Here is a 233,497-nt window from a genome sequence, read left to right on the forward strand (position 1 = left end):
CAACACCATGCCGCACTGAACAACACGATCCCGCATTGAACACATCCCGCACTGAACAACACCATGCCGCACTGAACAACACCATGCCGCACTGAACAACACCATGCCGCACTGAACAACACCATGCCGCACTGAACAACACCATTCCGCACTGAACAACACCATGCCGCACTGAACAACATTATGCTGCACTGAACAACACCATGCCGCACTGAACAACACCATGCCGCACTGAAAAACACGATCCCGCATTGAACAACACCATGCTGCACTGAACAACACCATCCCGAACTGAACAACACCATGCCGCATTGAACAACACCATGCCGCACTGAACAACATTATGGCGCACTGAACAACACCATCCCGCACTGAACAACACCATCCTGCACTGAACAACACCATGCCGCACTGAACAACACCATGCCGCAATGAACAACACCATCCCGCACTGAACAACACCATGCCGCACTGAGCAACACCATGCCGCACTGAACAACACCATCCCGCACTGAACAACACCATGCCGCACTGAACAACACCATTCCGCACTGAACAACACCATGCCGCACTGAACAACACCATGCCGCATTGAACAACACAACACCATGCCGCACTGAACAACATTATGGCGCACTGAACAACACCATCCCGCACTGAACAACACCATGCCGCACTGAACAACACCATGCCGCACTGAACAACACCATGCCGCAATGAACAACACCATCCCGCACTGAACAACACCATGCCGCACTGAGCAACACCATGCCGCACTGAACAACACCATCCCGCACTGAACAACACCATGCCGCACTGAACAACACCATTCCGCACTGAAAAACACCATGCCGCACTGAACAACACCATGCCGCATTGAACAACACCATGCCGCATTGAACAACACCATGCCGCGCTGAACAACACCATGCCGCATTGAACAACACCATGCCGCACTGAACAACACCATCCTGCACTGAACAACACCATCCCGCACTGAACAACACCATCCCGCATTGAACAACACAATCCTGCACTGAACAACACCATGCCGCACTGAACAACACCATTCCGCACTGAACAACACCATGCCGCACTGAACAACACCATCCTGCACTGAACAACACCATCCCGCACTGAACAACACCATGCCGCATTGAACAACACCATCCTGCACTGAACAACACCATCCTGCACTGAACAACACCATGCCGCACTGAACAACACCATGCCGCACTGAACAACACCATGCCGCACTGAACAACACCATGCCGCACTGAACAACATTATGCCGCACTGAACAACATTATGTCGCACTGAACAACACCATGCCGCACTGAACAACACCATGCTGCACTGAACAACATTATGCCGCACTGAAAAACACCATGCCGCACTGAACAACACCATCCCGCACTGAACAACACCATGCCGCATTGAACAACACCATGCCGCACTGAACAACACCATGCTGCACTGAACAACATTATGCTGCACTGAACAACACGATCCTGCATTGAACAACACCATGCCGCACTGAACAACACCATCCTGCACTGAACAACACCATCCTGCACTGAACAACACCACCCCGCACTGAACAACACCATCCCGCATTGAACAACACCATCCCGCACTGAACAACACCATGCCGCACTGAACAACACCATTCCGCACTGAACAACACCATGCCGCACTGAACAACATTATGCCGCACTGAACAACACCATGCCGCACTGAACAACACCATGCCGCACTGAACAACACGATCCTGCATTGAACAACACCATCCTTCACTGAACAACACCATGCCGCACTGAACAACACCATGCCGCACTGAACAACACCATTCCGCACTGAACAACACCATGCCGCACTGAACAACACCATCCTGCACTGAACAACACCATCCCGCACTGAACAACACCATGCCGCATTGAACAACACCATGCCGCACTGAACAACACCATCCTGCACTGAACAACACCATGCCGCACTGAACAACACCATGCCGCACTGAACAACACCATGCCGCACTGAACAACATTATGCCGCACTGAACAACATTATGCCGCACTGAACAACATTATGTCGCATTATGTTAGAATAATAAACAAATCTGATTACCTTGAACATAATAACAAGCTAAGTGTTTAATATGTCCTATGAAGTCGAAATTGGGCACCGTCATGTGGTGAAATTTGGAATTGCATCACATCCAATTTTGCCTGGGAACAAACAGATTACATAAATCTTAGTTTTGAATAAGCCACTCCTTCTCAAACAAGTAAACTCTGCCCATTTCGCGCAGTAGATGTTCTGTTAATATCTAGTATTTATACAAAGTCATAATTTAAATTGCTTTCAACCTTCATTCATCGGTTCAACCAACATTACTCGCTCTTATTACCAACTTGTATTGATTTAACTAAGCGTTTAATACTTCCTATCAGGTCTCAAGGCAAGATTTGGCAAAATACAATTTCAGCAAATCCAATTTTGCCAGGGAACAAAAATAGATTAAATAAACTAAATAAGTCTTCTTCCCATTAAATAAATCAGAAAAGTCTGTCTTGTAACCAGTCCTCTTCAAACAAGTAAAGTCTGCCCATTTTGTGCCGTAGATTTTGTGTCTATGCCTAGTATTTAAACAAAATCATAATTTAAACGACTTCTTTCCTTCATTCACTTTGGAAATTTGGAATTGCAGCAAATCGAATTTTGCCAGGGAACAAAAATAGATCAATTAAACTAAATAAGTCTTCTTCCCATTAAATAAATTAAAAAAGTCTGTCTTGTAACCAGTCCTTTTCAAACAAGTAAAGTCTGCCCATTTTGTGCCGTCGATTTTGTGTTAATGCCTAGTATTCATACAAAATCATAATTTAAAGGACTTCATTCCTTCATTCACTTTGGAAATTTGGAATTGCAGCACATCAAATTTTGCCTGGGAAGAAAAGTAGATTAAATAAATTTAATAAGTCTTACTACTTCCCATTAAATAAATTAAATACGTCTTACTTGTTCCCACTCCTTTTCAAAAAAGTAGTTTAAAACGAGGTCCCTTCACTCAACCTTTAACCCTATTTATTCACCTTCTAGGCTAAGTGTTAAAGGCTAAGTGTTAAAGGCTAAGTGTTAAAGGCTAAGTGTTAAAGGCTAAGTGTTAGAGGCTAAGTGCCAGAGGCTAGGCGCCAGAGGCGAGTTTTTGTGGGCTGAAGTTTTAGTGGGGTTAGTGTGAATACAATCCAAAAGAATACAACAGAATACAATACAATAGAATATAATACATAGATTAAATTCAATAGCTCTTACTACTTCCCATTAAATAAATTAAATACGTCTTACTTGTTCCCAATCCTTTTCAAAAAAGTAGTTTAAAACGAGGGCCCTTCACTCAACCTTTAACCTCAACCCCGCACGTCACATTGTGTTGTATCTGTGAATGTTGGTTGTGGCCAAATGATAGTTTTCTTTCATTCGTTTAGGTTCCACGGTGTTTGTTGGCTATGTTTTCCACTGTCAGAAGGATGAAAATACAAAGTACAACGCTTGGACGTGGGCGAAGACGTCACCGGTGAGTCCTTCCTTCCTATTTATTTACCTTCTAGATGCTAGAGGCTAAGTGTTAGAGGCTAAGTGTTAGAGGCTAAGTGTTAAAGGCAACACAATACGAACAACACAACACAATACGAACAACTCAACACAATATGAACAACACAACACAATACGAACAACACAACACAATACGAACAACACAACACAATACGAACAACACAACACATTACGAACAACACAACACAATACGAACAACACAACGATACTGCACTGAACAACACGATACCGCACTGAGAAACACGATACCGCACTGAACAACACGATACCGCACTGAACAACACCATGCCGCACTGAACACCATGCCACACTGAACAACACCATCCCGCACTGAACAACACCATGCCGCACTAAACAACACCATGCCGCACTGAACAACACCATGCCTCACTGAACGACACCATGCCGCACTGAAAGACACCATGCCGCACTGAACGACACCATGCCGCACTGAAAGACACCATCCCGCACTGAACACCATGCCGCACTGAACAACACCATCCTGCACTGAACAACACCATCCCGCACTGAACAACACCATGCCGCACTGAACAACATTATGCCGCACTGAACATTATGCCGCACTGAACAACACCATGCCGCACTGAACAACACCATGCCGCACTGAACAACATTATGCCGCACTGAACAACACCATGCCGCACTGAACAACACCATGCCGCACTGAACAACACCATGCCGCACTGAACAACATTATGCCGCACTGAACAACACCATGCCGCACTGAACAACACCATCCTGCACTGAACAACACCATTCCGCATTGAACACCATGCCGCACTGAACAACACCATCCCGCACTGAACAACACCATCCCGCACTGAACAACACCATGCCGCACTGAACAACATTATGCCGCACTGAACAACATTATGCCGCACTGAACAACACCATGCCGCACTGAACAACACCATGCCGCACTGAACAACACCATGCCGCACTGAACAACATTATAACGCACTGAACAACACCATCCCGCACTGAACAACACCATGCCGCACTAAACAACATTATGCCGCACTGAACAACATTATGCCGAAATGAACAACACCATGCCGCACTGAACAACACCATGCCGCACTGAACAACACCATGCCGCACTGAACAACACCATGCCGCACTGAACAACACGATCCCGCATTGAACACATCCCGCACTGAACAACACCATGCCGCACTGAACAACACCATGCCGCACTGAACAACACCATGCCGCACTGAACAACACCATGCCGCACTGAACAACACCATTCCGCACTGAACAACACCATGCCGCACTGAACAACATTATGCTGCACTGAACAACACCATGCCGCACTGAACAACACCATGCCGCACTGAAAAACACGATCCCGCATTGAACAACACCATGCTGCACTGAACAACACCATCCCGAACTGAACAACACCATGCCGCATTGAACAACACCATGCCGCACTGAACAACATTATGGCGCACTGAACAACACCATCCCGCACTGAACAACACCATGCCGCACTGAACAACACCATGCCGCACTGAACAACACCATGCCGCAATGAACAACACCATCCCGCACTGAACAACACCATGCCGCACTGAGCAACACCATGCCGCACTGAACAACACCATCCCGCACTGAACAACACCATGCCGCACTGAACAACACCATGCCGCACTGAACAACACCATGCCGCACTGAACAACACCATGCCGCATTGAACAACACAACACCATGCCGCACTGAACAACATTATGGCGCACTGAACAACACCATCCCGCACTGAACAACACCATGCCGCACTGAACAACACCATGCCGCACTGAACAACACCATGCCGCAATGAACAACACCATCCCGCACTGAACAACACCATGCCGCACTGAGCAACACCATGCCGCACTGAACAACACCATCCCGCACTGAACAACACCATGCCGCACTGAACAACACCATTCCGCACTGAAAAACACCATGCCGCACTGAACAACACCATGCCGCATTGAACAACACCATGCCGCATTGAACAACACCATGCCGCGCTGAACAACACCATGCCGCATTGAACAACACCATGCCGCACTGAACAACACCATCCTGCACTGAACAACACCATCCCGCACTGAACAACACCATCCCGCATTGAACAACACAATCCTGCACTGAACAACACCATGCCGCACTGAACAACACCATTCCGCACTGAACAACACCATGCCGCACTGAACAACACCATCCTGCACTGAACAACACCATCCCGCACTGAACAACACCATGCCGCATTGAACAACACCATCCTGCACTGAACAACACCATCCTGCACTGAACAACACCATGCCGCACTGAACAACACCATGCCGCACTGAACAACACCATGCCGCACTGAACAACACCATGCCGCACTGAACAACATTATGCCGCACTGAACAACATTATGTCGCACTGAACAACACCATGCCGCACTGAACAACACCATGCTGCACTGAACAACATTATGCCGCACTGAAAAACACCATGCCGCACTGAACAACACCATCCCGCACTGAACAACACCATGCCGCATTGAACAACACCATGCCGCACTGAACAACACCATGCTGCACTGAACAACATTATGCTGCACTGAACAACACGATCCTGCATTGAACAACACCATGCCGCACTGAACAACACCATCCTGCACTGAACAACACCATCCTGCACTGAACAACACCACCCCGCACTGAACAACACCATCCCGCATTGAACAACACCATCCCGCACTGAACAACACCATGCCGCACTGAACAACACCATTCCGCACTGAACAACACCATGCCGCACTGAACAACATTATGCCGCACTGAACAACACCATGCCGCACTGAACAACACCATGCCGCACTGAACAACACGATCCTGCATTGAACAACACCATCCTTCACTGAACAACACCATGCCGCACTGAACAACACCATGCCGCAGTGAACAACACCATGCCGCATTGAACAACACCATGCCGCACTGAACAACACCATGCCGCACTGAACAACACCATGCCGCACTGAACAACATTATGCCGCACTGAACAACATTATGCCGCACTGAACAACATTATGTCGCATTATGTTAGAATAACATTATGCTGCACTGAACAACACGATCCTGCATTGAACAACACCATGCCGCACTGAACAACACCATCCTGCACTGAACAACACCATCCTGCACTGAATGCCGCACTGAACAACACCATGCTGCACTGAACAACATTATGCTGCACTGAACAACACGATCCTGCATTGAACAACACCATGCCGCACTGAACAACACCATCCTGCACTGAACAACACCTTTCCACACTGAACAACACCATGCCGCACTGAACAACATTTTGCCGCACTGAACAACACTATGCCGCACTGAACAACACCATGCCGCACTGAACAACACCATGCCGCACTGAACAACACCATCCCGCACTGAACAACACCATGCCGCACTGAACAACATTATGGCGCACTGAACAACATTATGCCGCACTGAACAACACCATGCCGCACTGAACAACACCATGCCGCACTGAACAACATTATGCCGCACTGAACAACATTATGCCGCACTGAACAACACCATGCCGCACTGAACAACACCATGCCGCACTGAACAACACCATGCCGCACTGAACAACACGACGTCGCACTGAACAACACGACGCCGCACAGAACAACACGACGCCGCACAGAATAACACAATACCGCACAGAACAACACAATACCGCACAAACAGTTTTAGATAATATTACGTCGCAGTCATGTGACGCGGACATGACGTCAATAGGCGGAACTCACGGCAAAATTATAATCCGTGGGCGTGGCTTGCAACAAGAAGTAGGAAAGCGGCAATTCTGGCAAACAAGATACAGCGGTTAGTAACACGATGACTAACAAGGCAAATATTTTTGTTTTCAGCTTGCAACTTGACCGTCTAGAGCGTACAAGGTAATTACAACTGTTTTTTTTTAGCCCTGAAAAGCGAGGGAGTGTGGCGTTTGGGAGGAATGTCGAACTCGGCGTCTGCTTCCAGCCACAGACGCCAAATTTCGACGATTATTTCGACTGGTCAACGGTTGTAAATTATTGCGTTGACTAAAAACTTTATTTAACTCTACTCTTAACTTTGCCGTTTCAGATATGCGGGTATTACACCGCGGAAATGACGTCAATAGGCTGAACTCTCGCCAAAATTCAAATCTGTGGGCGCAATGGCCTTGAGCGAGACACCGGATACAAACACGACGATTATCAACAGAAATATCTTTATTTTCTGCTTGCAAGTGGACCGTCTAGAGCGTACACGGTAAGTACAACTCATTGTGTTTAAAAAGATTTACGTTTGTGTAGTTTGCGTTGCGTTGTATCTGTGAATGTTGGTTGAGGCTAAATGTTAATGTTTAATTTCATTCCTTTAGGTTCCACGGTGTTTGTTGGCTGTATGTTTTCCATTGCAAGAAGAGGCTCGTATCATTGACCAGCAGGAGCTACAATGGTGAGTACCCCTTTCGTCTTCCATTTATGTTAAACACTTCCTATTTCATGTCTAACAGTACTCGATTTAACAAATAACCATAAATAAATACAGTGTGGGCAGTCACGTTTACATATGTGATTATCCTGCATAATATGTCTATCACAAATATGTCACTAATAACTAATATGTTTATTTGTTTATCACAAATCTTTTTTATCTTGTCCTTTTGGGAGCTTATGATCAGGGGATGCTTTGAGAATAATTGTCAATTTTTGGCTATGTGAAGCCCTTTGAGACTGTTTGTGATTTAGGGCTATACAAATAAACTTGACTTGACTTGACTTGACAACACCTTTGGACCTTCAGCAATCGATTATTTCCCTTCATCTACATAGAGACAGAACGATGGTGTCTTAAACATCTCATTCATTTCACCAAATAACTTCACGCAGGTGGATAACGGCCGTCTCGGTCACGCTATGTTGCGTGATGCAGTTTTGAAGAACCAAATGCATTTATTCAATGAATAAGTCAAGCTAGTTCTATGTTTATGATGTTGTAAGTTACGGTACCGATTGAAGTTGAGTTCGAAGCCAGTGGAAAACAGCGCTGCGTTTGTGCTCTCCAGGTACAAATGTTGTGATCTCTGACTGACGACCGGGCGAGACTCGAGTAAGAGATGTCCAAACGAGCTCCGGCAGGGCGGGCCAAGGCGGAGCGAACGGACGCCCTTCAGGCCGCCAATGACGAGCTGAGAACCAAACTGATGGACGTCCAGTTAGAACTTCAGCAGGAGAAGAACAAGGTGAAAACCTCAACAGACAGACACTGCCTGCCTCCCTGCCTGCCTCCCTCCCTCCCTCCCTCCCTCCCTCCCTCCCTCCCTCCAAGTTTTCCCGATGTAGATTAGACATGCGTGTGCCATGACTGTGTCAGCCTACATCAACAAATGCACCGAGGACGTCAGCACCACTAAGAATATCATCACCCGGGGCAACCAACGACCCTGGATGACTGAGGAGGTACGTCAAACGCTACGAGCGCGGAACTCTGCCTTCAAGTCTGGCGACAAGGAGACACTGAGGACAGCGAGAGCCAACTTGAACCGTGCCATCAGGATAGCGAAGCGAGACCGCAGTCGAAAATTTCAGGATCGTTTTCACGACGTCAAAAACATCAGGAGTATGTGGCAAGGCATACGGGCGATTACAGACTACAACTCACTCTCCCCCCCCCCCCCGGTGGGTGTAGTTGATGCTGACTTTCTAAATGGTCTAAATAACTTCTTTGGGAGGTTCGAGGCACTAAACGGCACTCCAGCAGTTAAAACTGTCCCCCATCAGGAAGAGGAGGTACTCTGCCTTGACTCCGCCGATGTGTTGAAGACCCTGAGGAGAGTCAACCCCTGTAAGGCCCCTGGCCCCGACAACATTCCTGGGCGTGTGTTCAGGGAATGTGCAAGTCATCTGGCTGGGGTCATCACAGACATTTTTAACACCTCGCTGGGCCAAGCCACAGTGCCGGCGTGCTTTAAGACTGCCTCCATCATTCCGGTGCCGAAGAAACCTCAAATCACCTCATTTAATGATTACCGGCCTGTTGCACTGACTCCGGCTATGATGAAGTGCTTCGAAAGGCTGCTTAAAGGTCACATCGTTTCCAGACTCCCCCTATTATTTGACCCGTTCCAGTTTGCCGACCGGCAAAACCGCTCCACTCAGGACGCCATCTCCTCCGTTCTTTACCTGAGCCTGGCTCACCTGGAGGAGAAGAACACCCATGTGCGGAGGCTGTTCCTGGACTTCAGCTCAGCGTTTAACACCATCATCCCACAGCATCTGGTAGGAAAATTGGAACACCTGGGCTTCAACACCCCCCTTCGCAACTGGCTGCTAGACTTCCTCACCAACAGACCTCAGTCAGTCCGGGTCGGACAGAACACCTCTGATGTCATCACCCTCAGCACAGGCTCCCTTCAAGGCTGCGTCCTGAGCCCCCTGCTGTGCACCCTGATGACACACGACTGCGTCCTCAGGTTCACCACCAATCACATCGTGAAGTCAGCAGACGACACAACGGTGGTGGGGCTCATCAGAGACAACAACGACCTGGACTACAGAGAGGAGGTGGAGCAGCTGGTGGGCTGGTGCAGAGAAAACAGCCTGATCCTGAATGAGGAGAAGATGAAGGAGATCATCGTCGACTTCAGGAAAAAACAGCCTCACCACGCTCCACTGATCATCAACAGCCCAGCTGTGGAGGTGGTCAGCACCACCAAATTCCTGGGGGTCCACATCACAGAAGACCTCACCTGGACTATGAACACTACGGCACTGGTCAAGAGGGCACAGAAGCGCTTGTACTTCCTGCGGAGGATGAGGAGAGCCCACCTGCCCCCACCCATCATGAGGACGTTCTACAGGAGCACCATAGAGAGCATTCTGACAAGCTGTCTCTCTGTGTGGTGTGGAGGCTGCACCGCCTCCGATTGGAAGAACGTGAGGAGAGTGGTGAGGACAGCAGAGAGGATCATAGGGGCTCCTCTTCCCTCCATTCAGGACATTTCATCTCAGCGCTGCATGTCCCGTGCCCGTAACATCATCAATGACCCATCACACCCCCACCATGGACTGTTCTCCCTGCTGCCCTCTGGGAAGAGGTTTGCAGCATCCGCTGCAGGTCCACCAGGTTCTGCAACAGCTTTTTCCCTGCTGTCATCAGACTGTTGAATACTAGAACTGTTGAGCTCTAAACTGAACTCTGCATCACACATTCACAGAACTGTACTTTATGACACTACGGACCTCTATCTTGCACTATCTCGCACTACCAACTTTACTGAACTTGTATAAACCCTTTAAATAGAAGTTTAATACATGGTTTAGCATTCCTCTGCACACTCTTGAATACTGTTTTGCCTACTTGCACTATTGCATAATTATCACTGCTGCACTTTATACTTATTTTTAATATATATATATATATATATATATAGTATATGTATATATATATATTTTCATAGGATATGTTACTTCTATTCAACTGCAATATCACTACTTTGTTGTAAGACGTATGCAACGGAATTTCGTTTTGTATGCACCATGTGCAGACAAGATGACAATAAAGTTTGTCTAAGTCTAAGTCTAAGTCATGTCAGGTCAGCTGTCTGGAGAGAGAGAGAAGTCAGGACCTGCGGGCGGAGCACCACCGTGCCACCGCCGCCATGACGGAACTCAAAAGCAAACTCCATGAGGAGAAGCAGAAAGAGTTAGCCATTACCAGGGAGACATTACTGCGGCAGCATGAAATGGAGCTGATGAGAGTGATCAAAATCAAAGATGGAGATATCCAGCGACTGAATGCCTTGGTCGTCAGCCTGAGGGACGGCTCCATGGACAAGGTGATCCGCTCTATCCGTGTCTGACTATCCGCACGCCACGTCGGGCTTCGATGCGGCCGCTACCGTATTGTGTAGCTTGTCCCCAGTAAGCGTCGCGGCGCTCCGTTGCGGTCTCAACGGCCCGGTGTGGCGCAATGTCTGCTCAGGTGAGGAGGGGGGGCGCTTTGCTGGCGGAGGTGGAGGAGACGCGGCGGTGTCGGGAGACCGAGCGGTGTCGCCTCCACCAGGAGCGCGGAAGAAGCCCTGGCAGCGGCCCAGCAGGCCTGGCAGTCCCGAGCGGCCGAGCTCCGATCGGCTCATCACCAGCATCGGGAGGAGCTGAGCCGAACCAAGAGAGACTGCGAGAGGGAGATCCGCCGACTGGTAGGACTGATCAGATGCGCGGTGCGTGGCTGTGTTCCCAATTTCGTTGTATACCTGCAGTGCAATGACACCTAAGGCATTCTATTCTATTCTATTTCACAAGAAGAAAATGTCCGGTTGCTCGCTTCGCTTTTGTCACAGCAAAGGTGTTCTAGTCGATTCAAGAAAAAAATTGGCCGGTTGCTCTCTTTGTTTTTGTCACAATTCTGGCAAATGAGTTTGCCCGCCTGCCTGAGCGCTCCCCGTTTGTACATCCAGACGGATGAGATCAAGCTGAAAGACAGAGCGGTTAGTGTTTTGGATGAAGCCCTGGGGCCGGCCACGTCCACCGCCTTCAGCTGCAGACTCAGGCTGCCGAGCAGCAGATCGCTGCCCTGAGGGATTCCCAAAGGGCGGGCCTAAACTACCCTGGAAGTGGGGTCAACGCCGCTACTAGCAATCCTCTTCATTGCGTAAGCCACCTCATCACACACTTGCAGTACGCATGACTTAGTTCGTTGCTGGAGGAAGGTAGCACAAAAACAGTTTTGAACTTTGAACGAGTGCTTGTGTGTGTGTGTTGCGGGGCGTTTTCAGTCTCAGGAGGATCGGGACACGCGACGGTTTCATCTGAAAATCGCTGAGCTCAGCGCAGTCATCAGGAAACTGGAGGATCGAAACGCCCTGCTTTCTGAAGAGCGCAATGAACTGGTAATTTATTGACGGCACGCTTGAAGGTTTGCGCTACGTTTGATGCGCGCCATCCAGCGAGGCACCCATTGCGCTTGCTTATTAGTTGAGCGGCGCGGCGAGTCGGTTGCCTGGTAGATGTCTTTTATTGGGAGCCAAAGCCACGATTCCGTTCAAACCGATGCAAAAGGAATGGATACGTTCTGGCCCGCGTGTTGTGCGTCTTTCACATCCCGCACTTCATGCTTGCAGCTAAAGCGACTGAGAGAAACAGAAAGCCAGTTTCTGCCACTCCTGTACAAAAACAAACGCCTGAGCAGGAAGAATGAAGAACTCTCGCTGGTGCTGTGTCGCCTTGAAAACAAAGTGCGCTTTGTCACCCAGGAGAACGAGGAGATGGCAAGCTTGGTAAGTCGACGCGGACAACGGCGGCGTGCCAACAGAGTCCACTGCATTTGTGTTCCACAGAGAAGGCCTAGTTCGCTCAATGACCTGGACCGCGGTTGCGGCCAGCAGGACGGTGAAATGGAGTTCCTTCAAGTTGTGGAGCAGCGGCACATCATCGACGACTTGTCCAAGGTCTTCAGGCAGGCGACTCGGTGCACGTACGGCAGCGCCGCGCTCGCTCGCTGTCGCCAGGAAACCTTTTCCGTCCAAAGCTTGGCCGGCGGCCGCCATCCAAAAAATTGGCCCCTCAAATTCCGACCTTTCAAGCAGGAGCATTGTGCGCACGCGTTTGAACACGCTTTAGACTTGTTTTGCCGTTTTCAGCAGCTCAAAGCTCCCGTTTTGTCAGCGCCTTTGCCACTCGCTGTGCGCTGAAAACGACGGACTTGCCCGGCTGCTCAGCCCGTCAACCATGAGCCGCGAGCGCGACGTCATTGTCCGTAGGCAGCTAGTGGCAAAATGCACCCTGTTAGAGTTGCGCTCGCTCCAACTTATTTTGCAAGAACCACACGGGAGACAAGTAAGTTCTTTTGGACACCTGCAGGTGGAGAGTCCATCCGTTGTACGAATGAAGTCTGACTCTCGGCTCCTGCACGAGCATTTTAATTAAGAGAAACAGGGTGGGTGTAAGAGTGGATTGAATAGAGGAAGCCCTTGACCTCTAGTCAAAACATAGCAAGGGGTGTTTTACGACTTTGTGTAGGAAGGGATAAGCGATAGGGATAAATAAGGGATAAATAATATTATTTATTACAGGTTGCAGTCAAAGTCAAAGCAACACAATGATACGATAAAGATAATCTGGAAAACCCTGACACACCCTGTAGTTGTCACTTTTGGAAAAGACGAGCGTCCCTCCAATCATCGCCGGTGACGTGTTTTTCAGGCTCTGGAGACAGGAGCTCATGTCAGAAATGTCATTGTGAGTCGCGTTTGTTTCTGCGCCGGAGCCGTTCGTTCCCTTTGCATCCAAAGAATCTCAAAGGCGGATTATTTGTGTCGACAGGAGAGAGATTTGCTGCTACGATACCGACGTCGAGAATCTCTGAGGAGGAACAAAGCGTGAGGTCCTGCAAGGTGAGTCTGTTTGCGGCTGCTTGGTGTTGCGCAAGATGAAATGGCCTTTTTCTCGCTATCGTTCCTCTCGTCGATTCATCGTGAGGTGTCGCTTCAGTTTGTTCAGAGAGATGTTTGCTTCCGCGCCCGCAGGTCATCGAAACATTTTACGGCTACGACGAAGACGTGTTGGTGGACTCGGACGGATCGTCCTTGTCTTTTCACACCGACAGAACCCCCGACACGGAACCCGAAGAGGTAGCCCGCCATTTCTGCCAGCGTATTGGCACCAAACATTCCTCTTCAGCCTGGAATCGGACTCGTCTTTGCGTCGCGGGTGCTTTGTCGCCGGTCTGACTGATTCTGGTACTAGTGCTGTGTTGCATTGGTGTGTGCATGAAGAGGCGGAGCTTCGCTACCGCCAGCTGACGCAAGAATATCAAGCGCTGCAACGAGCCTACGCTCTGCTAGCCCAGACCAGCGAAGGGGACTACGACGCCGAGAAGGAGATCAAGGTGGCGCCCCTTCCCGCAACCCCCGGCCGGGTCGCAGCCTCCCCGTTCTCACCCAGCCTCGGGTGTTCTCTGGTCTGAAAGGAGGAGGAGGAGCCTCCCTCCTCCTCCTTTCAGACCAGAGAAAAGCTGATGGTAGAAATGGGTCACTATCAAAGCAGAGTAGCAGATCTGGAGTCAGCGCTGAAGCAACAAGGACAGGTAAGCTCATCAATGAGCACACCTTTTTCTCAGACAAAATAGCTACATTCTTCAGTCACTCATTCGTCTGGCATTACTGGACCAACCCCCCCCCCCCCCCCCCCGAACGTGGCTGGGAAAATGCGGAGAAAAGCAAATGTCATTTTCCAGTCAACCAAAGAATTTGTGGATGAAAATGACACAACATTCCAAAGCTGTCCACGCGTTTGTCTCTTCTAGAATGTCAAGTGGGTGGAGGAGAAGCAGCTGCTGCGTCAGAGCAATCAGCAGTTGGCCGAAAAGGTGACGGAAAGAAAGGCGCTGGGCGGAGTCGCTTGGCGTCACACCTGTCGGGAAGCCCCGCAGATGAGGTCTGACTGTCTTTTCAGGTCAGGCGGATGGAGGCGGAAGAAGCGCGTCTGAAAGAGCACATCCAGGATATCCGAGACCAAAACGAACTGCTTGAGTTCCGCATCCTGGAGCTGGAGGTGGGAAGACTCGCACAAGCGTGTTGAGGCCAGAGATGTGACGGACGGACGGACGGACGGACGGATGCATGCCTCTGCCTTTCAGGAGAGGGAGTGGCGCTCCCCCGTCTTGAAGTTTCTGCAAGTCCGTTTCCCAGACGGCCTCAGCCCTTTGCAGATCTACTGCGAGGCCGAGGGCGTGAGCGTACGTAAGGCGTCCCTCGCAACCCTAACCTTAACCCGAGGTCCCAGAACACCTTACATTGCTCCTTGCGCCTTTCCCCCGGACATCGTCATCAGTGATCTGATGAAGAAGCTGGACATCCTGGGCTATAACGCCGTAAGTGTATGTCGAACTCCTTATGTTCGCACTCCACGAGACTCGGCGGCTCAAATGTGACTTTTGGAAGGCTTTGCGCTGAAAGAAGCTTGTTGACGCTGTGCCTTTGGGCTCTTGCAGAATCTCACCAACGAGGAGCAGGTGGTCGTGATTCACGCCAGGACCCTTCTCACCCTAGCCGAGAAGGTAACGCGCACGTCCACGCACGCTCTCGCATTCTGCTTATGTGACAGCAGCCTTTCCTCAGTGGTTAGAATACATCAAAGTGACCAAGTCAGCACTTCAACGGAAGATGTTGGACATTGAAAGTGAGAAGGTAGACAGACACGCGACATCAGCCAAGGGGAACTCCGGCAATGTGCCCCAACAATTCAGACCTTGAGCTGTGCTAGGATATGTTCTGCAAGCGGAAGGGCTACCTGGATGAAGAGTTGGACTTCAGGAAGTGTTCCATGGACCAGGCTCATAAGGTAAGCCGCCCTCAAATCTCCCGCAATAATTTACAACCGTTGACCAGTCGAAATAATCGTCGAAATTTGGCGTCTGTGGCTGGAAGCAGACGCCGAGTTCGACGTTCCTCCCAAACGCCACACTCCCTCGCTTTTCAGGGCTCAAAAAAAAAACAGTTGTAATTACCTTGTACGCTCTAGACCAGGGGTCACCAACCTTTCTTAAACAGAGAGCTACTTCGTGGGTACTGATTAAGGCGAAGGGCTACCAGTTTGACACACACTTCTGAAATAGCCAATTTGTTTTTTGACCACAATCCATTTCAGAAGGCGGTTCGAGAAGCGAATCGGTTGAATTCCCAATCTTTTTTTTTCCCAGTACAAAGTGCGCAGGGATCTTAATTTGGTCCGATCGCGCAACCGTAGCGCGCCGGGCGCTCACTGTCCCATTGCTTTAAGAGCGTCTTAGTGTTTTAGGATGGCTTTACTGCTCCCACTTGCTTTCTTTGGAGGCATGATTAGGGGTTAATACAATCTTCAAAGTAACAAAAATACAATAACAACGGAGTCAGTCGGCATCTGGGCCGCGCGGTCGGGTTTTCTCGGCTCCTTCCGGCTCATCTCGCGAGGTTCGACCTCGAATTTTTTGTTCGAATTCTGATTTGTTCGAAAACCAGGACGTTCGAAGACCGAGGTTTGACTGTAAAATAAATAGATGCAGCTCACTGACAAGTGCCGCTATTTGAGCTAATTTTAGAACAGTCCTGCGGGCGAGTCATGCGGTCCTCACGGGCGACCTGGTGCCCGCGGGCACCGTGTTGGTGACCCCTGCTCTAGACGGTCAAGTTGCAAGCTGAAAACAAAAATATTTGCCTTGTTAGTCATCGTGTTACTAACCGCTGTGTCTTGTTTGCCAGAATTGCCGCTTTCCTACTTCCTGTTGCAAGCCACGCCCACGGATTATAATTTTGCCGTGAGTTCCGCCTATTGACGTCATGTCCGCGTCACATGACTGCGACGTAATATTATCTAAAACTGTTTGTGCGGTATTGTGTTGTTCTGTGCGGTATTGTGTTATTCTGTGCGGCGTCGTGTTGTTCTGTGCGGCGTCGTGTTGTTCAGTGCGACGTCGTGTTGTTCAGTGCGGCATGGTGTTGTTCAGTGCGGCATGGTGTTGTTCAGTGCGGCATGGTGTTGTTCAGTGCGGCATAATGTTGTTCAGTGCGGCATAATGTTGTTCAGTGCGGCATGGTGTTGTTCAGTGCGGCATGGTGTTGTTCAGTGCGGCATGGTGTTGTTCAGTGCGGCATAATGTTGTTCAGTGCGCCATAATGTTGTTCAGTGCGGCATGGTGTTGTTCAGTGCGGGATGGTGTTGTTCAGTGCAGGATGGTGTTGTTCAGTGCGGCATGGTGTTGTTCAATGCGGCATGGTGTTGTTCAGTGCGGGATGGTGTTGTTCAGTGCGGCATGGTGTTGTTCAGTGCGGCACAATGTTGTTCAGTGCGGCATTGTGTTGTTCAGTGCGGCATGGTGTTGTTCAGTGCGGCATGGTGTTGTTCAGTGCGGAATGGTGTTGTTCAGTGCGGCATGGTGTTGTTCAGTGCGGGATGGTGTTGTTCAATGCGGGATCGTGTTGTTCAATGCTGGGTGGTGTTGTTCAGTGCAGGATGGTGTTGTTCAGTGCGGCATGGTGTTGTTCAATGCGGCATGGTGTTGTTCAGTGCGGGATGGTGTTGTTCATTGCGGCATGGTGTTGTTCAGTGCGGCATGGTGTTGTTCAGTGCGGCATGGTGTTGTTCAGTGCGGCATGGTGTTGTTCAGTGCGGCATAATGTTGTTCAGTGCGGCATGGTGTTGTTCAGTGCGGGTAGGTGTTGTTCAGTGCAGGATGGTGTTGTTCAGTGCGGCATGGTGTTGTTCAATGCAGGATCGTGTTGTTCAGTGCAGCATAATGTTGTTCAGTGCAGCATGGTGTTGTTCAGTGCGGCATGGTGTTGTTCAATGCGGCATGGTGTTGTTCAGTGCGGGATGGTGTTGTTCAATGCGGGATCGTGTTGTTCAGTGCGGGGTGGTGTTGTTCAGTGCAGGATGGTGTTGTTCAGTGCGGCATGGTGTTGTTCAATGTGGCATGGTGTTGTTCAGTGCGGGATGGTGTTGTTCATTGTGGCATGGTGTTGTTCAGTGCGGCATGGTGTTCAGTGCGGCATGGTGTTGTTCAGTGCGGCATGGTGTTGTTCAGTGCGGCATAATGTTGTTCAGTGCGGCATGGTGTTGTTCAGTGCGGGAAGGTGTTGTTCAGTGCAGGATGGTGTTGTTCAGTGCGGCATGGTGTTGTTCAATGCAGGATCGTGTTGTTCAGTGCAGCATAATGTTGTTCAGTGCAGCATGGTGTTGTTCAGTGCGGCATGGTGTTGTTCAATGCGGCATGGTGTTGTTCAGTGCGGGATGGTGTTGTTCAGTGCGGCATGGTGTTGTTCAGTGCGGCATAATGTTGTTCAGTGCAGCATGGTGTTGTTCAGTGCGGCATGGTGTTGTTCAGTGCGACATAATGTTGTTCAGTGCGGCATAATGTTGTTCAGTGCGGCATAATGTTGTTCAGTGCGGCATGGTGTTGTTCAGTGCGGCATGGTGTTGTTCAGTGCGGGATGGTGTTGTTCAGTGCAGGATGGTGTTGTTCAGTGCGGCATGGTGTTGTTCAGTGCGGCATGGTGTTGTTCAGTGCGGGATGGTGTCGTTCAGTGCGGCATGGTGTCGTTCAGTGCGGCATGGTGTCGTTCAGTGCGGCATGGTGTTGTTCAGTGCGGCATAATGTTGTTCAGTGCGGCATGGTGTTGTTCAGTGCGGCATGGTGTTGTTCAGTGCGGCATAATGTTTTTCAGTGCGGCATGGTGTTGTTCAGTGCGGCATGGTGTTGTTCAGTGCGGCATAATGTTCAGTGTGGCATAATGTTGTTCAGTGCGGCATGGTGTTGTTCAGTGCGGGATGGTGTTGTTCAGTGCAGGATGGTGTTGTTCAGTGCGGCATGGTGTTGTTCAGTGCGGGATGGTGTCTTTCAGTGCGGCATGGTGTCGTTCAGTGCGGCATGGTGTCGTTCAGTGCGGCATAGTGTCTTTCAGTGCGGCATGGTGTCGTTCAGTGCGGCATGGTGTTGTTCAGTGCGGCATGGTGTTGTTCAGTGCGGCATGGTGTTGTTCAGTGCGGGATGGTGTTGTTCAGTGTGGCATGGTGTTCAGTGCGGCATGGTGTTGTTCAGTGCGGTATCGTGTTGTTTAGTGCGGTATCGTGTTGTTCAGTGCGGTATCGTGTTGTTCAGTGCGGTATCGTTGTGTTGTTCGTATTGTGTTGTGTTGTTCGTAATGTGTTGTGTTGTTCGTATTGTGTTGTGTTGTTCGTATTGTGTTGTGTTGTTCGTATGGTGTTGTGTTGTTCATATTGTGTTGTTCATATTGTGTTGAGTTGTTCGTATTGTGTTGTGTTGTTCGTATTGTGTTGCCTTTAACACTTAGCCTCTAACACTTAGCCTCTAACACTTAGCCTCTAGCACCTAGAAGGTAAATAAATAGGAAGGAAGGACTCACCGGTGACGTCTTCGCCCACGTCCAAGCGTTGTACTTTGTATTTTCATCCTTCTGACAGTGGAAAACATAGCCAACAAACACCGTGGAACCTAAACGAATGAAAGAAAACTATCATTTGGCCACAACAGACATTCACAGATACGGGGTTGAGGTTAAAGGTTGAGTGAAGGGCCCTCGTTTTAAACTACTTTTTTGAAAAGGATTGGGAACAAGTAAGACGTATTTAATTTATTTAATGGGAAGTAGTAAGAGCTATTGAATTTAATCTATGTATTATATTCTATTGTATTGTATTCTGTTGTATTCTTTTGGATTGTATTCACACTAACCCCACTAAAACTTCAGCCCACAAAAACTCGCCTCTGGCGCCTAGCCTCTGGCACTTAGCCTCTAACACTTAGCCTTTAACACTTAGCCTTTAACACTTAGCCTTTAACACTTAGCCTTTAACACTTAGCCTTTAACACTTAGCCTAGAAGGTGAATAAATAGGGTTAAAGGTTGAGTGAAGGGACCTCGTTTTAAACTACTTTTTTGAAAAGGAGTGGGAACAAGTAAGACATATTTAATTTATTTAATGGGAAGTAGTAAGACTTATTAAATTTATTTAATCTACTTTTCTTCCAAGGCAAAATTTGATGTTCTGCAATTCCAAATTTCCAAAGTGAATGAAGGAATGAAGTCCTTTACATTATGATTTTTGTATAAATACTAGGCATAAACACAAAATCGACGGCACAAAATGGGCAGACTTTACTTGTTTGAAAAGGACTGGTTACAAGACAGACTTTTTAAATTTATTTAATGGGGAGAAGACTTATTTAGTTTAATTGATCTATTTTTGTTCCCTGGCAAAATTCGATTTGCTGCAATTCCAAATTTCCAAAGTGAATGAAGGAAAGAAGTCGTTTAAATTATGATTTTGTTTAAATACTAGGCATAGACATAAAATCTACGGCACAAAATGGGCAGACTTTACTTGTTTGAAGAGGACTGGTTACAAGACAGACTTTTCTGATTTATTTAATGGGAAGAAGACTTATTTAGTTTATTTAATCTATTTTTGTTCCCTGGCAAAATTGGATTTGCTGAAATTGTATTTTGCCAAATCTTGACTTGAGACCTGATAGGAAGTATTAAACGCTTAGTTAAATCAATACAAGTTGGTAATAAGAGCGAGTAATGTTGGTTGAACCGATGAATGAAAGTCGAAAGCAATTTAAATTATGACTTTGTATAAATACTAGATATTAACAGAACATCTACTGCGCGAAATGGGCAGAGTTTACTTGTTTGAGAAGGAGTGGCTTATTCAAAACTAAGATTTATTTAATCTGTTTGTTCCCAGGCAAAATTGGATGTGATGCAATTCCAAATTTCACCACATGATGGTGCCCAATTTTGACTTCATAGGACATATTAAACACTTAGCTTGTTATTATGTTCAAGGTAATCAGATTTGTTTATTATTCTAATGGCCTCTTCAAAACTATTCTGGATTACTACTTTGGATCTATTCTACATTACTTGGCAACAACATACTCTGTAACAGATTAGGCAGTATAATCACATATGTTAACTTGAGAGTGCCCACACTCAATCTACTTATCGTGATGTGTTAAATCAATTACTGTTAGACATTATTTGTCTGATAATCTACCAAATCTTTGAATTGAAGAATTTGTGATTTAATTAATAGCTTGTTGTTATGTTCAGGGTAATCAGACTTGTATATAATTCTAATGGCCTTCTTTTGAAAACTATTCTGAATTACGACTTTGGATCTTATATTACTTTGCAACAATCTACCTGGTGACAGATTAGGCAGTATAATCACATATGTTAACTTCAGTGCCCACACTGTATTTATTTATGGTTATTTGTTAAATCAAGTACTGTTAGACATGAAATAGGAAGTGTTTAACATAAATGTTATGGCTACTCACCATTGTAGCTCGCTCCTGGTCAATGATATGAGCCTCTTCTTGCAGTGGAAAACTTGCAGCCAACAAACACCGTGGAACCTAAAGGAATGAAATTAAACCTTAACATTTCGCCTCGACCAATTTTCACACGTACAACGCAACGCGGCTACACTTCTGCTATTACAAACGTAAATCTCCTTAAACACAATGAGTGTTACTTACCGTGTACGCTCTAGACGGTCCAGTTGCAAGCAGAAAATAAAGATATTTCTGTTGATAATCGTCGTTGCTCAGTGGCTCACGGCCATCGCGCCAACAGATTTGAATTTTGGCGGAGGTTCCGGCAATTACGTCATATCCGCGGCACATGACTGCGACGTAATACCCGCTTATCTGAAACGGCAGTTAAAAGTAGAGTTACATCAAGTTTTCTTGGAACCTAAACGAATGAAAGAAAACTATCATTTGGCCACAACCAACATTCACAGAAACAACACAACGTGCGGGGTTGAGGTTAAAGATTGAGTGAAGGGCCCTCGTTTTAAACTACTGTTTTGAAAAGGAGTGGAAACAAGTAAGACTTATTTAATTTATTTAATGGGAAGTAGTAAGACTTCTACTTTTCTTCCCAGGCAAAATTTGATGTGCTGCAATTCCAAATTTCCAAAGTGAATGAAGGAATGAAGTCCTTTAAATTATGATTTTGTATAAATACTAGGCATAAACACAAAATCGACGGCACAAAATGGGCAGACTTTACTTGTTTGAAAAGGACTGGTTACAAGACAGACTTTTTTAATTTATTTAATGGGAAGACTTATTTAGTTTAATTGATCTATTTTTGTTCCCTGGCAAAATTCGATTTGCTGCAATTCCAAATTTCCAAAGTGAATGAAGGAAAGAAGTCGTTTAAATTATTATTAAATTATATACATTTCGCCTGGATCAATATTCACACGTACAACGCAACGCGGCTACACTTCTGCTATTACAAACGTAAATCTCCTTAAACACAATGAGTGTTACTTACCTTGTACGCTCTAGACGGTCCAGTTGCAAGCAGAAAATAAAGATATTTCTGTTGATAATCGTCGTTGCTCAGTGGCTCACGGCCATAGCGCCAACAGATTTGAATTTTGGCGGAAGTTCCGCACAGCAGTACATACACAGCAGCAGAAGTACAATCAGTGGTCATAGAATAAAGTGAAAAAGTGTAAATCTGTATATAAGGTGCAAGAGTAAAGTGCCTAGTGGCATGGTGACTTGGAATGTTCAAGTGGTTTTCCTCAGTGTGTTCATGAGTCTGATGGCTTGAGGAAAGAAGCTGTTGCTCAGTCTGCTTGTGCGGGACCGCAGGTTGCGGTACCGCTTCCCTGATGGTAGGAGGGAGAACAGTCTGTGTGCAGGATGTATAGTGTCTTTGATGATGTTCATTGCCCTCTTGGAACAGTGCGAAGTGTACAGTTCCTGAATGGCTGGAAGGGGTGACCTGATGATCTTTTCTGCTGTCCTCACCACCCTTTGCAGCGCCTTTTTGTCTGCAGCTAGGCAGCTGCCATGCCAAACAGAGACGCTGCTGGTCAGGATGCTCTCAATAGCACCTCTGTAGAAGGTGGTGAGTGCAGAGGTGGTGAGGTCGGCTCTTCTCATCCTTCTCAGGAAGTGGAGTCGTGACTGCGCCTTCTTGACCAGCGCAGTGATGTTGGTAGTCCATGAGAGGTCATCAGTGATGTGCACTCCCAGGAACTTTGTGCTCTTCACAGACTCTACTGCACCGCCGTTGATGATGAGTGGGATGTGTGTTGGTTGTTTCTTTCTGAAGTCCACAGTGATTTCTTTTGTTTTGTTTACGTTGAGAAGCAGATTGTTCCTATCACACCAGGTGATGAGTTGCTGTACCTCCTCTCTGTATGCTGAGTCATCGTTGTCTTTGATGAGGCCCACCACTGTTGTGTCATCTGCAAATTTGATGATGTGATTCGTTTCAAATCTGGCAGAGCAGTCGTGGGTCATCAGCGTGAACAGCAGGGGAGATAGCACACATCCTTGCGGCACCCCGGTGTTTATGATGGTGGTCGCTGAGGAGTTGTTTCCGACTCTGACTGTCTGCGGTCTGTTCGTTAGAAAGTCCAGCAGCCAATTGCACAGTGAAGTGCTGACACCTACTGTACTCAGCTTATTCACCAGATGTTGGGGGATGACTGTGTTGAACGCAGAGCTGAAGTCAATGAACAGCATCCGCGCGTGACTGTTTTTGTTCTCCAGATGAGCCAGGCAGAGGTGGAGTGCTGTTGCTATGGCGTCATCAGTGGAGCGCTTGGGGCGGTAGGCAAATTGGTATGGGTCCAGAGTAGTGGGGAGGGTGGATGTTAAGTGGGCCTTCACCAGTCTCTCAAAGCACTTCATCATGATGGAAGTGAGTGCTATGGGTCTGTAGTCATTCAGTGATGATGCTGGTGACTTCTTGGGTAGTGGTACGATGGTGGTAGCTTTGAAAATTGCTGGTATGATGGCTTGGTTCAGAGAGGTGTTGTAGATGTCTGTGAGGACGTCAGTGAGTGAGTCTGCACAGTCTCTGAGCACGCGCCCGGGTATGTTGTCTGGACCTGCAGCTTTCCTGGGGTTCACCTTGAGTAGGGTCCTCTTCACGTCCGCTGGGTCCAGTTGAAGTGTTGTGCTGTCTGGGTGTACTGGGGTTTTTGTGGGTGTTGTGGAGTTGTTTTCTTCAAACCGGCTGAAGAAGGTGTTGAGAGAGTTGAGGAAGTCTATGTTGTCCTCACACGGTGAGGGGGATGGTTTGTAGTCTGTGACTGACTGGATGCCTTGCCACAGGCGTCTTGGGTCTTTTGTGTCTGTGAAGTGTGAGTTGATTTTTTGACCATATGCACGCTTGGCTACTCTCACGCCCCGGTGCAAGTTGGCCCTAGCAGTCTTGAGGGCCTCCTTGTCCCCAGACTTGAAAGCAGCGTTGCGTGCCCTCAGGAGCTCACGTACCTCCCTGGTGAACTGTAATGTCTTTGGTGACGGTTACATCTTCCATGCACTTCGTTATGTATCCAGTTACAGAGTCTGTGTATTCGGTGAGGTTGACGTCCTGGTTGGTGGTGGCCGCCTCCCTGAAGACAGACCAGTCTGTGCGTTCAAAACAGTCCTGTAGAGCTGCTGTGGAGCCCTCTGGCCAGGCCCTGATCTGCTTGACAGTTGGTTTGCTTCTCGTCAACAGAGGTCTGTAGGCTGGAATTAGCATAACAGAGAGATGGTCTGATGAACCCAGGTGGGGGTGGGGAACCGCTCTGAAGGCCTGTCTGATGTTGGTGTAGACCTGGTCAAGTGTGTTTTCTCCCCTTGTTGCAAAGTTCACACACTTGTGGAAGTGTGGCATTACTGTTTTCAATTTGGCCTGGTTGAAATCGCCAGCGATTATGCAGACCAAGTCTGGGTGTGTGTTTTGTAGTGTACTCACAGACTTGTACAGGATGGAGAGTGCTTCCTTTGTGTTAGCGCTGGGGGGGACGTAGACAGCTGTGATGTTGACGGTATTGAATTCACGCGGTAGGTAGAATGGACGGCAGTTGAGGGTTAAAAACTCAATGTTCTCTGAGCAGTGACTTGTAGTAACTACAGCGTTTGTACACCAGTTGTTGTTAACGTAAATGCACACACCACCTCCTCGAGATTTACCCGTGCTGGCGTGGTTTCTGTCCGCGCGGAAAGTTGTAAACCCATCCAGTTTAATGGCGCTGTCCGGAACGTTGTTGTGAAGCCACGTCTCTGTGAGGATGAACGCGTTGCATTCTCTCACCTTTCGTTCTGTAGTTAAGTCCAGCTTGAGATAGTCCATTTTATTTTGCACGTTTGAAAGGAGAATAGATGGAAGTGCTGTTTTATGAGGGTTTCGCACATTGGAGACTGGTCAAACGCAATTTCAAACTTCTGTGGTAACCCTGTTACATAGGATTTTTGACAATAAAGTAAACTTGAACTTGAACTTGAACAATTACGTCATATCCGCGGCACATGACTGCGACGTAATATCCGCTTATCTGAAACGGCAGTTAAAAGTAGTCAAGTCAAGTCAAGTTTATTTGTATAGCCCTAAATCACAAACAGTCTCAAAGGGCTTCACATAGCCAAAATTGACAATTATTCTCAAAGCATCCCCTGATCTTAAGCTCCCAAAAGGACAAGGAAAAACTCAAAAAAACCCTGCCAGGGGAAAATGAGAAACCTTGAGAAGGGACCACAGATGGAAGGATCCCCCTTTCAGGATCACCAGGTTGTAATGGATGCAGAGAGGGCACAAGTAATACATAATATGAAAATCAATGAAAAAATGGATGTGGGAGGTGCCCTCGATTGTCCTGGCAGTGTCTTCAAGGGGGTTGAGCTGCAGTTTCTTCATCTTGAATTGGGCCCCGAGAATCCAGCTAGCCGCTATCAGCTTTTGAGCCACCTAACCCTTCCCGGCTGGGGAGGGGGGTGGGCAGAGAGAACAAAACAAACTCCGGCCAAATCGGCCACTACAAGTTAGTTAAAGGCCATCTCATAGAAATTTGTCTTTAAACGTGTCTTAAATGTTTCTACTGAGGTAGTAGTCCTAATATCCATTGGTAGGGCATTCCAAAGCTCTGGAGCCCGAATAGAGAATGCTCTAGACCCTGCAGACATTTTCTTGGCCCTCGGTGTAACTAAAAGACTAGCGTTTTGCGAACGAAGGTTACGAGACGGAACATAAGGAACGACTAGGTCGACGAGATATGAAGGCGCTAAGCCATGCAGTGATTTATAGGTTAGTAGAAGAACCTTGAAGTCACATCTTAAATGGACCGGGAGCCAATGTAATTTGGCTAATATTGGGGTAATGTGATCAAATTTTATTGACCGTGAGAGCAGCCTCGCAGCGGCATTTTGCACTAACTGTAGACTTTTGATACTGGACTTAGGAAGACCAGAGAATAATACATTACAGTAGTCCAGGCGCGACGTGATGAACGCATGTATAATAGTTTCCGCATCCCCGGTCGAGAGGATAGGACGAATCTTAGCAATATTATGAAGGTGAAAAAACGCAATCCTGGTTATATTCTTAATGTGTTTTTGAAAGGAGAGCGTTTGGTCAAATATTACCCCGAGATTAGTTACCGTATCACTCTGAGTGATAGTACGGTTATCTATAGTTATAGTGGTTTCCTTAAATAAGTGTTGATAACGAGTAGGACCAATTATCAACATCTGAGTTTTATCTGGGTTAAGACGAAGGAAGTTGAGAGACATCCATTGCTTGATCTCCGCAAGGCACGCCTCGAGATTACAACAGTCCCGCGGATCTGTCATCGATAACGGCATATATAATTGGGTGTCATCCGCGTAGCATTGAAAGCTAATATTATATTTACGTATTATGTCCCCAAGCGGAATCATATAAATATTAAATAAAATCGGTCCGAGTACCGATCCCTGTGGGACACCACACGTAACATTATAAAGCTCAGAGGACGTATTGCCATGGACCACTCGGTGCGTCCTGTCTAATAGATAGGAATTGAACCAGGTTAGTGCTGACCCTGAGATACCAACACAACTTTTAAGACGCCCTAATAAAATATCGAAGTCTACAGTGTTAAAGGCAGCACTAAGATCGAGTAGTAACAATACAGACGACGTATTTGAATCCATAGCTATGAGGAGATCATTAGTCACTTTAGCAAGTGCTGTCTCTGTAGAATGATTAGCTCTAAAACCAGACTGAAAAGAGTCATATCGATTATTAGCGACCATGTAATCACTAAGCTGCTGCGCTACTACTTTTTCGAGAAGTTTTGCTATGAATGGGAGGTTTGAAACTGGCCTATAATTACTGAGACAGTCCGGGTCAAGATTTGCTCGCTTAAGTAGCGGTTTAATAATAGCGGTTTTAAAGGCTGTTGGCACTATCCCAGAGGAAACAGACAGATTGATTATATTTAAGACGGACGGTCCTAAAATTAGAAATAATTCTTTAAGTAGTTTGGCTGGAAGCGGGTCGAGTAAACATGTTGTTTGTTTAGCCGCACTAACCAATTTTGTAAGCATTTCAAGGGACACGCTTTTAAAATTTGAGAGGGTTATTGCATGATCCCCAGCGCTAGTAACCGGCGGAGCGATTGGAATGGTATTCTTGATCTCGTCCCTAATGGACTCAATCTTTTGAGCAAAAAATTTCATAAACTCGTCAGCTGAGTGGAAGGAGCTATCGGGGGTCGGCTGGCGCAGAGTTAGCTTTGCCACTGTATCAAATAGGTATTTAGGATTGTTTTTATTAAGATTAATGACTTGCGAAAAATAACGAGTTTTTGCTAAAATAAGCGCATCTTTATATTTCAGGAGGCTGTCCTTCCATGCCTGATGGAAAACCTCAAGTTTGGTTAAACGCCATCTGCGCTCATGCTTTCTACATAATTGTTTAAACGTACGTGTTTCATCTGTGAACCACGGAGTTGGCCATCTACGGCGAGTTTTCAAACGTAGCGGTGCCACAGAGTCGATGGCTTTTAATAATGTCGCATTGAATTCATTTGTAAGATTATCAATAGAGCCGCTGTATGCGGGAAACATGGCGGTTGCCGGCGACAGTAACTCAGTACTAGCGCAGTTGCAGTCATGGAGTTAAAATTACGGCTGCTATAATTCTGATTGCTCTCTTGTCTTTGACAAGGAACTAAAATTTAAAATTTTATTAAGAAATGATCAGACAGAACAGTAGTGTATGGCAGTACTGCTATATTTGAGGTTGCTAGTCCCCGGGATAATACCAGATCTAAGCTATTTCCATTCTTATGCGTTGCTGCCTGTACAGCTTGCGTAAAACCAAACGTATCGATTAAAGTTTGAAATGCCGAAGTCAGTGGTTCTGACGGTGAATTCATGTGGATGTTGAAATCACCCATGATAACTATATTATCTGCATTTGTCACTAGATCAGCCACAAATTCTGAAAATTCATCCAGGAAGCCAGAGTAAGCCCCGGGTGGGCGGTAAATAACAACAAGATAGAATGACGGTAACGCAGTGGATCGCACAATGAGAACTTCAAATGTTTTAAATACGTGAATTGAGCGAGGCCTAAATCTAAGCTCAGAATTTGAGATGAGGGCGACACCCCCACCCTTTTTTCGAGGACGTGCCACATGCGAGCTCACAAAATTTGGAGGCGAGGCCTCGTTAAGTGGCAGCAGTTCATTAGGTTTTAACCAGGTCTCGCAAAGACCAAAAACGTTTAGATTATGTTCCGTGATAAGCTTTCGTATGAAGTGATCTAATATTCATAAAACCGAATTTAAGTGTAATCGATTGATCAGGGTGCGTATCTATCGAAGGATTTTTAAACGGGATGCGAGTAAAATTGTGTTCTCTAGGCCTAATATCACCTCTCAAAAGTTTATTAGGGCGGTGGGATGAAATGACCGTGGGAATTTGATGATGAATATTTGTTACACATGTGAAGTTATCTAAAACAGGCACCGTTTCATCAGCAAGACCGGTCGGGACGGAGTGATTGGATTTGTCTACTACCCCAGTAGAAAGTGTGTTTAAGTGTACTGCAGCACTATTTAAACTGTCGCGCTCTAGTCTACACGAGGAGCTATGTGTATGCTGAAAGTCTAGCCTAGCGCTAGTTAACTTTAACTTAACAGACTCCAAACCCATCCTCACAGGTGGTCTAATCACCTGTGCCCTGGCCTGCTCTAGAGTGACCTGTCATGAGTGGCTCAAACAGTAATCTATATTCCTAGAAAGAGTGAAGGCGCCCTCACGGTTAGGGTGAAGGCCGTCCTTCCTCAGCAGGTCGGGGCGGCCCCAGAAGGATGACCAGTTATCTATAAAATACAGTCCCTGCTTTTTACAGAAACCAGCCATCCATCGATTAAGGGAGACTAATCTACTAAACCTCTCATCAGTGCCTCTCCCAGGCAGGGGGCCAGAGACAAATACTCGATGCCGACTCATCTTTCTGGCAAGATCACAAGTCCTCGCTATGTTTTTCTTTGTGATCTCTGATTGTCTCATCCTAACATCATTGGAGCCGACGTGTATCACTATGTCTGAGTAGCTAGTATTGGTGGAACTACGCTGTTGACTAGGCCTATTGCGAGTCAGCTCCCTAAGATTAGCTTCTATGTCGGGTGCTCTGCCCCCAGGAATACACATTACCGTGGCTGGATTTTTAAGCGTAATGTTTCGGGTAATGGAGTCGCCTATGACCAAAGTGCGAGGGCCAGTAGACCGAGATGACTTTGGACGGCTATGCGTCTTACCTGGCTCATCGCGATTAGCAAGCCGCTTGGGGCTAATGCTAACCGGGCTAGCGGGCTGACTACATCTGTGTCCGCCGCAACTACTGTTATCGCACTATTCTGCTCTAACTGGCGGACACGTCCCTCTAGCAGAGACAACCTCTCTAAGAGAAGGGTGCAGTTGGTGCACGAAGCCGTACATACCTCTTGGTCCGCTGCCATACTTTGTGTCCGAAGAGCGACGATCTGTCAGAACAACCCGGAAGTCGAGTAGAGTTACATCAAGTTTTCTTTTTTAATCAACGCAATCATTTACAACCGTTGCCCAGAAAGAATCGTTGAAATTCGACGTTCCCCCCAAACGCCACACTCACTCGCTTTTCAGGGGAACAAAAGTACTTCTTTTTAAAAACGATGAGTTGTACTTACCGTGTACGCTCTGGACGGTCCAGTTGCAAGCAGAAAATAAAAATATTTCTCTTGTTAGTCGTATGTTACCATCCGCTGTGTCTTTGTCAACATCGCCATTTTCCTACTTCCTGTTGCGAGCCGCGCCCACGGATTTAAATTTTGGCGGAAGTTCCGCCCATTGGCGTCGTTTTCGCGTATAGCAAATCCGATTGGTTGGGAAGGGGGCGCGGTTATGCAGCCGAGGGGTCCTGTGATCGGTGGGATGTAAAGTAGGCGTCGACGTCACGTCCACGTCACGTGACCACGACGTGGCAGACGTCAAACAGCAACCGCTGTTTTGTTTAGTAGACTTACAGTTGTTATGCATTGACATAATGGCGCACACTCCAAATAGATTTAAATAAATTAAATAATTCTTCTGCCCACTCCCTTTTAAACAAGTTAACTCTCCCCGCGGATTTGAATTCCGGCGGAAGTTCCGCCCATCGACGTCACGTCTGTCACGTGACCACAACGTGGCAGATGTCATATAGCAACCGCTGTTTTGTTTAGTAGATTTACAGTTGTTATGCATTGGCATAATGCTGTGCACTCAAAATAGATTTAAATAAATTAAATATCTCTTCTGCCCACTCCCTTTTAAACAAGTTAACTCTGCCCACGGATTCTAATTTCGGACGAAGGTCCGCCCATTGACGTCTTGTCTGCGTCACGTGACCACGACGTAGCGACGTCATATAGTAACCGCTGTTTTGATCAGCAGACTTAGTTATTATGCGTTGACATAATGGCGCACTGGTTAGTGTTAGATAAATTGTATATATATGTTATCATGCGTTCTCTAATGAGTACTTATTAATAAGATTATTGCACAGAATGCTTGTTGTTTCGCCCTGCAGACATCCACCAACAACAAGTCAAACGATGCTGTCTGGAGCTTCCTGACCTTCTACACCTCTGGGAATCCAAGAAAGTTGTTGATATCTCAATCTATTTTGTTGATGTCTGCACATGGCTTTTGTCCTTGCATCTTTTCTCATGGCGTCTTGTCTGTGACTTCTTGGTCACATAGCATTTTGTCCTTGCATTCGTTTCTCATGGCATCTTGTCTGTGACTTCTTGGTTCACATAGAATCTCGTTTCTTCTCTCATGAGACAAAGCCCACGCCTTCTCCCCACCTATTAGGGGCTAGTCTCACATTGTGGGTAGGGCATTCCAAATAAAAAGAGCGAAGAGTGCAAACAGATTTTTAGTGTAGTCAGATTGCTGTAAATCTGAATGCACTCCTCGCGAGAAAAACCTCAATATTCTGCCTCACTTGTTTTGTCTGCTGATCCTTTTCTTTTATACAGATACTCAGTCAGAGAAAATACCTGACAGTTAGCATGTCCACCTCTTAAGCATGATGTTGCGGGTTTGACGCCTGATCAATGTTAGCATGGAGTGAGCTGAAGTGCATGGCGCTGAAGATTTGAATCTTCGAAATGCGCTGAGGTCTGACATATCAGGTAGAATGGTTTGCCATCACGTTCAACATTCACTCATTCGACATCCAGCGCCCGGCGCACTCACGCATGCCAATCGGGACAACCGGGACAACCGGGAGCCCGTGCGCACGCGCCAGGTGGCCGAAAATAGCTCCAGCCGAGCGGATCGGCATTTTATAAGCACCACGGATGAGATCGCGGAGCCTTATTCGACTTCCGGCGGCAGGCAGACTCACGCACGCCTCCCAGGATCACCGTGAGGCCTGTGCACGCGCCGGGTGGCCGAGCGGATCGGCACTTTATAAGCACCGTGGATGAGATCGCGGATCCTCATTCGACTTCTGGCGGCCGGTTCACTCACGCACACCGCCAGGGACCAACGGGAGGCTATGTGCACGCGCCAGGTGGCCGAAAAGAGCTCCATCCGAGCGGATCGGCACTGTATAAGCAACGTGGATGAGATCACGGAGCCTTATTCGACTACCCCCGACTGGCGCACTCACGCACGCTGCCCGGGACCACCGGGAGTATGTGCGCTCGCGCCGGGTGGCCGAAAATAGCTCCAGCCGAGCGGATGGGCACTTTATAAGCACTGCAGATGAGACCGCGGAGCCTCATTCGACTTCCGGCGGCCGGCGCACTCACGCACACAACCCAGGACCATCGGGGGGCCGTGCGCACGCGCCAGGTGGCCGAAAATAGCTCATGCCGAGCGGACTGGCACTGTATAGGCACTGCGGATGAGATCGCGGAGCGTCATTTGACTTCAAGCGGCCGGCGCACTCACGCACGCCACTAGGGAAAACCGGGTGGCCGTGCGCACGCGCCAGGTGGCCGAAAATAGCTCCAGCCGAGCAGATCAGCACTTTATAAGCACCGTGGATGAGATTGCGGAACCTTATTCGACTTCCGGCGGCCGGTGCACTCATGCGCACCGCCCGGGACCACCGGGAGGCTGTGTGCACGCGCCAGGTGGCCGAAAATAGCTCCAGCCGAGCGGATCAGCACTTTATAAGCTCTACGGATGAGATCACGGAGCCTCATTCGACTTCAAGCGGACGGCGCACTCACGCACGCCGCCCGGGACCACCGGGAGGCCGTGTGCACGTGCCGGGTGGCCGAAAAAAGCTCCAGCCGAGCGGATAGGTACTTTATAATCACCGTGAATGAGATCGCGGAGCATTATTCAACTTCCGGCGGCCGGCACACTCACGCATGCCTCCCAGGATCACCGTGAGGCCTGTGCACGCGCCGGGTGGCCGAAAAGAGCTCCAGCCGAGCGGATCGGCACTTTATAAGCACCGCGGATGAGATCGCAGAGCCTCATTCGACTTCCGGCGGCTGGCGCACCCACGCACGCCGCCCGGGACCACCGGGAGGCCGTGAACACGCAACAGGTGGCCGAAAATATCTCCAGCCGAGCGGATCGGCACTTTATTAGCACCGCGGATGAGATCGCGGAGCCTCATTCGACTTCCGGCGGCTGGCGCACCCACGCACGCCGCCCGGGACCACCGGGAGGCTGTGAACACGCAACAGGTGGCCGAAAATATCTCCAGCCGAGCGGATCGGCACTTTATAAGCACTGCAGATGTGATCGCGGAGCCTAATTCGACTTCCGGCGGCCGGTGCACTCACGCACGCCGCCCGGGACCACCGGGAGGCCGTGCGCACATGCCAGGTGGCCGAAAATAGCTCCAGCCGAGGGGATCGGCACTTTATAAGCACCGCGGATGAGATCGCGGAGCCTTATTTGACTTCCCGCGGCCGGCACACACACGCACGCCACCCGGCACCACCGGGAAGCCATGCGCACGCGGCAGGTGGCCGAAAATAGCTCCAGCCGAGCAGATCGGCACTGCATAAGCACCGTGGATGAGATTGCGGAACCTTATTCGACTTCCGGCGGCCGGTGCACTCATGCGCACCGCCCGGGTCCACCGGGAGGCTGTGTGCACGTGCCAGGTGGCCGAAAATAGCTCCAGCCGAGCGGATCGGCATTTTATAAGCACCGCGAATGAGATTGCGGAGCCTTATTTGCTATATTCCTATCACTTGATCAAGATGGCGGCGCGTGCACACGCAGCGGCCACTCTCTGTTCCGTTAGTACGGTGATTTGTTAGTCTAATGAGTATTCGTCCGACAGTCTTATGTGTTCGTCTCGTTGTGCTTTACCGTGCTACAAGTACAGCAGGCAGGTTCTGCTCGACATCGGCAGAAGTGGGTTTTGTGGCGTTCTGGACTTTGAAGCGGCGACATTAAAGGCGCTCGGACTGCTACGTCCTGAAATGTCGCCGACCTCGCCCGCTATTCCTCCCCCGGTTGGGAGCCGTCGGAAACGGTGTGCAAGGAGGCAGAAGGGGGGCAAGCGCGGAGGCGTCCGGGCCAGGCTGGCGGCCAACCCAGCGCGCCCGGCGGTGCCCTCCATTCTTCTGGCGAATGTTCGATCGCTGGACAACAAAATGGATTACGTTCGCCTGCTGAGGTCTACGAACCGGACGGTGCGGAACTGCTGTGTGCTCGTGTTCACCGAGACCTGGTTGACTGACAACATTCCGGACTCTGCCGTGCATCTGGAGTGGCTAGCGTGCTATCGGGCGGACCGTGCCATTGTACGAGGGGGAAAGTCGCGAGGAGGTGGATTATGTGTCTACATCCGAGAAGAATGGTGCCGGGACTCTGTGGTGGTATGTAAGCACTGCTCGCCACTTGCGGAGTTTGTGATCATCAAGTGCCGAGGGAATTTACCGCGATTCTGCTAGTCGCGGTATACATCCCGCCTTCCAACATTGAAGGCGACAGGATCGCGGCGGTTGGTGAACTGTACAAGGCTGTCAGTGAACAGCAGACAGCGCACCCTGACGGTTTAACCATCTTCGCTGGAGACTTCAATCATGCCAACCTGAAGTCTGTTTTCCCGAGGCTTCACCAGCATGTTACTTTTCCGACACGTGGAGACAGCTTCCTAGACCTGGTCTACTCTGCGCAAAAGGGAGCTTTCAAAGCCACCCCCTCCCCCATCTTGGGCTTTCTGACCATCTCACCGTTTTGCTTTTGCCCGCATACAGACAATTGGTAAAGGCATCCAGGCCGGTTCGGAGGCGGGTTCGGGTGTGGCCTGAGGGTGCCTCCGATGCACTTCGTGACTGCTTCGACACCACTGACTGGGACTTGTTTAAGCAGGCAGCCACCTACAATGATCGTAGAGGAGTATACTGACTCTGTTAGCTCTTACATCACGAAGTGCATCGATGATGTGACTTGCTCGAAATCCGTCGTCACTCGCGCGAACTGGAAGCCGTGGCTGACAGGGGCTGTCCTCAGACTGCTGAGGGCCAGGGACAAGGCTTTCAGAGCGGGGGATGAGGCTGGCTTGAGGACAGTGAGGGCCGACCTGTCCCGAGGCATCAAAGAAGCGAAGAAGGCGTTCTCGTGCAAGGTCTCCACCCACTTCAAGGACAGCAAGGACGCACGTAGCCTTGGGCGGGGCATTCAGACCATCGCGGACTACAAGCCCGCGCCGAGGAGCTGTGAGGGCGACGTCCGTCTGCTGAATGATCTGAACCGCTTCTTTGCTCGCTTGGACGCCCAGAACAGCACTTGTCCGCTGAAGACCACTCCCCCCCCACACGAGCAGCCCCTGCGCCTCTCTGCCGACGGTGTGAGGAGGGCGCTCACCGCTATTGACACCGGTAAGGCGGCGGGCCCTGACAACATCCCGGGTCGAGCGCTGAAGGACTGCGCTGGGGAGCTGTCGGGTGTCTTCACGGACATCTTTAACGTTTCCCTGCAGCAGGCCATCGTCCCCTCGTGTTTCAAGGCTGCCACCATCGTTCCTGTGCCGAAGAAACCTGCACCGTCCTGCTTCAACGACTACCGCCCCGTGGCACTGACGCCCATCATCATGAAGTGCTTTGAGCGGCTTGTCATGGAGCACATCAAATCCGTTCTCCCCCCCACCATTGACCCTTTCCAGTTCGCGTACCGTGCCAAGCGGTCCTCTGAGGATGCCATCTACTCTGCCCTCCACTCGGCCCTCACCCACCTGGAGAGAAAGGACTCATATGTGAGGTTGCTGTTTGTGGACTTTAGCTCTGCCTTCAACACCATTGTGCCGCAGCGACTCATCTGCAAACTCGACGAGCTGGGCCTCAGTACCTCCCTCTGCAACTGGCTACTGGACTTCCTCTGTCAGAGGCCTCAGGTGGTGCGTGTTGGCGACAAAATCTCCGCCAGCATCACGCTGAGCACGGGGGCCCCCCAGGGCTGCGTGCTCAGTCCATTGCTCTTCACCCTGCTGACGCATGACTGCACTGCGACCTACAGCGACAACCGCATAGTAAAGTTTGCTGACGACACGACTCTGGTGGGTCTCATCACGAAGGGCGACGAGACTCGGTACAGGTCGGAAGTTGACCTTCTGACCACGTGGTGCAGGGACAACAACCTCCTGCTGAATGTCAACAAGACCAAGGAAATAGTTGTTGACTTCCGGAAGGGTCACACAAAACACCTGCCACTGATCATCGACGGTGCTGTGGTGGAGAGGGTGAGCTGCACCAAGTTCCTGGGGGTGCACATCAGTGAGGACCTCTCCTGGTCCGCAAACACCTCGTCACTGGCAAAGAAAGCTCAGCGCCGCCTGTACTTCCTGCGGAACCTCAGGCGTGCAAGTGCTCCTCCAGCGATCATGACTACATTCTACTGTGGCACCATTGAGAGCGTCCTCTCCAGTTATATCGCTGTTTGGGGTGGTAGCTGCACCAAATACAGCATGAAGGCCCTGCAGCGCAGAGTGAACACGGTTGGTAAGATTATTGGTGCTTCCCTCCCCTCCCTGGAGGACATTTACACCTCCCATCTCACCCGCAAGGCGACCACGATTGTGAGTGATGTGAGTCACCCCGCTCACTCTTTGTTTGATCTTCTGCCCTCTGGGAAGAGGTGCAGGAGCCTGCGCTCCCGCACCACCAGACTCGCCAACAGCTTCTTTCTCCAGGCTGTTAGGACCCTGAACTCGCTACCCCCTTCTGCGTAGCGTGCGGCACTGTTGCGCTATTTTCTGGAATGTCTGCTGTATGCGCACTTGCTCCTTTTTTTGCTACTCTTATTTATTTATTTGTTGTGTTATTTATTCATTATTTATTTAGCACGCCGTTGTTACATTTGTTTACTTGTTTGTCTGTTGTGGGCCATGTCTTGTCACCGTGGGATAGGGGGGAACGAAATTTCGGTTTCCTTGTGTGTCTTTGGCATGTGGAGAAATAGACAAAAGCTGACTTTGACTTTGACTTATTTGACTTCCAGCGGGCCGCGCGCACCACGAGCGGCGCCGGTGACCATTGAAGCTTTGGCGGGGAATTACTTCCCTCTGGCGGACACGGTGAAAAATTACACCACCTCACGCACTTAGCGCACACTCGCATTGCTCCGCGTCTGATGACACTTTAAGCGGCCAAACAGCGGGAGTAACTGTGTGCACGCGCCAAGTGGCCGAAAATAGCTCCAGCCGAGCGGATCGGAACTTTATAAGCACCGCGAATGAGATCGCGGAGCCTCATTCGATTTCCGGCGGCCGGCGCACTCACGCACGCCTTCCGGGACCACCGGGAGGCCGTGCGCACGCGCCAGGTGGCCGAAAATAGCTCCAGCCGAGCGGATCGGCACTTTATAAGCACCGCGGATGAGATCGCAGAGCCTTATTTGACTACCAGCGGGCCGCGCGCGCACGACGAGCGGCGCCAGTGACCGTCCAGCTCCATCTGGTACCTTGCACGGCCCGCTTCTCCCCCCCGCACGGATTTCCAAGCGCTCGGGGATACATTCGGAAGCTGCCGGTGAAGCTGTGGCGGGGAATTACCTCCTTCTGGCGTACCCGGCAAAAAATTACACCACCTCTCGCATTTGGCGCACACTCGCATTGCTCCGCGTCTGATGACACTTTAAGCGGCCAAACAGCGGGAGTAACTATAACTCTCTTAAGGTGGGCTCATTTGACATTTCTCTAACGTTTCTTGGAGGCGACTGGGACCACCGGGAGGCCGTGCACACGAGCCATGTGGCCAAATAATGCTCCAGCAGGCCCGGATGATTACTATTAGGCTACCTAGCCGGCGTCGTGGAGCTCTGATGGTCCTCCACGGGACTTGGAGCAGCGCATGAGCGCGCCGTCCGGCACCACCGGGAGACCATGCGCACGCGCCAGGTGGCCGAAAATAGCTCCAGCTGCTGCTCTCGCCTCGCGGCACCCTCTCGGAACAGTGCCCTTCTGCACAGCGCACGCGCGCGACCTCTCGACACGTTGCCCTCTCGGTGCAGCGCCCTGTCGTCGCAGCCCGGTGCAGCGGGGTGCAGCGCGGTGCAGCGAGGTGCAGCGCGGTGCAGCGAGGTGCAGCGAGGTGCAGCAAGGTGCAGCGCGGCGCAGCGCGGTGCAGTGCGATGCACCACCGCAGCGCGGTGCACCATCGCTGCGCGGTGCAGCGCGGTGCAGTGCGGTGCAGCGAGGTGCAGCGAGGTACAGCGCGGCGCAGCGCGGTGCAGTGCGATGCACCACCGCAGCGCGGTGCACCGTCGCGCAGCGCGGTGCAGCACCATAGCACGGTGCAGCGCGGTGCAGCGCGGTGCAGCGCGGTGCAGGGCGATGCAGCGCGGTGCAGTGTGGCGCCCTCCCTGGCGCGGCAATCCTCTTGCCGCCACGTAGGGCACTATCATCGCGGCGCCCTCTCACTGTGTTGTCCTTTGAGCGCTGCGCACATTCGCCACCACGCTGCGGGTTGCGCACTGCGCAGAGAGGGCTTTTGCCGAGAAGGAGCGGTGCCCTTTCGGGGATGCGCCATCTTGGCGTGGCGCCCTTTCAGGAAGGCGCCCTTTCCAGCGGTTCCCTCTAGGCGCAGTGGTCTCTCGGAGCAGTGACCTCTCAGCACAGCCCGCAGGCCCTTTCGACACGACGGCCTCATGGCGTGGCACACTTCTGGCCTCCTGTCGTTGCGACAATTTCTTTGTGCAGAGTTCTCTTGGCGCCGCTTTTTCTCGGTGCCCTCGCGCTACCCTCGTGGCACGGCACCCTCTTGGCGCAGCTGACTCCAGGGATGAGAACGGCAAGTATGAAAAACCACCGAAAAGTAGCCGTGGTTCGAGGTCCACATGACACAATTGGGGAGCCACATGCCCCATTGAGGAGCCGCATGACTCCATTGGTGTATTTGAGTGAAGAATGTTCCGTGCCTCCATTGTTGAGGCAGCCGACCTGAGGTGTTGCCATAAGGTTGTCGGTGCCTGATGCAGCGACAATCCCCGAACCCGCTGGTGGAACTTGGCAGTAAGGGATGCCGTCAAGCTGAAGAAGGAGTCGTATCAGGCCGTTTTGGCCTGTGGTACTCCGGAGGCAGCCGACAGGTACCGGTCTGCCAAGCAGAACGCGGCTTTGGCAGTTGCTGAGGCATGGGAGGAGTTTGGCCAGGCCATGGAGAATGACTTCTGGATGGCTTCGAGGATGTTCTTGTCCACCATCCGGCGTCCCAGGAGGGGGAAGCAGTTTACAGTGGAGATGGCTTGCTGCTGACATCAACTTGGAAGGTCGTGAGTCAGAGGAGAGAATACTTTGAAGACCTCCTCAATCCACCAACAACCCTACCATTGTGGAAGCAGGGCCTGGAGACTCTCAGGTGAACTCACCAATCTCTGGTCTCGAAGCCACTGAGGTAGTTAAAAAACAGTTCGGGGCAAGGCCCCAGGGGTGGATGAGATCCGTCCGGAGTTTTTAAAGGCTCTGGATGTTTTGGGGCTGTCATGGTGGACACACCTCTACAGCATTACGTGGACATCGGGGACGGTGCATCTGGATTGGCAGACTGGGGTGGTGCTTCCCCTCTTTGAGAAGGAGGACCAAAGGGTGGACCAACTACAGAGAAAATACTCCTCAGCCTCCCTGGTAAGGTCTATTCAGGGGTGCTGGAGAGGAGGGTCAGTCGAATCACGGATTCAGGAGGAGCAGTTTTGCAGACGTGGTGCTGTTGGCTTTTTCAAGTTGTGATCTCCAGCTCTCACTGGAGCAGTTCACAGCCGAGTGTGAAGTGGTCGGGATGAGGTTCAGCACCTCCAAATCTTAGTCCATAGTCCTCAGTCGGAGAAGGGTGGAATGCCCTCTCCGGATCCGGAAAGAGATCCTGCCCCAAGTGGAGGAATCAAGTATCTTGGGGTCTTGTTCACGAGCGAGGGCAGGATGGAGCGTGAGATCGACAGGCGGATCGGTGGAGTCGGCTGTCGGCTGTAATGTACCGGTCCGTCGTGGTGAAGAGAGAGCTGAACCAAAAGGCAAAGCACTCAATTTACCGGTCAATCTGTGCTCCTGCCCTCACTTATGGTCACAAGCTATGGGTCGTGACCGAAAGAATAAGATCCCGAACGCAAGCGGCAGAGATGAGTTTCCTCCGCAGGGTGTCCGGGCTTTCCCTTAGAGATAGGGTGAAAAGCTCGGTCAACCTGGAGAGACTCTGAGTAGAGCCGCTGCTCCTCCACGTTGAGAGGAGCTAGATGAGGTGGCTCGGGCATCTCATCAGGATGCCTCCTGGATGCCTCGTTGGGGAGATGAGGCATGTCCCACCGGCAGGGGACCCCGTGGACTCCCCAGGACGCGCTGGAGAAACTATGTCTCAGCTTGCCTGGGAACGCCTTGGGATCCCCTGGACGAAGTGGCTGGGGAGAGGGAAGTCTGGGAGTCCCTCCTAAAGCTGCTGCCCCCGTGACCCGACCCCAGATAAGCGGAAGAGGATGGATGGATGGATGGATGGATGGATGGATGGATGGATGGATGGATGGATGGATGGATGGATGGATGGATGGATGGATGGAAACTTAATATTTTGCAACATATATACAAACACATATCTTGTTATCAAAGAACACTCATATTACCTACCTTTTGGAAATGAATTGTGAAAGACAAATTATAAAGTTATAATTAGCACATAAATGAAAACATATGACAAAATATAAAAACTGAAGTACCTTACCACAGTTGTACTAAATTCATTTTGTCTTCACTTATAAATTAGTTGACGGGTTCTTTTATCACAGAAAAATCATTTAGGTAGTTTTACTTACCTTACATGTTTCGACGTGTATTTTCGCCTTCATCAGAGTGTCACTGGTGTAGGTGTTTTTATCAGCTGATGAAGGTGTGAATCACCTGTCAGATTTGACAGGTGAGTCACGCCCTCTCCTGTCCGTTCACCCTTCCAGAATGCTGCTCCAGGTGGTAGAGAGCATGAAAGCTGCCTCGTCCGTGTTGATGGTCCTCAGGCCCCGCTTGCGGATCTCAATGGCCTCCCTGATCCAACTCTGATGTTTGTTTTTTTCGGTACGGATGAGTCTGGCCTTCTCCCAGGCCATTATTTGATTTTCTTTTTTGCAATGGTCGGTGATGGCTGACTTGTAGTGTTCCTGTTATGCTTGTTCTTTTTTTTCCCCCTCATTTGTCTTGTTGCTGTCTCCTTCTCACACTCCTTCTTGTGTTTGTTTTTTCTCGTAGTAAAGTTCCTCCCGGTTTCCCCGATGTACGATTTATTGCATAATTTGCATGGGATCTTGTATATGGAGTTGCATTTATTTTGCGTGTGTATTTTGTCCTTTGGATGAACCAGTATCTGACGGAGTGTTGTGTGTGGTTTGACTGGGGTGTTTATGTTGTGTTTTATCAAGGCTCTATGGATGCGTTCCGTAACCCCTCACGTACGGAAACGTCGCCATTCCTCTGTGTTCTATGGTATTTGTTTGTTTTTTCTTTCTCCCTGTGTTGTGTTGTTTTTGACCTGTCCTTCACTTTTAGTTATTGCCACTGTGGATACTGACACCTTTTAAGTGCGTGTTGTATGTGTTTTTCTTCCTGTGTTCTGTCATCCTGGTCCGTGATTATTGTTGTGCGTTCGTGTAATGCTCTGAATACTGACAGTTTGTGGATAGTGGGGTGTTAAGATGTCCAGGCCAGGTATTGGTCGGTGTGTGTGGGTTTTCTGTGTACTTTTATTTTTATATCTCTGTTGTCTGTGTGGTGTATGTTTATGTCCGGAAAGGCTATGGATTGATGCGTTTCCTCTTGGTGAGTGAATTTTATGCTGCCAGTGGTGTCTATGTTGCTGAGATGGTATGTGAGGTGTTGTGTATGTCCTGTTTCCACTTTTTCCAGATTGCCGTCTACGTAGTGTTCCCATAATGTGGGTCTGTATTCATCCAGGGCTGTTGAGTTCTTTCTGTTGCAGGTCCTCCATGAAAAAACTGCACATGGTGGCAGACTGTGGGTCTCCCATGGGGAATCCTTCTTTCTTTCTGTAAATTGTGTTTCTGAATTGGAAGTATGTGGAAGTGGCAATGAGATGGAGTAGCTGAAGGATGTCCTGTACTGTTTGAATGATATCCTACAGGTAATCTAACAGTACACTGTTAGATTTGTGCACTTTTTGAGTGTCCTGTCTGCTAATAATCTGTCATGCACTATGTGTATGGTGGCCTGTGTGGGTGTTTTTGTGAAGAGTGAAACAACCTCATTTGACATGAACATTTCATGTTTTTGTACTTTTATGTGGGTGAGTTCTGTGGTGGGGTGTTTTGACTTTTTGCAATGATCATCTGAGTCCCAGTAATGGTTTTATTACTTCTGTGAGTGATTTTGAAAGGTTGTATGATCCTATGCTGTCTACAATGGGGCGGAGAGGTGTACCTCGTTTATGGATTTTTGATTTTTGCTGTGGGTAATAAGTGATTGTATGATTGGTTTTGTATTTTATTTTCAACGAGTAATGATTTAAGTCACCACTGTCAAACTCAAGGCCCGGGGGCCAGATTTGACCCGCCACATCCTTTTATGTGGCCCGCAAAGACAAATTGTGCATCAAATCCATGTGTCATTTGTAGAATTGCAAATTGTCTTCACTTTTAATAATATCTTTGTTTTGTTTTTAATATTTGACCAGTTTTTACTTGTCTGATTTGAAAACGAGTTATTGGTTAATTTGTTTTGAGATTTTACTGTATATAATTTGAGGTGCTCATACATTTAATTGGATTGACAGTCATAATAACCCTCCGAAAGAAGCCATGACTACAATGCGGCCTGCGAAATAAAAGAGTTTGACACCACTGGTTTAAATATAGGGTTAGGGTTTCAAAGTAGGGTTTCATACTAGAGTTAGGGTTTCAAAGTAGGATTCAAAACTAGGGTTAGGGTTCTAAACATGCGTTTAAAGCTATGGTTAGGATTTCAAGTGCCATCGGACCGCTAAAAAGTGTACATCCGCTCTCCTGGTGCTTTTTTGGGCCACCTCACGCGTGTGCGCGGCCTCCCGGTAGTCCCAGGAGCGCGTGGAAAAGGCACAAAGTGCCATCGGAACGGAGAAGAGGCGGCTGACGGTGTATTGACTTGGCGTGTCTGCCAGAGGGAGGTAATTCCCCGCTACAGCTGCAGCGGCAGCGATGAAAAGTCTCCCCGAGCCCCTGGAACTCTTCGCGGGGGGGAGATGCGTCCCGTGCGAGGTACCAGATCGCGCTCCACGGTCAGCAAAGCCGCATTTGTTGGGCTAGCGGCCCGCTGGAAGTTTAATAACGCTCCGTGATCTCCGCCGCGTTTCCTCGTCAGTTTTTCCAGGAAGCGAAACTCGACGCATTGCTCGCCGTAACTATCTCGTAATAGTTGTACTAAGTTCATTTTGTCTTCACATCTTGTCATGGGACAACACTGAAGAAATTACACTTTGATCCAACGTTAAGTAGTCACTGTAAAGCTTGGATAGCAAAGTATATTTATTGTTACTTCTAAGTAACTCGATATACAACAATGAATGTGTTTAATGCTAGCAACAAAAGTGAGTACACCCCAACTGAAATTGTCAAAATCGGACCCAAATATCAATGTTTCGAGTGGCCACCATTATTATTTCCATTGTTTACTCATCTCACTGAAACATTTAAGCCTACCGAGCAGAAACGTATCCATTCTTGACGTAGAGTCTCTCCTAAAATGGATCACAATGACTAACTGACCTTAATCATGATTGACAAAATCAGTCAAATGTACATATTTTGAACAAAATGGCTGGGTGGGAGAAGGGGTTCGGCCCTAACCCCTTCTTCTCTGCAGCTGCCAAGACATACAGTTTACACAGCGCTGTGAAGCCATAGCTGAGTATGTAATTCAGCAAATTTAGAAGGTTAACAGTGATTGTGTTTTTCACTGCAATTGGACGAATCTACTGACGAGCGTGACACAGCACAGATGTGCATTTTCATTCATATAGTGTTTAGTGACCTCACTGCAAGAGGAGTGGACAATACTTCCCATGAAAGAAAAAAAGCGAGAAGACAAATTTCAGTCATTTATTTTTTTATTGAGAAAACTCCCAGCATACAAATTGCCGTCTATTACGATTGATGGAGCACCCGCAATGGTTGGCCGCGTATTGCCAAATGCAGGCAGGATGATGCTTTTGCAGATTTCTTGAACTACCATTGCATAATCCACCAACAAACGTTTTAGCACTAAAATGCTCTAATTGAAAGAGATCTTGGATGTGACAACAAAGATTGCCTGTTCTGTTCGAGCCAGATCTCTTCAAAGATGGTTATTCCGTGAATACCTACCTGGAGAAGGTTGACTAGCTGAAAATGTGTGAGCACCCCTGCTCTATATGATGATCATCACCCATTAAGAACATTTACTAAGAAGAGCTATAGTCAAAAACCATGAATGACACTGACGATATAAATGCTTGGGAAAAGAAAACATTAACAGTTTTGACATTCTGAACGAAAGAAGCTGATTTACATTCCAAACTTCTAGATGTGATGATCTTTCAATTTAACTAGGGACACATTTTCAATATTTCCACAGCAAAATATTTGTATTTTCACCAGCATAATAGACATTCTCACAGATTCCAACTGAATTCCCCACTCATATGTGGGTTTGGATTCCGGACGTGCCGTGTTTTTAAGATTGTGTGGTGCCTTCTCCAAGGCCGGCATAATTCACTTTACCATATGTGTGTTCTGTTATATGTTAAGAGGTTCTGATTAAATTTAGAGTTGTGGTTCCTTTAAGAGTCCCGGTGACCGCTTTTTCTGTCATGCGCATGGGATGTGCTTTGGTCAGTTAATAAACATGGCTCACAGAGTCTGAATGTGAGAAGTTATCGGCTCGTTTGCTACGCCTTTAAAGTACTACATGGTATCTGCCCTCGGACGTTCTACAGCTTTGAGGGTAGTGAGCTTTGTTGAACATCCTCCTCTGACAAGAAAGTATCAAAGTCAAAGTCAGCTTTATTGTCAATTTCTCCACATGCCAAAGACACACAAAGAAACCGAAATTTCGTTCCCCCCTATCCCACGGTGACAAGACATGGCTCACAACAGACAAACAGTAAACAAGTATAACAAAAGCGTGCTGAATAAATAATGAAAAATAACACAACAATAAATAAATAAATAATTAATTAAGAGGAGCGTAAAAACGCGTACAGCAGACATTCCCGAAAATAGCGCAACAGTGCCGCACGCTACGCAGAAGGGGGTAGCGAGTTCAGGGCCCTAACAGCCTGGAGAAAGAAGCTGTTGGCGAGTCTGGTGGTGCGGGAGCGCAGGCTCCTGTACCTCTTCCCAGAGGGCAGAAGGTCAAACAAAGAGTGAGCCGGGTGACTCACATCACTGGCAATCGAGGTGGTGACTCACATCACTGGCAATCGAGGTTGCCTTGCGGGCGAGATGGGAGGTGTAAATGTCCTTCAGGGAGGGAAGCGAAGCACCAATAATCTTACCAGCCGTATTCACTATGCGCTGCAGGGCCTTCAAGTTCTGTTCAGTGCAGTTACCACCCCAGACAGCGATGCAACTGGTGAGGACGCTCTCAATGGTGCCACGGTAGAATGTAGACAGGACTGCCTGAGGAGCACATGCACGCCTGAGCTTCCGCAGGAAATACAGGCGGCGCTGAGCTTTCTTTGCCAGTGACGAGGTGTTCGCGGACCAGGAGAGGTCCTCACTGATGTGCACCCCCAGGAACTTGGTGCAGCTCACCCTCTCCACCACAGCACCGTCGATGATCAGCGGCAGGTGTGTTGTGTGACCCTTCCGGAAGTCCACAATGATTTCCTTGGTCTTACTGACGTTCAGCAGGAGGTTGTTGTCCCTGCACCACGTGGTCAGAAGGTCAACTTCCGACCTGTACCGAGTCTCGTCGCCCTTCGTGATGAGACCCACCAGAGTCGTGTCGTCAGCAAACTTCACTATGCGGTTGTCACTGTAGGTCGCAGTGCAGTCATGCGTCAGCAGGGTGAAGAGCAATGGACTGAGCACGCAGCCCTGGGGGGCCCCCGTGCTCAGCGTGATGCTGGCGGAGATTTTGTCGCCAACACGCACCACCTGAGGCCTCTGACAGAGGAAGTCCAGTATCCAGTTGCAGAGGGAGGTACTGAGGCCCAGCTCGTCGAGTTTGGAGATGAGTCGCTGCGGCACAATGGTGTTGAAGGCAGAGCTGAAGTCCACAAACAGCAACCTCACATATGAGTCCTTTCTCTCCAGGTGGGTGAGGGCCGAGTGGAGGGCAGAGCAGATGGCATCCTCAGAGGACCGCTTGGCACGGTACGCAAACTGGAAAGGGTCAATGGTGGGGGGGAGAACGGACTTGATGTGCTCCAAGACCAGCCGCTCAAAGCACTTCATGATGATGGGCGTCAGTGCCACAGGGCGGTAGTCATTGAAGCAGGACGGTGCAGGTTTCTTCGGCACAGGAACGATGGTGGCAGCCTTGAAACACGAGGGGACGATGGCCTGCTGCAGGGAAACGTTAAAGATGTCTGTGAAGACACCCGACAACTCCCCAGCGCAGTCCTTCAGCGCTCGACCCGGGATGTTGTCAGGGCCCGCCGCCTTACGGGTGTCAATAGCGGCAAGCGCCCTCCTCACACCGTCGGCAGAGAGGCGCAGGGGCTGCTCGTGTGGGGGGGGAGTGGTCTTCAGCGGGCAAGTGCTGTTCTGGGCGTCGAAGCGAGCAAAGAAGCGGTTCAGATCGTTCAGCAGGCGGACGTCGCCCTCACAGCTCCTCGGCGCGGGCTTGTAGTCTGTGATGGTCTGAATGCCCCGCCAAAGGCTACGTGCGTCCTTGCTGTCCTTGAAATGGGTGGAGACCCTGCACGAGAACGCCTTCTTCGCTTCTTTGATGCCTCGGGACAGGTCGGCCCTCGCTGTCCTCAAGCCAGCCTCATCCCCTGCTCTGAAAGCCTTGTCCCTGGCCCTCAACAGTCTGAGGACAGCCCCCGTCAGCCACGGCTTCCAGTTCGCGCGAGTGACGACGGATTTCGAGCAAGTCACATCATCGATGCACTTCGTGATGTAAGAGGTAACAGAGTCAGTATATTCCTCTATGTCCGTCCAATCGTTGTAGGTGGCTGCCTGCTTAAACAAGTCCCAGTCAGTGGTGTCGAAGCAGTCACGAAGTGCATCGGAGGCACCCTCAGGCCACACTCGAACCTGCCTCCGAACCGGTATGAATCTCTGAAGGAATACTTACTAAAGACGTTTGACCTGTCTGGCACTCAGAGGGCCTGTAGGCTTTTCTCTTTTCAGGGGCTCGGTGACAGCAAGCCCTCAGTACTAATGGGCTGGATGCTCGATCTGCTGGGTGACCACAAGCCAGATTTCCTTTACCTCTACCCTTTCCTGCGCCAACTGCCTGCTCATGTGAGAGCTGCTTTGGCCAACACTGCCAGCACAGATTGCAGAGATGTTTCAGCTGAGGCTGTCAAGTGTGTCTAGGCTAGTCAGCAGCCCTGCACAGCTGCCCTCCTCTCTACTGGTCTTGGATCTGATGTACTGGATGGTCACACGCTCGTCGCAGCAGCAGCTCTGCCTCGTCAAAAGTCTTCGGGTGTGTGCTTTTACCATGCCAAGTTTGGCTCCAAGGCAAAACGATGCCCCTCTCTATGCAGCTTCGGTGGTGTGGGAAACATCAAGGCTGGCGCTCACTAGTGGCCATGAGCGTCGGCCATGCCGGCAGGCTGCTCTGCATCAAAGACTCCGTCTCCGGCCGACGTTTCCTCTGCTTCACAGGAGGACGTGGTGGCGGACACCCATAGCCCCCCCCCCCCCCCCCCCCCCCCCCATGGAAGCTGCCAATGAAAGCCCTATCCGTACGTACGGCACAAGGCGTGTCGAACTGTGTATTTGGGGGCATCGCTTTGGCTGGGACTTTGTGATGGCCAAGGTCGCTGCCCAACTTCTCTTCCACAGCAAAGCACGGTGTCGAGCACAACATTGACTCCACTGGCCCACCCATATACGCCCGCGCTCGTTGCCTCGAGCCCAACAAGCTTGCCGTAGCCAAGACGGAGTTCAAGTCCAGGGAGCGCCTGGGGATTGTTCGACGCTCCAACCGTCCTTGGGCCTCCCCCCTGCACCTCGTCCACAAACCAGGAGGGGGCTGAAGTCCTTGCGGGGACTACCGACGGGTCAACGACGTGACAACGACTGACCGCTACGCGGTGCTCCATATCCAGAATTTTTCAGCACACCTGGCTGGCAAGGTCATTTTTTCGAAAACGGTTTCCTTCAGGTTCCCGCACACCCTCTCGACATCCCAAACACAGCTGTGATCACATCATTTGGTTTGTCTGAGTTCCTGCGCAAACCAGTTTGGCTCAAAACTGCTGCCCAAACTTTCCAGCGGCTCATGGACTACGTGTTACGGGATCTACCTTTTGTGTTTGTGTACCTTGACAACATCCGGGTGGCCAGTTCATCGCCTTCAGAGCACCTTTTGCACCTTCACACTCTGTTTGAGCACCTTACAGAGCACGTGCTCATCATCAATCCTGTCAAGTGTAAGTTTGACCTTCCCACCATGGACTTTCTGGGGCACAGAGTCACCAAGGACGGGATCGGTCCTCTCCCGTCAAAAGTAGAGGTCATCACTATTTTCTCGCGCCCAGTCACTGTCAAAGCCTTACAGGAGTTCTTTGGCATTGTTAACTTTTACCACCGTTTTCTCCACAGGGCTGCCCAAACCATGTAAAGTTAAAGTTAAAGTCCCAATGATTGTCACACACACAACTGGGTGCGGTGAAATTTGCCTCTGCATTTAACCCATCCCCGAAGGGAGCAGTGGGCAGCAGCGGTGCCGCGCCCGGGAATCATTTGGTGATCTAACCCCCCAATTCCAACCCTTAATGCTGAGTGCCAAGCAGGGAGGCAATGGGTCCCATTTTTATAGTCTTTGGTATGACCCGGCCAGGGTTTGAACCCACAACCTTCCAGTCTCAGGGCGGACACTCTACCACTAGGCCACTGAGGCCCTGTGGACTGGAACCCAGAAAGGCACAAGGCTTTTGCAGACACTATGACTGCCTTGGCTAAGGCTGCCATGTTGGCCCATCCCGCCTCCTCTGTCCAACCAACTTACCACGGACGCCTCAGACTACATAGTTGGTGCGGTTTACAAACTATGGGTGGGTAATGCTTGGCAGCCGCTCGCCTGTTTCAGAAGGCAGTTGTGTCCCAGTGAACGGAAGTATAGCACCTTTAACCGGGAGCTACTTGGTGTGTACCTCGCCATCCCACACTTTCATTCACTGCTGGAGGCACGCCGGTTCACCTTTTTTGTGGACCACGAGGCTTTGACTTTCGCAATGCTCTTGCAGGCAACAGCGGCAGCTGACTTACATCTCGGAATTCACAGTGGACATTGCACACCTTTCTGGAAAACAAAACCAGGTTTCAGGATTGTCAACCGTATGACTGCTGCCATTAAGGATATATGTGAATGTATTACCATGGAGATAAACATGGAAAAAAAAAAAATATCACTGTCAGCTGTGTTTATAGAGCTCCTAGCCTCAGTATAGATACATTTAAGGAAATAATGGAAACTATCTTTACAAACATTGAGCAGAAGGTCACTTTTATTTGTGGTGATTACAACATAGATCTATTAAATCCTAATAATTTACCAGCCATTGATGAATTCACTGCTACAATGTACCGTATGGTCCTTTAACCGACCATTACAAAACCCAGCAGAATAACATTTCAATCAACTACAATTATAGATAACGTATTTAATAATAACTTGGAAGACAACATGATAAGTGGACTACTAATAAATGATATAAATCACCATCTGCCAGTGTTTGTTATTTATGACTGTGATTATAAAAGGCCTAAGGAGGAAAACTTACTAAGACAGAGGAGAGTAAGAACGGAGGATACCCTTGAAGTATTGAGATCTGAACTGCTGAGGCAGGATTGGCAAAACGTATACGAAGCAATGGATATTGAGTCCGCGTATGACTCTTTCTTGAAAACGATTATGACCATATATGACAGAAGCTGTCCAATTCAACAAAGTAGATATACAACAAAAAATACTGACAAACCATGGATCACAAAGGGACTATCAAATGCCTGTAAAAAAAAACGTTTGTTTTTGTATATTTTATATTTGATTTCTTTTTCTCTTGTTCTATGTTTTATAAATTCCTTATACAAACTGATATACTAAGAAAATGTAAGAAGGATTATTATAATAGAGTGCTAGAAAACAACAAAGACAATATAAAGGGTACATGGACTATATCAAATTCAATTATTAGAAACAAAAAGACTAGCTCCTATTTCTCAGACTTCTTCATGGAAAATGGTAAAACAATCACTAATAAAATAGATCTGGTCGAAGGATTTCAAAAGTCAAAGTCTGCTTTATTGTCAATTTCTTCACATGCCAAGACACACAAAGAGGTCGAAGTTACGTTCCCACTATCCCACGGTGAAAAGACATAGTACACAATATACATACAAGTAAACAACACAAAAAATAAAAAGAAGGCACAAACAATGAATAAATAAGAGTGATGAATAAATAATACATAAACACATAACAATAAATAAGAGGAGCAAAAATGGAGCAAGTGTGCATACAGCAGACAGTCAGAATATAGCGCAAAAGTACAGGACGCTACGCAGAAGGGGGGAGAGAGTTCAGGATCCTAACAGCATGGAGTATGAACCTGTTGGTGAGTCTGGTGGTGCGGGAGCGCAGGCTCCTGTACCTCTTCCCAGAGGGCAGAAGATCAAACAAAGAGTGAGCGGGGTGACTCACATCACTCACAATCGTGGTCGCCTTGCGGGTGAGATGGGAGGTGTAAATGTCCTCCAGGGAGGGGAGGGAAGCACCAATAATCTTACCAACCGTGTTCACTCTGCGCTGCAGGGCCTTCATGCTGTATTCGGTGCAGCTACCACCCCAAACAGCGATATAACTGGAGAGGACGCTCTCAAGGTGCCACAGTAGAATGTAGTCATGATCGCTGGAGGAGCACTTGCACGCCTGAGGTTCCGCAGGAAGTACAGGCGGCGCTGAGCTTTCTCCGCCAGTGATGTGGTGTTGGTGGACCAGGAGAGGTCCTCACTGATGTGCACCCCCAGGAATCTGGTGCTGCTCACTCTCTCAGCCTCAGCACCGTCGATGGTCCAAAGTAGTAATCCAGAATAGTTTTGAAAAGGCCATTAGAATAATAAACAAATCTGATTACCTTGAACATAATAACAAGCTAAGTGTTTAATATGTCCTATGAAGTCAAAATTGGGCACCAACATGTGGTGAAATTTGGAATTGCATCACATCCAATTTTGCCTGGGAACAAACAGATTAAATAAATCTTAGTCTTAAATAAGCCACTCCTTCTCAAACAAGTAAACTCTGCCCATTTTGCGCAGTAGATGTTCTGTTAATATCTAGTATTTATACAAAGTCATAATTTAAATTGCTTTCAACCTTCATTCATCGCTTCAACCAACATTACTCGCTCTTATTACCAACTTGTATCGATTTAACTAAGCGTTTAATACTTCCTATCAGGTCTCAAGTCAAGATTTGGCAAAATACAATTTCAGCAAATCCAATTTTGCCAGGGAACAAAAATAGATTAAATAAACTAAATAAGTCTTCTTCCCATTAAATAAATCAGAAAAGTCTGTCTTGTAACCAGTCCTCTTCAAACAAGTAAAGTCTGCCCATTTTGTGCCGTAGATTTTGTGTCTATGCCTAGTATTTATACAAAATCATAATTTAAACGACTTCATTCCTTCATTCACTTTGGAAATTTGGAATTGCAGCAAATCGAATTTTGCCAGGGAACAAAAATAGATCAATTAAACTAAATAAGTCTTCTTCCCATTAAATAAATTAAAAAAGTCTGTCTTGTAAACAGTCCTTTTCAAACAAGTAAAGTCTGCCCATTTTGTGCCGTAGATTTTGTGTCTATGCCTAGTATTTATACAAAATCATAATTTAAACGACTTCATTCCTTCATTCACTTTGGAAATTTGGAATTGCAGCAAATCGAATTTTGCCAGGGAACAAAAATAGATCAATTAAACTAAATAAGTCTTCTTCCCATTAAATAAATTAAAAAAGTCTGTCTTGTAACCAGTCATTTTCAAACAAGTAAAGTCTGCCCATTTTGTGCCGTAGATTTTGTGTTTATGCCTAGTATTTATACAAAATCATAATTTAAAGGATTTCATTCCTTCATTCACTTTGGAAATTTGGAATTGCAGCACATCAAATTTTGCCTAGGAAGAAAAGTCGATTAAATAAATTTAATAAGTCTTACTACTTCCCATTAAATAAATTAAATACGTTTTACTTGTTCCCACTCCTTTTCAAAAAAGTAGTTTAAAACGAGGGCCCTTCACTCAACCCTTAACCCTATTTATTCACCTGAAATTTGGAATTGCATCACATCCAATTTTGCCTGGGAACAAACAGATTAAATAAATCTTAGTCTTAACTTTCTTATTGTGTTAGGGTCACTACTGACCCGTTTTGAGTTTTAGCATGCATAAAATTACTTCATACATTTGTTTTTTGCGTTGAAACTTTTTGACTTTGTCAGGGACTTCCATTTAAACAATATATATATATATATTGTTTTATTAAATTTTAAAGTGCTCTGATGAAGAAAATTACTTTTGTGGTGTTCGGGTCATTTTTGACCCGGTTAAAATGTTCAATTATAAAACAATGAAAAATGCCCCAAAAAAAATCATATACACACAATCAACCAACAGCCTCTTCCTCCAACCACTTGAACTTCATTTAGGGGCTTTTCTCTTTGCCTTGAACAAACAAAGTTTCCAGGCATATCAAGCCATTTGAGTGTAGAGGGGAGGGGGTGACTTGCAGAGTCACAAACCTCCCAAACCATCTCCAATTCACAGGATGCAACAATGAGGAGAAGATTAACTGTAAATGAAGCTTTGGATCACATATTTGCTGCAAATGAGGGAGAGGACACACAGGATTTTAGTGATGCAGATGAGCAGGCCACTGAGGGTGAAGATGACGTGGAGTACCAATTGGAAGAAACAGACACAACTGATCAGTCTGAAGAGGAGGTCACTGGTGCTGAAGCTGCTCTTGCTGAATCATTCCAATCCAAACATGGCAACATACGTTGGAGCACAGTTCCTCCTGATGTGCATGGAAGGACAGTTGCTGCAAACATCATCAAAATGACCCCAGGGGTCACGAGGTTTGCTGTGACAAGAGTAAGTGACATCAAGACGTGCTTTGATCTTTTTTTGCCATTGTCACTAAAAAAAGTCATAATTGCTATGACAAACCTTGAAGGGAAGAAAGTCTATGGCAACACGTGGAAAGACATTGATGAGACGTTCCTGGATGCCTACATTGGTGTTCTCCTCCTTGCTGGAGTTTACAGATCCAGCAATGAGGCAACTGAGAGTCTCTGGGATATATTAACGGGCAGAAATATTGTCCGGGCAACAATATCTCTTCAGACCTTTCACATGATCTCAAGAGTCCTCAGATTTGACAATCGAGACACCAGAGCAAAATCTGACAAGCTTGCTCCCATCAGGGATGTTTGGGAGAGATGGGTGAAACTCCTTCCACTGATGTTCAACCCAGGGCCAGAGGTGACAGTGGATGAACGTTTTCTCCCTTTCCGAGGAAAATGCCCATTCCGGCAATACATGCCCAGCAAGCCAGGCAAATATGGCATAAAAATCTGGGCAGCCTGTGATGCTAAAACAAGCTATGCGCGGAACCTACAAATTTACACAGGCAAATCTGCAAGCGGCATCCCTGAAAAAAAACAAGGAAAACGTGTAGTCCTCGATTTGACTACTGGACTGCAGGGTCACAACATCACTTGTGACAATTTTTTTACCAGCTATGACCTTGGACAAGAACTTCTCAGGCGGAAACTCACCATGGTGGGCACAGTAAGAAAAAAATAAACCTGAGCTGCCCGCTGAAATTTTGCTGGTGAAGGACAGGGCTCCACTTTCCTCCAAATTTGTTTTCACAGATACCACCACTGTTGTTTCATATTGTCCAAAAAAAACACGGAATGTGATACTGATGTCCACTCTTCACAAAGATGCTGCTGTGTCATCAGGAAGAGACAAAAAGCCCATCATCATCCTGGACTACAACAAAAACAAAGGAGGAGTGGACAATCTGGACAAGCTGACTGCCACCTACACTTGCCAGCGAATGGCCAGGAGATGGCCAATGGTTGTGTTTTACAACATCCTCAATGTGTCTGCATACAATGCATTTGTGTTGTGGACCCATATTCACCAAGGGTGGAATTCAACCCAAAACACCAAGCGGAGAATGTTTCTTGAGGAGCTCGGGAATTCCCTTGTTCAGCCGCACATTGAGCAACGGGAACGGGTGCCCCGAGACCCAGCTGCTGCAGACTTGGTCAGACAGCTTCAGCGGTCACCATGCATGCCATCCACATCCACAGCAACCAGAAGAACATCAGCATCACCTTCCCCCTCAGCAGCCAGTCCTGCCTCAAGCACTCCATCCACAGCCACAATGCCAGTGAGACCACCTTGCTCAAAAAGAAAGAGGTGTCAGGTCTGCCCTAGAAGTATGGGCAGGAAAACCTACATAGTGTGCTTCACCTGCAAGAAATACATCTGCAAAGAACACACTAAAAGTATCACTTTTTGCAACACATGCATCTAAACACACACAGGCACGCGCACGCACACACACACACACACACACACACACACACACACACACACACACACACACACACACACACACACACACGCACACACACACACCTCCATACACACGCACTCACACACACACACACACACACACACACACTCACACACACACACACACACACACACACACACACACACACACACACACACACACACGCACGCGCGCGCACGCACACAAAAGAAGCACTGAGCAAGAAGTTAATAGATACATGAACTCGCCACTCAACACCTAGCGGAGTGGTGCTGTGCGAATGGGCCTCCAACACTGATGCCCTGCTGTTGTACGGCCTGCCAGACCCAGAGTCCACAAATGTGGATGCAGCCTATGAGGCTACTGCCAGGTTCTTTTGCATGCGGCAAAGAAGACCATCCCACATGGGTATAACAGGAACTACATCCCAGGCTGGGATGAGGAGTGTAGCCGCCTCCTGAGTGAACACCTGAGAGCCAGCTCCAGAGAAGAGGTGGACGCAACGGCAGCAGCACTGCTTGAAAAGCTGGACGCCACCCGCAAGGCGAGATGGACAGAAGTCGTTGAATCAATCGACTTCACCCATTCCAGCCGCAAGGCGTGGCAGACCTGAAGGAATGGGGTCGAAATACCAAAAGTCCTGCCTAGCTACAAAAACAGATATGCTCAAACCTCATTGAATAAAGCAAGTAAAGCAGACAAGTATATTCACATATTAAATAAATAAAAGAAACATTATATTGTAACATTATTTAATCATATAATTATACCTACACACCAAATCAATAAAGAAGACATAACTTGACATTTTTGATAAGTGGTAATGAGAAAGGTTTTTATAACTTTATGATCTGATATATATTTTGTGGGCACTTTGAAATAACAAATGTTTTTTGATATATTGCCTGAATAGCTTAATGACCCTTAAGAAACTTTAATGCATGCCTGATGATTTTCTAAATCACGGACACTGCCAAAGTCGTCTAGAAATGTTCAGTACTTGATTGTATCTTATGTGTTGACTAGTGCTAGACGCCAGTTTTTGATTACTACTGAACGTTCTGGACAGAGGGAAATATTTTGCCTAACAAAGAAAAGATATGGTTGAAAGCATGATTAAACTAAGAATATGATGACGTAAGCAAGTACATGGAGATCAAAAGAACAAACAAACAAAAACATGGTAAGTGGTGAGTACAAACTTTGCATAGTCAGGGAACATTAATAAATACGTAGATGATGTCACAGCCAAAAGCTCACATAATTCCGTACAAAATGACAAAATTGAATACAGCGCTGGGCCTTTCAAGAGCGGAAAGTCTCCATTCAGAAAAGGCAACGTTCAAGGTTCTTTGGTCAGCTTATATTCAGTTGCACATGCCAGTGTGGGCCGAGTTTGATGGGTGATGAGTCTTTGGGGCGGGGCAAGTTCGCAGGAGAGTCTGATTCCATGGGAGTGGGTGCTGGTTATGGGCGATTCGATGTGTGGGGGCTCTTTTCCTTTCCATCTTTCAGCCTTGACGATCATCTTTGGCTGGGCTGTCTCCCTCTGGCACCTGCTGGTTTTATCTCCAAGTGAGCTTCCTGTAAACATTCTCCTCCATTCTTGCACATACACTGTTCCACCTCATCCAGTCATCATTCTTTCAATTTTGTCATTTTGTACGGAATTATGTAAGCTTTTGGCTGTGACATCATCTACGTATTTATTAATGTTCCCTGACTATGCAAAGTTTGTACTCACCACTTACCATGTTTTTGTTTGTTTGTTCTTTTGATCTCCATGTACTTGCTTACGTCATCATATTCTTAGTTTAATCATGCTTTCAACCATATCTTTTCTTTGTTAGGCAAAATATTTCCCTCTGTCCAGAACGTTCAGTAGTAATCAAAAACTGGCGTCTAGCATTAGTCAACATATAAGATACAATCAAGTACTGAACATTTTTAGACGACGTTGGCAGTGTCCGTGATTTAGAAAATCATCAGGCATGCATTAAACAGTTCCTTAAGGGTCATTAAGCTATTCAGGCAATATATCAAAAAACATTTGTTATTTCAAAGTGCTCACAAAATATATATCAGATCATAAAGTTATAAAAACCTTTCTCATTACCACTTATCAAAAATGTCTAGTTATGTCTTCTTTATTGATTTGGTGTGTAGGTATAATTATATGCTTAAAATGTTTCTTTTATTTATTTAATATGTGAATATACTTGTCTGCTTATGTCCTTTATTCAATGAGGTTTGAGCATATCTGTTTTTGTCGCTAGGCAGGACTTTTTGTATTTTGACCCCATTCCTTCACTAGTGAAGGAATGGGGTCGAATGTTAGAAGCGAGGCTTGGAAATCTCTACTGGCCAAAATAATGGAGAGTGTGGCAGAGTTGAAGATGTTGCAGGACATGCAGATGGTTGGTGTGACAGGACAGAAAGATATGGAAATGATTGCATATGTTATCCACCTGTTCCTGATTCGTTTCTAGTCTGTATGTTATTGTTCCAATTTTTTACATTTAATACACTCCCACCTATTTGATCTTATCTTGTAAAGGTCTACAATTTATTATAAGCTATTTTAAAACTCTCCACACTCTCCATTTCACGATGTTGTCTCCCATTCCTTCAGACCACAACCAACTTTCAGGCAGAAATACATCAGCCCACAGATGCCCAGCCACTGCAGATGCAATCGCCTCCCAACTCCTGAAGAATGGCCGCTTCCCGGATGCAGACAAAGACTTTGCACGACTGATATCGCGTGAGGTGTCTTGTATCTCAAGAGCGGCCAACGTCGATTCCAGTCTCTCGGGAGCCTTTACAGCAGAGGAACTCAGTGAGGCCATAAGCAAGCCCAAGCCGGGCAAATCCCCGGGCTGTGACAACATCCACCCGGAGTTCGTCATCCACCAGGGCCCAACAACATCTACATGGCTTCGTGCTTTCTTCACATCATGCTACCGGAGGTTAAAGCTCCCGAAGATCTGGCGCAGGGCCTCTGTGATAGCTCTGCTGAAGCCAAATAAAGATGCGGAGGACCCCAAGTCATACAGGCCCATCTCACTGAGTGTCCCATTTAAGATCTTGGAAAGAATGATATACAGCCGCATAGAGCCAGTGGTGGACTCACAGGTCCCACGGGAACAAGCTGGTTTCCGTCAAGGAAGGTCAACAGCAGACCAGGTTACCCTATACTCCCAAGACATCGAGAACAGCTTCCAGGATAAGGAGAAAGCTGGAGTGGTATACCTGGACCTAACTGCTGCATATGACACCGTGTGGCACCGGGGACTCCACCTTAAGCTGCTGAGGATGATACTGGACCGGCACATGGTGCAGTTCATCATGGAGACGCTTTCCAACCGCAGCTTTACTCTCCAAACCAGCAGTGGGCAGTGCAGTAGGCTCCGAAGTCTGAGGAGCGGGGTACCGCAAGGGTCAGTTCTCTCACCAATGCTATTTAACATCTATATATACGACCTACCGGACACAGCATCCAGAAAGTATGGCTATGCAGACGACCTTGCCATCATGCTGAGCCGACCAACATGGAAGGCGACGGAAGACGGTCTGAATGAAGACGTGTGCACCATGGTAGCATACCTTCGAAAGTGGGGTCTCCAGCTCAGCGTTGGAAAGACTGTTGCTGCGTCATATCATCTCAGCACCAGGGAAGCAAGGAGAGAACTTATAGTGAGCATTTAGGGCAAACGCCTAGAGGTTCAACAAGCCCCGAAGTACCTTGGCGTGCGTCTGGATCGGACCCTATCCTTCAAACAACACCTTGAAGAACTGAAGGCAAAGGTGACATCCAGGGTTGCACTGATCCACCGCCTTGCGGAAACAATGATGGGAGCCTCTGCTAAGACCTTCCGGATATCAACTCAAGCGCTGGTCTTCTCTGCACCAGAGTACTGTGCCCCAGTTTGGAACAGAAGCACCCATGCCATAAAAGTAGATGTGGCAATTAACCTCCGAACTATAACAGGATGCCTGAAGCCCACCCCTGTGTCCCTCTTGCCTGTCCTTGGGGGAATAGCGCTGGCCAACCTTCGTCGAGAGGCTGCCACCCTCGTTCTAGCCAGGAAGGCAAAAAATAACTGGCACATCCTGCACAGTACCACAACTCCAGCTCCATCAAGCAGACTCAAGGCGCGCCACCCCTACAACATGGTAGCACAAGAGATGCTCAATTCCATCCCTAAGGACATCTCCAGAGATGCTTGGCTGGCAGCAGCTTGGAAGCAGGAGTGGGAGCCAGCTGGTCCCTCCCTCATGCACCGTTACATCTGGGAACTAGGAGACGGCGCCATTGGAGGAGATGGACTACCTCGCCAGCAGTGGACCACACTGAACCATTTCAGAACTGGTGTTGGGCGCTTCAACACATCTATGCAGCAGTGGGGACTGGCGGGCAGTGCGGCATGCGAGTGCGGTGACCCCGAGCAGACAGCCGACCACATCATCAACACCTGCCCCCTATATAGACCACCCTCGGAGGCCGGCCTCTTTGACCTGTTTTAGATAACTTCACATGTGTAACAAATATTCACCATCAAGTTTCCACGGTCGTTTCGTCCCACCGCGCTAATAAACTTTTGAGAGGTGATGTCAGGCCTAGAGAACACAATCTTACTCGCATCCCGTTTAAAAATCCTTCGATAGATACGCACCCTGATCAACCGATTACACTTAAACTCGGTTTTATGAATATTAGATCGCTTCATACGAAAGCAGTTCTCGTTAATGAGCTTATCACGGAACATAATCTAAACGTTTTTGGTCTTTGCGAGAGCTGGTTAAAACCTAATGAACTGCTGCCGCTTAACGAGGCCTCGCCTCCAAATTTTGTGAGCTTGCATGTGCCGCATCCTCGAAAAAAGGGTGGGGGTGTCGCCCTCATCTCAAATTCTCAGCTTAGATTTAGGCCTCGTTCAATTAACGTATTTAAAACATTTGAAGTTCTCATTGTACGATCCACCGCTTTACCGTCATTTTATCTTGCTGTTATTTACCGTCCACCCGGGGCTTACTCTGGCTTCCTGATCACCTGGCTGGGGAGGGGGTTAGGTGGCGCAAAAGCTGATAGCGGTTAGCTGGATTCTCGGGGACCAATTCAAGATGGGGAAACTGCAGCTCAACCTCCTTGAAGACACTGCCAGGACAATCGAGGGCACCTCCGACATCCATTTTTTTTATTGATTTTCATATTATGTATTACTTGTGCCCTCTCTGCATCCATTACAACCTGGTGATCCTGAAAGGGGGATCCTTCCATCTGTGGTCCCTTCTCAAGGTTTCTCATTTTCCCCTGGTAGGGTTTTTTTGAGTTTTTCCTTGCCCTTTTGGGAGCTTAAGATCAGGGGATGCTTTGAGAATAATTGTCAATTTTTGGCTATGTGAAGCCCTTTGAGACTCTTTGTGATTTAGGGCTATACAAATAAACTTGACTTGACTTGACTTGACCTGGGACCAGAGATGCTGGCATGGCTCCACGACACCAAGTTGGACCTCTGACGTTACATGAAAGAGAGAGTACAAGTGAGTGCTACTTGGTATTTTTTATTGTCAATCGTGACAGATTAGATACAGTAATTTCTATTTTGCCAGAGGTCATTATTGAAAATTTGGTTTTATTAATGTAAGAAGTACTTCCTGTTATTTTTAAGAAGGAATCTACTTAGATCCAATTCTACCTGTGAAAAATGTGCATATGAGTAGTACTTCAATAGTTTTGTTTTGAAAATTATGTGTTGTACGAGGCGAAGCTTGACCCAAGATGGAGACGCGGGTCCTCTTTGCCATGGGCTCAGCACCCAGAGGGGTGGACTAAGATAGTACACTGGCCCTCTGGTCTTCATCTGCAGAATCTGGCTCCAGGAAATGTGACAAACAAGGTCAGGATATGCCAACTACGTATAGAAACACAAATTGGGCTCCGGAACCAGTCTGGATTTTGCTGACTGTTTTGCTTCTAATAGCCCATCCTTTTTAGCAATACATTTAATAATGCCTGTACTTGAAAGTGCTATATAAATAATTGTTGAATTACATGTGTGCCTTTACATTTTTAGGATTTGTAGCTGTAAAGGCTATGTTGATTTTTGGTCAAAATCTATATATTGATTATACCTTATGGTGGCTTCTTTCGGCTTTTCCCCTCCCTTATAATAAGGCAAAATAAATTATTAAAACTACTATATAGGCCAAAGCTTGTTTTATGCTTTTGTTCATCAATTTGACACTCTTCAATAAAAAGTGTCAATATTATCAATATCACATATAAATCTTCAAATTACAAGATACTGATAATCTGTTGACATTTCTATAAAGATGATTTGATGTTGGTCTGAAAGCGGCTGATTCGGAAACATGCAAGATCATAGGAGGGCACTTCTCCCAGGATTAGCTCGCACAGCAGCTTGCCAATGACAGGCCCAAACTTGAAGCCATGACCTGGAGAAGAAAATACACTGGAATGAACAAAATAGATCAGAGTACACTATTTAATACATTTATAAAGTCAAATATAATCCCTCAGCAAGTGCTGTACCAAAAAGACAAAAGTCATTGTTGACAGTGGTACAGTATGACATTGCATTACAGTTTACGTCATATTTTGGTTACCTCATTTAAAGAGAAGGAAAAATCTTCTTTTTGGATGGTTTTAGATTGTCCAAAAATGGATAGTATTGTGCAAAAACTGCAATGCTGTTTTGAATGGCATTTCACCAATGTCCCCAGCAACTTCTCCCACGACTTTCTGTATACCCCGTAATAAAATCTGTAATGAATGTTTTAAATGAGTTTTCACTTTGCAGGCGAACCCAGCAAACAGGCTTGTTATTTGATCCACATGCCATTAATTGGAAACATGGAGTTGTACAGACCAGTCGATTTGTTTACTACTTCTCAATGATGATGAGCTTGTGTCAACAAGTCACTAATCATGTTTTTGGCTTGAGGAAGAGGCAGAGTGGCTTGCACAAATAATCACGATTCATGGTCAGGCATGTGAATTCAGTGTTGTTATTTTTCAGCTCCACTGCAGCTTTAGAATATACAGCCAGCCACCCATTCATTTTCACAAAATGGATTGTTTCTTTTCTTTCTTTCTCATGCAGACATTTTAGGGAGCCGATGCTTAATCAATCAATAGGCTGATGTCATTAACATTATTCCTAAAATTAAGAAATAATCAGAGATGATTATTAAATGTACTTTATCATGACTTTGAGATATTTTCACTTATTTCTTTTAAATTTGACTTGGTTTGGTTTTCAGACAGATGGTCCAGGAGTGTAACAATCCCAAAATAAACTTGTTCAAAACCAGATCAAAATGATTTATGGGTGGTTCTCAGAAAGTGTGGTCCAACTTGATGGTCAAATGCTGATTTAATTCAAGAGCCATTAATTTCCACTTCCTAATTGACCACTTCCTCTTCGTGACATGAGACAACACACCCATGTAATTGACAGATTGCTCTACCCTTAAAATATATTAGCAGTTGTCACCAATAAAGCAGTAGAATGTGAACGCAACACAATCCTGTATACCGTATTTGCCGGTGTATTGGTCGACCTTTTTCGATCCAAAATCGACCGAAAAAAATCGACCTCGACTTATACACCGAGTCATAAAATTTAACTTCGTATTCATCGCTTCAAAAGTGATGGTAACCAAGGCCGTTTCTCATGCATCTCATTGTGCGTTGGCACTTAGAAAATTTGAACCGGGCGGCGTGCGCGAGTGCGCGGCCCGCTGGAAGTCGAATGAGGCTCCGCGATTTCATCCGCGGTGCCTATAAAGTGCCGATCCGCTCGGCGGGAGCTATTTTCGGCCACTTGGCGCGTGCGCACGGCCTCCCGGATGTGCCGGGCGGCGTGCGCGAGCTCGGCGGCCGCTGGAAGTCGAATGAGGCTCCGCGATCTCCTCCGCGGTGCTTATAAACAGCCGATCCGCTCGGCGGGAGCTATTTTCGGCCACTTGGCGCGTGCGCACGGCCTCCCGGATGTGCCGGGCGGCGTGCGCAAGCTCGCCGGCCGCTGGAAGTCGAATGAGGCTCCGCGATCTCCTCCCGGTGCTTATAAAGAGCCGATCCGCTCGGCGGGAGCTATTTCCGGCCACTTGGCGCGTGCGCACGGCCTCCCGGTGGTGCCAGGCGGCGTGCGCGAGTGCGCTGGCCGCTGGAAGTCGAATGAGGCTCCGCGATCTCCTCCGCGGTGCTTATAAAGTGCCGATCCGCTCGGCTTGGAGCTATTTCCGGCCTCCCGGTGGTGCCGGGCGGCGTGCGCGAGCTCGCCGGCCGCTGGAAGTCGAATGAGGCTCCGCGATCTCCTCCGCGGTGCTTATAAACAGCCGATCCGCTCGGCTGGAGCTATTTCCGGCCACTGCGCATGCGCACAGCCTCCCGGAATTTGAACACATTTCGTCAATAAATTTTGCATATTTCTGATTGAATTTTGAAGTTTAATATAATGCAACAATTGAGTTCGACTTATACAAAGGATATATCATAAAATCGTAAATTTCCCTCGAATTTTAGGGGGTCGACTTATACACCGAGTCGACTTATACACCGGCAAATACGGTAATCGAAACCCACAGTGTCCATAATTGATGAAACAATGCCATTAAAAAAAATCCAAAGGATGAACAACAGCTGTAGGTTAATGTGTAACGGCTTAAGTTGAACCTGAAATTCAAACAGTTAAACGCAAAATACAATTTTAAACACATTACTTTTTTTCATTCTATGAAGACCAATTAGGCTACTTTGTTCCATTGCTGTAATTTTCATTTCATGTTATGCATTGCACCTGAGTTGTACCTGAGAATCCTGCACCGATTACAATATTGCCATATGCTGGGTGGCGGTCCAACACAAAATGACGGTCAGGTGTTTTCTGGTAAAATAAAATATGAAAAATTAGCACAAAAAAAATTACAAAAATTGTATTGTAGAGTTTAATTTAATTATAATAATAATAATAATAATAATAATAATAATAATAATACAGAAATTGTATTGTATAGTTTAATTTGCTTTAAGCATTAACCATTGTGATTCCATAACTTTCGCAACTGATTCAAATAATTACATCAGAATATTTAGTTTATATTTTCCAAGGTTTCCAGGTGGAGGGGCAAAAGACAAGAACTGAAACAATTATTTTGAGCTTTGTCCATGTCTATGACTATATTTATGTATATGCAGTCATTATTGAAATTATCTATTTCAATATTATGTTCATATGGTATATTATTTTATATTTATATTATTCAATATAAATTTATAATATAAATTATTATTCAATATATATTAGCAATATTATGCAGTCAACATTGAAATTTCATAATTTAATGGCATTTTTTACTTTTTTTCCTCCTTCCTTTTTATTCATGGGAAAGTCACAGACAACAATAAAGTAACAACGCTGTTAGAGGTAACTACAAATTTTATTTTTGTCTTAAATTGGATAGGGGGTGGGATTAAATAAATTTTACCGTAATTTCCGGTGTATAAACCGTGACTTTTTTCCAAAATTTTGAACCCTGCGGTTTATAGTCAGGTGCGGCTTATATAAGATCTTTTTCGTGATTTTTGTGATGACTTGATCACTTTTACTCTTAACACTATTATATACAGTAAAAGCTACAAAACAAACTGACAAATAACTCCTTTTCAAATCAGACGAGTAAAAACTGGTCAAATATTTTTAAAAAAAGATATTATTAAAAGTGAAGACATTTTGCAATTCTAGTAATGACACACGAATTTGATGCACAATTTGTCTTCGTGGGCCACATAGAATGATGTGGCGGGCCGTATCTGGCCCCCGGGCCTTGAGTTTGACACCTGTGCTCTAAACCCTTTCTCTTACTCTGCCATGTGACTCAGAGATTACACAAAGCAGTGGCGCTGTTTGGACCATCTGCATTGTATTAAAACCCAATCAATCAGCATTTAAATTTAATTCTTCTGACATTTTGCTCACCAAAAACGAGTTGTAATGAATGTGAACTTTTAATGCATTTTATTCAGAAGGTTACTTTGAACCCTGAGGCGTACGTATGGATTTTTACGGCCTCCGGCCTCCAGGGGGCGCTCTAGCAGGAAGCAAGAGCGAGACAGGCGAAGAAGAGATAATGCGCCGAAGAAGACGTGCTAGTTTGTTTACAGCATTTCGCGCATCACGCAGAACGCGATCAAGACGGACATTACTGAAAGGAAGCTTTTATACACAAACCGTCATTATGAGGGACAAAAGAAATGCATATGATGCCGCTTTTAAGCTAAAGGCAGTCGATGTTGATGACATTGTGTTGCGGCACCCTTTTCTTTATTTCGTGGACCCTCATCATGGAAAATGCTAGAAGAAATGGATAAAAGCGACGACGAAAGAGATACTGAGAAAGTGTGTGGCGAAGGATATCTAACGCTATTCCAATCGGAAATTGAGGAGGAAGACTTCGACGGTTTCAGTGCACAGGAGGAAGATGAAGACGATGAAGCTCTTTTTTTACTATTACTTTAACCAGCCCTGTTAGTGCTGTGCTACCGTGTTGCTGCTGTGTTACCGCCGCTTCACAGGCAGTGTTTGGAAAGAAATGTTAAGGTATGTTATTAAAACTTTAAAAAAGCTTTCTGTGTCCAGTATTTCTTTGTTAATAACTCACGTGCACACTTCCGTGTTCCTGCGGTATTACTGCTGCGTCACAGGCAGTGTTTGGAAAGAAATGTTAAGGTATGTTATTAAAACTTTAAAAAAGCTTTCTGTGTCCAGTATTTCTTTGTTAATAACTCGCGTGCACACTTCCGTGTTGCTGCGGTACTACTGCTGCGTCACAGGCAATGTTTAGAAAGACATGTTATTCAAACTTCAAAAAGGCTTTCTGTGTACTGTCTTTCTTTGTAAAAAAAACTCGTGTGCACGTGCGGCTTATAGTCCGGTGCGGCTTATGTAAGAAAAAAACTAAAATATCCCCAAATTTTAGCTGGTGCGGCTTATACACCGGAAATTACGGTACTTCTTCCCACTTCTTTTCAAACAGGTAGACTCTGCCCATTTTGTGCAGTAGATTGTGTTCTGTTTATACCTAGTATTTATACAAAGTCATCATTTAAAGACTTTCACCTCGTTTTTGCTTTTTATTTTTGTCTTCATTTGATTAGTGATGTATAGTTTACATGTTTGAAACAAATAAAATTCATTCATTCAATATATTGGAACTCAAATATTGGCAGTATTCCGGTTTTAAAGACAATTAAACGTGGGCAAAAACCCAAATAAGACACCAGGGTTACCCTGTTTCTAACCCAAATATTTTGACATGTAAACTGTGATCGGGTTAAGAGGCTTGGTTGGTGTTCTGGGCATTCTCTTACGATAGTTTTTACGCAAGGAACACAGGAAGTACTTGTATGCCTGTCACCCTCACCTAACTTGAATACATCAAAGTCAAAGTCTGCTTTATTGTCAATTTCTTCACATGTCAGGACATACAAAGAGATCGAAATTGCGTTTCCTACTATCCCACGGTGGAGACAAGACATATTACATCCAATTGGTCCACAGACAGGAAAATTCTGTAGCCATCCCTGCTCCGCCGTCTGCTGACAGATGTTGCAACCCGGTGCCGTGCACGTCGCTTACAGTACTGTTAGATTATAGCAATTCATGTGCTGAAAACCTCCCTCGTTCGGATGCGGAGCTTTCACCTCCGCGGCCTGGGTTCGATTCCCAGTCAGGGAACCAGATGCAGCCATAAAATTATGTATTCTTCATGTCTTTAAATGTGGTAATGTTGCTGTTAGAATAGGCCTCTTTCATGTGATTAGAGAAGTAGCTTGATCTATGCCATTTGCTGTGACCCTTCTCTTGCTTTCACTGGCTTCCATTTCTCTATGAAACTCTGCACACACATATGAGTTGATCTCAGTTAAGACTCCAAGGTCATACATTATCTCACAGGCTAGGTAGTCACAGGCTAGGCAGTCACCCCCTTGCAGGAGGGCGGCCAAGAGTACCGTATTTTCCGCACTATAAGGCGCACTTAAAAACTTAAAATTTACTCAAAAAAACCACAGTGTGCCTTATAATCCAGAACGCTTCATCATCAGTTGATGAATTTGTTGAGCCATAGTGGTTGTACACAGCGCTCCGCCAAAATGTTTCAGTACGTATTAGTACGACTAGTAAATTACAGGTTTGCATCGCTTTCAGCATTACGGCAACTATAGTCAGGGGCATCACCGAACTAAGCTACTACTGATCGCATGACATTTAAAAAAACAACAGAATCACTTGATTGACATACATGTAAGCCTATCGGGAGGCAGTCACAGTGAACCACTCACCGCAGCAAGCCCAGCATCAAAGCTAAGACGCTAATCAACGCATTACGCATCAACGCACGCACTCGCTTTTTTCTTTTAAACTAAAGAAAGTTTATGACCGACAAAATGAGTGGGGTTGCTGGACCAAGTAAGAAGCCAAACCGAATCACTTTAATCCCATCGCTTGATTGACATACGAGTAAGCCTATCGGGAGGCAATCACAGTGAACTGCAGCAAGTTTGGAACCCCCCACCGCGCCACATAGACACCTAAGCTAAGAAGATGATCAACACATTACGCATCAACGCACGCTTCTTTCTTTTAAACTAAAGAAAGTTTATGACCAGCAAAAATGAGTGGGGTTGCTGGACCAAGTAAGAAGCCAAACCGAATCACTTTCATACGGAAATGAAGCTGGACTTTACCTCATTGACTGGGTTGACATTCCCTTTAGCACAGCTCCATCTAGTGGATGCAGAACGCAACCCTAGTCAACCCCAGTTTGATGCAGTAGCTTCTATTCTATACGCCTTTTAATACGGTGCGCCCTATAGATGAAATCATTTCTAAAATAAAAAATTCAATGGAGGTGTACCTTACAATCCAGTGCGCCTTATAGTGCAGAAAATACGGTAGTACAAGAATAGACCTTGGAAGTGGGGGTTACATCTTCTTCCGCAATCTTGCAGAGAAGGCTCCACAGCTGTGTCTCAGTCTTTCGGGCATACATTAAATAGAACGGAGAAGGCATCTGCCTGGTAATTACTATTAGCATAGCGAGCATTAACGATAAAGAACTGGAAAACATTATCGTAACATTGTTCCACCGTCACTCAATGTGTGCGTACTCCAGCGGCCAGGGATACAGATATTTTCAGAGGAAAGTACATTGACACAACACCATCACAAAGTCTTGCTACAGAATTCAACAACAAAATGGCATTGTAAAAGTTCAGCCTATTTTTCCTCTAAGTCCTTATTTTCAACGGTTGAAAAAGTGGATGTATCCACATCGACCAATATTAAGGACTTATGGAATAATGGAAAATTAAATGACTCATGCTGATTTCATTTCTTTATAACACAAACGCTTTCCCTTTGAACTGGACAGTTTAGTACCCAAGTGTTTTGTAAACCCATCCGATTGTATTGAATTACTCAAACAAAGAATTGAAAAAAAAAAGGCTCCTGACCGTGTACATGCAGCTCTCAATCACAGCGGGCTCAGGGATCAGGCCTGGAAAACTGCGAGCAATGTAGCGCCGGAGGATGTCAATATCAGCTCCCTCTGTCTTCTTGTCCCTTTGATCCGGGTCAGTCTCACTGCCATCATGATAACAAATCTGTAACCACATAAAACAGTACATTCTATGATGTCTATATACCAGTTGTGATTGTGGTTATCAAAATGCAGTGGTTATACAGAACAGCAATTTACACCCACTGCCCAAAAATTGGAACAGCAAGGTCAAATTGTTTGTTTTTGTTGTATACTGAGGACATCAGACTGGCCGCTTTTATTTCAAGGTATTTACCAGAGGTGAGCATTCCATCAGTCACTGACGAGCACCCGTTTTGCTAGCGAATTAAGAAGAATAAAAGAAGAATAAGAATAGGGATGCACAATAATTATTATAATTTGTATCGTCCCAATACTGAAAAATAGGCCAATAGTTAGGCCGATAGTCACCGGTCAAATACTCTTCGACTTTAAAAATAATATTTATTATAAATATTGGAAGTTGGAATAAAGCCTTTCATAGGCGAACGGTCCCATTCGTTGCGGCCCGACAGCCATGGTACTGCCTCGTGGGCGGCCTGCTTGGACGCAGGATAGTGTTGATTAACAATGTATTTTCTTTTTTAACTGTACTTTTATTTACCTTAGTTGTTGGATACTAAAATCATGAGTACTTAATTGACATTGCATTACGGTAAATATTGACTTCTTTGCACTGCAGGTTGATTAACCTATATTACAAATAAAACCAGCGGAACTTGCGTATATCGTTGTCGGGTAGGTGATGGAGGCGTAAAGAAAAGCAGGGCGGCCGAGTTGAATTTTGTTTAAGCTAATCGCTAACAGTGATGATGAGTTGTTCAGAAAATGAATGGATGGACAGCAAACGCTTTTGTCAATACAAGGCCTGATCCAATTGAGGCACATTCAATACAATACAACACAACACTATAAAAGTATTAGGGCTACCAAAATTGTATTTATTATTTCAACATTTGGGCAGTATCATTAAATGTTTAACATCCCAACCACAAATACCGTGAAAACATGCAGAATGGAGAAATGAAGCCTAGTGATTTTATTATAAATTGTAACATAAGTGCAGATGGACCACTGATTGTAGCAATGTGCTTTTACCCCCATCATTTTTTTTTTTGTATGTCAACTTTTATATATATTGTTAGAAAGCCCACGTTGATTATATGTGAGTAGTTTTTCTGCGCTAGTTGGAATTGTCCCACTATATTTGAATGCACCAAACATCTGCTGCCAACAGCGAGTCACAATTTTATGGCCAGGCTGCGGCAGGCCACACAAAATAATAATTTCAGTACTTCTGGTTTATTTATTATCTGAGGCTGAAAATATTTATTTTGAAAAGTGGCTGAATTCGCACTGTTACATCCGTCTCTGACTCTTGATGCATGGTCAAGTTGTCTGATGTAACACTAATATTAAATCCACAAGCTAGTAAAATAAACAAATGCACAAGGCTATTCACTATGTTTACATACAGTCTATATAAAGTTTAAGGACAACATTCTGGTCTCTGAAACATTTACAATAGCCTGTTTACATACCTGAATGAGCAAGCTACTCGCACAATTGAATACCTTGATTGAAACGGTGACACAAACTAACGTCATGACACGAATAGATAATTTCCGGTTGTTACCTCTACCTATAATAAAACACATTATAGTCATGTCACTTACCACGGGAATAAAGCAGTCGGTTTTTCCCTCGGTCCTAAAGTGTGCTTTTTTTTCCTGTGTCCCTGAGCTGCAGCATTACTTGTGTATTTCCAGCCAGTTGTTCAATGTTTTTTTTCCACCATGCACCCATCCATTCATCCATCCAAATCCTTCCATCCATCATCTCCTGCTTATCCAGGGTCGGGTCACAGAGGCAGCAGCTTCAACAGGGAAAACTAAACTTCGATCTCCCAGCCACTGTCCTAGCTCTTCTGGAGAGATCCCAAGGCGTTCCCTAGGCCAGCCAAGAGACATAGTCCCTCCAGCATGTCATGGGTCGTCTAGCCAGTGGGACATGCCCGGAACACCTCAACAGGGAGGCATTCGGGAGGCACCCTAATCAGATACCCAAGCCACCTCAATTGGCACCTCTCAAAGAAGAGGCACAGTGAGTCAAATAACGCCTAATTCAGACCTGGTGCGAAACAGGTCTGGTGCAATCTTCTCTGGAACACCGCAAGGAATAGAACGCATCGGAGTCGACGACTCAATTCACTGGTTGCGGTGTGTCAGCGAAACGTCACTGCCGTTCGCAAGCCTTCTAGTTCTTCTGGACGCATGCATAATGAAGCTGATGAAATTACACCACTCGCACAAGAAATCTGGTGTATGGGGTGGATCCAGTATATTTAAAAATAAAACCGTTCTGCAAACTCTTTTTTTTTTTTTAATTTGTGAAAACATCAACCTGCAGACCTTCCATTTTAGCTAACTACATAGCTTGGCATGAGTTGGACATTTAAAAGGCAAAAAAATGAGCTCAAAATAAATTAAACATGACAAAATAACACTATATATAAACACAAAACCTATTTACCCATGGTAGAAGAGCCACAGTCTAGAAATAATGTCCCAAAAGTGTATCAATGTGAATGAAAGGATGGCTATTGTTTACAAATGGCTCTCTTTTACACAGTTGTTATTGTGGGAGCTCAACTCTTTAGTGTAAACCCTTCGAGATCTTGTGGTCTCTTGGGCGGAAATTTACGGATACGCAACGCAACTGGTCGCCACCGGTGTGAATTGTGGTCAGGTCTTGCGCGGAAAAACCGCACTGCAGCCGGTGTAAATTAGGCGTAAGAATCCCTACGCATCCCCTTCCTGGATGCCCGAGTTTCTCACCCTATCTCAAAGAGAGAGCCCGGACATCTACGGAGGAAACTCATTTCGGCCACTTGTATCTGGGATCTTGTTTTTTTGATCACAACCCACAGCTTGTAACCATAGGTGAGGGCAGGAACATAGATCGATTGGTAAATCAAGAACTTTGCCTTTTGGCTGAGCTCCTCCTTCACAAACACAGACCAATACAGAGTCCAGATCATAGCAGATGTTTTTTTGCCCACTCTCTCTCCAGAGGTACCGGTATCTAGGAGATATGGTCATTTGTCATTTGTGCTGTTTAAAATTCACAAAATGATACTGATGGGGTGCTTATTGCAACACAATACATTTTATTTGACTTGGCCTGGGGAACATACTTCACCAAAGTCTGATACATACTTTGTTAGTTTTGCATGCTGAGACATACAGTACCTTCATCAGGCCAGGGTATTCATTGGAAGGCAGGCCGTAAATATCCTCTTTAGCCTCCTCTCCTTCAGTCAGTATGAAGCAGGGAAACCATTTCTTCACATGGTATGACTCAGGAATCTTCTCTTTCCAGTAGCACACATTGATTCTCACCACCTACAGTAACACAAACGGGACTAAAGTCACTGATATTACATCATTCTGACGACATGGTAAAATGGTTTTGCAATGTTTAGCAAATATTTGCTGCCATTTTCGTTGGATATTAATGAAAACTTGTATTTATTTAATAAATGAGATGTCTAACTCTGGGTCCAGGCCCATGTAAGATGGGCAGTTGATTTAATAAAGAAAATGTTTTTGTCAAAACATTTTGTTTGTTTGGTTTTGCATTGTAATTGTTTATTTCCTTTTGCTGATCCGAACAACCAATGATTTATAAAGGAAAATCTTGAAAATGATCAGAACTGCCCAAATTTTTGCATATAACTGTATCTGTATATCTAGATCAGGGGTGGGTAATTCCAGTCCTCGAGGGCTGGTGTCCTGCATGTTTTCTATGTCACCCTATTGCAACACACCTGATTCAAATGGTCAGATAATTAGCAAGGTCTGCAGAAGCTGGATAACAATCCTGATCATGTGAATCAGATTGTTGCAGCAGGGAGACCTATAAAACATGCAGGACACCGTGAGGACCGGAATTGACCATCCCTGATCTAGATTGATCGGTTTTGTCGACACAGTAAATTGTTTTTGCAATGTTTAACAAATATTTGTGAGGCACTGCAGTTTTCAGTGGATATTGTTGAAAAAATGTATTTATTTAATAAATGCGATGTCTAACTTTGGGCCCAGGGCCAAGTATATATCTATATCTAAATTGATCGATTGATCAATTTATCAAGAGTATGCCTTAACATGCCCTACTGTTGCGTCACACGTGGGACGCCAGAATGTGACGTCATTATTATTGATCAGCAACAAACCCATAACAGTGGTGTTTATTTTCATCTATTATTTCTCTATTTCATCAATTATTTCTCACTGCTTCAACCGGGAGGTGGGTAAATGCAACGTTCGTAAATGCTGGATGGTGGAACTACTTCAGATAAGAATGACTACAAATACAAGTAAATACTTTCTACACAATAACAATAACAAAGTGTCGTCTGGTAACGACTGAAAAACATTATGCATTAGATTAATTGTCAGTGGAAAAGTGCACATTTTGGAGTAACAGGTTAGTACTACATTACTGGCATCACTGCCTATTATAATCTGGGGTTAAAATGTGGCTTTTAGTTTGTTATAACATCCATCCCATCCATTCTCTGTACTGCTTTGTCCCCAGGGGGTCATGGGCGTGCTGGAGCCTATCCCAGCGGTCATTGGGCAGTAGGCGGGGGACACCCTGAACCGGTTGCCAGCCAATCGCAGGGCACACAGAGACAAACAACCGTCCACACTCGCACTCACACCTAGGGGCAATTTGGAATGCTCAATCGGCCTACCAAGCATGTTTTTGGGATGTGGGAGGAAACCGGAGTGCCCAGAGAAAACCCACGCGGGCATGGGGAGAACATGCAAACTCTACACAGGGAAGGTCGGAGGTAGAATCGAACCGGCACCCTCCTAACTGTGAGGCGGACGTGCTAACCAATGTTCCACTGAGCTGCCTTGTTATCACATGAAAATACTAATAATTACCTCTAAAGGAAGATGTAGGTCAACATTGGCCAGCAATTTACTAGTCCAAGGTCCAGCGGTAATCACAAGTCCCTTGGCTTGATAAACACCCTCAGATGTCGACACCGTCACAGTCGGGCCAGGCTTGATGTCTGTTACCTTTTCTTGGTCTTTAATTACACCACCCAACTTCTGAAACTGCTCCTGGTAAACAGAAACAAAATAATTTACACCTACTGTATAATTTGTAGGCCGTTAGTAAAATTTTTTGTGGTTCATTTCTGGACAGAGTTTAAACTATCATTTGCACTCGTGCTGTACCTGTGCAACCTTCAGTGCTCGATCTGCATATAACACTCCAGCAGTGGTGTCCACTAAAGCACCATCCCCATCAGCCAAGATGACATTAGGAATGTGCTGATTGAAATTGTCAGGGGTAAGCACCACCATAGAAATCTTGTTCTTCTCCAGGGTGCTCTTAAAGTCAAGGTAGCGCCGACTGTTCTCTGGTCCCATGACCAGAAGTCCTGTTTGTCTGTAAGGGGAAGGTGGGTTGCAGATTGATAAGAGACAAATCAGGATGTAACATTTCCAAATTGATTAAAAAAACAAAAAAAAACCAACCAAAAAAAAAGATATTTTTAATAAATAACCCCCCACCATAAAAATTGTTCAACAATGCTTATTTTCATTTTACATGAAAAATGGGAGGAATGGGGAGAAAACTCCAGTACAAACCATGAAGAATCTGAAACACAAAAAATATGCATATCCATCTACAAATACGCATATCCACAGGTCCCGGACTGTGAATATACAGGGGTAGACTACAGTTTTTAGTTGCAATATCATCAATCACCACTAGATGGCAGACAAAGCACAGAGTTGGCGAAATATTTTTTTTAGGATTTAGAATGATTTGTAGGACAAATGTATACGTATATTCACATTAGCCTCAATAATGTTGATTTCTCTAAGGGAGATCATTTTTTGTGAAAAAAATTTACGAAAGAGTTCTTATTACATACAGTCACATCGAATGCAAAATGAACGGCGGCGTGACGTGCCTCGCACGAGTTTGATCGCGCCACATTTATCAGAGACGATGCGGGGCACTACTTGTTTTAATAAGGAGGAAAGAACCAATTTCTTTACACTTTCTTCCAAAACAAAAACAGACAACATAAGAATAAAATAGGTTTATTTATTCTTGTTCTCCCACAAGTCTTGCAAATTACAGGACCATCAGGAAGCATACAGGTTCTCGTGAATTTCACAGCCTTCTTGGTGTGGCGTAAGTAACTTGTAGCAGTACTAGGGTAATGAGCTTTCCATTTCCCCAGTTTCTTTGGAAAGTGGAACAATGGTTAGCATTCGGGATTCACAGTACGAAGACTCAGAGAATTCTCAAGTCAGGTAGAAAACAATCAGTTTTTTACTGAGGATGAAGCAGGTGATCTTTTTGGCTGCCTGTCACATACAGACAGACAGACAAATCTACTCACTATATTATCCCTGGAATTTATTTTTATTGATGACAACAGCAAAACAGCATATAACAACAAACTGACTCACAGACGCACAGACACAGCAACTACAAGCACGCCTGACTATATTAAAATAATTAAATAATCCATGTCGTGTTTATTCAATTTTAGCACTGTCAATTTTGTGTAGACTAGTCTACAGTATTTCTAATATAACGCAATGATTTGTATACTGCAGAATTGGCACCTTTTCAATCAGACATCAAGGCTACGCAGATGAGGCCATTTTCTGCAGAAAAAAAAATTCATGAAACAACACATTTCTTTTCCCCTGCTGTCTATCCATCTGTCTATTCCACTTCCATAAGGCCTTCACAGAGCGCTTCCACTTGTCACGGTCAGCTGCTGTAGTCCTCGCTTCAGACCATGACTTCCATCCTGCTTCTTTCCTTTCTTTCTCAACAGTACGCCTCCAGGTGGTCTTCGGTCTTCCTTTCCTTCTTTTTCATTCTGGTGCCCAGGTCATGGCTGTGTTGCAGTCGATGTTGTGGTCCTGCCGGTCCAATCATTTTCCATCTATGCATCCTAACTTCTTCACTCAGTGGCTCCATTTCAGCTCTTTCTAGTAGGTCTTTAGTGCTGATGTGGTCTTACCAATGTATGCGGAGTATTCTTTGTAGGCATCGGTTTATGGAACACATTGATTGCCTTGCTGTCCCCTTTATTCATTTTCCACGTTTCACATCCATACAGCAGTACTGGCACTACTAGCGTCTTATAAAGCTTTAGCTTGGTTCTTTTTGAGATGTCATTGGAGCTCCAGGTCTTTTTGAGTTTGATAAATGCACCTCTTGCTTTTGACAGCCTATTCTTCAGATCTTTCACACCGCCTCCCTCTTTACATACTATTGCTCCCAAGTAAGTGAACTGGTCGACATCTTCAATATCTTGCTCATTGATCTTGATTCGTTCCTGTTTTTTTGCATTTATCCTCATTGTTTTTGTCTTTTGTGTATTGATCTTGAGTCCTCCTCCCTTGGCTTCTGCATTCATTAGGGTTGTTTTATTCTGCATATGATGTTTTCTAGAGGAGAGTAATGCTACATCATCTGCAAAGTCCAAATCATCAAGTTTTGATATCAGCTTCCATCTAATTCCATTTTCTCCCTCTTGAACTGTTCTTCTCATAATTCAGTCTATCACAATTGAAAACAAGAACCCTGACATATTGCATCCTTGCTTTACGCCGGTTTTGATGTTGAACCCCTCACATAATTCCCGTTGGTCTTCTACCGCACACTGGAAGTCTTCATAAAATAGTCTGACCATTCTCACAATCTTCTCCGGAATCCCATACTTCTTCATGATGATCCACAGGCTTTCGTGATGTACAGAGTCAAAGGCTTTTTTCAAAGTCTACGAAGTTTAGTATAGGGTTGCTCATTTACCTGTTCAATTATGTTTCTCAATATGAAGACTTGCTCTGTTGTTGCCCTACTTGTCCTGTGACCTGCTTGTTCCTTTCTCAGCCTCCAATCAATTCCAGTTTTATTCGATCTACTATAATCCTGCCCAGTATCTTTCCCACTATGGTTATGCCTCCTGAGTTTTTTGCATTCTTTGAGATTACCCTTCTTCACTAGTTTGATGATTAGTCCTCTCTTCCACTTTGTTGGGATCTTCTCATGTTTCCATGTTTTCTGTAACAGTTGGTGTACCTTCATTGCTGAAAACTCTACATCTGCTTTTAATAATTCGGCTGTGATGGAGTCCATTTCTGCTGCCTTGCCATTCTGCATTCTTTTTATTGCTTCTTTGACTTCACTTAGTGTTGGTTCATTTACCGTGATCTCTTCAATTCTGTTGCTGAATTCACATTCGTCTTCTTCAGTTATTGGGTTTTCCGGCTATGTTCTATTTAACACTTCTTTGAAGTGTTCCGTCCATCTCATCTTAATTGCATCCCTTCCACTAATGAGGTTACCATCCTTGTCTAGTACTGCTGTGCTCTGCCTGGGTCTCTCGTTGCACAGTGTCTTTGTTAGTCCATAAAGTGTCTTCATGTGTTGTTTTCTTGCAGCAGCTTCAGCTTCACTTGCAATGTCCTCCATCCATTTCCTTTTGTCTGCTTTTATACTTCTCTTCACCTCTTTGTTCTTCTCTGCATACTTCTCTTTTAGCTGCTTCTTCATTCTTTCGGAATGTGTTCCTGGATCTTCTTATTTATTTCTTCTCTTTGCTCTACAAGGCTCCATGATTCCTCACTAATCCATGGCTTCTTTTTCCGTGGTGTACCCAATACTACCTCCGCTACTTCTGTGTATGCCCTCTCCATTACTTGGAAGTCACACTCTACCTCTTCATCTCCTGCTCTTCCTCGCTCTTCCTCTTCCAGTACTTGGTACCTGTTTCTTAGATGGATAGTGAAGGTCTTTAACATGTTTTCGTTCTTCAGTTTTGCAATGTCATTCTTGATTCTGATGTTTTTCCTTTCTTTTTGTCGTCTCTTCAATCTTAGCTTGATTGTTGTACATACAAGATAGTGGTCACTTCCAATGTCTGCAGACCTGTGTACTCTTGTATCATTAACTGAGTTCCTAAATCGTTTATTGATTAGTGTGTGATCAATCTGATTCCCATCTGGAGATTCCCACGTTGCTTTGTGTATGTCTTTATGTGGAAACAGCGTACCTGTTATGACCAGTTCGTTCATGTCACACATTTCACACAGCCTTTCTCCGTTGTTATTCAGCCTTCCAAGTCTGTGCTTGTCCATGACCCTGTCGTAATCTTGGTGTCCATCTCCTACTTTGGCATTCATGTCTCCTGTTACAATCAACATCTATCAACTACCTCGTACATCTTGCAGCCTCGTGTAGAATTCGTCCTTTTCTTGCTCTTCTGCATTTTCTGTGGGTGCGTAAATGTGTATAATCGTTAACTTAACGTGTTGGGAGTGGTACCTGGCTTGAATGATTCTTTCGTTCACTGGAGTCCAGTCAATCAGGGCTCTTGCTGCTGCTTTCGACATGAGTATGCCTACACCTTGTCTATGGTTGTCGTCGTCGCTTCCTGAGTAGATGATGGTTTCTCCTTCTGCCAGTTTCACTCTCCCTTGTCCTGTCCAGTGTGTTTCACTGATACCCATGATGTCCATTCCTCTGTTGGTCATTTCTCTTGCTGCTAGTGTGATGTTGCTGCTTACGTATAGTGTTCGTACATTCCAGTTTCATATCTGCATGGTGTTTTTCGGGTGCAGCAGTGGTCTATTCGGCCCAAGGGCATCCTGTTGGCTTTGGCTCCTGTGCGTCATCGTGTCTCTGATTGCAGGACTGGCTACAGCGTTCCCCTGATTTGGTGTGTGCGCTCTGCTTCTGGCTTCTGTAATAATGTTTTTTTTCCGGGAGCGGGATATCAGCCCACAGCCCAACTCCCAACCTGGAGGGCCAGTGGAATCACTCTTTGTCTGGTCTCTACCCTTCAACCTCTACGGCAATAGACAATCAAGTAAACAACAGCGTGCTGAATAAATAATGAATAAATAACACAACAAATAAATAAGAGGAGCAAAAAGGAGCAAGTGAGCGTACAGCAGAAATTCCAGAAAATGGCGCAAAAGTGCAGCACGCTACGCAGAAGGGGGTAGAGAGTTCAGGGTCCTAACAGCCTGGAGAATGAAGCTGTTGGCGCGTCTGGTGGTGCAGGAGCGCAGGCTCCTGTACCTCTTCCCAGAGGGCAGAAGGTCAAACAAAGAGTGAGCTGGGTGACTCACATCACTCACAATCGCGGTTGCCTTGTGGGTAAGATGGGAAGTGTAAATGTTCTTCAGGGAGGGGAGCGAAGCACCAATAATCTTACCAGCCGTATTGACTATGCGCTGCAGGGCCTTCAAGTTCTGGTCGGTGCAGCTACCACCCCAGACAGCGATGCAACTGGAGAGGACGGTCTCAATAGTGCCACGGTAGAATGTAGACAGGACTGCCTGAGTACGCCTGAGTTTCCGCAGGAAGTACAGGCGGCGCTGAGCTTTCTTCGCCAGTGACGCGGTGTTTGCCGACCAGGAGAGGTCCTCACTGATGTGCACCCCCAGGAACTTGGTGCTGCTCACCCTCTCCACCACAGCACCGTCGATGATCAGCGGCTGGTGTTTTGCTTGACCCTTCCGGAAGTCAACAACGATTTCCTTGGTCTTGTTGATGTTCAGCAGGAGGTTGTTGTCCCTACACCACGTGGTCAGAAGGTCAACCTCCGACCTGTACCGAGTCTCGTCACCCCCCCGTGATGAGACCCACCAGAGTCGTGTCGTCAGCAAACTTCACTATGCGGTTGTCGCTGTAGGTCGCAGTGCAGTCATGCGTCAGCAGGGTGAAGAGCAGTGGACTGAGCACGCAGCCCTGGGGGGCCCCCGTGCTCAGCGTAATGCTGGCGGAGATTTTGTCGCCAACACGCACCACCTGAGGCCTCTGACAGAGGAAGTCCAGTAGCCAGTTGCAGAGGGAGGTACTGAGGCCCAGCTCGTCGAGTTTGAAGATGAGTCGCTGCGGCACAACGGTGTTGAAAGCAGAGCTGAAGTCCACAAACAGCAACCTCGCATATGAGTCCTTTCTCTCCAGGTGGGTGAGGGCCGAGTGGAGGGCAGAGCAGATGGCATCCTCAGAGGACCGTTTAGCACGGTACGCAAACTGGAAAGGGTCAATGGTGGGGGGGAGAACGGATTTGATGTGCTCCATGACAAGCCGCTCAAAGCACTTCATGATGATGGGCGTCAGGGCCACGGGGCGGTAGTCATTGAAGCAGGACGGTGCAGGTTTCTTCGGCACAGGAACGATGGTGGCAGCCTTGAAACACGAAGGGACGATGGCCTGCTGGAGGGAAACGTTAAAGATGGCCGTGAATACACCCGACAGCTCGCCAGCGCAGTCCTTCAGCGCACGACCCGGGATGTTGTCAGGGCCCGCCGCCTTATGGGTGTCAATAGCGGCAAGCACCCCCCTTACTCCGTCGGCAGAGAGGCACAGGGGCTGCTCGTATGGGGGGGGAGTGGTCTTCAGCGGGCAAGTGCTGTTCTGGGCGTCGAAGCGAGCAAAGAAGCGGTTAAGATCGTTCAGCAGACAGACGTCGCCCTCACAGCTCCGCGGTGCGGGCTTGTAGTCCGTGATGGTCTGAATGCCCTGCCAAAGGCTCCGTGCGTCCTTGCTGTCCTTGAAGTGGGTGGAGATCTTGCAAGAGAACGCCTTTTTCGCTTCTTTGATGCCCCGGGACAGGTCTGCCCTTGCTGCCCTCAAGCCAGCCTCATGCCCCGCTCTGAAAGCTTTGTCCCTGGCCCTCAGCAGTCTGAGGACAGCCCCTGTCAGCCACGGCTTCCAGTTCGCACGAGTGACGACGGATTTTGAGCGAGTCACATCATCGATGCACTTCGCGACGTAAGAGGAAACAGAGTCAGCATACTCCTCTATGTCCGTCCGATCGTTGTAGGTGGCCGCCCGCCTAAACATGTCCCAGTCAGTAGTACCAAAGCAGCCATGAAGGGCATCGGAGGCACCCTTAGGCCACACCCGAACCCGCTTCGGATGGTCTTTTCCCCTGCTGAGTAAAGTTTCTTGTTCAGCACTTTAGTTCCATCTTTAAATAGCACGGGGGAAAAAAAAACAATATATGGTTACTTTGTTGCTTGGTTCAATTCCTTAGTTGTTGAGCTAGGATAATGAATCTTTTATACATGCATTGACATTTTTCGTATCAAAAATGGAATATTGTAACAGCACAAATTTTCCATGGATGCACATATTTTGTCCATATTTAAAATACCACTGTATTCAACTTTAGCTCGAGGAATCTTAGTAAACAAGTAATTTCAGTTCGATAAAGACCAAGATTATTTTCCTCACGAAACACGCAAGAGCATGTGCAAAAGGTAACCCGATCACGTTTATAAGCCAATGTATTCAGGTTAGAAAAGAGGTAAGAGAAAAGAATCTTTTTCTGAACTTAACAAACCCAATTGAGGGCATACTCGGATTTCACCACACTTACCGTAATTTCCGTACTATAAACCGCACCGGACTATAAGCCGCACCAGCTAAAATTCGGGGATATTTTAGTTTTTTTCTTACATAAGCCGCACCGGACTATAAGCCGCACGTGCACACGAGTTTTTTTTTACAAAGAAAGACAGTACACAGAAAGCCTTTTTAAAGTTTGAATAACATACTTTAACATGTCTTTCTAAACATTGCCTGTGACGCAGCAGTAGTACCGCAGCAACACGGAAGTGTGCACGCGAGTTATTAACAAAGAAAGACTGGACACAGAAAGCTTTTTTAAAGTTTTGATAACATACCTTAACATTTCTTTCCAAACACTGCCTGTGACGCGGCAGTAATACCGCAGCAACACGGAAATAACACAGCACTAATTGGGTTTGATTAAATAAAACATACCGGTAAAAGTCACGAGTGAAAATAAAATGAAGAGTGTCATCGTCTTCATCTTCCTCCTGTGCACTGAAACCATCGAAGTCTTCCTCAGTGTCCGATTGGAATAGCGTTAGATATCCTTCGCCTCACACTTTCTCAGTCTCTCTTTCATCGTCGCTTTTATGCATTTCTTCGAGTGTGATGAGGGTCTGTTCATGCTAATCTTATTCATGCACGAAGCGCTAAATTACATTAAACGAGCGAGCGACAGGTATAGCTCCAGAGTAGACGGGACCAAAAAATAAAGAAAAGGGTGCCGCAACACAATGTCATCAACATCGACTGCCTTTAGCTTAAAAGCAGCATCATATGCATTTCTTTTGTCCCCCATAATGGCGGTTTGTGGATAAAAGCTTCCTTTCAGTAATGTCCGTCTTGATCGCGTTCTGCGTGATGCGCGAAAGGTTCAAAACACAAACTAGCACGTCTTCTTCAGCGCATTATCTCTTCTTCGTCTGTCTCGCTCTTGCTTCCTGCTAGAGCGCCCCCTGGAGGCCGTAAAAATCCATAAATACACCGCGCCGCCATTTAAGCCTCAGGGTTCAAAGTGACCTTCTGAATAAAATGCACTAAAAGTTCACATTCATTACAGCTAGATACGGCCCGCCACATCATTCTATGTGGCCCGCGAAGACAAATTGTGCATCAAATTCGTGTCATTACTAGAATTGCAAATTGTCGTCACTTTTAATAATATATTTTTGTTTAATATTGGACCAGTTTTTACTCGTCTGATTTGAAAAGGAGTTATTTGTCAGTTTGCTTTGTAGCTTTTACTGTATATAATATGAGGTGCTCATACATTTATTTGGGTTGACAGTCATAATGGCCCTCCGAAAGAAGCTATGACTACAATGCGGCCCACGAAAGAAATGAGTTTGACACCCATGGTTTAGAGCCCTTTGACGCAGGTCACCTAGCGTGCATTCCTACTAAAGCTCATAATAGTCACAAGCAAGACAGCCAGAATAAGCAGCAGTCATAGTAGTGTTTCAAAATAGTATTTTTGTTGTTGTTTTTTTCTTCAAGATACCCCACAACAGTGGTCTACAGCCTTTTTACGAGTGTATAAAAGTGATCAAGTCATCACAAAAATCAGGAAATAAATCTTATATAAGCCGCACCTGACTATAAGCCGCAGGGTTCAAAATTTTGGAAAAAGGTCGCGGCTTATAGTTCGGAAATTACGGTACATTACTTACATTAAGTTAAAGTTGATGTACCAGCATGTAATTTTTGTAACCATTACGATGTACACATAAATAAACAATTATTATTATTTTGACATTTTTTCAGCCATATCAGCCAGCTCTAAGAAGAACAGTATTTTTAAAAAGACATTTGTTTAATATTTATATTTGCCAGTTGTGTTGTAAAATATTAAAATCTATACATTCATATATATATATATATATATATACACACACACACACTACCGTTCAAAAGTTTGGGGTCACATTGAAATTTCCTTATTTTTGAAGGAAAAGCACTGTACTTTTCAATCAAGATAATTTTAAACTTGTCTTAACTTTAAAGAAATACACTCTATACATTGTTAATGTGGTAAATGACTATTCTAGCTGCAAATGTCTGGTTTTTGGTGCAATATCTACATAGGTGTATAGAGGCCTATTTCCAGCAACTATCACTCCAGTGTTCTAATGGTACAATGTGTTTGCTCATTGGCTCAGAAGTCTAATTGATGATTAGAAAACCCTTGTGCAATCATGTTCACACATCTGAAAACAGTTTAGCTCGGTACAGAAGCTACAAAACTGACCTTCTTGTGAGCAGATTGAGTTTCTGGAGCATCACATTTGTGGGGTCAATTAAACGCTCAAAATGGCCAGAAAAAGAGAACTTTCATCTGAAACTGGACAGTCTATTCTTGTTCTTAGAAATGAAGGCTATTCCATGCGAGAAATTGCTAAGAAATTGAAGATTTCCTACAACGGTGTGTACTACTCCCTTCAGAGGACAGCACAAACAGGCTCTAACCAGAGTCAAAAAAGAAGTGGGAGGCCGCGTTGCACAACTGAGCAAAAAGACAAGTACATTAGAGTCTCTAGTTTGAGAAACAGACGCCTCACAGGTCCCCAACTGGCATCTCCATTAAATAGTAAAAACACCAGTGTCAACATCTACAGTGAAGAGACGGCTGCGGGATTCTGGGCTTCAGGGCAGAGTGGCAAAGAAAAAGCCATATCTGAGACTGGCCAACAAAAGAAAAAGATTAAGATGGGCAAAAGACCACAGACATTGGACAGAGGAAGACTGGAAAAAAGTGTTGTGGACGGATGAATCCACGTTTGAGGTGTTTGGCTCACAAAGAACGTTTGTGAGACGCAGAACAAATGAAAAGATGCTGGAAGAATGCCTGACGCCATCTGTTAAGCATGGAGGAGGTAATATGATGGTCTGGGGTTGCTTTGGTGCTGGTAAGGTGGGAGATTTGGGTAAAAGGGATTCTGAATAAGGAAGGCTATCACTCCATTTTGCAACGCCGTGCCATACCCAGTGGACAGCGCTTGATTGGAGCCAATTTCATCCTACAACAGGACAATGACCCCAAACACACCTCCAAATTGTGCGAGAACTATTTAGAGCAGAAGCAGGCAGCTGGTATTCTATCGGTAATGGAGTGGCCAGCGCAGTCACCAGATTTGAACCCCATTGAGCTGTTGTGGGAGCAGCTTGACCGTATGGTACGCAAGAAGTGCCCATCCAACCAATCCAACTTGTGGGAGCTGCTTCTGGAAGCGTGGCGTGCAATTTCTCCAGATTACCTCAACAAATTAACAGCTAGAATGCCAAAGGTCTGCAATGCCTGGAAATGGAGGATTCTTTGACGAAAGCAAAGTTTGATGTAAAAAAAATCTTATTTCAAATACATATCATTATTTCTAACCTTGTCAATGTCTTGACTCTATTTTCTATTCATTTCACAATGTTTGGTGGTGAATAAGTGTGACTTTTCATGGAAAACACAAAATTGTTTGGGTGACCCCAAACTTTTGAACGGTAGTGTACATATACCGTATTTGCCGGTGTATAAGTCGACTCGGTGTATAAGTCGACCCCCTAAAATTCGACGGAAATTTACGATTTTATGATATATCCTTTGTATAAGTCGAGCTCAATTGTTGCATTATATTAAACTTCAAAATTCAATCAGAAATATGCGAAATTTATTGACGAAATGTGTTCAAATTCCGGGAGGCCGTGCGCATGCGGCTGTTTATAAGCACCGCGGAGGAGATCGCGGAGCCTCATTCGACTTCCAGCGGCCGGCAAGCTCGCGCACGCCGCCCGGCACCACCGGGAGGCCGGAAATAGCTCCAAGCCGAGCGGATCGGCACTTTATAAGCACCGCGGAGGAGATCGCGGAGCCTCATTCGACTTCCAGCGGCCAGCGCACTCGCGCACGCCACCCGGCACCACCGGGAGGCCGTGCACACGCGCCGGGTGGCCGAAAATAGTTCCGGCCGAGCGGATCGGCACTTTATAAGCACCGCGGATGAAATCGCGGAGCCTCATTCGACTTCCAGCGGGCCGCGCACTCGCGCATGCCGCCCGGTTCAAATTTTCTAAGTGCCAACGGCTCTTGCGCCATAAAGAGTCCGCCTCGGCTGGTTCCCCATGTCGGCCAGAACAAGTGAAAATTCGGCCTCTTCCCCTGGAAGTCCGGCCAAGTTTGGCGAATATTTTCTAAGTGCCAACGACTCAACCGCCGTAAAGTGTCCGCCTCGGCTGGTTCCCCATGTCGGCCACCACAAGTGAAAATTTGGCCTCTTCCCCTGGAAGTCTGGCCAAGTTTGGCAAATATTTTCAAAGTGCGAACGACTCAACCGCCGTAAAGTGTCCGCCTCGGCTGGTTCCCCGTGTCGGCCACCACAAGTGAAAATTCGGCCTCTTCCCCTGGAAGTCCGGCCAAGTTTGGCGAATATTTTCTAAGTGCCAACGACTCAACCGCCGTAAAGTGTCCGCCTCGGCTGGTTCCTCCGGTCGGCCAGAACAAGTGAAAATTCGGCCTCTTCCCCTGGAAGTCTGGCCAAGTTTGGTGAATATTTTCTAAATGCCAACGACATTCATTTAGACATGGCGATTGAATGTTTACGTACCGGTAGTTATTGTCGTTGCTTGACGCGCCATGACTCGCACATTCGCTCAATACCCAGTACTTCCCCCTAGCAGTCATCGTTGCTGCCTGGCTTTCGATGTCCGTTATTGAGGTGAGAATATTTGAAATTGTTGCTGAGGATGCGTGTTAATGCGACGAACGCTTTATAATGATTCAGTTTCTCGCTGTTTGATGAGCCTGACGGACGCACACCCACGCACAATGAGATGCATGAGAAACGGCCTTGGTTACCATCACATTTGAAGCGATGAATACGAAGTTAAATTTTATGACTCGGTGTATAAGTCGAGGTCGATTTTTTTCGGTCGATTTTGGATCGAAAAAGGTCGACCAATACACCGGCAAATACGGTATATATAGATAGATATATACATACATACATACATACATACATACATACATACATATATATGTATATATATATATATATATATATATATATATATATATATATATATATATATATATATATACGTATATATATATATATCCGTTATTATATATATATATACGTATATATATATATATATATATATATATATATATATACGTATATATATATATATATATATATATATATACGTATATATATATATATATATATATTTATATATAATAACGGATATATATATATATATATATATATATATATATATATATAATAACGGATATATATATATATATATATATATATATATATATATATATATATATATATATATATATATATATATATATATATATATATATATAGCTCAGACGGGCTATGGATACCAACTCAGGAATGGGGCCACCATCAGCCACCTCCTCTACATGGATGACATAAAGCTGTATGCTAAGAACAAGCGGGACATAGACTCCCTGATCCACACTACCAGGATCTACAGCTCTGACATCGGAATGTCATTCGGACTTGAGAAATGTGGCCGCATGGTGACTAAAAGAGGAAAGGTAATCCACACAGAGGGGGTCTCACTCCCAGAACGGAACAATAGCAGACGTTGAGAACAGCTACAAATACCTTGGAATTCCACAGGCAAATGGCAACCTTGACGAGGAAACAAGGAAAGCAGCCACAGCCAAATACCTCCATCGAGTAAGGCAAGTCCTAAGAAGTCAGCTCAACGGCAAGAACAAGTCCCTAGCCATTAACAGCTACGCCCTACCAGTAATCAGATACTCTGCAGGAATCATACGGTGGCCAAAGGAGGATATACAGACCACAGATATCAAGACACGGAAGCTCCTAACCATGCATGGAGGGTTCCATCCCAAGTCCAGCACCCTGAGACTGTACACTAGGCGTAAAGAAGGAGGCCGAGGACTAGCGAGCTTGAGAGCCACTATCCAAGATGAAACATCCAAGATCCATAAGTACATCAGGGATAAGGCTCCAACGGATCACATGCTCAGTGAATGTCTCAGACAATGGGCATCAAAGGAAGATGAGGTGCTGGAGGGACCATCATGGGAGGACAAGCCCCTACATGGGATGTACCACCGAAACATAGCTGAAGTGGCTGATATCCAGAAATCCTACCAATGGCTAGAAAGAGCTGGTCTAAAGGACAGCACAGAGGCACTGATCCTGGCTGCACAAGAACAGGCCTTGAGCACCAGAGCAATAGAGGCCCAAATCTACCACACCAGACAAGACCCCATGTGTAGATTGTGCAAAGAAGGTCCTGAGACAATCCAGCACATAACTGCAGGGTGTAAGATGCTGGCAGGTAAAGCATACATGGAGCGCCATAACCAAGTAGCTGGAAAAGTGTACAGGAGCATCTGTGCAGAGTATGGACTGGAAGTCCCAAGATCCAAGTGGGAAACACCTCCAAAGGTGGTAGAGAATGACCAAGCCAAGATCCTCTGGGACTTCCAGATCCAGACAGACAGAATGGTAATGGCGAACCAACCGGACATTGTGGTGGTGGACAAAGAGCAGAGGAAAGCCGTTGTGGTTGACATAGCCATCCCAAATGATGGTAACATTAGGAAAAAGGAACATGAGAAACTTGAGAAATATCAAGGGCTCAGAGAAGAGCTGGAGAAGGCCTGGAGAGTGAAGACTTCAGTGGTACCTGTGGTCATTGGAGCACTAGGGGCAGTAACCCCCAAACTGGAGGAGTGGCTGAAACAGATCCCAGGAAAAACATCTGACATCTCAGTCCAGAAAAGTGCAGTACTAGGAACAGCAAAGATACTGCGTAGAACCCTCAAGCTCCCAGGCCTCTGGTAGAGGACCCGAGCTTGAAGGGAAAAAGAGACCACCCACGGCTGGTGAGAAGAGAATTATTATATATATATATAAAACTTAAATATGTATGTATGTATGTATATATATATATATATATATATATATATATATATATATATATATATATATATATATATATATATATATATATATATATACGGTCATGCGGTCACGTTTATTTTCCGGATTTCTGTCTTGTCTGTGTCGTAACTTCACTTCCTGTTTTATTTTGTCATCCCTTCCGTTTCAGTTTGTGGTTCCTTCCTCTGTTTCTGTTGTCTTGTATTCCCTGATCCCGATTGTGTGCACCTGTGTGGTTGACGCTAATTGTCAGCACCTGTGTCCCAGCCCTTTTGTGTGTATTTAGTCCGTGTCTTCCCCTTGTCTTGTGCCAGTGTGTCTTGCCTCGTCCAGACCACCAGCGATTCCTTGCCGTCCGAATTCCTAGTAAGATTCCTCCTTTCTGTCTCGCCACAGAGCGACGCCTTGTTCCCCATAGCCCTTTTTGTCTCGCCCGAGTGCGACGCTTTTTGTTTGGACTTTTTGCCGAGTGTTTCCCTCGCAAGAGGCGCTTTGAGTTGTCTTTTTTGGTCATCTTTTTGTTGGAATAAATCCGTGAAAAGAAAGACTCTGCATCCGAGTCCTCCGCCTTGTTCCCTGCCTGACAATATGTACATATATATACAGTAATCCCTCGCTACATCGCGGTTCATTTATCGCAGTTTCACTACATCGCAGATTTTATTTTTCCAAATTAAAAAAAATTTAAAAGTCAAAATAAAACTTCTAAATTGAGGGTCTATGGCACGAAACTTGCCCACATGCAAGCAGAAGGCAAGGAGTGCCCACACAATTGCAGTGCGTACACTTGTACCTTTTTATAAAACATTTTAATAATAATAAGAGTTCTAAAAACATATTTACAGTGTTGTACCTTGTTATAGAAAAATTTTTATAATAGTAAAAGTTCTAAAAACATATTTACAGTATGTACACTTGCACCTTGTTATAAAAAAATTATATTAGTTTTAAAAAACATATTTACAGTACGTGTTAAGAATTCTCCATGTTATTTATGTTATTCAGCCGTGCTTTGATTTGAGGTATGGTGATTTATTTTGAAGGCAGTTTTCAGGCGATACCACTTTCTGTGTTACGTTCGTGTACTTATGTCGGTTACAGTGTAACAGAAGTCATTGACGATGTAAGTGGGCCTCCTAACAAGAGAAATGAACGATCACGTGTCTAACCTTTAGGACAATGTAGTATTGCTCCAAATGTTCGTTTACACTCCTTTATTGGTCCGTTTTCGCGTGTTAGCACGATCGCGAATTAGCATTTTTCCGCTAACTTGTTAGCCTGCCCAGTACTTCTTGTTAACATGTTACACGCACACACGTATAATATTTATATTTTCAATATTTATACAAAAATTTCCGTATGTTATTTATACTATTATATGTATTATTTACATGTTTGAAACAATTATTTAATGTTCTAATATTAAAATATGCACTTAAATGGTTTCATATACATTTATTGACACACAAAAAATCTACAGATGACCGTACTTCGTGGATTTCACTTATCGCGGGTGGTTTTTGAACCAATTATCCGCGATAAACAAGGGATTGCTGTAGTGACATGTGTGTATAATTACTGTTCTGTAGTCCAATTGTCTAGGGAGGCCGTGAAGGCAGCAAGGAGGGGAGCGCGCGCGTGTGGGAGGGGGACTTGACTTTGATATCTCCGAGCGCGAATGTTAAAACTCCTGTTGATGGCGTTGAATAAAGAGCCAGTTACGAGCCACGACGTTCCTGATTCATTGAAACGCTACATTGGTGTCAGAAGTGAAAGTTAACTAAAGCGACAGTATGGCATCGCGTAAGGACTGTGGCGGTGGTCGGCCGCAGGTGAAGGAGGAAGTGGTGGACGGCAGTTACGATGGCGCGTGGGGCCGTGAGTTGGAACCCAAAGTGTCAGAGCACATGGAGCTCTTGAGGAAGAACGCTAGGAAGCTGGCGTCCGATGCCGGGCTTGGCTTGTTAAACAATGAGAGGGACGCAGGGACGAAGGACGGTGGCAGCCTCCATGGTGACCGTTGTCACATAAAGACACCGAGATACTTACCGGAGTAAGGCGGACTGGGAGTCTTTCCATGCCCAATTTGAACTCTTGGCACGGGCTTCTGGCTGGTCGGAGAAGAAGAAAGCGCAACAGTTGGCCATGTGTCTCACGAAGGAGGCCCTGTCCTGCTTGTTACCGCTTAGCCCAGCCGAGAGGGACGACTATGGGGCTTTGGTCGGTGCCCTGAGACGGCGTTTTGGACGGTGCAGCCAGCCCAATGTCCTGCGCTCGGAGTTGTCGAATAGGCATAGACAAGCTGGTGAACCGCTCCGTGTACTGGCTAATAACATTGAAACATTGTCGAGGCGTGCATACGCCCATATGCCGGCTGATGTGCAGAGTAAGCTGGCCAGCGACCAGTTCATCCGCGGCATTACGTCAAGAGAACTGCGGATCCAAACCCAACTGGCGCACTCGCGCACTCTCCAGAAAGCGCTGGATCTGGCTGTGGAAAGAGAGGTCATAGGGGACACTGCACGGGGTGAGCATGTCGAAGGCAGCCATGTGGTGCGTCCTGCTGCACAGGTGAACCTGAGCCCAGAGAAACCGGCGTGGGTGGATGAGTTGACCGACCTTATCCGCACAAGCACACTGCAGGCACCTCGCAGCAGTACCCGTTCCCGACGGGGCCCTCAAGTATGCTGGGTTTGTGGCCAATCTGGCCACATTAGTGTTCAGTGCCCCAAAAAGGCTGGTGGTCAGGGGAAACGGCCCGGGGTCTGTGTAGAGTGGACGCCACAGACCCATGCGCCTGTGTCCCATATCGGCTTGTTTCCTGGTGGTGGAGTCCAACTGCACAGACGGGGAAGCGAGGCTCCACTTCCGCTAGAAGCAGACGACAGCGCAGAGTTCGCGAGGGTGGTGGGCTCTTTACATGCCCCTTGTTGACACCGGCTCTACTGCAACGCTATTGAGACCCAATGTGTTCCCAGCAGGAGCACAGTTGGAACCTACTGGTGTCAAGCTGCGAACAGTGACTGGCGAACTCACCCTAATGGTTGGAAGAGGGGTGGTGACTTTACATGTGGGGGAGATGTGCATGAACTTTCGGGTGTGGGTGGCAGCGGTACGGGACCCCTGCATCATTGGATTGTACTTGCTGCGAGGAGCCCGTTGCTTGTTGGACTTGGGGAGGAACACATTGACCTATCCAGGAGTCCCCACTGTTGAAATGGTGCACCCCACACAGTTCCCGATCCCACATCTGCCAACATCAAGAGTAGCAGTGACAGAGCGGGAGCCTGACCCCTCCTCACTGCTCCTAGTTCCTTCCGCAGCCACACAGGATCGTCTTGGCCGCCTCGGTTGCCTGACCCGGGGCTCCGCGGCAGATGATGCAGGCAGAGAGTCGGCGGTGAGGGAGGTGTGGAAGCGCAGCTGTGATGGCTTAAAAAAAGGAGCAACAGGACGAGCTGTGGCTTCTACTGTGGGAATTCAAGGACATTTTTGCACTGAATGAAGAGGTGGGCCTAACACACCTTGTGCAGCACAACATTGACACTGGGGATGCACGGCCCATCAAAACACGACCCCGCCGCCTTCCGCTGGCACATCAGGAGGACGCTGACAAGGCAATCGATGAGATGCTGAAGGCTGGCATCATCGAGCCATCTGATAGCCCATGGGCCTCAGGGGTCGTCATGGTTAACAAGAAAAAGTCAATGAAGAAGAGATTCTGCGTGGATTATTGACCCCTGAACAGTGTGACGAAGAAAGACTCCTGCCCTCTGCCCTGCATTGATGAAACCCTGGACCCGGTATCTGGGTCATCCTGTATCTCCTTGCTGGACCTGCGCAGCAGATATTGGCAGGTGCCTCTCGCCCCCGAGGCACGGCCAAAAACAGCTTTTTGTACCGGAAGAGGGTTGTGGCAGTTCCGAGTCCTCTGTTTTGGTCTGTGCAACGCACCTGCTACTTTCGAGCGGCTTATGGAAAAGGTGCTGGCTGGCATTCCCCGACAGGAATGTTTGGTCTTTCCGGACGACATTCTTGTCCATGGGAACTCTTTCAAGGCGGGTTTGAGGGCCCTGCGCCAGGTACTACAAAGAATTTCCACTGCTGGCCTGAAGTTGCATCCTGACAAGTGTTGCTTCATGAGGAGAGAGTTGGACTTCTTGGGGCACAAGGTGGGAGGGGAAGGCATTAGGACTCTGGAGGAGGAGGAGCAGGCCGTGCGAGACTGGCCTGCTCCCAACAACTTGCGTGAGCTGTAGAGCTTTCTTGGATTAGCATCCTATTACCGGCGGTTTGTACGGGGCTTTTCGTGCATAGCCGTGCCTCTTTTCCACCTGCAGCGCATGGACACTAAGTTTGAGTGGACGGTGGAGTGCGCACAGGCCTTCAGCTCCTTAAAAGCAGCATTGACAGAGTCTTTCATCCTTTTTCCCCCCGATCCTAAACTGCCGTTCCTCCTGGACACAGACGCCAGCAATGTTGGGATGGGGGCAGTCTTGAGTCAAGTGGGGGCAAAGGGAGAAAAAGTGGCGGCATACTTCAGCAAAACCTTCAACAAGGCGGAGCGACGTTATTGCATCACACGGAAACTGCTGGCTATCATGAGGGCTATAAGCCACTTTCGATATTATCTTGCAGGTTTACCCTTCAACGCACTAACCATGCTGCACTCCAGTGGCTCATGTCTTTTAAGGAACCTGGCTTGCACGCTGGCTTGAAGAACTAGCACCATATACCTTCCGAGTGGCGCACGAGTTGCCTCGCCATACCAACGCGGACGCTATGTCTCGACGCCCTTGTGCACTTGCAGGCTGCCGCTTCTGTGAGTGAAAAGAAGGCAGAGAGAAAGAGTTGCGCGGTGAGGAGCAGGGTCCTACGCATGATCTCGGCGAACATGTTTGCAGAGAGATGCAAGTTGCGGATGCACCCAAATGGAGGAAACAGCAGCAACAGGATGTGGATCTGCAACCCATAATGCAGTGGGTGGAACGGGGCCAAACACCAAAGTGGGAAGAGGTCGCTGGGCACTCGCCTGCCACGAAGGGACTATACGCCAAGATGGAGATGCTACGGGTGAGAGATGGAGTACTCCAGAGAGCTTGGAAAGAACCCGCTACTGGGGAAGAGAGGTAGCAGGTGGCTGTCCCCAAGGCTCTGAGAGAGGCTGTGTTGAAAGCCTGTCATGGACCTCCAGGAGCAGGGCACTTTGCCGTCTCAAAAACCCTCCGCCGACTCCGGCAAAGTTTTTATTGGGGTAAGGAGAGATGTTGAGGACTTTTACCCCCGCCACTGTGACCTCTGCACAGCGTACAAGGGACCCCCGGAGCAGTCTCGCGCGCGTCTACAACAACTGACAGTCGGCGCACCAATGGAACGAGTTGCTGTGGACATAATGGGCCCATTTCCCCGCACCAACAAAGGTAATCATTTTGTCCTAGCTGCAATGGACTACTTCACAAAATAGCCGAAAGCATATGCCATTGCTGATCAAGAGGCTGAGACTGTTGCAGATGCTCTGGTTTGGGGCAACCGAGGTCATTCACAGCGACCAGGGAAGAAACTTTGAGTCAGCTGTGTTCGCAACAGTGTGAGAGAATGGGCATGGAAAAAACGCGCACTACACCTCTTCACCCTCAAAGTGATGAACTCGTTGAATGCTTTAATAGGACCTTGGCAAAACAACTTGCAATCCTCACAGCGGAGCACCAACGAGATTGGGACAAGCATCTCCCCCTAGTCTTGTGGGCTTACAGGTCTGCTGTGCAGGATTCTACCTTGTGCACTTCAGCCCTGCTCATGCTGGGTCGAGAACTGCGGACGCCGGTAGAAATGGCATTTGGCAGACCTCCAGATACTCCGGCCGTGCCGCCAGGACCAGAATATGCCAGGAGGATCCAGGACTGGTTCGAGTCAGCCCACACTTTTGCTCGAGATCAACTGCAGAAAGCCGGCCTTAGACAGAAAAGGAACTACGACATGCGGGCCAGAGGAAGAGACTTCATGGCTGAAGAGCTGGTGTGGGTGTACAGTCCAAGGCCGAAAAAAGGCAGGTGCCCTAAATTAGACAGCCACTGGGTGGGGCCGTGTGAGGTGCTAGAAACACTAGGGGAGGTGGTATACAGGCTACAGCTGCCCCCTAGTGGCAGGCGGGTGGCTCTTCATAGGGACCGCCTGGCCCCATATAAAGGTGATGCTCGTCCGCAGTGGCACACGGGGTCCCGGACTCTGGCCCGGCGCGGCACAACCCTCATCCCCAAAACGGACCACTGTTCCCCCTCTCTCCCCCAAACAGGCCGTTGTGCCTGTGGACTCATCGCCTGGTTCCACACAGGCTGTTCTGAGGCAACCAACCTCAGACCGCCCTCAGCGACAGAGAAGGCCACCGGGTCACCTTGCTGATTTTGTTTGTGACACCTCGGGACGAGGTTTTTGATATAGGGGGGAGCTGTGTAGCGACTTGTGTGTATAATTACTGTTCGGTAGTCCGATTGCCGAGGGAGGCCGTGAAGGCAGCAAGGGGAGGGGAGCGCGCGCGTGTGGGACGGGGACTTGACTTTGATGTCTCCGAGAGCGGATGTTAGAACTCCCGTTGATGGCGTTGAATAAAGAGCCAGTTACGAGCCACGACGTATATATATGTACATATATATATATATATATATATATATATATATATATATATATATATATATATATATATATATATATATATATACACACACATATATATATATATATATATATATATATATATATATATACACACATATATATATATATATATATATATATATATATATATAAGTAAAAAAATAGTCAAAGTCTGCTTTATTGTCAATTTCTTCACATGCCAAGACACACAAAGAGATCGAAATTACGTTCCCACTATGCCACGGTGACAAGACACTACAGGACGTCGTGCCCTGAGGCCACCCTCGTGAAGTCTGTTTGGGCAGAGACATTCACACCAGTAGCCTGCTGGAGGTCATTCTGTAGGGCTCGGGCAGTGCTCAACCTGTTCCTCCTTGCACAAAGTAGCAGATATCAGTCCTGCTGATGGAATGAGGACCGTCTACGGCCCTGTCCAGCTCTCCTAGAGTAACTGCTGGTCTTCTGGAATCTACTCCATGCTCTGGAGATTGTACTGGGTGACACATCAAATCTTCTTGCAACAGCACGCATGGATGTGCCATCCTGGAGGAGTTGGACAATCTGCGCAACTTCAGGAGGTTTAAGAAATCGCCTCATGCTCCCAGTCGTGATAATGACTCTAGCTAAAGCCAACACTTGTGGAAAAACAGTTAAAAAAGATAAAGAGGGCGGAAATTGAAATGGCCTCCACCTGCAAAACCAGTCCTGTTTTGGGGACCATCTCGTTGTTGTCCCTCTAGTGCACCTGTTGTTCATTCCATCAACACCAATGCAGCTGAAACTGATTAACAACCCCTTCTGCCACGTACCTGACCAAAACCTTATCAGAAAAGTCTAATTGAATTCATGCCATACGCTGATAAAAAACTGTTCCTTTAATTTTTTTGAAGTAGGGTATATATATATATATATATATATATATATATATATATATATATATATATATATATATATATATATATATATATACACTGCTCCACAAAATTACAGTAACACTTTAAAAACACATCAGATTTCAATGGTGAAAAAAAATATAAAAGAAATATACCGTAATTTCCGGACTATAAGCTGCGACTTTTTTCCAAAATTTTGGACCCTGCGGCTTATAGTCAGGTGCGGCTTATATAAGATTTTTTTCGTGATTTTTGTGATGACTTGATCACTTTTACTCTTAACACTATTATATACAGTAAAAGCTACAAAATAAACTGACAAATAACTCATTTTCAAATCAGACGAATAAAAACTGGTCAAATATTTAAAAAAAAAACATGATTAAAAGTGAAGACAATTTGCAATTCTCGTAATGACACACGAATTTGATGCACAATTTGTCTTCGCGGGCCACATAGAATGATGTGGCGGGCCGTATCTAGCCCCCGGGCCTTGAGTTTGACACCTGTGCTCTAAACCCTTTCTCTTACTGTGCCATGTCACTCAGAGATTACACAAACCAGTGGCGCTGTTTGGACCACCTGCATTGTATTAAAACCCAATCAATAAGCATTTAAATTCAATTCTTCTGACATTTTGCTCACCAAAAACAAGTTGTAATGAATGTGAACTTTTAATACATTTTATTCAGAAGGTTGCTTTGAACCTTAAACGGCGGCGCGGCGTACTTATGGATTTTTACGGCCTCCGGCCTCCAGGGGGCGCTCTACAGGAAGCAAGAGCGAGACAGGCGAAGAAGAGATAATGCGCCGAAGAAGACGTACTAGTTTGTGTTTACATTTCGCGCATCACGCAGAACGCGATCAAGACGGACATTACTGAAAGGAAGCCTTTATACACAAACCATCATCATGGGGGACAAAAGAAATGCATATGATGCCGCTTTTAAGCCAAAGGCAGTCGATGTTGATGTCATTATCTTGTGTCTACTCTGGAGCGTACTTATGGATTTTTGCGGCCTCCGGTCTCCAGGGGGCGCTCTAGCAGGAAGCAAGAGCGAGACAGACGAAGAAGAGATAATGCGCCGAAGAAGACGTACTAGTTTGTGTTTTGATCGTCTCGCGCATCACGCACACACCCGCGCTCACACAAAGACAGGAAGCTTTTATACACAAACCGTCATTATGGGGGACAAAAGAAATGCATATGATGCCGCTTTTAAGCTATATGTGTCGCTCGCTCGTTTAATGTAATTTAGCGCTTCGTGCATGAATAAGATTAGCATGAACAGACCCTCTTCACACTCGAAGAAATGCAAAAAAGCGACGACGAAAGAGAGACTGAGAAAGTGTGAGGCGAAGGATATCTAACGCTATTCCAATCGGACACTAAGGAGGAAGACTTCGATGGTTTCAGTGCACAGGAGGAAGATGAAGACGGCTCTTTTTTTACTTTTACTGGTATGTTTTTTTTAACCAGCCCTGTTAATGCTGTGCTACCGTGTTGCTGCTGTGTTGCTGCTGTGTTACCGCCGCGTCTCAGTGACTTTGCTGTGTTACTTCCGTGTTGCTGCGGTATTACTGCCGCGTCACAGGCAGTGTTTGGACAGAAATGTTAAGGTATGTTATTAAAGCTTTAAAAAAACTTTCTGTGTCCAGTGTTTCTTTGCTAATAACTCGCGTGCTCACTTCCGCGTTGCTGCGGTACTACTGCTGCGTCACAGGCCATGTTTAGAAAGACATGTTCAAGTATGTTATTAAAACGTTAAAAAGGCTTTCTATGTACTGTCTTTCTTTGCAAAAAACTCGCGTGCACGTGCGTTTTATAGTCCGGTGCGGCTTATGTAAGAAAAAAACTGAAATATCCCTGAATTTTAGCTGGTGCGGTTTATAATCCGGTGCGGTTTATAGTCCGGCAATTACGGTATAAATAATACACACACATTAAAAACAAAAATAAATAAATTTCAAATTCAAAACAGATTTTTTTACTGGTGCACAAAATGAGCCGTGCATGAACATCCAACACATTGCACGAACTCTCAACAAATTACATACCAGGAAATCAGTGTGACTTCTGCGTCATCACAAATTTACACGACTTACAGGTATGTTCGGACCTCCGCAGTGGAGGCTCTGCCAAACCCCTGAGACCGACCCACCGAACCCCCTGAACCCCTAGGGTTCGATCGAACCCAGGTTAAGAACCACTGAGATATACCGTTTTGGCCCGAAAATAACACAATGTTTTTTGCATTGAAATAAGACTGAAAAAGTGGGGGTCGTCTTACATTCGGGTTCTAGACCAGTGGTTCTTAACCTTGTTGGAGGTGCCGAACACCACTCGTTTCATATGCGCCTTCACCGAACCCCTCGTTAGTGAAAAAATATTTTTTTTTAATTCAAGACATAGATGTTTTTTACTAATGCACAAAATGAGCTGTGCATGAACATCACCTTGTTCAAAGAACAAAACCAACACAATGCATAAACTCGCAACAAATTACATACTGGCAAATCAGAAGCTACACGATAAAACAGGTTTGTTCGGACCTCCTCAGTGGGGGCTCTGTCGAACCCCTGAGACCGACTCACCGAACCCCTAGGGTTCGATCGAACCCAGGTTAAGAACCACTGTTCTAGACATTATACCCATTTTCACTTGTGCGCAGCGTAAAGTTAAAGAATGCTGGTATCGTATGTTGCTGTGATCGTGTTGTCCGATCGCGGTTTGCTTCGTGTGCGCGCCGTTTTATTGACAGCTCCGGCACGCTCATAATCGACTGAGTATGTTGCTGTGATCGTGTGCGCCTTTGACACAAAGTGAGTATATACATTTCATTGTTACTACTGTCCACTGTTGTGCCATTTGTCCGATCGCGGTTTGCTGCTTGTGCGCGCCGTTTGATTGACAGCTCCGGCCCGCTCCTTTGTTTGCCTCGCATCGTACCAGTAGCCGTTACGCAGCGCCACGGCGACTAACGGTCGCCATCAAATGTATTTTGTTGTATCGATCGATGACTTATGTTTGTTGTGTTTCCGAGAGTATTTCATGTATGGTTATTCATTAGTATTTTTTGCCAATAATTCAGTAAAGCAATCAAAACTGAACCACGTCTTCCCCTCTGTGTTCTGACCGTCACCCGGGGAGGAAAAGAGCATAACCATCCAAGCCAACCATATACAGTCCTCAGGTTCCCCAACAATAGCGGTAGCAGTTTGCATTATTTTATTGCAATGTTTTTCCTCATCCAGATTTGTTTCCAGACTACAGTTACAGTTAGACTTCACTTTGATGGTTAATGCAGTTATTGCAATTTTGTTGTTTTATCACAGTAGATTGGTTTATTTACATTTCAAAAACCAGAAGCCATTCATTTACAAATGTGAGTGCACTTATTTTACATATTTAAATGTTCAGATATTAAGATGTAATACAGTTTTTGTATGATTTGAATGAGGCAAAATACCATGCTTTTTCTCTCGAATATATTGTTATAATCATTTGTTTCAGATGTACCGTAATTATTTTCTGTATAAAATTTAAATTTGGTGTTCAAAAAGTATTTTTTCAAACTTGAGTCAAAAAGTCTTTTTTCAAACTTGAGTCTTGAAAAAGAGGGGGTCGTCTTATATTCGGGCCAATACGGTATATATATATATATATATATATATATATATATATATATATATATATATATATATATATATATATAGAGAGAGAGAGAGAGAGAGAGAGAGAGAGAGAGAGAGAGAGAGAGAGAGAGAGAGAGAGAGAGAGAGAGAGAGAGATCGATCAATATGAAATTATTTTGTCGTGATGTACTTTTTAGACAATTTGCACACCTAACCTTAAATCTAAGAAAACTCTTTGTGTGGCCAGAATCTCGATCCAGCTGCCATCTTACCTGTACAGTTTGACACCAGCCTCCCTCTCCATCTCAGCCCACAGTTCATAGCTTTCAGCCATCATTTGTGTGTAGAAGCCCTGCTCGTAAGCCTTACGGATTATACGGGTTTGGCCATGGGAGCTCCCTCGAGTGTGAGGTAGAGTAAACTAAAATCAGAAAAACATGGGAAAAAATTATAGTTGGGGTGGGATGGGATGGGATGGATGGACAGATGATAGAATGGTTAATTAAAAGCCATGTGAAACAATTGTTCAGCTGCAAGAAGTACGGATGGACATAACAAAGGCAGAGACTGATGTACTATTAAATAGAGGCAACAGAATAATATTTCCCCTTACTGTTAATTATTTCAGTCCCAAATGCAGGGTCACAGAAAAAAAGGTTTGATTTTAGTAAAAATGCAGATGAGTCCTCAGTTGGGGTTTGTTAGAATAATTAGTTTTGTAGAAGCGCTGGCCGGCCTGAACCAGAGGTCTCATACCTTCGCTCAAGGCCAACATATCTGCCAGGCTTTAGGGAGTTCTTATACTCCCTTGCTTGTCTTATCTGTGAGAGGCCCTCACTAGTTATGAACAGAACACCTTTGTTCTTTGTCTAGCTAAAGAGAAGTTCTTTCTCTATTATACCTTGTAGTTTCTGTTTATGAATTGTTGTTGACCGGGACAGTTTTTAAGTTATCCCATATTTACTCAATGTTTGGTTAAGTAGACTTCATGCAAGTTGTCTCACATCTACTTAACGTTTGTTGGAGTGTATGCACGAGAGGTATCTGATGATTTACTCATCATTATTATTGTGTGAAACGTAGCAAGAATGTGTAGAGCATTGTTTTACAGGGACACGTCATGCAGGTTTGGAGATCGCAGCCGAGAACGAGGCTGCCAACCACCTAAGAACAGACTCTGCATTCCTGGGGTCACGAATCGGCCAAGGCCATGCGGCCTCGCACCACACAACATTGTTAGCTAGTTAATCAGCGTTGCTACGGCCACAATCTCCCCTCCCTTTAGTGTAGCAACGCCTCTTGTAACCAGGGCAACCCAAAATAAAAAGAGGAGATAGCGGAAGAGGAGCTGAGAATTGGTGGAGGACTGTAACTGGGCCTTCTACGTAATTCTCCTCGCGAGCAAAAGGAATACTGGTTGTCTTCTCCTCTTTGTTTCCAGCATGTGGATTAATGTCTGGTGGTGTTTAGACCTGACAGGGTTGTAGATTGCATAGAGCAGTCTCGAGAAAAATATGGTATATTCTTTGATCAAATCAGTGCTTAGTGTAAATGATACAAATAGAATTTATGGAATTCAAAACGCTGTCTTTGGCAACTTGATGAAAGGAACGTGCAAATAGTACACAACACAGTGAGGTTAGCTCTTGAACATCTCATTGTAGCTGTCGAAACAAATGATCTAAAGGTCTAGGGTTGGCTACTTTTCCACATCTGCCAAAAGGATTGAAAATTGCAGCAGTTTGTGATCAACATTGACACAAATAAAAAGGTAACACTGTTACATCATCAATTCACAGGGTCTGCACCTGTGGGGACCATGGTCATGAGATGCTATGGTGGGTGTCCCTTATTAACTTCATACATGAAAAATGGCAATACTAATTGTATATAAATAAGAACGTCACCAGACGTTTGCATACTGTTCCGACAGCTCATTCATTCAACTCATAGGGTCCGCACCTGTGGGGACCATGGTGATGAGATCCCATGGTAGGTGTCCCTTATTAGTTAATTTCACATGTGAAAAATGGCAATACTAATCGTATACAAATAATAACGTCACCAGACATTTGCATACTGTTCCGACAGCTCATTTATTCAACTCATGTATTCTCTGCCATGCTAATTTTTGAAAGAAATAATCATGCTTGATATTCATTATAAATACTATCCCAGATTCATTGATATGAACAGAAGTTTAATATTCTCCGTGCAGTTTAACATCATCAACACATGCTTAGACGAATGCTTCTTGCATTTGTGGCATGGCATCGGAGTGTTTTAGTGTAATGTTACTGTGTAGAAAAGGAGGGAAAGTGGAACTCATAACCTGCACTATGGGCAAAATCTTGTTAATGAAAACTACCTCCTAGCTGTGGGAATGCAAGAACCTATTGGCGACTGACTGCTTTGAGTTATCAGTTTTCCGATACAAGATAAAGAAAGGCAGCTGTTGATTGGTTCGATATGATACGCCCTTACTGTACTGGTTACAGCAATAGAGACTACATTTCTACAGTTCCGTTCATTCTGAAACTCAGAATTGTGCATAGATCAACATCATAAGTTATTCAATAACGTTGTTCAGAAAAAAAATGGCATTCTACATTGGATTGATTTATGATTTAATTAAAACACCATTTAAAAGCAGAATTTTGTGTATGCCGAATGCTTAAAAAGTAATAATAATAGATCATTCAACAATATATTATTATCGTAATTATTATTGATTATTCTTATACAAACACAACTACTTAATGCGTACTCAACCCATGCAAAAGAATCCCCATCCCTCATCCACAGCATGCATGCATGCGCAACATGATACAACTAAGGAGAGAAAAGTTGTTTTCTTCGACGTTGAAATTCAGCTTGACAGAAACCAAGTCCTCAAACTGTCACGTGTAATTGCAACAAGATATCGTTTGACACACCTGCTCAAGGAGAAGAGTTTTCCTTTTCCTTTTCACCAGCTGGTAAGATGTAAAAGATCCTTGGATTCCAGCACCGATTACGATGTAGTCATAACACTCAAACGTAGACATCGCGGATAAATAAGCTGCAACACTGAAGTTTGCTGACTTCTTCAACGCCGCTAGCACCACCCTTTAAAGTTGCAGTAGGTGGAGTAAAAGTGAAATGTTCAGTTATATTTCTCATGAACTGTCAGTTGGGCAAAAACAACGTCCTGCATGAGGTTGCCCCAACGCCCAACGAGAATTTGTCTTAAAGAGTTGATCGGAGACATTCTCAAGTGTGTTAGCTCAGGTTGCGCTAGTCCTTACTTAAACAGAGAAATTATCTGCAGCCATTCACTTTGACTTGATCACATGAACTGTCAGTGCAGTGGTGAGATAGAGCAACACTGTCTTCTATTGGTAAGAATACAGTACTACTAGAGGAGGCCATTTTCCATCTGTGTTATGAATTTATTTACTTCCGCTGATCGCATGAAAACATAGACAAATGTACAAGATGGTGCAAACTGCAAATTGTATTCTGCAGTACGATGGTGGACTATAGAGGACTATTGAGGGCTGATTAATGATCACCAGAAAGCATATAATAGTTTTTATCATGAATCATGACATTGATAAATACACTGCAGCACTATGGGATTGGTCTTGAACTGTCTCGAAAAGGCAGTTTGTCAGGTTAGATCATACCTGGGCAAATTACGGCCCGCGGGCCGCATCCAGCCCTTTGTGCGTCCCTGTCCGGCCCGCATGTGGCCAATCGTAATAAAAAAATAAATAAATAAATAGTGTCGTACGTACAATACAACTGTTTAGCTTTTATTTTGAAAGGCGTCGCACTTCCGTGTAGCGTACGTGTATGTGAGCTGTGCGTGAAGGTGAACAGTGCCAAGTAATGCTGCCCGAGAAACGTGTGCTGACCCTCAGGAAAGAAAAGTTGTCAAGGAGCGCCGTGTTTTCAACAAGACATGGACTGCCAATTATTTCTTTACAGAAATGAAAGGTAAAGCCATGTGCCTGATTTGTGGTACACAGGTCACTGTGTTTAAAGAATATAATTTGACTCGCCACTACACGACCAAGCATGAGAACAAATACATCTGTCTGATAAACAGGGCGCATCAGAGGCTGATGCATTGCTAGCAAAACTGCATCTAACCGTTAGATGGTAGGTAGCTCAACGCTTGGACATTGTTCGTGTATAGTGTACGCAGTTGCGGGTTTTGGCATGGGCAACATGGGCGGGCTGCCCGGGGCGGCATTTTGGGTATGTCACGTGGGTGGCACAGCAATACAAGAGAGCTATTTAGTTAGTTTGCTTTTTTGCCTGGATTTCCCTCTTCGAGGTGATTTTGATTTTTGTCGGATCTTGCCTGTCAAAATAAATTCCCGAGTTTTTTGTCACTCTGCATCCGAGTCCTCTCCTTGCTCCTAGCTTGACAAATAGCAAAAATACAGTCAAACCTTGGTTTTTGACCACAATCCGTTCCAGAAGGCAGTTCGAGAAGCGAATCAGTCGAATTCCGAATCTATTTTTCCCATTACAAATAACGGATTTTTTTTAATCCGTTTAAGACAAAAAACAAAAACAACAAAAAAACCCCGCCTTTTTAAAGCATTTTTTCATTTGCGCATTTTTGTCCGATCGTGCAACTGCAGCGCACCGCCGAACGCGCAACTGCACCGCGCAGGTCGCATTATTGTGACAGAGCCGTCGCTGAAATTTAGAAAATATTTTTAAAGTCATGCTGTACTTTCCAAAATTGAAGTGGACCGAAGTGCGCTGCGAGCTTAATTTTGTCCGATCGCGCAACTGCAGCGCACCGCCAAACGCGTAACAGTAGCGCGTCGCCGACCGCGCAACTGCACCGCGCTGGTCGCATTATTGTGACAGAGCTGTCGCTAAAATTTAGAAAATATTTCTAAAGTCCTGATGTACTTTTCAAATTTTAAGAGGACCTCAGTGCGCAGGGAGCTTAATTTGGTCCGATCGCGCAACCGCAGCGCGCCGGGCACTCACTGTCGCATTGCTTTAAGAGCGTCTTTGTGTTTTAGGATGGCTTTACTGCTCCCACTTGCTTTCTTTGTCACTTTATACTGACATCGATGTTTTAATTTTGTATTTGTTGGCTTAGAGTTGATGGTGTCATTATATCGAATGTGTTTGTGTTCGAATAAAAGGTTGAAAAAAAAAAACATTATGCCGACATTTGTTAATTTTGGGGACACCAACTCATATAATAACGTAAAACACATACACATATTGTCACATAAAGCAGTTAACCAAATGTCAGATTTTTATGTTTTGATTGGCGAATATGAAAACAAGGAATAAAACACCAGACAAGTTATAACATAAATGTTTATTGAAATAATAATAATAATAATAATAATAATAATAATAAAAGTACATCTCAAACCAGCACGCTAATGTGAAACTGCAGTCGATATATTGGATAACAACATTTAGGCATATATATGCATACACGTTATTTAAAACCTACTATAAGTAAACCGTAAATCTACATTCTATCTTATGACATGTTCACTGACTGATCCGTTGATGCACAGGAAGGCAGTTCACTCATTGACTCATTGGCGAACGGGAAAGCCAGGATTCGTTCCCTCACTGATCCGCTCTCGCGGTGAACTGGAAATGCATGAAGCACTCAGCGAGTGAATCACTCAGCGAGTGAATCACTCAGCGAGTGAATCACTCAGCGAGTGAATCACTCAGCGAGTGAATCACTCAGCGAGTGAATCACTCAGCGAGTGAATCACTCAGCGAGTGAATCACTCAGCGAGTGAATCACTCAGCGAGTGAATCACTCAGCGAGTGAATCACTCAGCGAGTGAATCACTCACTGAGTGAATCACTCAGCGAGTGAATCACTCACTGAGTGATTCGTTCGTTGGTGAACGGGAAATGCAATTAACGACTCATTCGTGAACGGGAAGTTACGTCATTTTCTTCTTCGTTTTGTTTTACGGCAAGGTGGCACCAGCTTCAATGGGAATTACCGACACCTGCCGGTTGAAGTTATATGAACGGAAAAAAAGAACGAATCACTTTAGGAAGTGATTCGTTCACTCTCGTTCACTGAAAAGATTCGTTCTTTTTGAACGAATTGTTCACTCACGAGCCAACACTACTCCCACCCCCATTCAAAGAAAATTGCGCTGCAAAGCAGTTTTAGCACTGTTTATCACTGTGAATTGGCAATTTAACTTGGGCCTTCAAGGGAATTGGCAATTTAGTGCCCACTTCAGCTGCAGACCGGATGCCCATGCTTGCTAACAAGTTGTGCACAGAAACTGAATGACAAGGGGAAATGCCAGGGAAGGGGGTACGCGGGGGAATAAGTATTGATTAAAATGAAAATCCACTGTATAGTGCAACATTATTAGTGGGCCAAAGTCAATCACATCTCAATTTCTTCCCAAAACCACACGTCATGTATAATAACTATGTTACATAACGTGTGTTATAATAATATTACAAATACAGGCCTAAAATTACTGCACATTTACTGAATTGTGCCAAATGGGTGATACAAAGTATAACGTCCATCCATGGATGCATGGAGTCTTCCACCCATCCATTATCTGTGTACCCCTTCTCCCCACGGGGGTTGGGGGCGTGCTGGAGCCTATCCCAGCCGTCATCGGGCAGTAGGCGGGGGGACACCCTGAACCGCTTGCCAGCCAATCGCAGGATACACAGAGAAGATTATCTGCACTCGCACTTACGGGCAATTTGGGGTGCTAAATTGGCCTACTGAAGGAATGGGGTCGAAATACAAAAAATCCAGCCTAGCTACAAAAACAGATATGCCCAAACCTCATTGAATAAAGTACAAAAGCAGAAAAGTATATTCACATATTAAATCAATAAAAGAAACATTTCATGCATATAATTATACCTACACACCAAATCAATAAAGAAGACATAACTAGACATTTCTGATAAGTGGTAATGAGAAAGGTTTTTATAACTTTATGATCTGATATATATTTCTGAGCAATTTGAAATAACAAATGTCTTTTGATATATTGCCTAAATAGCTTCATGACCCTTAAGGAACTGTGTAATGCATGCCTGATGTTTTTCTCTAAATCATGGACACGGCCAGAGTCGTCTTGACCGTTCAGTACTTGATTATATCTTGTGTTTTGACTAAACGTCATATGTCGCCTAATGCGAGACGCCAGCTTTTCGATTACTACTGAACGCTCTGCACAGAGGGAAATATTTTGCCTAACAAAGAAAAGATACGGTTGGAAGCATGATTAAACTAAGAATATAATGACGTAGGCAAAGACATGGAGTATCAAAAGAACAAACTTTGCATAGTCAGGGAACAGTAATAGATTAATGATGTCACAGCCAAAAGCTCACACAATTTTGTACAAAATGACAAAATTGAAAGAATGAGGTGCGACAGTGTATGTGCAAGAATGGAGGAGAATGTTCACAGGAAGGTCACGTGGAGATAAAAACCAGCAGGTGCCAGAGGGAGCCAGCCAAGGACTCGGCCAAAGATGATCGCCAAGGCCGAAAGACGGGATGGAAGACAACAGCCCCCACACACACCGAATCGCCCATAACCAGCACCCCTCCCATGGAATCAGAATCTCCTGCGAACTTGCCACACCCCCTGACTCATCACCCATCAAACTCGGCCCACACTGGCATGTGCAAATGAATATAAGCTGACCAAAGAACCTTGAATGTTGCCTTTTCTGAATGGAGACTTTCTGCTCTTGAAGGGCTCAGCGCTGTATTGTACTTTCCTGAAAACAGAGCTTTCTTGACAAGAATTGTGATTGAACTCAACCAACCTGTGTAAGTCTAATTTCTGCTTCAGTGTCTTAGCATTTCCTAAATCTGAAGAAATCAAACGAGCACGCAGTGAGTGAATTGGATAACAGGTGATTGGCAATGGCTTTTGCCATGAGGCGCAGATAGCGAGCTCCCTAAATTGTGGACAAAATCCAACACTACCAAGCATGTTTTGGGATGTGGGAGGAAACCAGAGTGCCCGGAGAAAATCCACGCGGGCACGGGGAGAACATGCAAACTCCACACAGGGAGGGCCGGAGATGGAATCAAACCCGCACCCGCCTAACTGTGAGGCGGACGTGCTAACCAGTGCGTCACCATGCCGCCCATAGATGATTAGTGATTGTGAAGTAGAGATGAGGGGCTATTAGACTCGGATAAATTTTGAACCTCTTACTACTCCTTTTCAAACGATCTATGTTGCGAACGATCGGGTAAGCAGGACATTCATTATATTTTCGATTGTGTTTATGGTATCAAATTAAATCTATTTTGCAAGCTTCATTCCTTGTGGCAACAGTACTTTTTGTTTCCCACGAGATGTTGCAAGGAACGACTGGGTTACCGCAGTAGAAAGCATATTCCGATCAAAATGTCAACCATATCTCGTCGTGAACGTTTGACAAAAAATACAATTTACAACACAGTTTGTGCGCTGCTCAAAAGGTAACGTATCGTTGTTAAAACGATGTTGGTATAAGGCAGAAGTGGCTAATTTGTCTACATTTGTCTACTGTTATATACGTACTGTATTAGTAACCGGAAATAACGAAAAATACACTCGACGAAGTGACTATTTATCTTCTTGACGTGAGCGCATCTGCTCCACTGCGCATGCTCGGCCGGCGATTCGCGGTTGAGCCAAAGGGGAGAGGATGTTGCTAGCACCCAGTGTGGAGGCACTGCCGTTTTCACAATAACATCATCTAAATTTGCATCTTTGCTTACCTTTTCAGTGGATTATATTGCACACGCTTCTAGGAGTCGTGCATCTTGGATCGCATCCTCTTATTTGGCGGTTATATTTTGAGACTACGTCCTTTGTTGACAATGGAAGCGGATCGGTTTGCAGATTTACAGGGCTCGTTTTTGCAGGAGCAGAAACTAGAATCATGGCTGGCCAGCTAGGCCGCAGATAGTGGTTTTGTAGTAAACAACAGGCGTGTTTGGACACAAAATACGCCATATTGTATTGCTCTTACCGTTAAATGGTAGTTCGAAGAATCCAGTGTGTTAAAACGCGATTGTCGCTCAGTTTTGTTTTTGCGTGGTACGTAAGACAAGCTAACGAATCCGCTCGCCCCGCAACCTTGACTGCCTGACGTCGTCGTTAGCCCATTAGCTGGCTAACGATAGCCAGCGTTTCTTGGGCAGCAGTCCATTGTTCAAATCATTTTAAAATACGTAAACGGGCATTGCAGGCGTTGTTGGACTGACACCCATTATCACGTGTCCAGTGATAATTTGGATTGCCCATTTAACTTGTTACGTTTGCCCTGGATGAATGTGGAACAAAATGGAGACCCCGACGATTGTGTACGATTTGGATACATCTGGGGGCTTAATGGAGGTAAGGTTTCTTGGCCCAAACGCTCAGTTTACATTCTAGTACTATTAAAAATGCAAATACGTAATCGTTTATAGTTTTAGCTTCCTATTTCATTGTACATTTCCTAGCAATCTATAGTAGTCTTGCTGTTGGAAGGGGTTAACGAGGCCACAGGAACCCTTCAAGCCTTGCTTGGAATGGCAACCGTGGACATATGCTATACTCTATGTACAAATTATTGAAGTATACAGGAAAGTAGTGACCGATTGGTGCAAACTACATCTACAGCAAATTCAGACACTTCTGGCGCCACCAAAGTCTGAGGAGGTTGAAAAGAGAAGTCGGAAGTTGGGGAGAGACGTCCGTAGAAGCGGCAGGGCCACCAACCACGACACCTGCGATAGTTGCAGAGAAGGAGGGGATTTGTTGTGTTGTGATCACTGCCCTGCAGCGTTCCACCTCCAGTGCTGGTAAGTTGTCATTCTTTTGCTCTAAAACCAATTGCACTTGATCTCATTAAGAACATCATGTACAGTAGTAGTTCTACTTACGAACTTAATTGGTTCTGCGATCAAGTTTTTAAGTAGAAATGTTTGTAAGTAGAAGCAACGTATCCCAGAGGAAACAATGTAAAAGCAAATAATGCATGTAGGACTATCCCAAAAGTCACTCCTTTTGCCCAATTACTAAAAACCAATACAACAGTATTATTTTTGCTCTTTCAAATGTTTATAACTAAATGCCACTTTATTCTTGACCTCCTAACTTTGCTTAGGGAAGGGGAAATCTGTTCTTGTTTTCCATACTAAAAATTACCCCAGAGAAGACACAGAAAAAGTCAGGCTAATAAATAATTGTATGCTTTCACGTACTTCCTGCAATGTGCACGCTCACGTTGCCGCCTGCTAAATTCGAGTGAAAACTTTTAAAGATAGAAAAAGTGTGTTCTTCATGTTTTTATTGAAAACAAGCTGGTGCTGTCTGCCGCACGGGAACGGTTTCCGCTTTTCACACAGCAGGGGATACCTACTTGGCACAACACCAGCAATACTCTGTCGCGAGCGCAACAATACGCATGCATTTGCCAAGCTCCTTTACGATTTCGAGTTTCTATTGATAGTCTCAGAAGACATACTCGACTGCACTACTTGTTTTTACACTGCTAATGCGCCGAGACGAACAGGGAATGGCAAAAGAGACAAGGCGGGGGTACGGAGGGGGTGGCTGGTGCGTCAGTTCAGAAGTCAAAAAGTAGATGCAAAAAAAATCCTGAGGCACCGGTTTGTATCTCAAAAAGTTCATAAGTATAGGTGTTAGTAAGTAGCAGTACCTCTGTATACCTACTACCCGAGAAGCTGGTGTTTGTTGTCTTTTTCAGGAAAATCCCACTCTGACGCGTCACAGCCAGTGGAGCTGCAGTCGTTGCCATAAATGGAGTCTGTTTACATATGGCGACCTCCCTGCTCCTTTCTCATTTAACGCCATCCTACTAGGCTTTTTAAAATGTAGCTTGTTTGTTCATGTGTGTGTGTGTGGGGGGGGGGGGGGGGGGGGGGGGGGGGAAGGATTTTTTTTTTTTCTTTTAAATACAGTGTAAGTTTTGGAAAGTCAGCTTTAAAGGCTGTTCTCTCGGATTGCATTTCTACTACTAACATCATTGCAACTTGGACATTTGGACTAATTGGTACAAAACTGCACAGATCACAATGCAATAGCAATCTCCACATGTGGTTACCCTGCAATGATTTGTGTTTCGTATCTTAATTAAATGTGGTGTCGTATCTTTGTAGCATTTCGCGTATTTCTATTTGTGTCAATTTGTCAAGTGGCCCCATCATGACTTTTCTTTCAATTTTACCTATTTTATATCATGTTCAACACAGAGCATCTTAGTCCATCCTTTATTAATAGTAACTTTGAGAAATATGCTTTGTCGGAACCTCAATATTTATGTCAAACACTTATCTACACATTCAAAGGGTTGCACGATATAACAAAAAATTGCGATGATGGTACGTGCAATATGCTCATCGCAAAGACGTGCAATAACTTTTAGTAAAAACTGATAACTGACTTACTGACTGTTTGTTTCATCATTTGGCATAGCAACCCACCCCTGAGTGAAGAGATGCTTCCTCCAGGAGAATGGATGTGCCACCGCTGCAATGTTCGAAAAAAGGTGTGTTGTAGATCAGATTTGGCCCTATACCAAATCTCTTTGCACTGCTGATCGGCTTCAGACAAAACAAAATTCTGATGAAGGTTTAATGTTTTTCTTATGATCTTTTTCAGAAGCGAGAGCAAAAGTCTGAACAGACCAACGGCCTGCTGGAAAAGTCCTCTGTTAATAAACGTGCTTCCTCTCCAGCTATGGAGCTGGAGCTTGGCACTGGCCCACTGCGTCTTGATGGCCTTCCCCCAGGGGCTGGAGCAGCAGGGCCTGGTCTTCGCGTGGCCCAGGTACGCCTCTTGGACCGTAGGAGTAGCAGCAGGCCAAGCAGCCGGCCAGGCACGCCAACTTCCAATACTTCGTCGACCCCTACCCCCTCAGAGGAGCAGAATGATGGAGAAGAGGAGGCACCTGAGCCTGAGGATGATGTTCAGGGCACTGAGCTGGAGAATACTGTATTATCTTCTCCAGCACCACGTCTTCTCAAGAGGCCCTTTCAGCTGCTCATAGCAGCCGCTTTGGAGAGAAATCCTACACAGTTCCAGCTACCTAGCGAACTAACATGTACCACTGCATTGCCAGGTTAGTCAGTACCTAAAAAGCATTGTCAAATGAAAGTCAGCTAATGCAATTCTATCTTGTAATACAATAATATTCAATTATGATTTCGGTTGGGCCAATTTTTTCAAATCAAGAAATGTAGCTAGGTCATACACAGTGCATCAACAGGTTTTAGTGTCAATTTTACGTTTCAAAGTCGAAATGGACATGTTTTTCCCCCCAGTATCTTACCACTGTTCGGGTTTTTAGCACCGTCAGCTATGTAGGTAGGCTATGCAAGTATGTAACACAGTATCAAACACTGTAGGAAATTTTGTTATCTTTGTGTTAACCCTCTGCATCTCTTGAATGCAATTTAAAATTGACAGGCTGGGCCACTCAGGGGATTGGTTCTGGGCACAAAATTAAATAGCACTGTTGTTATAGGTTTATCATTTCTACAAAGTTTGGTAACAAACGTGTTATCTGTGTTCAGGCAGCAGTAAACGAAGGAAAAAGGAGGAATTGCTTGGCAGGCCATTCAGGCGACCGCAATATGAACTAGATCCGAATGGCCTGGTACCATTACCAGTCAAAGTCTGTTTTTCATGCAACAGGTATTCTGAGATACCAAAATATGTACAGACATATAAATAGATCTCTTATATTCTTGATTGTTTTGCTGTATTTGTGTTTTATTACCCGCTGTAGAAGTTGCAGGTTGGCTCCCTTGATACAGTGCGACTACTGTCCTCTCCTGTTCCACACGGACTGTCTGGACCCACCACTTACAGCTTTACCTGCTGGTAAATGGATGTGCCCAAATCACGTTGAGCATTTAGTGGTGAGTGGCGTAAAACTGCAAATAACGTCTTCTGGTTAAATACAATGCTTAGCTTTGTGTTTTTTTTTTTTTGTGCATTTTTGGTTGCTTAGCTAAATCAGAGAAGCCTTAGCCTGTCCAGTCGGTGTCAGCTTTTCGATGAGTTTCAAGACAGAATGTCCCAACATGCAGTCAAGTTGGACTTTCTTCGCAGAGTCCATCGGCAGTTTTCACCAAACTGTCGGACCACTCAGCAGTGCAACAAAAAGACTATCAAGGTAGACTGTGCTACAGTACAATGTGTGTTTTTGCATCTGTTCAGATAAACTGGTATATTTCTGAAGTTTCTAAATTGTTGTCCATCTTCTACAATTGTTTTTGTAACAATTGCGTTTTGTTTTCAGGTACCAGATGCCATCAAGTCCCAGTACAGGAATCCACCCTCCATTCTACATCCTGCAGGGGTGCGCCAATTGGAGTTAGTTTGTAATGGTCCCCCTGAACATCACTCCTCAAAGCACCTCACCACAGATGCTGAACAGCAGGAGGTAAGATTCAAATTGTGTTCAAATAAAATGGGGTTCAAATTGTTGACATTCTTAATGTATCTTGTGGAGCTGCTTGGAAGCCTGAATAGGCTTAGAAACCCGAAAAGGTGGAGCTGGCACAGCAGCCACCGCCATTACACAAATAACTTCCATACATCGGAATACAAACTATACAGTTATACAGAAGTTTTTAAATAATACTACTGTATTTTTCGCACCATAAGGTGCACTGGATTATAAGGCGCACCCTCATAGAATTTTCTATTTTAGAAATTATTTCATATACAGGACTGTCTCAGAAAATTAGAATATTGTGATAAAGTTCTTTATTTTCTGTAATGCAATTAAAAAAACAAAAATATCATACATTCTGGATTTATTACAAATCAACTGAAATATTGCAAGCCTTTTACTATTTTAATATTGCTGAGTATGGCTTAAAGCTTAAGAAAACTCAAAAATCCTGTCTCGAAAAATTAGAATATAAAAAAAAAAAAAATTTAAAACAGCTAAACAAAATCAAACATTTGAAAATGTCCATTGATGTACTCAGTACTTGGTTGGGAATCCTTTTGCACAGATTACTGCATCAATGCGGCGTGGCATAGAGGTAATCAGCCTGTGGCATTGCTGAGGTGTTATGGATGCCCAGGATGCTTCAATAGCAGCCTTTAGCTCATTTGCATAGTTGGGTCTGGTGTCTTTCAGCTTCTTCTTCACAGTACCCCACAAATTCTCTCTGGGGTTCAGGTCAGGGGAATTGGCAGGCCAATTGAGGACAGTAATGCCATGGTCATTGGTTTTGGAACTGTGGGCAGGTGCCAGATCATGCTGGAAAATGAAATCATCATCTCCATAGAGCTTTTCAACAGACGGAAGCATGTAGTGCTCTAAAATCTATTGGTACACAGCTGCATTTACTCTGGACTTGATGAAATACAGTGGACCAACACCAGCAGCTGACATGGCTCCCCAAACCATCGCTGACTGTGGGAACTTCACACTAGATTTCAAGCAACTTGGATTTTGCTTCTCTCCAGCCTTTCTCCAAATTCTGGCGCCTTGACTTCCAAATGAAATACAAAACTTGCTTTTGTCTGAAAAGAGGACTTTGGACCACTCTGGAACTGTCCAGTGCTTCTTTTCCATAGCCCAAGTCAGACGCTTCGTCCGTTGTCTTGAGTTCAGAAGTGGCTTGACCATGGGAATAAGGCTATTGTAGCCCATTTCCCGGACACATCTGTGAACAATGGCTTTTGATACTTGGACTCCAGTTTCAGTCCACTGTCTTTGAAGCTCCCACAGAACTGTTAAGGTTGCGGTCATCTCTCTTGGTTGTGCAGCGTTTCCTGCCACATTTCCCCCTTCCAACAGACTTTTTGTGACTGTGCTTTGAAACTGCACTCTGTGAACAGCTTGCTCTTAGAGAAATTTATTTTTGTGTCTTACCCTCCTGATGGAGAGTGTCAATGATGGTCCTCTGGACAACAGTCAGATCAGCAGTCTTCCCCATACTTGTGATTTAGTTTACTGAACCAAGCCGAGTGTTTTTCAAGGCTCAGGAAACCCTTGCAGGTGTTTCGAGTTAATTAGACCATTCACGTGGTTAGTTGAATACCCTACTAGTATACTTTTTCATGGTATTCTCATATTTTGAGATAGGCTATTTGAGTTCTTAAACTGTATGCCATAATCAGCAATATTAAAATAATAAAAGGCTTGCAATATTTCAGTTGGGTTGTAATGAATCCAGAATGCATTACAGAAAATAAAGAACTGTATCACAATATTCTAATTTTCTGAGACAGTCTTGTATAGGGCGCAACGGATTAAAAGGCACATTAAATACAAGCTATTCTGCAACAAACTGAGGTTTACTAGGGTTGCGGTATGCATCCACTAGCCAATAACCAATGAGCCCTCTGTAAACAATCGCGTTTCTCAAACTATCTCCTACAAAATGATCGGAACTGACTAAAGTTCGATCGAACACATTGGTACTGCTTACCTATGTTTCCCTTCCATATCGATCCATAAATTTACTTGAAACATTAACGAAGCAGCCTATTTTAAAATAAAATAGCCTCGTGCGTATAGCAGCTGTCATTCTAGCATTAGCCACCCGCAAACCCCCGTGAGCCTCAGCTCACAGACTCCCATCAGCCTCAGCAAAGTGGCGTGGCAGCCCCCTGTAAACAATCACGTTTCTCAAACTGTCTCCCATAAAAGTGATCGGAACCGATTAGACTGATTTAACACATTGGTGCTGTTTATTTATGATTCCGTTGGTTATTGAACCGTAAATGTACTCGAAAACATGAATGGAACAGCCTATTTTGAAATGAAATAGCCTCGCGGGTACAACAGCTATTCAGTGACGCCCCCTGACCACGGTTGCCGTAATGCTGGGAAGCGATGCGACCTTGTAATTTACTAGTTGTACTAAAACGTACTGAAACATTTTGGCAGAGCGCTGTGTACAACCAGTATGGATCAACAAATTGATCAATTGATCCATATATAAGGCGCTCTGCATTATAAGGCGCACTGTGGGTTTTTGAGTAAATTTTAAGTTTTTAAGTGCGCCTAATAGTGTGGAAAATACGGTACATATGTCTTAATTTAGGGTGGCTCGGTGATGCACTGGTTAGCACGTTCGCCTCACAGTTTAGAGCAGAGGTCACCAACATGGTGCCCGCGGGCACCAGGTCGCCCGTGAGGACCGCATGAGTCGCCCGCAGGACTGTTCTAAAATGACCTCAAATAGTGGCATTTGTCAGTGAGCTGCATCTACCGTATTTTTCGGACTAAAAGTCGCTCCGGAATATAGGTCACATTAGCCATAAAATGCACAATAACGTGAAAAAAAAACATATATAAGTCGCTCCGGAGTATAAGTCGCATTTTGGGGGAAATTTATTCGACAAAATCCAACACCAAGAACAGACATACGAGCAACAACAGGCTAAATGATAGGTATGCTAACGTGACATAAACACAAACGAAGAGCTGAGAACGGGCCTGACGTAGCATTCAAATAACTATTACATGAATAACACGTTTATAAAACCATCTGTGTCACTCCAATTCATTAAATCCATCGATTGTCCTTTATGTCAACAAAGCGGGTGCGCGCTGCTGACGGCGCTTGCACTTCAAAATATTCCACAGGCCCATATAACGATATATAAATTATATATCAAATAACTATTATATAAGCCAAACCTGGGCAAATTACGGCCCGCGGTCCACATCCGGCCCTTTGTGCGTCCCTGTCCGGCCCGCATGAGGCCAATCGTAATTTAAAAAAATAAATAAAAATTAGTGTCGTGCGTACAATACAACTGTTTCGCTTTTATTTTGAAAGGCGTCGCACTTCCGTGTAGCGTACGTGTATGTGAGCTGTGCGTGAAGGTGAACAGTGCGAATTAATGCTGCCCGAGAAACGTGTGCTGACCCTCAGAAAAGTTGACAAGGAGCACCGTGTTTTCAACAAGACATGGACTGCCAAGTATTTCTTTACAGAAATGAAAGGTAAAGGACTGATTTGTGGTACACAGGTCGCTGTGTTTAAAGAATATAATTTGAGTCGCCACTACACGACCAAGCATGAGAAAAAATACATCTGTCTGATAAACAGGGCACATCAGAGGCTGATGCATTGCTAGCAAAACTGCAAGCCGAACAAGGACTTTTTATCAAACTTCACACCCAGAGATGGAGCGGCTTTGTCATTTGAGGAAAAGTTAAAGAAGTTAAGAATAAATTGTACTGATTAATAATTGTTTTTTTAATTTGACCTTTACACTACAGTTTCACATAGCTTAATATAAACATAAACAGAATAATTGTATTCTTCTAATTACCAGTACCAACTATTTAAAATAAATAATTTAGTGCATTTTACAATGGAAGAAAATTGAGCAGGTTTAAGTTATCGTAGGTGTGGCCTCTGACACAACTCAGGTTTTTCATGTGGCCCCTTGTAAAAATTAATTGCCCACCCCTGATATAAGCAATAATATTATCAAACCATCTGTGTCACTCCAAATCATTAAATCCATCGATCAAATCCGTCGATCGCGGCTGGCGTCTAAATATTCTAAATATTCCACAGACCCATATAACGATATATAAAGTATATATCAAATAACTATCATATAAACAGCAATATTATCAAACCATCTGTGTCACTCCAACTCATTAAATCCATCGATCAAATTCCACGTCCTTTGGCAACAACGCCGCGCGTGCGCGGCTGACGTCAGCCTCGTTGTTATTCCACAGATCTAGTATATAACTATATTGTAGCGTTAACAAAGTACAAGGAAAGACGTGGGTTTGGTAAACGGCTCTTTATTTAACAAAACAAGAGTTCAACGAGCCAACAACTACTGAACTGTAACGATAAAAACATATACAAGTTGCTACACGAAATAAAATATATCAAATAACTATAACATAAATAGTTCACCACCACACGGCCCCAAGCACCGCCGTCGACTTCCAGGCGTGTGGCGGCGTGGACTTCCATCCCCGAAGGTGGCACTTCCAGCCGCAGAGGTGGAAGAGAGCTCCATAGATTAGGACCGGGCGTGCGTAAAAGCCATGTCCGAGCCCCATCCACCGTCCCCGGCAGAGTGCCGGCCCCCGACTTCCATCCACGGAGGTGAAAGAGAGCTCCGTTGAGTATGACCGGGCGTGCGTAAAAGTCATGTTCGAGCCCCGTCCACCGTCCCTGAACAGCCACCCGGCCGAGCGCCGGCCCCTGACTTCCATCCACGGAGGTGAAAGAGAGCTCCGTAGAGTAGGACCGGGCGTGCTTAAAAGCCATAATAGTTTTTCAAACCTGTGTCACTCCAAATCATTAAATCCTTGAAACTCTTCGTCCTCCGTGTCACTTACAAACAAAGCCGCTAATGATGCCGGTAGTACGTGGGGCCCTTCGTCATCCCGTGATCGAATCTTTGTCCTTTATGTAAACAACCGCCGCGCCGCTGATGTCACTTGAAATTCAAATTACAGTAATCCCTTGCTACATCGCGGTTTCACTTTTTTTTTTGAATTTTTAAAATTTGTGAAAAAATTCACATATAATTTGCGCCTCAGTATAACTATGAAACTATGAACTATGAAAAACAAACACGCCTTATAGTCCGAAAAACACGGTATTTATTTATCAAACCTCGGTTTTCGAATGTCCTGGTTCTCGAACAAATCGGAATTCTAACAAAAAATTTGAGATTTTTTTGCTTCGGTTGTCAGACAAAATTTGGAGGTCGAACTTTGCGAGATGAGCCGGGAGGACCCGAGAAAACCCGACCGCGCGGCCCGGATGTGTCACGGAGCAGATGGAGCAGGGCGAACAAATGCTGCTTGAACCAGTATTTATTGAAGGGAACTCAAAAGGCAAACTGACATGACTTAACAAACTGACTGACCGGGACGTGAAACATGAAGACAGCAGGACATGACGACAGCAAGACAGTACGACAACAGACCTGACGACATCATTGATCCGATGGGGAGTGAGGGGCAGACAGGACTTAAATACAAAACAGGTAACAAGAGGTGACTGTGGTTAAATTGATTGAGGTGACACAGGAGGGACGACGCAAACAGAAACCATGGCAACTTAGACACATAGCAAAACTGGGGACGAGACATGACAGGATACCGACTGACTCCGTTGTTATTGTATTTTCGTTACTTTGAGGATTGTATTAACCCCTAATCATGCCTCCAAAGAAAGTAAGTGGGAGCAGTAAAGCCATCTTAAAACACAAAGACGCTCTTCAAGCAATGAGCGCCCGGCACGCTGCGGTAGCGCGATCGGACCAAATTAAGCTCCCTGCGTGGGCCAGGGACAAGGCTTTCAGAGCGGGGATGAGGCTAGCTTGAGAACAGCGAGGGCCGACCTGTCCCGGAGCATCAAGGAAGCGAAGAGGGCATTCTCTTGCAAGATTACCACCCACTTCAAAGACAGCAGGGACGCATGGAGCCTATGGCAAGGCATTCAGACCACCACGGACTACAAGCCCGCGCCGCAGAGCTGTGAGGGCAACATCCGTCTGCTCAACGATCTGAACCGCTTCTTTGCTCGCTTCGACGCCCAGAACAGCACTTGCCCGCTGAAGACCACTCCCCCCCCCCACACGAGCAGCCCCTGCGCCTCTCTGCCGACGGAGTGAGGAGGGCGCTTGCCGCTATTGACACCCGTAAGGCGGCGGGCCCTGAAAACATCCCGGGTCGAGAGCTGAAGGACTGCGCTGGGGAGCTGTCGGGTGTTTTCATGGACATCTTTAACGTTTCCCTGCAGCAGGCCATCGTCCCCTCGTGTTTCAAGGCTGCCACCATCGTTCCTGTGCCGAAGAAACCTGCACCGTCCTGCTTTAATGACTACCGCCCCGTGGCACTGACGCCCATCATCATGAAGTGGTTTGAGCGGCTTGTCATGGAGCACATCAAATCCGTTCTCCCCCCCACCATTGACCCTTTCCAGTTTGCGTACCGTGCCAAACGGTCCTCTGAGGATGCCATCTGCTCTGCCCTTCACTCGACCCTCACCCACCTGGAGAGAAAGGACTCATATGTGAGATTGCTGTTTGTGGACTTCAGCTCTGCCTTCAACACCATTGTGCTGCAGCGACTCATCTTCAAACTCGACGAGCTGGGCCTCAGTACCTCCCTCTGCAACTGGGTACTGGACTTCCTCTGTCAGAGGCCTCAGGTAGTGCGTGTTGGCGACAAAATCTCCGCCAGCATCACGCTGAGCACGGGGGCCCCCCAGGGCTGCGTGCTCAGTCCATTGCTCTTCACCCTGCTGACGCATGACTGCACTGCGACCTACAGCGACAACCGCATAGTGAAAGTTTGCTGACGACACGACTCTGGTGGGTCTCATCACGAAGGGCGACGAGACTCGGTCCAGGTCGGAAATTGACCTTCTGACCACGTGGTGCAAGGACAACAACCCCCTGCTGAACGTAAACAAGACCAAGGAAATCGTTGTTAACTTCCGGAAGGGTCACACAAAACACCTGCCGCTGATCATCGACGGTGCTGTGGTGGAGAGGGTTAGCTGCACCAAGTTCCTGGGGGTGCACATCAGTGAGGACCTCTCCTGGTCCGCAAACACCGCATCACTGGCAAAGAAAGCTCAGCGCCGCCTGTACTTCCTGCGGAAGCTCAGGCGTACATGTGCTCCTCAGGCAGTCCTGTCTACATTCTACCGTGGCACCATTGAGAGCGTCCTCATCAGTTGCAATGCTGTCTGGGGTGGTAGCTGCACTGAACAGAACTTGCCTGCAGCGCATAGTGAATACGGCTGGTAAGATTATTGGTGCTTCGCTCCCTTCCCTGAAGGACATTTACACCTCTCATCTCACCTGCAAGGCAACCGCGATTGTGAGTGATGTGAGTCACCCAGCTCACTCTTTGTTTGACCTTCTGCCCTCTGGGAAGAGGTACAGGAGCCTGCGCTCCCGCACCACCAGACTCGCCAACAGCTTCATTCTCCCGGCTGTTAGGACCCTGAACTCGCTACCCCCTTCTGCGTAGCGTGCAGCACTGTTGCGCTATTTTCTGGAATGTCTGCTGTACGCTCACTTGCTCCTTTTTGCTCCTCTTATTTATTTGTTGTGTTATTTATTCATTATTTATTCAGCACGCTGTTGTTTACTTGTTTACTTGATTGTCTATTGTGGGCCATGTCTTGTCACCGTGGGATAGCGAGGAACGAAATTTCGGTTCTTCGTGTGTCTTTGGCATGTGGAGAAATTGACAATAAAGCTGACTTTGACTTTTGACTTTGATACTACGGAAGCCTCACAAAACAACTTTCCAGATTTTGGAATTCAGTCCACAACCAAGCCGCACCTTATTAAAAGGCGCACCTTCGTTTTTGGAGAAAATTAAAGGCTTTTGCCTAATGGTACGGAAAATACGGTAGTTTGTTTTTTGGTTTAGATCTAACAAATTTACTAAAAAAAAGTGCAGAAGAACAGAGATATCTTGTCTGTGTCACTCATAAGTGACTGAGATTTTGTTGTTTGATACAATTTTTTTAATTGTGAGGAGCTGATACGAGTTTGATGCCGCACCCCTTTATTTGAAAGTGCTTGAGGAGTGGTAGTGAGCCAAACTGCCAGCAGAGGGTAGTCTATTCTCATGTGAATGAGCCACTATTCACCCCTCTGTATTGCAGGGCCAATCCCTAGTAGAACTTTGCATTATCATTACAACAAGGGGTAGAGTTGTTGAGTAGCTGTTTTTTTTTAGCTGCACGTGACCACCCATCGACCATGGGGCCCGGCCGGGCATAGCCCGAAATGGAAACGTGGGTCCCCCTTCCCATGGGCTCACCACCTGTGGGAGGGGCCGAAGGGGTCGGGTGCAATGTGAGCTGGGCGGCAGCCAAAGGCAGGGACCTTGGCGGTCTGATCCCCGGCTGCAGAAGCTGGCTCTTGGGACATGGAATGTCACCTCTCTGGCTGGAAAGGAGCCCGAGCTGGTGTGCGAGGCAGAAAGATTCCGACTAGATATAGTCGGACTAGCCTCCACACACAGTTTGGGTTCCGGTACAAGCCCTCTCGAGAGGGGCTGGACTCTCTTTCACTCTGGAGTTGCCCACGGTGAGAGGCGTCGAGCAGGTGTGGGTATACTTATTGCCCCCCGGCTGGGCGCCTGCACATTGGGGTTCACCCCGGTGAACGAGAGGGTAGCCTCCCTCCGCCTTCGGGTGGGGGGACGGGTCCTGACTGTTGTTTGTGTCTATGCACTAAACAGCAGCTCAGAGTACCCACCCTTCTTGGGGTCCCTGGAGGAAGTGCTGGAGAGCGCTCCTTCTGGGGACTCTATCGTTCTACTGGGTGACTTCAATGCTCACGTGGGCAATGACAGTGAGACCTGGAAGGGCGTGATTGGGAGGAACGGCCCCCCTGATCTGAACCCGAGCGGTGTTCTATTGTTGGACTTCTGTGCTCGACACGGATTTGCAATAATGAACACCATGTTCAAACATAAGGGTGTCCATGTGTGCACTTGGCACCAGGACACCCTAGGCCGCAGTTCGATGATCGACTGTAGTCGTGTCATCGGATTTGCGGCCGCATGTTTTGGACACTTGGGTGAAGAGAGGGGCGGAGCTGTCAACTGATCACCACCTGGTGGTGGGTTGGCTCCGATGGTGGGGGAAGATGCCGGTCCGACCTGGCAGACCCAAACGCTCTGTGAGGGTCTGCTGGGAACGTCTGGCAGAATCTCCTGTCAGGAAGAGCTTCAACTCCCACCTCCGGCAGAGCTTTTCCCACGTCCCGGGGGAGGCGGGGGACATTGAGTCTGAGTGGACCATGTTCCGCGCCTCCATTGTTGAGGCGGCCGACCGGAGCTGTGGCCGTAAGGTCGTTGGTGCCTGTCGTGGCGGCAATCCCCGAACCCGCTGGTGGACACCGGCGGTAAGGGATGACGTCAAGCTGAAGAAGGAGTCCTATCGGGCCGTTTTGGCCTGCGGGACTCCGGAGGCAGCTGACAGGTACCGGATGGCCAAGCGGAACGCGGCTTCGGCGGTTGCTGAGGCAAAAACCCGGGCGTGGGAGGAGTTCGGTGAGGCCATGGAGAATGACTTTCGGACGGCTTCGAGGAAATTCTGGTCCACCATCCGGCGTCTCAGGAGGGGGAAGCAGTGCAACGTCAACACTGTTTACAGTGGGGATGGCGTGCTGCTGACCTCGACTCGGGACGTCGTGAGTCGGTGGGGAGAATACCTCCTCAATTCCACCTACACGCCTTCCATTGAGGAAGCAGGGCCTGGAGACTCTGAGGCGGATTCTCCAATCTCTGGGGTCGAAGTCACTGAGGTAGTCAAAAAACTCCTCGGTGGCAAGGCCCCGGGGGTGGATGAGATCCGCCCGGAGTTCTTAAAGGCTCTGGATGTTGTGGGGCTGTCATGGCTGACACGCCTCTACAACGTTGCGTGGACATCGGGGACAGTGCCTCTGGATTGGCAGACTGGGGTGGTGGTTCCCCTCTTTAAGAAGGGGGACCGGATAGTGTGTTCCAATTACAGGGGAATCACACTCCTCAGCCTCCCTGGTAAGGTCTATTCAGGGGTGCTGGAGAGGAGGGTCCGTCGGGAGGTCGAACCTCGGATTCAGGAGGAGCAGTGTGGCTTTCGTCCTGGCCGTGGAAAAGTGGACCAGCTCTACACCCTCGGCAGGATCCTCGAGGGTGCATGGGAGTTCGCCCAACCAGTCCACATGTGTTTTGTGGACTTGGAGAAGGCGTTCGACCGTGTCCCTCGGGAGGTTCTGTGGAGGGTGCTTCGGGAGTACGGGGTGCCGAGCCAACTGATAAGGGCGGTTCAGTCCCTGTATCACCGATGCCAGAGTCTGGTCCGCATTTCCTGCAGTAAGACGGATTCGTTCCCAGTGAGGGTTGGACTCCGCCAAGGCTGCCCTTTGTCACCGATTCTGTTCATAATTTTTATGGACAGAATTTCTAGGCGCAGCCGAGGCGTTGAGGGGGTCCGGTTTGGGGACCTCAGCATCGCGTCTCTGCTTTTTGCAGATGACGTGGTGCTGTTGGCTTCTTCAGGCCGTGATCTCCAGCTCTTGCTGGAACGATTCGCAGCCGAGTGTGAAGCGGTCGGGATGAGGGTCAGCACCTCCAAATCCGAGTCCATGGTCCTCGATCGGAAAAGGGTGGAATGCCCTCTCCGGATCGGGGATGAGATCCTGCCCCAAGTGGAGGAGTTCAAGTATCTTGGAGTCTTGTTCACGAGTGAGGGGAGGATGGAGCGTGAGATCGACAGGCGGATCGGTGCAGCGTCGGCAGTAATGTGGACCCTGTACCGGTCCGTTGTGGTGAAGAGGGAGCTGAGCCAAAAGGCAAAGCTCTCAATTTACCGGTCGATTTACGCTCCTACCCTCACCTATGGTCACGAGCTATGGGTCGTGACCGAAAGAACGAGATCTCGGATACAAGCGGCCGAAATGAGTTTTCTCCGCAGGATGTCCGGGCTCTCCCTTAGAGATAGGGTGAGAAGCTCGGTCATCCGGGAGAGACTCGGAGTAGAGTCGCTACTCCTCCACGTTGAGAGGAGCCAGATGAGGTGGCTCGGGCATCTTATCAGGATGCCTCCTGGACGCCTCCCTGGGGAGGTGTTCCGGGCATGTCCCACCGGTAGGAGACCCCGGGGACGACCCAGGACGCGCTGGAGAGACTATGTCTCTCAGCTGGCCTGGGAACGCCTTGGGATCCCCCGGGATGAGCTGGATGAAGTGGCTGGGGAGAGGGAAGTCTGGGAGTCCCTCCTAAAGCTGCTGCCCCCGCGACCCGACCCCGGATAAACGGAAGAAGATGGATGGATGGATGGATGGATGGTGACCACCCATAAAGACAGCGTGAACAAAACTCATAGATTCTGCACTTTTTCCATACAGTGTAGTTCTTCTGTGGTCTGAATGTTTCAGATCTTTGCCCTGCCTAGCAGCCACATTTTGGGAGGAGAAACCCTTCGCAGGGGAGGCATCATGTATTATTAGGTGTCAAATACAGACTCATTACCAGAATTGGGCATCTCACAAAAGATTATATACTCACATTTGAGGAGTAGGTAGGCACTATTGTATACAAGCAATTTTTCACGTCTTGTAAGATGTTATGCAAATTGGGCTTAAATATGTCTCAATATAAGGCCTGAAAATGCATATATAAGCAGCCCTTTCATAGATAAATATACCATGATACATAGAATTGAATATTTTAATTAAAATTTTGTCTTGATGTTTCAAACAGTGGCTTCAGGATGTCATCGCACTCCAGTGCAGCATCATGCGACACTTGTCCACCAAGCAGAATACTTCATCCAAGCCACCATCCGCACAGTTGGATTCTGACGATAAAGATGTGTGTAAATTTTGTACAGTGCCAGAGGATGTGAGAAGAAAACCTTCTTTACAAAGGTCTTCTTCTCCTGGCCCGTGCTCTAAACTTTGCAGTACATCTGATGACCCAGATGGGCCCTCTCTAACACGGGACACATTATCACAGCAGGTTGGTTCTAAATGCAACATGCCACCCTGCCAGAGCTGTACTAAACATAATGGACCTCTACCAGAGGAGTGTCACCCTTACATAGCAAATGGACCATTAGACTGTAACAGTGAATCCCAGTATTGCGTACAGGAAGTCCAACAGCACAGACTGAAGCCCTGCACAGACACCATTGAATCAGCTGCCTGTGACCTGGTGAACCACATAGGAACAGAAACACTGAAAAAGGAGCCTGAGAGCGCTACAGAAGCTTGCAGTCCAAAACATCACCCTGTATCCACAATTATGTGCTCTCAAAGCAACACGCAGAACCATAGGCCCCAGGCAGAGCTCCAGATTGAGAGTATGAGCAACAACATCAAGCCCTCTGACACCATTACCAGCCAAGAGCAATGTCCAAACAACGCTGAATCGCCATCATCAAATCCAGGTAAACACTATGGCAAGGTTGTCACACTTCTTTTTGTCACGTGCCATGTTGTTGTATGGCCTTCCTGACAGGGCTGTTCGTTATGACTGTGAAAGCAAATGCATGTATAGATCTGCTCATAAGTTTACATACCCAGACAGAATTTAAGGAATATTAGCAAATTTTAGTAAATATGACTGAGCTTTTTAAGACATTATTGGTCAACTGATTTTACGACATAATCGTGACTACACTTTGAATTATTAGAGTAACTGAAATCACTCGAATGGCGCTGATCAAAACGTTAGCTTTGAATGTTTGGCCTGATAATAGACACATTGACACACAGGTAAAAATGGCTACAGGTCTGCTACTCTGTTTACAAATTGTGCCAAGGGATGTTAACTTATCCAAACTGTACAATAATTTCACTTTAATACATATACAGAGCTAAATTCAGGACTAAATTTTTACACAGGTTGCCCTGATGTGCCTTTTTTTTTGGCAGGTAAAGTTAGTTGCATCAAAATTTTCCATCGCATCCCATTCAAATATCTACCAACCAATAGAAATGTATTTCTTGAAATAATTGAGATTTCCTATTTTTGTCTATTTTTTTCCGTCAGGGAAGTATACAGTGAGACTGCACGCAGGATTTTTTTTTTATTTTACTGAGCAGTGATATTTTAGCAATACACACAGACACACATAATACACACAATATCAAATAAAGGCAGGACCCTAAACATTATACAGTTTTTCGCGGGAGATGCGTTCCAGGACCACCCGCAAAAAACGAAAATCCACAATCTAAAAACATAAACCATGCTCCACTCGTTTTAATCTGTGTAACATTTTAAACTTAAAAGTATTGAGTAAATTTGAAAGCTGTGAAATCATTGATATATACATCATGAATTAAGTAAATGTATTTAAAGAATTAAGTAGATGGTACTCAACTAGATTGAGTTCCATGAAATATAAAATTGAGTTGATTTAATTAGAATTTTAAGTAATACAATAGTAATCCTAAATTCCAATCACTCAAAAAATTGAGTAGATATAATTAATATGTGGAGTAAATGCAACTGAAGATGAGATTATTATTAAACAAAACAAATCTACTACACTGACTCAGATTTTGTTTTTAAAATATACTGGACTATCACATATCAGAATAAATATGTTACATTTACTGTATTTTCCGCACCATAAAGCGCACTTAAAAGCCTTTAATTTTCTCAAAAAAACAAAGGTGCACCTTTTAATAAGGTGCACCTTTTGTGTGGGCCAAATTCCAAAATCTGTAAAGTTGTTTTGTGTTGCTTCCGCCACACAGAGACGTAATATACAAGCGTAATATGTAGACCCGATGAACCAATCAGAGGACATTAGGTTTTATGTCGATTGGGGCGGTGAACCAATCAGAGGACTGTATGTTACACGTTGAGCACCTACCTCCGCCGCCATTGATAAATAAATACTATCGTTTGTGCAACGAAAACAGCATTAGGACCCTCTAAAATGGCACAGGCAACGAGACGTGCTTACGAGGCACAATTAGAGCTTTCTCGAAAGTCAGGATCATTGCATAAGAGCAACGAGACAATGGCGAGGAGGAACTTGGCATGTTTAATGGCAAACTTGCCCAACTGTTTAATTTGGATACGGAAGATGAGGACGTGGACAGATTTGCGTATGAATATCGATTAACAATAATGTAAGTACTGTAGAGTACATGGTTAAACAGTAGAATAAAGTACAACCGAACTCACTTTCTTACTCCCGTGACGTTTTATTTTTGTTTACCGTAAATCATGGTATGCATGCGCCCTATAATGCGGTGCACCCTATGTGTGGATCAAATACAAAATAGACCCTGCAAATTGAGTTTGTGCCTTTTAACCCGAAGCACCTTATGCTGCGGAAATTACGGTAGTTAATCTTCTGATCAATGACCAGCAACTACATACGGAGGTATTTCTTGAGAATTCTTGAGAGATTGAGGGACAGAAAATTAAGGAAAAAAAGAAGGAACTTTTAAACAGGGCTGTGGACTCAGTCGGATTTTTGCACCGAGTCCAAGTCCGAGTCCGGCCTCTTGACCACCGAGTCCGAGTCCGGCTGTCCATTTTTTCTGTTAATTCATGTGACTGCTTAGTCTTTATTCAAGGCTAATTTAGATCAAAATCTACCAGAACGAACGCAACTGCTTTCACACTGGCTGGTTCGGTTTATATAGGATCCCTTACTGAGAGCGCGGACGTAAATGTGAGGCGACATTCCAATCGGACGTCGGATCGATAACATTTTCCCTGCCCTACCGGAGTTGTGCTAGTTCATAACGTAGATCACTCATGGCGTAGTCATAAATGTACGGTTGACAATTTAACCGATAGAGGTGGATACATTGGAACATAACCTACACTGTAATATATTATTTGACATGGTATTAAATGCGTGGCTTTACCAAAATAGTAATTGAAGCCCACCCTTAGCCCTGAGTGCCATTGGCATGAGGCAAAACGCTTGAAAACACACACTCTCGCCCAATTAAATAACCATTCTGAAACACAGGACATGTAAGATAATATTTTTTAATCATTAATTACACCATTATAGCTCAGACATTTATCTAAACACAAATAATTAGTGACGACCCCACAACTATCGAAACACATCAATGATATAAGCTGGGTGACATAATCGTCCTTGACATTGGTACATAATGTAAACATTAGCCTAAATGCAACTCAGCTGGCCGCATTGATCGTAAGCAGGGCTGTGGACAGTATTTCTCCGCACATTCTCAGCAGCATGATGAAAATAAAATTGAACGTATTTTTTTTATTGTCGGACTCGGTGGACTCGGTCAAAATCAGTCCGAGTCCACAGCCCTGCTTTTAAGGAAAGCTGGAAGATAGGAGGAGGAATAAGGGAGTGTCATAGGAAAGATAAAGATAAGTTATCTGATTAGGATATGACTATGTAATTATTGACAGTAATTCACTGAAAGGAGGAAAATGTGAATGAGACAGGTAGAGTTATTATTCTTGCAGTTTAAATATGAATTGCATTGGTGGAGGATACATTTTAATACCTAATGTAGAAGACTCATTCGTGCCCAATGTCTCTCTCCTGCAGCACCTGTCTTTGCTTGAAACAAGGACAGCAGTTAAGGTGTATAGGAGTCCAACATTGCCATTAATTTTGGCTCAAGAATCAGTGTGGCGATCCTTTGAAACTCTGCTGTGTGGCGATCCTTTGAAACTCTGCACTAACCTGTAAGACAGAGATGAGAAAAGAGGAAATATAAGAACTGGTGACTCATCTATTGTGTCTATTGTCACCAGGCACTTTATTAGATACACCTATCTAATGCAACCCTGTACAAGAGGTGTGCCATAAATTCTCTTCTTAGCTTATACATTTTCAGTTTTGTTGATATTGTCAGAAAGGTGATAAATATACTTTGATGTGGCAAAGCTGTCGATTTGATTGCATTAGATGACACAGGTCTTACAAATGAAGTGCGGTCGAATGTATAGCTGTGAAACATGCAGGTTTCAGTCCACAATATATGTTGACCATTCTGTGACAACAATTCTAATTACTCACTTGCGAAACATCAAACAAGGTGGGCCACCATTCCTTGATGTCACCGATGCTCATCTGTAGGATGACATGTCTCCTATGTGCAAAAGTTCTGAACATCAACTCCTTAATGACTGCTGTCTTTCTTCTTTGATTCCTCGATTAGTTGGTTTCGGTCCAGCTCTTGTCTTTCCTTACTGTCTCCTGCACGATAGTGAGGTAGAAACACCACCTCTACTTTCTGTGCTTTCCAATCCAAGGTTTCTGATCTTCGACCTGTAATTTCCCATCTAGTATTTGAGACTATACATCCATCCAAGCCAGCTATTACGATTGCCGAGCTTTGACAGGCATGGATGTTTTTTGACTACAGCCTCTGCCACCTCACCGAAGGCCCGTGGGGGAGGGTGTGTACATGTAGTCAGCTAATTTTTCCATGATGTTTGATTGATTGATTGATTGATTGATTGATTGATTGATTGATTGATTGATTGATTGTGAAGTACAGTACCATCTTTGAGAAATTCTTCATTAGCATTCCTCAGTACTGCCCCTATTGCCACAGAGAAAGTGAAATGCTGATTTTATTTGGTCATGATGTTGTCTTAGGTGGAGAGAGGATAATTGTGTCTTTTGAAGACACTATCGGCTGTTGTATCGGTAGCAAAGCTAGAACTGTCATTCATTACATCTGCCTGGTTTTCAGTCAATGCAGTCAATGTAAGAATCACAGATGGTATAATCACAACTTTGATTGTCCTCTTGTGCTTAATCTGGTTGGTCGAATGGAGAATGAAGTAATCACCAAAGTCCTCATCCAAATAATGCAGGATAAAATCCTCAGTGAATCCAACTCTCTTTTACAGTCTCATGTAACTGTTCCACAGTACTGGGTATTCCTGCGGACAGTCTAAGCTTTTCATTTTGATGTTTAATAATAACTTTCAAGGCAACCAAATCCACCTGGACAGAAACAAAAAATAAAATTAACCCGACAGAAGGATGATGTTTTTAAGAATCAGACTCATCGCCTACCACTGGCAAACAATGTGACGTTTCAATGTAACCATGAGTTTTTCTCCAACAATGGATTCCTGTCTCCATGTTAACTGTGCTTTAACAGGGACATTTTCTCGGAGTGGTCTAAAATAAATGCCCTAAAATGTTCATCATACTAGCTGTTGAGCATTTTCACAATGAAACTGATAGTGCTACAATAACACTCTGGGAAATCATAATAAAATCAGGTAAACCACAAGTTGACCCTTAAGGCAAAACCATCCCAGCAGCATATTTAGTTTCATGGAGTATGGACACATTGGTCAAATTCAAAGAAGTTTGTGTTGGATAAATTGCCATGAAAGATTGCTGTATTCGTATGTCTAATGCAGTGCTTCTCAATAATTTTCTGTGATGCCCCCCCTAGGGAGAAGAAAAATTTCGTGCCCCCCATGCTTGTACATTAAAGAAAACAAAAAATAAATGAAAAAGAAAGATCATCTTACATTAAAGAATAACTTCATAAATAACATTGTTTTTTAGTCTGTAACAGAACAGATTCAATGTGCATCACTTTGCCTAAAATTAAAAAATAAATTATAATTATTTAAATTAATTATTATTAAATTATGTAAAAATTCGTGACCAACTGCCATTTTATGCTGAAATAAAATACAATAAAATAATAATAAACATACATAATATTAAATTAAATAACAGCAATAAATAATATTCAATTCAAAGTAATCAGCAACATTAACTCAGGAGCACAATATATAAAACATTCTAACCTACAAAACAAAACTGAATAAAACAATTTGTGCTGTTTTTTTAATCAAAATGAGGCAGCATGACAGAGGCCATATCCACGGCTGCAGGTAGTATCAGCTCTTCTGCAATGGTGTGTTTTTTTTTTCTGCACTAAGCAATTTGGTACGCTACTTTATATGATGCTTACAGTGCTTGCTGATTGACTGAAGTAGCATTCACAAAGTGAGATGATTGTTGGCAATATTCAGCCCGTTTTTGCTGAATAACCTTAAGCATCTTATCAGCGTGATTGGGGTGCAATGACTTTAAGTGCTGCCTTAATTTATTTGGCTTCATACTGACCGCTGCCAACATTGTAAGGCACAGTAAACACACCGGTATTTCCTCGTCTCCCATCGTAGTCACACTGAAGCCGAGCGCTACGTACGCTTCATCATATTTCCTTGTCTTAGCTTTTGTGTGACTCTCAATTCTCTTATCTCTGTCTCTCGCTGACATTCTTTTCAACCCTGTTAAATATCTTTCCATGGTGTCCCACTGCACTTTTTATCGCCTGCTCTATGCTGTTTGTGCGTATGTTCCGTGCGCTCCACACTGTAGAGCGAATACTCCTTGCGCACACTCTTACAGTGATACCGCCACTCCCACCTACTGCAGTGGATGTCTAATTACCCTTTAATCTAGTACAGCCAAAAGAAAAGTATGTTCCCTGGTGTCACACGCCGCCCACCTTGGGGGGCACGCCCCACTATTTGAGAGGGACTGGTCTATTGGAAGAGATATTTTTGTGACACACACTGCAGGTTTCGAAGTATTTTCTTGTGAACTGTATGCTATCATCATTTGGTGCTGAGGCAAGTGACATTAATACAGTTCTGAAATGTTTTGTGTGTCTAACAACTTGCTTAAAAAAGCTATGTTTTGCCTGAAATCGCATAGTCCAGAGGCTAACCAAAGGACCAAACCCTCAAATCGAATCAGGATAATGCTCCAAAAAATTGTGCTTTGGAATACATTTTTGATCTGGGAAAACTTCCAACAGCCTGTGACGGTGTTCTGATATCAGCATGTCGAGGTAGCAAATACTTTCCTCAGTAGTGATGGGTGCTACTATAAGTTCAGTTATATCTTTTAAAATCATGAGAATGTGTCATGCTGGATCATTCAGTGGTATAGTTGCACCAATAACGAATAATAAATTCTTAACAATGTCCAATTTTCACTGGCGTCCCCACTGATACTTTTACGAGAGGCAACATTTGCTGAAATAGGTTGGGGTTGATCAGTTTTATCAGTAAATTTGTACAAAAAGTGATGTGAGTGATGGACTTCTTAAGTTCTGTCAAGGGGAAGTACTTCTTCCTGATGAACACATTGACATAGTGCCAGTTCCAAAGGAATTATTCTGGTGGGTAGCCAGTTACCCCCTACCAGCTCAGTGGCCTAGTGGTAGAGTGTCCGCCCTGAGACTGTAAGGTTGTGGGTTCAAACCCTGGCTGGGTCATACCAAAGACTATAAAAATGGGACCCATTGCCTCCCTACTTGGCACTCAGCATTAAGGGTTGGAATTGGGGGGTTAGATCACCAAATGATTCCCGGGCGCGACACCGCTGCTGCCCATTGCTCTCTTCGGGGATGGGTTAAATGCAGAGACAAATTTCACCGCACTCACTTGTGTGTGTGACAATCATTGGGACTTTAACTTTAAAATGGAAATTACCGTATTTATTCCAATTATCGCCCATATTCTAATAATCGCCCAGTGTGTGTTAGCGATGACATAAATAAAAAATATTGATACCGCTAATTATCGCCCATGCTGCTAAAACTGCCCCCCAAAACGTACGTTTTCCTCCGCGACTGCATGCCGACGTCATTGCGCAAGTTTAAATATTACTGATTTGACAGCACGTCGAATGTCCCTTTTTAAATTGGTTTTCTCCATAAACTATGATACAATTACACTCGTCACTCCGCTACAATATCCTCACACAATTACGTTATCGGAGCGTGCGCTCGAACAAGACGATCGCGATAACATGACGTCCTGGGCGATAATTAGAATAAATACGGTACTTAATTTCTCAGTGATGGGACAGTTTCTGCACACCACAACAGTGTACCAAAGCAGGATTTCAAGGCTGTATTCATATGCATTGGAAGCTTTGATGTTCGTTTTATATCTGTTATTACTTGCATGAATAATGGAGACAGTGTGGACTAGAAGTGTTTATAAAACTCAGCAGGAAATTCATCTAGACTAGGTGCTTTATTGTTAGGCATTTTTTGAGGGCTAAATGTCGTTCTTTTTCGATTATTGGTGTGTCAAGAGTGGCAATTTGTTCTTGGTTAAGCCCAGGAAGATGAATATTATTTAAGAATTGATTTATGTTTTCTTGATTAGGATCTATGTCTGAGGAGTATAATTTGCTGTAATAATTTTGGAAAGTGTTATTTTGGTACATTATTTTGCTTTCCTAATGGTGACAATACTTGATTTCTTTTTGTTTCTTTTAATTTGATTTGCCAGGTATTTCCCAGATTTGTTGCCATGATGGAAGGTCTCCTGTCTGAGTCTACAAATTAGGAATTTGTTTTTTTTTCCGTTCATAATTTCATTTTGTTGGGATTCATATTGTCTTAATTCTTTAAGAGTAGCTTCTTTTGTGTTGTTGGCATGGATTATTTCTATTTAATTTTTTCTCTAAATGAGCTTCTGCTTCTTTTTCCTTCTTGTGTTTATGATTAGAAAATGAAATAATTTTACCTCTTATTACTGCCTTTCCTGTTTCCCAGAGTAATGATGCTGATGACTCTGGAGAGTCATTTAAGGACATCCACTCTTCTTTCTAGATATCTAATTCCGGATCTTTTAAAAGGGATGTGTTGAAGAGCCACTTAGTGGATGGCTTGTGTAGGATAGAAAGAGTCAATATAAGCTTTACTGGGTAGTAGTCACTAAAAGGGGTGGGAATCTTGAGGCACCTCACGATTTGATTACGATTCAGAGGCGACAATTCGATTATAAAACGATTATTGATGCATTTTTAATTTATGTATATGATGCATTTTTTCCACATTTCTTTTTGTCTCACTGAATGTGGCTTTTATGCATTGCTCTTGTTTGAAGTACGTGTGCTTTTAGCTCCCACTCATCGGTTATGAAATGCGCAGTTAGAGTAACAAATGACTCGGTGGCTACAGACGTCCACGCATCACATGTAACGGTGGCTTGGTCTGCATTCAACAGCGATGATGTTATTTCTGCTTTAGTATGCTTGTAGAGTGCCGGGACGGCTGTGTCGGTGAAATAGCGTCGGGATGGGATGACGTACCTCGGCTCCGTTGCCTCCATCATTCTCCGAAATCCCCGATTCTCTACAACCGAGTACGGTTGCAAACCCATTGCAATGAATTCCGCGATGCCTTTTGTAATTCGCTTGGCCTTTTGCGATGTGTTTGGCAGCTTACTCAGAGCGTCCTCAATTGTTCTCTGGCTGCGAGTGGCAACAGCAGCAGCCGGCTTTCTCACCTCCTCTGTCGGGTGGAATCGTGCTGTGTGACTTGTCATATTCGTTGTATTGCCAAAGTATTTTATTTTAGTGCGACAAATCTTGCATACAACGTAGCTTTTGTCCAATTAATTTCCTCCGTCAACATTGTAGAATTCAAAATGATTCCACACGTCTGCTTTTACATTTTTAGGAGCAGGTCGGATCTCTCGGCGAAATGGGTTGAATATCTCAGACTCAGCCATGTTTGTTTGTTTGTTTTTTTCTGGAGGAGTTTACTGCGGAAGTGTGCTAAGTGTGCCACTGTGCTCTCGGTCCGTTCCGCATAGCGTCTCGGAGAATGCACTTACTGTATTTTAATTCAGCTTTACTTGGCATATTTAAATAATCGGAATTTGGATGTTTGCGAATCGTTCTCGATTCTTCCACGGCCGAATCGCGATTAATCTAAGAATCGGAAATTTCCCCCACCTCTAGTCTGCTAACCTAATAACCTAATGGTTATTGGGAGGATTTTTGTGTCTGCGATATTTGGTATGATTGAATTGCTGACCAGTAAAAGGTCAATGCGGGAGTAAGACTGATGGACAGGTGAGTTAAATCTATATTTCTGGCGATGTGGTGTTGTTGCCTCCAACCATCGCCAAGACCAAAATCACTCATGAACTGGTGTATTATTTTTCTGGATTGTACATGACTATTAGAGGTCATTCTTGATTTATCTTGATTACTGTATTAAAGTCGTATGTTTACAGGGCAGATAGTAAGATTGGATATGGAAGCAAAAAAATATCTTTAAAAACTGGGGGTGGGGTCATCGGCGTTTGGGCCATAAACATTGTAAGTGGTTTGTTGTCAATTAAAATATTTATGATTATATAACGTACTTCAGGGTCTGAAATTGTTGTATTGAGAGCAAACTGTACCCTTTTATTAGTCAGGATGCATACACTTCTTTGCTTTAAGTTATAAGATGGAGAGAAGAAATCAGTAAATTCATTTGTTTTTAAATTATCTTTTTTTTTGCCTGTGAAAGATGAGTCTTTTGTAGTAGATAAACATCAGCTTGTATTTTATTGATATAGTTCAGAACATTCCCACGAACATTCCAGGTTACCAGTTTGAGCTGCATAATATGTAACTTTTAGGGCTTCTTGTTGTGTGCAAATTGTTTCTGTGGCAGTGTTTGTATTTGTGTGTTTGTGTTGTGTGTGCAACAATACGGTACAATATAAGACAAATGACAATGGACAAAGATGAACACAACTCAAATACAAAGAACAAAGACAGAGAGACAGGCAATAACAATACCAGGAACCAAACAACTTACTTAACTGCATTGTATGTACAGTGTTGTGAAAGAGGTGCTAAATGACGTGTGTGAAGCTAGGATATCAGTAAGCCAATGGGTAATGTCTTTGTCTCCAAATAAATTTTCACCAATATATAATTTGTCCATTGTGATTACTGTATTTTCTGGACTATAAATCACAGTTTTTTTCATAGTTTGGCCGGTGGTACGACTTATACTCAGGAGCGACTTATGTGTGAATTTATTAACATATTATATCATTTCACATGTTATTTTCACACTAAACCGCATGAGGGCGCTCTAGGCCTGTGGAGTAATTGGAACCACAACTGATGATGAGTCTGACGTAAGCCACGGAGAAGAGGAAGTGCTGCATCTTCTACTGCCGAGGTTCGCAGAGTTGTTTATAAGTGACACTGAGGATGAAGATTTCATTGGATTTAATGATTTGGAGTGACGCGGATGGTTTGATAAACTGGTTGGCATGTTATTTATACTATAGCAGTGGTTCTAAACCTGGGTTCGATTGAACCCTAGGGGTTCGGTGAGTCAGTCTCAGGGGTTCGGTGAGTCAGTCTCAGGGGTTCGGCAGAGCCTGCACTGCGAAGGTCCGAACACACCTGATTTATCGTGTAAGTTCGTGATACCGCATATCTGGACTGCTCTCGCAAAGGCACACTGATTTGCAAGTGTGTGTTGTGAGTTCATGTATTGTGTTGGTTTTGTTCTTTGAACAAAGTGATGATCATGCACGGCTCATTTTTTGCACCAGTAAAAAACATCCATGTCTTGAATTTGATTTTTTTTTCTTTTCGCTAAAGAGGGATTTGGTGAATGCGCATATAAAACTGGTGGAGTTCGGTACCTCCAACAAGAAACACTGTGCTATAGTTATTTGAATAACTCTTAATTTGTTACATCAGGCACGTTCTCAGCTCCTTGTTTGTGTTTTTGTAACGTTAACATACCGTACCTTCAGCCTGTTGTTACCTATTCTATTTTTATTTTAAATTGCCTTTCAAGAGGACATGTCTGTTCTTGGTGTTGGATTTTATCAAATACATTTCCCCCAAAAATGTGACTTATACGCCGAAGTGACTTATATACAGTACCTCACAAAAGTGAGTACACCCCTCTCATTTCTGCAACGTTTTAATTATATCTTGTCATGGGATAACACTGAAGAAATGACACTTTGAGACAATGTTAAGTTGTCACTGTAGAGCAGGAGTCGGGAACCTATGGCTCGCGAGCCAGATATGGCTCTTTTGACGACATTAAAAACGTTATTAAAAAGATTACATTAGTACTCAAAAAATCATTGGTCGTAATTAAAATACATGCATTCAATTGTATTTAACCTATCGTTCTATTTAAATGGTATGGCTCTCACAGAACATTATTTTTTAAAAAATGGGCATTTATGGCTCTGTCCAACAAAAAGGTTCCCGACGCCTGCTGTAGAGCTTGGGTAGCAAAGTAAATGTGTTGTTACTCCAAAAAAACTCAAAATACAACAATGAATGTGTAAAATGCTAGCAACAAGAGTGAGTACACCCCAACTGAAAATGTCAAAATTGGACCCAAATGTCAATATTTTGTGTGGCCACCATTGTTTTCCAGCACCGCCGTAACTCTTTTAGGCATGGAGTTCACCAGAGCTTCACAGGTCGCCACTGGAATCCTCTTCCTCTCTTCCATGATGACATCACGGAGCTGTTGGATGTTGGAGACTTTGCACTCTTCCACCTTCCGTTTGAGGATGTCCCACAGATGTTCAATAGGGTTTAGGTCTGGGGACATGCTTGGCCAGTCCATCACCTTCACACTCAGCTTCTTTAGGAAGGCAGTGGTCGTCTTGGAGGTGTGTTTGGGGTCGTTATTGTCTTGGAATACTGCTCCGCGGCCCAGTTTACGGAGGGAGGGGATCATGCACTGCTTCAGTATTCCACAGTACATGTTGGCATTCATTGTTCCCTTGATGAACTGTAGCCAGCAGCACTCATACAGCCCCAGACCATGACGCTCTCACCACCATGCTTGACTGTAGGCAAAACACACTTGTCTTTGTACTCTTCACCTGGTTGCCGCCACACACGCTGGACACCATCTGAACCAAATACAGTCAACCCTCAGTTTTCGACCACAATCCGTTCCAGAAGGCGGTTCCAGAAGTAAATCGGTCGAATTCCGAATCCATTTTTGTCATTACAAATAATGGGAAAAAATTTAATCCGTTCCAAGACTAAAAAAAAAACGCCCTTTTTAAGCATTTTTTCATTTGCGCATTTTTGTCCGATCGCGCAACTGCAGCGCACCGCCGAACGTGCAACCGTAGCGCACCGCCGACCGCGCAAATGCACCGCGCTGGTCGCATGATTGTGACAGAGCCGTCGCTGAAATTTAGAAAATATTTTTAAAGTCCTGAGGTGCTTTTAAGTGGACCTCAGTGTGCAGAGAGTTTAATTTGGTCCGATCGCGCAACCGCAGCGCGCTGGGCGCTCACTGTCACATTGCTTTAAGAGTGTCTTTGGTTTTAGGATGGCTTTACTGCTCCCACTTGCTTTCTTTGGAGGCATGTTTAGGGGTTAATACAATCCTCAAAGTAACGAAAATACAATAACGAACGGAGTCAGTCGGCATCCGGGCCGCGCGGTCGGGTTTTCTCGGGTCCTCCCAGCTCATCTCGCGAGGTTCGATAACCGAATTTTGTTCGACATCCAAAGCAAAATAATCTCGAATTTTTCGTTCGAATTCCGATTTGTTCGAGAACCGGGACGTTCGAAAATCGAGGTTTGACTGTATGTTTATCTTGGTCTCATCAGACCACAGGACATGGTTCCAGTAACCCATATCCTTTGTCTGCTTGTCTTCAGCAAACCTTTTGCGAGCTTCCTTGTGCATCTTTTTTAGAAGAGGCTTTTTCGTAGGACGACAGCCATGCAGGCGTTGTCCAGCGTGTGTGGTGTGGTGGGAGCGTCATGGTCTGGGGCTGTATGAGTGCTGCTGGCACTGGGAAGCTACAGTTCATTGAGGGAACAATGAATGCCAACATGTACTGTGGAATACTGAAGCAGAGCATGATCCCCTCCCTCCGTAAACTGGGCCGCAGAGCAATATTCCAACACGATAACAACCCCAAACACATCTCCAAGATGACGACTGCCTTCCTAAAGAAGCTGAGGGTGAAGGTGATGGACTGGCCAACCATGTCCCCAGACCCAAACTCTATTGAACATCTGTGGGGCATCCTCAAACGGAAGGTGGAGGAGCGCAAGGTCTCCAACATCCAACAGCTCCGTGATGTCATCATGGAAGAGTGGAAGAGGATTCCAGCGGCGACCTGTGAAGCTCTGGTGAACTCCATGCCTAAAAGGGTTACGGCGGTGCTGGAAATTAATGGTAGCCACACAAAATATTGACATTTAGGTCCAATTTTGACATTTTCAGTTGGGGTGTACTCACTTTTGTTGCCAGCATTTTACACATTCATTATTGTATTCTGAGTTACTTTGAAGTAGCAATAAATTTACCGTAATTTCCGGACTATAAGTCGCGTTTTTTTCCATAGTTTGGGTGGGGGGGCGACTTATACTCAGGAGCGACTTATGTTTTTTTTCACAAATTTTTACTTGATCATTAAGACATCACTTACTTACAAGTATAGTTGACCACTTCCCATGTTATTTTTAGTATACTTGATCACTTCACATGCTTTTATATCTTTATCTTGAACATATTCAAAACATAAAAAATAGAGAAAACATCAAATAAAGCAATTAACACTTTAAAGCACCATATCCAAGTCCACTGTCTGCTGTGTGTACACTTGCTCCATTTTTGCTCCTCTTATATTTATTATTATTACTTATTATTATTTGTTTATCATTTATTCAACACTCTTATTTATTCATTGTTTGTGCCTTCTTGTTTTTTTTTGTGTTGGTTGTATGCATATGTGTACTATCTCACCGAGGGATAGTGGGAACGTAATTTCAATCTCTTTGTGTGTCTTAGTATATGAAAAAAAATCAACGATAAAGCAGACTTCGACTTTGATAAAACAACCAAATAAACAAAACAAAAAACTACATCTGAAAAAAATTATATTTTCAGACGAAACTAGATGAGGGCGCTCTAAATTTCACCGTTGGCCGTGACTCATCAACTGGGTGGGTTTAAGAAAAATGGCACCAAAAAGAAACTCATATTTTGCAAGTTACAAACTTCAAGTTGTAAAATATGCAGCTGAAAACAGTAATCGAGCAGCAGAAAGAAAGTTTGGAGAACCGTGATATACCAATGGATTACTATTTCAAGTGACGTCAGTGGCACGGCGTGGCGCGGCGGTTGTTTACATAAAGGACAAACGTACCCACGTAAGGACTACCGGCATCATTAGCGGTGATCATTTCTAAGTGACACGGAGGACAAAGAGTTTGAAGGAATTAAGGATTTGGAGTGACATAGAAGGTTTGAAAAACAATTATGGCTTTTACGCATGCCCGGTCCTACTCTGAGTCGGGGGCCGGCGCTCGGCCGAGTGGCTGTCCGCGAACGGTGCATGGGGCTCGGACATGGCCATTACGCACGCCCGGTCCTATGCCATGGAGCTCTCGTGTCTGGAAGTCCACGCCGCCACACGCTTGGAAGTTTGTTTTGTTTAATAAAGAGCCGTTCACTAAACCCACGTCTATCCTTGTACTTTGTTAACGGTACAATATAGTTATATACTAGATCTGTGGAATAAAGACGAGGCTGACGTCAGGGCGCACGCGCGGCGATGTTGACAAAGGACGAGGAATTCGATCGATGGATTTAATGAATTTAAAGTGATCATAAAATATCTTGTTTATCATGTCAAATCTGGATTATGATGATACCGGGTTTTCCTGTCTTTAGCTTCAGTTTTGTCATTGCATTTTTCAATTTATAGTAATTTAACAATATAACAATATTTGATAATATTATTGGCTTATTATAGTTATTTGAAATATAGTTTATCTATCGTTATATGAGCCTGTGGAATATTTTGAAGTGCAAGCGCCCTCAGCCGCGCGCACCCATTGTTGACAAAGAACGATCGATGGATTTAATGAATTGGAGTGACACCGATGGTTTAATAAACATGTTATTCATGTAATAGTTGTCCTTAATCACTATATGTTACGTCAGGCCCGTTCTCAGCTCTTTGTTTGTGTTTGTCACGTTAGCATACCTATTGTTTAGCCTGTTGTTGCTTTTTAATGAATTGGAGTGACACCGATGGTTTTATAAACATATTATTCATGTAATACTTGTCCTTAATCACTCTGTTACGTCAGGCCCGTTCTCAGCTCTTTGTTTGTGTTTGTCACGTTAGCATACCTATCGTTTAGCCTGTTGTTGCTATCGTTTAGCCTGTTGTTGCTCGTTCATGACTGTTTTTGGTGTGGGATTTTGTCGAATAAATTGCCCCCAAAATGCGACTTATACTCCAGAGGGACATATATGTTTTTATTCACTTTTTAGGGCATTTTACTGCTGGTGCGACTTATACTCCGGAGCGACTTATAGTCCGGAAAATATGGTACTTTGCTATCCAAGCTCTATAGTGACTACTTAACATTGTACCAAAGCGTCATTTCTTCAGTGTTGTCCCATGACAAGATATAATTAAAACATTGCAGAAGGGGTGAGGAGGGGTGTTCTCACTTTTGTGAGTCACTGTATGTCTTTTTCTTCTTTATTATGTATTTTATGGCTGGTGCAATTTATACTCCGGAGCGACTTATACTCCAGAAAACACGATACTACTTTCTTACCTTGGGTCATCATTTGCTTTCGAATTGGGAAAAGCTGTCTGCGTCTTTGGTTGATTTCTTGTGGAAATTGGTCGCTGAGTGGGTTCTTTGCAGTTGTTTGCCTTGTCGTTGCACCATTTCCTTCTGTAATGTACGAATTTTGCAATGATGGGTCTGGGTCGGATGGGGTTTGCAGGTTTATGTCCTCAACGATGTACACGGTGAAAGCTAACCTCTACAGTTTCTCCTGTGAGTTTAAGTAGGTTGACCACAAAATACTTAACCAGGTTTTCGGGCTCCTCGGTCAATGACTCCAGAATACTAGAAAATATCACATTGTCTCTCATACTTCGTGCTTGTTGGTCCAGAATTGTTTATTTCATTGTTTTGGTCTTGGATGCAATCATTGTTAGTGTTTCACTAACAGCAGAGAGTTCAGTAATGTGTGGTGACTGAGTTACAGAGTAAAAAGTTTTCTTGAGTGACAGTTTTGATTTGCTGATGGCTAAATCTTTGCTACGGTGCATTTCTTAGAATTCTTTGTGAAGAACCTCAATTATCACAATTCCTGTGTTTTTATTTTTATTTTATTTAACCTTTATTTACCCAGCCAAACAATTAAGAACAAGTTCTTATTTACAACTGCGGCCTGTGTCGCAGCTTTAACAAGCTTTTCATTGTTAATAGTAAGATGTCACTTACTTCAGTACAGCATGTTTTGGTAAGAGTGGATGAAGCAGATGAATTAGGTTATGATGAATTAAGTGATGATGCGCCGTTGGTTTGTTTGTATCTCAAAAAGTTTATAAACATAGGCGTTTGTAAATAGAGGTACAACTGGACTGCTATCGAAAACTTGTCATAATTTCCACCGGAAAGCTGGAATTATTTTTTGATACACGAGCTGCCAAGATGAGATTAATTTAGACCTTTCAACATTGTGGAAAGTAGCGAAAGTGTCGTGAATGGTAAATATTGCATTGTTAAACGTCCTCTACTGCTGTTAGTTGGCTAATTTGTGGCCTCCATTGCTGTGGCACACACAATTGTAATACATCACCATTTATACTTGTTGCCATCTTTTAAAACACCGTTAGTATTTGGTTTTATAAAGCAGACACTTGCAGTCAGTCGAGGATAACGTAGCCTCCTGTAGTAAAGTAATACTGTGTGATCGGTGCTCGTATGCAATTTTCTCCCATGAGTTTATTTGGTCTGTAATGTACACCAGTGACAGTATGTTGTACTGGGATCAGGACATGACCCAGCCCACAGCTCTCAACAAAAGCACTTGAACGCAATGCACTCGTAATATCCACTTCACAAATGGAAAGGATCACCATACCACATGAAGGCAGCATTACATTATTAGATTATTTATGAACAACAATAATCCAACAAGCGATCATATCGCATATCATGTCATACGAACGCGCATCATTGCGCAAGCATATCAAGATACCATATTTTTCTAACTATAAGTCGCGGTTTTTTTTTTGATCCAGGGCGCTTGCTTGGAACACGCACACACATGTTGAGCTCTTGTTTTGTGAAATAAAGATACGGTTACCAAACCCACGTCTTGCCTGGTACTATATTAAGACGACAATATAGTTTTATACGTAGATCTGTGGAATAATTGGAGCCGCACCTGACGACGAGGCTGGCGACAAGGCTGACGTCAGCGGCGCACGTAGGTCCGGAGTCAACAGCTGTTTTTTTTTGTTTTGTTTTGTTTTGTTTTTTTATTGACAGAGGATGAAAATCCCAATGGATTTAATGATTTGGAGTGACACGGATCGTTCATTAAAATTGTTGTTTATATTACATTTATTTGATATATGTATCTAGTCTGACGTCAGCGGCGCACCTCATTCCGGAGTTAACAGCTGTGTTTTTTGTTTTTTTTTAAGTGACACAAGACGAAGATTCCTATGGATTTAATGATTTGGAGTGACACGGATGGTTTGATAAAATTGTTGTTTATATTATTGTTATTTGATATATAGTTTATATATTGTTATATGGGTCTGTGGAATAATTTGAACTGCAACTGACGACGAGTTCGACGTCAGCGGCGTGCCGCACGCGGCGTTGTTTACAGAAAGGACGACAAATTCAATCGATGGATTTAATGATTTGGAGTGACACATGGTTTGATAAACGTGTTATTTTTGTTATAGTTATTTGAATAACTGTTAATGTTACGTCAGGCCCGTTCTCAGCTCCTCGTTTGTGTTTATGTCACGTTAGCATACCGTATTGTTTAGCCTGTTGTTGCTGGTTTGTGTCTGCTCTTGGTGTTGGATTTTGTCAAATAAATTTCCCCCAAAATGCGACTTAAACTCCGGTGCGACTTATATGTTTTTTCCTCTTTATTGTGAATTTTATGGCTGATGCGACTTGTACTCCGGAGCGACTTTTAGTCCGGAAAATACGGTACTTTGTTTTAGTGTAGTTCCCATAGTTGGCCGACCTTCTGCCCATGCGCCCCTCAGATTGCGCACAGGACCGATCACGTCCTGGCAGAACATTATGAAATACGTACTGATAAATACATACTGTCGGAAGCGATATTTGGGAAACTGCATCACTTTGCCGAATGGACTTTTCCGACTTCCATCTCATCAACGTGCACTAAAACATCCTTTTGAACTGGGAGATCCAAGTTGCGAGGTCAAGGGAAAAAGGGGATCTTGACTTTACCGACGGACTCCAATATTACGTCACTCGACAACGGTGACCGCATAAAGGTCCAGTTCGTGAACGACAAAACTTAATTTACAATATTCTAAACATATTTAGCGTCATTATTATTACATTATTTAGTTTTTACTGACTGCGTGAAGATATGCTGTCATCCACCTGCATGAATTTATTTGGCAAAATGAATGATGTCTTGAAGAATACAATATTTCTTTATTTATATAAATTTAGGAAATTGGGAAGAGGGTTTTCTGGTGGTGTATTGTGATAAATGAGAACAACAATCTATTGGAATCAGCCATCCTTGTTGACACTGGCCTTGAACGCTGTGAGGTCGGAACTGTTACAATTTCCGACCTTCCTCGAATGCAGCCTCAAGGTTATGGCATTGACGAAGAGACGTGCTTATGAGGCAAAATTTACGTAAACTACAGGCCATCGATTACGCGTTTGCACATGGTAATAGAGCAGCCGTGAGAAAATTCAACATTAATGAATCCATGGTTCGGAAATAGAAGAAGCAGGAAAATGAACTGCGCCAAGTTAAGAAAACAAAAAGGTTTATGGGGAAACAACGCAAGGTGGCCAGAATTGGAAGAGCGACTTGAACAATGGATTATCGACCAAAGAACAGCCGGGAGTAGTGTCTCTACATTCTGCATTTGACTGAGGGCAGTAACTATAGGACAAGAGATGAAGATTGAACACTTTCAAGGAGGACCGTCTTGGTGCTTGCATTTTATGAAAAGGCGCCATCTCTCCATCCAAGCAAGAACTACCGTGGCGGAGTATTTTTCGACAGATAAAAAGAAAAGCGCCCAATAATTAGTAAAGTTTTTCAAATTCTCACACTGGTGATTTTTTTCTCAAATACAATATTTCGCCATGAAAAGCACATATTCACTCGTTATTATTTTATAGAAATAAAGTACAGTTCATATTGGGCATCACCAAATCAAAAAGCATTTGCATAGATGTCCCTAAAATGGTTCTTTTCACAAATGGCTTGTTTTCTGCTGTTTGTTATGGTCTAAAATTGGTGCTTTAAGCAAAACCAACCCATGTACAAAGAAAATGGAATATGGTAGAGTTGTTGTTTTTTTAAGTGAAAGACAAACATCGAATTTTTAAATAGCTATTCTGTCATTACATAGTCATACACCAATATTTTGTGACACTTGGAAGGTCAGTCAGAATGCTGTAAATTAGCTGGCACTCAAGATGTTCTCTATTAAATGTCGTCTTGCATTGAAGGAACTGTGCAATTTCTAAAATGAATTTATGTGGTCTTGGTGCCATCTTTGTATTCTGTTCTGGTGGTTTCTACAGATGCGAAGGCTGGCTTGGTACTGACAGACTCAAATTCAGTCTCTTCCATCACTAATCTCTGCATGAAAGATTGTATGGATGATAATGGGGGTAGGTACAATAATTTTAGTTGCGGGATGATACAAGACTAATCTACAAAAATCATGAAATTTTTGTTATCGTATTCATATCTTTTAGGGATCGAGCTGGGCATGCTTGATACAGAGATGATTAAGTTATTGGCATGGCAGAGGGTCCAGCAGCTTTTCTCTAGTAAAGCCGACAGCACTCTACCTACAGATGCCAGCGACGCTCCCAAACCCCCACCATCGCTCCCTGACTGTAAGATTTAAACATTGCAATAAAGTTGAATTTTATACAATTATTGCCAAGTTTCAATCTTGAGGTTTTTGTGTTTTTTGTTTCTTCAGATCAGAAAAAGTTGCAGGCCCGGGCTGTCTTCTACCCACTAACAGGAAAAGGAAAGGCTGTTAGCATGTGCTATCGAACGTTATACATAGGATCTGGTAAGACATGATGACTTTATCAGAATGTCTCAATCTTGTTTTGTACTAATCTTGGGAAAAGTGTTCCCTCTCAGCTGTGCACTTGCACACTGCACTCACCCTCTCAGCGCACAGGAAATTACTACAGTGCATAAAAAATTAAAATCTCTCCCGTATTGGCATTTTGCATTTACATATTCATTTAAAACATCCATCCCATCCGTTTTCTGTACCGCTTATCCCCACAGGGGTCGCGGGCGTGCTGGTAGCCTATCCCAGCAGTCATCGGGCAGTAGGCGGGGGACAGATTCTTCATAAAAAAAAAAAAATAAAAAAAATTGAAAAATTTGCAGGCGATTGACAGAGCGGCAAGAGAAATCCATTAAAAAAAAAAGAAGACAGAAAATTGTGAAAGTTTGGGAGCATTTCAGACTGAAATGTATACCATCTTGTGTAATCATTGTTACATGGACCATGGTCTCTGACCTACGCTAGGTTAAAGTGTACCTGTGGAGATCCCACATTGAGGTCTTGATGGAGAAAGGGAGCAATATTGTAGAGTTTGAGGAATATTTTGTGTTCCCATTTTTACATCTAGTCTTGTATTTGCCAAAATAATCCCCCTACGTGTACGCTATGTTACGTACGCTACGTGTTACGTACGGTACTCAACGTGTTACGTACAGTCCTCTGATTGGTTTACCGCGCCAATCAACGTAAAACCTAATGTCCTCTGATTGGTTCATCGGGTCTACATATTACGTCTGTATATTATATCTCTGTGTGGCGGAAGCCACACAAAACAACTTTACAGATTTGCACAAAAGATAGTACAGTAATTCCTCGGTACATCCCGGTTCGTTTATCGTGGTTTCCCTACATCGCAGATTTTTTTTTCCAAATTAAAAAAAAATTAAAAGTCAAAATAGAACTTCTAAATTGAGGAATTATGGCACAAAACATGCCCACACGCCAGCAGAAGGCAAGGAGTGCCCACACAATTGCAGCGCATACACTTGTACCTTTTTATAATAAGTTCTAAAAACATATTTACAGTGTTGTACCTTGTTACAGAAAAATGTTATAATAATAAGAGTTCTACAAACATATTTAGAGCATGTACACTTGTACCTTGTTTTAAAAAATTTATAATAATAAAAGTTGTTCTAAAAACATATTTACAGTATGTGTTAAGAATTCTCCATGTTATTTATGTGATTCAGCCGTGCTTTGATTTGAGGTAGGGTAGTTTATTTTGAAGGCCGTTTTCATGCGAAACCACTTCCTGTTTTACGTTCGTGTACATATGTCGGTTACAGTGGTACAGGAGTCATTAACGATGTAAGTGGGTCTCCTAACAAGAGAAATGAACATGTGTCCAACCTTTAGGAAAATGTAGTATTGCTCCAAATGTTCATTTAAATTCCTTTAGAGGTCCGTTTTCGTGTGTTAGCATGATCGCGAATTAGCATATTTCCGCTAACTCGCTAACCTGCCTAGTACTACTTGTTAACATGTTACACGCACACACGTATAATATTTATATTTTCAATATTTATACAACATTTTCTGTGTTATTTATACTATTAATGTATTATTTACATGTTTGAAACAATTATTTAATGTTCTAATAATAAAATATGCACTTAAATGGTTTCATATACATTTAGTGACACACCAACAATGTAGAAATAAAAATGTCACTTATCGCGGGTGGTATTTGGAACCAATTATCCGCGATAAACGAGGGATTACTGTATTTGTTTATCAATAGCGACGGAGGTACAAACTCTACGCGTTACGTACAGTCCTGATTGGGTTTTTTTGCCCCGATCTACGTAAAATGTAATGTCCTCTGATTGGTTCATTGGGTCTTCATAATACGCCTGTTTATTTATTTAGCGAATGCAAAGTCCCTAAGCCAAGCAGTTGCCTCCTGGTCTGCTGTATGGAGGGTGACTAACCCTCCTTTAAGTCTGGAGAGGACAAACTTCTATTACGTCTGTACATTACAGAAGCCACACGAAACAACTTTACAGATTTTGGAATTTGGTCCACACAAAAGGTGTACCTTATAAAAAGGCGCACCTTGTTTTTTTTTGAGAATATTAAAGGCTCTTAAGCGTGCCTTATTCCGCAGAAAGTACGGCACTTGAAAATGTATTTAGAATGAAAAATTGGTGACCGTGACAAAAAACACATTAGAAAATCGTGTATAATCAAAGTATGTACAATCGAGCAACAGCGCTGTGTATTCAAATGTCAAAAGTGCTGTTGCTGTTGAGCCTCGGTGAAACAACAAACAATGTGCCTGACACGTATCAGCAAACGTGATAGGCGGCCAACTTTAAGACTAGCCTGAACAGTTAGATATATAGTGCATGCTGCACAAGGAGCACTTAATGTGGAGCTCACAACCAGCCTCTCTTACGTCTGCATCCATGTTGCGAGCATTGTCAGCGCACAACAGCCACTCTCAGCTTCCTTTCGGACATCTGCTAGATTCCTCACGGTGTGGGGCTCATAGAGTGAGCTAGTTTGCAAGATAATCCCTTTTATCATTGTCAGTCCATCTTTATTAATAGTACAAACAAACATCTGTTAGTCTGTCCATCCTTTATGTAGCACATTCAGGCCTCTAAAACCTAAGGGTGACTTTAGAAGCACTCCCGTAAACCTGAAGTGTTGCTGGAAATTCATCCCGTCAACCTGAAATGTTGGTGGAACACTTGTGACTCTCGCATAAAGTCAATATAGTTTTGAAAATTGTACCTTTATCACTGGGGCCCCGTGTGTTTGAAACAGCCTCAATCAAAATTAGTCCGCCTTTCTGACTCAAAGCCTTCAAAATTCTTCTTTTTCCCCATTGTCCACAAACATTTTTGTGGCCACAAACCCCGATCTGATGGTTCACCTGGTTCAAAGTCTTGAAGCGCGGCATCACTTATTTAGAAATTTATACATATACCATATTGGGGAACCAACGGCGCTGTCGTGTGTTAATTTTGATGCATTTCTTTGGTTACTAGATCAAGAGAATGGGTCAAGGAAAACAAAATGCATCTACCGTAATTTCCGTACTATAAGCCGCACCGGACTATGAGCCGCACCAGCTAAAATTCGGGGATATTTTAGTTTTTTTCTTACATAAGCCTCACCGGACTATAAGCCGCACGTGCACACGAGTTTTTTTTTTTTACAAAGAAAGACAGTACACAGAAAGCCTTTTTAAAGTTTGAATAACATACTTTAACATGTCTTTCTAAACATTGCCTGTGACGCAGCAGTAGTACCGCAGCAACACGGAAGTGTGCACGCGAGTTATTAACAAAGAGACTGGACACAGAAAGCTTTTTTAAAGTTTTAATAACATACCTTAACATTTCTTTCCAAACACTGCCTGTGACACGGCAGTAATACCGCAGCAACACGGAAGTAACACAGCACTAATAGGGTTTGATTAAATAAAACATACCGGTAAAAGTCACTGAGACGCGGCGGTGACACAGCAGCAACACGGTAGCACAGCACTAACAGGGCTGTTTAAAAAAACATACTAGTAAAAATAAAATGAAGAGCTTCATCGTCTTCATCTTCCTCCTGTGCACTGAAACCATCGAAGTCTTCCTCAGTGTCCGATTGTAATAGCATTAGATATCCTTCGCCTCACACTTTCTCAGTTTCTCTTTCGTCGTCGCTTTTATGCATTTCTTCGAGTGTGATGAGGGTCTGTTCATGCTAATCTTATTCATGCACGAAGCGCTAAATTACATTAAACTAGCGAGCGACACGTATAGCTCCAGAGTAGACGGGACCACGAAATAAAGAAAAGGGTGCCGCAACACAATGTCATCAACATCGACTGCCTTTAGCTTAAAAGCAGCATCATATGCATTTCTTTTGTCCCCCATAATGACGGTTTGTGTATAAAAGCTTCCTTTCAGTAATGTCCGTCTTGATCGCGTTCTGCGTGATGCGCGAAATGTTCAAAACACAAACTAGCACGTCTTCTTCGGTGCATTATCTCTTCTTCGTCTGTCTCGCTCTTGCTTCCTGCTAGAGCGCCCCCTGGAGGCCGTAAAAATCCATAAATACACCGCGCCGCCATTTAAGCCTCAGGGTTCAAAGTGACCTCCTGAATAAAATGCATTAAAAGTTCACATTCACTACAACTTATTTTTGGTGAGCAAAATGTCAGAAGAATTGAATTTAAATGCTGATTGATTGGGTTTTAATACAATGCAGATGGTCCAAACAGTGCCACTGCTTTGTGTAATCTCTGAGTCACATGGCAGACTAAGAGAAAGGGTTTAGAGCACAGGTGTCAAACTCAAGGCCCGGGGGCCAGATACGGCCCGCCACATCATTCTATGTGGCCCGCGAAGACAAATTGTGCATCAAATTCGTGTCATTACTAGAATTGCAAATTGTCTTCACTTTTAATAATATATATTTTTTAAATATTTGACCAGTTTTTAGTCGTCTGATTTGAAAAGGAGTTATTTGTCAGTTTGTTTTGTAGCTTTTACTGTATATAATATGAGGTGCTCATACATTTATTTGGGTTGACAGTCATAATGGCCCTCCGAAAGAAGCTATGACTACAATGCAGCCCGCGAAAGAAATGAGCTTGACACCCCTGGTTTAGAGCCCTATGACGCAGGTCACCTAGCGTGCATTCCTACTAAAGCTCATAATAGTCACAAGCAAGACAGCCAGAATAAGCAGCAGTCATAGTAGTGTTTCAAAATAGTATTTTTGTCGTTGTTTTTTTCTTCAAGATACCCCACAACAGTGGTCCACAGCCTTTTTACGAGTGTATAAAAGTGATCAAGTCATCACAAAAATTACGAAAAAAATCTTATATAAGCCACACCTGACTATAAGCCGCAGGGTTCAAAATTTTGGAAAAAAGTCGCGGCTTATAGTCCGGACATTACGGTACATTCTCGGTCTTAGAGGTTAAACTGCTTAACAGCGTTCTCTAGTGGGTGAAATGTGGTAATGCGCTCCTATCTTAAATGGGTTAAAAGGGGCTTCTGTCATCACTGACGTCCATTTGTCAATTGATTCAAGCCTTCACACTGGCGCGCACCCACATGCATTGTTTTGAAAGTGAATGCCCACTTCTTGCTGTTTTCATGACATACTCGCATCTCTAAACCAATAAATCTGCTGAATTGCGTTAAAATGGAAATCAAATTTAGTAAAGTGGAATACACACGTGAGAATGTGATTTTGTTAAAAAAAACATGATGGGGCAGTTGACTTGAGACATACAAAGGATGACAAAAAACAAGTTGTTGTATGGCATGAATTTGTATTCTTTGACTCAGTCTATGTCACATTGAAATTTGAGCTCAACTTTGACCTTTTTTTAAAAAAATCCTAATTCATGACTTCAAAAGCTGAGGTATGTTCACCTTTGTGAATCTTTCTGTAGTACAATATACACATTTTGTATATCCAAGAAAAATGTCAGTGTTGTATCATATTTTCAAAATATTTAACATTATATTTAATTTCTTTTGAAATAAAGGTGCTGATATGGATGTGTGCCTTCCAAACTATGGTCATTGCAACTTCATATCGGGGAAACACGCCTGTATATTCTACGATGAGGTAAGGCAAGTATTTTCATGATTCATGTTAATGCTTTGATTAATGGATGTGGTTTTGACTGGCATGTTTGTAGAACACCAAGCATTATGAGTTGCTAAACTACAGTGAGCATGGTACTACGGTGGACAACGTCCTTTACTCCTGTGATTTCTCTGAGAAGGCCTCGCCATCTCCACCCAGTGGCCTAGTGGCTAAGGTCCAAGGCATCATTCGTAAGTTCTACTTACTTCAAGAAATGAGAGTTAATATTGTTTCTGACTGTAGCAGAAAAATTAGTTTTGCAGTTCAGCATCGCTAAGACACCTAGCTTTTTCTTCCCCCAGGTCGCAGCAAGAAATGGGCAGATGAAGAGGATCCCACATCTGTGGTGGGATTGCTCCCAGTTGGCGGAGTCATGAGCAGCCACCCTCAAGGTGGCTTGGAGCAGTTATGCAGCTGTAAGGCAAGCAGCTCAAGCCTGATTGGAGGCAGTGGAGCAGGCTGGGAGGGCACAGCCATGCTCCACCACGGTAGCTACATAAAACTTGGTTGCCTCCAGTTTGTGTTTAGCATCACAGAATTTTCCAGTAAGCAGCCCAAGGAGGAAGACAGTGCCACACCTACTACCAATTGCACCAGCAGCAGCAGCACTTTTAGCATCGCACACACCACAATTCTACCATCTCCCCGTGAGGCTGCCACAGCCAGCAGCCCCTCCAGCCAGGATGAGATGGAAACAGCACCTTCCGACCAAGTGCTCACGGTGGAATCCAAATTTGTCCCGTAAACCAAAACAGGATATCCCACCTTCCCTCTGTTTTCATTTTGCACCTGCTATGACATACAGTAAAGGGAAAGCTAGCTGCACAGTTGGCCGGTGGACAGGGAATTTTTTTTAGGTCATTGTTAATGATTTATACATTTGCATGAACTTGGGAATATAATTGACAATCTGTTCTATTTTTGAATGACTGACATCTAACCTTCAGTTCATATTAGGCCGACATTGAACGAAGGATATTACTCCATGCTCAATTATTTCGCCAGTACCAGTATATTATGTATAATGTAATCTTACTTTGTCAGTCTGTCTGTTTAGCACAAATGTTTAATTTTGTTGTTTTGACTTACATGCATTCTTGATTTCTTTTGCTGCCTTTGTGCCACAGGTAGCTTTATTTGTACGAAAAGGTACACTACTGCGCACAAGTTTGGGGTCATCACAAAATGTCCATTAAAAAAAGTACTGTTTGTGCACTATTATCAGAACATAAGAGGTGTGTGTTGGGGTGTCACTTGTCCTTATTTTCAAAGCAAAAGACAAAAACAAAAAAAAAAGCATTAACATTGACTTGATGAGATATCCTGGCTATACATGTTTCTAAACAGCCCAAAATGCTTGAAAGTCGGAAGAACACGCTCACCGTTGCCATCATGCCATTGTCTGGTTGAGCCCAGGCCTTTTGAATGGTAGTGTACATTTTCATACACTCTATCTGTAAATATGTGTGATTCAGTGTCTCTCAATTGGAGAAGCATTGCATTTTGTGTAGAATCACCATGTTTGGCTTTTAACTGTACAACCCATGAAATTTGTGATACTGTGTAGACGACCAGAGATTTTGTGATAAACCTTGTTCATAGTCTGTACTCTGCTATCATCAATATGCAGTGATTTTTAGCACTCAATTTAACATCTTGTGCAGCCCTGTATATAAGTACTCTTTTTCTGTAACTTCTCATCTCATAACTGTAAATACATAAAGATTTTCTAAGTACAAGCTCACTGCATCTGTAGAGACCCTGCAATTTATTTATTGAGAGGGGGGGGGCGGCATTCAAGTCTCCTCACTACTGACTAGCATAACCGGGACTACAACACAATATTTGCAGACAGGATTGTTGTAGGTAAAAATATTAAAAACTGATGCAAATTTTAATTGGATATCATTTTAAATCTTCAACAGAGAAGTCATAATTTCCAAACATTTCACCTGCTCTCCTTTCAGATGTGTGCACACACATACACTACAATTATTGGCACCTCTGAATTAGATGTTTTTTGGGGGAAATCCAACCTCTAAGGGCATTGTGCAATCAAATCACAAAGCGTGCCGTAATTACTAGCAACCCGATGTTAATACTTTATACAACCCCTTTTGCCAACAAAACACAATATACACTATAATGTTTTTGAGAGAATACAGAAAGAGGGATCTTCGACCATTCCTCTGCAAAATCTCTATCGTCCAGCTACCTAGCACCTCTATTTTGTACAGATATTCCGTTCATCATCATCGGCGGTCACTCGGGACGAGTATGACTTTTTCTCAGGGTCGTCTACTTGTGGGTCCGCAGGTGGGCGTAGAGGCCGATCCAGGATCCACATATTTTTGTGCAGTGTGGGCAGGGGGAAGTGGTGGTTGGTTGTGGTCGTGCTGGAGCCTGTTTTTGTCTTTCCTTACGAAGTTGTCGTTTGGTTTCTGCGACACGGCGGAGTTCCTTTTCGTGATGTACTGCACCTTCTTGCACCGCTCCAATCCTGAGATGTTATTTGAAATTTCCTGAGATTTGTCTTGAGGTTGTCCTTAAAACGTTTCTTTTGCCCGCCTAGGGCTCGCGGACCTCTCTCCAGGTGGGAGTATAACATCTGTTTGGGGAGGCAGGTGTCAGCCATGCGGATGAGATGTCCTGTCCATCGGAGTTGCTGCTGCATTATTAAGGTGGTGATGCTCGGTATCCTGGCTTCCTCCAGAACGCTGATGTTTGTGCGTCTGTCCTCCCATTTGATTCGGAGTATTTTCCTCAAGGTTCTCTGGTGGTGTCGTTTAGGAGCTCTTAGGTGCCTGCTGTAGGTTGTCCATGATTCTGCCCCATAAAGTAAGATGGGGAGAACCACAGCTTTGTAAACCAGGAGCTTGGTGTCAGCCCGGAGGTCTCTGTCTTCAAAGACTCTTTTCCGGAGTCTGGCAAACACTCCACTGGCACAGCTCAGGCGATGGTTGACCTCAGAGTCAATGTCCGCTTTGGAGGAGAGAAGGCAGCCGAGGTAGGGGAAGCGGTGAACATATTCAAGTGCAGTGTTGTCCACATTTATGACGGGCGGAGTAGATGGCTGGTTGGGTGGGGGTTGATGTAGCACCTGGGTCTTCTTGATGTTCACGGTCAGACCCAGGGCTTTGTATGCCTTAGCGAAGGAGTTCAGGATGCCCTGGAGGTCTTCTGCAGAGTGTGTTGCAATGGCATTATCGTCTGCATACTGGAGCTCCACAACCGTGGTGGTTCTGATCTTGGTTTTGGCTTTGAACCTGTTAAGGTTGAAGAGCCTGCCATCAGTTCTGTACCAAATTGGGATTCCGTGTGGTAGTTCTTCATTGATGAGGTGGAGTATGGCGGCAATGAAGACAGAGAACAGGGTGGGTGCAATGATGCATCCCTGTTTGACCCCTGTCTCTACAGTGAAAGGCCCAGTCAAGGAACTGTTGTTGAGCACTGTGGCTGTCATTCCATCATGTAATAAACGCAGTATTCAGACGTATTTATCCGGGCAACCATACCTCAGAAGGATGCTCCATTATTTTGAGTGAGGGTGTATCCATGAGCCCTTGAGTTTGTTCTTCTGTCGAAAGATGGTATTGGTGATAAGGTCGTATTGAGCATATTTGCTAAGAAGCAAAACCCCAATGGAGTTGATGTTTCCAATGCCTTCCTTTCCAATGGTGCCCTTCCAGAGGTGGTGGTCACGGCCCACTCTGGCATTGAAATCTCCCAATATAATAATCCTGTCCTCCTTGGGGACTGTCATCCAGAAAGGCATAGAAGAACACGGCAAAAGTAGGGCGCAGACAAGCAACGGAACATGAGAAACGTGAGTCAGTCCTGGCAAGGTAGGCAATGGACAGGACGGGAAAGCAATGCTTGACCGACAGAGAGAGAAGGCTGCGTGTGCAGGGTTTATATAGAACGGCTAACGAGCTTGGAGCAGGTGTGAAAAAGCCGCAGGTGCGGGCAATCGTTGTGATTGTCGCTGACGGGACGGGCAGGAAGGATGAGCTGTCCGGGGTCCTGGTCATGCGGATGCATGACAGGTTCCTCTATGAAGTGGTAAGTTTCACGTGCTGACACGCTCACACGTTCGATAAAAGATAAGAAAGTTGCTCGTTTCAGCAGCCCAGCATAGCAAAAGAAAAAAAAAGTATGCGAACAGCAATATAATATGTAATACAGTAAACAAGAATACATCATCAAGAGAAACTATATACATAAAATAATTTACAAATATCCATGATCAGAATTTTGTATACAGCATACACAATATGCAATATATGAGTAGAAGTATGAGCATCAATGTTATTGTATATGCCAGTGTTTCCCAACCACTGTGCCGCGGCACACTGGTGTGCCGTGAGAGACGTTCAGCTGTGCCGTGGGATTGTCCAATATTAATTACGGAGCGCATTGTAAACAGGATCGACAAACCACTGGTCAGTTCGCGCAAGGCCTGGTCAGCCACTTGCTAATCGTGCATGTGTGGAGAATCGGAGAATCTTGAGATTTCATATTGTGTCGATCTGATTGTATTGCATCGGCACATATTCAGTTTATGTGTGTGTTGCTGTGTGCTTTTGCTAACAGTGACAGACACTATGACGGTTGTGGTGCGTTTCAAAGTCAAAGTCTCTTTTATTGTCAATTCCTCCGCATGTCAAGACACACAAAGAGATCGAAATTACGTTTCTCACTATCCCAGGGTGACAAGACAGAGTTCACAACGCACATACAAGTAAACAAAACAGGAAAAATAAAACAAGAAGATGAACATATAAGAGTGATAGCACGCTAGCCGCTCCCGATGCACAGCAGAGTCCGGAAAGATGACAGTCAACCAGGCCACTGTGAACACGAGCACACAGCAGGCACGCATTGTCCGGTTCGTGGATCCTATCAGGCGAACGCAACCCATCTTGTCGTCCCGCGAACGAACGTACGCCAGGAGAATGGAAGGCACGGCTGGGCGAGCTGGGTTGGCCGCAAGCCTGGCCCGACGTCTTCGCGCTGGCCCCTCTTCCGCTGCCTCGCAGACCCGCTGCCGACGCATCCCAACAATGCTCCAGGACGGAGCAGTCCGAGCTCACGACGCAGTCCAATATATAAAAAACGCAGTTTGTGGCCCAATGGAAATCAGAGCATGCAGTTCAACCGGAGAACCTTGATTGGTTATTTTTCACATACTTAAAATAAGCAGTCAAGTCGAGACTGGATTGGTTATTTTTCACATACGTAAAATAAGCAGTCAAGTCGAGATTTCTCGACTGTGATAGCCACTCAGCTGCTGTCAGAACAGCAGAGCGTCTTTAAAAGTGACTTTGTTCTTATTGTTGCAATATTTATAGCCCTAGTCTAAAACAGTAAACAAAATCACGTTGATTCTTTTATTTTAATCACAATCACTTTAAATAGTTTATTTCTTACACCGTCTAAAACCTTTTTAAAAAACTGTCACTTTTATTTAAAAAAAGGAATACAATTTAAAGAATATTTAGTATTTATTTCTATTAAATTATTCCACTCTCCATACATATATAGGAATAGGACTGTACGTGTTTCCTTGTAATATAACTGATTTTAATATAGGAGCTTAACAGATTTTTGTTGGCGGTGTGCCGCGAGATTTTTTCCAATGAAAAGGTGTGCCGTGATTGAATAAAGGTTGGGAAACACTGGTATATGCAGTATAAATATTTAAAGTGTATTGTGTGCATAAGGTGAGGACAGTGATGGCAAAGTGATCAGGTTGGTTGACTCAGTGGCTCATGACACCCCAATATATTGTATAGTCTTAACTGCGATGGGGATGAATGAACTTCTAAAGCACTCCTTCCTGCAGTGGTGAGTTCTCATTTTCTGACTGAGGGAGCTGCTCAGGTCACCTACAGTCTCTGACTCCGGTTGATATCACCCTCTGTACAACATTTAAGTGACTAACAACATTCAGGTGACTAACAACATTTAAGTGGCAAGAGCAGAATGTTATTGCACAGTGATGTCTCTGAGACTCTGAGTGGTGTGAGTTCATCAGAGCGACAGCTTGGCTTTTCAGGCACTGGTTGAGTTGCACCTTCCATCAGTCACTTTAGCTGCACAACAAAAGAAAAACAATGACAATCTGACAAACACAAAAGTGGGCATTTTGAAAACATTACTTTATAATGGTATGCTTATTGTATAAAGTTGTTTTTAATAATAACGTTCTCACTCCTGTTACGGTCAGGTGTAACTTCACTAAACACGTCTCTTCCAGTAAGTAAATATAGACGTGCGTGTGTGCATGTATATACTTCAGATGATGTCACCTTGAATCGTATCACGAGAATCACTACTCTTAAACAACCGTGTGATCAGTGTATTGAGTTAAACTTAAGGTGCAATTGTATTGCAACGGGCCACAATCAGCAAGGCAAAATGGGTTCGATGCTGCGAGTCGCGGTATTTTACCGACGCCGTGACGTTACAGTGACGTACATGTTCGGTTTAATGAAACTGACTACTGAATGAACAAAAATACTCAATGTTTATTCACGTGTAAATGCAGTGCATCCCCTCAAGAGATATGAATTAGCAACGGAGCTACATGCTACACCAGGGATGTTAAAGTCAAACACACCGAGGGCCAAAAAAACAAATTTGCTACAAGCCGAGGGCCGGACTGGTTCAATGTTTATTAAAACATCGAAATGATTGCACATAGCCTATTGACCCAAGACCTAACACAGTGTACATTATTTAATGATTAAATGAATATGGCAATATTTTGTTATGGCTCTGTCAGTAACTTCAAGGGAAAACATTTTCAACAGCCAAACAGCAAAAAAATTAAATTGTTTTTAAAAACAAAATGTGTTTCTTAATATCAAGATAAATGCATAAATAAAAGTGTATGCATTATAAACTGAAAATGTATTATTGTGCTGCTCGATCATCTACCGATGATCACCGCTTTCAAATAGTAAAATAAAAAAATTAATCAAATCAGTTGGCTCTTATCTGCAATTTTCCCTGAGTCCATTCAACTGAAAAATAAATATAAATCAATAAAATACAAAAATCTATGGCACACAGACAAAACAATACTTCCTTCAAAGAAAAATCACGTCTTGTAGAAACAAGTGTAAAAATGTAACTGAATTAAAAAAAGGAAAATACGTTACTGCTCTGTGATGCTCACTTGTCTGAGGCTGGCCTGATAGTTGGAGTTGTCTCATCTTTTGTACAAGTTCATCAATGTTCGGGGTTAGGCTCTGAGGCTCAAAACCCGTTTTTGATAAACTCTCCTTCTGCAAAGGGCCGGGCTGATTTTGCGATCTCTTTTGCCACAATAAAGCTAGCCTTGACAGCAGCCTCGCTTTGTGATTTAGCATATGTGAACATAGCCTGTCTGGAGGCCTCGTTTTAATTCTTCCACCTTCTGTAGCTTTTGTTCATATTCCATATTCTTGTCTTTGTCTGTGTGTTTCTTAGACGTTTGATAGTGCCTTCTTAAATTAAATTATTTCATTACAGCCACATTTTCTCCACACAGAAGACACACAGGTTTGCCTCTTACCTCCGTAAACATGTACTCTGCCTCCCACCTGGCCTGAAACCCCCTGTTCTCAGCGTCAACCTAACGTTTAGCCATTTTTGAGGAGGGTGGTATCAGAAAGTTGATCTCTGCTCTGACTATTGATGAATAATGAAGCCGATTGTGCGCTCTACAGTGACATCGCGGGCTACCGTTGCATTGTGGGAAATGTAGTTTTGATGCGTTCAAAACACCAGCGGGCGGCTGTCGCCTGCGGGCCGGTTCTAATAGTAATTAAATACCATCCAGGGGGCCATAGATAATCAATTCGCGGGCCGGATCTGTCCCGCGGGCCGTAATTCTGACATATGTGTGCAACACGGAGTCAGTTATATAGGCAACAGTCACCAAAAGAACACAACGCGTTGTTTACTCACCTCCTGCTCCTCTAAGAGTGAAATGATGTTCTCCGACAATTCTCTGCCACGAAAAAAATCGCTCGGTGATGACTATGTCCCCTCTGGTCCAAACCACACCACAAACTGACGCCGCCCCCGCCGTACTGACTTTATTCTCAGAAATATGAATAAAGTGAGAATTCCCACTTTAAAGTCAGAATTCTAAGAATAAAGTCAGAATTCTAACTTTAAAGTGGGAATCCTCACTTTAAAGTCAGAATTCTGAGAAAAAAATCCTGTCACCCCCCTTTTTTTTCTTCATTGGCCCTAATCCTCAATACATTGTTTTATTTTTTCAAGTTTTAAGATCAGCACGTTTATTTTCGGATTCAAGGTTTGTTTGATTTTTTTTCAAATACGAGTTTGCTTTTTCAAGTACAAAACCTTTGACGCCAATCTATCTCCATACAAGTTCGCCTTTCATTTAGTGACCCTAACTTGTTGACATTCCTTTGTTGTCTTGCCGATTTCTGGTCCTTCCAGTCTGTTGAGAGCCGTTGAAAAGAGAAATCTTGTCACGCCCAAACAGGAAATGGGTGTGTTTTAATCAAGTCAGTCTTCTTAACAAAGCAGCGTAAGGAAATAAAGTCGCAACAGAGCAACTGTCTGTATCAACTAACGTTATTACATATATTCTTTTTGTTGTATTTTTTTTTCAAGTACAAAACCTTTGACCCCAATCTATCTCCATACAAGTTCGCCTTTCATTTAGTGACCTTAACTCGTTGACATTCCTTTATTGTCTTGCCGATTTCTGGTCCCTCCAGTGTGCTGAGAGCCTTTAACAAGAGAAACCTTGTCACGCCCAAACAGTAGTGACGTGCATTCCAGTTCTTTTGAGTGAACTGAATCTTTAGAATCATCGTTCAAAAGAATCGTTCACCGAATCGTTATGAATGCTGATTTATTGAGGAATGGCCTCAAACCATTGCCCTCTTTAGACCATCGTAAAACTGAAATACAAATAAAGAAAAACCGCGTTAGACAATCGTTAGCTTGTAGCATGTTGGCTAAGGTAACTTCGATCTGTATATAAAATGAACATCAGAATCAGCTTTATTGACCAAGTTTGTGCATGCCAAACAGGAAATTTGACTCATGTTAATCTCAGCCTCTGTCTGACATTTAAGTGACTGACAACATTCAGGCAACTAACAACATTTAAGTGGCGAGCGCAGGATGTTAATGCACAGACTCTGAGTCTCTGAGTGGTGTGAGTTCATCAGAGCGACAGCCTAGGAGAAGAAGCTGTGTCTGTGTCTACTGGTTTTGTAACGCTGTCCGGAAGGGAGTAGTTTGAACAGACTGTGAACTGGGCAAGAAGGGTCTGCAGAGATGTTACTTGGACGTTTCCTGGTCCTGGACAGGTACAAGTCTGCTTTATTGTCAATTTCTTCACATGTCAAGACACACAAAGAGATCGAAATTACGTTTCCCACTATCCCACGGTGACAAGACATGGTACACAATATACATACAAGTAAACAGCACAAAAAGTAAAAACAAGAAGGCACAAACAATGAATAAATAAGAGCGATAAACAATAAATACGATAAATAATAAATAAACAAATAACATAATAAATAAGAGGAGCAAAAATGGAGCATGTGTGCATACAGCAGACAGTCAGAATATAGCGCAAAAGTGCAGAACGTTCTGCAGCCGAGGGTGGAGGGGGGATAGAGTTCAGGATCCTAACAGCCTGGAGTATGAAGCTGTTGGTGAGTCTGGTGGTGCGGGAGCGCAGGCTACTGTACCTCTTCCCAGAGGGCAGAAGATCAAACAAAGAGTGAGCGGGGTGACCCACATCACACACAATCGTGGTCGCCTTGCGGGTGAGATGGTAGGTGTAAATGTCCTTCAGGGAGGGGAGTGAAGCACCAATAATCTTACCAGCTGTGCTCACTATGCGCTGCAGGGCCCTCATGTTGTATTCAGTGCAGCTACCACCCCACATAGCGATACAACTGGAGAGGACGCTCTCAATGGTGCCATGGTAGAATGTGGTCATGATGGCCGGAGGAGCACTTGCTCGCCTCGAGTTTCCGCAGGAAGTACAGGCGGCGCTGAGCTTTCTTCGCCAGTGATGCAGTGTTGGTGGTACAGCAGTGTGCACCCTCAGGAATCTGGTGCTGCTCACCCTCTCCACCACAGCACCCTCGATGGTCAGTGGCAGGTGTTGGGTGTGACCCTTCCGGAAGTCGACAATAATCTCCTTGGTCTTGTTGATGTTCAGCAGGAGGTTGTTGTCTCTGCACCACGTGGCCAGAAGGTTGACCTCCGACCTGTATTGAGTCTCGTCGCCCTCGGTGATGAGACCCACCAGAGTCGTGTCGTCAGCATATTTCAGCACGCGGTTGCTGCTGTAAGTTGCAGTGCAGTCATGCGTCAGCAGGGTGAAGAGCAGCTGACTGAGCACGCAGCCTTGGGGGGCTCCCGTGCTCAGCGTGATGCTGGCGGAGATATTGTCGCCAACACGTACTACCTGAGGCCTCTGACAGAGGAAGTCCAGTAGCCAGTTGCAGAGGTAGGTACTGAGGCTCAGCTTGTCGAGTTTGCTGATGAGTCGCTGTGGTACAATGGTGTTGAATGCAAAACTGAAGTCCACAAACAGCAATCTCACATACGAGTCGCTTCTCTCCAGGTGGGTCAGGGCTAAGTGGAGGGCAAAGCAGATGGCATCCTCAGAGGACCGTTTGGCTCGGTACGCAAACTGGAAAGGGTCTATAGTGGGGGTGGGGTGGGTGGATGGATCTGATGTGATCATGACAAGCCGCTCAAAGCACTTCACGATAATGGGTGTCAGTGCCACGGGGCGATAGGTCTGTCCCGATTATCTTTTCCGCAGACCTGATTGTCCGTTGCAGTCTGTGCTTGTCTTGTTTGGTGGCCGATCCAAACCAGACAGTGATGGAGGTGCAGAGGATAGATTGGATGATGGCAGTCTAGAAAGTCTTCAGCAGCTCCTTTGGCAGGTTGAACTTCCTGAACTGTTCTCAGAAAGTACAGCCTCTGCTGGGCCGTCTTCCAGACAGAGTCCATGTGGCCAGTCCATTTCAGGTCCTGGGAGATTGTGGATGCCAGGAACTTGAAGGTGTGGTGGGAATAGCATTAAATGGTGAGGGGTGGAAGTGGCAAAGGGTCTCTCCTGAAGTCCACTGTCATCTCCACGGTCTTGAGCGGGTTCAGCTCCAGGTGGTTTTGGCTGCACGAGTGGACCAGCCACTCCACCTCCTGTCTGTATGCAGTCTCATCACCGTCCCGGATCAGTCCGATGAGAGTGGTGTCGCCCGCATACCCCAGGAGCTTCACAGAAGAGTCGCCTGAGGAGCAATCGTTGGTGTAGAGAGAAAGGAGCAGTGGGGAGAGTACGCACCCCTGGGGGGCGCCAGTGCTGGTGGTCCAGGTGTCGGATGTGATGGTCCCCAGCCTCACATGCTGTCTCCTGTTGGTCAGGAAGGTGGTGATCCACTGACAGGTGGAGGCAGGCATCGCGAGCTGGACGACCTTCTAATGGAGGAAGTCGGGATCGATGGTGTTGAACGCCGAGCTGAAGTATACAAACATGATCCTGGCGTATGTTCCTGGGGTGTCTAGGTGGTGCAGGATGTAGTGCAGTCTCAAGTTGACCGCATCATCCACCGACCTGTTTGCCCGGAAGGCAAACTGCAGGGGGTCGAGCAGCGGGCCCGTGACGTCCTACAGGTCGCTCAACACTAGCCTCTCAAAGGATTTCATGACCACAGAAGTCAGGGCAACAGGTCTGTAATCATTCCATCCTGGCTTCTTGGCTACCGGTACGATGGTGGAGCTTTTGAAGCATGAGGGCACCTCGCACAGCTCCAGGGAATGGTTAAAGATCCGTGCAATCGTTTACACAAGTTCGAACAGAAAAAAAATTAGTTGACAAGACTTACGGCCAAATTTTGTCCAAGACAACAACGTTTGAAGAACATCAGCTTCGTAAATCCACGGTATAACTGATGCCGTTACCGGGTCTCATACTCTGAGTGAGCAAACACTTGTACCACGCGACCACAGGTGGGCGCTCTAGGCTAGTAAATAGAACATTTCAATAGACATAGCCATAGACATTTCAATCCAAAACATACAGAGGGCAGAACTGACAGCATTTCTGTTATCCCTGGTGACACACGTTTGTTTGAGTTCAAATTACCTGAGAAAGGTTTATGCATTTTTCTTGTACAATAGCGTGTCAAGAATGTGTAGTTGACGACTTGCTGTTTATATAGGTTTATTGCACAAATATAAACAATAATAAAATATGGAAATAAATAAAAAGATACTGAAACAAACAAATGATTTTTTTGTGCAAAATAATACTAAACTAAGAGCTAGAAAATTAGAAAAAATGTGACCAAAAAAATCCAGTAACCAAACAAGCAAACACACCAAATTTGTGCAAAATAATAGTTCACTAAGAGGTAGAAATTTTTGAAAACGCGACCAAAAAATCCACCAACCAAACAACCTAACACACCGATGCAAAATACCGTATTGGCCTGAATATAAGACGACCCTGATTATGAGACGACCCCCTCTTGTTCAAGACTCAAATTTGAAAAAAGACTTTTTGAACACCAATTTTAATTTTTAGACAGAAAATTATTCATCTGAAACAAATGATTATAACAATATATTCGAGAGAAAAAGCACGTTATTTTGCCTCATTCAAATCATGCAAAAACTGTCTATCACATCTTAATATCTGAACCTCTAAATATGTAAACTAAAATGCAATCACATTTGTAAATGAATGGCTTCTGGTTTTTGAAATGTAAATAAACCAATCTACTGTGAAAAAAACAACAAAATTACATTAACTGCATTAACCATCAAAGTGAAGTCTAACTGTAACAGTAGTCTTGAAACAAATCTGAATAAGGAAAAACATAGCAATAAAATAATGCAAACTGCTACAGCGATTTTTGGGGAGCCTGAGGACTGTATAGGGGGTTGGCTCGGATGGTTATGCTCTTTTTGCCCCCGGGTGTTGGTCAGAACACAGGAGGGAAGACATGGTAAGACATTAGTTTTGATTGCTTTACAGAATTATTGGCAAAAAAGTAACAGGCACTGGGGCTCACAGGGGCAAACAGGCAAACTGGCAAAAGGGTATAGGCAAATGTTTGGTCGTAAGGATGTGAGAGCAGGTGTGTGTAGTGTACATGGATGAGTCTTTCGGTGTGTGAATGTGAATATTGTGTGTGTGATTATTGTATGAAGCGAGTGAAGGGTGTGTGGGGTGTGTGTGTGTGTGTGGTGTGTGTGTGCGTATGGTGTGTGGTTCTGCAACAGACAGAAATACAGCACGTAAGTCAACGCTCAACTTCTGACGTCACACAACAGTAGACAGCACACTTTACATAACTAACTGCGCGTAATGGTTCCGCTATACTAAATAACCATAAATACTCTCGGCAACACACCATACATAAGTCATCGAGACATCAAAAACATTTGATGGCGACCGTTAGTCGCCGTGCCGCTGTGTAATGGCTACTTGCACGATGCGAGTCAAACTTAAAGGAGCACACCGAAGTTATCAATCAAACGGCACACACACGAAACAAACCGCGATCAGACAAACGGCACAACAGTGGACAGTAGTAACAATGAAATGTATATACTCACTTTGTGTCAAAGACGCACACGATCACAGCAACATACTCAGTCGATACCAGCAACCTTTAACTTACCGCTGCGCACAAGTGAATGGGTATAATGTCTAGACTCCGAATGTAAGACGACCCCCACTTTTTCAGTCTTATTTCAATGCAAAAAAAGATCGTCTTATTTTCGGGCCAATACGGTAATACTTCACTAAGAGGTAGAACATTTTAACAAAGTGACCAAAAAAATCCAGCAACCAAATACGTAAACACACCAAAATTGTGCAAAATAATACTTCAAGAGGTAGAATATTATTATTAATAATTATGTAAATTGAAGGGGGAGGGGGGGGGGGCGTCTACCAGCCGGCAGTCTTTTCATGCACTTGCACATTAGCCGTTAGCTTGGAGAAAACGAGGACGATAGACGTGGTGTTAAAGAGAGTGGTTCTGTCTTTCCTAGGGCAAGTCCTAAATTTGCATTCGTTGACTTTTAACTGGCTTACATAGTTCACGTTCACTCACTGAATTGTTCACGCCAGGAGACGCAACACGTTCACTGAGGCTCCGTCGATGCACGGGAAGGCAGTTCAATGACTGGTTTGCAAATAGGAAGGTCAGCACGTTCAGTCGTTCACTCACTGATCCGTTCTCGCGATGAACGGGAAAGGCAACTCACTCACTCACTGACTCGTTCACTCACTGATCCGTTCAGTTGATGAACGGGAAATGCAGTTCACTCACTGACTCGTTTGTGAATGGGAAGTTACGTCATTTTTCTTCGTTTTGTTTTACGGCGGGGTGGCACCAGCTTCAATGCGCATTACTGTGTTGGATAAAGTTAAAGTCCCAATGATCGTCACACACACATCTGGGTGTGGTGAAATTTGTCCTCTGCATTTAACCCTTCCCCGTGTGATTTTGGAGAGCAGTGAGCAGCAGCGGTGCTGCGCTCGGGAATCATTTGGTGATCTAACCCCCCAATTCCAACCCTTAATGCTGAGTGCCAAGCAATGGTTCCCATTTTTATAGTCTTTGGTGTGACCCGGCCAGGGTTTGAACCCACAACCTTTTAAATTACGTTATTGCGTGTTGGTTGAAGTCATATGAACTGAAAAAAAGAAGTGGTCCGTCCACTCACGTTCACTGAAAGGATCCCTTCTTTATGAACGAATCGTCCACGAACGACCCAACGCTACCAAACAGGAAATAGGGGTGTTTGAATCAAGTCAATTTTCTTAACATAGCGCACAGAAAGGAAGCCGCAGCAGAGCAACTTTCTTTATCAACTAACGTTATTACATATATTCTTCTCATAGTCTCTCGAACAACAACATAATGTTTATTCCTTTGTTAGTTTTGAGTGTGGTTGTAGGAGGTGCTTACATTTACCGTCAGATTGTGGTGAAGGGGAAGCAGTGCACAAGCAATGCAGAGCTACATGGAAAGACCGTGATTGTGACTGGTAAGGATACACTAAATGAGTGTTACTTTTTTCAGAGAGCGAATGTAAAGTTATTTACTTTATGTAATCAAACAGCAGAGGAAAATTGAATCCAACATGTTAAGAAGAGTTCGGATATGACTTGGATTGGGATTGCTAATTTGATGACAGTTCTTGCTTTGCCTCTATAGCATTACTTTTTTTTTTTAAACTTGATCTAACAAATACTATAAATGCATTTTTTCCTGCACTATAGGGCCCCTCTATTCCTGGATGACATGTCAAACTTCACATTGAATTCACAATTCAACTAAGAGGATTTCTTTAAGTGTCATTGTTTAAAATGTTATGTCACCCTAAGGTAGCAACACAGGCATTGGAAAAACAACAGCAATAGACTTGGCTAAAAGAGGAGCCAGAGTTATTCTGGCTTGTCGTAGTCGGCAGAGAGGAGAGGCTGCTCTTGCAGATGTCAAGAGGGTAAGAAAGATCTGTCATACTTTGTTTTACAGACGTAAATGTGGATTTTTTTTTTTCCCTTTGACAACATTGACCGTACATACATTGTAAAGGAATAGTCCTGGCGCTGCATTCTCAATTATCTATCAAATGCATTTTGTATTCTACATCTGCTGTATGTGTGTATCAAGTGAAATACAGTATTTTAAAACCTATTTATTGGCTCTGAAAGGAGAGTGGGAGCAATCAAGTCGTGTTCATGCAGTTGGACCTGGGAAACCTTAAGTCTGTTCGCAGCTTTGCTGAAAACTACCTAAGAAGTGAGCCCAGACTAGACATTCTCATCAACAATGCAGGTAAAAGCACTCATTTCACATACTTAAACTCACTCACACTTAACTGAAGTTTTCGCCCAAACTGGTTCTGCGTAGCTCTTTTGTGGAGGACCTGAAACAGCACACTAGATCTTGGTTGTGTAACAACAAAAGGATTTTGTAAGATTTGTGATAGGAGTGTCTTAATTTTACTGTAGGAGGTCTTTCAGTAAGTCCTGTTATGTAGACACTCATGCTCTACTGTGGCAAAGATATTTGTTTTATTTATTTTTTCATAATGTTGCATGTACCCATATGCTGAAAGTTTTCAACAAGTACCATACAGTAATCTGTTGGTCCATAGTGGACCCCCACACACATTTTCTTTTTTGAACTCGTGGTTTCACCTATTCGCAATTTTTTTTATTTCAGCATTCAGGTAGGAAGGGGGCAAATAACGTTTATCGTTGAGGCCTTATTGGCGGTGTATCACCTCTTATTTTTAGTCATACTGTTTAGAATTGGAGCGGCACGGCAATAGCCTACACTGGTTAGCACATTGCCTCACAGTTCATAAGTATACTTACGTATACAGGGGTTTGATTCAGGCTCCAACCTCCCTGTTTGGAGTTTGCATGTTCTGCTCGTGCCGGCATGGGTTTCTCCGGTTTCCTCCCACAATCCATCATGCATCAACTGTCTAAATCAGTGGTTCTCATCCTGGGTTCGGTGAGTCGGTCTCAGGGGTTTGGCAGAGCCTCCACTGCGGAGGTTCGAACACACCTGATAAAATTAAATGTTTTAGTAAATTCGGGATGACGCATATCTCGCAAAGGCAACAGCAGAAGTCACACTTATGTAATTTGTTGTGAGTTCATGCATTATGATGGTTTTGTTCTTTGAACAAGGTTATCATGCACGGCTCATTTTGTGCACCAGTAAAAAACATCTGTGGTATATGGTTTTTGCTGCTTCGCTGGTCTTCAAAAAACACTCGGTGATCGGTGGCTGTTTCCCGACGAATGAGCACTTCAGGGACCACGGCTGATTGGGAAAAGATTTTATTCAACCGATGTCAGAGTGAAGTCTTTCCAAAAAGTTGAGTGGCCCAAGGCATGGATGTAAAAAAGCCCCCCAACCCCTGTCAGGCCCGTATCTTTTATACCTGGCAAGGAGCTGATGTCATGGCTTTGTGCACCAGCTGTGGTTTTCAATCTACTAGTTTACTTCAGTCCTAAAAAGGAGATCTTGACCAGCGCTGTTGGTGATGGACGACAACAGCCACTTTACCTTATTATAGGATTGCACACATTGCTGAAACTGAATTCTCCCTGACCAGCAAATATAGAATAGAATCGTGTCACTGACGCCAGGTGGACATTCTAAGGCCACCTACAGGAATAGAGAGGGAATTCCAAATTACACTTCACATCTATGTCTTGAATTTGAAAGAAAATATTTTATTCTTTACCTTAAGAGAGGTTCGGTGAATGCGCATATGAAACTGGTGGGGTTCGGTACCTCTAACAAGGTTAAGAACCACTGGTCTAAATAGATAGTAGAAATTTGAATACCTTTAAAATTTTGGAATAACACTGTTATAAACCAATTAAATATACTAACTGCGTCTATCTATGTCACCAACACGGTGCCCGCGGGCACCAGGTCGCCCATGAGGACCGCATGAGTCGCCCGCAAGAATGTTCTAAAATTAGGTCAAATAGCAGCACTTGTTAGTGAGCTGCATCTACCGTATTTGCCGGTGTACAGGTCGACTCGGTGTATAAGTCGACCCCCTAAAATTCGACGGAAATTTACGATTTTATGATATATCCTTTGTATAAGTCGAGCTCAATTGTTGCATTATATTAAACTTCAAAATTCAATATGCGAAATTTATTGACGAAATGTGTTCAAATTCCGGGAGGCCGTGCGCATGCGGCTGTTTATAAGCACCGCGGAGGAGATCGCGGCCGGCGAGCTCGCGCACGCCGCCCGGCACCAACGGGAGGCCGGAAATAGCTCCAAGCCGAGCGGATCGGCACTTTATAAGCACCGCGGAGGAGATCGCGGCGCCTCATTGGACTTCCAGCGGCCGGCGAGCTCGCGCACCCGCCCGGCACATCCGGGAGGCCGTGCGCACGAGCCAAGTGGCCGAAAATAGCCCCCGCCGAGCGGATCGGCTGTTTATAAGCACCGCGGAGGTGGTCGCGGCGCCTCATTCGACTTCCAGCGGCCGGCGAGCTCGCGCACCCGCCCGGCACATCCGGGAGGCCGTGCGCACGAGCCAAGTGGCCGAAAATAGCCCCCGCCGAGCGGATCGGCTGTTTATAAGCACCGCGGAGGTGGTCGCGGCGCCTCATTCGACTTCCAGCGGCCGGCGAGCTCGCGCACCCGCCCGGCACATCCGGGAGGCCGTGCGCACGAGCCAAGTGGCCGAAAATAGCCCCCGCCGAGCGGATCGGCTGTTTATAAGCACCGTGGAGGTGGTCGCGGCGCCTCATTCGACTTCCAGCGGGCCGCGCACGCCGCCCGGTTCAAATTTTCTAAGTGCAACGCACAATGAGATGCATGAGAAACGGCCTTGGTTACCATCACATTTGAAGCGATGAATACGAAGTTAAATTTTATGACTCGGTGTATAAGTCGAGGTCGATTTTTTTCGGTCGATTTTGGATCGAAAAAGGTCGACCAATACACCGGCAAATACGGTATTTATTTTACAGTCAAACCTCGGTTTTCGAACGTGATTCTTGAACAAATCGGAATTCGAACAAAAAATTCGAGATTTTCTGCATCGGTGGTCGAACAAAATTCGGAGGTCGAACCTTGCGGAAGGACCCGAGAAAACCCGACCGCGCGGCCCGGATGCCGACTGACTCCGTTGTTATTGTATTTTCGTTACTTTGAGGATTGTATTAACCCCTAATCATGCCTCCAAAGAAAGCAAGTGGGAGCAGTAAAGCCATCCAAAAACACAAAGACGCTCTTAAAGCAACGCAACAGTGAGCGCCTGGCGCGCTGTGGTTGCGCTATCGGCCCAAATTAAGCTCCCTGCGCACTGAGGTCCACTTAAATTTTGGAAAGAACATCAGGACTTTAAAAATATTTTCTAAATTTTAGCGACGGCTCTGTCACAATAATGCGACCAGCGCGGTGCAGTTGCGCGGTCGGCGACGCGCTACTGTTGCGCGTTCGTCGGTGCGCTGCAGTTGCGCGATCGGACAAAATTAAGCTCCCTGCGCACTTAGGTCCACTTAAAGTATGGAAAGTACATCAGGAATTTAGAAATATTTTCTAAATTTCAGCGACGGCTCTGTCACAATAATGCGACCAGCGCGCTACGGTTGCGCGTTCGGCGGTGCGCTGCAGTTGCGCGATCGGACAAATATGCACAAATGAAAAAATTGCTTAAAAAAGGCGTTTTTTTGTTTGTTTTTGTTTTTGTCTTGAAACGGATAATTTTTTTTTCCATTATTTGTAATGAGAAAAATAGATTCTGAATTCGACTGATTCGCTTCTCAAACCGCCTTCTGTGACTGATTGTGGTAAAAAACCAAGGTTTGACTGTATTTTTGCTATTCTTGTTAAAATCACACGTACATGTGAACCGGAAAGGACAATAATAACACATAGTGAAAGCCAAATTGGCTATTTCAGAAGTGTGTGACAAACTGTTAGGCCTTTGCCTTAATCATTACCCAGGAAGTAGCTCTCAGTTTAAGAAAGGTTGGTAACCCCTGCTCTATATGATAAAAAAAAAAAAAAATCAAATTGGCTACCAAGCAAGTAAACTGTATTTAAGTTACTGCATGTTTTAAGTTATCGTATAAAGTATGAAAAAGACTTACTGTCCTGTTTTTTCTGTCCTAGGAATTTATATGCAGGGTCGAACAGAGGATGGTTTTGGCATGATGTTTGGCATTAATCATCTGGGCCACTTTCTCTTAACCAACCTTGTGCTGGACCGACTGAAGGAGTGTCAACCAAGTCGAGTGATCAATGTATCATCTGTGGCACATAACTTTGGAAAAATTGACTTTGAATGCCTAACTAAACATAGAGCTCTAGGACTGGGGACTTCATTCGTGGCGGACCTTCGGGTCTACTCTGACAGCAAGCTGTGCAATGTGCTCTTCACCCATGAGTTGGCCAAGAGACTGCAAGGAACCAAAGTCACATGCTACTCCCTCCATCCAGGTTAGTAAAGAGAATGTATCCATTCATGCAATCCAATCTATAGAGAGGAAAGTACTGAAATAGTAGAGCACTGGTTCGCATGTCCGCCTCAGAGTGCAGAGGTTTTGGGTTAGGTTCCAGCTCCAGCGTTCCTTTGTGGAGTTTGCATGTTCTTCCCGTGCCTGCATGGGCATGGGTTTACTACCACGTTTTAAAGACATGCATGGTAGGTCAGTTGAGCACCTAAATTGCCCATAGGAGTGAGTGTGAATGTGGATAGTCAGTGTGCCTTGGGATTGACTGGAAACCAGTTTGAGGTATCCCCGCCTACTGCTCGAAGTTTGCTGAGATACCCTCCAGCGCACCTGAGACTTTCTTGAGGAAAGGTCATTCAGAAAATGGATGGATGTAGGCTGGAAACTATACAATTCCTAAATTGAGTGTCTTCATTAGTCTTGTTTGTGTAAATTGTAAAAGGGTGGTGTGGCTCAGTAGTAGAGTGTCCCAACTTGAAGGTTGTGAGTTCACTCCTCATACCTGGTGACCATATCAAAGTGTCCTTAAGCAGCGCCTTGCATCTTAATTTTGTCTTACACCAGTTGTACAATGACAATAAAGGCATTCTTCTTCTATGTACATCACTAAAACATTAAAACATGAGAAAAAATGAAAAGCCTCACTTCCTGCATGGCTTTAAATATAAAATCTTGAAAACATTCTTAAAAACATGCTTAAACTCCCCCAAATTCTCAAAAAGCCGGTGAGCATGAAAAAGATACATATTGCAGGCTTTAAATAATAATTTAATAGCAATTTAAGTTTAAGGTGTACCCTGCCTGCCGCATGAAAATGGCTGTTATGTGCTCCAATATGCCCATGAACATAGTGAGGATAAGTGGTTCAGAAAATCACGAGTGTGTGTGTATTTTATAAGAAAGCAATGGTAATGGGGTGTGACACTTGTTCAGTGTGACAGGGCAAGTCGCTACAGAGATGTTTTGTATTCCTCAATGCAGTGGTGGTTGGAAAAGTCAAGTGACAGAATTAGTCAGACAACATACCCTGCAAGGATTTTGAGCAGATATCATGAGTTCTTTGAATTTCAGCTGAACTTGGGCTCCCTTATAATGACACTATTAACATGAAACACAAAGGCTATTTGTTTACAATGAAACTGTAGTGTTATTTTGATAAACATAATCATCCATCCATCCATCCATCCATCCATCCATCCATCCATCCATCCATCCATCCATCCATCCATCCATCCATCCATCCATCCATCCATCCATCCATCCATCCATCCATCCATCCATCCATCCATCCATCCATCCATCCATCCATCCATCCATCCATCCATCCATCCATCCATTTCTATACCGCTTGTCCCCACGGGGGTCGCGGGCGTGCTGGAGCCTATCCCAGCAGTCATCAGGCAGTAGGCGGGGGACACCCTGGACTGGTTGCCAGCCAATTGCAGGGCACACAGAGACGAACGACCATCTGCACTTGCAATCACACCTAGGCAATTTGGTGTGCCCAATCGGCCCACCAAGCGGAGGTGGAATCGAACCCGCACCCTCCTAACTGTGAGGCGGACGTGCTAACCAGTGCCACACCGAGCCGCCCATAAACATAAACATTTATTTATTTTTACGATTCCATCTTTATTTTCAGTTGGTTTAATAAGTGCCTACACTGAGCACAGCTTGTCATTTTTTAATCAGTCTATTTGAGTGGTAGTTTTGTACTGTACAACATTACCAGTTATTAAAGGGAAAAAAAATCACTCTTTTCCTTTACTTTTACCTGTTTTTCCACTGCAGGAGCTATCAACTCCGAGTTGGCCAGGAACGCCAGCTCATTGGTTCATATCCTGTTGAAGCCCATCACTGCCTTCTTCTTCAAAAACACTGTCCAGGGATGCCAGACCACTCTGCACTGTGCAGTACAGGAGGGAATCGAACCTCTTAGTGGACGTTACTTCTCCAACTGTGCAGTGAAAGAAGTCTATTCTAAAGCAAAGGATGACGCTGCAGCTAAGAAGCTGTGGGAAATCAGTGAAGGAATGTGTGGTCTTGCATAAATTAATTCACAAGTGAGTTTAGTTGAATGGGAATAAAGGAATAACTTTCTGTTATGTTGTACGGTGATTTCTTGACTCTTTCTGATACGAAAACAGCTATCAACTGGTTCTGATTTTGACGATTGAAATGTGTCTGCCTTGCACAATTTTTTTCAGTTGAAAAACTTTAATATGCTATTTACCACTGTGATTGGCCAGTGACATCTCGCCCTGTATGATTTCTAAATCAAATGCAGTGTGTGTGCGCGTGTGTGTGCCTGTGTGCACGTGTGTGTGTGCGTGTGTTTTCTACTGCTCTTTTATTTTTATTATAGTACATGTACACTGATATATACTGCAATTTATATATATAGACTCAAAACAGAACAGAAGTGATTATAATGTATGTCTATTTTTTTTTTTTTTTAATTTTCATCGATATTTCAGCAGTTGTAAAACTTGTAACCCCACAGAAAAGTGGCAACCCTTAAGCCAAGGCAACGTTACAGTGCGCTCCGTGAAGTCGATAAATAGCGACATCGGCTGTCCCACTAATGTAACAGCGTTAAGCCCACTCTGGCCTAAATACGTAAATTTGAATGTTGTAACCGGAACTACTTTATTGAAGTCTACATGCTAGCTTAATAGTAGTGACGGAGATGGTGGTACTGCTTGGTTCCGTGGCGGTAGTCGTCGCTTGCTATGTCTTAGTATATTATTTTGGGTTCAAGGGGGTGAGGTGCTTTACTCCAGTGAAGCTGGGGGGAAAGACGGCCATCGTGACAGGTAATGTTTTCTTATCAAGGGCTTCTTTTCTACATTTAATTGGAACCGTGACGGGAACAACCAGAAACAGTTTATTTGTTTACTTCAACACGAAATATGTTTTGTACAGTACTTTAAACACATTTGACAAGACGTTGTATCATGTATACGACCTGTATCCGATAAAAATGTTAACTTGAGCACATTTAGTGGGCACTCTTATCATCCTGCTGATAAGGCGTTCTGAAATTTGTAGCATTCTGCCAGATCCACATCGTGTTATGCGCTATGGTAAGCCATTTGAGCTTCCATATCCTTGAAATCAGACATCAGTGATTACGCACTTTGTCTTACTACTTGCACAGAAACTCTAACAAGTCACTCATTTTCATCAACATGTAAACTAGTCAAATGTGAATTATTCCAACATGTTGACAGTGACGTATGATTTTCTGCACAAGTTTTTTTTTTTGTCACACGCGCACACGCACACACACACACGCACTATCATCATCATCGGCGGTCACTCCGGACGAGTATGATTGTCTTCTTCTCGGGTCGTCTACTTGTGGGTCCGCAGATGGGCGTAGAGGCCGATCCGGGGCCCACATATTTTTGTGCAGTGTGGGCAGGGGAAAGTGGTGGTGGCTTGTGGTCGCGCTGTAGCCTGTTTTTGTCTTTCCTTACGGAGTTGTCGTTTGATTTCTGCGACACGGCGGGGTTCCTATTCGTGATGTGCTGCACCTTCTTGCACTGCTAACCTCCAGCTGTTCCTGTTCAAGGCAATGCGCTTCCAGTCCTGAGATGTTATTTGGAATTTCTTGAGATTGGTCTTGAGGTTGTCCTTGAAACGTTTCTTTTGCCCACCTGGGGCTCGCGACCTCTCTCCAGCTGGGAGTATAACATCTGTTTGGGGAGGCGGGTGTCAGCCATGCTGATGAGATGCCCTGTCCATCGGAGTTGGTGCTGCATTATTAAGGTGGTGATGCTCGGTATCCTGGCTTCCTCCAGAACGCTGATGTTTGTGCGTCTGTCCTCCCATTTCATCCTGAGTATTTTCCTCGAGGTTCTCTGGTGGTGTTGTTCAAGAGCTCTTAGGTGCCTGCTGTAGGTTGTCCATGATTCTGCCTCATAAAATTAGGTGGGGAGAACCACAGCTTTGTAAACCAGGAGCTTGGTGTCAACCCGGAGGTCTCTGTCTTCAAAGACTCTTTTCCGGAGTCTGGCGTACGCTCCACTGGCACAGCTGAGGCGATGGTTGACCTCAGAGTCAATGTCCGCTTTGGAGGAGAGAAGGCAGCCGAGATAGGGGAAGTGGTGAACATTTTCAAGTGCAGTGTTGTCCACATTTATGATGGGCGGACTAGATGGCTGGTTGGGAGGGGGTTGATGTAGCACCTGGGTCTTCTTGATGTTCACGGTCAGACCCAGGGCTCTGTATGCCTTAGCAAAGGCGTTCAGGATGCCCTGGAGGTCTTCTGCAGAGTGTGCTGCAATGGCATTATCATCCGCATACTGGAGCTCCATGATCGTGGTGGTTCTGATCTTGGTTTTGGCTTTGAACCTGTTAAGGTTGAAGAGCCTGCCATCAGTTCTGTACCAAATTGGGATTCCCTGTGGTAGTTCTTCCCCAATGAGGTGGACTATGGCGGCAATGAAGACAGAGAACAGGGTGGGTGCAATGATGCATCCCTGTTTGACCCCTGTCTCTACAGTGAAAGGCTTAGTCAAGGAGCTGTTGTTGAGCACTGTGGCTGTCATTCCGTCATGTAATAATCGCAGTATTCTGACGTATTTATCCGGGCAACCATACCTCAGAAGGATGCTCCATAGGGCCTGGTGATCCACCGTGTCAAAGGCCTTTGTCAGGTCTATGAAAGCCATGAACAAAGGCTGTTTATGCTCACGGCATTTCTGGAGTTGGCGTGCTGTAAAAATCATGTGTGCAGGGCCTCTAGATCAGGGGTGGGCAATTAATTTTTACAAGGGGCCACATGAAAAACCTGAGTTGTGTCAGAGGGCCACACCTACAATAACTTAAACCTGCTCAATTTTCTTCCATTGTAAAATGCACTAAATTATTTATTTTAAATAGGTGGTACTGGTAATTAGAAGAATACACTTATTCTGTTTATATTCATATTAAGCTATGTGAAATTGTGGTGTATAGGTCAAATAAAAAACAATCAATTAGTACAATTTATTCTTAACTTTAACTTTTCCTCAAATGACAATGCCGCTGCATCTCTGGGTGTGAAGTTTGATAAAAAGTCCTTGTTGGGTTTGCAATTTTGCTAGCAATAAATCAGCCTCTGTTGCGCGCTCTTAATTAGACAGATTTCTGTATTTTTCCTCATGCTTGGTCGTGTAGTGGCGACTCAAATTATATTCTTTAAACACAGCGACCTGTGTGCCACAAACCAGGCACACGGCTTTACCTTTCAGTTCCGTAAAGAAATACTTGGCAGTCCATGTCTTGTTGAAAACACGGCACTCCTTGTCAAGTTTTCTTTTTTTTGTGTCAGCACACATTTTGAGAGCAGCATTACTTCGCGCTGTTCACCTACACGCACAGCTCACATGCACGCACGCTTCATGGAAGTGCGACGCCTTTCAAAATAAAAGCAGCACAGTTGTATTGCATGTACGACACAGATTTTTTTATTTATTCAGTTTTAATCAAATGTAATTTATGATTGCAGGCCGGACAGAGACGCACAAAGGGCCGGATATGGCCCGCAGGCCGTATTTTGCCCGGGTTTGCTCTAGATCAGTGGTTCCCAAACTTTTTCAGACTAGCGCCCCCTTGGCTCCCCAGTGAATTCCTAGCGCCGCGCCCCCCCCCCCCCCCCCCCCCCATCGACTGACTCGTCCTACCGCACATGTTGTGTACAAATTGTCGTCTACTCCCCCACATGTGTCGTCAAACAAACGTTCGAACTTCTGACTTCGGACTGCCGCCCCCCTACCGCCCCCTTCAACTTCTGACTTCGGACTGCCGCCCCCTACCGCCCCCTTCGTCCTCACCGCCCCCCCAGATCTTTCCACCGCCCCCAGGGCGGCGGTACCGCCCACTTTGGGAACTACTGCTCTAGATGGACGAAAACCGCACTGCGATTCTGGGAGAACTTTCTCAGACAGTGGCAGTAGCCAATTGGCAAGAACACGAGCAAGTACTTTGCCAACTGTTGAAAGGAGTGAGATGCCCCTATAGTTTCCGCAATCCGCTTTGTCCCCTTTCTTGAAAATGGTCACTATCAGAGCGTCCCTGTGGTCGGAGGGGAGTACTTTTTTTCCCCAGACCTTCAGAAGGAGGGCATGGAGGCGGCGCTGGAGCTCTGTTCCACCTTCCTTTAGGACCTCAGCTGGGATCCCATCTGGCCCAGAGGTCTTGTTGTTCTTCAGGCTCCTGATGGCATCTTGGACCTCTGCTAATGTGGGAGGTTCACCCATGTCTTCCCTGATGGGACTCTGAGGGATGTGACTGAGGAAATCTGACTGAGTTGTGCTGTCACGGTTGAGGAGTTCCTGAAAGTGCTCTCTCCACCGGCTGTTTATGGACTCGTCCTTCAACAGCTCCTGCCCGTCCTTAGAGCATAGGGGGTTTTCGCCGCGATGGCTTGAGCCGTAGACAGTCTTAGTAGCGCTGAAAAAGCCTCTGGTGTCACCAGAGTCTGCCAAACTATGCATTTCCAGTGCCCTTTCTGTCCACCAGGAGTTTTTAATCTGCCTCACCCGGCTCTGGACGTCAGCCTTGGCTCTAGAGCAGGGGTGCGCAATACGTTGATCGCGATCGACCGGTTGATCACCTAGCCACTACTGACTGTTGTTTGTGTCTATGCACCAAACGGCAGCTCAGAGTACCCAGTCTTTTTGGAGTTCTTAGAAGAAGTGCTGGAGAGCACTCCTTCTGGGGACTCCATCGTTCTACTGGGTGACTTCAATGCTCACGTGGGCAATGGCAGTGAGACCTGGAAGGGCGTGATTGGGAGGAACGCCCACCCCCGATCTGAACCCGAGCGGTGTTCTATTATTGGACTTCTGTGCTCGACACGGATTGTCAATAATGAACACCATATTCACACATAAGGGAAGAGTTCTATTGGGCTGTTTTGGCCTGTGGAACTCCGGAGGCAGCCGATGGGTACCGGATGGCCAAGTGGAACGCGGCTTTGGCGGTTGCTGAGGCAAAAACCCGGGAGTGGGAGGAGTTTCGCGAGGCCATGGAAAATGACTTCCGGGCAGTTTTGAGTAAATTCTGGTCCACCATCCGGTGTTTCAGGAGGGGGAATCAGTGCACTGTCAACACTGTTTACAGTGGAGATGGCGTGGTGCTGACCTCAACTCGGGACGTGAGTCATTGGGGAGAACACTTCGAAGACCTCCTCAATTCCACCGACACGCCTTCCATTGTGGAAGCAGGGCCTGGAGACCCTGAGGTGGACTCTCCAATCTCTGGGGTCGAAATCACTGAGATAGTTAAAAAACTCCTCGGGGGCAAGGGCCCAGGGGTGGATGAGAACCGCCCGGAGTTTTTAAAGGCTCTGGATGTTGTGGGACTGTCACGGATGACACGCCTCTACAGCATTGCTTGGACATCAGGGACGGTGCCTCTGGATTGGCAGACTGTGGTGGTGGTTCCCCTCTTTAAGAAGGAGGACCGGAGGGTGTCTTCCAACAGAGGACTCACACTCCTAAACCCCCCTGGTAAGGTCTATTCAGGGGTGCTGGAGAGGAGAGTCCGTCGGGAGGTTGAATCTCAGATTCAGGAGGAGCAGTGTGGTTTTCGTTCTGGCCGTGGAAAAGTGGACCAGCTCTATACCCTCGGCAGGATACCCTCGGCAGGTTGAGGCAACTCCCATGCACCCTCCCTCGAGGGAGGGTGCATGGGAGTTGCCTCAACCAGTCCACATGTGTTTTGTGGACTTGGAGAAGGCGTTCGACCGTGTCCCTCGGGAAGTTCTGTGGAGGGTGCTTCGGGAGTATGGGTGACGAACCAACTGATAAGGGTGGTTCGGTCCCTGTATCATCGATGCCAGAGTTTGGTCTGCATTTCCGGCAGTAAGTCGGATTCGTTCCCAGTGAGGGTTGGACTCCGCCAAGGCTGCCCTTTGTCACCGATTCTTTTCATAACTTTTATGGACAGAATTTCTAGGCGCGGCCGAGGTGTTGAAGGTGTCGGGTTTGGGGACATCAGCATTGCGTCTCTGCTTTTTGCAGACGACGTGGTGCTGCTGGCTTCTTCAAGCCGTAATCTCCAGCGCTCACTGGAGCGGTTCGCAGCCCAGTGTGAAGCGGTCGGGATGAGGATCAGCACCTCCAAATCTAAGTCCATGGTCCTCAGTCGGAAAAGGGTGGAATCCCCTTTCCGGATCGGGGATGAGATCCTGCCCCAAGTGGAGGAGTTCAAGTATCTTGGGGTCTTGTTCACGAGCGAGGGCAGGATGGAGCGTGAGAACGGTAGGCGGATCGGTGCAGCGTCGGGTGTAATGCGGACTCTGTACCGGTCCGTCATGGTAAAGAGAGAGCTGAGCCAAAAGGCAAAGCTCTCAATTTACCGGTCGATCTACGCTCCTACCCTCACCTATAGTCATGAGCTATGAGTCGTGACCGAAAGAACAAGATCCCGGATACAAGCGGCCGAAATGAGTTTCCTTCGCAGGGTGTCCGGGCTCTCCCTTAGAGATAGGGTGAGAAGCTTGGTAATCTGGGAGAGACTCGGAGCAGAGCCGCTGCTCCTCCACGTTGAGAGGAGCCAGATGAGGTGGCTCGGGCATCACACCAGGATGCCTCCTGGAAGCCTCCCTGGCAAGGTGTTCTGGGCATGTCCCACAGGCAGGAGACCCCGTGGACGACCCAGGACGCGCTGGAGAGACCATGTCTCTCAGCTGGCTTGGGAACGCCTTGGGAACCCCCGGGATGAGCTGGACGAAGTGGCTTGGGAGAGGGATGTCTGGGAGTCCCTCCTAAAGCTGCTGCCCCCACGACCCGACCCCGGATAAGCGGAAGAAGATGGATGGATGAATGGATGGATGGTTGGATGGATGGACGTCTACAGGTTCATAACATCAACAGTATTAACATGGCCACTTCGTAATATTTAATATTAAGTAATATTTACTTTTGATTTACTTTTGACTCACAGCCCCGCGTGAAGAAGATTGGAGCTGCTTCACTTCATCAGCGCGGTCACTCCCTGTTAGCTTGTCGTATGTGTTAGTATGTTTAATCTGATAGTGTCTTTAAGTTCAAATCCTTAAACAAGGCAACCGTCTCTTTAGAAATTAGACAAACATAATTGCCTTGATTTTCAGTGAAAAAGTATTGTAATTCCAATTTCTCTTGAAAGCGACGGCCCTCAATGTAAACTTTCCTTGTTTTCTTAGCAGTCGCCATGGCAGAAATGAGCGGAGAGGGGTGGTGCTGTCACCCTTTGGTAATAGGAGGAATTACAGTTTCAAGTTTCATGATTTTTTTAAATTCAGCTTGACAGTGCAGGCGGGCCATAAATAATACATTATAAGACCGAAGCTGCGGGCCGTATGAAATATGACCGGTGGCCGGATTTGGCCTGAGGGCCGGACTTTGGACATGCCTGATGTAAGATGAATTTATCATATGCCATTATATATTCATTTGAAATTGGTGAATTTGACTTACATTACCCCTGAAGTTCACGTACGTATGGGGTACCACTGCCTATCCGAAAAGGAGGTGCTTTAAACGGCCACATTCAGCTGAAGGGTCAGTGCTCCCAGTCTTCCGTGCTCTTGCGAGCTGTCTGTGACTTTTGTTTGTAAATTTCTATTTTTAGAAACTGGGTTTCTTTTCTGTGATTTTCGTGGAAGCAAAAAAAGACAATGCATAACAATGAAATGCGGAAATTAAGGTGATGGATAGATGGACAGGTGGTTAAATAGATACCAGATAGAAACTAGATAGATACTGTATAGATAGATAGATAGATAGATAGATAGATAGATAGATAGATAGATAGATAGATAGATAGATAGATAGATAGATAGATCATTTATACTGGGGGAAATTCAGTTTTCCAGCAGCACTCATACCGCATAGTGGGTACATAAAAAATTTACTGATGACGGACACAACTCAATAGGCTTTGTTAGGTTACGGATTCTAGTTATTGATCTGACTCCAAATTGCGATCAACACTTAACACATAAATTGCTATGTCCTAATCCACACACTGTCGCACCTAACAATTTTGCGAGTTCGTTCTGTCAAAGAGAAGACCAGTAGATCAATTAGACCAAATTTACCAATTATTTATTCCTGACAAAGCGCACTAATACAGGCCTGGGTCCCGGGTCCCTCACACTAAAACTCGTGCGTTTTTGTGACCACCAAAAGACGACACATTCTTCCGGGTTGCCCAGTTTTAAAGAAACACAATATGAATATTAAAGCATGCAAAATATTGTGAGATGATTGGTCGATGGCCATCCCCTCCCCGGTCCAGGTGTCGCTGAGGTCAGACGGTTGGGTTTTCCCCTCAAAGGCCGGTCTCATAGACGTGCTGTTGTTCTCGTTCCTCACAGACCTTGAGATGGTCTCCTCCGGTACTCCCTATCCGGGCCTATTCCACAACACTTCGAAGAAAACAAGGTCATGCAGTTTGCCTGCACATTCCTCGGCCCCCACCAATCCACACGAGCACTCCAATACTAGATATTAATATGATTATAAGTTTAACACAACCTTAAAAATATGTTTGCAAACTCCCAAAAGCACATTTCCCTTTAGCTTCTAGAAAAGGCAAGGGCTACGTACCGCTAAGCACAGAAGTTACGGAGTTACTCAGGAAGCCCATATGAGCACTCCAACTGCAAATAGCTGATGAATATTCGGTAGGATGGCTGACAGTTTCATTGGTCCACCGTGAAATGTTCAGTAATTTGATTGGTCAAATGTGATGAGAATTGTGAGATGAGTCTTTGGACGGCTTAAGAGCATCAGTAAAAACCACATATTAATTAAAATTAATCTAGTCTGGAAATATAGCATACAAAAAAAAAAAGAATTTGAGATGTGGGCAAATACTTTTTTTATGGCACTGTATTTAAGATACAACGTATTTTCTTATTATTATGTGGTGTAACAAGTGGTATTTATTTTCAGGAGGCAACACGGGTATTGGTAAAGCCACAGCTCTGGAATTGGCTAAGAGAGGTTCCAGGGTCATTTTAGCCTGCCGTAACCAGAAGAAAGCTGAAGCTGCTGTGTTAAACATCCGCAGAGTAAGAAAGTGCAAGTGCTACAATATTATGTTCAACTAATGTGTTTTTATTGTGAACTGCACTGTATCATAAAGAGGGATGTTATTTAAACTGTCTTGACAAACGTACTTTTGAAAGTGCAATGTTTTTGACAGTGTCAATCGAAACTTAAAAGTCATTGAATTGAGACTTTGCCTCACAGCCTCACAGCATTCTTGTCTCCTAGGAGAGTGGGAACAATCAGGTTGTGTTCATGCAGTTGGATCTTGCAAGTCTTCAGTCTGTACGGAGGTTTGCTGAAACCATCTTAAAAACTGAGCTCAGAGTGGACATTCTTATCAACAACGCAGGTAAAATGGATTAAGTAAATTAAATGATCACATTTCACAGAATAATCTACCACGAGCTATTCTTAAATTACGTGAGCCACCCCCTGAGATGGATAAAAACGGGTGAATTTTGCTGCTTAACTCATATTCCACAAGCGCGATATTAATTAGAATGCAGTGTTTCGACTAGTGGGGCACATATAACATATTATTGTCAAGAAGAGTTTGGGGTTGTCTGAAAATACATAGCTTATAAAAGATTTTTTAGCTCAGTGGCCTTGTGGTATGAGTGTCCGCCCTGAGACTGGGAGGTTGTGGGTTCGATATATCATACCAAAAGACTATAAAATGGAACCCAATCCCTCCCTGCTTGACACTCAGCATTAAGGGTTGGATTGGGGATGCTGTGAGGAGCTGCGCCTCACAGTCATTATCAGCAATGTATAGCTTCTACTATGGAAGATCGTCTTAGGACGACCTAACTGACTTTTTAAATGACATAACAAAAACAATATAAATGTTATATTCACCCTTTAAAATGCTGAGTTAAAAACAATGGAATTTGTGTTGAAAATTTGACCAACACAGTTTTTGTTAGTGGAAACCAACCTATTTATTTGTACAAAACAACCCAAAGTTGGGTCAAATCGACCCAACAGCCTGGGTCGATACAATTTTGTAACCCAGCAGTTTTAAGGGTGTAAGAAACAACATTTACTCAATGTCAACATCAGTTAATACCACTGGCCTTTTGCAGAAATAACTTCTGTCTTCACACGTCACTGTAACACAAGATAAAACAATCACTTGGTCAACAACATTTACACCTATTGCCTTTTGTCAAAAATATTCACAAATATTTACATTAATACTGCATCTTCACACTTCACTGTAACTTTAAAACAATATGCTTCTGAGCAATCTGAGCAAAAGAACACAAGAAAGACAAATTATTCACTTTGTCGACAAAAGTTCAGCCTATTGGCTTTTGTCATAACAATATCTAGAAACACTTGTACTGCATCTTCATATTTTAAAATAACCTGTACATAAACAGAGCACAATATTTATGTCAACATTTACGCCTCTTGGCTTTTTTAAAAAAAAAAGATAGATTCAGAAATACTTATGCCGATGTCAGACTGCACAACTTTTTTGCCGTTCATGACGGTCGCGCTGCCAGACTACAAGAAAAATATAATCATGTGTCTTGACCGGAGAATATGTCACACTACATGTCAGTCACCCAAGCATCTGTTAGTGACATTAACTGAGGCATTATGTGCGTGCGCGTTTTTCTCTACTACCCGTAAAAGGCAAAGAGAAAGTGAGAAACAACAGAAATAGTCTGTCAGCAACTCACTGTAGTTTATAACTTTCACCAACAGACGGTACTAATACACTGTGAAAAAACGTTTACAAATTCAACCCGTGTCCAAATACAGTAATCCCTCGTTTATCGCGGATAATTGGTTCCAAGACCACCCACGATATGTGAAAATCCACGAAGTAGTGTCACCCTTTCTTTAACATACATACATTGTGTGTCAATAAGTGTATATTAAACCATATAAGTGCATATGTTATCATTAGAACATTAAATAATAGTTTCAAACATGTAAATACTATATTAATACGTAGTATAAATGACATAAATGAAAATGTGTAAATAATATAAATATAAATATGATACGTGTGTGTGTGTGCGCGTGTGTGTGTGTGTGTGTGTGTGTGTGTGTGTGTGTGTGTGTGTGTGTGTGTGTGTGTGTGTGTGTGTGTGTGTGTGTGCGCGTGCGTGCGTGCGTGTGTGCGTGCGCATGTGTGTGTGACATGTATATGCAGCTGAAGTATACATCCTGTAAATATGTTTTTAGAACTCTGTTATTATTATAACAACTTTTTTATAACAAGGTACAAGTGTACATACTGTAAATATGTTTTAAGAACTCTTATTACGACAACTTTTCTTATAAAAAGGTACAAGTGTACGTACTGCAATCGTGTGGACACTCCCTGCCTTCTGCTGGTGTGTGGGCAACTTTCGTGCCATAATTCCTCAATTTATAAGGTTTATTTTGAATTTGTGAATTTTTCATTTTTATGGGAAATAAATCTGCGATAATCAAACTGCGATGTAGCGAAGGACTACTGTATACAGTAGGTATTAAAGACTATTCTCCTGAAAGAACTTGAGGCAACAAATTAGTTTGATCACACCACGTTTGCTAATCAGCTACTAGCTGAGGAGATTGCAGCCACAGCTCCTCAAATCTTTCCTCATAATCATGGTCCTCCGGAGATCAACTGAGGTACTGTCTGTTCTTGTTTATGTCATTTTGTTTGTCTGTGTGCGCTCTCGTAGGAGCGCAGTGCATTCTATGTCAGGGGTCTACAACCTTTATTATCAAAAGAGCCATCTTGCCCCCTCTTCTGCCCCCCAAAAAACACTGAATATAACAACAGAAGTGCAGTGTGCATTCGTAGGTGTACTCTGAAATAAATTAGTAAAATAAAAAAACGACCATACTTTCATATAAATAAAGCATTTAGCTGCAGCTTAGCAGCTTTAAAAAGAACTATAAAATTATGAGCATCTTTGACAAGCCCATTTCAGTGTTTTCTGGTGCTCTCTGGGTTTTTTGCTCAGCCAGCTACCAACTAACCATCTGAATATACAAAAACTACATCATCTAAAATAAATGTTTGTTTTTAGGGGGAAAAAAACTTTTTAAATGCTATTCTTCTTGCCTGTTTAATGTGAGTTCTGTCTAAAATTCTCTGCAGATATACAGATATATGTCAAGGCTGTAACTTACTTAAAATTAGATGACATCAACTCAAACTCCAAGTCAACTACCGAACAAAATAAACTAATAATATGAATAAAAATGAATTGAGGAATACCATTTATTTATGTTCGTTTTCTTTTTTTTCAAGGCCAAAGGGAGCTTTTTACTACTATGCGACAAGACGACCAGAAATTCTGACATACCAGACTTTCTTCGTAGTGGTCGTGAGCCGTCCCAGACACCAGCCGTCCAATCGTGGATTATGTCACACTACACGGACTACAACACGTCAAGACAACTCAAAATTGGCCACAACATGCTACGTTTGTTTGCGACACATCTGTTGACTCATTATCGGTTGTAGTCTGACATTGGCATTACTTAAAGTGCATCTTCACACTTCACTGCTCCTTTTAAATAATCTATACGTAAACAAATCACAAGAAAGAAGAATTAATCACTTTTTCAACAACAGTTCAGCCTACTGACTTTTGTCATGAATAGATTCAGAAATACTTACCTGTACAGCATCATACCTCACTGTAACTTTAAAATAACCTGTACACATACAGAACACAAGAAAAGAGAGTGAATCACATTGTCAACAGTTCACCCTGCTGGCACGTTACGTCTGTCCATATTACTGCAATTTAAGCATCACCAGAGCAGATGTCAGGAAGGGGGCATTGTGTATGTTTCAGGTCTGATGGGCCCTGGATGCACAGAGGATAGTTTTAGCATGGCATTTGGAGTCAATCACCTCGGTCACTTCCTGCTCACCAACCTTCTCCTCAAGCGAATGCAGCAGTGCGGACCCAGTCGCATCGTAAACGTCTCTGCCCTTCTCCACCGCCTTGGTAACATTGATTTCTCCCTCCTGGCTTCCAAACAAGATTTGGAGACAAGCCAGTCAATCTGGCACAACTTTCAGGACTATTGCAACAGCAAGCTGTGTAATGTGCTCTTCACCAGAGAACTTGCTAACATGCTAGAGTGCTCAAATGTGACTTGCTACTGCCTCCACCCAGGTTAGTGACGCTTGCACTTGTACACTATTGCCATTTTTTTTATTCCATTTTAATATGGTGACCAAAGAAAAAAAGAAAGAAAAAAAAGAGAAAAATTCTTGGCATTACTTTGTAAAGTTTGATCATTTCTGTCCACAGGGATTATCTACACCGAATTATGCTGCAATATGAGCATGTGGCAACAGTTTCTGTTAATGCCATTTGCTAAGCTTTTCTTTCTCGACCCTGAGGGTGGCTCCCAGACCACCCTGTACTGTGCCCTTCAAGAGGGCATCGAGGCTCTCAGCGGCCGCTATTTTTCCAACTGTGCCCTGCAACAGGTGGGACACAAAGGGCGAGATGATGCCCTGGCGAAGAAACTGTGGGAGGTCAGTGAGAGACTGACAGGTTTATTGTGATAAAGTTTGAATTCTGAAGCTCCAATCATTATAATAACCCTGTGCCTCATCATCTGCCTCCCACTGATGTTTAGTTATACCTTATCACTGTATTGCAAGAAAATTATTTTGTAATAAACGATGTAGGTGTTTATGTGTGGATCTTATGCCTGTTATTTTTCTAAAACTAATGATATAATTCATGTATGATTTATATGGTTGCAATTTAAATGAAAGTCGTGGGCATGTCAGTAAACATTCGTAAATCATCAGGGTAATATCAGACAATTTTATTCATTTATAAAAACTTTGGACAAGTTCACACACAGAAAGAATAATATATATATTATACTTTTACTATTCCTCACCGTGCTTCTCTTCCCCAAACTGCCTTGTGTCTTTGTTTCTCAGGTTAGTGCCGGTTCGGGTGACTGCAGAAAAAAGTTGCTGTCTGCACCTATTCTGTCAAGTGTTTCAAAGTTTACCGCCATCATTGGTTTGCCAGCAAATCGGGAGTTCGTCAGTGACAGTGCCAAACTGACGGATTGCACACCACTGCTAAATACTAGTGTGACATACTAGAGTGCCCTAGGTGAAAATGTACAATGGCATACCCCACCCCGCCCCCCCAAAGAGGAACAAGGAAGAAGAAAAGATTTCACCCCCTCCCAACTCTGCACAGTAACCATAAATAGTTATAAATAGTATAGTAATAGTAGTAAATTGTAATAAGTACACTCCTGCATATGATTGTCGCCTAATTAACATGTTCCCGGGGTCACACGTGACCCCCTGGCAATGCATCGCAGACCACCTATTTGAAAAGCACTGTTGTACAATGCAGCTCCTTAACAATAAACATACAGGTGCATGTACCGTAATTTCCGGTGTACAAGCCGCACCGGTGTATAAGCCGCACTAGCTAAAATTCGGGGATATTTTAGTTTTTTTTCTTACATAAGCCGCATCGGACTATAAGCCGCACGTGCACACGAGTTTTTTACAAAGAAAGACAGTACACAGAATGCCTTTTTGAAGTTTGAATAACATGCTTTAACATGTCTTTCTAAGCATTGCCTGTGACGCAGCAGTAGTACCGCAGCAACACGGAGGTGTGCACGCGAGTTATTAACAAAGAAATACTGGACACAGAAAGCTTTTTTAAAGTTTTAATAACATACCTTCCCATTTCTTTCCAAACACTGCCTGTGATGCGGCAGTAATACCGCAGCAACACGGAAGTAACACAGCACGAATAGGGTTTGATTAAATAAAACATACCGGTAAAAGTCACTGAGACGCGGCGGTAACACAGCAGCAACACGGTAGCACAGCACTAACAGGGCTGGTTAAAGTAAAAGTAAAAAAAAGAGCTTCATCGTCTTCATCTTCCTCCTGTGCACTGAAACCATCGAAGTCTTCCTCCTCAATTTCCGATTGGAATAGCGTTAGATATCCTTCGCCACACACTTTCTCAGTATCTCTTTCGGCGTCGTTTTTATCCATTTCTTCTAGCATTTTCCATGATGAGGGTCTGTTCATGCTAATCTTATTCATGCACAAAGCGCTAAATTACATTAAACTAGCGAGCGACACGTATAGCTCCAGAGTAGACGGGACCACGAAATAAAGAAAAGGGTGCCTGAACACAATGTCATCAACATCGACTGCCTTTACCTTAAAAGCGGCATCGTATGCATTTCTTTTGTCCCCCATAATGACGGTTTGTGTATAAAAGCTTCCTTTCAGTAATGTCCGTCTTGATCGCGTTCTGCGTGATGCGCGAAATGTTCAAAACACAAACTAGCACGTCTTCTTCGGCGCATTATCTCTTCTTCGCCTGTCCCGCTCTTGCTTCTTGCTAGAGCGCCCCCTGGAGGCCAGAGGCCGTAAAAATCCATAAGTACGCCGTGCCGCCATTTAAGCCTCAGGGTTCAAAGTAACCTTCTGAATAAAATGCATTAAAAGTTCACATTCATTACAACTTGTTTTTGGTGAGCAAAATGTCAGAAGAATTTAATTTAAATGCTGATTGATTGGGTTTTAATACAATGCAGATGGTCCAAACAGCGCCACTGCTTTGTGTAATCTCTGAGTCACATGGCAGAGTAAGAGAAAGGGTTTAGAGCACAGGTGTCAAACTCAAGGCGCGGGGGCCAGATATGGCCCGCCACATCATTCTATGTGGCCCGCGAAGACGAATTGTGCATCAAATCCGTGTGTCATTACTAGAATTGCAAATTGTCTTCACTTTTAATAATACCTTTTTTTTAAAAATATTTGACCAGTTTTTACTTGTCTGATTTGAAAATGAGTTATTTGTCAGTTTGTTTTGTAGCTTTTACTGTATATAATAGTGTTAAGAGTAAAAGTGATCAAGTCATCACAAAGATCACGAAAAAAAATCTTATATAAGTCGCACCTGACTATAAGCCGCAGGGTTCAAAATTTTGGAAAAAAGTCGCGGTTTATACACCGGAAATTACGGTAGTATATTTTTCATTCAAAGGATTATGGCAATGATACTATTTTTTTTCTCGAGCCACATCAGAAGAAAGAAACCAGGAGGAGAGCTGCATATGTACATCAACATACAACGGGCAGAGCTGAGTGATGGATGGCGTGAGACATCCATGTGGAAGGTGTTTTCAATAAAGTTAAAAATGTTCTGATGTTTTCTCCAGTTTCCTCCCACATGCCCAAAACATGCTTGGTAGGCCGATTGAGCTGTAGCAGCGATGTGTCTCGAGGTTGTTTCTCTGAGTTATGGGAAGTGGATGAATTCTCTGTCCGGTATCCACAGAGCAGGTATTTTGCTTTGGAATGCTCTGTGGCCTTGTCATGTCACTTGGGAGCTTGTCTCTTCCTTGAAAGAATTAAGGAGGGACAGTTGCACAATCCACTTTGGGTCTGTTTGATCCACTCATGACAGGTCACTTTAGAGCCGGCCAGGGCACAGGTGATTAGACCACCTGTGAGGATGGGTTTGGAGTCTGTTAAGTTAAAGTTAACTAGCGCTAGGCTAGACTTTCAGCATGCACATAGTTCCTCGTGTAGACTAGAGCGCGACAGTTTGACTAGTGCTACAGTACACATAAACCCACTTTCTACTGGGGTAGTAGACAAATCCAATCACTCCACCCCGACCGGTCTTGCTGATCAAACGGTGCCTGTTTTAGATGACTTCACATGTGTAACAAATATTCACCATCAAATTCCCACAGTCGTTTCGTCCCACCGCGCTAATAAACTTTTGAGAGGTGATGTCAGGCCTAGAGAACACAATCTTACTCGCATCCTGTTTAAAAATCCTTCGATAGATATGCACCCTGATCAACCGATTACACTTAAACTCGGTTTTATGAATATTATATCGCTTCATACGAAAGCAGTTCTCGTTAATGACCTTATCATGGAACATAATCTAAACATTTTTGGTCTTTGCGAGACCTGGTTAAAACCCAATGAACTGCTGCCGCTTAACGAGGCCTCGCCTCCAAATTTTGTGAGCTCGCATGTGGCGCGTCCTCGAAAAAAGGGTGGGGGTGTCGCCCTCATCTCAAATTCTAAGCTTAGATTTAGGCCTCGTTCAATTAACGTATTTAAAACATTTGAAGTTCTCATTGTCCGATCCACCGCTTTACCGTCATTTTATCTTGCTGTTATTTACCGTCCACCCAGGGCTTACTCTGGCTTCCTGGATGAATTTTCAGAATTGTTGGCTGATCTAGTGACAAATGCAGATAATATAATTATCATGGGTGATTTCAACATCCACATGAATTTACCGTCAGAACCACTGACTTCGGCGTTTCAGACTTTAATCGATACGTTTGGTTTTACGCAAGCCGTACAGGCAGCAAGGCATAAGAATGGAAATACCTTAGATCTGGTATTATCCCGGGGACTAGCAACCTCAAATATAGCAGTACTGCCATACACTACTGTTTTGTCTGATAATTTCTTAATAAAATTTGGAATGTTAGTTCTTTGTCAAAGACAAGAGAGCAATCAGAATTATAGCAGCCGTAATTTTAACTCCATGACTGCAACCGCGCTATCTGAGTTACTGTCGCCGGCAACTGCCATATTTCCCGCATACATCGGCTCTATTGATAATCTTACAAATGAATTCAATGCGACATTATTAAAAGCTATCGACTCTGTGGCGCCGCTACGTCTGAAAACTCGCCGTAGATGGCCAACTCCATGGTTCACAGATGAAACACGTACGCTTAAGCAATTATGTAGAAAGCATGAGCGCAGATGGCGTTTAACCAAACTTGAGGTTTTCCATCAGGCATGGAAGGACAGCCTCCTGACATATAAAAATGCGCTTATCTTAGCAAAAACTCGTTATTTTTCGCAAGTCATTAATCTCAATAAAAACAATCCTAAATACCTATTTGATACAGTGGTAAAGCTAACTCTACGCCAGCCGACCCCCGATAGCTCCTTCCACTCAGCTGACGAGTTTATGAATTTTTTTGCTCAAAAGATTGAGTCCATTAGGGACGAGCTCAAGAATACCATTCCAATCGCTCATTCAATACCGCCGGTTACTAGCGCTGGTGATCATGCAATAACCCTCTCAAATTTTAAAAGTGTGTCCCTTGAAAGGCTTACACAATTGGTTAGTGCGGCTAAACAAACAACATGTTTACTCGACCCGCTTCCAGCCAAACTACTTAAAGAATTATTTCCAATTTTAGGACCGTCCGTCTTAAATATAATCAATCTGTCTGTCTCCTCTGGGATAGCGCCAACAGCCTTTAAAACCGCTATTATTAAACCGTTACTTAAGCGAGCAAATCTTGACCGGGACTGTCTCAGTAATTATAGGCCCGTTTCAAACCTCCCATTCATAGCAAAACCCCTCGAAAAAGTAGTACCGCAGCAGCTTATTGATTACATGGTCGCTAATAATCGATATGACTCTTTTCAGTCTGGTTTTAGAGCTAATCATTCCACAGAGACAGCACTTGCTAAAGTGACTAATGATCTCCTCATAGCTATGGATTCAAATACGTCGTTTATATTGTTACTACTCAATCTGAGAGCTGCCTTTGACACTGTAGACTTCGATATTTTATTAGGGCGTCTTAAAGGTTTTGTTGGTATTTCAGGGTCAGCACTAAGATGGTTCTATTCCTATCTATCAGACAGGACGCACCGAGTGGTCCATGGCAATACGTCCTCTGAGCTCTATAATGTTACGTGTGGTGTCCCACAGGGATCGGTACTCGGACCGATTTTATTTAATATTTATATGATTCCGCTTGGGGACATAATACGTAAATATAATATTAGTTTTCAATGCTACGCGGATGACACCCAATTATATATGCCGTTATCTATGACAGATCCGCGGGACTGTTGTAATCTTGAGGTGTGCCTTGTGGAGATAAAGCAATGGATGTCTCTCAACTTCCTTCGGCTTAACCCAGATAAAACTGAGATGTTGATAATTGGTCCTACTCGTTATCAACACTTATTTAAGGAAACCACTATAACTATCGATAACCGTACTATCACTCAGAGTGATACTGTAACTAATCTCGGGGTAATATTTGACCAAACGCTCTCCTTTCAAAAACACATTAAGAATATAACCAGAATTGCGTTTTTTCACCTTCGTAATATTGCTAAGATTTGTCCGATCCTCTCGACCGGGGATGCGGAAACTATTATACATGCGTTCGTCACGTCGCGCCTGGACTACTGTAATGTATTATTCTCTGGTCTTCCTAAGTCCCTCATCAAAAGTCTACAGTTAGTACAAAATGCTGCTGCGAGGCTGCTCTCATGGACAAGAAAATTTGATCACATTACCTCAATATTAGCCAACTTACATTGGCTCACGGTCCATTTAAGATGTGACTTCAAGGTTCTTCTACCTACCTATAAATCACTGCATGGCTTAGCTTCATATCTCGTCTTAGTCGTTCCTTAATGTTGGAATAATTTTAAGTGAAGCTTTGGCCTGCCAGACCTGGAGGCCTCGACTCTACGAGTTTATCTTTCCTTTTATCTAGGTTCTTTCTTTTTAGTGATAGGGATGTCTTTTGATCCCTGTCAGCCATTTGTATCCTTCCTGTCCTTATGTTGTCTGTGTGTTTTCATTCCCGTAAGAGGCCTTCACTAACAATGAGCAAGGCTTATTTGCATAGGTGACATGTTCTTTGTTTGATTCACAGGAACTTCATTCCTTTGCAGTTAGATATAGTTTTGGTTCATAGATTGTAGTTTATCAGACCTGTTTTTCTTTGTTCAAGGTTACATACAGTTAGAAGTAGTTGCATAAAAGTTATCCCATATTTACTCAATGTTTGTTTAAGGAACTGCATACCGGTTACCTCACGTTTGCTTAATGTGTGTTGAAGTGTTTAGGACAAGTTACTTATTATTATTATTATGTGTTAATTACCAAGTAGACAAAGTTAGCAAAGGTCTAGTTGCATTTGTTCCACAGCAAAGCGGCAATCAACGTGCTTCAGGGTATTTGACCACAGTCGAGAAGGAGTCAGCCAACTGTGAGGGAAGACGGCTGAGGACGGACTCTGCGGGGGTTCAAGAGCCAACAACGAAGTGCTAATTCACACCACACTACATTCTTTTGCTAATCAGCGTTGCTACAGACACAATCTCCCCTCCCTTTAGTGTAGCAACGCCTCTGTAACCAGGGCAACCATAACATTAAAAAGAGGGGCACGTGGAGAAAGGACTCAGAACTGATGGAGGTTGTAACTGAGTTTGCTTTCTCTATCGTTCTCCTCGCGAGTAAACCTGTTCTGGTTGTCTTCTCCTCTTCATTCCAGTGAGTGATTTAATGTCTAATCGTATTTAGACCCAACATTTAATTGGTCCTTCGAGCCGGATGCCAACACACCTGAGGATTCCAGCGGACGGCAGCAGAGATCCAGAAAGACCGCGCGCGGCAGGACCTCCCTAGGTGGGGTCCTACATCCTTTTCAAGGGCTGGCTGTCTGCTCGTCAGCTGGGATCTAAGGGTTGAAGGCAGTCCGAGGTGCAGAGGTGAAGAGAACCAGAGGGTGAGTTTGTTTTTTTCATAAAAGGAATGAGCGGCCGAGGGCTCGTTGTGCCCTATAAAAGTCCTAGGACAGAACGGAGAGGTTCGTTCTAAAGGTACCAAAACGGAAAGGTCCGTTTAAATAAAAGTTACACAACGCAGGTGTAACAAACCGGTTAAAGGACAGAGGTGTCCGACGGAGAGGCCCGTCAAAAGAAAAAGGTCAGCGGAAGTCCACGTGATGCCGAAAATTCCGTAATACTGAGTGATTGGGAGTGTGAATGGGAATACGTCTCACTAGATACAGTATTCCATATTAAAGCAGTGGGGAACACATAACGTGGTTCTGTGGACGCAATAGGCAAGGATTCTCCACCAGAACGCTGGTAGAAGTGAGAATCACCACAGGATCTTTTCGTTATCCCACTGGAAACACCCGACTTTAGAAACCCCTATGGTTTTACAGTTGGGACCAAATTGATTAAAATGGGGAACGGGAAGAGTAAAAATAATATCCGAGATAATCTTAAATGTAAAGATTGGAAAATAATTGGAAGGCAGGATTCCGACCAACTTAAAAAACTCGATAAATGGGTTAAGAAATATAAATTTGAGGGACAACTAAAAACAACCAAATTGATAGAACTTAGAGGCGCCATGAAAGAGAAAACAAAGAGAGACCCTAGAAAGATGAAAAAAGAAGGAGATGAGGATGTGGTGTTTTGGCTCAAAGTAGCAGGAGAGAGAGAGAGGGGAGAAAAAGAGAAAGTGGAAAAGGCACTGTATTGTAGGAAGGAAGATGATGAGACTGGGCCTAATAGTAGGCAGGCAAGAGATAATCAAAATTTACAGAGAGCTAGAGAAGAAGGGGGAGGTGTAGAGGAAGTAGAGAAGCGCGTAGGGAAAGCACATGCTACAACTTCAAAACATGAGGTCATAGAGAAGTTGTATCCACAAGTACCCGACACTGGTGCACAAGAGGGGTCAACCCCCCCTTATGGGTTAACAGACAGAGCCACCAGACAGAAACACCCAATAGAAATGGATTGGTCAAAGGAAATGAGAGCAAATTATACAGAAATAGGGAGAACAAAGCAAAATGATAATGAAACCTTTGATGAATATCGAGTGCGCATGACAGAAGTATTTAAATTACACAGTGGACTGGTGGAAGATAATGCGCCCCAAGGGGCTTATCAACAGCAATTAAAAAATGCCATCCACGTAGGGTCCAGGCCAGCAATACAAATTAGGGTGATCAATAATTATATAGGCATGACCACCGGAACTTTGGAGGAATACATAAATCACGCCCTCCATGCAGAAAGAGTAGTAATAGACAAACAAAAACGAAAACAAATGAAAGCTCCGAAATACACTTTTCTGGTAGACCAGGATAGCGACACTTTTTACCAAAATGCAGGCAGAGGACATGAAGGCCAGAGAGGGCGAGGAGCAATGTCTAACAGAGAAGGCTTTAGGGGCCGAAGAAGAGGAGTTGTGCAACCTCCAATAGAATGCTGGAGTTGCGGAGAAAAAGGTCACATGGCACGTGACTGCACATATAAACAAAAACAAAAATTACTAGTACAAGATCAAAATAAATCAGATTCTCATGTAATAAAGTGGGGACCTGGCAGCCAAAATTAAAGAGAAATTAGCTTAAATATACAGGAGATATTTGTGTTAAAAGGATAAAGTAAGATAAAGAAACACTGAAGTTAAAATTTGCAAAATAAATGGAACAGAATTACAAATAGCTCCTGAAACTAAAATAGAGAATAAATCTGACAAATAAGATGAGCAAAAAGGTGTTCTTAGTACGCTCAATGTGGTTTTATATGTTGTGCATCATCCTCTTGTGCTGATGTGTGTGTGTGAGCGTGTGCGCAGAGGATCCTCATGAATGTTGCGTATATGTGTGTGTGTGTGAGTGAGATGTGTGTCCTATGGAAGAAATCAGTAATGGAGAATGTTCAGGAGGCTGTTGAGCAATAATAGGGTAATTGAGAAGTGGATGATGGTGTGCTTAAGTTGGTTGGAGAACCTAAGATGAGCAGTGTGTGGCAGTAGAGAAAATAAGACGTGTGTGGCAGAAAGTGACTAGAACGGTGGCTTGATAGGATGAAAATAAGAGACAGCAAATGTTGTGTAGAAGACAGTGAAAGATGTTGTATGTGAACATGATGAAAGGGGGCAACAGCAAAGTTGGCCTGCCCTTTGAGAGGGTGAGACTGACAAGCGCGTAGTCGCGGGTCGGGGCTGTGCGCGTACGCCTGTGCTATGCTCGTGTGGGCGGTGGGCCGGCATCATGATTGTTGCAGGAAATGGCCAGCCTGTGACCAATCAACATTGATGCCGCGTCCCCCCCTCGCATGGGGGGTGCTATGGCTGTGGGCGAGGCAGGGAAAGTGTGAGTTTCTCAGAGAATGTTTGAAGCAAGGTGATGCTTAAGGAAGATGTGACAACATTAGCATGAAGGATAAAAGGCACTGATGGAAAAAAAAAAAAGGTATAACCAAAACGTCAAAATAGAGGATGACGTTTGCGCAGCGTTGTTTGTTGGTATTGTTTGTGATCTGTGTCTCTGCTGTTTTTGTGTTGTTTGTGTGCTGTCAGTGTTATGTGTTAAAAGGATGAAATTGGCTAATATACGTAGGTGCACAAAATAATTTATTAGACTGTAGTCTATCTGATTTGCACCGCAAAACAAAATCAATTTTGAAAAAATAGGAAGTAAAGAAAAGCAAGCAATTTGTTTATGGGCAGAAACTGGTCCACACTGCATTAATGCCTAGCCTTGATGAAACAAAATTTGAGAGATGGAAAGAACTTGCTTTCTGGAATTGGATGAAGAAAAATTATGTAATAACGACATTTTAAAGCTAAATTTAAAATTTGAGAATAAGAGAGCGATTGAGCTAGTTAAAGTTAAGAAACAACAACAATTAACTATTATATTAATTCACTGGCAGTTATTTTGTTGATTTTTTTCCGATTGGTGGATTGGTTTGTCACTTTAAGAAAGAAAAACTTCCGATGCAAATGGGCAGCAATATTATGTGCTCGTACAAATGAACCGATACATATGGGCAGCAATATTGAGCCATGAAGTTGTCACGTGATGTTGACTTGACACATGGCTCAACGGGGGGATGAAAGGGCAGTTCAGTCGGCTTTATACAACATATGGATTTGATTCATATACAAAACATTTATAAAAAAAAAAAAATTGTAAAGCTTGTTTACCATGTGCTAAACTCAATCCACAGGGTTATAATGCCTGGTCATGATAGATGCATTCTCAAAATGGATTGAATTGGCTTCAAAGTAAACACTGAATGCCTTAACAGTGGCAAAAATGTTATGTAACGAAATAATACTTTGGCAACAACAGCTGTAGACGTTAAAGAATGAAATTAATATCTCTAAAATGAATGTTTGATAATTGGTTTCAGGTAACTACCTATAAGAGTAACTGGTAAAAGAAACGATTGATTGCTAATGGAAAAACAAGCTGCAAACCAGAGAGAAAAAAAAAAAAAAAGAAAAAAAAAATGAATATGTCATGTGTATGGGTTTGCGACCGATTCTTTATGTTGTACCATTAAATCTGTCACGTCTACTGATTGTGAAATGTACAACAGAGCGTTCTATATAATATCCGTTGAGGAAAAGAAAAGAAACCACTGCTTCTAGAGAATGTAGTAAAGCAAAATTGTATATGTATCGACACGCCAAGATCTGGGGAAAAGCTGGTAAAAACCAAAATGTCTTTAAATTTGAGAGGCGACGATGATCTGACTTTAATTGATGCAATTAGAGTCCCCAGAGGAGTTCCTGATTAATAAGAATTAATTGACCAAATTGCAGCAAGATGGGAGTCTTCCATTTGTTGGTGGTGTACGATAAACAAAAACGTAGACAGGATAAATTACATCCATTACAACGTGCAAAAATTGGGCAATTGGACACAAGCGGGGCTTGAGGCAGTGCATGAACAGCTAGCCACGACTTCCTTAATGGCCTTCCAGAATCGCATTGCTCTTGATATGTTGTTGTCTGAGAAAGGAGGGGTCTGTGCAATGTTCGGAGAACAGTGCTGTACCTTTATCCCCAACAACACCCCCCCTGATGGGAGCCTAACAAAGGCCATTGAAGGCCTGCGATCCCTCAACACGAGGATGAAAGAGCACTCTGGCGTGGACACATCAATGTGGGACAACTGGATGCATGCCTTTGGGAAGTATAAAGCACTTGTGTCCTCAATTATAATATCACTTGCAGTATTTACTGCTGTACTCACCTTGTGTGGATGTTGTTGTATTCCATATCTGCGTGCTCTGTTTAATCGTCTCATCACGACAGCAATATCGCCCATGGAAGACAAGATGGCCCGAGTATGCCTAATATCTGAACGCCAACATGTTGATGATAACGATGAAGATGACATTTTTGTACTTGAGTTTACAGACCTTTTTCCAGATCTGTGTGTTTCCGAATGATGATGATGCAACATTTATCCTTTTTAGTGTAAATATATTTGTGCTCATACCTGTGATCCGACAACTGAAAATCGAGTGAAGTGGGTGTTTTTGGTGATGTAAAAATTGAGCAAATATGTGATAAACAGGGGGAAATGTTGGAATAATTTTAAGTGAAGCTTTGGCCTGCCAGACCTGGAGGCCTCGACTTTACGAGTTTATCTTTCCTTTTATCTAGGTTCTTTCTTTTTAGTGATAGGGATGTCTTTTGATCCCTGTCAGCCATTTGTATCCTTCCTGTCCTTATGTTGTCTGTGTGTTTTCATTCCCGTAAGAGGCCTTCACTAACAATGAGCAAGGCTTATTTGCATAGGTGACATGTTCTTTGTTTGATTCACAGGAACTTCATTCCTTTGCAGTTAGATATAGTTTTGGTTCATAGATTGTAGTTTATCAGACCTGTTTTTCTTTGTTCAAGGTTACATACAGTTAGAAGTAGTTGCATAAAAGTTATCCCATATTTACTCAATGTTTGTTTAAGGAACTGCATACCGGTTACCTCACGTTTGCTTAATGTGTGTTGAAGTGTTTAGGACAAGTTACTTATTATTATTATTATGTGTTAATTACCAAGTAGACAAAGTTAGCAAAGGTCTAGTTGCATTTGTTCCACAGCAAAGCGGCAATCAACGTGCTTCAGGGTATTTGACCACAGTCGAGAAGGAGTCAGCCAACTGTGAGGGAAGACGGCTGAGGACGGTCTCTGCGGGGGTTCAAGAGCCAACAACGAAGTGCTAATTCACACCACACTACATTCTTTTGCTAATCAGCGTTGCTACAGACACAATCTCCCCTCCCTTTAGTGTAGCAACGCCTCTGTAACCAGGGCAACCATAACATTAAAAAGAGGGGCACGTGGAGAAAGGACTCAGAACTGATGGAGGTTGTAACTGAGTTTGCTTTCTCTATCGTTCTCCTCGCGAGTAAACCTGTTCTGGTTGTCTTCTCCTCTTCATTCCAGTGAGTGATTTAATGTCTAATCGTATTTAGACCCAACATTTATGTTCCGTCTCGTAACCTTCGTTCGCAAAACGCTAGTCTTTTAGTTACACCGAGGGCCAAGAAAATGTCTGCAGGTTCTAGAGCATTCTCTATTCGGGCTCCAGAGCTTTGGAATGCCCTACCAATGGATATTAGAACTGTTACCTCAGTAGAAACATTTAAGACACGTTTAAAGACACATTTCTATGAGATGGCCTTTAACTAACTTGTAGTGGCCGATTTGGCCGGAGTTTGTTTTTGTTCTCTCTCCCCACCCCCCTCCCTGGCTGGGGAGGGGGTTAGGTGGCCCAAAAGCTGATAGCGGCTAGCTGGATTGTCGGGGACCAATTCAAGATGAGGAAACTGCAGCTCAACCTCCTTGAAGACACTGCCAGGACAATCGAGGGCACCTCCGACATCCATTTTTTCATTGATTTTCATATTATGTATTACTTGTGCCCTCTGCATCCATTACAACCTGGTGATCCTGAAAGGGGGATCCTTCCATCTGTGGTCCCTTCTCAACGTTTCTCATTTTCCCCTGGTAGGGGTTTTTTGAGTTTTTTCTTGCCCTTTTGGGAGCTTAAGATCAGGGGATGCTTTGAGAATAATTGTCAATTTTTGTCTATGTGAAGCCCTTTGAGACAGTTTGTGATTTAAGGCTATACAAATAAACTTGACTTGACTTGACTTGGTCTCTCAACTCTGACTATTGCTTCCCCTTGCTGTCCAATAAAGTGCTGATCTCAGGAAGAAGGCTCCAGCACTTTTCCACAACACAGCGATCTTCATTGTGCAACTCTAAATGGCTGTTTCATAGTCCTCGATTAACTGAACGGTCTGTGGTTTTAGTGCTTTTGAAACAATGTAATTGACCACATGCACAACAATTTGTATCACATTTTGAAATGCATTATTTCTGAGTTTTGACACCAGTTTTGATGCAGAGTTTTGATGCAATGGAAGCTAATGAAATTTGGTATTTCATCCTTTTTTTCATGAGACAACAAGACCCTTCTCTTTGCTTTGCGTGCTTGGGGCACCATCAGTATACGTTTATGGATGGATTTAGATTTGTTCACATTTGAATTGCTATGCATTTAATAATCAGTTGTAAAGCTACATCTTCTGATGCATAGCTAGGGCAGCTCATCAGTGATGTTACCCAAGGTCATTGGGTGTTTCGGGTCTTTCGAACTCAGGCGACCCAGCCGAGGTTGATCAGGCCTCAGCTTGCGCCCTAGCAGCACTTGACCACGGCTCCCCTCTCCTTATCCAGAGCCACCTGGAGGCTTTCTCTGATGCCTCTGTGCTGTTGCAAATGGCTCTCCTCCTACTTCCTCCTGTAATGCCGAGTGCAGTGTAGGCTCTATACAAAGACTGTCCCGCAAAGCCTCTGCACCCCAACTCCACAGGCAAGCACCTAGCCTTCCAGCCTTGTTTGTGGCAGTCGCTAACCAGGCTGTCATACTTCCCTCTCCTCCGCTCCTCCATGCGTTCCTCCTATGACACAGTGAGCTCCAGCATGATGACGGTCTTAGTTGCCTCTGACACCAGCACGATGTCAGGTCTAAGGTTTGAGCAACATGCTGGAGGAACTTCAGTTGACTGCCCAAATCCAATGACAGTTGCCAGTCCTGTGCAGTGTTGAGAAGCCCTGGTGTTTCTTTGAGTGTTACTCTCTAGGTGTGATGAAGTGGATTCTTCACAGGCTTCGACCTCTGACAACTAGCGATACCGCTACAGATGCTCTCTTCATTTGATCATGACATCATCAGTATCTGCCTTCTGTCTCATCTCAGACTACCTGCTCGGGGGACTGTTGGCACCACTCTGAGGCTCTGGGCACTGTGGGGCGCTTCCTCGCCCAGCTCCTCCTCTCTCACCAGATGCTTGACCTGTGCAGGCCATGGGAGATGTTAAACCTCACTTCATCTTCATCAAACCAATCTTTCACCAGTCATGCTGTGTGTCGTGGTGCATTGTCATCCTGATACATGGCACCGCTTTCAAGATACAATGTTTGAACCGGATGCACATGGTCTTCCAGAATTGTTTGGTAGTCTTTGGCAGTGGCCCATCTAGCACAACTATTGGGCCAAGCGAATACTGTTAGGGTTTTCAGGTTAGTTTGATCCTATGATTATGTTGGAATGTAACCTGTAATAATTAAACTCGCTTGTCCTGTCTTAACAAAAGTAGTAGAACAAAGTGCTAAGATCTTTTGAACTGATTGACTAGCTGCAGAGGAAGCAATCAAAGTTGTTTTGTTCACACAACATCGTGAAGGACCCCCTGCTGTGCTTTGATCAGCCAGGGGCTTCGGCCATTTGTCTACTCTGACCCCCACTCTCAACCCCCACTCTGTTTCTCTTAATAAATATCCCCTCGCAGGAACGAGGGTTCAGACTTCATTCCTTGAACGAGTGAACTCTCCACCTGCAGGTGTCTAAAAAGGACTTGCTTGTCTCCCGTGTGGTTCTTGCAAAATAAGTTGGAGTGAGCAAATCTCTAACATTTTGGTGCCGTGACCCGGATCCCTCATACCCGCTATCTGGCTGACGAAGGAGGACGTGCTGCATTGTCGACAAGCCAGCGTCCATTAGGAGGACCTGGAGAAGAAAGTCCTGGGAAGAGAATTCTTCGCTGGGCCAGCATCTTAGGTCTGCCTTCGTCTGACAGAGGTGGATTGACGGGACCCGGCAGTGCAACGAACCAAGGGGACAAGTAAGTTAAAGGCCTGAAGTTGTGTGATTGTGTTGTTGTTTGTGAAGCGCGTAAAAAGGTAGAAGTGCACAGGAAAAAGTAAATTTTGTGGAAGGAGGGGGTGTTGTAGAGTCCCCCTCTGGATGAGGTGTCTCTTTTGGAGCAGTGGTTCTCAAACTGTTATAAAATCTCAGTACCTCCGTGGTTCATTATTTGACGACCACTATTCTAAAGAGTACAACTTCGCGTTGGCAGGGCTGGGGACAAGGACTTTTGTCTTTAGTTCCCAGGGAAGGTGGGGGGTGTTGTAGAGTCCCCTCACTGGATGAAGTAGCTCCTTTTTTTTAAAAGGAGGACTTCGCGTTGGCAGGGCTGGGGACAAGGACTGTTGTCTTTAGTTCCCAGGGAAGGTGGGCGGTGTTGTAGAGTCCCCTCACTGGATGAAGCAGCTCCTTTTTTTTAAAAAAGGAGGACTTCGCGTAGGCAGGGATAACTTGTGTGATTGAGTGTGTGACTGGTAGGATAAATTGACTAAATAGCAGTTCTAGCATTGATCCACGGCATTAATACAGGCTAGTAATTTGTTGAAAGGTCAATTTAAACCTGCATTGAGGATCCTCAAAGAAAAAAAAATTGAAAAAAATTGTAAAACCTTAAACTACTAAAATTAAGATGGGAAATAAGAATAGTAAATCTCTTGCTCTGCTCTTCTTTGAGATGAGAGGTTCATGGCAAGTAGATTTCTTAATTGTATGCAATACATGCTGAAGTGAAAGAATATGTATGGAATACAAGGAAATTTGAAATGTGGAAGAAGTAGTAGAAGTGCTAGAGTGTGGTTGAAATCTTCACAAAGAGATGAGAACGAATTCAAGAGACAAAAGCAAGAAAGATGAAAACTGATGAGGTCACAAGTGTTTGTCAGACCAGGAGACAATAAGGCCCCTGTGAGCGAGTGCAAGGCCGCAGCTCAAGCCGCGGCTCAAGCGAGGGGCAAGAGGAGTTTAATGATAATAATAATAATAATAATAATAAGGTGGCAAATTACAAATGACTAGAGATCAATTTGTGTTACACTAAATTAAAATATGCAAATCAAGTGGTAAAGAAATGCAACTTGCTTCTAGAAGATATATAAATAAAATTAGAATGTGCTATCCTCGTGTGCATGGGAGGGACCAGCTCATGATCGACCACAGGAAATGGCCAGCCTGTGACGAATCATTGTTGCTGAGACCTACCTTCTGCACGCGAGAGCTGTGCATGTGTGTGCGTATGTGTTAAAGTTAAAGTTAAAGTCCCAAATTGATGAAGATTGGCTAAACTTTTAATATAAAGAAATTTGCTAGACTGTTGTCTATTCAATTTACACCGCAGAACAGAAACAATTTTGACAAATAAAAATGAGAGGAAAAGAGAGAAATCTGTTTGCGAGCAGAAACTAATCCACACTAGTGCATGTTAAGTGTCGAGCTCACATGAGAAATTCGATGAAGGAAAAAAAAAAAAAACGACAGAACATGCTTTCAGGAATTGGAAGAAGCTAAATTGTGAATTTAAGATTTTGCAATGCTACATTTAATAGGAATAATTGATTGGTTGTGTTATAAAATTATACAAACTTCTAAATGCAAGCTAAATCTGAGAGATTGAGTTCTTCAAATTTAAAAACAAAGAAAAAATTCAGATTAATTTGCCAGTTGTTTGTTTTAGTTAAGTTTTTTTTGGACTGGTGGATTGTTCTACCAGGAAACCTGAGTTGAAAATGATATATGAATGCTGTGTGGTGAGCTTGGATGAATTGGGACCAATGTGATAGTATGACTCCTTTTTGGAGACTGTGTGAGATGCATATGATGAGCATTGATGAATGATTGCCTGAATGAAAGGTTGAATGGTTGAAGTCGTTGGCGACTACTATAGAAAATTAGTAGAGCGACTTTGATGAAAGAGTGATTTTGAGCAGGTTGAATGTTAGAAAGAAACACGTAGCTTTTGGATTGATAATTAACTAGAAAAAAACTGGAGAACCAGTAACACATGTAGAAGATGTGTGAACTGAGAAATTGAGAAGCGTTTTGGAAAGAAAGTCAAATTAAATGATGATGGAATCATATGTAGTACAGAACGCATTATCCCAAAAAGTTTGTCAAGGTGTGAGGCATGGGCGTTGCCAAGCCTCAAAAGGAGGGAGTGAGTAGGACAGATATTGGAAGATAGTAAGAATACAACACTTTATGACAATGAATTTTCGAATACATTTGGTGTTATACTGTGGTAAAAATTTTTTGTTCTGGTGTAGATAGGTTAGCAACACGAGAGATTTAGAGGTTCAAAAGAAAGACAGTTAAAAGAAAACATTTTTGATTTGGAAAATTGCAGGCTAACAGGAACATGAGAACGATAAGAACTACGAGGTGGGATCCAATTTCATTGGGGAGATTGAGAATTCACAGCACCATACTCGAAGTCACATTTTTGAGCAAGCATGACAATAACATGTGAGAGGTCAAGACATACAGATCAGGGTTTGATGTGGAACGCAGACCTCGATGAGTTGATTTTCAATAATGATAGTGAAAGACAACATACTGTCCGATTAAATTGGAACTATAGATAAAATGTAGCAAAAAAAAAAAAAAAACAAAAAAAAAAAAAATAGGATGAGTTGCAAGATTTACGATATAAAAACGAGACCGCTGTTATTAGAAGAATTTGAAGTTTGGTAAACAAACGTTACCAGCAAATTGATGGAAGCAGCTACATTTGGAGATAGTCTTGCAAGTTTGATGTCCCAGCCTGTCATTCTCAGTGTCAGGGTCCCTGAAACCCAATCCGAGACTTCGCCTGCAGCCGTGAACAACTACAAAATGGTGCCTGGCTCTGAAGCACCTTTGACCTTTGGCGAAGGACAAGAAAAGACTACTGTTGTGCTTGGAGAGGGGCAAGTACACTCCGGAGGACAGACAACATCCTCGGGGACGAGAAAAGACAGTGAAAAGCGGAGGAACTCACAATGATGAAAATTGACTCATTTGAACAATGGACTCATTCAAGAGTGATGGATGGGGTCGCTCTGAAGCAACAACAAAAGAACACCAACTTGAGAGGGTGAAGTGCGGCAAAAAGATATGGACTTGGCGCGTCCGACAACCAAATCGCACTCCTTGCTACGGCGTTACCAAATTTGGTGAAGCTTGGTTCAAAGTGGAAGGGAGATTCATTGTGCACTGAGTTTGACAGAACTGAGGAGATTTGATAAATAAATAAATAAAAATTTGAAAAATACGTAGGGCTACAGAGAAAAGCATTATAATCAGAGATTGAACGGATTTGGATAAAACAAATAGGCTAAAACGGTAGGAAACGAGCAAGATCTGATATTTTGGCTCATCAAGCTTAAGACGTAGAGGTCGAGTTATATAAATTTTAGAACAGGACATTTGGCAGTCAGGAGGGAGCTAGGTTGCTCAATGTACCTACTCAATACAACAGTAAGGTTTTTTGTACCACAGTGGAGGTCTGATGGTCAGAAAGTTAGGTACGTTCAATTTTTGACATTCACACAATCATGCATAGGAGTCACACGGCGACAGTTAACAAGTCGATGACTGCAATAGGGGCCACCTACGACTGCACCGACATGAAAAAGTAGAAACGAGAGAGCAGAGTATGGGATTATATGATAAAACGTCTGCTATACAGTTACCAATAGGAGATTCTATCAAAAGAAGCTACATGAGAGATGGATTACAATCTATTTGTCTGTGTGTTCTGTGTGTGTGTGTGTGTGTGTGTGTGTGTGTGTGTGTGTGTGTGTGTGTGTGTGTGTGTTCACACCCTGTGTGGGTGCGAGCGTGTGAGGAGAAAGAAGGCATGGGTAAGACAATCTCTTTTAAACCAGGAGGCAATAAATGGGAACGCCCCTGTCATAAATAGTTTTTGGTTAAAGGGAATCATTAGGAGGTGTTCAAACTCTTCCCGCAAACACTCCTATTTGCCAGTTAAATGGGCACGACAATTGACTACGAGAGTTGCAAACAACAAATGAAGAGCAGTCCTTGGCAGATTATATGATCAGGACGCTCAAACTGTGTCAAAGACAAATTTACTGCCGCTTGATCTTTCCTCCTCACAGGTCGACAACCCCATCAATCCAGGAGACTGGGTCTACATCAAAGTCATCAAAAGAAGGAACTGGGCCAGCCACGACAGGAGGGACCATTCTAAGTCTTGCTGACTACACATCCAAGGTTGCAGGACCCACAAATGCATTGACGACGACTGCTCTCCAGGAGGGAACTGGACGGGAGCTTTGGACATCACCGCTGTGTGCCAGGATGAGAGAGCCATTTTCAAGGTGTAAGGGCTCTCCAACCAACATGGCTACACCATCGAACGGAACATACTTCATACAGAATGGCTGGTGGCTTTGTGGTCACAAGGTTTATCCGATGCTGCCCGCCAACTGGACACGAGCGTGTGCGCCAGTGTGTGTGACAGACCTCACCTACAGACTACAACATCATCAGCTGACGAAAACGCGAGCACATATACAACTTCTTAGACGTGACAGATGTGATAATGATAATGAGACGTGGATTGCGTAGATGCTGTTCTGTGTTTTTCTTTTTATTTTTTTTATTATTGATAGCATTCTGGTCGCCTGTGGCAACGGGGCCGTGTAAGAATTTTCCTGCTAATAACATCTGGCCAGCAGGTTTTTCGCTTACACAATAAGTTTGATCTGGGGTATTGAGGTAATGCCTCATCTTCACTGGATAGTGTTGCTATCATTGTTTGTTGTTTTTATTTTTACCATTCTGCTTTCTTCATTATACGTATATATGTTTTCTTGCTTGTCTTTGTTGTTTGGGGTGGCATAATCATATGATAAATCAGGAGGGAGATGTTAGGGTTTTCAGGTTAGTTTGATCCTATGATTATGTTGGAATGTAACCTGTAATAATTAAACTCGCTTGTCCTGTCTTAACAAAAGTAGTAGAACAAAGTGCTAAGATCTTTTGAACTGATTGACTAGCTGCAGAGGAAGCAATCAAAGTTGTTTTGTTCACACAACATCGTGAAGGACCCCCTGCTGTGCTTTGATCAGCCAGGGGCTTCGGCCATTTGTCTACTCTGACCCCCACTCTCAACCCCCACTCTGTTTCTCTTAATAAATATCCCCTCGCAGGAACGAGGGTTCAGACTTCATTCCTTGAACGAGTGAACTCTCCACCTGCAGGTGTCTAAAAAGGACTTGCTTGTCTCCCGTGTGGTTCTTGCAAAATAAGTTGGAGTGAGCAAATCTCTAACAAATACCATGATATGGTAGTCCAAACCATCACTGATCCACCCCCATGCTTCACTCTGGGCATGCAATAATCTGGGTGGTATGCGTCTTTGGGGCTTCGCCACACTGTAATTCTCCCGGATGTGGGTAAAACAGCAAAGGTGGATTCATCAGAGAACAATAAATGTTTCACATTGTCCACAGCCCAAGATTTGCCCCCCTTGTACCATTGAAACCAAGGTATGGCATTGGCACGAGTGACCAAAAATTTGGCTATAGGAGCCCGTATAGTTCCCCTGTGGAGCCCCTGACCGAAAGTCCTGGTGGAAACAGAAGAGTTGAGGTGCACATTTAATTCTGCCGTGATTTGGGCAGCTGTAGTTTTCGAATAGAATCTGGGTCAGTACCCGAACATCCCTTTCAGATGGCTTCCTTTTGCGTGCACAGTTAATCCCGTTCAATGTGATTCGTCTTTCTTGTTGGTATCCTGACATTACCCTGTATACCGTGGCTCTTGATACATCACAAAAACTTGCTGTCAACAATTTGTCCTCTTTTGAATGCTGATATGTCACCCATAGTATTGTGTGCATTGCAGTGTTTTGTGCAAAACTGTGCTCTTACCTTGCTAAATGAACCTTCACACTCTGCTCTTACTGGTGCAATGTGGAAACAATGAAAATTGGCCATCAGACTGGTCCAATTTAACCATGAAACCTCCCACACTAAAATGAGAGGTGTATATTCCTCAGGTGGTTGGGGCCCTTTAACATCTGCAATGTGGTTCTGTGTATGTTTTATCAATCTATTGTGGTGAGTGCCCTCTTCTTTGCAGTGGCGTGCTGGGCAGCATCAAGAAGAGGGATGCCTCCCTCCTGGACAAACTGGTGAGGAAGGCAGGTTCTGTTGTGGGCACAGAGCTACCTGGTCTGACGTCTGCGGCAGAACGGGTGTTGGCCACACTGCTGTCCATCAAGCACAACCCCATCCACCCACTGCACAGCACCATCTCCAAGCAGAGGAGTAGCTTCAGTGACAGGCTGCTGACACGGTCCTGCTCCACGGAAAGACTGAGGGGATCATTTCTCCTCCACGCCGTGAGACTTTTTAACTCAACACGGGGCACAGGGGTACAATCACAGACATGATCTTGGGTTAATGTTTGACATGTTTAACATGATTAATGTTTATTGTTTGTTTATTTCTTTATACATTACTGGTGCTTGACACGAATTTGATGAGAATATAGTGCATATTTGTTATTTTATCCTCTGTTTTTGTTCCTGCTCTTGGGTATTGATATTGCTGGACGCTGCTCAACCAATAGACCTATGCAAATCACAGATCCCAACTATGGGCAACAATTCTTTTCTTGGTTATTTTTATTAATACTTTTATAATTATTACCATACAATAATAATAATAGTAATAATAAATACATTTTATTTAGCAGCGCCTATCTAGACATTTACAAAAAAATTAAAACAATAATTACAAACACCATATTATTGTTATCATTAAAAAGTCAGTATTAGAGATACTGGTTGTCAGGGTTTTCCAGGTTATCTTTATCGTATGATTATGTTGGAATTCAACCTGTAATAAATAACCTAGCTAGATTAGTTTTTTTGCTTATGTTGGAATGCAACCTGTGATAAATAACCTAGCTTGTCCCATCCTACACAAAGTCGTAAAACACCCCTTGCTATGTTTTGACTAGAGGTCAAGGGCTTTCTCTATTCAGTCCACTCTTACCACCACCCTGTTTCTCTTAATAAAAATGCTCTTGCAGGAGCCGAGAGTCAGACCTCCATTCGATCATTGCTGTACGCACAGCGACGAATGGACTCTCCACCTGCAGGTGTCTAAAAGGACTTACTTGTCTCCCGTGTGGTTCTTGCAAAATAAGTTGTAATGAGCGAAACTTTAACACTGGTCATTTTTGCTTGATATAGAATTAGTACCAAAATATATGCACACTAACCCTGAAAGTATAAGTATATAATGTTTATGTAGTTAACCTTTCATTCAGCATTTCAATAACGGAATCTCCACATTGTTAAATCAGGAATAAGGAACAAAATATTCAGGTTATGTTGAAAGATTAGTACTGAGTGTTTAGTTTCATCCTTTTAATTTGTGATACAATAATACAATATAACATTTTCAACACATTACATTTTACACTTCAGCTGAAGTTAGTTGTATTCCCGTATACAATATAATCCAGAGTAAAACTACTGTCTGGGTGTTTTACTGCAATTACATGGAACCAGTTGACATAAAAGCTGCAAGGTAACAAAAACAAATTGATGCAAAACACATTGGTCAAATGTCTCATTCATTAACATGTTTTTGATTTGTTGTAATGATAAATGTTGTAACTCTGTGCCGCACTAAATCAAGTAGGTAGAGGTAAAACATATTTTCATATTATTTAAATGCACAGCAGGATTTTCTGAACTGTTTTCTTGTGCTCTTGAAATCAGCACCACTTTACTCTGCTTGAATGCAAGACTACATTCATTCACATGGGGGCAGTAGCGTAACAGCAGCTCATATCCCATCCTTCCCTCATTGAAGACTATTCCTTGAAGCAAGGTTGCTGAAGACCTTAACCTAGAAGACCTATGGATTCTTCTTCATTATGACCGCTGATTATTAACAGGGGGTTGGCAAGAAAGCCAGGTCATCTGGGTTGTTTTGTAATTACTCAGCAGTCATTTCTCAGTGTAGACTTCATCATGCTCACTCTTGGGCAAGCTATTCTCATCCACCCATAAACCATTCCATTGACCATTTACTTTTCTTCTAATCTGCCGCATGCTAAAGCTACTTCAGATCGGACATTTTTTCTCAGGTCGGCACGGTGCTGGACCTGACTTGCCCCTCATCTTTGCATTAGATGTTTAGTCTCCAAATGGCGGACCGAGGTCCAAGTCCGGACCCAAAGACCATATTGTCTGGACCTCCAAGCATTTAAATCAAATAGTACTGAATTAAAAAGATAATAATTACATCGTAAGTAATTTTTAAACAGTTGTGTGTAAGGACAGCTCTGTTTACCTTTGCAAAAGGACCCAGACCCGCTCCAGTCAGAACTGCCTTGTGTCCGAATTTACAAGCTGCGTCCTCCGAATGCTGTTTTTTTGACTGGTTTTTAGGCTACAGGATGTCATTACCGGAGTGACCTAGCGGTACGTCACGTGACATGTGAATGCCAGTCAAACATAGAGCTGAAGAAACAAAGCACTCAAATACAAGGTTTTGAGCGCTTTGGAATTTGTAGATTGACCAGTATTTACCCATATAAATTAGGTTTCTGGTTAATGTATCGTAGGGTGACCAGACGTCCTCTTTTTCTCTGACATGTCCTACTTTTGAGCCCTAAAAAAATGTCTGGGGGGAATTTCAAAATCGTCCAGGATTTTGTCTGACATAATACATGTACAGTACATTGTCAATAGAATTGCCACTACGTTCCATCCATCCATCCATCCATCCATCCATCCATCCATCCATCCATCCATCCATCCATCCATCCATCCATCCATCCATCCATCCATCCATCCATCCATCCATCCATCCATCCATCCATCCATCCATCCATCCATCCATCCATCCATCCATCGGGCATGCTGAAGCCTATTTCAGCAGTCATCGGGCAGTCGGCGGGGGACACCCTGAACCGGATGCCAGCCAATCGCAGGGCACACAGAGACGAACGATCATCCGCACTCGCACCCACACCTAGGGGCAATTTGGAGTGCTCAATTGGCCTACCAAGCATGTTTTTGGGACGTGGGAGGAAACCGGAGTGCCCGGAGAAAATCTACGCAAGCCTCGTCCTCATCCAGTCAGGAATGTCGCCCAAACGCTCTTTTTTTAGGAGAAAATCTACACGGGCACGGAGAGAACATGCAAACTACACAAAGGGAGGGTCGGAGGTGGAATTGAACTGGCACTCTCCTAACTGTGAGGCGAAGGTGCTAACCAGTGCGGCACCGAGCCACCCCACTTTGTTCCCGTTCCATTTTACCCAATTCCAGGTTTTTCTGTATTGTTCGCAAATAAGTCACGCCCTTCTCCTCAAATCTAGTCACTTTGCTAAGAAGTAGGGTGGGCTGGCCAGTCTACATTGAGTGTTTACAAGCAATGCCGGAACGAAAATGCATGTTCATGGAGCAGTTGAACTTAAAAAAGGATCGTGATCCTTATGAAGCTGAGTGCTTGACATGCAAGGCAGGCACTTACGACTCTGTGGCAAATAAAGGTGTCAACGCACCCCGCAAGTGGAGGACTGAAGAGGAGCCCTTTTTTTTCTTCAAATGCACCAATGGCCGTATTTCTTTTGTCTTTTTTATACTTAGTGTACCACTATAAACTCAAAAATGTCAGTGTACACACGTTTTTGTTATTGTATATATGTTGTTTTGTGTTATTCGGGCCAATAAATGCAATTGCTATACAGACACCATGACATTTGTGTCATAATATATGACACAAATGCCCCCCCCCCAAAAAAACAAAAATGGCCCCCACCCCTCCCAAAAAATGGCCACGCCCCCCTCCAATAAAAGGTATCCTCTTTTTCAGAAACCCAAATCTGGTCACCCTAATGTATCGACATATATACATGCCGTTTAATCATTTTTTTTCACTCGTTGTTAGAAAAGATTTGTGACGGCAGTTTCGTAGCAGATGGGAAGCGGAAAAGCGTAGAACAAAGAGAGGCAAGGTCACATTTTCATAGCCTTAATTTACGGCCCGTCTCCATAGAAACCAGATTTGACGGCTGTGAATTTGGGCAACATCAGTGCGGTCTTGTCGCGGCGGAAATGATGCCCCATCATCGCTATAATATGCGTTGAAGGAATTTTCCTATTAATTTATATGGAGCTATTCCGCCTGTCCAAATTCGCCACGGCTTATGCGGTTCACGGAGGCGAAGCTTCCAGGGTTGCGAAGGACCCATGAGGCAGTGATAGAATCGCTGTTCGATGGAAAAGAAGCGCAGCAGCTTCAACAAAAAGTCACTCAGATTCCCTTGTCTTCCTCAACCATAACCATAAGAGCAAAGCTGCTATCAAAGGACGTGCAGTCACAGCTGGACAGCGCCACTCAAAATGCCCCCATGCATCGCCTTCGCAGCTGATGAGTCAAGCGACGTGAGTGACAAAGCACAACTTTTGGTACAACTCTGTTTCTCTATGTATCGTGGTTGCTGCGCCTCTGTGCAACGCATGACAAGCACACGTGCACCTGTCTACAACATCCTGTCGTTCATGTTTGAATAGTTAAAATCAGAGCTGTGGACTCGGACTCGGGGACTCGGACTCGGTCGGACTCGGTCATTTTTGCCGGACTCGGACTCGGTGCTGATTTTGACCGAGTCCACCGAGTCCGACAATAAAAAAAATACGTTCAATTTTATTTTCATCATGCTGAAATGCTGAATGCGCGTAGGAATACTGTCCACAGCCCTGCTTACGATCAATGCGGCCACGTTGAGTTACATTATGTACCAATGTCAAGGACGATTATGTCACCCAGCTTATATCATTATTTAGATTTTGATCTAAATTAGCCTTGAATAAAGACTAAGCAGTCACATGAATTAACAGAAAAAATGGACAGCCGGACTCGGACTCGGTGGTCAAGAGGCCGGACTCGGTGCAAAAATCCGACCGAGTCAAAGTCAAAGTCCCAATGATCATCGTCATACACACATCTGGGTGTGGTGAAATTTGTCCTCTGCATTTAACCCATCCCCATGTGATTTTGATCCATCCCCTGGGGGAGAGGGGAGCAGTGAGCAGCAGCGGTGCTGCGCTCGGGAATCATTTGGTGATCTAACCCCCCAATTCCAACCCCAAATGCTGAGTGCCAAGCAAGGAGGCAATGGGTCCCATTTTTATAGTCTTTGGTATGACCCGGCCGGGGTTTGAACCCACAACCTTCCAGTCTCATGGCGGACACGCTACTACTAGGCCACTGAGCTGGTTAAAATAGGCGTTCCGTTCCGTCCGGAAACCTTCGTTCGCACAACACTGGTCTTTCAGTGACCCTGAGGGCCAAAAAGAAGTCTGCAGGGTCTAGAGCAGGGGTCACCAACACGGTGCCCGCGGACACCAGGTCGCCCGTGAGGACCGCATGAGTCGCCCACAGGACTGTTCTAAAATTAGCTCAAATAGCGGCACTTGTCAGTGGGCTGCATCTATTTATTTTACAGTCAAACCTCGGTTTTCGAACGTCCTGGTTCTCGAACAAATCGGAATTCGAACAAAAAATTCGAGATTTTTTGCTTCGGTTCTCGAACGAAATTTGGAGGTCGAACCTTGCGAGATGAGCCGGGAGGACCCGAGAAAACCTGACCGCGCGGCCCGGATGCCGACTGACTCCGTTGTTATTGTATTTTCGTTACTTTGAGGATTGTATTAACCCCTAATCATGCCTTCAAAGAAAGCAAGTGGGAGCAGTAAAGCCATCCTAAAACGGAAAGACGCTCTTAAAGCAACGCAACAGTGAGCAACACCGGCACGCTGCTGTTGCGCTATAGGACCAAATTAAGCTCCCTGCGCACTGAGGTTTACTTAAATTTTAGAAAGTACATCAGGAATTTAAAAATATTTTCTAAATTATAGCGATGGCTCTGTCACAATAATGCGACCAGCGCGGTGCAGTTGCGCGTTCGGCGGTGCGATTCAGTTTCGCGATCGGACAAAATTAAGCTCCCTGCGCACTTAGGTCCACTTAAATTTTGGAAAGTACATCAGGAATTTGAAAATATTTTCTAAATTTCAGCGACGGCTCTCAATAATGCGACCAGCGTGGTGCAGTTGCACAGTGGGCGACGCGCTACGGTTGCGCGTTTGGCGGTGCGCTGCAGTTGCGCGATTGGACAAATATGTGGAAATGAAAAAATGCTTAAAAAAGGCGTTGTCTTTTTTTGTCTTGAAACGGATTAAATTTTTTTCCATTATTTGTAATGAGAAAAATGGATTCGGAATTTGACCGATTCGCTTCTCGAACCACCTTCTGGAATGGATTGTGGTAAAAAAACAAGGTTTGACTGTATCTTTGCTATTCTTTTTAAAATCACACGTACATGTGAACTGGAAATGACAATAATAACACGTAGTGAAAGCCAAATTAAGCAAATTGCTATTTCAGAAGTGTGTCAAACTGGTAGCCCTTTGCCTTAATCAGTACCCAGGAAGTACCTCTCGGTTTAAGAAAGGTTGGTGACCCCTGACATAGATGTTCTAATTCTTCAGTTCACATGAAAAACATAGGCATTCCAAACCATAGGTGCCATCTTGAAATTGAAACTGAAATCAAATTAAGGGTGCAAAAAAACAGATTGATAAACTTGCTAAAAATGTATGTGTTAAATTTCACTGATTTGTTCTGCCATGAAATTATTACATCAATCAACTGGTGGTTATTAACACGCACCGTTATTATTTTGATGGGACCCAGAGGCATGACATTTATTCATTTCTAAATAATAACAATAATAATGATAATAAAAAAAAGTCAAAAGTCAAAGTCTGCTTTATTGTCAATTTTTTCACATGCCAAGACACACAGAGATCGAAATTACTTTCCCACTATCCCACGGTGACAAGACATAATTCACAATGTACATACAAGTAAACAACACAAGAAAATAAAACAAGAAGGCACAAACAATGAATAAATAAGAGTGATGAATAAATAATAAATAAACAACACAATAAATAAGTGCAGAACATTACGCAGAAGGGGGAAGACAGTTCAGGATCCTAACAGCCTGGAGAATGAAGCTGTTGGTGAGTCTGGCGGTGCGGGAGCGCAGGCTCCTGTACATATTCTCAGAGGGCAGAAGATCAAACAAAGAGTGAGTGGGGTGACTCACATAACTCACAATGGTGGTCACCTTGCGGGCGAGATGGGAGGCGTAAATGCCCTTCAGGGAGGGGAGTGAAGCACCAATAATCTTACCGGCCGTGTTCACAATCCGCTGCAAGGCCTTCATGTTGTATTCAGTGCAGCTACCACCCTAGACAGCGATACTACTGGAGAGGACGCTTTCAATGGTACCACGGAGGAGCACTTCCTCGCCTGAGTTTCCGCAAGAAGTACAGGCGGCGCTGAGCTTTCTTCGCCAGTGACGCGGTGTTGGCGGACAAGGAGAGGTCCTCACTGATGTGCACCCCCAGGAATTTGGTGCTGCTCACCCTCTCCACCACAGCACCGTAGATGGTCAGCGGCAGGTGTTGGGTGTGACCCTTCCGGAAGTCAACAATAATTTCTTTGGGCTTGTTGACGTTCAGCAGGAGGTTGCTGTCTCTGCACCACGCGGTCAGAAGCTCAACCTACAACCTGTACTGAGTCTCGTCACCCTTGGTGATGAGACCCATCAGAGTCGTGTTGTCAGCAAACTTCACTATGCGGTTGTCGCTGTAGGACACAGTGCAGTCATGCGTCAGCAGGGTGAAGAGCAGCGGACTGAGCACACAGCCTTGGGGGGCCCCCGTGCTCAGCGCGATGCTGGCGGAGATTTTGTCGCCAACACGTACCACCTGAGGCCTCTGACAGAGGAAGTCCAGTAGCCAGTTGCAGATGTAGGTACTGAGGCCCAGCTTGTGGAGTTTGCAGATGAGTTTTTGTGGCACAATGGTGTTGAAGGCAGAACTGAAGTCCACAAACAGCAATCTCACATACGAGTCCCTTCTCTCCAGGTGGGAGAGGGCCGAGTGGGAGGCAGAGCAGATGGCATCCTCAGAGGACCGTTTGGCTCGGTAGGCAAACTGGAAGGGGTCTATGGTGGGGGGGAGAATGGATCTGATGTGCTCCATGACAAGCCGCTCAAAGCACTTCATGATGATGGGCGTCAGTGCCACGGGGCGGTAGTTATTGAAGCAGGACGGAGCAGGCTTCTTCGGCACAGATACGATGGTGGCAGCCTTGAAACACGAAGGGACAATGGCCTTCTGCAGGGAAATGTTAAAGATGTCCGTGAAGACACCCGTCAGCTCCCCAGCGCAGTCCTTCAGCGCTCAACCTGGGATGTTGTCAGGGCCCGCCGCCTTACGGGTGTTGATGGCTGCAAGCGCCCTCCTCACGCTGTCGGCAGAGAGGCACAGGGGCTGCTCGTGTGGAGGGGGAGTGGTCTTCAGCGGGCAAGTGTTTTCCGAGCGTCGAAGCGAGCAAAGAAGCGGTTGAGATCGTTGAGCAGACGGACGTCGCCCTCACAGCTCTGCGGCGCAGGCTTGTAGTCCGTGATGGTCTGAATGCCCTGCCAAAGGCTCCGTGCGTCCCTGCTGTCCTTGAAGTGGGCGGTAATCTTGCAAGAGAATGCCCTTTTCGCTTCCTTGATGCCCCGGGACAGGTCGGCCCTCGCTGCCCTCAAGCCAGCCTCATCCCCCGCTCTGAAGGCTTTGTCCCTGGCCCTCAGCAGCCTGAGGACAGCCCCCGTCAGCCATGGCTTCCAGTTAGCCCGAGTGACGATGGACTTCGAGTGAGTCACATCATCAATGCACTTTGTGATGTAAGAGGAAACAGAGTCAGTATATTCCTTTATGTCTGTCCGATCGTTGCAAGTGGCCGCCCGTTTAAACATGTCACAGTCAGTAGTTAGTGCCAAAGCAGTATCGAAGCGCATCAGAGGCACCCTCAGGCCACACCCGTACCCGCTTGCGAACCGGCCTTGATGCCTTCACCCTTTGTCTGTATGCAGGCAAAAGCATAACAGTGAGATGGTCAGAAAGTCCAAGATGGGGGAGGGGGCAGCCTTGAAAGCTCCTTTATGCGTAGAGTAGACCAGGTCCAGGAAGCTGTCACCACGGGTTGGAAAATTAACATGCTGGTGAAGCCTCGGAAAAACAGACTTCAGGTTAGCATGATTAAAGTCCCCAGCGAAGATGGTGAAACTGTCAGGGTGTGCCGTCTGTTGTTCACTGACAGCCTGGTACAGTTCACTAAGAGCCGCGATCCTGTCGCCTTCGATGTTGGAAGGCGGGATGTATACCGCGACTAGCAGAATCACAGTAAATTCCCTCGTCAGGTAAAAAGGACAGCACTTAATGACCACAAACTCCGCCAGTGGCGAGCAGTGCCTGCATAGCACTACGGAGTCCCGGCACCATTCGTCACGGACGTAGACGCATAGTCCACCTCCTCGGCGACTTTCCCCCTCTCACAATGGCATGGTCCGCCCGATAGCACGCTAGCCGCTCCAGATGCACAGCAGAGTCCGCAATGTTGACAGTCAACCAGGTCTCAGTGAACACGAGCACAAAGCAGTTACGCACTGTCCGGTTCGTAGATCTCAGCAGGTGAATGTAATCCATCTTGTTGTCCAGCAAACGAACATTCGCCAGAAGAATGGAAGGCATGGTCGGGCGAGCTGGGTTGGCCGCCAGCCTGGCCCGGACGCCTCCGCGCTTGCCCCTCTTCTGCCTCCTCACATACCGCTTCTGATACATTCCAACCGGGTGAGGAATAGCAGGCGAGTCCGGCAACACTCTAGGACGGAGCAGTCCGAGCGCCTTTAATGTCTCCGCATCAAAGTCCAGAACACCACTAAACCCACTTTCGCCGATGTCGAGCAGAACCTGCCTGCTGTACTTGTAGCACGACTTATTTTGACGAGACGAACACATAAAACTGTCGGACAAACACTCATTAAACGAACAAAACACCGTACGGGCGGGACAGAGAGAGGTCGCTGCGTGTGCACGCGCCGCCATCATCAAAGAATAAATAATAATAAATAATAATAATGCATCAGCAGATTTATATGGTGCTTTTCTGGACACTCAAATATGATTTGCAGTGAATACATTATTCATCACACTCTGGTGGTGGTAAACGACTTAAGTAGCCACAGAAGCCCTAGGGCAGGCTGACGAAGGTGTGGGTACCAGTATGTACCTACGGCCCCTCTGACCGCTACAGAATATTCGCACCCAGGCATATTCGCACCCAGGCATATTACCTGTGAGTGGCACCGGAGGCAACGTGTCTGAAGTGTCTTGCCCAAGGACACAACAACACACTGATTCTGAAAGAGCGGGATTCGAACAGCCGACCCTCCGGCTGCTGAATGACCAGCTCTACTGCCTGACCAAGGGCCGCCGTGCTGTTTTCTAAACCAAAAACTACGCAGAAGTTGGATGACTGCTGGTTGGCACTACATGAAACACAAGATCCACTATTCAATTCGCGGGCAATATCAATAACTGCTTTTTAATGTTTACACCATCAGTGGTGTCGTCTGCATACTTCAGGAGCTTCACAGAAGAGTCACTTGCGGAGAAATCGTTGGTGTAGAGGGAGAAGAGCAGTGGGGAGAGGACGCACCCCTGAGGGGCTCCAGTATTGGTGGTCAGGGTGTCACATGTGATGCTCCCCAGCCTCACACGCTGTCTCCTGTTGGTCAGGAAGCTGGTGATCCACTGACAGGTGGAGGCAGGCACCGCGAGCTGGATGAGCTTCTGTTGGAGGATGTCAGGAGCGATGGTGTTGAACGCCGAGCTGAAGTCCACAAACAAGATCCTGGCGTACTTTCCTGGGATGTCCAGGTGTTGCAGGATGTAGTGCAGTTCCATGTTGACCGCATCATCCACCGACCTGTTTGCCCGGTAGGCAAACTGGAGGGGGTCCAGCAGGGGGCCCGTGACATCCTTCAGGTGGTTCAGCACTAACCTCTCGAAAGATTTCATGACCACAGATGTCAGTGCAACAGGTCTATAGTCATTCAGACCTGTGATGGCGGCCTTCTTGGCCACTGGAACGATGGTGGAGCTCTTGAAGCACGAGGGCACCTCACACAGCTCCAGGGAACGGTTGAAGATCCGTGCAAAGGTGGGCGCCAGCTGCTCAGCGCAGACTTTCAAGCAGGAAGGTGACACGCCGTCTGGGCCCGGTGCCTTCCTGATCTTTTGTCTCCGGAACATCTGGCGCACTTCCTCCTCGCGGATCTGGAGTGCGGGCGCGGCCTCTGCAAGAGAGAGAGTCGGTGACCACGGTGATGGAGGTGTGTACAGAGCATTTGTGGGGGGAGGTGAGTATGTGGATTGTGCTGCAGGAGGTCCCGTTGTGTGGGAGGACCGATCAAACCTGCAGTAGAACCTGTTTAGCTGGTTCGCGAGCCTTGGGCTCTCCACAGGACGGGGGGGTTCGTTTCTTGAAGCCCGTGATGCTCTGCAGGCCTTTCCACACTGTTGAGGGATCAGGATTGGCAGAAAGGTGTCTCTCCAGGCTCTCCCCATAACAGCTCCTGGCTTTCCTGACCTCTCGGTTCAGAGTGTTTCTGATCTGCTTGAACAGGTCCCGGTCACCGCTCCTGTAGGCCTCCTCCTTGACTTTGCGCAGCCTCCTGAGGTTCGGTGTAAACCAAGGTTTGTCATTGTTGTACGTGCAGAAGGTCTTAGTCTGCACACACAGATCCTCACAAAAACTGATGTATGATGTGACAGTGTCAGTGAGTTCATGCAGGTCTGAAGTTGCAGCTTCAAAAACTCTCCAATCGATGCAGTCAAAGCAGGCTTGGAGGTCCTGCCTTGACTCCACTGTCCACTTCCTCACAGTCCTCACCACAGGCTTTAGAAGTTTTTAGTTTCTGTCTGTAGGCCGGGATCAGATGAACTAGACAGTGGTCCGAGCGTCCTAAAGCTGCACGAGCCACAGAGTGGTAGCATCCTTGATTACGCTGTAGCAGTGGTCCAGTGTCTGTGCCCCTCTGGTGGGACACGTTATGTGCTGTCTGTATCTGGGGAGTTCGTGTGCGAGGTTCGCCCTGTTAAGATCACCCAGAACAATGATTAGTGAATTTGGTAGAAGTTTCTCCATGTCTGTCACCTGGTCAGCCAGCATCTGCGTGGCTTCACTCGCACGTGCATGTGGTGGAATGTAAACAGCCGCCATGACGATCGAGGAGAACTCCCGTGGTGAATAGAACGGCCGGCAGTTTATGAAAAGTGTTTCTAGGAGAGGGCTGCAAAACTCTTTCAACACCATGACATCTGTTAGAGATTTGCTCACTCCAACTTATTTTGCAAGAACCACACGGGAGACAAGTAAGTCCTTTTAGACACCTGCAGGTGGAGAGCTCACACGTTGAAGGAGTGAAGTCTGAAACTCTCCCAACTGCAAGGACATATTTATTAAGAGAAAGAGTGGGGGTATGAATAGAAAGGCTGAATAGAAAGCCCTTGTCCTCGAGTCTAAACATCTCAGGGGATGTTTTACGACCTTGTGATAAGGAGGACAAGGTAAGGTATTTATTACCTGTTGCATTACAACATAATTAAAGATAACCTGGAAAACCCTCACAACATCGGTACACCAACGTCCATTAATGTAGAAACAGAGACCACCTCCCTTTGATTTTCCGGAGAGCTCCGCGCTGCGATCTGCACGCGTTAGCCGAAACCCAGCTAACTCCATGGCATGGTGGGGGGTTCGTTCGCTAAGCCACGTTTCAACAAAACACAGTGCGGCGGATCTGCTGAAGTCCGTGTTCGTCCATCGTGTTCGCCAGGGAGCGGACATTTGCCAGATGAATAGACGGTAGGGCAGAACGGAACCCTCTCTGCCTCAGCTTTACGAGGGCTCCGGCTCGTTTTCCGCGTGGCCGTCGTCGCGCTAGCTTGTATAGCACCGCCGCTCCGGCTAAAATCTCCGACAAACAGTCTGAATCAGAGAGAACAGGAGAGAAAATACCAGAAGAAGACTGACCGATGTTTAACAGTGCTTCTCCAGTAAAAGTGATCCGGGATGGACAGCAGAAGACACAGAAAACACACAAAATAAGACAAAGAAACAGAGAGCGACTCACCGTGGCAGCCATCCGTGGCGCCAAACAGAAGTGACTGATGGCTGATGTTTAAAGCCATCCTAAAACACAAAGACGCTCCTAAAGCAATGCGACACTGAGCGCCTGGCGCACTGCGATTGCGTGATTGGACCAAATTAAGCTCCCTGCGCACTGAGGTCGACTTAAATTTTGGAAAGTACATCAGGAATTTAAAAATATTTTCTAAATTTCAGCGACGGCTCTGTCACAATAATGCGACCAGCGCGGTGCAGTTGCGTGGTGGGCGACGCGCTACGGTTGCGCGTTCAACAATGCGCTGCAGTTGCGCGATTGGACAAAAATGCGCAAATGAAAAAATGCTTAAAAAAAATGTGTTTTTTCGGGGGGGCTTGGAACGGATTAATTTTTTTCCATTATTTGTAATGGGAAAATATGATTCGGAATTTGAACGATTCACTTCTCGAACAGCCTTCTGGAACGGATTGTGTTCGAAAACCGAGGCTCCACTGTATATCAAATAACTATTATTATCTAATATTAATTATCTAATATTATCAAACCATCTGTGTCACTCCAAATCATTAATCAAATGATCAAATTCCTCGTCCTTTGTCAATAATGCTGCGCGTGCGCCGCTGATGTCAACCTCGTCGTTATTCCACAGATCTAGCATGTCAAAGTCAAAGTCTGCTTTATTGTCAATTTCTTCAAGACACACAAAGAGATCGAAATTGCGTTTCCTCCATACCCACGGTGACAAGACATATTACATCATTACATCATTACATATTATATATATATATATATATATATATATATATATATATATATATATAAATTATATTGGTCCACAGACAAACAAAACATTCAAGTAAACAATACAAAAAGTAAAAACAAGAAGGCACATACAATGAATAAATAAGAGCAATGAATAGAGCAATCGTGCATACAGAATATAGAGCAAAAGTACAGGAGGAGTAGTGCAAGGCAGCCAAAACGTGGCCCAAAAGGCCAGGACGTTATGCAGCCGAGGGTGGAGGGGGGAGAGAATTCAGGATCCTAACAGCCTGGAGTATGAAGCTGTTGGTGAGTCTGGTGGTGCGGGAGCGCAGGCTTCTGTACCTCTTCCCACAGGGCAGTAGAACAGAGCGGGGTGACTCACATCACTCACAATCGTGGTCGCCTTGCAGGTGAGATGGGAGGTGTAAATGTTCTTCAGGGAAGGGAGTGAAGAACCAATAATCCTACCAGCTGTGATCACTATGCGCTGCAGGGCCTTCATGTTGTATTCAGTGCAGCTTCCACCCCACACAGCGATACAACTGGAGCTCTCAATGGTGCCACGGTAGAATGTGGTCATGATGGCTGGTGGAGCACTTGCTCACTTGAGTTTCTGCAGGAAGTACAGGCGGCGCTGAGCTTTCTTCGCCAGTGATGCGGTGTTGGTGGTCCAGGAGAGGTCCTCACTGATGTGCACCTCCAGGAATCTGGTGCTGCTCACCCTCTCCACCACAGCACCGTCGATGGTCAGTGGCAGGTGTTGGGTGTGACCCTTCCGGAAGTCAACAACAATCTCCTTGGTCTTGCTGACGTTCAGCAGGAGATTGTTGTCCCTGCACCATGCGGTCAGAAGGTTGACCTCTGACCTGTATTGAGTCTCGTCGCCCTTGGTGATGAGACCTACCGGAGTCGTGTCGTCAGCAAATTTCACTATGTGGTTGTTGCTGTAGGTTGCAGTGCAGTCATGCGTCAGCAGGGTGAAGAACAGCGGACTGAGCACGCAGCCTTGGGGGGCCCCCGTGCTCAGCGTGATATAACTATATTGTAGCGTTAACAAAGGACCAGGAAAGACGTGGGTTTGATAAACGGCTCTTTATTTAACAAATCAAGAGTTCAACGAGCCAACAACTACTGAACTGTAACGATAAAAACATATACAAGTTGCTACACGAAATAAAATATATCAAATAACTATAACATAAATAGTTCACCGCCACACGGCCCCAAACACCGGCGTCGACTTCCAGGCGTGTGGCAGCGTGGACTTCCATCCCCGGAGGAGGCACTTCCAGCCATGGAGGTGGAAGAGAGCTCCATAGAATAGGACCGGGCGTGCGTAAAAGCCATGTCCGAGGCCCATCCACCGTCCCCGGACAGCCACCCGGCCGAGCGCCGGCCCCCGACTTCCATCCACGGAGGTGAAAGAGAACTCCGTAGAGTAGGACCGGGCGTGCGCAAAAGCCATTATAGTTTTTCAAACCTTCTGTGTCACTCCAAATCATTAAATCCTTCAAACTCTTCGTCCTTCGTGTCACTTACAAACAAAGCCGCTAATGATGTTGGTAGTACGTGGGGCCCTTCGTCATCTTCGTCATCCCGTGATCGAATCTTTGTCCTTTATGTATAAAACTGCCGCGGCGCTGACGTCACTTGCAGTTCAAATTACAGTAATCCCTTGCTACATCGCGGTTCGTTTATCGCGGTTTCACTTTTTTATTTTTTTTTATTTTGAAAATTTGTGAAAACATTATCACATATAAGTCGCCCCCCCCCCACCCAAACTATGAAAAAAAAAACGCGACTTATAGTCCAAAAAATACGGTAATACATTTTTCTAGTCTTACCAGTTAGTGAGCAATAATACATTGCATAAAGAAATCTCCATGCGTGTGCGGCTTCGATTTCACCTCCGGCCCTCCCTGTGTGAAGTTTGCATGTTTTCCCCGTGCCTGCGTGGGTTTTCTCCGGGCAGTCCGGTTTCCTCCCACTTCCCAAAAACATGCATGGTAGGCTGATTAAGCACTCTAAATTGCCCATAGGTGTGAGTTTGTGTGTGAATGGTTGTTCGTCTCTGTGTGCCCTGCGACCAGTTCAGGGTGTCCCCCGCCTACTGCTCGATGACGGTTGGGATAGGCACCAGCACGCCCGTGACCCCCGTGGGGAGAAGGGGTACAGATAATGGATGGGTAGAAGTCTCCATGCATTACATTCATTATGTTACATACACATACGTTGCATTCACTCATTCACTTTTGTTCCTGCTGTTGAATCAAAGACCCATTCCCAATGTGCTAATTGGGGTTGACGGGCCCACATCCTCAGAACAACATAGCAAATAGAGAGAATTATCTTAAAGTATTAAATTGTGTGAGACCCCCTTAGGGCAGTGTTTCCCAACCTTTTTTCAATCACGGCACCCCTTTTCATTGGAAAAAATCTCGCGGCACACCGCCAACAAAAATCTGTTAAGCTCCTATATTAAAATCAGTTATATTACAACGAAACACGTACAGTCCTATTCCTATATATGTATGGAGAGTCGAATAATTTAATAGAAATAAATACTAAATATTCTTTAAATTGTATTCCTTTTTTTAAATAAAAGTGACAGTTTTTTAAAAAGGTTTTAGACAGTGTAAGAAATAAACTATTTAAAGTGATTGTGATTAAAATAAAAGAATCAACGTGATTTTGTTTACTGTTTTAGACTAGGTCTATAAATATTGCAACAATAAGAACAAAGTCACTTTTAAAGACGCTCTGCTGTTCTGACAGCAGCTGAGTGGCTATCACAGTCGAGGAATCTCGACTTGACTGCTTATTTTACGTATGTGAAAAATAACCAATCCAGGTTCTCCGGTTGAAATCCATGCTCTGATTTCCATTGGACCACAAACGCACCACAACCGTCATAGTGTCTGTCACTGTTAGCAAAAGCACACAGCAACACACACATAAACTGAATATGTGCCGATGCAATACAATCAGATCGACACAATATGAAATCTCAAGATTCTCCGATTCTCCACACATGCACGTGGCTGACCAGGCCTTGCGCGAACTGACCAGTGGTTTGGCGATCCTGTTTACAATGCGCTCCGTAATTAATATTGGACAATCCCACGGCACAGCTGAACGTCTCTCACGGCACACAGTGGTTGGGAAACACTGCCTTAGGGCACCTCTTCCCCCACCCACCACCAATAACACCAAACACACCTTGGAAAAACACACTATAGTGGACCTTATATTTTCATTAAAATACATTGCATTATAAGTAAATGAGGAGACAGCAACAGCACAGAACAATGCGAAATAAGGAAACAGAAAATTGTAATATATTAATTCGAACAAAATTCCGATTAAAATTATGATCAGATGCACTGTTTCCACTGACACTAAAAATATTGATCCAATTCGGACCGTTCATGCGTCACGACATATGCATATTGACCAAATACACAAGAAACAATAGTAAAAGTAGTAGCCTTTGCAACTACCATGTAAAAAAACACTGCTTCATCCATTTTTATTTTAAATGTTATTTTGCGTATTGTTTCTGTTTTGATTTTTAATACATGAATGTACAGGTGGCGAGCAGTACGTTCTACTGCATGCAATGATGAGCCGAGGGATACGGCCACTTCCTGGAATGACAAAAATGTATACTGACGTCACAGAAATGCGCAGTAAAGGCGGTTTGTTATCTAAATTCAAAATGTGTTTACATGCATGCCGATGGGATTATCAAGCGAAAGAAAACACCCCTCTTGTTCAGAATAAAATGTTGATCGGAACGGGCTTGATCCAGTCAGAATATTCAGAATGGGGTGTGTACATGAAGCATTTTTTATTCAGATCAATCTTTTAATCCGAATAAATGTCCCTCTGTAAATGTAGCCTATGATATTTTGATTTAATTGGGGTGTAGTGTTTTTTTTTTTATAATTACATCTCCATTTACAACTAGTTCCAGATTTACAATTACCATTTCTTATTTTCACATTGATCACCAAAAGTCAACACATTTATGTAGAGTTTTTGCAACATCAGGGAAAGGTATGAAATTTATTTTATCCGTACCGCTTATCCTCACGAGGATCGCAGATGTGCTGTCGCCAAAAGGTATCTGTTATGCAAAACCACAACCCCCTCCCCCTTTGACTCTCAACTAAAATGTGTATAGATATACCAAAACATTCAATAAACTACTTCCTTACAACATTGACAACCTGTGAGAGGAAACATGTCAAACCCAATTTGCTACCATAAACCGAAAATAGACAGCCGCTATTGAGCTATTGATTAATCCATTGATGGTGGGCATTGTCTCTGTGATTGTTTGGGTGGCAGTGAGAAATGAACGGAGTTGGGTTGTTGTACTGCTGGGATGTCTGTTTATTCAAGGTCACAGGCCAAGGCGGTCATCTGTGTTTGGCGATATTCGTGGGAACAAGTTTCTGATGTCAATACTTTGGGGATTTTGTCTATTAATTAGCTCTCAATCAGAATGAGGCCTCCAGCCATCTGGGACATGAGCCAGGAGGGTGCTCTGTTTGTAGGCCAGGTCAATCTGTTTGGGCCATACAAGCATGACAAGAAGCAATGCAGTACAGTATTACATTAATTCACAGGGCGCCTGTGTCAGAGAGTAAGTTTTATTAGCAACAAGACTTGTATTCATACTGCAAACGTTAAATAGAGCAGTTTTTGTTCTTGTCCTTGCGTAGTGGCACGTACACAGAGGCATTGAGAGTGACGCCTCCGGTTAGTTGGGTTCCTCGTGGGTAGTGTTGGGCAAATTACTTCTAAAATGTAATACATTACATATTACTAGTTGCTTGCATTTGTAAATAATAAGTTTCTTTACAAGATAGATAGATAGATAGATAGATAGATAGATAGATAGATAGATAGATAGATAGATAGATAGATAGATAGATAGATAGATAGTGTTGCGTGTTGTTTGAGATGTCCGTTGTTGAGCAAGGAAAAACAAAGATGTAGAGTAACAGTTGGTTGAAGATTGGCAAGATCTTGGTTTGTTTAATGGCGGCCAATACACGAGGCATGGCAGCAGATGAAACAACAACCCCCATCTCCAGGCCAGAAGGTTTTATACTGTCCAGAAAAGGTGGGAAAGCGTCACCTGACCATTTGGTACCTATGTGTATTGGGAAGTTACCGCCCCTATGTGTGTGAGTTTGTGTTTGTGTTGTGTCCGCCGTCTGTGCCCATGTGGCCACAAAGTTCTTGGTGGGTGCTGTATCCATGTCCTGATTGAGCAGTTGTGTTTATATAAAATAATAAGATTTGCACACATATGAACATGAAAAAGTATACGAGTTTGTCTGATTGAGCAGTTATGTTTATATAAAATAATAAGATTTGCACACATATGAACATGAAAAAGTAAATGAGTCTGTCTAACTTAAAATATGTACACGTTGTTTCACTCACTTCAATAGATGGCAGGCAGGCAGGCCAGGCCAGGCCAGAAAAGGCTGCCACTCACAACGATGTCACAAAAGAAAACCAATAAGTCCAAGAAGATACAAGACATCAAAGGCAAAGCAACAAAGAAAATACGCTGTAACAAAGGAAAAAAACAACTCCAGGCCAGCTGATGAGAGGCCTAAACAATGTAAAACAAATGGAAGAATAAACGACTACGATGGACTCTAATACAGTAAGTGTAAGGTAATGTAGGTCTAATTGGAGTTGCCATCGTGTGACGTCATCAGCTACCGGAATCTGCTTAAAGAAAGATAGATTATATTGGTTGCTAACAGCCAATCAGAATGAGCAACATTTTACGCACGGCAATTGATGGCACAAAATTTATTAAAATCGTATCTAAAAGCATGATGACTCTTATTTCTTTACTTGCTATTTTCTACTTAGGTTTGATCCTGTTTTTATTTTGAAAACCGTATTTTTCAGACTAAAAGTCGCTCCAGAATACAGGTTGCATTACCCATAAAATGCACAATAACGTGAAAAAAAACAAATATAAGTCGCTCCGGAGTATAAGTCGCATTTTGGGGGAAATTTATTCGACAAAATCCAACACCAAGAACAGACATGAACGAGCAACAACAGGCTAAACGATAGGTATGCTAACGTAACATAAACACAAACGAAGAGCTGAGAACGGGCCTGCCGTTGCATTCAGAGTTATTCAAATAACTATTACATAAATAACACGTTTATAAAACCATCTGCGTCACTCCAATTCATGAAATCCATCGATCGTCCTTTGTCAACAATGGGTGCACGCCGCTGACGGCGCTTGCACTTCAAAATATTCCACAGGCCCATATAACGATATATAAATTATATATCAAATAACTTATATAAGCAATAATATTATCAAACCATCTGTGTCACTCTAAATGATTAAATCTATCGATCAAATTCCTTGTCCTTTGTCAACAACACCGCGCGTGCGCCCTGACGTCAGCCTCGTCCTTATTCCACAGATCTAGTATATAACTATATTGTAGCATTAACAAAGTACAAGGAAAGACGTGGGTTTGGTAAACGGCTCTTTATTTAACAAAACAAGAGTTCAATGAGCCAACAACTACTGAACTGTAACAATAAAAACATATACAAGTTGCTACACGAAATAAAATATATCAAATAACTATAACATAAATAATTAACTTATTATTATTAATTTAATTAATAATTAAATAATTATTTTTATTAATAATTAAAAAATTCCGACTAGATATAGTCGGACTAGCCTCCACGCACAGTTTGGGTTCCGGTACAAGCCCTCTCGAGAGGGGCTGGACTCTCTTTCACTCTGGAGTTGCCCACGGTGAGAGGCGTCGAGCAGGTGTGGGTATACTTATTGCCCCCCGGCTGGGCGCCTGCACATTGGGGTTCACCCCGGTGAACGAGAGGGTAGCCTCCCTCCGCCTTCGGGTGGGGGGACGGGTCCTGACTGTTGTTTGTGTCTATGCACCAAACGGCAGCTCAGAGTACCCACCCTTCTTGGGGTCCCTGGAGGAAGTGCTGGAGAGCGCTCCTTCTGGGGACGCCATCGTTCTACTGGGTGACTTCAATGCTCACGTGGGCAATGACAGTGAGACCTGGAAGGGCGTCATTGGGAGGAACGCCCCCCCCGATCTGAACCCGAGCGGTGTTCTATTGTTGGACTTCTGTGCTCGACATGGATTTTCAATAATGAACACCATGTTCAAGCATAAGGGTGTCCATGTGTGCACTTGGCACCAGGACACCCTAGGCCGCAGTTCGATGATCGACTTTGTAGTCTTGTCATCGGATTTGCGGCCGCATGTTTTGGACACTCAGGTGAAGAGAGGGGCGGAGCTGTCAACTGATCATCACCTGGTGGTGGGTTGGTTCCGATGGTGGGGGAAGATGCTGGTCCAACCTGGCAGACCCAAACGCTCTGTGAGGGTCTGCTGGGAACGTCTGGCAGAATCTCCTGTCAGGAAGAGCTTCAACTCCCACCTCCGGCAGAGCTTTTCCCACGTCCCGGGGGAGGCGGGGGACATTGAGTCTGAGTGGACCATGTTCCGCGCCTCCATTGTTGAGGCGGCCGACCGGAGCTGTGGCCGTAAGGTCGTTGGTGCTTGTCGTGGTGGCAATCCCCAAACCCGCTGGTGGACACCGACGGTAAGGGATGCCGTCAAGCTGAAGAAGGAGTCCTATCGGGCCGTTTTGGCCTGCGGGACTCCGGAGGCAGCTGACAGGTACCGGATGGCCACGCGGAACGTGGCTTCGGCGGTTGCTGAGGCAAAAACCCGGGCGTGGGAGGAGTTTGGTGAGGCCATGGAGAATGACTTTCGGACGGCTTCGAGGAAATTCTGGTCCACCATCCGGCGTCTCAGGAGGGGGAAGCAGTGCAACGTCAACACTGTTTACAGTGGGGATGGCGTGCTGCTGACCTCGACTCGGGACGTCGTGAGTCGGTGGGGAGAATACTTCGAAGACCTCCTCAATTCCACCTACACGCCTTCCATTGAGGAAGCAGGGCCTGGAGACTCTGAGGCGGATTCTCCAATCTCTGGGGTCGAAGTCACTGAGGTAGTTAAAAAACTCCTCGGTGGCAAGGCCCCGGGGGTGGATGAGATCCGCCCGGAGTTCTTAAAGGCTCTGGATGTTGTGGGGCTGTCATGGCTGACACGCCTCTACAACGTTGCGTGGACATCGGGGACAGTGCCTCTGGATTGGCAGACTGGGGTGGTGGTTCCCCTCTTTAAGAAGGGGGACCGGAGGGTGTGTTCCAATTACAGGGGAATCACACTCCTCAGCCTCCCTGATAAGGCCTATTCAGGGGTGCTGGAGAGGAGGGTCCGTCGGGAGGTCGAACCTCGGATTCAGGAGGAGCAGTGTGGCTTTCGTCCTGGCCGTGGAACAGTGGACCAGCTCTACACCCTCGGCAGGGTCCTCGAGGGTGCATGGGAGTTCGCCCAACCAGTCCACATGTGTTTTGTGGACTTGGAGAAGGCGTTCGACCGTGTCGGAAGTCGGATTCGTTCCCAGTGAGGGTTGGACTCCGCCAAGGCTGCCCTTTGTCACCGATTCTGTTCATAATTTTTATGGACAGAATTTCTAGGCGCAGCCGAGGCGTTGAGGGGGTCTGGTTTGGGGACCTCAGCATCGCGTCTCTGCCTTTTGCAGATGACGTGGTGCTGTTGGCTTCTTCAGGCCGTGATCTCCAGCTCTCGCTGGAACGGTTCGCAGCCGAGTGTGAAGCGGTCGGGATGAGGGTCAGCACCTCCAAATCCGAGTCCATGGTCCTCGATCGGAAAAGGGTGGAATGCCCTCTCCGGATCGGGGATGAGATCCTGCCCCAAGTGGAGGAGTTCAAGTATCTTGGAGTCTTGTTCACGAGTGAGGGGAGGATGGAGCGCGAGATCGACAGGCGGATCGGTGCAGCGTCGGCAGTAATGCGGACCCTGTACCGGTCCGTTGTGGTGAAGAGAGAGCTGAGCCAAAAGGCAAAGCTCTCAATTTACCGGTCGATTTACGCTCCTACCCTCACCTATGGTCACGAGCTATGGGTCGTGACCGAAAGAACCAGATCCCGGATACAAGCGGCCAAAATGAGTTTTCTCCGCAGGATGTCCGGGCTCTCCCTTAGAGATAGGGTGAGAAGCTCAGTCATCCGGGAGAGACTCGGAGTAGAGTCGTTACTCCTCCACGTTGAGAGGAGCCAGATGAGGTGGCTCGGGCATCTTATCAGGATGCCTCCTGGACGCCTCCCTGCAGAGGTGTTCCGGGCATGTCCCACCGGTAGGAGACCCCGGGGACGACCCAGGACGCGCTGGAGAGACTATGTCTCTCAGCTGGCCTGGGAACGCCTTGGGATCCCCCGGGATGAGCTGGATGAAGTGGCTGGGGAGAGGTTGTAGCATCCTCAAAACATTCCAGGAAAAACTTCCGGTTGTTGGGAGAAATTTGATTCGCCAAAACATTCACTTGCAATTTACCGCGGGCAGTTTTGAACAAAATCAAATAATTACTGTTTAAACTAATAGTACGGCTGAATTTGCCCTGATAGAATACATTCTGTGTTAGTATTATAACGCTTAAATGTTTATGATGTCTATATTGGGTGAATATTCGAACCACTTCCGGATTATCCGAAGCTTGGAAGATGATGTCATCCAAAATCAATAGATGCTGCTGCTTTGGCGGGAACAGCTTCTCGTCATCAAAAGTTTCAGGCAGCCCCTTGATAAAAATAATGTCTTTATTCAGGTTTTTGAGCTCATCGTACATTGGTTGATATGAAGTATAAACCCAGACAATATTATCAGGGTTTTTTTTTCATAACATGTTCAGGATTTTCCAATACATTTTTTTACAAAGAAAGTCTTGCCACAACCTGAAGGCCCTGCTACTAGAGATGAAAAAGGAAGTTCTAATCTAGGGTCAAATTCAATCTGGTTAAAAGCCATTTCCACACACGCGCGTACGTATGGATAGAAAGAAATGTCAATAGCTAAACGGTTCAGTGGTGCCTCGCTCTAGCAGCCTTCTTTTGTCATATACCACACGAAGCCGCTTGGAAAATGACATGTTTCTGAGATGAAACCCTCTCTTATCGCGAACAATGCTATGTTGAGGAGCGTATAGCACATCTTATGTTGCACCTGTTGTGTCGATGTACCTGTCAAGTGGACCTCACTCTTGTGAGATTAAACTGCGGTTCCCCCACTTGATAAGGAGGCTTGCTTCGAAGATTCGAATGGAATTCACTCAAATGTACAAGATTCGGACTTCTTTTCTTCCTTTCTTTTATTTTTCAGAGTTGTCCAATCCACATAGGTGAAAAACCTTTAAACACAACCAGAAATAGGTGGTCAAAATAACCCAAAATCAAATACTTATTTTTTTTTTCTATTAGAAACCAACTTCAATATAAGTAGAAAATACCCATATTTAAAGTACCCAAAATAAATGAAATCGATACATTATAGTTGTTGGAAATTATATACTTTTTATCATTGGATTCTATGTAAAAACTTTTGTGTGCAAGATTCTCCGCAGTATCTGGCCTCGTGAAAATGACTTGGGGGCATATGGCAGTCATTAGCCGCGCTATACAATAAGCCCCACAGTTAGCTAGACATGTACAGATCATGAGATTGTCATGGGATGGCTGAAGCAGACAAAGGTCTTATTTAAGATGAAGTCATGAGTACGACACAGCGATGTATTCCCTAGCGATGTATTCCCTACGTCTTTGTTAAGCTAATGGTCATGAGACGTCCATACTGCCCCGTCCATAAGAGTATCCCCTTTGTTCTGTGGGAATGGGATATAACTATGGAATGTTTTTCCTGTCTGGAAACCTACTCGACCATGTACACTTGCCCCTTTGTTTCTCTCTCAATAAATGGCACGGCCGAAACTCAGAGCAGACTGCGAATCACTGCCACACTTGCTGTGTGTCTGTGGTGCGTCCTTCTGCGCAGAAGAAAACGCCAAGCCAAAAAGACCTACCGTCTCTGAGATTGATTTCTGTTAAATGTTGTCAACCCAACATTTTTGGGGGCTCGTCCGGGATTTCCTGAAAATCTGCTCGCTGATCCGAAGAGTGTTGAAGACGCCGAATCCGTGCACGGCAGAGGTCACAGGACGCCTGAAGGAAAGCCCTGGGGAGCAATGTTCATCCACCAGGCCGGCGTCCAGTTCAGCATTTCTCGGCAGCGATGATTGACGGAATCTTCAAAAGAAATCTCTCAGAGACTCGGTGAGACCTCTTTGTTGGCCGCGTGGTTGGGGTATTTTAGTCCCCTGGAAAAGGGTACCCGGGTAAGGACGGCGGAGTCCTTGTTGTGAATTCCAAGTGATAGGAATTCGGTCTACAGATGGAACTTGTAGACGGAAATACACCTCGTTGTGTTAAGAAAATTCCGCGGTGTGAATGTGTGTGTGAATGGTAGCACGTATCACTCGCTATTGTGCTGCATGTAACATGGTGGGAAGAAATGGCAAAGTTCTGTGGAATTCCTCACCAGAAAACTGGTCGAAGCAGGAATTACCACAGAAAGTTGTTATCGCACTAAAGAAACATTCCATCTTTAGAAATCCCTATGATTTAAAACTAAATTGATTAAAATGGGGGGCCGTCAAAGTGTTACTGACAATGTATCACGGGATGAGAAGTATACGTCAAATAAGTTACCAAACTTGAGGCTGCAAGTATGATTGTCAGACAATGAAGCCATAGTGCGTAGGCACTGTTAGGCGTGGCTCAAGAAGAGGAGCCTGAGGCAGAAGCT

The 233,497-nt window shown here is 44.8% G+C and overlaps 5 protein-coding genes, 2 long non-coding RNA genes and 1 pseudogene across 11 annotated transcripts; 6 read left to right on the forward strand and 2 right to left on the reverse strand.

Moving 5' to 3' along the window:
• Positions 1–3,404: 3,404 nt before the first annotated feature.
• LOC148394752 (janus kinase and microtubule-interacting protein 3-like) lies at positions 3,405–31,590 on the forward strand. The gene is made up of 17 exons (XM_088381332.1): positions 3,405–3,577; positions 7,565–7,594; positions 7,785–7,952; positions 8,065–8,141; positions 8,752–8,928; positions 11,281–11,523; positions 11,670–11,900; positions 14,157–14,316; positions 14,461–14,573; positions 14,655–14,771; positions 14,991–15,053; positions 15,140–15,238; positions 15,324–15,557; positions 15,678–15,743; positions 15,805–15,873; positions 15,950–16,027; positions 31,092–31,590. The coding sequence occupies exons 5-17, from the start codon at positions 8,803–8,805 to the stop codon at positions 31,305–31,307; spliced, it is 1,815 nt and encodes a 604-aa protein (XP_088237458.1). The 5' UTR covers positions 3,405–3,577; positions 7,565–7,594; positions 7,785–7,952; positions 8,065–8,141; positions 8,752–8,802; the 3' UTR covers positions 31,308–31,590.
• On the reverse strand, positions 16,135–30,991 carry LOC148394753 (uncharacterized). Of its 2 annotated transcripts, none has more exons than XR_015859496.1 (5): positions 30,211–30,991; positions 21,731–21,901; positions 21,530–21,607; positions 19,585–19,673; positions 16,135–16,167 (listed from the first exon to the last, which is right to left on the reverse strand). It is a non-coding gene; the product is annotated as an uncharacterized LOC148394753 (long non-coding RNA). The 2 variants fall into 2 exon arrangements; XR_015859495.1 differs by lacking the exon at positions 16,135–16,167 and adding an exon at positions 16,824–16,859.
• A 21,901-nt stretch (positions 31,591–53,491) lies between the features above and the next one.
• LOC148394754 (uncharacterized) lies at positions 53,492–59,276 on the forward strand (annotated as a pseudogene).
• Positions 59,277–60,298: 1,022 nt separating this feature from the next.
• pipox (pipecolic acid oxidase) lies at positions 60,299–102,244 on the reverse strand. 2 transcript variants are annotated; one of them, XM_088380458.1, is made up of 8 exons: positions 101,871–102,243; positions 99,207–99,355; positions 73,634–73,847; positions 73,334–73,516; positions 71,627–71,779; positions 68,290–68,439; positions 63,586–63,661; positions 60,299–61,208 (listed from the first exon to the last, which is right to left on the reverse strand). In XM_088380458.1, exons 1-8 carry the CDS (start codon positions 101,979–101,981, stop codon positions 61,078–61,080), a joined length of 1,167 nt encoding a protein of 388 aa, XP_088236584.1. In that variant the 5' UTR covers positions 101,982–102,243; the 3' UTR covers positions 60,299–61,077. The 2 variants fall into 2 exon arrangements, with proteins under 2 accessions (XP_088236584.1, XP_088236585.1); XM_088380459.1 differs by lacking the exon at positions 63,586–63,661 and having other exon boundaries at positions 101,871–102,244.
• Positions 102,245–102,751: 507 nt separating this feature from the next.
• Positions 102,752–106,749, forward strand: LOC148394756 (uncharacterized). The gene is made up of 2 exons (XR_015859378.1): positions 102,752–102,915; positions 106,343–106,749. It is a non-coding gene; the product is annotated as an uncharacterized LOC148394756 (long non-coding RNA).
• Positions 106,750–107,573: 824 nt separating this feature from the next.
• phf12b (PHD finger protein 12b) lies at positions 107,574–152,727 on the forward strand. Of its 2 annotated transcripts, XM_088380457.1 has the most exons (16): positions 107,574–108,325; positions 108,593–108,774; positions 110,411–110,483; positions 110,597–111,056; positions 111,511–111,631; positions 111,726–111,858; positions 111,951–112,115; positions 112,242–112,385; positions 124,182–124,439; positions 124,572–124,869; positions 144,856–144,945; positions 145,033–145,176; positions 145,266–145,361; positions 150,880–150,962; positions 151,036–151,174; positions 151,286–152,727. In XM_088380457.1, the coding sequence occupies exons 1-16, from the start codon at positions 108,260–108,262 to the stop codon at positions 151,726–151,728; spliced, it is 2,895 nt and encodes a 964-aa protein (XP_088236583.1). In that variant the 5' UTR covers positions 107,574–108,259; the 3' UTR covers positions 151,729–152,727. The 2 variants fall into 2 exon arrangements, with proteins under 2 accessions (XP_088236583.1, XP_088236581.1); XM_088380455.1 differs by having other exon boundaries at positions 107,575–108,325; positions 124,182–124,869.
• A 13,051-nt stretch (positions 152,728–165,778) lies between these two features.
• Positions 165,779–173,129, forward strand: dhrs13b.1 (dehydrogenase/reductase (SDR family) member 13b.1). Its single transcript, XM_088380462.1, has 5 exons — positions 165,779–166,058; positions 166,399–166,517; positions 166,729–166,852; positions 170,684–171,010; positions 172,816–173,129. Exons 1-5 carry the CDS (start codon positions 165,932–165,934, stop codon positions 173,073–173,075), a joined length of 957 nt encoding a protein of 318 aa, XP_088236588.1. The 5' UTR covers positions 165,779–165,931; the 3' UTR covers positions 173,076–173,129.
• Positions 173,130–173,622: 493 nt separating this feature from the next.
• Positions 173,623–207,102, forward strand: LOC148394759 (dehydrogenase/reductase SDR family member 13-like). 2 transcript variants are annotated; one of them, XM_088380460.1, is made up of 6 exons: positions 173,623–173,840; positions 181,962–182,080; positions 182,286–182,409; positions 185,879–186,205; positions 186,344–186,573; positions 186,994–189,126. In XM_088380460.1, the coding sequence occupies exons 1-6, from the start codon at positions 173,714–173,716 to the stop codon at positions 187,162–187,164; spliced, it is 1,098 nt and encodes a 365-aa protein (XP_088236586.1). In that variant the 5' UTR covers positions 173,623–173,713; the 3' UTR covers positions 187,165–189,126. The 2 variants fall into 2 exon arrangements, with proteins under 2 accessions (XP_088236586.1, XP_088236587.1); XM_088380461.1 differs by lacking the exon at positions 186,994–189,126 and adding an exon at positions 189,134–207,102 and having other exon boundaries at positions 173,626–173,840.
• The last annotated feature ends 26,395 nt before the right edge of the window (positions 207,103–233,497 follow it).

This window comes from Syngnathus floridae, chromosome 7 (genome assembly GCF_059516105.1).
Source record: "Syngnathus floridae isolate MCC-2025c chromosome 7, RoL_Sflo_1.0, whole genome shotgun sequence".
Classification (NCBI taxonomy): domain Eukaryota; kingdom Metazoa; phylum Chordata; class Actinopteri; order Syngnathiformes; family Syngnathidae; genus Syngnathus; species Syngnathus floridae.

Coding starts and splice junctions, on each gene's coding strand:
- phf12b (XM_088380455.1), top strand. CDS start 108,260: ATGTGGAACAAAATGGAGACCCCGACGATTGTGTACGATTTGGATACA. Junction 111,057..111,510: donor ATGTACCACTGCATTGCCAG/GTTAGTCAGTAC, acceptor ATCTGTGTTCAG/GCAGCAGTAAACGAAGGAAA. Junction 112,386..124,181: donor CAGATGCTGAACAGCAGGAG/GTAAGATTCAAA, acceptor TGTTTCAAACAG/TGGCTTCAGGATGTCATCGC.
- LOC148394759 (XM_088380460.1), top strand. CDS start 173,714: ATGGTGGTACTGCTTGGTTCCGTGGCGGTAGTCGTCGCTTGCTATGTC. Junction 182,410..185,878: donor CATTCTTATCAACAACGCAG/GTAAAATGGATT, acceptor TGTATGTTTCAG/GTCTGATGGGCCCTGGATGC. Junction 186,206..186,343: donor TTGCTACTGCCTCCACCCAG/GTTAGTGACGCT, acceptor TTCTGTCCACAG/GGATTATCTACACCGAATTA.
- dhrs13b.1 (XM_088380462.1), top strand. CDS start 165,932: ATGTTTATTCCTTTGTTAGTTTTGAGTGTGGTTGTAGGAGGTGCTTAC. Junction 166,518..166,728: donor CTCTTGCAGATGTCAAGAGG/GTAAGAAAGATC, acceptor TGGCTCTGAAAG/GAGAGTGGGAGCAATCAAGT. Junction 171,011..172,815: donor ATGCTACTCCCTCCATCCAG/GTTAGTAAAGAG, acceptor TTTCCACTGCAG/GAGCTATCAACTCCGAGTTG.
- LOC148394752 (XM_088381332.1), top strand. CDS start 8,803: ATGTCCAAACGAGCTCCGGCAGGGCGGGCCAAGGCGGAGCGAACGGAC. Junction 15,054..15,139: donor ATCAGCAGTTGGCCGAAAAG/GTGACGGAAAGA, acceptor CTGTCTTTTCAG/GTCAGGCGGATGGAGGCGGA. Junction 15,558..15,677: donor ACATCCTGGGCTATAACGCC/GTAAGTGTATGT, acceptor GGGCTCTTGCAG/AATCTCACCAACGAGGAGCA.
- pipox (XM_088380458.1), bottom strand. CDS start 101,981: ATGTCTACGTTTGAGTGTTATGACTACATCGTAATCGGTGCTGGAATC. Junction 71,780..73,333: donor ACCTACATCTTCCTTTAGAG/GTAATTATTAGT, acceptor GTGTTACTGTAG/GTGGTGAGAATCAATGTGTG. Junction 63,662..68,289: donor TTGAGAGCTGCATGTACACG/GTCAGGAGCCTT, acceptor TTATTTTACCAG/AAAACACCTGACCGTCATTT.